General features: G+C 38.9%; 7 protein-coding genes, 1 long non-coding RNA gene, 1 other non-coding gene and 1 pseudogene across 17 annotated transcripts; 6 read left to right on the top strand and 4 right to left on the bottom strand.

Annotated features, from left to right (window-relative positions):
- Positions 1-10669: 10669 nt before the first annotated feature.
- Positions 10670-61361, bottom strand: DTX3L (deltex E3 ubiquitin ligase 3L). 3 transcript variants are annotated; one of them, XM_020912763.2, is made up of 7 exons: positions 61257-61361; positions 59763-59792; positions 50234-50413; positions 18138-18343; positions 14328-15863; positions 13688-13905; positions 10670-12826 (listed from the first exon to the last, which is right to left on the bottom strand). In XM_020912763.2, the coding sequence occupies exons 4-7, from the start codon at positions 18234-18236 to the stop codon at positions 12757-12759; spliced, it is 1923 nt and encodes a 640-aa protein (XP_020768422.2). In that variant the 5' UTR covers positions 18237-18343; positions 50234-50413; positions 59763-59792; positions 61257-61361; the 3' UTR covers positions 10670-12756. The 3 variants fall into 3 exon arrangements, with proteins under 3 accessions (XP_020768422.2, XP_020768420.2, XP_070322162.1); XM_020912761.2 differs by lacking the exons at positions 50234-50413; positions 59763-59792; positions 61257-61361 and adding an exon at positions 19351-19595; XM_070466061.1 differs by lacking the exons at positions 50234-50413; positions 59763-59792; positions 61257-61361 and adding an exon at positions 19351-19440 and having other exon boundaries at positions 18138-19033.
- On the top strand, positions 19639-53431 carry PARP9 (poly(ADP-ribose) polymerase family member 9). Of its 4 annotated transcripts, none has more exons than XM_020912758.2 (11): positions 19639-19728; positions 24814-24895; positions 25849-25882; positions 27971-28815; positions 31262-31489; positions 32761-32976; positions 36441-36504; positions 44761-45126; positions 48486-48622; positions 49497-49671; positions 52614-53431. In XM_020912758.2, the coding sequence occupies exons 2-11, from the start codon at positions 24881-24883 to the stop codon at positions 52982-52984; spliced, it is 2451 nt and encodes an 816-aa protein (XP_020768417.2). In that variant the 5' UTR covers positions 19639-19728; positions 24814-24880; the 3' UTR covers positions 52985-53431. The 4 variants fall into 4 exon arrangements, with proteins under 4 accessions (XP_020768417.2, XP_020768415.2, XP_020768419.2 ...); XM_020912756.2 differs by having other exon boundaries at positions 25849-25990; XM_070466060.1 differs by lacking the exon at positions 19639-19728 and adding an exon at positions 21371-22007 and having other exon boundaries at positions 25849-25990.
- A 168-nt stretch (positions 61362-61529) lies between the features above and the next one.
- On the top strand, positions 61530-132344 carry KPNA1 (karyopherin subunit alpha 1). The gene is given in 15 exon segments (XM_020912770.2): positions 61530-61614; positions 89448-89581; positions 94454-94561; positions 99603-99702; positions 101676-101770; positions 109830-109961; positions 110941-111029; positions 111374-111473; positions 112020-112183; positions 113638-113659; positions 113661-113717; positions 118975-119100; positions 120562-120689; positions 125654-125832; positions 127230-132344. Coding segments are annotated over 14 exon segments (1617 nt in total). The 5' UTR covers positions 61530-61614; positions 89448-89452; the 3' UTR covers positions 127418-132344.
- On the bottom strand, positions 74176-83604 carry LOC139034717 (uncharacterized). Its single transcript, XR_011487217.1, has 3 exons — positions 83361-83604; positions 78728-79392; positions 74176-75602 (listed from the first exon to the last, which is right to left on the bottom strand). It is a non-coding gene; the product is annotated as an uncharacterized lncRNA (long non-coding RNA).
- Positions 95144-95249, top strand: LOC139034894 (U6 spliceosomal RNA). Its single transcript, XR_011487472.1, has one exon. It is a non-coding gene; the product is annotated as a U6 spliceosomal RNA (small nuclear RNA).
- Positions 132345-136813: 4469 nt separating the features above from the next.
- WDR5B (WD repeat domain 5B) lies at positions 136814-142528 on the top strand. Its single transcript, XM_070466062.1, has 2 exons — positions 136814-139937; positions 142443-142528. Exon 1 carries the CDS (start codon positions 138901-138903, stop codon positions 139891-139893), a length of 993 nt encoding a protein of 330 aa, XP_070322163.1. The 5' UTR covers positions 136814-138900; the 3' UTR covers positions 139894-139937; positions 142443-142528.
- Positions 142529-142846: 318 nt separating this feature from the next.
- FAM162A (family with sequence similarity 162 member A) lies at positions 142847-183351 on the bottom strand. The gene is made up of 5 exons (XM_070466063.1): positions 183153-183351; positions 160953-161075; positions 158507-158615; positions 145553-145661; positions 142847-143075 (listed from the first exon to the last, which is right to left on the bottom strand). Exons 1-5 carry the CDS (start codon positions 183184-183186, stop codon positions 142983-142985), a joined length of 468 nt encoding a protein of 155 aa, XP_070322164.1. The 5' UTR covers positions 183187-183351; the 3' UTR covers positions 142847-142982.
- MIX23 (mitochondrial matrix import factor 23) lies at positions 172862-221690 on the top strand. 4 transcript variants are annotated; one of them, XM_020908129.2, is made up of 5 exons: positions 172862-173019; positions 196645-196770; positions 199555-199701; positions 203987-204046; positions 221387-221690. In XM_020908129.2, exons 1-5 carry the CDS (start codon positions 172921-172923, stop codon positions 221417-221419), a joined length of 465 nt encoding a protein of 154 aa, XP_020763788.1. In that variant the 5' UTR covers positions 172862-172920; the 3' UTR covers positions 221420-221690. The 4 variants fall into 4 exon arrangements, with proteins under 4 accessions (XP_020763788.1, XP_020763789.1, XP_020763787.1 ...); XM_020908130.2 differs by lacking the exon at positions 221387-221690 and adding an exon at positions 207168-207400 and having other exon boundaries at positions 172863-173019; XM_020908128.2 differs by lacking the exon at positions 221387-221690 and adding an exon at positions 207095-207400 and having other exon boundaries at positions 172863-173019.
- Positions 185636-186917, top strand: LOC110146978 (PEST proteolytic signal-containing nuclear protein pseudogene; annotated as a pseudogene).
- CSTA (cystatin A) lies at positions 219671-230181 on the bottom strand. Its single transcript, XM_020908133.2, has 3 exons — positions 230043-230181; positions 221297-221398; positions 219671-219920 (listed from the first exon to the last, which is right to left on the bottom strand). Exons 1-3 carry the CDS (start codon positions 230106-230108, stop codon positions 219792-219794), a joined length of 297 nt encoding a protein of 98 aa, XP_020763792.1. The 5' UTR covers positions 230109-230181; the 3' UTR covers positions 219671-219791.
- Positions 230182-234939: the final 4758 nt, after the last annotated feature.

Genomic DNA, 234939 nt, shown 5'->3' with positions numbered 1-234939 from the left:
ATCCTTTTCCTTACACCATCTTTTTACAAAAAGTAAAATCAGAGTGAAACTGAAACTGTAGTAGAAGTTGTGGCAAGCCATTTCTGGATTTTTTTTTCAAGAATTGTTTTAATTATTAGCAGTGTATTTTGTCACACACGGTCTGCTCAGTGTTCCTTCTGTATCGTCACTGGAAAGAATCTATCAGAGGGATCAGGATGTCAGGTGTTAAAAGCCAAAGAGAAAAATAATTCTAAGAGTAACAACTTGCAAGCATCATTGGCCCCTGAAGTACTTTGTCTTTTCTCCTCAGTTGTTTAGACTACTTCCGCTGGTTGAACCCACACCCTCCCCCCTCCAGCAGTGTGCTTACTCTCTCTCAATTCTTTGTCTCCATGGGGTGTTTGCTTCCTGAAACTCACTTCCTTCCAAGAAAGCAAGCATCCTGTCAGGGCCTGGGCGAGAGCAGACTCCAGCGGAGATGTGGCCACGTTTACATGGCTGTTCTTTGTTTCTCTTGCCAACTGAGAGTCACACATGATCTTAATAGAACAACCCATATCTGCATTTTGGGCTGAACTTCCCTTTCTCCACTTCATCTAAGTTTCCACTTTCAACTTCTCTACAAACTTCTATAACCTAACATCAGCCTCCTTTCAAGTTCTCTACCAGCCAGCAACAGTTCCCCACCTGCCCTGCCACCCATTTCTCCCACTGAAGTATACACTGGGAAATGGGTGGCGTTCCCATCTGTCCTGAATCAATGAGTTGTGAGCACCTCATATCCAACTCTTTGCCTCATTTTGCTCCCGAAACTGCTTCCATAAAAAGGATGTGACCTGAGAAGTGAGGTAAGCTACCCTGCCTTTTACCTCTTCAAGTTCAGTCCTCAAGAGAGTCACCTGATGGACACACACCAGGTGGTAGACTTACTCCCTGTTCTCTGGTCCCTTGTAGAAGTTTCATCTTCAAACTTACACAGGGGATGTCTCCAATGCCCCCACTCTCTCAGTATAGTAATTCCTAATGTATATTTTCCCCAAATAAAAGTCATTTAAGGAGATCAAGGGCTTCCCTGTGGCTCAGCTGGTAAAGAATCTTCCTGCAATATGGGAGACCTGGTTTCGATTCCTGGGTTGGGAAGATACCCTGGAGAAGGAAAAGGCTACCCACTCCAGTATTCTGGAGAATTGGACTGTATAGTCCATGGGGTCTCGAAGAGTCAGACACAGCCGAATGACTTTCACTTGACTTGAATGTCCAGACCAGTGAAGCTAAGCTATGCATGCCAGATTGGTGAGGGATACACTGAGGATATACTTAAGTTTAGTCGCTCAGTCATGTTCAACTCTTTGTGACCCCATGGACTGCAGCACGCCAGGCTTACCTGGCCATCACCAACTCCCAGAGCCTACTCAAACTCATGTCCATTGAGTCAGTGATACCATCCAACCATCTCATCCTCTGTCATCCCCTTTTTCTCCTACCTTCAGTCTTGCCCAGGATTAGAGTCTTTTTCCGGTGAGTGAGTTCTTCGCATCAGGTGGCCAAATTATTGGAGCTTCAGCTTCAGCATCAGTCCTTCCAATGAATATTCAGGACTGATTTCCTTTAGGATGGACTGGTTGGATCTCTTTGCAGTCCAAGGGACTCTCAAGAGTTTTCTCCAACACCACAGTTCTAACTTATGTGGTTCAAATAGCAAAGTGTGGTAGTGAGGGTGTGGGGAAATGGGATCTCTCATGTGGTAGGTGATATGTTAATTTCCCCTTGTAATTTTGCCATCTTTCCTTTATCTTCTTTTGCTTTTGCTTAATTTAAGGGTATATCATCAGTTCAAGACTTTTATATCATCCAAGTAAAGTGTTTCTTTTGGTCATTAATGTATGCTATACTTTCTCCTTTATTAATTCTCATTGCCTTGAAGTCCATTTTGTCTTATACTATAACCACTTTCGGAGAAGGCAATGGCACCCCACTCCAGTACTCTTGCCTGGAAAATCCCATGGATGGAGGAGCCTGGTAGGCTGCAGTTCATGGGGTCGCTATGAGTCGGATATGACTGAGTAACATCACTTTTCACTTTTCACTTTCACACATTGGAGAGGGAAATGGCAACCCACTCCAGTGTTTTTGCCTTGAGAATCCCAGGGACGGGGGAGCCTGGTGGGCTGCCGCCTATGGGGTCGCATAGGGTCGGACACAACTGAAGTGACTTAGCAGCAGCATAACCACTTTAATTTAGTTAGTCCTTGCTAAGTGTTACAGACATTTTGAGTAGGTTGGCAGCTTTCTCAGAGGCAGTCTCCCCTTCCTTGTTAGGAGCAAAGTGCTTAGGTAAAGCAAATGCCCTTTCAGACACACATTTGACTCGTGGTTGGGCTACGTCAACTTTACTCATCTTACTCTCTTCTCATAGAATTGGTTTAGGGATGACCATTTTATTCATTCTAGGCAAAGAGATAGAAAGGGAATTCTGCTTTTAGAAAATACTTTTTTTCCCCCTCCTTATATAGAGACACAATGGGAAATCCCTTTTCCCTCCTTTTTTGGGATGTAATCGGATGGAATGGGACTTCCCTAGTGGCTCAGATGGTAAAGCGTCTGCCAACAATGCAGGAGACCCAGGTTTGATCCCTGGGTCGGGAAGATCCCCTGGAGAAGGAAATAGCAACCCACTCCAGTACTCTTGCCTGGAAAATTCCATGGACAAAGGAGTCTGGTAGGCTGTCCTACCATGGTAGGCAGTCCATGGGGTTGCAAAGAGTCGGACACAACTGAGCAATTTCACTAACTCACTCACTCAGTCAGATGGGATATGTTGATGGGAGATACTGCAGCCATTTAACCATGAAGGCCAACACCTCAGAAATACTGAGAATGGCAAATTGGAGAGAAAGAGGCTGGATCCTTGATGGCGTAACTGAGGTACAGAATCAGCCCTAGAACTACCTACCTCCAGATTTCTTACTGAGTCAGTAAATGTCCTTGTTGTTAAAACTTCTTTTAGTTTTATATTCAGTTGTCTACAACTGAAAACATCACCCAGTCTTGGCAGAGGCGGTTCTCTGCAGGCTCAAATGAACTTCCAGTGAAGGATGCAGCTGCGACCTGTCAGCAGCAGATGTTTCTAGCAACTGAGAGAAAGGTTAGTTATTCCTAAAATGGTGTCTGGATAGACACCCTTGTATCCTCTTCAAGATCCTGATAGTTAGGGCAATATGATAATTGAGGCCTGGGTCAGACAGGTTTGGGTTAAAGACTTATTCTGTATTTTACCAGCTATGTGACCTTGGACAAATTAATAAAAATCTACAAATCTTGGTTTTCTCATCTTTAAAAAATAAATTTAATAGTACTTGCCAGTAAAATTTATTTTCAGGGTTATATAAGATAAAAAGATAAATATATAACCAGTATCACATACTGTTTGACTTTATATGCTTCAATTATGCTGTTATATAGTAAAAAAGAAAGGCCTATTAATTTATTGATATTTTCAAAGATCTGGCTTGCAGATTTATTGATTTTTTTTCCTTCTACTCTTTCTATATTTTTGATTGCATTGCTTTCTTCTTTTATCTCTATTATTGTCTTTCTTTGGTTTGTTTTAGGTTAATCTGGCTCTTTTTCTAGTTTCTTAAGACAGAAATTTATACCATTGACTTGAGACCCTTCTTTTTTTTATTATAAGCATTAATGTTATGATGTTATAATTTCCCCACTAAGCACTGCTTGAGCTGCATCCCATCCTTTGTTTGATGGGGGAGGTAGGGAGAGGGTGATGAGAGGTGAGTTGAAGGCTTCCTTCTGGGGCTCCCTAGAAAATACACTGGCAGGTCCAGTGTGTACCGTGGCGGTCCAGTGGTTGACACTTGGTACTTTCACCACTGGACCTGGGGTCGATCCATGGTCAGGGAACTAAGATCCGACAAGCCACAAAGTGTGGCCAAAAAAAAAAAAAAGAAGAAGAAGAAAGAGAAAGAGAAAAAGAAGAAAATGAACTGGAAATAATCGTTACCAGCTCTTGCTCCAAGGTTGTATCAGTTATATGGAAATGGCTAATAGTGGATTTTAGCCCTTTAAAGTCTATCCTTTGTCTTCTTTATAAACCACAAAGTTTTCATTCACTTAACTTTATGAGTAAATATGGCTACTTCTGGCTTTAAATAAGGAAAGCATGTAATTGAGAACTGCAATTTACAGGTGTAGACCATCAGACAGAAGTAAGCGTTAGTAGTGCCAGTCATGTCTGACTCTTTGTGACCCCATGGACTATAGCCTGCCAGGCTCCTCTGTCCATGGAATTCACCAGACAAGAATACTGGACTGGGTTGCCATTTCCTTCCCTGGTGGCTTGGTAAAGAATCTGCCTGCAATGCAGAAGACTGGGGTTCCTCTGGCGAAGGGAATGGCAACCCACTCCAGTATTCTTGTCTGGAGAATTCCATGGACAGAGGATCCTGACCAGTCCATGGGGTCGCAAAGAGTCAGACAAAACTGAGTGACTAACACACACACACACATACATGATTGGGTATGACATTTTGAAGCATCTTTTCATTCCAGTGAATGAAGGCAGATCAGCAATTGTGAACAAGAGCCATCTGCTCAATCCATTGTCTTTCTTAGTCTAACTAGAGAGCCTTCTGAAGAAATCAGCAGTGTCCTTCCTCCTTCCAGTATCAAATTCAAGGTATTTGGATATTACATTATCATTGGTCTGAAAGTACAGTTTTGTGAGTTAGTCAACATACAAGAAGGTGTGTATGTTAAAAGCCTTACATTCTAGAAGTCTTTGTTCCGTGGAAGAGGTTTGGTAAATTTTTTGTTTCTGTCAGTCAGTTATACACCTGAATTAAAATAAATAAAAAATCTCTATCTTCCATATTCATCTTCCCCAATTGACATAACCAGGGAAATCAAGGCACGAATGTAAATAAATTTCAATCTGTGTTACTCTCTTGAGGATTACCTGGTGATCCAGAGGTTAGGACTCAGCACTTTTACTTCTGAGTGCCCAGGTTCAATCCCTGATCAGGGGACTAAGATCCCACAAGCTGTGCAGTGTGACTAAAAAATTATTCTATTTTTATATTCAGCAATGAACCTAACTTTTAAAAATTCTTGGCACAGTGAGTGCTGAGTACGTTATTCTATTTATCTTTTGCTGTTTGATAACCCTCCCCAAAATATAGTGATATAAAACAATGACAATCATGTGTTACTATCATCTCTCAAGATTCTGGTCTCAGGTAGACAGTCTTCATCAAGGTCTCTCATATGATTGTGGTCAGACTGTCGGTGAGGCTGGAGTCATCTCAAAGGCTGTTTTATTCACACAGTTCTGGTGCCTAGGCTGGGACAACTGAAAAAACAGGCTTCTCTGGCATCACCATGAACATGTGGTCTCATTACGTGGTCTCTCCAGCCTGGCAGCTTCAGGATCACTGGGCTTCTAATGTGGCAGTTTAGCTCCTAAGGCATGTAGAGAAGGACAAGGAGGGAAAGAGAAAGAGAGAAGAGAGAGACCAATGTTGTACCATGTTTTATGACTTAGCCCTCAAGTTATGCAGTGTCTCCTTTCCAGCATTCTATTCATTAGAAGTGAGTCAAAGCGAGTCTCTAAAGCCATCTCACATTCAGGAAAAGGAGAAATAGACCCGACTCCCTCATAGGAGGAGTATTTATAAGAACTTGCCAACATATTTGAAAGCCACTGAATACACCAAACCTTCTTTTGAGCTGAAAAGCAATTGAGCTTCCTTTGTTTCTTTCTTAGCTGGTGTTGTATCCTGCCCAAGAGATCCTGTTTCCATGCATATTCCAGAAAACGTACAAGGAAAATGACAAGAATCATTTATTTGGGCTCCCAGGTGGCTCACTGGTAAAGAATCTCTCTGCCAATGAAGGAGATGTGGGTTCAAGACTTGAGTGGATAAGATCCCCTGGAGGAGGAGATGGCAACCCACCCCAGTATCCAATACAGAGGAGCCTGGCAGGTTACAGTCCATAGGCTCACCAAGAGTTGGACATGATTGAAGTTACTTAACACACAGCACATACATAATTAGGTATTATTCCTTTAATGTCACATGATTTAACCAAATGTCTCCTATTTCCTGCACCATATTTATATCTTCAGTTTATCACTAGAGTATACATATTATTTTGATATACCACAAATAGTTTCTATATTTCAGCACTGTTGGGATCTTAGCTTCTTTTGGTATTTTAATATCATAAAACAAACATTGTATATGTCTACTTTTGTTTTTTTATTAAACATTATTTCCTCAGGATAAATTCCATTACTTAATGGGATGGGGGGCTGGAACATATTTATGATTCTTTCAATAAAGTGCCATTTTACCCTTCAGAAAGACTGGCTTCCTTTATATTGCTGTCATTAATGCATGATATCTGCTTTCCTCAAGGCTTGCAGGCTTTGAGTTTTATCACTTTTCAGAAGTTTTTCTTGTTCTATTTTTAGGTACAAAATGAAACTTCACAGTAGGTGCATTTTACAGCTATTTTACCAACAAAGTTGGCTGCATAGTTTTAAAATCATGATTTAAGATCATGTTTCTTCTTGTATGATTGAATTTTAATCATTTGTTGGATGGGCAGTTAGTATTTTTGCCCATCTATTTGTGCTCTTTATACTTTTCAGTTATTGAACTTTTATGTGCAAATATTTTCTCCATTTCTCTGGATTTTTAAGATCTTAGCTTTATTGATGTTCATTCCATCAAAGCTATAACTATCTGAGTAATGAACCTGTCCATCTTTTTTTCATTTCTATTCCATCAAAAGTCAAAAAATGATTTCCCCTAGTGCTCGTCTGTTCACATTCATGAGAGTGCATTTGTTTTGGCTTTTAAGTATTTAACTTTCATTCTACCTGGAATTTTTTGGAGAGTATTGGGGAAAGTGTGAGTCATTTTAATATTCTCATTATTGATATTCTCTTATACCAAGAGTGTCAAATTGGTTGCTGATAGATTTCAATGTCTGCTAGGACAAATTCTTCTCATAAGTCCCTTTGAATCTAGAATACTCCTTGGTATTCTTTCCCATTTATATTTCAACATAAAACCAAAATTACATTAATTCTATGAAGCATTTTGTTTCTAATCAGTGGCTGGTCACCCGAATCCAATGTCCTATGCTGAGTTGAGACTGCGTTATGCTCTGGTATGGTTCAGTCTACCTCAGTTTTGCTCTTGTCTTTTCAGGATTTTCAGCAGAAATCTCCCTGGTGAGTCCAAAATTCTAATCCTTGTCTCACAAGATTTTGGAAGGCTCTGTCCTGCTTCAGAGGCTTTCTGCTTCTGTTTTTAGAACTCTTGACTCATGCATCCCCAGAATTTAACAGATGCCCTAAAGGAACCTCCCAGATCTCCCATAGCTCTGCTGGTCTGTTTCATAGCAGTGGTCTTCCCTGGATGTGAGACATGGAATTATCAGCCTCGGGCCCATGCCCAGAATCAGCAACTAACACCTGGGTGAAGTGGCTGCAACACTCAGCCCTCCCTCTTCAAAATTCTCCCTTTCTGGAGTCTCAGCCTCTCCAGTTCTTCTTGACTTAGCAGCTCTCTTTTACCTTAAAATAAACGATTTCTCTATTGTGTTTCAATTTTCTGTTTGCTTTAGGTATGAGCGCTGGCTGTCACTGGCTAATTCATCTCACTTGAAAAAAAGTTCATTTCCCCTTAAACGTTTTGTTTTTTCTTATATTTTATTTATTTATTTTTGGCTGTGCCATGCAGCACGGGGGGTCTGTTACTCAATCAAACCCAAATTGACTACCCAATCAAATTTGCCTTGAAAACACAGATTCTTAACCACTGGATTGCCAGGGAAGTCCCCCTTCTTCTTATATTTTAAAACAAACAAACAAATTTAAATTGAGATATAATTGACCAACAACATCATGTAAGTTTAAGGTGTACAATGTTAAATTTGCTTGTCTTGATACATTTATATACCATGTATTTATATTGTATACATACACACACACAGATATATGCCTATTATGTACATTTGTATATATACTGTAGGAGCTTTGGACTTCCCTGGTGGCTCAGATGGTAAAGAATCTACCTGCAATGCAGGAGACCTGAGTTTGATCCTGAGGTCAGGGAGATCCTCTGGAGAAGGGAATGGCAGCCCACTCCAGTATTCTTGCCTGGAGAATCCTATGGACCGAGGAGCTATGGGGTCACAAAGAGTCGGACATGACTGAGCGACTAAACATACAAGTACGCACAGGAGCTTTAGCTAACACCTTTAAAATTTACTTATTTGACATACTTCTATTAGGGGAGGAAAAATCTCTTCCTCTACCCATCTGAGGTTCTCTGCCTAGAGCCCTGTAAATAGGACTGATGAACTACAGATTAACAAGAGAAAAGCAAACAGAAGTTTACTAACATGTGCATCACACACGTAACACATGGGAGTACCTAGAGATGAGAATTTCAAAGATTTGGTTAGAACTTGAGCTTATACAGCATCTTAGCAGAGGAACAATAAATTTTTAGAGGAGTGGTAAGGAGTGATAAGTCAAAGGAAAAGGACATTGAGTCCGTGGGAAGGCAAATGCATGGGGAAACTAGTGGTAGACAAAGACCAGTTAGTAGAATTTGTTGTGCGGACTTTTCCAGTGCTATCTCTAGGCTGCTATGGGTCTAAAGTTGTTTCCAGTGATTAAGCTTTGTTCTTCCTGGTAGACAGAGGAGAGATACCGTTTTAAATTTATGTCCTGAAAACCATGCTTCTCCTGAGCAAGTCTCAGTGTTATCTGAGGGGTTGTATTCTGGCCTATATTCCACGGTTTGGCTCAAATAAAACTCTTTTCTATTCCTATTATAGATTGTTTATTGATTACTTTGTGGATAGAGGTATGCATCAGATTCTTATGTGTATCCCTTGAGGAGGAACCAGGACCCTGACCGTCACTGCACAACTGTTTCTTGACCTCTTTTCCTTTGTTTCTGCATTCTCTCACTCTAATTAGCAACTGTTTGAACCTTCCCTTAGGAACACAGGGAAGATCTGGGAGGCTGAAATGTTGTCCCTACAAACAAGAAATAGGGGACATGGGAAGGCTTTTGTACCCAAGAGGACCCTACGGTGTTCTGCTCAGTTTTGTGGTCCACCTAGAGAGGGCATGGAAGTTCCATGACCTTTCCCCCTATGCATCTCTTCCATCACCCACACAATGGACATAAGTTTGAACAAACTCTAGGAGATGGTGAAGGACAGAGGACCCTGGAGGGCTGCAGTCCTTGGGGTCGCAAAGAATTGGACATGACTGAGCAACTGAACAACAAAATTTCTTCCATCTGGCTGTTTCTGAGTTATATCATTTTATAGTAGATGGTAATCTAGTGAGTAACCTGGATTCCTGACTTCAGTGAGCTGCTCTAGCAAATTAATTGAGCCTAAGGAGGGGGTTGTGGGAACCTCTGATTTTGTAGCCATTTAGTCAGAAGCACAGGAACAATCTAGACTTGTAATTGGCACCTGAAATGGAGGACAGTCTTGGGAGACTGAGTCCTTACCTGTGGAATCTGATGCTATCTCCAGATGGATAGTGTCAGATTTGTGTTGAATTGAAGGACACTCAGCTGGTGTTGGATTGCTTAGGGGAAAATCCCACATACTGAAATAGGGTGCAGAAACTATCTTTAGGGAAACATCAAATATCTCAATATTATTCATAATTCTTTTTTTTTAATTTGGAGACAAAGGTGACCTGATTTGTCAATGCCTAGTGAGCCATCTCAGAGAAGGCAATGGCACCCCACTCCAGTACTCTTGCCTGGAAAATCCCATGGAGGGAGGAGCCTGGTAGGCTGCAGTCCATGGGGTCGCTAAGAGTCAGACACGACTGAGTAACTTCACTTTCACTTTTCATTTTCATGCACTGGAGAAGAAATGGCAACCCACTCCAGTGTTCTTGCCTGGAGAATCCCAGGGACGGGGCAGCCTGATGGGCTTCCGTCTATGGGGTCACGCAGAGTCAGACACAACTGAAGCGACTTAGCAGCAGCAGCAGCAGCAGTGAGCCATCTGGGTAATCCAGTTCTAATGCTGGAAAGGTGAAACAAAAACTTTTGGAGCAAGGAGGGACAAGTGTACTCTAATAGGTTACTATGTATGCTTTCTTAGGAGAGAAGACGTGAAACCTGCAGCCTACTTTTACTTTTGTAGTAATCTATGTGTTAAGGAGGAAAAATAATAAGAAATGTGATTTTTACAGCTGAACATGGCAGCAGTGAAGTCAGTAGTAGTTAAGTCTGTCGTGATACTATGTAGCAACAGCTACACACAAAACTGGGCTTCCCAGGTGGCTCAGTGGGTAAAGAAACTGCCTACAGTGCAGGAGACACAGGAGATAGGGGCTCAATTCCTGGGTCCCCGTGAAGATCCCCTGGCGGAAGCCATGGCAACCCACTCCAGTATTGCCTGGAGAATCCCATGGACAGAGGAGCCAGGCAGGCTACAATCCACAGGTCACAAAGAGTTGAACGTGACTGAAGCGACTGAGCACACATACATAAAACCAAGCAAAGACATCTGCCCAAGCGGTACGCTGCACACTGCATGTATTTCAGGAAACACCCAAAATCTCAACCTTAGGAAAAAGAAAAAGGAAATGGAAAAGAATACAGACAATATGTTCCTAAAATGGAAATAACTTTATTTATAGCAGATATTGATAATAATACCTTCCACAGAGCAAAAGCAGTAATCCAAAGGCTCGACAACCACTCACACTATGAAACTTGCACACACGTTGCAATCAAGGATCCAGACCTTAGCAGGAACCAAACTCATCTTTTTTGAAGCTAAAATATCCATAGACACAAAGCAACTAATTATAACTCTAAGATTTTAATGAATCACCAAAAACTAAATGTCTAATCTGATTTGAAAAAAATATATGTATCATTTACCTTAAATTTCCTCAACTCTCTGAACAAAGAAAAAAATTCTGGGGTTTTAAATTTTTCAAATAGGACTTTCTCAGAGGAAATCTACTCTGAGTACTGTGCAGGAATCTGTTTCTGAGAGAAGCTCAGAATAATGGGAACTCCTCAGCCTGCTCCATGGAGGAGAAGACCCCTGTAGGAGACAGTACAACTCTGGGACAAAAGCCTTGGAGTCACCCTAAGTCCTTCAAACTCCAGCACCAATACTTATTATGGGACCTTTGTCAAGGTACTTACCCTCTCTGCGCATCAGCTTTCTCAGTTATAAGATGGGGATACTAATAGTATCAATCGCTCAGATACAAAGCTCTTATAAAGGGGACAAAATAAATACACAATATCAACTATTACTGTCTGACAAAAAAATTTGTATGCATGTATTTTTAAGAAAACAGCATCTCATTCATCATTTATGGAAAAAGACTGGAACATGGATAACGACATAGTTTGCTATTAAAACTTTCTCGTGAGTTGGAAAACCACTTAGAAGTAAATTTTGACATATTGACATTCCTTACAGTAGGCACAACTCGAGTCTTTTCTCTGTGCAGTCATTATAAGGAAGAAATAATTTAAGGGAGAAAGCGTGACATGGTGGGACTTAGCAAAAGGAAGGAGAAGGTGCTGTGGGGGCTACAGTTACTAGAAAGTGATAGACTACGGACATTTTTGTGATTTATCTATTTAAAACTCGAAGTGGGGTATGCATAAAAGTACAATAATATCCAGAGAGAAAAAATGTTCAGAGATGTGTAGCATTACTATGGCAGGGAAAGTGCACACAATTCGGCAGATTAGAAGGATCAGCAGGGAGCAAGGACAAAGTTTGGCCAGTCAGAGTTCAGAGGCCATGAGTTCTGGAGTAACAAACTCATTTTCCGCAATAAATGGTGAAGACTCCAGAAATGGCTTCCAAAGCCAATGGCTTCCAAGAGCTCTGCCAAAGATTTAGGGAATATATATTTCTCTGCTGGGTTATTAGCAACTTGAGTCAGGCAGCAAAAATTTATTAAGCATCAACTATACACCAGGTTCAGTGTCCCAAACCCTGGTGTCTCAGAGAGTAAATCTGTCTGCAGTGCATGAGATCCAGGCTTGATCCCTGGGTCAGGAAGATCCCTTGGAGAAGGAAATGGCAACCCACTCCAGTATTCTTGCCTGGAAAATCCCATGACAGAGGAGCCTGGTGGGCTATAGTCCATGGGGTTGCAAAGAGGTGGACATGACTGAGCAACTTAAAGAGAGAGATTTCATTTATTACCAAAGGTTGCTCAATTTCTGTCCTTGCCACCTTTCTGGCCATGGGATAGGGAAAGGAATGTGGTTCCTAATTTTTCACAACCAAAGCCTTCCTCCCCTCCCCTGCCTCCATTCAGATTAGGATTTTACTTTTAGGATAGAGTTTAAAGGGCAAACAAACCAAACTAAAGGACTAACGCAGAGAGAGCAATAAAAGGAGGATCAATTGGCACTGAGTACTTCAACTGAACAACACAGAAGGTGATTTCAAATTCACAGCACTCCACCCCTGTAACCCCAACAATGATGACATGCGAATGAGGTGCAATACCTCTGCAGCGAAATTACAAAGATCTCTGGGGCTTTTTTTGTCCATAAAATATAACACTCCAGAAATGAAAACCTTGCATATACTTCTTGAGATGAAAAAAATTTTAAGGTGTTTTTACACAAGGATTTAGATTAGAATTTACTCTACTTCTTCAACTGCGCCTTTTGGAAGCTTGGCTCGAGACATCCTTTTAATACAGTCTTTTTACTCAATTCCTTTATCTTTAAGCTCTTGTTTGACACGTTTCAGATAGTTAGGATCAGGGTAACCATACCTGCAGAAGAAAAGATGCCCTTAGCTTCACCACAGATGTTTTTTAAAAAATTTGTACAGTAGGTCCTTGGCATTAACATTCAGAATTGCAGATATTTACAAACCATCCTGAAGGCTGATGACGGACAATCAATTCTAAGTGTGCTGAGGTGAATCATTTAGCTGGTGAATAGGTCTAGCTATCTGCCCAGGATCTGCCTTCTAACAAGACTTCAATTTCAGCTCATGGTTAAGCAATGATTCTCATAAAGTTATAATATACTGTATTTCTATGGAGGGTAATCATTTTGCTATAGGAAGATTTTCAAATTTGGGAAATTAAGTCTTAGGATATATTCCCTTTTGAATACTAAGGGTCTGAGGTATTCTATCTGAATTTCATAAAGAGCAATTGGATCGCCCATGATACAACTTCCATCACCATTAACTAAGACTTTTCTAGAGTTCTACTAGTCAAGTGAATTTAGGATCTTTACTGGACTTATGGGAGAGGAGGGTAGAAGAAAGGGTGATCTTAAAAGAAGGCAAAGTGACATTCCTAGGATCTACCCTTTAAATAGATGTGAAGGGTATTAAAATTATACCAAATTAAATCACCTTAGATACCATTTATCTTGCATTCTGAAGATCCACTGCCCTTTGATGCAAAATTTATGAACTGCATGATACTTTGTGGTTGGAAGGCAGAAGGTCATGGGAACCAGTCTGTCTTTGAGATTATCATCCCTGATTAGCATCTGTTCAAATACTGCATCCAGTCTCATTGATATAAACTGTCTCCTTACAGTCACATCTTCAAATTGCCATGTTTTATGATCTCTAAATTCTATTTAGCAGCCATTCTGTTTCAAAAGGTTCTCACCTTTGTGGTCCCCCAGTGCAGGACGTTTTGTGGTGGATATCATTCCATGTAACGACATCTGGGATTCCTAATGTTCGAGACTCCCCTACTGTGAAAATCAGTTTTTGGTCAAAGGCCCTACGAAGCAGATCCAAAACCTCGTTTCCTTCCCTGTTATCAGGCAAGTATGCAGTTCGCTGTATTCCAGAAAATCTCTTCCCTGGGTTTGGGTGCTCTTTCTGTATGAAGGCAAGAAAATGTCACATGAAAACATCCGTGTCTAAATTTTACTACATGTGTAGATATGTTCATATGCAGATAGAGCAAACAAAAAACAAAAGCACTGAAGATCTGCTCATACTCCCCAAATAATTCATATTTCTTCTCTTTCCCCAAATTCATGCTGGGAATACAATCTTCTTTCCAGTGCACAATCACCACCCACCCCTTCTCTGCCTTAATAGACAAGATATCTGTTATAAGTAAACAAAGTACTTTTTACTACTTACAAAGTGAACTTTATAAGCATTTAAAATCCTTTCATATGACCATGTAGATAACTATCTGGGAAATCTACTGCCAATTGGTAATAGAACAGTCCTTGTTGCTCTGATAATCTCAGTTTACTGAAAAGAAATACATGGAACTCAGAAACACTTACTGTTTGTATGCCTCCTTCAATAGTATAAGTAATCATAATGGTGTCACAGGATTCATAACCTGGAAGTGAGTTTCTTAGAACCTCGGTGCTCATTCTTCCATCTGGCTGATTCCCTTTCTGGACACCATAGGAAGTCTGGCACACAGGACAGACTGGCTTATATGAGAAGGCTTCTCTGATACAATGGCTGCAGAATTCATGCTTGCACTCTGAGAGCACTTGTTTGTTACTAATGGTGTTCAAACAGATGGCACATGTGTCCTGTTCCTCATTCACTTCTGACACCTCAGAACTGGCGGGGTGCTGCAATGTTGGTGAAGCTGTTTTTGAATTATGACTATCAGTATCCATGAGTGTTTTATTCCATTTCTCTGTAGCTGATGGAGACACCCCCCATCTGTTTAAGAGATACTGTTTTGCCTTTGTAAGATGATTCGGCAACCCAATCAAAGTCATTGACTCTCGATTTAGCACAAAGTGTATATCTGGATGCCTTTTTCTAAAATCATCAGAAAACTTTGTCCCATGTAAGTGTTTTCTCTCCTTGCCCAAAAGTTTCAGTGAAAGAACTTCTCTCATAATCTGACAAGAGACATGTTGATAGGTGTCGATGAAACTTGAATAAGCATGCATGGATAGATCTAATTCCTTGGTTTTGGGTTCAAATCGAATGCAGGTTTTCTGATTTATCCCCAAAATGTTACTTTGAGTGTCATACTTTTTTTCTATCTTTGATATCTCCTGGGATAATTCTGCTTCTAAAAGCTTATAGTGAGCGGTATCAACCTCAATTCCCTTCATCATATCCTTAGGAGTCAATATTTTCACAGGTGGCTTGACAAGACTTTTAAAGTTTTTTGAGGCAAGAAAATGTTTGGCAGCTGAAATGTCATCTGAGGTCCCAAGGAGAGTTAATTCTCCTCCTTTCTCCTTTATGAGGAGCTTTGCAAACTGGTGATTTAACACCTCTTTGATTTTGGTTGCCTGCTTACTGTCTGCTAGCACAACACGTTCCTGCGTCAGAGTCTCTACACGCTTCTGAAATTCTTCGACAAAATCCTTGCGAGCTGCTTCGAGGTTACCTGATTGACTGGAGGTGAAGTCTAAATAGACCATATTCGGAGAACTCGTCTGACTTTTTATTTTTGTACCAAATCTTTTCTCTATGGAGGCTATTTTATCAGGGCAGGAGTGTGTGAAGTATTCAAAGAAAGCCAAGGGAACTTCAAAACGGCTGCCTTTTTCTTCTGACCTGCTTTCTGGTTCGAAGGGAGAAACACAGCTGTTCCTGTCCTGCTGACTGAGTGGCTCCCTCTCTGATGTCAAAGGGGAAGATTCATGTTTCTGCTCCCTTTCCAGGAGCTGGTCACTTAAGAACCCATGTATTTTTTCAATATCTTTGAAGTTACCACAGACTTTCTCAGTTCCATCATGGCCCTTCACTAGTTTGACATTGGGGTAGAGAACAGCGATGCGGTCCCTTTGCTCTTTAGAGAACAGTTGGCAGTTCAGTTCCGCCGTGACAGTAAGAAAGATCTGAAATTTTAAAAGGGAACAAATAAAATATATTAAACATCCAGGTCTATGTTCTCCTCTCAGGAGAATGTCTAGAGATGAGAGACATAACCATGACAACTTCTTTCAATTCCTTTCTGCAGAGCAGGCAATGTACTGCAGCCCAGAGGCACCCCTGCCCTGATAAAATAGCCAGTCCTGTTTGCACACTGGAATCGCCCAGGGAGAAAAAAAAGCTGAGGCCCAGGCCCATCTTCAGAGATTGTGATGTAAATGTAGCATCTGGGCATTAACATTTTTAAAAATTCCAAGGACAAAATGTCTGGATTCTAGAGCTGCCACTGTTGGTTTGACCTTGGTGAGTCAGGTGGAGGCTAGGCATTTCATTTTCTGGGTAAATTGCTATGCTTCTGACTAAAGGGTGTGAGTCTGGGAGGGGGCCATACATGTGAGGATGAAGTTTTTTCCTATTATTGTTTTTTCTCTCCTATGCTCCTTCTTTAAAAAAAAAAAAACTAACCCCCTAACTGCGTGTAATGTTGCTAGTCCCTCTAAACCATGGCCTTTAGAAACTCAAATATGAGAGAAACCCCAGATTAGGCAAAAAAAAAAAAAAAAAAAAAGGACAGTGGCAAATTGAACATAATATAAAAGCAAGATTTCTAATGTTTTGTTCTCCCTCAAAGTCTTCGCATAAGCTGTTCCCTCTGCATGTAACACTTTTCCTCTAGATCTTCCTTCAAAATGTTTCCTGAATCCAGCTACTTCTCACACCTCCATCAGGACCACCCAGAGTCCAAGCCAATGTCTTCTGGCACCTGGCTCACTGCAGCCCCTCCTAATTGGACTCTGACCTTCCACCTCTGCATTTTCCTAGATTCAGTCCTCCACACTGCAGCCAGAGGGATCCTTTAGAAATGTCAATCAGCTCACTCTACCCCCCTGCTCAAAACTGCCTAAGGATTCTCCTGATATCTAACTTGAAATCCTCAGTCCTGACCTTCACCCCGCAGAGACCAGACTTCTGCTGCCTCTTTCAAGGCCCTCTCTCACCCTCTTGCCCTCTGCCCTCTAGCCACACCCGTCTCCCTCCTTGAAGCTTCTGGGCTCGGGAGGTGTGTCTGGGTATGTTGGGAGTGGGGGTGGCTGTGTCAGCTTTACACCTGTTATTTTCCCTCTGCCTAGAATCTTTTTCCCCTAGAAATTCACTTAGCTAGCTCCCTTACTTTATTCGTGTGTCTACTCAGAAGTCACCTCATTTGAGAGGTTTTTTTCCCGATATCCTATTTAAAATAGTAGTCCTTTACTATCATTTATCCTGCTTTACGGGCTTCCCTGGAGGCTCAGTGGTAAAGAATCCGCCTGCCAATGCAGGAGATGCAGGTTCAATCCCTGGGTCGGGAAGATCCCCTGGAGGAGGGCATGGCAACCCACTCCAGTATTCTTGCTGGGAAAATCCCATGGACAGAGGAGCCTGGCAGGGTACAGTCCATGGGGTTGCAAAGAGTCGAACATGACTGAATGACTAAACAACAACAAATTCTGCTTACTGGCAGATATTTTATTCCCTATCTATATGATTACTATTATTGTCTGGTTCCCTAGAATGTAAGGTCCCTGAGGGCAGGGTCTGCTTGTTCCTGGCTGTACCTTGGGCTCCTGTGATAGTGCCTGGCACATAGCAGGCAGTTGACTCTGATTTGTCAAATGTCTCCGCATGGTTGGTCCCTTCTCATCATTCAATTCTCAAGCCAAATGTCATCTCCTCAGTGGCTTCTGGCCAGAAATAACACAAACTCCTTCTCTTTCCTTGCCCCAGCCCTGTCACTCTCTAAGGCAAAACCCCATTATATTTTCTTCTTAGCACATATCACTCTCTGAAATGACTTTAGTTATTTTGCTTACTTGCTTATTGTCTATGTACTTCTCCATCCCCAGCAGGGACCTGTCTGTTGTGTTCACCTCTGTGTACCTCTGAGCTTCCCTGGTGGCTCAGATGGTACAGAATCTATCTGCAGTGTAGGACACCTGGGTTCGATCCCTGGGTTGGGAAGATCCCCTGGAGGAGGGCATGGCCAGCCACTCCAGTATTCTTGCCTGGAGAATCCCCACAGACAGAGGAGCCTGGCAGACTACAATCCATAGGGTCACAAACAGTAGGGTACCACTGAGTCACTAAGCCCAGCTGTCTCCGAGTGTCTACAACAGTGCCAGGCCCATAATAAACCATCAGCAAATGGTCCTTGGACTGGAGAGGAAGTTTCAGGAACATACATAGCTCCCTTCAATACCCACCTTCTGGAGACAGGAATCTGCAGCATTATGAATGTCCTTTACATTTGGAGGCTTCTCACCGTGCCTTGCCCCTTTTTGTGACTGTGTTGAAGAAGACATCTTGGTCTTCTTCTCTTTTGCATTTTCATTGGGTTCCAGGAAAATAGTCACAGGTTGGTTGTCAACCACAATTTGGTGCTTTCCTTTTTTCAAGACTCCATCCTTACCTTCAGTGGAGACATTAAATATACACATACACATAGAAATGAGAGCAATTTCAAATAACCCTCTTACTCATGTGTCTGTACCTTGCCCCGGCACCCTCACAGTAAGGGCTCTTGCCTGCATCCTGGAATGGTGGGTTAACCAGAGGGTGAGGGACCTACTCAAAACTCTAAAAAAAAGAAAGTCACTCAGTCGTGTCCAACTCTTTGCCATCTCATGGATCACACAGTTCATGGAATTCTCTAAGCCAGAATACTGGAGTGGGTAGCCTTTCCCTTCTCCAGGGGATCTTCCTGACCCAGGAGTCAAACAGGGGTCTCCTGCATTGCAGGCGGATTCTTTACCAGCTGAGTCACCAGAGAAGTCCCAAAACGCTACAGAAGGCAGCTTAAGTTCTACCGTAGAAAGGAAAGCTTAATGATAATGGAGTATCATCCACTCGTGAAAAGTCACGTTCCTGAAACTGTCACCAGCTTCCCATTTCAGTGTCATGGAATAATGTTCATCATAAATCAAGTGAGAAGAGCAGGAATTAAAGAGTAGATTCCGGTTTGTAACTACATATATGTTTGCTGACACTCAGAGGAAAAGGCCAGGAGGAAATACACCAAAATATTCGCATTGTTTTTCTCTGGGTGTTTTCTTCTTTATTCTTTTCTCCCCTTTCCTTAGTATCTATAACTCTTGCAGTTCTAAAAAACAAATCAATGGAATGATGATGAAAAACGTCAAAGTGAAATACCCAAGTGACAGGGGTGTCTGGGGACGGCATGGGTGCTCTGTCACCACGCACCAAGGGGGCTCTGATGAGTATCAGCCAGGTCAGAGACTGGGCACTGCGTTGGGGTTGCGTCTGTCAGCAGGAGCCCCCACTTCCTGGCTTCCACCGGACGGTACCAGACTTTTTCCCACCGTCTCTCCTGGATAAGCTTGAACTGGGTCTGCATGGAACGCCCGGGGGGCCCCTCCAGGGACGGCGACTGCCCCCCAGCCCCGACCCTCAGCTCACCCGCCCTTTGCAGGAACTGCACCCGGAAGGTGTTCGAGTTGGGGTCGCTGCGGTCCAGGGCTCGGACGGTGCACTCCCCGCCGCCCGATTCCCGGCTCTGGAAGTACTTTTCTAGCTTCCATTGGAGGCGGGTGCCGGGATGGGACACCCGCACGAGCAGCGGGGACGGCGGGCAGAGGCTAGAAGCCATGGCTGTCCGCTCAGGGATGGCGCCGCGAGTTGCGACGACGCAGCTGGGCCGGGCCAGGGCAGGGGTGCCTCCGCCCCGCCGCCCTGGGGCGCAAAGTTTCAGTTTCTCTTTCCCGGAGATCCTTCTCGGTTCCTGGCAGAGCCGCACCCCCTCCTCTCTTCGCCGCTCTCCTGGCCGCGGACTGCCAGGTGAGTAGGTCCCATTCTCTGTTCCCGGGGCGGTGGGCGCAGAGACTTCCCGGGGTCCTCTCCTGCGGGCTCGCTCCGGGGGCGGGGAGAGGCGCGCGAGGGATGGGCGCCCAGTGCTGGGCTTCCCCTGGGGAGGGTGGAGACGGGGCAGATGCTCAAGTCAGAGAAAGTTTCTCCTGAGTTTATGATTCCTTTTAACTCTTACTGTTACTGTTATTTGCAGGGAAGATGTAATTCACATTCTAAGTTCAGGTTAAACTTACCTACATTCCTAAAAATTTGAATTTGTTCACCTGAATTATGAACACCTGTTCACCTCTCTGTCACTCGGTGCTTTAGACTGGCTCTTCTGGCTTTCCCGCCCTCCTTTCTCCATTTAGCCAACAGTGCTGAACTTCATGGGGGCTTCCCTGGTGGCTCAGGGTTAAAGAATCCGCCTGCCAATTCAGGAGACCCAGTGACAGGGGTTCCATCCCTGAGTGGGGAAGATCCCCTGGAGTAGCAAATGGCAACCCACTCCAGTATTCTTGCCTGGAAAATTCCATGAACAGAGGATCCTGGCGGGCTACAGTCCATGGGGTTGACTGAGAAGGTATGCACTGAACTGCACGCTGCCCTGTGTACTGTGGTACACAGGTGAGTGCCGAGGTGCCAGACCTCACCTGCTGCTAACTGGAGTCAGACTTGTGACTCAAGAAGCAAAATCTCTCGAAGCCCTCAAGAGGAAGTTTGAAGTAAAGCAGACCCTTAAAAGAGAAGCAGAGGGAGGGATGGGGCTGGTCAAAGGCACAGGGACCACTGTATGTGAAGCACAGAGGTAGCACAGAGGCTTTGGAGAGGATGCGATGGATAATGGAGATGACAGAGGAAGGGTCCAGTGGAATATAATGTGTCTAATAGAAATATTGGGCTTCCCTGGTGGCTCAGATGGTAAAGAATCCACCTGCAATGCGGGAGACCTGAGTTCGATCCCTGGATTGGGAAGATCCCCTGGAAATGGGGGGAAATGGCTACCCACTCAGTACTCCAGTATTCTTTCCTGAAGAGCTCCAAGGACAGAGGAGCAAATATAATGTGAGCTACATATTAATTTAAAAATTTTCAGTAGCTAGAATTTTTAAAGTACCCACAGGTGACAATAATTTTATGTTCTTTTGCTCCCTGTATCCTAAATTAACCACTTCATCATGTAATCAATGTTAAAAACTTATTAATGAGATATTTTACACTCTTTTTTGTCATCGTTAGTCATTGCAATCTAGAGTTAGCTCACATTTATATCATCTTTTAGTTGTGTTAAGCCACGTTGCCACATTTCAAGTGCTCCAAGAGCTGCATGTGACTAATGGCCCACACTGGACTGCACAGTTCTAGACGTCGAAAAGTCTTGAAGATTGATAGGGAGATATGGAAGATAGATAAGTAGGGCAAACAGGAGAGTGATATGTCAGATGTGCATTTTAGAAAGGTGGTGTTGGCAATGATGTTGAGGACACATTTCCATGCAAGGGTGAATGGAGGTGGAGAGGCCAGAGATAAAGTTTTTGCACATGTCTGGTAAGACTAGAAATAGGTGTCTTTATACAGAGCAATTTGGCTGTACTATCAGAATTATGACTGTATATTCAATCTTATTTTGCAGGTCTACTTCTAGGAATTTGTCCTGTTGATTGATTAGCACCTGCGTGAAGTGACCTATGTACTAAGTTGTTCTTTATAGCTTTTTTATAATAGCAAAAGATTAGGAACCCCTTACGTGTTCTTAAGGGCTTCCCTGGTGGTTCAGATGGTAAAGAATCTGCCTGCAATGTGGGAGACCTGGGTTCGATGCCTGGGTTGGGATGATCCCCTGGAGGAGGGCATGGCAACCCACTCCAGTATTCTTGCCTGGAGAATCCCCATGGACAGAAGAGCCTGGTAGGCTACAGTTCATGAGGTCGAAAAGAATTGGACACTACTGAGTGACTAAGCACAGCACACAGCGAGTGTCCATAAAAGGGGTTACTAGTAGTTGAATAGCTTACAATGCATCTATATGATGGAATATAGGCTAACATGGAAAGATCTCTAGGATACCTTAAATGGAAAAGGCAAGAGGCAGAACAGGGCATATTAGATGCTACCATTTGAGGATGGGTCCAGGCTCTGAGGAGCACTCTGACCAAAGCTGGTGTCCCAGAGCTTCTTCCCCAAGAGGGCAAAGGCCCAGAAGTGAAGGAGAGTTTGGAGAGCATCAACTCATGCCATTTCACATCACTGAAGTTCTGTGGGAGCGTTAGGTATGTAAAGGGGAGGCTGGGAAACTGAAATTTCAAAGAGACCCTTGGATGCCAGGCTGAAGAGCTTGAGCTTTACCATAGGCAATGGAGTTTGTTGAACATTTTGAGCAGAGAGTGCTTCTCAATAAATGTCTACTTCATGAGAGTTAAAAAAAAAAAAGCTACCTTTTGTATAAAAATGCCCCTGGAAGGATATTGGTGAAGCTAATAGCATTGATTGCCTCTGGGAAGGGAATTTAGTGAGGGGAGTAGGAGGCAGCCTTTTATACGTTCTATATTTGAACCAGTAAATGTACCTGGTAACTATTCAAACAATAAAGCATAAAATTAAGTACATTTAAATCTTTAAAGAGAATGTATTGCCATAGCTCAGTCAAGAAGCCCTGAAAGCCGTGAAGTGAAGTGGTATCTGTGGGCAAGGAGGGTAGGACCATATCTGAAAGTGATTTAGGTGGACAGGACCCTGTGATGAACTGAATATGAAACAGAAGAGAAGATTCTAGATTTCTGACTTGAGTAGATAAATGGTGTATTGTTTACCAAGCTGTGGAACCCAGGAGATAAAGCATGGATTTTGGAGGGATTGGGTGAGGGTAGGTATTAATGCGGGGAGTGGAGATGAGATTATGGATCCAGATTTTCAGAGGCTATGTTTGAGGGAACTATGGGACGTTCAGGTAGACTTGAAAAATTAGTCTTAGGAGAGCCATAGCCTAGAATTACAGGTATGGGAGTCATATTTGCAGCTGGTGAGTTGAAGTCATGAGAGTAGATGAGATCACATTTGGAGAGTATATAGAAAGAGTTGAGACATGCCTCTCATAAAGTCCTGGGGCAGCTGATGAAGGTTGAATCCAGTGGAAAGGTCTGTAAAGGCAAAGTGAGAGGTAACAAGAACCAAGGGAAGATGGCATTGGAGCAGAGGATCAGGAATCAGATCATGAAATGAATGAAACTAGAGAGAAGGGCCAAATAACGATTAGAACAGAAGAGAGTCCAGTAGGGTTAGCCACCTGGAAGACACTGAGGAGCAATTTCAGAGAACTGGGGTTCGGGAGCCAGACTGCTGTGGGCTGAGCAGGCAGATGGACAGAGTCAACTCCTTCAGCCGCCCATGAAGAGAAAGGAACATAGTAGGACCAGCGATGAAAAGTTGGGAAGGCTTTTGTCGCTGTTGTTGTTGTTAAAATAGAAGAGATTGAGTGTTTTGGGCCATATGCTCCTTTCCTTGTTTCTAATTACTTTGGGGTTAAAAGAGTGCCGCCCCCTACTGACCAGTCTGTCCCAATGCCTTTAAAACTCCCTGGTGGCTCAGTGGTAAAGAACCCGCCTGCAACGCAGAGGACGTGGATTCCATCTCTGGGTCAGGAAGATTCCCTGGAGAAGGAAATGGCACCTCACTCCAGTATTCTTGTCTGGGCAATCCCATGGATAGAGGAACCTAGCGGTCTACAGTCCATGGGGTCTCTGAGTCGGACGTGACTGACGACTAAACACAGCACAGCGCATCGAAAGCAAAGAACCCCTGGCAGCCCACAGCCGAAGCCGGCTGAGTTTTCCTTCTTTTGTGAAAACAGCAGTGCCCTCTGGAGGCAAAAATGTGTCTTCTCCTTGCATTTTAGAATTGTACTTGGACTTGCTTTTCCTGACATTTAATAATAATCGTGCTCTGATATTGTAGATAGCTGTTCAAAATTTTCCTTTTGCAAAAGCATTAGAAATGATTTCAGAGGCCCTCAGGCAACTGTGTGGCAACAGGTGTGAGCATCTGTGTCTTCAAGGATTTTTATTCTTATTCTCCATAGTCTTTAATTCTTTTGTTAGAAAAATCATTAAAATGTGTTTTTCCAGGGTTTCTGATTTTTATCCACATAATCCCCTTTATAATTAGATCAGGGATATTTATTACAAATTCAGTAATGTACATCCCCACAGGCACAAGTACAGTTTCCTCTTTCTTCAGACACTGTCCAGGGGTCTTCACTCATTCATAGGCTTGTTTTCTTTTTTCTTTCTTTTTTTTTTTTCTTTTTTCTTTTTCTTTTGACTTTCCCGTGTCTTATTAACAATCTTTTAGGGTTTAAATTTTTTATTTTGCTGTTGTCTTTTTTCCTGAATGCAACAAATTGTGCAAATTGCAATGTATTGTCCTTAAGTCATTTTTTAATTAATTAATTTTAACTGAAGGATAATTACTTTACAATATTGTGGTGGTTTTTGCCATACATCGACATGAGTCAGCCATGGGTGCACATGTGTCCCTCCATCCTGGACCCCCCATCCCACTTCCCTCCCCACCCCATCCCCCTGGGTTGTCCTAGAGCATGGGCTTTGAGTGCCCTGCTTCATGCCTTGAACCTGCACTGGTCATTGTTTTACATATGGTAATGTACATGTTTCAATGGTGTTCTCTCAAATCATCCCACTCTCGCATAGGCTTGTTTTTCCTCATTACTCTCTAAATTCTGTGCTCACATGTCATCATCCTCCTCTTCTAAAAATGTAAACGCCTGCTTCATCCTTCAAGACCTGGCCTTAGCCTCACCTTCCCCATACAGATTTCCCTGCTGTAGCCCATACAGCTCTTTGCCTTCTTTGAACTGCCATTATGGTTTCAATTGGAAGCTCTCAGTAAAAGATAAAAGGTAAACAGTAACAACAGAAGCAAAAACAGTGTTTGCACCTTCACCAATGGAATGAAAAATAACTCAAGATCAGAAATCATCTTTAGTCTTCCTGTTGTGTACCCTCACCAAATTCCCTAAGATACTCATCAGTGCTTATGCATCCTTCTATTCATTCCTAGAAGGGGACTGCCATATTTGGGAAACGCAAAACAGAGCAAACATTGAAAGACCTCAGAGACCTGAAAGATGGACTTTTCCAAGGTAAAAAGCATAAATGTAGAAGTAATAAACTTTGATCAGCACATGAATAGTTCTTCCTATGATAGCAAAAATAGTGGGATTTTCAGTTTATACCTGGCATTCTTGTTTGGTTTTAATATCCCAGTAAAAGTTTTCTCCTTGCCTCATGTGAGAAATGCGGAATCAAGAATGTGCTAATATAATCAACAGAGTCAACATGAGGATGGGTGATTTTTTTCAGAATGTTGCCTCAGTATCATTTTTATTTTCTCTGCTCAGCAATTCTACTTTTGTAACATGAGGAGTGGAGAAGGAAATGGAAGCCCACTCCAGTACTCTTGCCTGGAGAATCCCAGGGACAGAGGAGCCTGGTGGGCTGTCGTCTATGGGGTCGCACAGAGTCAGACATGACTGAAGCGACTTAGCAGCAGCAGCATGAGGGAAGGAGGTGGAGGGAGGAGAAATAAAAGTAAGGGACTAGGAAAAAGGCACCTCATTGGTTTATCCTGAAAATTCCACATTCAGGCTCATGTTATTACATAAGCCATTGAAAGTGGGTCCTTTCAGGTTGATGGGAAGGTGAAGCTGATGAGGCTTTTGTCCCCATGTCTTCTGTTCTGTCTAGAGGAACCCCACAAGCCTTTGGAGATTGGAGTCCTCTCTGAGAGTTTGGGGTCTTTTTGGTCTGTGACCTTTGAGCCTTTTCAGGTGGTAATTGCCAACCCTTCATCTCATCCAGAATTAAAAGTACATTGGCCTCTAGGGAAGAGGGGTAGAGTCAGTGTTGACTGGAACACTTAGTATTTCAAGTATTCCAGGCAGATTGATCAAACAAATGTGTTCCCCTTCCCCCCTCCAACCCAGTGCTCTTAGGAAGGTTTCTGTTGCTTTGTGTTTATGAAACTGTATTTGTCATCAGTAATCTGTAAATTATTCCGTCTCGATGTTTTTGAAACCACTCTCGCTTTTCACAGGGTGTTGGAGCAGCAGCTGACAGTGAGAAATCAGGTAGGATTACCTCACTGTCACTCTTGCCTCAGAAAATCTTTGCTCAGATCTTTCCTCAGTGGAGAAAGGGGAATACAGAAGGAGACTATCTTCCCCACCAGTGCTCAGGTGCGTGACGGCAGGACCTTGTGGGGACCCAGCACATGCCTCAGAGAGGAACTGCTTTGAAGGTGGTGTGGACCCAGCAGATGCCTGTCTCTAGGGCTCCCGTTGATCCTGTCCTTTGCCCACAAGATGGGAGTCTCTTCTGACCACAGCCCTAGAACTAAAACTGGCATGAGAGGTGACCCACTGATTGTCTTCTTGCTCAGCAAGGCTTTTAAGATCCTGTCCTTTGCCCACAAGATGGGAGTCTCTTCTGACCACAGCCCTAAAACTAAAACTGGCATGAGAGGTGACCCACTGATTGTCACTTGCTCAGCAAGTGTAACCTGCCTCATCCTCAACGGTGACCCCCTTGAGATTTTCAACCACAGCACAAGCCTATAGGCTCTGACTACTCAAGTGCTGCTGCTTTGGGGTAATTGAGGCCATTAGAGGTCTTTCTAGGTGGGTCAGATTAGAAATGGGAGTTGAAGTAAAAACTAATCAATTACTGTTGTTCAGTTGCTAAATTGTATCTGACTCTTTGGGACCTCATGGACTATAGTAAACTAGGCTCCTCTGTATTCCACTATCTCCCGGAGTTTCCTCGAATTCATGCCCATTGTATGGGTATGCTATCTAACCATCTCATCCTATGCTGCCCCCTTCCCCTTTTGCCTTCAATCTTTCCCAGTCAGTGAAATTACTACATTGTATCTATTTTAGGACACAGATTTTTTTCAGGTCTCTGAAATAAGGCTGCTCCCTATCCACTGATAGGTTTAGTTGGCATCGTTTTTCCTTTCTTGGTGGCATATAATAATGCTTTAGACCCCATGAACTACAGTGTCACAGGTCAGGTTCTCCAGGAAGCAGAAAATGAGATGGAGTTAGGAATGCTGAAGGCTTATTGTGAAAGGAAAAGAGAAGAAACTGGATTGGGCAGGTGGAGCCATCAGACTGTAATGATAATCTGGCAAAGCTCTGCCAGCCTAAGATTGCTCTTGGGCGAAGTTGGACATCAGTGGCCTTGTCCAGCTATTGATGGAGCCACCCTGAGAATAATGTGACCTGGGCTGGAAAGCTGAGGGGCTAACACCTGGAGGCTGTTGGCTAATCATACTCCCCGCGTCACTGAAGGAGGTTATGAGCAGCTAGCACATCATCTTGCAGCCACCTGCAGAAAATACTTTTTAGCCAATCAGTTTTAATTCCACCAAAATCATACTACACAACTAAAATATGATGAAGAATTATTTACCATCCTATTGTCAGTGCTTCTCCCATCTCCTGGACCATGCCCCCAGGAGCATCCTCAACCAATGACTGATAGAAACAGGGTAACTATTCCAGCTCCTTCACCCCTCTGGTGATACAATTCTAAGACACATGGTCTACACTGCCCCTCTGTGGAGTTCAGCTTCATTTTCTTTGTAACATCCCCTTTATTCATTTCTTTCCTTTCCCTGTCTCACTTTCCCACTTGATTCTCCCCATCCCATGCCTCTGGTGTTTTCTGGGATAACCTCCCAAATAAACTTATACTCAGCCCCTACCTCAAAATCAGCTTCTAGGAGAACCCAAGCCAAGATGTTGACAAAGGCAAACAAGTTATAAATAAAGCCTCCACATATTTTTGATTCATAATTAAGTCTAAAACTTGAGCCTTAAGCATGGGTCTTTCCAAACTCACTATTTTTATGTAGGTTTTTAAAATCTATGAACCTTGATAAGCAGTTTCATACCACCATCATTACATCATAGTGGCTACTACTTATTGGGTATTTACTGTATGGCAGGCACACAACTAAGCATTTTATGGTGATACCATGGAAAACTCTTGGATATCCTTGGTCTAAGGAATAAGGGAGAAGCAGGAAGAGGCCTCAAAGTTCATCTCTCTTTTTGCATAGAGGAAGCTCAGTCTCCTGGTGTGAAGTAGGATTATATCCTTTACAAAGGACCCCTTGCTCATTTATTTTTTTATCTTCTCTCCATTTCCAGAGATTGATACTCTCAGAGGAAACTACAGTCAGCAAATTTCTATTAGTCATGACAACTTCAAAATTTTAAAAAATAATGAGAGTCTGCTGTGTGAAGTCCTCCAGAATAAATTTGGCTGTAACTTTACCCTGGTGTCTCCGGCCCGGGAAGGTAACAATGAGTCTCTACGAGTCTTCAGAAAAATGCTGACTCCCAGGGTAGAGTTATCTGTCTGGAAGGACGACCTCACCAGACATGCTGTTGATGCTGTGGTGAATGCAGCCAATGAAGAACTCCTGCATGGAGGGGGCCTGGCCCAGGCCCTTGTGAAAGCTGGCGGCTTTGAAATCCAAGAGGAGAGCAGATCATTGGTTTCCAAATACGGCAGAATTCCAACTGGTGAGATAGTTACCACAGGAGCAGGGAAGCTTCCCTGCCGATACATTATCCATGCTGTTGGACCTCGGTGGGCATTGATGGATAGCCAGGAATGTATTGATAAACTGCAAAGAGCCATTATGAATATTTTGCATTTTGTCAACAGTAAAAATTCTATGAACATTGAGACAGTAGCAATTCCAGCCCTGAGCTCTGGGATTTTCCAGTTCCCTCTGGATCTGTGTACAGAGATCATTGTGCAAACTATCAAGTTTTATTTCCAAAGTGTGCCAATAATCAGTAATTTGAAAGAAATTCATCTGGTAAGCAATGAGGACCCTACTGTTGCTGCCTTTAAACTTGCTTCAGAAATCATCCTAGGAAGGAATGAGCTGGAAGTAAGTCAAGGAGCCACCCAGCCTTTCAATACTATGGTTGTGAATAACATGACTCTTCAGATTGTCCAAGGCCTCATTGAAAGGCAGGAGGTAAGTCTTTGTTTTATTCTCTTTCACTGCCAAAGGGGATCCCTGAACTGTGTATTACCTAGCAAGTATGTTTTCAGCATATACTATTTCAAACATGGTTTAGAAAGTATCTTATTTAGTTTAAGAGTATGGATTTCAGAGCCAGACCATCTGGATTTCAATATTAGCTTTGCCATTTACTAACTGGATGACCTGAATTGAGTTACTTTACCTTTTGGTCCTCAGTTTCTTCATCTGTAAAATTAGGATAATAATAGCACTTATATCTCAGAGTTGGAATCAGAACACATAAACTGCTTAGAATAGAACTTGGCATGTGATAAGTACTTATAATTATTACCATTATTCTCAAGCACAGTGAGAAAATAGAACAATCTTTGATTCTAAAGAGGTAAAAATCTACTATATTCTTTTCATATAGAAATATTCTCTAGTTGAAAAGTCTCGCTGGGGAGACAAACCATCTGAATATTTCTAAAGCAACCTATCAGTAATAATAAAAAGTCTCAATTCAAAGCGAATTCATAATATTTCAGAGCATGTATATTTTGTCACAGGACTGGAGTGTAGTATATCAAGAAGGATTATTTCAGAAGATATGAGTTTGAATTTGATCTCAAGTTATGATGGTTATGAATTGGCAGAAGAGGCCTGGGTGGTTAGAATGACTTAGCAGAGAGATACAGAGAAATTGACAGATCAAAAGTGATAGGCTGGACTAGTCAGGAGTACTAGGTGGAGCTGTAAATTGTATGTGAGTCTATGGCTCTGTGCCAGCAGCTGTGGAGGATATAAATTGTAACTTAGCATTTAGCTGGGAACAGTAGGGCACAAAGGTGAGGGCATTGACAGGCAGGGGAGAGAGTCAAGGTAACAGTGAGCCAGGTATTTCTGGATTAGTGCAGCTTCTCTACCAGGCAGAGAGCACCTTGACGGTGGGGACTGTCACTTGTTCATCTCTGTAACCCTGGAGCTGGTCTCTGGGCATCCATGTTGGTGTTCAACAAGTTACTGACAAATAAGTGAAAGGAGGCAGCAGAGAGCGGGGGCTGCAACAGAGGAAGAGAATATAAGGCTATATTCTCTATTTCCCCCATGGATCCGTGGCTCTCCTGTGGCCAGAGTCAAACAGAATTAATCACAAGTGAAAAAATTCCATTTTTTGCTTACGACAATTGGAAAGAAGACTGAGGGGACCCCATGAGATGAAATATTTATTTGATAAATCATTAATATGCCAATTTAAAAGTGGAAACATCCTGGTTGAATAGCTTATTCCCTTAACTAAAATTTTATTATATAATTATTACCAACATTAAGAATTTAAAAATCTGTAAAGGGTGCTAGTGCCTCCAACTTGCAAATTCTGATTGCACTTTCAAAGTGACACATTCATTAATAACCACAAGTAACATAAGTTACCCCCAAAAGGAGCCAAAGCCATCAAGATGAATTAGGGGGCTCTGGGGATCCTCACCAAGAGGGAGACCTACTTCCCACTGTAGACTTTTTCATCTCATTTGTGTTTTTCTTTAACCATGTGCTACTTACCTTGAAAAGCATGAACTATAGGGGGTAAAAGTTTCCTTATAAATTTTATTTCCACTCTGTGTAAGACAACATGAACATTCACATAGAAACAGTGAAAAATGAAGACAGTGGATTATAGAATGAAACCACTTATTGATAAAGCTTAAAATAAATCATACAGAAAGTTCTGAATCTGGGAATATTGGGAGTATAAGCCAGCAAGGGGCTGACAGATGTTTGCAATAAAAATTGTATCATCTGCATGTTTAACATAATTTCTGATTAGCACGAACAGACTTACAGTAATCAAGTGATCACTCTTTGGAAATTTTATATCTGTTATTGATAGTTTTGTGGATTTAGGATCTTCAAAAGTATTTTTCAAAGCTCTTCAGGAAAATAAATATTTAAATTAGTCATCTCAAAGCCGGTGCACTGGGACAACCCAGAGGGATGAAATGGGGAGGGAAGTGGGAGAGGGTTTGGGATGGGGGACACATGTACACCTGTGGCTGATTCATGTCTATATATGGCAAAAACCACCACAATATTGTAAAATAATTAGGCTCCAATGAAAATAAATCAATACATTTATAAAAAAAGAATCTGTCTGCAATACAGGAGACCTGAGTTCGATCCCTGGGTTGGGAAGATCTCCTGGAGATGGGAATGGCTACCCACTCCAGTATTCTTGCCTGGAGAATTCCATGGACAGAAGAGCCTGAGGGCTACAGTCCACGCGGTCACAGAGTTGGACATGACTGAAATGACTGAGCATATAAATAAATACATACGTGTATATGTAACTGGCACATAGAAGCTGGCATATAATAAACCTTAAGAAATTGTAAAAAAAAGAAAAGAAAAGAAAAAGTAATTTAACACTGAACCCTGTTCATTTTTTTTCCCTTTTCAGACAGATGTAATTGTTAATTCTGTGTACTCCTGTAATAGTCTTAGTGCTGGGGCTGTGTCAAAATCAATTCTAAAAGCAGCCGGAGATGAAATAGAGCAGGAATTATACCAAAATATAACTAAGACACCACTAGATTCCCCGTTGGTACTGGTCACAAGAGGATTTAAATTGTCTTGCAAATACATATACCATGTGTCATGGACTTCAAGATATTCTGAACAAAAACTGGTAAGGTCAAAATAAATTTATCTTTCTGTGTCTCCAAAGTCTATATAATAGTCTGTTGAATTTCTATTATGTCATGACATTCATGATATGTTATTGTCAAGTGGAATATTCCCCATTCTCTACTACTCCTGTGAATACCTGAAATATTAAACAGATGTTGTGGTCACAAATTATCTTAAGAAGTTTAATTTAAATTATCGCTTAGTCCATGTCTGAATTTTAAGCGGGCATACCACAGATGGACATAGAAACATCAGGACTCCCTATCTGCACACTTGTTCACCTCCGCACCCAGTGGCGCTACAGGCCTCTTCTTACATAGGGGCCAGGGATTCAGCCTCTCCATATCTCCTGCCATCTGTTAAATCCCAGGAGGACCTGGGATCTCCCTTCTAGTATCATTCCAGTCACATCTGTTACCTGTGAGGTCTTCCCTGTGGTGAAGCACCTGTGGTAAAGCTTAGCTTTCTGGCTGACTCTACAACTGAGCGGTGTAAATTATATACATTAAGGACTAGGGGGAACCCACTGAAATGTAGAGAGAGGGAAACTTAATCCCCTTTTCTGTCTTTGTCCGTATTTATTTTATCACCATTTCTGATCTTCTCTTGTCTAGAGAGCCCTCAAATCCCAGATTGGTCCTCTAGTCACTCTCTGCTTTTTCCAGTCCCTCAGTTTTCCAAGGTCCTTGCACATTAGTATAATCTTCTTACATTAGTATAACTAACATATTAGTATATTAGTATAATGTAAGAAGGTTATCCAGTAACCTTCCTACTATAGTGTTGTTTGAATGTTGAAATATTGATGGAAGTTTAAATCTGCCAAAAATAAATTACATGACAGATCTTAATGACTTTAAATAAATGTTGACCACTTACTTTAACCTCTCCCTCCTTTATTAAAGCTCTTTATGTTGATCCAGAAGTGGCAGGTAAGTGGGGATAAATTGAAGATTGGCTCTCTAATCCGGGGAGAAGGCTGCATAAATTGAGGGTAATCCCAGTGCCCAAATGTCTTGAATGGCACAAAATGTACCAGTCAGTCACTTCAGTTTCTCAACCCTTTCATTTCTCATCATCTAACCTTATAGCTGTAATGGGTCCCCTGTGGAGTGGTACCTTTCCTGTTCTCTGAGGAGGCGTGGGCATGGCCTGAGGAATACTGGAGGTTGGCATTGTAAAATATGGGCAGGATTAAGGGGTAAGTGGGTACGTGAAGTCTTATTTTTGACTCAAAAGACTAATCTTAAATTTGTGGTTTTCCTATAGACATTGAAAGCTGCGATGAAGAAATGCTTGGAAAAATGCCTTGAACTAAATATAACTTCCATTTCCTTTCCTGCCTTTGGGACTGGAATCATTGGAATGAAGAAGAGTGAAACAGCAGAGATTATGTTTAATGAAGTTTTAATATTTGCCAGACAAAATTTGCAACAATTAGCTGTAAAGTTTGTGATTCTCCCTGAAGAATTGGAGACATATAGGGTAAGTTAATGTTTTAGAAATGTCCTGCAGTTCGTTCACATTCATTTACTCAACAACATCTATTTAATATCTCCAAAGTAAGATACAGGGTTTGTTAAGTGCTGTGGAGCATGATGATGGTCTAACTTGGTGAGATGTAATTTTTATAAATCATTCACCTCTGACCTAGTAAGGAATGTCATTGTAGAAGCCATGTCTACCCCACTACCTAGCTTTTCTCTTGTCTTTTGTTGGCATTTATTCATCCCTCTGCTCCTTAAAGGTATGCAACCTCCTAGTTTTGTGGGGTCCTTTGGTCCTCCCCTTCTCTTTCCCACCTTCCAGCCTGTTCTCCATGTGGGTAGTTGCCATTTTCTCTCTCTCTACAAGAAAACAAGCTTAGACTTGTTCTAACTCGCACTTCCCTGAAAGAAGTGTAAATGTTCTTATTCCTCCTGCTGCCTTGCTAGACAGGGGGAGGACTGTAGTGTTTGCTGATTTCCATTGCTGTCCTCAAGCTATCTATGTTACATCACTGGAGGAGGAATTGGAAAGAGACAGTCACTGTGGAGTCTCATGAGCCAATGTAAGCCAGCTCCATACACCACTGTCTCATCCACAGCTGACATGCAAAATTGGTGAATTACCCAGTGATGCAGCTTATCTTCTTGACAAAATTAAACATCGTGTCATTCAAATGAAGTTCACCAATTCCACCTGCCACCCACTGCAGAAGACTATTACTAGGCCCAGATAGGTGCTCAGAATACATCCCTGGGCTGTCCATAAAGCACCATATCCCTATAAAAGGAATTAGCCACAAGTAGAAAAGAAAGTGGGGCTTCCCTCGTAGCTCAGTCAGTAAAGAATCCTCCTGCAATGCAGGAGACCTGGGTTTGATTCCTGGATTGGGAAGATTCCCTGAAGAAGGAAATGGCAACCCACTTCAGTATTCTTGCCTGGAAAATCCCATGGGATTCTGGCAGAGGAGCCTGGCAGGCTACAGTCCATGGGGTTGCAAGAGTCGGACACGACTTAACAACTAAATCACCACCAGAAAAGAAAGTGCTCATTCTCGTCAACATACAAGCAAAAATGTAAATTACAGTTCAACAATACAGAAAAGATCAACCATAGTCTGAGAGCTCCCCTGGAGGATAATAACAAAAGTAGTTGCCATGAGTTGCATCAGCCAGGTACTGTGCCAAGAAGAAGCTAGCCATTATTGTCATCTCCATCTTGCAAGTGGGACCAGAGATTAATATGTATATAACTAGTCCAGTGGCTGAGCCAAGAGTCCAACCTCTATCTGTTGGTCTGACCCTAAAGTCTGTGTTCTGAAACACTAAACAAAAATATAGGGAAGAAAATATCTTGAAAGATGATACAGCTTTCAGTATTGTGACTCAAAGGAGATTATCTTAAAAGGTAATTTATATCGTACCCTGAACAGTGACCATTCCTTCAGGCTTTTTGTTCAGTGTTAACACTACATTTTAGGGCTTCCCTAGTGGCTCACATGGTAAAGAATCTGCCTGCAATGCAGGAGACTCCTGTTCAATCCCTGGGTTGGGAAGATCACCTGGAGAAGGGAATGGCAACCACTCTAGTATTCTTGCCTGGGAAATCCCATGGACAGAGGAGCCTGGTGGGCTATATAGTCTGTGGGGTCGCAAAGAGTTGGACACGATTGAGTGACTACATTATATCCATGTGGAAGTATGACATGTGCATACACATATGTATACTCCTCTAGTCTTTTGCTAAGCACATCTTTTCCTCCTAAATAAGTCTTTCAACAAGGAGTTTATGTTCAGAAAGAACAGAGGGTAGTTTGCACACTTCTTCACGGGGGGCATTACTTTGGCAAGGTCCCTACAATCCAGAGAATGGATTTGTCAGACATCTAGAGTTGACCTGACTCAGGAAGACCAGCGTATACTGAACTTACATTAAAGTGATACTTATATTCACATACTAATGAATTTCCAATTCATGAATAATAATGAGCAAATAACTCCCCAGCTGACCTATATACTGTGTTCATTAGTATTTCATGATGATAAGGCTCCTGGGTGGTGCTGAGTATCTACAAAAGGCAATGGATAGTCATTCATTTGGTTATTTAACAAATATGTGTTGCATATCTACCTTGTGCCAGATATTACGTCTCAGAATAAGAAACTCCTTACTAGGAACACTCCTCACATTCTTCACATGAGTTGTTGGTCTTTTGTGGACAGAACTGGGAGAACTGCCAAGTTCTTGCCATTTGGATCTGCATTTCCAAACTGCTTGTTATCCACACCTTCTAAATTCTTGGTCCTGATTAAGTTACAGTTTTCTTTCATTTTCAATTCAAAAGGCTTGCCTCATTGGTTTCTAACCCAGGAATGCATACTGACTTTAAGTGAGTTTGGAAAACAGCTGATTTTTATCCATTTTGTGTTTGACAGATATTATTAGTCCATTTATCAGCAGATAATATTATCTTGTTTATTTTGGAGGGCAGGGAAGCTCCTCCCTGTTATGACCACTCCAGGTACTAAATAAATATGAGGGCTTTTTTGCTCTGGAAATAGCAATTGCAAATATAATTTTTGAAGAAAAACTGCTACAGGTTAAGAAACTTCATTATTAAAGTTCAGATGAAATGAAGATTCTAGACTTTACCTCATTATCTACCATCTTTTTCAATGAAGAATTACTGCCAATTGCATCAACTTTAAACAAAGAAGACCCTGTGCATGGTGGTTCCAAACCCTAGGAGAGATGAGTTTTTTCAAATGGGTACTATGACAAAGGATCTTCATGGCAATATACATAAATGTCTATGTGCATACTGTCATATAATAATAATTAAAACAATAGCTAACATATTGAATATTTATAATATTTTCAATATTTATTGAATATTTACAATTCAACATATTGAGTATTTACAATAACCTGGGTACAATTTTAAGCACTTTACAAGAATTGATCATTCAGTCTACAGGGTGGTGTGCATATAAGTTTTATAAATGAGTTTGTTTTATTGATTACAAGAACATCTGCCACTATTTGTCTTCTTCAGTGATATAGCCACACCTTTAGTTCAATGCCCAATATATAATTGTGATTGTCGTGTTGAGTGTGTGTGCTCAGTCATGTCTGACTCTGCAACCCCATGGTAGCAAGGCATTAATATTTGTGAATGATTATATTTAGATTTGGGATGTACATTCTTTTTTATGCCAGATTTTAAGAGTTTTTCCTTTCCATTTTTCCTATACTTGTTTTCCCTCTATGTTCTAATAGATTGTAGCGCTGCATTGGCTGTTCCCAAGGACTTTCTGAAAGGTCACTTTAGATTTGTGACAGTGGAAATAGGGGATAACAGAGTGGGTGAGGCCAGGCATGGTGAATGCAAGTAAAGAGGGGGGTTTTGATGACAGTAGCTAAAGCCCCATTTAGGACTCTCCGCTCTGTTTTGCTTCTTGCAGGCTTTCAGCGCTGAAATGGAAAAGAATAAGTTCAAGCTGCAGGGTCCCAACAATTACCCTGGTGGTAAGTAAGAAACTCATGGGTCTAGAAATATAGTCTCCCACCATAGGCTCATTCTATTCTTGGTCATCTGAACTAATGGAGGGGAGAAGATGAATACATAAGCTACCTATGTTTCATTGCGCTCCTGCCTGGATACCTGTGTGCTCTATACCTGGCCATGATTCTATTTTTGCTCATCCTAGTTTCATGATATGAACAGAGAGAGGCTAAGTTACAGTCACAGTAGGTAATCCACAGTGTGGGTAGTTCATTCACAAAAAGCTGGGCTATATTTTTTTCATGAGCTTACTAAACCAGTTAGTCTTTCTGTTTTGAATGGAGTGATGTCTAAATGGGGTTACTCATTAGTAATCATAGAAAATAACATCTCAGTAATACCAGATAATAATAAGTAGATTAACCCAATGCTAGTCACCATGACTAATCAGTGGGATCATGATGGAAACTTTAAAAAACAAATAAAAATATGTATGGCCCAACTCTACAGATTCTAATTCAGCAACTCGGGGTCTGGGCCAAGCATGTATATTTTTCAATGCTTCCTGGTCAGTTTGGCTGCTGAACCAGATTTGGGAATCACTGGATTAAACCAGTGCTGGTTGTTGTTGGGGAAGAATTAACTTTGTCTTATAACTTCATTCCTTTGGAGGAGTTTGAGTAGACTGAGATGGAATTGTGTCATGACAATTTAGATATGTAGTTCTGAAATAGTCTTTTTTTTAAAAGTAGATTTATTTACATATATATATACATATATGTATATATATATATACACACTTTTTTTTTTTTTTTTTTTGGTTGTGCTGGGCAACATGTGGGATCTTATTTCCCTGACCAGGGATCAAACCTATACCCCCCTGCAGTGGAAGCACAGAGTCTTCATAACTGGACTGCCAGGGAAGTCTCCTGAAATAAACTTGTAATCCACAACATTCTATAGATGTTAAGAACCCCAGACATTCAACCAGCAATAGAAACATTTAGGACATTTTCCATTTGGATCAAGACAATTTGCTTATCCCTTTAATATAGGAGTTAACTTATGGATGTTCAGTGTCCAGTAGTGTTGGAAATGAAGAAAAGGGAACTTTAAGAGCTCTGGCCTGTGACTGCACCTCTTATGAGCCCATTTATCTATCTGTATAATGATGAAAATGACAGTGTGGTGAGGATAACTGGAGATTATATATGTAAAAATGTTCTATAAATTATGCAGCATTAAACAAAGGTCAGGGGATAAATAATGAATGAGAGAATGGACAAACTCCTCAGGTGACCTAGAAGAGGGAGGGATGCCCTGTAGCTGGAAGGGTGCAAGAATGAATTCATGGACAAGACAGTTCTAAGTTGCTCTTTGAAGATAGCAAAATTTTTCTTTTTTCTTACAGAATCTTTTTTATTGTTATTATACTTTATTTTATTGGAGGATAATTGCTTTACAGTGTTGTGGTGGTTTCTGCTATATGTCAATGTGAATCAGTCATAATTATATATATATAATTATGTTGCATATATATATATATGTTGCATTCCCACCAACAGTGTAAGAGGGTTCCCTTTTCTCCATACCCTCGCCAGCATTTATTGCTTGTAGACTTTTGGATAGCAGCCATTCTGACTGGCATGTAATGGTACCTCATTGTGGTTTTGATTTGCATTTCTCTGATAATGAGTGATGTTGAGCATCTTTTCATGTGTTTGTTAGCCATCTGTATGTCTTCTTTGGAGAAATGTCTGTTTAGTTCTTTGGCCCATTTTTTGATTGGGTCATTTATTTTTCTGGAATTGAGCTGCAGGAGTTGCTTGTATATTTTTGAGATTAATCCTTTGTCTAAAAAAGTATGTCATCAGTTTCAGAATCTCTTGTCATTTCTTACAGTTGTATAAAACTTTGGCTTTTATTGTTACCAGAGGTAGGCCATTCTCCCTCTTCTACTTCTAGGTATGTTCTGGTACTTTTTCATAGCTCCTGATACCACCCAGTTACTATATGAGCAGAAGAGATGCTAATGACCACTAATGAGATCCTGAGATCACTCACTGGGAAGCAAGATTTTGAGCACTGTAGTCAGGTTGCCCACATCTACAAGCTTCCTGGACACCACTTAGTCCTATAACTATGGGCATGTTACTTAATAATATTTCTGAATCAATTTCCTCATTTGTAATATGGAAACTACTAATAGTACCTACCCATCTTATAGGACTGTGAGAATTGAAAACAGAATACGTATAAAGTACTTAGAATAATGCCTGGAAATAGTAAGTATTCAACTTACTTTTTCCCCCTCAAAATATGTTTCCAAGATTCATCCAGGTAGCTAAAAACTCCTTTTCATTGCTAAAATATTCCATTGTTGAAGGACATCTGGGTAGTTTCTAGTTTTTGTGAACTCCTCGTGTACATCTTCTGATAAACAAGTGCAAAAGTTTCTTTAAATAACATAATTATAGGAGTGGTTGTCCCAGTTTTACATCTGTCATGAATATATAGGAATTCCAGTTGCTCTATGTGTTCTTCCAAACTCTTGATATTGTCAGACATAGAATTTTTGTCTATCTGGTTATTTTTCATTTCCCTTATTATCAAAGAAGATGGGCATATTTTCACACATATATGGGCCATTTATATTTCCTTTTCTATGAAATCTTTTGCCAAACTGGCTACTGGTTTGCTTGTTTTTCTTAATAATTTGAGGGAATTCTTCATATATTCTAGATATTGCCTCATCTAGCAATTCCCTCTTAGCTAGTACATTGGCCTCCTCCTTTGGATTCAGAGTCACTCTAATCTATCAGAGATTCTTCTTTGTATAAATCTTTTCTCTTTGTGGAGGCAGATTGTGGAGAGAGGTACAGTGGGTGTGTCGGAAACAAGTTCCATTTCCTTTTCTGCTGCAATATATACTGTGTTCAGTAGCAGTAGCTATAAAGTTCCAAATGCTGGTGATGGAGTTGCAAAATGTCCTGTCATAAAATGATAAGATCTAAAATCTCAGGTTATGAAATTAGGGGTATTTCTTTCTTTCATTATACTCTGATAATTTCCAATTTTTCAATAGTAAACATGTATATTTTTATAATCAGAAATACATGTCATTTTTTTTCTTTTTTAAAATTTTTTTTCATTTATTTTTATTAGTTGGACGCTAATTACTTTACATCATTGCAGTGGTTTTTGTCATACATTGAAATGAATTAGCCATGGATTTACATGTATTCCCCATCCCGGTCCCCCCTCCCACCTCCCTCTCCACCCAATCCCTCTGGGTCTTCCCAGTGCACCAGGCCCGAGCACTTGTCTCATGCACCCAACCTGGACTGGTGATCTGTTTCACCCTAGATAATATACATGTTTCAATGCTGTTCTCTTGAAACATCCCACCCTCGCCTTCTCCCGGAGTCCACAAGTCTGTTCTATACATCTGAGTCTCTTTTTCTGTTTTGCATATAGGGTTATCGTTACCATCTTTCTAAATTTCATATATATGTGTTAGTATACTGTAATGGTCTTTATCTTTCTGGCTTACTTCACTCTGTATAATGGGCTCCAGTTTCATCCATCTCATTAGAACTGATTCAAATGAATTCTTTTTAATGGCTGAGTAATATTCCATGGTGTATATGTACCACAGCTTCCTCATCCATTCATCTGCTGATGGGCATCTAGGTTGCTTCCATGTCCTGGCTATTATAAACAGTGCTGCGATGAACATTGGGGTGCACGTGTCTCTTTCGGATCTGGTTTCCTTGGTGTGTATGCCCAGAAGTGGGATTGCTGGGTCATATGGCAGTTCTATTTCCAGCTTTTTAAGAAATCTCCACACTGTTTTCCATAGTGGCTGTACTAATTTGCATTCCCACCAACAGTGTAAGAGGGTTCCCTTTTCTCCACACCCTCTCCAGCATTTATTGCTTGTAGACTTTTGGATAGCAGCCATCCTGACTGGCGTATAATGGTACCTCATTGTGGTTTTGATTTGCATTTCTCTGATAATGAGTGATGTTGAGCATCTTTTCATGTGTTTGTTAGCCATCTGTATGTCTTCCTTGGAGAAATGTCTGTTGAGTTCTTTGGCCCATTTTTTGATTGGGTCATTTATTTTTCTGGACTTGAGCTGGAGGAGTTGCTTGTATATTTTTGAGATTAATCCTTTGTCTGTTGCTTCATTTGCTATTATTTTCTCCCAATCTGAGGGCTGTCTTTTCACCTTGCTTATAGTTTCCTTTGTTGTGCAAAAGCTTTTAAGTTCCATTAGGTCCCATTTGTTTATTTTTGCTTTTATTTCTAAAATTCTGGGATGTGGGTCATAGAGGATCCTGCTGTGATTTATGTCGGAGAGTGTTTTGCCTATGTTCTCCTCTAGGAGTTTTATAGTTTCTGCTCTTACATTTAGATCTTTAATCCATTTTGAGTTTGTTTTTGTGTATGGTGTTAGAAAGTGTTCTAGTTTCATTCTTTTACAGGTGGTTGACCAGTTTTCCCAGCACCACTTGTTAAAGAGGTTGTCTTTTTTCCATTGTATATCCTTGCCTTCTTTGTCAAAGATAAGGTGACCATAGGTTCGTGGATTTATCTCTGGGCTTTCTATTCTGTTCCATTGATCTATATTTCTGTCTTTGTGCCAGTACCATACTGTCTTGATGACTGTGGCTTTGTAGTATAGTCTGAAGCCAGGCAGGTTGATTCCTCCAGTTCCATTCTTCTTTCTCAGGATTACTTTGGCTATTCGAGGTTTTTTGTATTTCCATACAAATTGTGAAATTATTTCTTCTAGTTCTGTGAAAAATACCATTGGTAGTTTGATAGGGATTGCATTGAATCTATAGATTGCTTTGGGTAGTATAGCCATTTTGACAATATTGATTCTTCCAATCCATGAACACGGTATATTTCTCCATCTGTTTGTGTCCTCTTTGATTTCTTTCATCAGTGTTTTATAGTTTTCTATGTATAGGTCTTTTGTTTCTTTAGGTAGATATACTCCTAAGTATTTTATTCTTTTTGTTGCAGTGGTGAATGGTATTGTTTCCTTAATTTCTCTTTCTGTTTTCTCATTGTTAGTGTATAGGAATGCAAGAGATTTCTGTGTGTTAATTTTATATCCTGCAACTTTACTGTATTCATTGATTAGCTCTAGTAATTTTCTGGTAGAGTCTTTAGTGTTTTCTATGTAGAGGATCATGTCATCTGCAAACAGAGAGAGTTTCACTTCTTCTTTTCCTATCTGGATTCCTTTTACTTCTTTTTCTGCTCTGATTGCTGTGGCTAAAACTTCCAAAACTATGTTGAATAGTAGTGGTGAGAGTGGGCACCCTTGTCTTGTTCCTGATTTCAGGGGAAATGCTTTCAATTTTTCACCATTGAGAGTGATGCTTGCTGTGGGTTTGTCATATATAGCTTTTATTATGTTGAGGTATGTTCCTTCTATTCCTGCTTTCTGGAGAGTTTTAATCATAAATGGATGTTGAATTTTGTCAAAGGCTTTTTCTGCATCTATTGAGATAATCATATGGTTTTTATCTTTCAATTTGTTAATGTGGTGTATCACATTGATTGATTTGTGGATATTAAAGAATCCTTGCATTCCTGGGATAAAGCCCACTTGGTCATGATGTATGATTTTTTTAATATGTTGTTGGATTCTGTTTGCTAGAATTTTGTTAAGGATTTTTGCATCTATGTTCATCAGTGATATTGGCCTGTAGTTTTCTTTTTTTGTGGCATCTTTGTCTGGTTTTGGAATTAGGGTGATGGTGGCCTCATAGAATGAGTTTGGAAGTTTACCTTCTTCTGCAATTTTCTGGAAGAGTTTGAGTAAGATAGGTGTTAGCTCTTCTCTAAATTTTTGGTAGAATTCAGCTGTGAAGCCATCTGGTCCTGGGCTTTTGTTTGCTGGAAGATTTCTGATTACAGTTTCGATTTCCTTGCTTGTGATGGTTTTGTTAAGATCTTCTATTTCTTCCTGGTTCAGTTTTGGAAAGTTATACTTCTCTAAGAACTTGTCCATTTCTTCCAAGTTGTCCATTTTATTGGCATAGAGCTGCTGGTAGTAGTCTCTTACGATCCTTTGTATTTCAGTGTTGTCTGTTGTGATCTCTCCATTTTCACTTCTAATTTTGTTAATTTGGTTCTTCTCCCTTTGTTTCTTAATGAGTCTTGCTAATGGTTTGTCAGTTTTGTTTATTTTTTCAAAAAACCAGCTTTTAGATTTGTTAATTTTTGCTATGATCTCTTTAGTTTCTTTTGCATTTATTTCTGCCCTAATTTTTAAGATTTCTTTCCTTCTACTAACCCTGAGGTTCTTCATTTCTTCCTCCTCTAGTTGCTTTAGGTGTAGAGTTAGGTTATTTATTTGACTTTTTTCTTGTTTCTTGAGGTAGGCCTGTAATGCTATGAATCTTCACCTTAGCACTGCTTTTACAGTGTCCCATAGGTTTTGGGTTGTTGTGTTTTCATTTTCATTCATTTCTATGCATATTTTGATTTCTTTTTTGATTTCTTCTATGATTTGTTGGTTATTCAGAAGCGTGTTGTTTAGCCTCCATATGTTTGAATTTTTAATAATTTTTTTCCTGTAATTGAGATCTAATCTTACTGCACTGTGGTCAGAAAAGATGACTGGAATGATTTCAATCTTTTTGAATTTACCAAGACTAGATTTATGGCCCAGGATGTGATCTATTCTGGAGAAGGTTCCGTGTGCACTTGAGAAAAAGGTGAAGTTGATTGTTTTGGGGTGAAACGTCCTATAGATGTCAATGAGGTCTAGCTGGTCCATTGTGTCCGTTAAAGTTTGTGTTTCCTTGTTCATTTTCTGTTTAGTTGATCTATCCATAGTTGTGAGTGGGGTATTAAAGTCTCCTACTATTATTGTGTTACTATCAATTTCCTCTTTCATACTCGTTAGCGTTTGCCTTACATATTGCGGTGCTCCTATGTTGGGTGCATATATATTTATAATTGTTATATCTTCTTCTTGGATTGATCCTTTGATCATTATGTAGTGTCCATCTTTGTCTCTTTTCACAGCCTTTATTTGAAAGTCTATTTTATCTGATATGAGTATTGCGACTCCTGCTTTCTTTTGGTCTCCGTTTGCGTGGAATATTTTTTTCCAGCCCTTCACTTTTAGTCTGTATGTGTCCCTTGCTTTGAGGTGGGTCTCTTGTAGACAGCATATATAGAGGTCTTGCTTTTATATCCATTCAGCCAGCCTTTGTCTTTTGGTTGGGGCATCCAACCCATTTACATTTAAGGTAATTATTGATAGGTATGGTCCCGTTGCCATTTATTTTGTTGTTTGGGGTTCATGTTTATACCACCTTTCTGTGTTTCCTGTCTAGAGAAGATCCTTTAGTATTTGTTGAAGAGCTGGTTTGGTGGTGCTGAATTCTCTCAGCTTTTGCTTGTCTGTAAAGCTTTTGAGTTCTCCTTCATATCTGAATGAGATCCTTGCTGGGTAGAGTAATCTAGGTTGTAGGTTATTCTCTTTCATTACTTTAAGTATGTCCTGCCATTCCCTTCTGGCCTGAAGGGTTTCTATTGATAGATCAGCTGTTATCCTTATGGGAATCCCTTTGTGTGTTATTTGTTGTTTCTCCCTTGCTGCTTTTAATATTTGTTCTTTGTGTTTGATCTTTGTTAATTTGATTAATATGTGTCTTGGGGTGTTTCGCCTTGGGTTTATCCTGTTTGGGACTCTCTGGGTTTCTTGGACTTGGGTGGCTATTTCCTTCCCGATTTTAGGGAAGTTTTCAGCTATTATCTCCTCAAGTATCTTCTCATGGCCTTTCTTTTTGTCTTCTTCTTCTGGGACTCCTATGATTCGAATGTTGGGGTGTTTCACATTGTCCAAGAGGTCCCTGATACATGTCATTTTTTAAAAAACAATTTTCATTCTAAGTTCTATGGTGTTCAGAGATGTCTGATTTTAGACCTGGTGGTAATAAGAGTTTATGGAAAATCCTATCCAGTAAGAAGTAATTAATTGTTGGTTAACATCCAGGATGAGATTACAAGATGAACTCATCTGTAAATTGACCAATGCAACACAGCAGGGGCAAGACATGATAAACTCTGTGTTCCCAAGGAGACTATAAACTATGCTTTTAGATTTTCTTTGTACCCAACACAGCTCTCAGAGATAGGTACTTAATTGAAGCTGCTACTGCTAAGGATGCTTGGGGCAAACACTGGCTATGGTGGTTTAAAACCCACCTGCCTTCTGCGGTTTCTTATGATAGTGTTTTCAGTCCCCCAGGAGACCAGAGAGAAGAAAGAAAACAGATTTCCTGTCATCAGTTTGATGGGATCCTACTGGGAAAAGATAGATGAGGCCCAAGCATGGATCCAGAGGATACTGAGCCCCAAGGACTGCCACATCATTGAGGACAAGCACATCCTCTACCTCGGAAAAAAGGAACACGATAATTTGTTTCAGCTTCAGGAAACCTTATACATCTCTATCTTAGAGATTGTCAGCCTGGGAAAGGCACATTTAGAGATTAGAGGAGCTCAGGCTGACCTCATTGAGGCAGTTATGAAAATTGAACAGATGCTATGTGAAGCTCAAGAGAAAATGGCAAGAACAAAGGAGCGAGTCCTTTGGAGCTTGTCAGGTGAGTAACTTTCTATTAGATTAGAAAAATCAGCTCTTCAAGCTTTTGAGTGTGAGCATTCATATGTGTAAGTGGGTGACAGAAAGAATGGAAGAGTAGAGAGAGCAAACTATGCTGGGTCTGTGTTGGGCCATAAACTTTTATAACCATTTTTTGACTCTACCAGCAAGGTTAATTATTAGTAAATGAAAACACACACACACACACACACACACACATACACAATTGGATTTACTGATGATGACATGGATTGCTTAAGAGGCAACTACATGCAAAGCCCAGGGTATCCCAAGCCCAGGCTCTAGGAAAAAAAGTACATCCCTAATTCTGCAGATGGAACATTCAGATACAAACACATTCCACTTATTTAATTCATTTCTTTGAGTTTTATTGGAGTTATTTATTGCTGGCAGAGTTAAGAGCCCTAAAATTACTTACTTTGTGCCTTCTCACCAGAGTAAATTGTTCATTGGTACTGTGAGATCCAGTCAAGCATCACTCATTCAATGGGGCAAAATCCATCAGGATAACTGTGAGAATTTGGGTCTCGAGAGATCCTTTAACTTAGTCCTAGAGCTCACTAGGAAATTATACCATTAAAAATACTGCCTTGGGAGACTGAGGCTAATTTTTTCATTTATTTGACTAATGTAAGCAGGTTAGTTATGAAACAGGAAGGTGAAAGTGCTATGGAAACTAGGTGAGGCTCCTAACCCATACTTGGGACGTAAGGGGTAAACTTCTCAGGGGAGGTGTTGCAAATGGAGAAGTGAAGACTAGGTAGGAGTTAGTAAACAAAGAAAGAACTTTCAAGAAATCAGACCATCGCTAGGCCTAGGTTATGCAAGACTTTATAAATCACATGAAAATATTCAAAGTTTTTTATTGAAACACATGGAGAACCTTAAATGATTTTAAGCAAAGACAAGGTCAAACTTGTATTTTAGAAAGATCTTTGGTTGTAATGTGGAGAATGAATTTAGTACAAAAATTCAGATGTGTAATTTCAAAGAATACCTTATTTTCACCATGTGTTTGTAAAAACAGTTCAGGCAGATATAGTCGAAGTGAGTGGGAGTTCACAATAAATGTTGAATCCATATTCCACAGAAAACCCAGTGTCGAAAAACATGGACAAAAGTAATATTCAAGAATGAGACCCAATATTATGATTTCTACTGAGCTTTTGAAATGTAGTGAATGTGGGTCTTTAAACTGACATTGATACTTCTTAAGAGAACAAGATTGAAAATAATACTGATCTCCTATAAAGCTTGTGACATTAACTTCATTCATAAAGTCGGCCTACTTTCCCAGCTACTGGCAATTGAGTCATGTAAGTCCCCTGCTGTGCTGCAAGGTGGCATTTTTTGGTAGTTGGTGACTAAGCATATTATTCCACAGCAGTGTTTCAGAGGTTCATAAGCCCTCAGCCCCTTCTAATCAGGTTAAGATCTTCATTAATAAAATGGACAATTTTGAAATGAGTTCTTACTACAGGGAACATCAGCTATCCACATGAACAGTATGTTTTAAATAATAGAAGTTAGGCATCTCCTCTTTTATGGTGCTCTTTTAATCTTTCCTGGTGAGTGTTCCTGATAGCAGGAGTTTGTGGATCTTTGAGTTTCCAGTGCCCAGCCCAGTGCCTGGCATGTAATAGGAACTCAGTAAATGTTTGTTGAACTTTGAGATGGTTAGATGGCATCACTGATTCAATGAACATGAGTTTGGGCAAACTCGGGGAGATAGTGAAGAACTGGGAAGCCTGGTGTGCTGCAGTCCATGGGGTGGCAGAGAGTCGGACACTAATTAGTGGCTAAACAACAGCAACAATATTGTACTTTATAAATGTGAATCATTACTCTCCAGATTTTTTTTTGTCATTTGCCAGTCAGTTTATTTCATTTTGGAAGTTACCTCAATTTTTAAATAATTTTGTTAATACATAATTATATACCATGAAGTTCATTCATTCAAAGTATACAATTCAATGGATTTTAGTATATATACAGAGTTGTACAATGAGTGCTATGATCTAATTTTTTTCATTTTTCATTGAAGAATAATTGCTTTACAGTGTTGTATTGGTTTCTGCTGTACAACTCTCCACATTTAACTTACAGACTCTTTCTTTGAAATGTCCTGGCATGGGAGTTCTCTGCTATGGAGTTATGTCCCTCCTGCTTTCTTGCTTTCCAGAGTTACAACTTGGCCCTCTCCATGAGTTTCTCTGAATTTATCACCTGTTTTTTGTGGTTAAATTGAGCCTACTCAATTACATAATGTGCTGGGGATTAGGTCATTTTAGTATATTCAGTCTTAAGTCAAACAGAAAGTAAACTGAATGAAAAGAAGCCTTTTGGCAGGTTTTCATTTGTTCACCCATGTATAGATATTTAGTCCAATAAGGAGCTCCTTTGGGAGATAAAAGGTTGTCCCTTAAATGTAAAATTGGAATGAAGGAAAGAAATTAAGGAAGGAAAGAAGGAAGAAAAAGAGGGAAAAGGAAGGAAGGTAGGAAAGACATTACACCATAAACTCAATCTCCAAATTTTGTTCTCCTTGGCTGGGTGGCATATGAATAACATGAACTAAATATTCTGCCTTGCCCCTTACAGAAAGCACTGGGGAAAGCCAGGTTTATAACCTTAGATCTGTACTTACTAGCTTTGTGTTATTGAGCAAGTCACTTAACTAATCTGAGTTTCTATTTTCCTGTTTGTAAAACTGTGTTAATTATTTCAGTGGTGGTGTTGTAATACTCAAATGAAGTAGAGATATGAAACTGTTTTGAAAACTTTGAAGTGTTACATAAATGTCTTATTGTTTTCCATCACTCCTTAATATTTTCTTATGTTTGTCTCTTTTTGTTGATTGGCCTCCTGGCAAGAAATACAAACATTTCCTATTAGCAAAACAACTATACATTATCATTACAGCATTGATAGGGAAAATATATATTAATGCTCTTTTTTCTCTTATCCCCTCAACTTCATAATCTAAATCAATCTGAGGAAAAATTTATTACCCACCCCCCGTTTTATCCTATGATTTCTCATGGGATTATAGCTGTCATTGCATGCCATAAACACATGAGGCATACAAATTAAACTGCTAATCTTCTCCTCCAAATTTTTATAATTTATTTCATTTAATTTCTGCTTATTTATTTATTTGACTGGGCTGTGCCGCTTTTGGGATCTTAGTTTCTCAACCAAAAATTGAACCCAGGCCCTGGCAGTGGATACACCGAGTCCTAACCACTGAACCACCAGGAAATTCCCTCATTTAATCTCTTTACAAACTTTTTCCTCTCATAGATCACTGAGACAAAGTTTTATGTTACTTATTTTTAGGGCAGCACACTGATCAGCAACCAGAGAACCAGAATCAAATGAAGGAAAATACATTTCTGAAATGGCTAACACTTTCAGCTCCAGAAATTCAGGATCAAAAAAAACAGTTTGAAGACTGTGGTTTGCGAGTTATAAAGGTATACTTAATTAAGGGGAGAATTTGACTCATCTTGCTATCATTTGGTTCCACAGCCAGAAGAAAAACGTACCCACTGATGACTAAGCTAGTTGCTCATTGTTCTGCAATCCTAGGAGTTCGTCTGAAAGGAGGGCAGGGATGGGTAGGGATGAGGGGTATTGTTGGAATCAAGTGGTAGAAGTAATGTTAGGATGTATAGAAGCATAGGTCAAGACTCAGAGAAAAGCTATCTGCCTATCTTGAAACAAAATGTTTTATTACATAAAATATATATGTGTATATATATCACATAAAATATATATGATAAAAGTAGCATTTATCACACTGTATTGTAATTGTTTACCTATTTTTATCTCTCACTAAACTATAAGCGGCTCAGAGGTTAAAGCGTCTGCCTGCAATGCGGGAGACCCGGGTTTGATACCTGGGTCGGGAAGATCCCCTGGAGAAGTAAATGGCAACCCACTCCAGTATTCTTGCCTGGAGAATCTCTTGAACGGAGGAGCCCGGTGGGCTATAGTCCATGGGGTCACAAAGAGTCAGACCTGACTGAGCGACTTCACTTTCAAAACTATAAGCTTTAGGAGAGCAAAGACTGTGTCTGCACTTGTCTATTTCATTACTAGTTCCTGGCACATAGCAATGGCTCAGTTAATTTTTATTAAAGAAGGGACAGGGAATTTTGAAGAGATAAAAGTCAAAATAGGAGAAAGTTGGAGTCAGCAGAGACTCTTCTGCAACTTTATATGAAAAGCAAATCACATGCAAAGTAATAAACACATAAGTGCTTTTCTTTTTGAATTAGAGTATCAGGCAATTTAAGTAGCATTTCTCCAGCATCTTTTTCAGTTTTTCATTTCCTTGGGCTGTAGGTAGAGAAGATAGACAATGTGCTTCTCATGGCTGCCTTCCAAGAAAGGAAGAAAATGATGGAAGGGAGAACCCCTGGAAAACCTGTGAGCTACAGGTTGTTTCAGCAAGTCCCACATCAGTTCTGCAAAATGGTATGCAGAGTTGGCTTTCACCAAGTGTACTCCGTGCCCTGCGGTAGGTGTCAGCCCCTCATAGTTGGGTTACTGTATGTGGGAGTTGGCGAGCAGACATCATCAGGTGACTCACCACTAATAGCATTTGTTCCTTCAGTGAGGATGTCATCTACACCTGGGATTTAGTGGTAAAGTCATTTGGAAAGGGTAATATTTAAAATTTATCTTTTATTTATTTTGTGGCTGGTGGGTTTTATTTTGATGAAAGTGTTTGCAGTAAGAACTACAGTTCAAAAGAAAAAAAAGAACTACAGTTCACTGTTCTTCCCCATTCTGTGTTTGTGGCCTCTACAGAGAGTACCCTGGAGATTTTTTCTTATCTTGACAAAAAATTATTATTAACACTACCAAGCCATCTTCCACCTTAATTAAAAGAGCATTTTCCTGAATTTAATAAAGTTGGTCTTTTCTCTTCCATCCTTTTCATTTCCTGTAGCTGCTAGCAAATGAATTAGGCATCATCTGGCAGGTGAAATGAATATTTTAAGTTCCTTCTCAGTTATGGGAGTTCTATGTATAGTAGCTTCTATGTCTCAGTTATAAAAAAATATTGCATATTTTACCTCTGTATTTTCCACTTTAAATCTCTCCAGATGAAGGTAAGAAGTTTTTGTAGCCATCACAGAGGATACCTGGCAATGCAGCTTGATTTTGCCTGGTCCATTAAAGATGTAGCTCTTGATCTTTACCTTCCAAATATGTAGCATGATCCTTGTTGTAGAGCCTACTCCAAGTCGTGATTTCTGGAAAGCAAAGAAAGGGTCTGGGAATCATCTTCTCTGCCCCAGAGAAAACATAAGCAATACCATAAGCAATAAGGGTAAAAATTGAATATGAACAATTTTTCATCTGGAAATACAAACTGATAAATGAATCCTCACCAAGAAGTTTTTGAGTATAACCAGGAAAGTGATAATCAGAATGATCCTTTCATTGGCAAATTCTTAAAAATTCACAACTCCCATTTGCTTCTAAACCCATTGTAACTGGCTCTTCTGCACTCCACCACTACCCCTTCTATTTTAATTTAAACTATTCTAAAAACATCAAGATCCTCCTATTTTTCAAATCCAGCAAGTGCCTTCTTTTCAGTTCTGTGACAGGTACTGCTAATTGCCTACCCAATATCTGTATATATTTCTTCTCCAAACAGCTAAGACACACACCATTTTCCCAAGGAAGACAGTCCTAGACACTCATCTTGTCTCATCATCAGTCTCAAGTTCAGGCAATCTTCTCTTAAAGCTTAGAGGCAAAGCAATCGTCCTAATACACTCATTGTATAATGATGTGAGAGCGAGCAGGAAAATTGCAATAAAAACTCCGCATTTCGAAAGGGGAGAAGGAAAACACACAAGTCACTGGTCTGTACCACTAACCACATGCTGCTGAACTGGAATAGTAAGAACTCTATTCGGGGAGTGAAGTAAGACCCTTGTTTGCACTCTGGGGAAATCTTCATTTTGTATTGCTGCCTTTGGTCAGTTCTAGGTGCACTGCTCACCAGGGGTCCATGGCTTGCCCCAGGGGTCTAGAATGCTCCCAGGCTTCTGATAGCCGGACTTGTAGGGGTTTTTTTTCAGCCATACAGCTCCTTTAAAAACTAAGCAGCATGAGGCCTGTTTGTTTCTGGCCAAGTTTGTGTCTTTTTAATCCAGCCAAAGATCCTGTCTCCATCTAGTCTTTAAGCTTCAAGATTCCAGTCTTTTACCTACTGGCCTCTGTGCTCTGTTCGTCTCCCCAGCCTTTAGCGTAACAGCCACTACTTTGAGGCAAATCAGACGGTAGATTCAGTGGGGAGATACTACTCATAATGTGACTTGTGCCAATGTGTCTGGTGAGAATGCTTAACTGCAGGTGCCTGAAAGAAGTGTCCTCTGCTAGATAAACCCTTGTTGTTGTTCAGTCATTCAGTCATGTCCGACTTTGCAACCCCATGGACTGCAGCATGCCAGGCTTCCCTGTCCTCCACTATCTCCAGGGTTTGCTCAAACTCATGTCCACTGAGTCAGTGATGCTATCTAACCATCTCATCCTCTGCTGCCCCTTTCTCCTTTTGCCTTCAATCTTTCCCAGCATCAGAGTCTTTTCCAATGAGTTGGCTCTTCGTACCCGATAGCTAAAGTATTGGAGCTTCAGCTGCAGCACCAGTTCATTCAGTAACTGCCTCAGGGCTTGGTCTGAAGTCAAGCTGTGGGGTTGGGATGTGATGGGGTCAGACTTTGACTGTGCCTGAGGCCCAGTAAACCTGACACCTTTTCTTTCTCTAATATTCACCCATCATCTCTAACCGACAAGGCAGGGTTTTAGGCCCTGGCATCATACCCAAGCTCTAGGACACTTCCTCATACGCAGTAAAGTGACTTCAAGCTGCAGATCTAGAGACTTTTCTGTTCCTCACTATGGGTGTGTTTCAAGGGCCAGAAGTAATAGGGCAGGTGAACGATTACATGGCATGATTTCAGGGATACCAGGAAAACTGCCCTGGGTCTTTGTTGCTGCACAGGCTTTTCTCTAGTTGTAGCGAGCAGGGGCTACTCTCTAGTTGCAGTGTGCAGGCTTCTCATCGCGGTGGCTATCTTAGGAGCATGGGCTCTAGGGCGTGTGGGCTTCAGTATTTGCAGCTCCCAGCTCCAGAGCATAGGCTCAATAGTTGTGACACACAGGCTTAGTTGCTCTGTGGCATGTAGGGATCTTCCCTGATCAGGGATCAAACCCATGTCTCCTGCATTGGCAGGAGGATTCTTTACCACTGAGCCAGCGGGGAAGCCCTATTAGTGATAATTTGTCACCGCTGAACAACTTTGGGTGTCTTCGCTTCAGACACAGGGACTTGAGATCAGGAACTGGTATTTGGAGGACTAGCAAGTGAATACATATTAGTACCCAAATAGGCAATACAGTTTGTCAGATCATAATAATCTTTATTTTTTCTCTTATCAGACCAAAAATATGGAGCTGGAATATACTTCACCAAGAACCTCAAAAACATAGCACATAGGATCAAGAAAACATCTGCCACAGATAAGCTAATCTGTGTGTTTGAAGCTGAAGTACTCACAGGCTCCTTCTGCCAGGGTAATCAGTTAAATATTGTTCCCCCACCATTGCATCCTGGAGCCATAGATAGCCATGACAGTGTGGTTGACAATGTTTCCAGCCCTGAAACCTTTGTCATTTTTAGTAACACACAGGCTGTGCCCCAGTATTTGTGGACTTGCATCCAGGATCATGTACAGGGTTACTCAGGACAAATGATGCACTCTCCACAGCAGTCTTACAGGATATTCTCAAGTGGCAGCTCTGTTGATTAACCTCTACATTATTTGAACAACAAAAATGACCTTGCTTTGGAGGAACTAATCAAATAATAACCATCGGTGACTCAAAGAATGGTTTGAATATGTCAAATAGGTTGTCTTTATGGACTGTCTTTATGTAGCTGAAGGATCAGCTACAAACCAGCATCTTAGTGCCTTCATCTTTGTCTCTGTCTCTTGCGGTTGGGGTGGATAGATACCAACTAAAACACTTTCAGGACTATGCCCTCTCCTTCAAGTTGTCTTTTCATCTTCTTTACCGTAGGTAACAGCAAATATGCTTTATATGTAGTGAAGACATTTTCCAGTATATAATCCAAATCCTTTTATTTTGTAAAATGATAATAGTGTAACATATTAAGACAGCAAGATGATTTCAGATTTTCCAGAAAGTCTTACAAAGTGCTTTGGATATAAAAATAAACACCTTTGTCAAAGTAACTGGCTCTGAAAATTATGTGTAAAATGAAATTATTTGGAGTGGAAGGATACCAGAAGGCTGATATTCTACTGATCCCCTTTTTGGATTGAGCTTTTTCAACCAATGCCACTCAAGCACCATGAGGCAAAATTAATTCATCCAATATATCTTGGTCACTAATGTGTTTATGTCACTTTCTGGGTGCTGGGAATATGATGCTGGACAAGACAAATGTCTTCCTAAAGCCTCCAACCTAAATAATCAGAAAGGCAGCTATGGACAGCTTAACAAGTGTGACTTGGTATAACAAAGAGGAATTACAAATTCTTTGGAAAAATTTGAGGAGAGGGATACATGAATCTGGGGTTGGGAGGAAGTCCTTCTAAAAGAAAATGAAACTCAAGTTGAGACCTGAAGAATTTTTAAGTTAGGTAAATTAAGGATAGAGCACACTGGGAGCAGAGTTGCAAGAGTATCTTGTGCAGAGTTCTTAAAAAGCCTGAATCTACTGACTGCGCTCATACTTGACTTCAGATTTCTGCCATGTAGTAGCCAGCTAATCTCAGCAGGTGTCTCTTTCCTATTCTGAGATCAATATTTCTCTACACTTCCAGACTTTCCTGACCCTCCTATCCTCAACCTCTTATCTAGAATACTTCTTCTTCCTCATCTTACTTTAACCAGCATTCTTCATCTTGAAAGAAGCATATTTATCTTCTCGTATGGTACTGCCCTTGAATTTGGGGCAAGAGGCATCCCACCATGGACTTCCAGTTTGAGAGGATTTCACTCTGACCTCCATCTGGCCATGTCTATCTCCACAAGGTGAGGAATGCATGGGGTCAAGCGAATGTGTCCATTTGGGACCCGCACACCTCACTTCTAAGCCACCTACTAGGTACCTGGAAATTCTAATTTCCTGGCTAAATAGTTCCAAGTCTTTCTAGGGCCTGATTGGGCCTCTTCCTCAGGTGGTTCCTTCCAAGGGTGGACTGTTCCACAGCCTACATCAAGAATGGTCATGGGGTGACTGTTTTCAGGAATGGAGCTTGGACATGAGGGCTGATGTGTTCACAGGTCTGTGCATGAGGCTGTGATACAAAGCCAAGGGTGAGAGGACTGATCTGAAATATCTAGCTTATGTTTAACAGAGATTTCAAAACATGATGGAGGACAGGCAGTGTTCACAAGGATAAGAAAAAAAACACACACAAATTCATACCAAGAAACATTGAAACTGTAGGCCACCAAAGAGGTGAACTTAAAAGCAGGCAGAGAGAACAGTCATTCAAGTCACCTACAAAGGAATGACAATTAGACTGACAACATATTTCTTGTTGTAGGCAGTATAATGTCCTCCCTCTGCCCTTGCAAACATGTCCATACCTTAACCTTCTGAATCTGTGAATATATTACCTTACATGGCAAAAGTCATTTTGCAGATGTGATTAAAGTTACCCTTCAGATGGGAAGAGTTACCAGGATTATCCAGGTGGGCCTAGTCTAATCACCTAAGGGATGGCAGCATGAGAAGAGTTTGATGCCCTGTGCTTGTTCTGAGATGTAGGGGACTATATGCAAGGACCAGTGAGAAGCTTCTAGGGGCTAAGGGTGGCCTTTAACTGACAACCAGCAAGGAAACTGAGATCTTAATCCTTTAACTGCATGGAACTGAATTCTGCCAATACCTGGAGTGAACGAGGAAATGGACTCAAAAGCTTCCAGAAAGGAGTGAAGCCTGCTAACACTTTGATTTTAGCCCAGTGAGTCCTACACATGACTTCTGACCTATAGAACTATGAAGCAGTATAGTTGTGCTCTTTTAAGTCCCTAAAGTTGTGCTAATTTGTTATGGCAGTAATAGAAAACTAATCCTGAAGCCTGAAGGCATTAGTGTAATATTTTCAAAGGGCTGAGAAAAATGAACTGTTAACCTAGAACTCCATAATTAGCCAAACTTTTATTTTGCCTTAATTTTTGAATAAAGACACTCTCAGACCATCAAGAATGGAATTTACCAACAGTAGATAAACTTTCATTAAGGAAGTTAATATTTAAAGGATATGATTCAGGGAGGAGGTGGAAAACACAAAAATCTAGGCTGCAAGAAGGCAGGATAAACAAAAAATGATAAGTATGTAAATGGTAAATAATCATTGTATATAAACAATTAATAACTTGGAGATTAAATAAGACTGAAATAAAACACTGAGAAAAAAGAACCATGTAAAAAAGTAAAATGGTGGAGTAATGAATACAGTTAAGTAGTTAAAAGGGATTTAAAGTCCTTGTGTTGTTCAAGAGATTAGTATTATTAAGTTTATTATGTAGATTAAAATTTAAGGGCAGCCACTGAAGGAAGTAATGTACCTAACTTCTAAATAGTAGACAAAAAAGAAAAAGTAGTTAAAAAATCCAAAAAAAGGCAAATTGGAGAAGAGGCAAAAAAGAATCAGAGTTAGTTTAACCATGATACCAAAAGATAGACAACAGTACAAGATAGGAAAAGTACAGATACTCACTTACATAAATAGATTCACAAATTCTAATAAAAATATTAATAAATGTAATTCAGTTCTGTATAAATAAATTATGGTTGAGTTGGGTTTATTTCAGAAATGCAAATACAGATTAACTTTAGAATATCTATTGATGTAACTCACTATATAACTATATTAAAGGTTATGTTCATTTCAATATGTAGAGAGAAATCATCTGATAAAGAATTTATAAAAGGATATCTACCAAAGACCTAGAGCAAGCGTCATATTTCATGGTAAAACATTAGAGTGATTCCCTACAAAATCAGGATGAGACAATGCTGCTTCCTATCACCATTTATCTTTAGCAGTGTATTAGAGCTCCTGTCAAGCACAGTAGAGAACAAACCAAAAGACTAAAATTGGAGAAACAAAAGTGTCATTAAATCACTGGAAATATGATTGTCTATAGAAAGTCCAAGAAAATCTGGAGACAAATTACTAGAATTAATAAAAGCATCCTGCAAAATTCTAAATAGGAATTTATGTAATCAATTTCATTTCTATGCATGAGAAACAGTAAATGTAACCAATTTTAACCAATATTATAGCAACAGAAAAAATAATACAACTAGAATTAAATTTACAAAAGATATATAAACATTTCACGAAAAAATGACAAAAAATCATTGAAAGGAATCAAAGATGACCTAAATAATGGAGAGATACTATATCTCATTAAGAGGAAGCCTCAATGTAATAGAGATGTCTATACTCCAAAAATTTAATCTCATCAATTCAATATAATTTCAATCAAAATCTTAAGAGGTTTTCTTCATAGGAGCTGATGGAGTAATTATAAAACATATTAAACAAAAAGGTACAAGAAGATCCAAGACAATTTTAATGAAGAAAAACAAAGTGGAGGTGACTTGACCTGTAATGTACTATGACTTATCATATTACTACAGTAATTAAGATGTGTTATTGGTGTAGGGATAGACAAAGAGACCAACTGGACAGAATAGAAAGCTCCAAAACAGACCTGTGCCAATATGGAACCTTGAGAATATGTGTGTTTTGAATACATGTATCAAATGTATATGTATTGACTACCCCCCAAATATGTAAATTTATATGATAAGGAGAGAATTAGAGTGAAACAAATTAACATGCCGGTTCTCCAAAACTGTCTAATAATCCTTGAAGAGGCCCAGAGGAGTCTAGAAAAGGATGAACCAACTGAACCTGGATTATTCAATATTATATGCATGTTGTGACAAAATTTCAAAAAATAAAAAACCAATTTGTTGGAAATAAGACTGTTTCAGACTTAAAAGAAAAAAAAGGTCCTTAGGAAAAAGCAGGGCTTCCAGGTAGCTCAGTGGTAAAGAATCCGCCTACCAATGCAGAAGACACTGATTCAATCCCTGATTTGGGAAGATCCCACGTGCTGTGCAGCAACTGAGCCCATGTGCCATAACTACTGAGCCTGTGCTCTAGAGCCCATGTGAGGGCAACTCCTCAAGCTCCTGTGTCACAGAGCCCGTACTCTGCAACAAGAGAAGCCACCGCAGTGAGAAGCCCGCGCACTACAACTAGAGAGTAGCCTGTGCCCTGCCACAAGTGGAGAAAATCCTGAAGACCTAGCTCAGCCAAAAATAAATATTTTTTAAAAAAGAAAACATAACCAAATTAAACAGAATTTTCTGAATTTCTTCACTAAAACTGTAAATTCATTTGGAATCTAACTTCAACTTCACAAGTTCAAATTACTTCTGTGGTTTAAAACCATTTTCCCTGGGGAAGAGAGATCTAACTTTTGATGACATACATGTGCTTCAGAGTGTTTTACAAACAATGGCCTTTTTAGATATGGAGACGGTTAATTTACATGTATGGATGTGAGAGTTGGACCATAAAGAAAGCTGAGCACCAAAGAATTGATGCTTTTGAACTGTGGTGTGTTGAAGAAGACTCTTGAGAGTCCCTTGGACTGCAAGGAGATCCAGCCAGTCCATACCAAAGGAAGTCAGTCCTGAATATTCCTTGGAACGACTGATGCTGAAGCTGAAACGCCAGTACTTTGTCCACCTGATGCGAAGAACCAACTCATTGGAAAAGACCCTGATGCTGGGAAAGATTGAAGGAAGGAGGAGAAGGGGATGACACAGGATGAGATGGTTAGATGGCATCACTGACTCGATGGACATGAGTTTGAGTAAGCTCCGGGAGTTGGTGATGAGCAGGGAAGCCTGGTGTGCTGCAGTCCATGGGGTCACAGAGTTGGGCACGGCTGAGCAACTGAACTGAACTGAATTTACAGATGCAAAGGACTTGACTGACAAACAGTTGATTTACCAAGAAAGTCTGCAGATACAAAAATCGGTGGTCATTTGGGAGAATTGGAAACAAATTCCTACAATTTTAAAAACCTGCTGCGCTAATAATTAAAATCCTAACTCTTCTTTGCTCAAACACACATTTGTACCAACAATAGCAAGAATTAGTACTATGCAGGCAGAGGAACAGAGCTGCAAGTCAAAAGTAATTTTGTATTTGGCTATATTCAGTTTTACCATTATGTAAAAGAATACATATCTTAAATTTTTGGGCAGTTCAGAGAAATACTGATGAAAAAGGAAACAAGAAAGAATAAAAATATCCCATTTTATCATGGGACAGAAACATATCATTGTTTTTTTAATGAGATAGAATATCTTTTTAAATAGTTCTATTGTATTTATATTCTCCTTTACAAAATTCCTTCATTTATGTATCTTAAGAATATATTATAATATAGCTTACAAAAGTTGAATATGCAAGAGTTTCTAAAAAAAGTTAAAATAAGTTGCCAAACCAGACGGAAACAAAAATATTGTTATGAAAAGTTGTATTTTTTTCCACAAATTATTTTCTTAATTAGTCATGTTCAGAAAAGAGAATTTTACTCCACACTGCTTGTGGAGTAGAAGTAGGCATAACCACTTGTGAAGTAATCTGACAATATCTAGTATATTAGTTTTCCATTGCTGTGGAACAATTACCAGAAACCCAGTGTCTTAAAACACATTTATTATCTAACAGTTTCTGTGAGCTAGGGTTATAGGCACAGTTGAACTGGTTCCTCTATTCAAGGTCTCACAAAGTTGCAATCAAGGTGTTAGGTTGTCTTCTCCTCTGGAGGCTTGATTGGGAAAGACTCCACTTCTAAGCTCTCTCAGATTATTGGCAGAATTCATTTCCTTGTGGTTGTAGGGTTGAGGCTTCTGACTGGTTGCACCCAGGTTCTAGAAACCATCTACACTTCCCTGCCACCAGGCCCTCTTCACAGGCAGTTTTCAACATGAAAGCTTGCTTCTTCAAAGGCCAGCAGCAGTGTGTCTAACTCTAGTCAGCTAAGATAGAGACATATAATGAAATGTAATCATTTTTACCATATTCTACTGGCCAGAAGTAAGTCATAGGTCCTGCCCACACTCAAAGGGCAGGGCAAAAACAAAGGGCAAAGACCATGGGGGCCATCTTAGAATTCTGCCTAGCACATCTAGTAAGATGCAGTGTCGTAGGATCTAGCAGTTTCCCTGTACCCACGAAGATCCATATAAGACCATTCATAACAGCATTGTTTGTAATAGCAAAACCATTGTTCTATAATGTAAACTTTAAAAATTTTTAAATGCAAAAAGATTTAGTCAGAGAGACGTTAGCTAACAAAACACTATGTATGGTACAATAACATTTTTGTAAAAGTAGCATATTTATAGGAATTCTGCTTCAGCAATGGACTACTATTGTCTTGAACAAGTCTTCCCACCACTGATTACAGCTGGGCAAAATATAATAAACATTAAGGCACTGAGGAGCTTACCACAGCAGTGAGAACTTGTGGGTCCAAGATCTGGAAGAAAGGAAAGGGAACCCATCAGAAGTGAGCATGATGTTTTCTATTATCTTTCCACCTGAAGTTATTGCTAATGCTGAAAGCGGTGGCTGAAAAACCATGTAGAGTTTTTGGCTGTCTCATGGGATTGAAGAGTCTGAATCAAAAGGAAGAGTGAAGTGAAAGTCACGTTTGATTCTTTGTGACTCTGCAATTCTCCAGGCCAGAATACTGGAGTGGGTAGACTTTCTGTTCTCCAGGGGATCTTCCCAACCCAGGGATTGAACTCAAGCCTCCCACATTGCAGGCTGATTCTTTACCAGCTGAGCCACCGGGGAAGCCCAAGAATACTGGAGTGGGTAGCCTATCCCTTCTCCAGCAGATCTTCCTGACCCAGGAATCAAACAGGGGTCTCCTGAATTGCAGGATTCTTTACCAACTGAGCTACCAGGGAAGCCCCAAAAAGGCAGAGATGCCCTAGTAAATACTCCAGACTTTTGGTCAGGACCCTCATGGTATACTCTAACTAGGAGAAAGGGTGAAAAGAAACTGGAAAGAAACTAGTTTTCACAGACCCTAAAGTCCAGCTCTGAATAATATTAATATTAGCTCCTCATTGGAATAAAGTGATATGTCCTCAGCTCAGCTGTGGTGAGGCATTTGTTATTTTTAGTGGCTAAGTCGAGTCTGACTCTTTTGCAACCCCGTGGCCAAGTCTCTCCCTTAGAACACACTCCCTTTCACCAGGGCCGTTGATCGAACTCAACACATCCTAGAAAACACACCTTTAGTGGGAAATACTGATGTGGCAGAAAGACATTCAGGACAAATGAACGCTGCATAGTTTGGTCCTCTCTCCTGCTCTAATGTTACAGTTACCCCATATCTTTCACCCTGCTTCTCCGTGTGTGTTTTAGGTTGATTTGATAAACCATGTTATATGTGAGACTTTATATTCTGTGACCTCTGCTTGGCAGCCTTCAGTCTTTCTCTAGAAGCCACTGGTCAAAAAGAATCCCCCAAAGAGAATTCTGTTAAATTTAACAGTAACAATTATTTGCCCCAAATTTTCGTTGGAGAGCATTTGTTAAGGGTAAAGCCAGCATTCATGTTTCATTTAATTCCTTAATGAATTCTGATACTGCTCAGTGCATTACCAGGCAAAGCGGACGGGAGAGAACCAAAAAGGATATACCCAGAAGTTTTCTCAAACGTGCTGCATGTGAGTGCCTTAGCCATGAGGCGCTGACTTATAACTCTTGTCAAAATCCCTCAGCCTTCATTCATTCCATTATTTATTCAATAAACGTGTTCTAGGTAACAAACGTGTCAGTGGCTAGATATAGACAGAGGTGAGCGAAGATCGACCCGCCGCCCGGGAAAAGCTTCGAAGACAAGACATAACTTTGCAATTCAACTTAAGAACCACCGTTTCATTGTCACTCCAGCATGACTCTCCAACCCTTGTCATTAACTGCCAACCTTCTCAATCGGACCTTCTCCCGGACTCCGGACTCTCCACTGGTTCCCCGCTAACCGCCAGAGCTTCCAAAGACAGTTGAAAGACTACATCTCCCGGCAGCCTCTGCAGCAGGGCTGTGGAGAAGCACGCGCAGGCGCGCGGCCCGGCCCCCGCGCGCAGGCGCACTGCGAACGCCGGCTGAGCTGGGTCTCGCTGTGCTGGGTGCGCGGCGGCGGAGGCGACGAGCGAGGCCTGGTGAGCACCGCGAAGGGGCGAGCCGACTCTTTCGAGGTTGTGTGCAGAAGACGCACGGCAAGCGAGCGAGCGAGGCAGAGGCTCACCCCAGAAGTGGCACCGGGATCGGTTGCCTTGAACCTGGTGAGTGCGGGGCTGTGGCGGCCCCCGACCCCTCCCCCTCCCGCCGGCTGATCCGGCAGTCCTCGGCGGGACCCGGGAGAGGCCCCGCGGCGAGGGCGGGCCGCCGAGTGTGCTCGAGCTCGGGTTCCTGGGCCTGGACACTCGCGGCGCGTCCGTGCGTCACGGGCCCGGTTGTCCTAACGGCCGCGCGGCGGGCGGAGGGGACGGTGGGGGTGGGGAGCGCTGGTGTGTTCGCCATCGGGAACGCCGGTGGAGGCGAGGCGAGGCGAGGCGAGGCGGGGCGGGGCGGGGCGGGGCGGGGTGGCGCGGCAGCCGGGCTGTAAGCGGCGCCGGGGACTGCGGGGCGCAGAGGCTGCGGGGCGGCGAGGAGGCAGCGCGGAGCCAGCGCCGCGCGCCGCCCCCACGCAGGCTGGCGGGGGGCGGGGGTGGGCTGCGCAGAGTGTGCCGTGACTGAGGAAGGTGAGAATAGGGGATTGGGGGTGTGTGTAAAAACCCTAACTGAGACAGTAGGGAACGGTCTGGTCTCGGAAATACACAAGTTTCAGCCAGAGCCGGAGGTTTGGGGGACCGGGGTGGGGGGGGGGGGCGGCGGGCGAGTGGAGACGGCCGACTGCAGTTTACAGATGTCATAACAACATGGGCCTGAAGCGGCTGACAAGGGTGTGGTAATTATAGGAATGACAGAACTTAGTCTGCACACAGCGTGTGTCAGTGGTGATGCGAGGGAAGCTCAAAATGGGAGGAGAGAACTGAAGGATGACTGGAGTCCGGGAAGCCGTCATGAAGGAATGTTTTCGGTTTGAATGGGAGTATTTAATATTCCGCTTTTAAGCAAACGATGTCAAGATAATTCATTTTTAAGGTTTAAATTCTGAATAAACAGTTTGGAAGTAATTTTTTCTAAGCATATTATTAAATAACATTTCTAACTTTTTCACTCCTCTTTTCCTTTAATAAACACTTCCTTAAAAACCTGTTTCTTAGTAGTAGATGAGTAAGTGATTTTCCCCCTTCGTGTTACTTCAAGGCTTATTAGTGACGTTTTTTCCTTTACTTGTTCTTGAGTTTGTAATATTTTGAAAGTAATTCACAAACTATTCCCCTTCCATTTTAAAGATTGAAGAGATGAAATTTCAACTTCAAAGGAAAGGAAGGATGAACTCTGTTGCACTTTTACTGAAATAATTTATTCTTTGATGGCACTATTGTGTTTAACACCGGATTTTTAGTTGGAGAACTTGAGAGAAGTTAAAGGGGTAACGTTTAATGGGCCTTTTTCCAGATACTGTGCTAAATAAATGCTTTTTGTAGAGTAAAAGGTTTAATGCTTACAGTAACTCTGAAGTGTGTTATTTTTTTTTTTTCCTTTTCTGCAGATTAAAGCTTTGAGGGTTAGAGAAGTTAAGTAACTTACCTAGGTGTTCCAGCTCTTGTTAGAACCAGAATCACTGCCATTTTAGGAATTATTTCTCCTCTCCTTTCATACTTCTTGGTTGTGTTTTCTTTTTTTGGCCCATTCATTTTTGGCCCATTCACATGCTCAGAGACTGAGGATGTGGACGTGATCAAGACACTGTTCCTGTCCTCATGGAATTTATAGTGTTGCAGAGAAGACTAACAAATAATGACTATAAATATTGACTGCATAACATTTTATCTGTCATTATAATTGAGCGGGAGCTGTACTGAAAAGCAAAGGAAGTTCAAATGGAACCAAGCAACGTAAGCCTTGAGTGTTTACAGTCTGGTAGAGAAGCAAAACATGCATTTATAAAATCCTAGACTAAGCTAAATGATAGAACTTAACACTTCACCTGAAGTTAGTGTACTTGCATTATGGTACTTTAGATCCTTATAGAAATTCTGTCACAGAACTGAGTTAAAATTTTGTACTTTGACTTTTATCTAGGATTGGAACATGAGAAAAGGAAGATGAAAAAACTCTTCCTTGCTATCAAAGACACTGTTTATAGTTTATTTACTGATCCTTATAAAGTATAAACCTTAAAGACAAGTTCTTTTAAGCCCTCAGTGACAGGCCTTTCTGTTATCTTTCTTTGCTTTAAAAAAAAAATTTAAACAAATGACTGCTTTTATTAGATCATTTCTATTTGTAAGCCATCCTGTTTCTCTTTATGCTTTGGCTATCAGGAGGCTCAGAGCTGTGTTCACCTTTGGTAGTTTTCATAATTTTCCTTAGCCTTGACTGTGTTATAAACTATACCAGATTGTCTGGAATTGCTGCTCTGAGTTGTTTCCTGGACTACTTGTTCTCTGTTGCTCTCAATTTTATTTTTACCTTTTCTCTCTCATTTGAGAGTAGGGTTTATATATTTTATCTACAGTATGTTAGCATAGTGTTTGTTGAATTAATGATAAAGTCTTGATAATTTATGAATTTGTTTTTAAGTCTGTCAGATTGTTTATAGAAGTATGTATGCTCTGTATAAAATCAGTTAAGACTTTTGGCCATGCAAGTAAAGGTGACTGGCATAATGATAAAGATAATTCCCTGTTACTCTCTTTAAGGTTTCTGTATTTTGCAGGGTATTCTGAATTTAGACATAATAATGGAAGAAAACATTGAAAATGGTAAACAATTCAATTAGCTGATTGGGGCTGTTTTCACTCTATTCTTGCTGCAGTAAGTAGGAGGTGGCCCCAAGCCAGCTGGGAGCCAGATAGGACCATCATTAGAAAATTTTTAAGTCTTTGCAGTGACAGAGCAGGGATGAAGACTGATGGAACATACAGTTTTTGTTTGTTTGTTTTTGAAGTTGATAATGCTCCTACACAACAGACCTTAGTGATAAAATAGTTCTGATCTAGTGTATTAGACTAATTGGAACGGTGTTTGAAAGCAGGCAATAATCCAAAATGTGGATAATGAGGATAATCTCCTTCACATAGCAAGAATAATGCTGCACTTCATATACAAAGATAAGTCTGCTTACTCATCATGATTGATTTTTCAGTGTGAGAAGGGATATGTGCTGAGTTGTCCATGAGTCTTTGTATTGTGTGACCAGCAAGGGAGCTTGGGGTCAAAATGGGGGTTTTTAGCTAGGGAGCAGAAAGACAAGCAAAAGTTGCTCTAACATCTGTTGATGGGTCACCTACATCAGGTGTTTTCACCTAATTATCCTTGCAGAACCACATTGAGAAGGTGGTTACATGTATAGGATGGTTAAGTAACTTGTCCTACTTCACAGAGTTAAGTGGTGGAGCTGGGATTCAATCTCAGGGCTATTTGTACTATGTTCTCATCATCATTAAAGCTTGATTTTGTTTTGGTTTGTGGTTCAGTCTTCTCCTCAAATTAGATATAGTTTGTTTAACACCAAGAAATAATATTGTGGAGATCTACTGTACTAAAAGCTGAAAGGCTATTGCTTTACTAGCAATAAAAAATACAATTTTTGAATTAGGATAGTATCTGTAAAACAACTGTTCCCTGTCCCAGTCTTTTCACTTTAGAGGCTACTTATTTATTTCTTTTAGCTGTTTACTCTTTCATACTTATAAATAACTTGCTTCTATTGCTGTTTCTTGATACAGCAGTTTTAGGCATTATCTATTGACTTTCAACATTTACACATATTCTTTAAATATATTTATTTAGATGTTTATTAAGTCAGCATTCAGTTACAACTATGTAAATAATTATAGCAGACTCTGCAGTATATTATGATACCATTTCTTCTCTTAACCAATTTTTGTTTTTCCAGTAGTAATATCTAGTTTCCCTTTTCCATTTGAGGCAGCTGTCCTAGAACCTTCTACCCTTTTAAAGCAATTTGTATGTACTGATTACTTTCTAGGCTTACTGCACAGCCGTCACTCTGAAACTTCTCTTTATGTCACCTTAAAATTTTCTGTGCCCTTCTCTGATATTGGATCTCCAGTTTTCCATGTTTTTTTTTTTTTTTTCACCTCCAGAGAAAGGGTACCTGGGAAGCAAAAACTTTATGGTTTTCAGATCTTTCATGGCTGAAAAAAAGTATTTTACCTATACATGTCATCGATCATTTGAGTATAAAAATCTAGGCTTAAAAAGTTTGGAAGTCATAGTTCCATTATTTTCTGCATTCTAATGTTGCCATTGAAATCCATAGCCATTCTTATTCTTCATTTATTATGTGATCTTCCCTGCCTTTTTCCCAATTTCCAGAAGCTTTTAGAGTTTCATTCTAAACCCCTGAAATTCCATAGTGTGTCTAGATGTGGGGTTTTTTTGTTTTTTTTTTTTTTTCTTTCCCTTTTTAAGGGCACTCTGGGTCCTTACAAGCTGGGGATATGTGTCCTTTAGTTTTGGGAAATTTTTTATTAGGGCTTTAGGTAAAAAGAGTTATGCTTAACTATGTTTCCCATTTTTGGACACTATCATCAGACTATACAAGGTCCTTTAAATTTTTCTCTTTGATTTCTGAGCCCTGCTTGCATTACCTTTTCTGGTAGGTACCTACTGCATTATGGCTGATACATTCCTTGATTATATATGAATCATGAAATATGTAGTGTGTTGTGTGTATGTATATTTAGTTATTGTATTGTGTTATAGACCTTGTGTGACTTTTTACTGTTTTTACTCAACATTGTTTTGGAGACCTTTCTGTTTTGTGTGTACGTATAATTGTGTATAATGTAGAATTTCATAATACGCACATACCACATTTTAACTACTCATTCCCTAGTCACTAACACCCGAGTTGCCTTTCTGGCATCACTTGTACACTGTGGTAAATATACTCTTCCTTGTACATCTTTATGGACCAGTGTGAGAAGTTCTCTGGGATATATGCCCAGGACTGGGATTCTTGGGTTATAGAATAGAAGGCCTAGCTTATGTGCCTTCTAGCAGTGAGGAGGGTTCTTGTTTGCCCATATCTTTGCCAGTATTTGGTTTTATCCAACTTCTTTATTTTTGCAAGTCAGGTTTAAAATGATGTCTTTTTGTTTTAGTTTACATTCTCTGATAATTAATGAATTTGAGCATCTCGTATCCATTCAGGTTTTCCCTTTTGTTGATTTGTCTGTTTTGTCCTTTGTCTATCTTTCTTTTGGGTTTTCTTTCTTTCTTTTTTTTTTTTTGGCTGCACACTTCTATGCAGCTTGCAGAATCTTAGTTCCTCAAACAAGGATTAAACCCAGGCCAGGGCAGGGAAAGCCTAGAATCCTAACCATTAAGCCACCAGGGAGCTCCCCTTCCTGTCTTTCTTTTTGGTTTGCAGGAGTTCCTTGTGGAGATTTATTGGTTATAGGATTGAAAAATACCTTCTCTTGGCCTGTCATCTTTCTGTTGGTTTTGTCCATAGTATCTTTTATTGAATGAATTTTCTAAATTTGATGCATTGTTTCTTTGATAATCTCTTGCTTATTTGATTTTTTGTCTCTCGGAATTTATTTTAATTGGGTATTAGAATTTTTTGGTCATTTAAAAAATTTTTTTCCTTCCTATTTTCCATCACTTAGTCTTTTTGTTCTGTTTCTTGAGATTTTTTTTTAAATGTTATCTTCCAACCCTTCTGTTGAATTTTAAATTCCTGTTCATATTTAATTTCTTAGAGCTCATTGTTATGATATCGTTCTATTTTTTGATAGACACTATGAGGCTTTCCAGATGGCAGAGTGATAAAGAATTCACCTGCCAGTGCAGGAGATACAGGTTCAGTCCCTGGGTCGGGAAGATCCCCTGGATTAGGAAATGGCATCCTACTCCAGTATTCATGCCTGGAAAATTTCATGGACACAGGTGTCTGACTAGCTGCAGTCCATGGGGTCGCAAAGAGTTGAACACGAGTAGTGACTGAGCACAGCACCTCACTCTACCTTTAGTAATGCCTGGGGGTGGGGAGTGGTGCCCTCCTGTCTCTGAAACCTCCTGCTGTGGGCTGTATGAATCAGCTTCTTACAGGTGCTTCAGTTCAGTTCAGTAGCTCAGTCATGTCCAACCCTTTGTGACCCCATGGACTGCAGCACACCAGGCTTCCCTGTCCATCACCCAACTCCCAGAGCTTGCTCAAACTCATCCATCAAGTCGGTGATGCCATCCAGCCATCTCATCCTCTGTTGTCCCCTTCTCCTCTTGCCTTCAGTCTTGCCCAGCGTCAGGGTCTTTTCCAGTGAGTGAGTTTTTTGCCTCAGGTGGCCAAAGTTAATGGAGCTTTAGCATCAGTCTTTCCAATGAATAATCAGAACTGATTTCCTTTAGGATTGACTGGTTTGATCTCCTTGCAGTGCAAGGAACTCTCGAGTCTTCTCCAATACCACAGTTCAAAAGCATCAATCCTTCCATGTTCAGCTTTCTTTATGGTCCAACTCTCACATCCATACATTACTACTGGAAAAACCATAGCTTTGACTAGACAGACCTTTGTTGGCAAAGTAATGTCTCTGCTTTTTAATACGCTGTCTAGGTTGGTCATAGCTCTTCTTCCAAGGAGCAAGCGTCTTTTAGTTTCATGGCTGCAGTCACCATCTGCAGTGATTTTGGAGTCCAAGAAAATCTGTCACTGTTTCCATTGTTTCCCCATCTATTTGCCATGAAGTGATGCGACTGGATGCCATGATCTTAGTTTTTTGAATGTTGAGTTTTAAGCCAGCTTTTTCACTCTCTTTCACCTTCATCAAGAGGCTCTTTAGTTTCTCTTTGCTTTCTGCTATTAGGGTGATGTCATCTTCTTATCTGAGGTTATTGGTACTTCTCCCAGCAGTCTTTGATTCCAGCTTTTGCTTCATCCAGCATGGCATTTCGCATGGTATACTCTGCATTTAAGTTAAATAAGCAGGATGACAATATACAGGCTTGACATACTCCTTTCCCAATCTGGAACCAGTCCATTGTTCCATGTCTGATTCTAACTGTTGCTTCTTGACCTGCATACAGATTTCTCAGGCAGCAGGTAAGGTGGTCTGGTATTCCCATATCTAAGAATTTTCCACAGCTTGTTGTGATCCACACAGTCAAAGGCTTTGGCGTAGTCAGTAAAGCAGAAGTAGATGTTTTTCTGGAACTCTCTTGTTTCTTCTATGATCCAGTGGACATTGGCAATTTGATCTCTGGTTCCACTGCCTTTTCTGAATCCACCTTGAACATCTGGAAGTTCTTGGTTCATGTGCTTTTGAAGCCTATTTTGAACTGCAAAAGATCAGTTTTTATCCCAAAGAAAGGCAGTGCCAAAGAACATTCAAACTACTGCACAGTTGCACTTATTTCACACCCTAGCAAAGTAATACAGGTGCTTAGGCTTCAGAATTCTCCACTCCACTAGTAAAATACCATTCAATCATCTGTTTTAAGGCTTCTAAAAAGTTTTTGGCATCTCATCTGTGACCTTTGATGCTCTTTTTTTGTGTTCTATCTTTGTAGTTCATCCTTTTTTTTCAAAAAAGTTATAATTTTGGTATGGATTAATCTACCAAATCCATCATTTTATTTCTTAAACTCTTTATCTCTGGTCTGTTCATTCTCTCCATGGTATTTGAGTATTGTATAATCAGTACTTTAGTGTTGAATAACATTAAGTTTTGAGCATTAAGATGTTAATATGTTTTGGGAGGAAAGCACATACATCCTAAAGTGCTAAATCTTAATTTAAATTTATGAGAACCCTTTTAAATGTATACGTAATAGATCTATTAAATTCAGCAATGAATATGAATTGGATAAACACAAGTTTGCCCCCATGCCCCCCACCCACCCCGCGCTCCCATGAAGGAGTCCTTTATGCCTTTTTGGGGGAAAGATTTCTGTTAAAAAAAATCCAACTTATAAGAGGGGAGGCAGTTTTCACTGTTCATAAAGACCTGAAGTCTTCAATCAGAGGGCTTCCCTGGTGTCTCAGATGCTAAAGAATTTGATGAAATAACAACATGTTGAGTTGATAAAATTCTAGCCAAAAGTAAAGAAATTTAATAGTTAGGCCAAGAAGCCTCATTGTAGTAAATTATATGTTTCCACCTTTACTTTTTGAAAGTTTTTCTTATTGTGCAATTAGTATATTGCCTACTGTAGAAAATTTGGAAGATAAAGAATATTAATTTTCATTTAAGATTATTATGTTATGAAATATTTTTAAAAATACAGAGAATGGTATAGATGGGGATTTGTTCCCACCACCCAGATTTTTCATGTGTTAATGTTCTGTTTTTCTTATTTCCCAATATATTATGATTATGTCTCATAGCCAAGCCCTCAATTTGGAATTTTTAGGTTTACAGTTTTTCAAGTATCATTCATTCTGCTGTCATCATTCTTATATATTATATTGATTTTATTTCCTTTGGGTACATTCCAAAAGTGGAATTATTGAATCTTGGGGTGTCAATTCCCAAAATCTTTGGTAAATATTTTCCTTTAAATGTTTGGATATTGAGAATGTCTTTGTGGAGCCTTGCACAATGGGAACCCATAAATACTGAAAGGTGAGGTTTGTATTCAAGGTTATAGTAAATGTCTTTAGAAAGGTTATAGTAAATGTCTCAGTTAAAGAAGGTCTGAAGCTGAGACATGAAAGAAAGGATGGATTTCTATTAGATTAATAGAGTTGAAGCTGTAAGATGTAATCAAAGATGAGCACCTAAGAATCGTATTTGTTGTGTTGACTTCTCCCAGAAGAGGCTTATTGCAGGGTTTTTCAAAATTTGACCCCCACTGAATATAAGAATGTTGTCACTAAAATAAGATGCTCTAATGATTTTGCAGGGAAGACATGGGTAGGATATTTTAAATTTCATTTTTCTTTCCTAATTTTTAATAAAATATTTTTAAGGGACCTGTTACTACTTGACTCTAGAAGTGAAAATCACTCAGTTGTGTCCGACTCTTTGTGACTCCATGGACTGTATACTCCATGAAATTCTCCAGGCCAGAATACTGGAGTGGGTAGCCTTTCCCTTCTTCAAGGGGTCTTCCCAACCCAGGGATTGGACCCAGGTCTCCAGCATTGCAGGCAGGTTCTTTACCAGCTGAGCCACAAGGGAAACCCACTTGAGCAGAGGCTGAATGACAACAAATGAATAATAAATATTTACAAATGGGAGAGCATATACTCTGGAATGCAAATTCACACCTCTCCATTTTCTAATGAAAAAATATATTCAAAAAGTATTCACCAATGAACTGAAAATTTTTTATACTTAAAATTCATTTATGGTTAAATTTGTTAAGTCTGTAACTTGCTTATTTTGTAGTCATACTTTCTTATAGTTTTGGTTTTTTAATATTAAGTACATGTCATGTTTTCTTATAAAATTATGCTTTATTTATACAATGGAATTAAATATACTAACATTTTTTAGTGTTGCACAAAGAATATTGTGAATGTTAAATGTTTACAGTGGTTAGCATGTGTTTGGGATTTATTGACTGCTTGGATTGACTCAGCATACTGAATATAGTGTATACCAATATAATAAAAATGTATCTACACTCAGTGTGTTTTGGGTATAGATTGGTGATGAAGAGTGGAAAAAGTATTGAATGAATCAAGGCCAAAGGAACTTGTAGGACAAAGAAGTTAAGATTTGATCTAAGAAGTGCTAAAAACTCATTCTAGGTCCTTAGACATTAAAGTTACGCAGTGACAAAGTGTTAAGATTAAACTGAGAGCTGTATGAAGGATGAATTAAAAAGCAAAGAGTCTGAGGTTAAGGAAGGGTGGTTTAGAGCTGTTGCAGTTATCTAGCTGTAAAGAATAGCAACTGAACAACTATAAAGTTATTTAGCTGTATGATACGCACCTAGATCAGACTGGTGGCAGAATAGATAGGAATAGATAAAATCAAACACTTTTGGATGGAATAATAGGCAAAATTTAATTATATTAACTAAATAGACATGAAGGGGAAATTGGGAGATTTCATTTTGGAAGAGTACATTTCTATTTTACCACCAGTTTTGTATCTTGTTTTTAACTTTATTGCTTTTGGGGCTTTATTTTCTTAGAAAACAAGGAAAATTGGGCATAATGGCTTTAATTTTAAAGGCTTCTGGTTCCTGAGACAGTGCAAAGTTATTGACAATAACTTAAATTTTTAAATTAATCACTTAGGTGATAATATCCTAAAGATGTTTGCTTAGTATAAAGATAATTTTCTCATTCTTTTACATGTTCATTTTATTATAAATCGCTATAGATTTTCATTTCTTTGTTATCTGAGCTCTCTTCAATCCAGCTGCAACCTACATTTCAGTTGTATTTTGCGTTGAAATGAAAAGAGTGTTGGTTGCTAAGTTGTGTCTGACTCTTTGAGACCCCATGGACTGTAGCCCGCCAGGTTCCTCTGTCCATGGGATTTTCCAAGCAGGAATACTGGAGTGGGTTGCCATTCCCTTCTCCAGTGGATCTTCCTGACCCAGGGATTGAACCCTGATCTCCTACATTGCAGGCAAATTCTTTACCCCCTGAGCCACAAGGGAGACAAAATTACTTTGCATTCAGTTCAGTTCAGTTCATTTCAGTTCAGTAGCTCAGTCGTGTCCGACTCTTTGTGACCCCATGAATCTCAGCATGCCAGGCCTCCCTGTCCATCACCAATTCCCAGAGCTTACTCAAACTCATGTCCATCAAGTCAGTGATGCCATCCAGCCATCTCATCCTCTGTCGTACCTTCTCCTCCTGCCCGCAATCGCTCCCAGCATCAGGGTCTTTTCAAATGAGTCAGCTCTTCACATCAGGTGGCCAAAGTATTGGAATTTCATCTTCAACATCAGTCCTTCCAATGAACACCCAGGACTGATCTCCTTTAGGATGGACTGGTTGGATCTCCTTGCAGCCCAAGGGACTCTCAAGAGTCTTCTCCAACACCACAGTTCAAAAGCATCAATTTTTCGGCTCTCAGCTTTCTTCACAGTCCAACTCTCACATCCATACATGTCCACTGGAATAACCATAGCCTTGACTAGACAGGCCTTTGTTTGCAAAGTAATGTCTCTGCTTTTTAACATGCTATCTAGGTTGCTCATAACTTTCCTTCCAAGTAGTAAGTGTCTTTTAATTTCATGGCTGCAATCACCATCTGTGGTGATTTTGGAGCCCCCAAAAATAAAGTCTGACACTGTCTCCACTGTTTCCCCATCTATTTCCCATGAAGTGATGGGATGGCATGATCTTAGTTTTCTGAATGTTGAGCTTTAAGCCAACTTTTTCACTTTTCTTTTTCACTTTCATCAAGAGGCTTTTTAGTTCCTCTTCACTTTCTGCCATAAGGGTGGTGTCATCTGCATCTCTGAGGTTATTGATAGTTCTCCTGGCAATCTTGATTCCAGCTTGTGCTTCTTCCAGCCCAGCCTTTCTCATGAGGTACTCTACATATAAGTTAAATAAGCAGGGTGACAATATTTTGCATTAGTTTCCAGTAAAACTTTTGCTGCCACTAACGTGATTTTCAGTTGCATGCAGATGCATATCAGAATACACTTGGTAATTTTTGAAAGAAAAAACCCAGCACTAGAGACCTGGTATGTGTCAGAGCTATTACTTCAAATATTTGAAAGGACAGTTGTGTCTGTTTTTAAAAAAACCTCCCACGCAGCAGATACAGTCTCCTCATTACCTTGCTCAGAGAGAACTCTGTCTCATTTATTTCATTTGTGAAGAAATCCTTGATTTTTAAAAAAATGTTGATTATTAGAGCAATTTTAGGTTCCCAACAGAATTGAATGAAAACTACTGAGTTCCCATCTACTGCCTACCCCATATACACACAGTGTCCCTCACCACTTACATTTTCACCAGAATGGTACATTTGTTATAATCCAGTGAACATTGATGCATCATTATCACCCAAAGCCAGTAGGCTACCTTTAGGTTCATTTTTGGAGTTGTACACTCTGTGGGTTTTAACAAATGTAAAATGACATATATCAGCTGTTATAGTATCCAACAGAATAGATTCACTGCCTCCAAAATCCTCTTGCACTCTGCTCTTCATCCCTTAAACCTGGCAACCGCTGATCTTTTAATTCTCCATAGTTTTGCCTCTTCCAGAATGTCATAAAACTGGAATCATGTGGTGAATACAATATCCACCCAAAGAGGGAGAAGGGTATTTTATTAAATAGTCAATCTCATGTATGGATACTGATTTAAACATTTTTAAGAAAACTAATAATTATAAAGAACAACACACAGTGACCAAATGTGTTTATTCCAAGAGTCAAAAATCATTGTTAAGAAATGTATTAATATCTCACCATATTTAATGTGTCAGAGGAGATAAACAATGACCATTTTAATAACTGCCTAAAAGACATTTGATCTTATTCAACACACATTCAGGTTTTTAACTTTTAGTGAAATAGATATGGATGGGTGGTACTTACATGTGATTTTTTTTTAACTATCTCTACTGTGACACAACTGGAGCTGTCATAAATTGCTGATAGAGATGCATGATATTATAGCCACTGTAGAAAGCAGTGTGACAGTTTCTTGTCAAGTTAAACATATACTTACCATGGTGGTGGTTTAGTCGCTAAGTCGTGTCTGGCTATTGGAACCCCATGGACTGTAGCCTGCCAGGCTCCTGTCCATGGGATTTTCCAGGCAAGAATGCTGGAGTGGGTTGCCATTTCCTTCTCCAGTGGATCTGTATTACCCAGCAGTCTCACTCTTAGGTTTTTACCAAGTATGATGAAAATAATTTATCTAAACAAAACCCATATATGAATGTTTATAATAGTTTATTCATCGTCATCTCAGACTGCAATCTAGATGTCTGTCACTGGTGAATAGATAAGCAAATTGCAGAATACAATGGAATATAATTCAGCAGTAAAATGAATCAGTTACTAATAGACACAACAATATGAAGGCAGCTCAGATTAGTTAATACTGAGTGAATGAGGCCACATGCAAAATGCTACATATTGTATGACTCCATTTATTTGACATTCTGAAAAATGAAAATTATAGGGACAGTTTGCCTGGGATTGGGGCAAGTGGATTTATTACTAAGGGACCTGACTGAAGTTTTTGTAGGTGCGAGAAATGTTCTTCATCTTCATAGACATGATGTTTACTTAAATGGCAAGTGTTACTGTATGTAAATTTTGTTGGTGTTGTTTAGCCACTCAGTTGTGGCTGACTCTATGACTCCATGGACTGCAGCATGCCAGGCTTCCCTGTCCTTCACTGTCTCCAGGAGTTTGCTCAAACTCAGCATCTGTTGAGACTCAAGAGTCTTCTCCACTACCACAATTTGAAAACATCATTTCTTCTATGCTCAGCCTTTACAGTCCAACTCTCATATCCATACATGACTACTGGAAAAACCATAGCTTTGACTATATGGACCTTTGTGGGCAAAGTAATGTCTCTGCTTTTTAATATGCTGTCCAGGTTTGTCATAGCTTTCCTTCCAAGGAGCAAGCTTGTTTTAATTTCATGGCTGCAGTCACCATTTGCAGTTATTTTGGAGCCCAAGAAAATAAAAGTTTTTCACTGTTTCCATTGTTTTCCCTATCTACATGCCATGAAGTGAGGGGACCCGATGCCATGATCTTAGTTTTTTGAATGTTGAGTTTTAAGCCCGCTTTTTCACTCTCCTCTTTCACCTTCATCAAGAGGCTCTTTAGTCTTCTTCGCTTTCTGCCATGAGGTAGTATCATCTGCATATCAGGAGAAGGCAATGGCAACCCACTCCAGTACTCTTGCCTGGAATACCCCATGGACAGAGGAGCCTGGTAGGCTGCAGTCCATGGGGTCGCTAGGAGTCGGACACGACTGAGCGACTTCACTTTTACTTTTCACTTTCATGCATTGGAGAAGGAAATGGCAACCCACTCCAGTATTCTTGCCTGGAGAATCCCTGGGACGGGGGAGCCTGGTGGACTGCCGTCTATGGGGTCACACAGAGTCGGACACAACTGAAGTGACTTAGCAGCAGCATCTGCATATCTGAGGTTATTGATGTTGCTCCCGGCAGTCTTGATTTCAGCTTGTTTCATCCAGCCCAGCATTTTGCTTGATGTACCCTGCATATAACTTAAATAAATAAAAAATACAGCCTTGATGCACTCCTTTTCATGTCCTATTCAAACTGTTGCTTCTTAACCTGAATACAGGTTTCTCAGGAGGCAGGTAAGGTGGTCTGGTATTCCCATCTCTTTAAGAATTTTCCACAGTTTGTATGTAAATTATACCCCAATAAACATAAGCTTTAAAAAAAAAACCAGTGTCAAGAATGTCAGCTGAAAGTATCAGAAACAGAATTCAGTAGCTGATTTAATTCAGTGGCTGGCTTTAAAAAATTAACATATAGTAATGAGTAATTTTCCTATAAACAAACAATGACCAGTTAGAATATAATGGAAGGAAACATTACATTTATTGTTGTAACAAAAGGGATAAGTAGAAATACATAATTTCTGACCAAAGAGATATAGTATTGTAAATATGTTCCTTAATCTATGAATTGAATGCTGTCTGAATATCACAAGATTTTTTTCCTCCTCTTAAGACAGAGAAGATTATCTGAACCAAAGGTTCTCAATATTGTGGTCTCAAATTTACACATACCGTGGATCCTGAAAAGCTTTTATATTATTGTGTATCTGTTAATATTTATTGTTTTAGAAATAAAAATTACATGAGGTACCATTACACGCCAGTCAGGATGGCTGCTATCCAAAAGTCTACAAGCAATAAATGCTGGAGAGGGTGTGGAGAAAAGGGAACCCTCTTACACTGTTGGTGGGAATGCAAATTAGTACAGCCACTATGGAAAACAGTGTGGAGATTCCTTAAAAAGCTGGAAATAGATCTGCCATATGACCCAGCAATACCACTTCTAGGCATACACACTGAGGAAACCAGATCCGAAAGAGACACGTGCACCCCAATGTTCATCGCAGCACTGTTTATAATAGCCAGGACATGGAAGCAACCTAGATGCCCATCAGCAGACGAATGGATGAGGAAGCTGTGGTACATATACACCATGGAATATTACTCAGCCATTAAAAAGAATTCATTTGAATCAGTTCTAATGAGATGGATGAAACTGGAGCCCATTATACAGAGCGAAGTAAGCCAGAAAGATAAAGACCATTACAGTATACTAACACATATATATGGAATTTAGAAAGATGGTAACGATAACCTTATATGCAAAAAAAGAAAAAGAGACTCAGATGTATAGAACAGACTTGTGGACTCTGTGGGAGAAGGCGAGGGCGAGATGTTTCAAGAGAACAGCAGCGAAACATGTATATCTAGGGTGAAACAGATCACCAGCCCAGGTTGGATGCATGAGACAAGTGCTCAGGCCTGGTGCACTGGGAAGACCCAGAGGGATGGGGTGGAGAGGGAGGTGGGAGGGGGGACCGGGATGGGGAATACATGTAAATCCATGGCTAATTCATTTCAATGTATGACAAAAACCACTGCAATGTTGTGGAGTGGTTAGCCTCCAACTAATGGAAATAAATGGGAAAAAAAAAAAATAAAGTGAACAATAATGAATATACACCATATCCAAAAAAAAAAAAAAAGAAATAAAAGTTACATTTTAAAACATAAGCATATACAGCAAACATTCCATTAGGCACCAGACTGATGATGCCATCTTACACCATACCTCTGGAAAACTTGCGAGTGAAAGTGAAAAAAGCGTACAACTGAGCATATTATGGAAATAGTGTTCGTGAAAAACTTTTTTTTTTCACATATTATACTGTTAGATATGGAAAATTTTGAATCAGCCTTGGGTTAATGATGATGGTGGGGAACTGTTGCACTCACTCACTGGTACATTGGTGCAGTATTTTAGAGGAAACTTTGACAGTATTAAAATTTTAAATGAACATATTTTTGACCTTGAGATTCATTGTTTTTATTTCATTTATGGATATAATTGCAAAATAAGTACAAATACTTGAGAGAATATTGGTTACAGCATTGTTTGTAATAGAAAATTGAAGTGAAGTGAAAGTTGCTCACAGTTGTGTCCTACTTTTTGCACCCCTATGGACTATACAGTCTGGAATTCTCCAGGCCAGAATACTGGAGTGGGTAGCTGTTCCCTTCTCCAGGGAATCTTCCCAATCTGGGATTGAACCCAGGTCTCTCCCACATTGCAGGCGGATTCTTGACCAGCTGAGCCACAAGGGAAGCCCAAGAATACTGGAGTGGGTAGCCTATCCCTTCATCAGCTGATCTTCCTGACCCAGAAATCTAACCAGAGTCTCCTGCATTGCAGGTGGATTCTTTACCAACTGAGCTACCAGGGAAGCCCCAAAAGAAAGTTGAAGTCAAGCTTAATTGTCAGTGATGTGTCTGGTCTAGTTATTATGCTATAAAAATTACTATGTTGTTAAAAATGATAAAGCTCTCTAGGTGTTGGTTTGGAAAGTTGAAAGTTGGAGCAGAGTGCAAAACTGCATATAGAATTGCTCTGTCAGTATACAGTAATAACTGAAAGGATATGTATGTGTTTGTATAACCAATTCTTGAAAAGATATATGGAAAACTTGATAGTGGCTACCTTTAGAAACAGTGAGGGAGGTACACTTTCATTTTTCTTTTTATACCCTCCCATAGTGTTTGGATTTCTTTCTTTTTTTTTTTAATGCTTTGAAATTCAAAGACACGGGTGCACTATATGAATGGTAGAAATTATTAGAATGTTGGAGTCATTTGTGAGTTCTTGGATACCAAAATTTAACCAAAGAAGTAATAAAAAACCAAGAGGCCTTTGCATTTCTTATGTGTACTTACTTCTTTTAAAGAACAGTTGCTCAAACCAAACATGACTTACTACTGTTCTCATCAGTTGTTCTTTCTAAGGTCTGTGCCTTTATTTTGTACTCTCTTCTGTTTCGTGGACCTTTCTCTTTTAGCCCCTGTAGTCCTGTCTATGCCTCACAACCTTCCTGAAACACCATCTTTTCTATGAAGCCACCCCTGATCAGTTTAGTCAGATGAGATCTTTTTTTGAAACTTTAGAGCTATTTATAGCCATTTTTTCATTACACAAATATCAGGTGTGATCTATATATGGGCCGGACAGTGGAAGTATGCTTTCATACGTTACTTCTCTTCTCCTTATAAAGTATTGTCTCCATAGTGCTAATCAGGAAACCAAGATTCACAGAATTTTAGTATCTTACCTACATCTTGGTGCTTAGAAGTAAATTTGAAAATAGGGCTTCAGTGCCAGACCTCTTCTCTGGACTTTCTTCTTATGACACTTTAATAAAAAGCAGGTGAATAATTTAAGTTTTGTGTGACCATTTCTTTCCTCTTTAGCGTTTTTTCTAGTTTAAAATTTTTTGAAATAATTTAAAAAATAAAATTTTTTTTAAATAATTTAAATCTTACAGATGAAATGTACAAAGCCCACCTGTTTACCTTTCATCCACCTTCCCCAGTTGTTCAGTGTACCTTCTGCTCCATTTATGTTATTGTTTATTGTCTCTCTGTGTGTGTATGCTGTATTCCCAACTTTGCCTTTCCTTAATTGCTTGCCCGTCCAGCTCCATGTTGAATCTAAGCTTCTAGTTATTTAAATCTAATTGATTTTGGTTGTAAACTTTATCTGGGTCTTGCCCTGTTTCTGTACTACTGTATCTTTAACCTGAAACTTATGATTCGTTAATTTGGATATCATTGCAGCACTGTTGATATTATGCTGTCCTGTGATAGTTCAGAACCAAAATGCTACTTACCTTAGAATCCAACTGTTCTCTATGTCCTTTCTCAGTGCCATTAATTATGATTCCTTCAGAATTATTTGCAAATTCTCATCTTCTTTGCACCAGTCTTTCAGTCCAATCTGACAAAACACCAGTGGATATATGTGTTAGTATGCTTGGGCTGCCATAAAAAAGTACCACAGATTGGGTGATTTAAACAACAGAAATTCATTTTCTCACAGTCCTGGAGGCTACACGTCTAAGATCAAGGTTCCAACAGGGTTGGCTTTTGGTAAGGCCTCTCTTCCTGACTTGCAGATGGTCACCTTCTGTCTGTTCTCACATAACTTCTTGTCAGCACAGGGCAGTGGTTGTAGGTAGAGGTCTCTGGTGTCTCTTGCTCTGGTAAGAACACCCACCTTATTGGATTAAGGCCCCATCCTTATGACCTTGCTTGCTTGCTTCCTTGCTAAGTCACTTCAGTCGTGTCCGACCCTGTGCGACCCCATAGACGGCAGCCCACCAGGCTCCCCCATCCCTGGGATTCTCAAGGCAAGAACACTGGAGTGGGTTGCCATTTCCTTCTCCAATGTGTGAAAGTGAAAAGTGAAAGTGAAGTCACTCAGTTGTGTCTGACTTGTAGCGACCCGATGGACTGCAGCCTACCAGTCTCCTCCGTCCATGGGTTTTTCCAGGCAAGAGTACTGGAGTGGGGTGCCATTGCCTTCTCTGCCTTATGACCTTATTTGACCTTAATTATCTGTGAGCCTCCTGAATCCTTCCCTATAAAGGATGAGAATAATAATTTTTGCCCTGTAGGTATTTTTGTTTTTAAAGAGATTCAAGTTAAATAGGTGATGTGACATAGCACGCTATCAATCAGTGATTTTCAAATCAGGCTTGCATCAAAATCATCCTAAAAATAACTTTCTTTGACTTTTAAGTCTGATAGCATAAGAGCTCTGCAGACCTGCTCACTAATACAACAGAGGAAAACTATTAAAAAGCAACTTCTTAGAGATTTGGAAATAGTTCTAGGGCATACAGTAAATGCGGTACTTCTGCCAGAAGGAATGTTTTCTTCCTAGGAGAAGCAGGACACCAGGATTCTCATCCTATCCCCAGATGCCTGCTGTTGAGGCTAAGTTCTGGGCAAATGTGTTGCAGAAGTAGGGGGCTACCTTCTGTCCAGCCCCCACTTGTGGAATAAAGGGTTACCTTGGTAACAGAGCTGATAGGGAATAGAACACCTTTTCCCTAGGTTGTAAGGTGGTAGCTCTGTGTCAGGAGAGATGATCTCCATTTGCTGCCTGTCTCCCACCGAATACTCAGTTACTAAATGGGTGTCACTCTGAAAAATGTGCTGTTGTCCACACCCTCATCTTGAGAGTCTCGATTCAGAGATTTTGCTTGGGGGTAGGTTGGAGGAGAAGGGGACTACAGAGGATGAGATAGTTGAATGGCATCACCAACTTAATGGACGTGAGTTTGAGTAAACTCCGGGAGTTGGTGATGGACAGGGAGACCTGGTGTGCTGCAGTCCATGGGGTTGCAAAGAGTCGGATATGACTGAGCGACTGAACTGAACTGAACTGAGAGGAGAGAAGCAGGTCATAAAACATAGCTCCTAATCTCTGCCTCAAGGAACCGACTTCATTTGCAGTAGAGTTGGAGAGGTTCAAACCTCAGAGTACTTTGACAAACAGTGGAATTTGTGAAAACTGCCTCCCAAAGGCAGTTGGGAGGTTTGTAGATTCAAGAAAATACAAACTAAACTGCAGGCCATTGAGTTTGCCAGCAAGAACTGGGATAAGAGACAGCTGGAAGGAGCCTTTCTGGGGACAGTGAATGTCAAACACTGACTTGAAACTACTCCTTCAAAGGAGCCTGAATCTGATTGGATTCCTCTGTAGCACAATTTGTACCTGAAGCTGTTGTTTAAAACAGTAGAGTGATCAGCTGGCAATTCAGTTCAGTTGCTCAGTCGTGTCTGACTCTTTGCAACCCCATGAACTGCAGCACGCCAGGCCTCCCTGTCCATCACCAACTCCCAGAGTCCACCCAAACCCATGTCCATTGAGTCAGTGATGCCATCCAACCATTTTATCCTCTGTCATCCCCTTCTCTTCCTGCCCTCAATCTTTCCTAGCATCAGGGTCTTTTCAAATGAGTCAGCTCTTTGTGTCAGGTGGCCAAAGTATTGGAGTTTCAGCTTCAACATCAGTCCTTCCAGTAAACACTCAGGACTGATCTCAGCTGGCAGTTAATGGAGGTTAGAGTCCTGACAATTACTGTTAGATCACAATGACTTTGGTCTAGGCTATTTCCCCGCTGAGGATCAACATCAGAGGCTTAACACTCCAAGTGTCTGGGTGTGTGTGGTGGGAAAGTGGACTTCTTTAAAATAAAACAGCAAATTACTAAACAAGTAAGCAAATAAAAATACAAAACCTCATAGATGGAGGAGTGTACACAGAGTTGCCACATAGTATTTTATAAGATGGTTGTGTGTGTGTTAGTTGCTTAGTCATGTCCGACTCTTTGCAGTCCCATAGACCGCAGCCGACCAGGCCCCTCCATCCATGGGATTCTCCAGGCAAGAACACTGGAGTGGGTTGCCATTTCCTTCTCCAAAAGAAACTATAGAAAGAAAGAAAGTGAACCAATAAAAAGGTAAAATACGTGCAAACAAAAACAAAACCCAGGAAAATATGACTGATACACTGGGAAGAGCAGACAATAGAAACTGCCTGTGAGCAAAGATGTTGGATTTAATAGGAATAGATTTTGAAGTAATCGTTATAAATATATTCAAAGAATCAAAGGAAACCTTCATCAAAGAAGTCAAATATGATGACAACCCATGTCAAGTAAGATACTAGCAATCAAGGGACAGAAATTCTGAAGAAGAACCAAGTGGAAATTCTGGAGTTGAAAAGTACTATGACTAATGAAAAATTAGGGGGCTCAATAGTAAGATTTGAACTGGTGGAAAGGAAGAATTTGTGAACTGGGAATAGATGTATAGAAATCCAAGGAAAGGAGAGGAAAAAAATGGGTAAAATTGAAGAGCCTCAGAGGAATATAGGGCATCATTAACTGCACCACAGTATATATAAAGAGAGTACCAGAAGAAAAGGGGAGAAAAAAAAGTGGAAAAGTATTCATGGAGATAATGGTTGAAAATATCTCAAATTTATGAAAAAGAGTGACCTACATATACATCCAAAGAGCCCAAGGAACTTCAAGTAGGATCAACATAAGAAAATCTTCAAATGGACCTGTCAGTGTGACTGTTGAAAATAAGAAAAGGAGAGGAAAACAGCCAATTATTTACTTAGAAGAACCCTGATTAAAAAAAAAAAAAAGCTGACTTCTCATCAGAAACAAAGTCCAGAAGTTGGTAGAGTAATATATTCCATGTACTCAGAGACAAATACTATTAACCCCAATTTTTTTTATACCCAGCAAAGCTGTCTTTTAAAAATGAATGTATGATACTTACCAGACACACCTTCTGAGAGACTTTACTACTAACACACTTGCCTTTCAAGATGGCTATGGGATGTTCTTTAGGCTGAAAGCAAGTGATTGTAGGTGGTAATTTCAGTCTGCATGAACACAAGAGCACCAGTAAAGGTAATTATGTAATTTTGAAAGTGTAAAAGCACATCTTTCCTGCCTTTTTCCTAAAACTGATTTAAAAAGCAGGTGTGTAAAATAATGTGTGTTCAGTAAATCCCCTACATACAAATGAGTTCTGTTTTGAGAGCACATTCATAAGTCCAATTTGTTCATAAGTCCAACAAAGTTAGTCTAGGTACCCAATTAACACAACCATCTTTATATCAACAGTACTATACTGTAATAAGTTTATAATACTTTTCATAAACATAATACATGAAAAACAAAAAATGAACATTTTTAATCTTCAGTCCAGTACCTTGAAAAGTTCAATAGTAAAGTACAACAGCTGGCATACAGGGGCTGGCAGTGAGGGAACAGGCAAGAAGAGTTGCTGACTAGAGTAAGGAGAGGAGGTGGGAGATGGTAGAGCTGAAGGATCGTCAGCAGTAGGAGACGGAAGGCATGCTGCAATTTTACTCACACCTGACATTGATGGCATAGGTTCTGGTTCCTTGCTGGGTTCAGTTCAATCTACCTTCTTAAAAAAATGATCCAGTCATGTCTGGGTAGTAGCTCTGTTCTTGTCATAGGTGACACGGTATCACTGGATTGCTTTCTGAACAGCTGCTGCAACCTTCATGTACCGTTCTACATTCAGGTCCTTGCCTCAAAAACTTAACAGTGCTTTCTCCAATAAAGAAAATGCCCTTGCAGTATTCTGCATTGTGAATCTCTTCCGTTCTTAAGTTACTTCCTCTTCTCACTCTGCTCTCTCAGTTATTTTCACTTTTGTTTCTATCATTATTGCTTGGCACTTAGTATCTTAGCAGTACCAGCTTGTGCCACTGCTGCTTTTGCATTTGCTTCTGGACATTCTGGACTTGAAATAAAGGTACTAAGAAGAATGAGTGCCAAAGAATTGATGTTTTTGAATTGTGGTTCTAGAGAAGACTCTTGAGAATCTCTTGGACAACAGGGAGAGCAGACTAGTAAATCCTTAAGGAAATCAGCCCTTAATGTTCATTGGAAAGACTGACGCTGAAGCTGTAGTACTTTGGCCCCCTGATGCAAAGAGCCAGCTCTTTGGAAGATAGAATCTTGAGTCGGCCCCCTTAGACCACTTGGCCATCCTGACATGACACTGAGCCAGCTCTTTGTTAAAGACCCTGATGCTGGGAAAGATTGAGGGCAGGAGGAGAAGGGGATGACAGAGGACAAGATGTTTGGATGGCATCACTGATTCATTGGATGTGAGTTTGAGCAATTCCAGGAAGAAGTGAAGGAAGAGGAAGCTTGGCATGCTGCAGTTCATGAGGTTGCATAGAGTCGGAGATGACTTAGCGACTGAACAACAGTAACATACTGTACAGTACAGTGAAGTACATACACAAAAGCACAACCACTTAAAATGGATGCATGCATGTGACAATGCATACCAGAACGTGAACTAACTTACATGATGGGACATGTGAATACATGTTCACAGCTTGAAACTTCATGTGTGGGGCCTTACTCTAATGTATTCTTGGGCCTGTAGAAATGTAATATATTTGAAATGTATCTGCTAATAGCAGCTCAGAGTAGGTGAGTGGGAACAAAACTATGTTAAGCTAAGGAAATAACATAGATGTTATTTATTTTATGTTGTTTATAACATAAAGTAATAATAACTGTTGTTGGGTTTGTAATATTATATAACAACAGTATGATAAAATGGGAAAAGGGATAGAATTATATAACATAATGTTTCTATATCTCCTTGGAATTAAGGGAGTGTTAAGTCTGAAGCTGATTCTGAGAAGTGAAAGTGTATGGAAAGCCCTTGAGCAACTACTAGGGGGGAAAAACAAAAAAAGTACAGTGAAAAATCACTATAGAAATTTTTAAGTGTTTCATTAAAAATTACTTATTACAAAAGAAAGCAGTGATAGAGTAATAAAGGAACAAAAGACATGAGACAAAATAAGAAATGAAAAAGCAGTCACCACTCCAACTGTATTGGTAATAAGACTAAATATGAATTGATTAAACAGTCTAATTAGAAATGCAGAAATTCAGACTGGATCCAACTATATACTCTCTATAAGAGACATATGTTATTTACCTTATTTTATTTTTTGGCTGCATCGTGGCACATGGGATCTTAGTTCCCTGGCTGGAGATTGGACCCATGCTCCCTACAATGGAAGTATGGAGTCCTAACCACTGAACTGCTAGGGAAATCCCTGAGACATATTTTAAGTTTAAACATACAGATACAACAAAGGTATAAGTATGGAAAAAGATGAATAACTAGCAACTAGGAAGAAGCTGGAGTGGCTATACTAATAACAGAATAGATTTTAAAACAATGTTACTAGAGAAGAGAGAGACACTTTATGGTGATAAAAAGGTCAATTCATTAGATAGGTCAAAGTTATTATATGTACCTAATAATAGCATCAAAATGAAAGAAGCAAAAACTGACAGAAAAGAAAAGGAAATAGTTCAACAATAATGGTTGGGAGACTTCAATTACTGTAATTTCAATGATGGACCACTTAGCATAAGGTCAGAAAAGAAACAACACTATATATGGACATGAGAGGGGTGGAGAGGGTGAGATGTATGGAAAAAGTAACATGGAGACTTGCATTACCATATGTACAATAGAAAGTCAACGGAAGTTTGCTGTATGGCTCAGGAAACTCTCAAATAAGAACTCTGAATCAACCTAAAAGGGTGGGACGGGGAGAAAGATGGGAGGGCGGTTCCAAAGGGAGGGGATATATGTACACCTGTGGCTGATTCTGAAGAGGCAATGGCAGCCCACTTCGGTTCTCTTGCCTGGAGAATCCCAGTGACGGCGAAGCCTGGTGGGCTGCCGTCTGTGGGGTCGCACAGAGTTGGACACGACTGACGCGACTTAGCAGCAGCAGCAGCATGGCTGATTCATGTTGAAGTTTGACAGAAAACAACAAAATTCTGTAAAGCAATTATCCTTCAATAAAAAAATAAAAAAGGAAACAACACTATAACCATCTAGACCCAGCAGATATGTATAGAACACATCACCACCTAGCAACAGCAGAACATATATATTCTTCTTGAGTGCGTGTGGGACATATTTTAGGACACACCACGTGCTATGCCAAAAGACAAACCTAACACATTTAAGAGGATTGAAATAGTACAAAGGATGTTCTCTGACTGCTGTGAAAAGAAATTAGAAATGAAAGCAGAAAGGAATTTGGGGAACTTACAAATATGTGGAAGTTAAGGAACGTACTCCTAAATAGTCAGTGGGTCAGAGAAGAAATGGAAATCAGGAAATACTTTTAAGATAAATGAAAGTGAAGTTAGCACCTAAGAAAACTTAGGGGATACAACTAAAGCAGTGCTTAGAGGGAAATTTCTAGCAATAAATGCCTAAATTAAGAAAGAGGAACAATCTCAAATCAATAACCTAACCTTCTTTAGTAAATCACTGGAAAAAGAAGAGCAAAATAAAAGGATGGAAGTAGTAAAAATAAGGTAAAAATTAATGAACTAGAAAATAGAAAAACAGAGAAAATTAAGGAGACCAAAAACTGGTTCTTTGAGAGAACCAACAAAATTGAGAAACCTTTGCTAGGTTGAGAAAGAAAACTCAAGTTACTAGAGTCAAAGATGAAAGAAGGAACATAACTAAAAATAAGAGGATGATGATGGAATTTTATGAACAGCTGTGTACCAGTGTTACATGGATTCGTGCATGCTTGGTGTCTTACTCTTTGCAACCCCGTGGACTGTACCCCATCAGGCTCCTGTGTCCATGGACTTTTCCAGCAAGAATACTGGAGTGGGTTGCCATTTCCTACTCCAGTAAGTTTCATAGGTTAGGTAAAATGGACACGCAGCTTAAATAAAATGGGCACATTTTTAAAACTGACTTAAACAGATAATCTGAGTAGACCTGCAACAAGTGAAGAGATTGGATTAATCATAAAACCTCCTGCAAAGAAAAGCCCTATCCTGCTGAATTCTACCAAACGTTTAAAGAATTGACTAATTCTTCACCAACTCTTGCAAAAAACTGAAAGGAGGAATACTTCCCAACATATTTTATAAAGCTAATATTACCCTGATGCTGAGGACATCATAAGGGGAGTACAGACCAATATCTCTTATGAATATGAACACACAATTCTCAATAAAATACTAGCAAACTAAAGTCAGCAACACATAAAGAGATTTATACAGCATGACCAAGTGGCATTTATCCCAGAAATGCAAGGTTCACAAACCAATTATGTAATAATGTAGCAGTAAATAAAAAACAAAAGTTACCGTCTTTGCAATAGATAGAAAAACTTTTTTGACAAAATTCTAATACCCTTTACTGATCAAAAGAAAAAGCATGAGAATATGTATTAAGAAAGAACTTCCTCCACATGATAAAAAGAACATCTGTGAAAATTTGGAAGGTGACATCACACTTGGTGTTGAAATACTGGATACATTCCCGTAAGATTGGAGATGTAAGACAAGATTGTCAACTCTCCACTTCTATATGAAATTGTATTGGAAGTTCTGATCTTGGCAGTTATGCAAGAAGAAGAAAAGGAATGAAAGTAGCGAAACTATCTCTGGCAGATGACATGGTCTCGTATGCAAAAAATCCTAAAGAATCCACTAATAAAATACTCACATTAACAAGTTCAGTTCTGCAAGGTTGTGGAATACAAAAGTCAACATATAAAAATTGATTGTATTTATATAGATTTGTTATGAATAATTCAAAGGTAAGTTAAGAAAATAATTCCATCTACAATAGCATAAAAATACTTGGTGAATTTAACAAATGTGATATACTCTGAAAACTACAAGACTTTGTTGAAAGACATTAAATATCTAAGTAAAAAAAAAATTGTCTTCATGGGTTGGAAGATTAACATTAAGGTGGCAGTACTGTCCAGATTGATTTACAGATTCCATGCAGTTCGTATTGGAATGCCACCTGACTTCTTGTAGAACTTGACAGACTGATTCTAAAAGTCACATGGAATTCTAATAGTCACATGGAATAATACACTCACAGTGTATCCATCCAGGTGAGTGAAAATAGTCTTTAAAAAAAAAAGTGAATAAAAGACGATTCATACTTCATGATGTTAAGACTTTAAAAAAAATTAGTAAGCAAGGCTTTGTGGAATTGGCACAAGGATACATATACAGATCAAGGGAATAGAATTGAAAGGTGAGAAATAAAACTTATCTGTAATTGACTGATTTTCAACAAGAGCATCAAGACTATACAAAAGAGAAAGAATGGTTTTTCCTTTTTCAGTAGTGCTGGAACAATTGGTAGCCATGTGCAAAATAATGTAGTTGGATCCTTAAACGTCAAACCATACTTAACTCAAAATGGATGATAAACCTAAATATGAGAGATAAGACTCTAAAACTCTTAGAATGAAACTGAGGGTTAAGAATTGCTGAGTATGGCACTAAGAACATTAAAAACTTTTGTGCTTCAAAGTATAACATTGGACCTTCCCTGGTGGTCCAGTGGTTAAGAATCCACCTTCCATTGCAGGAGACACAGATTCAGTCCCTTATCAGGGAACTGAGGTATCCCACATGCTGCAGGGCAACTAAGTCTGTGCCACCAATAGAGAGAAGCCTGTGTGCTGCAACTAAGACCTGATGCGGCTAAAAATAAAATTTAAAAAATTACAAAATATGCTATCAACAAAATGAAAATTTGACAACCTATAAAATGGAAGAAGATATTAACAAGTCATATATCTGACAGGGACTTCTATGTAGAATAAAGAATTCTTACAGCTCAGTGGTAAAAATGACAACCCAATTTAAAAATGGGCAAAGAATCTGAATAGAAATTTTTATGGAGGATGTATAATTGGCAAACAAATAGGTTTAAAGACATCTATCCCACTAGAATGGCTAGAATCAAAAAGGTTGTGCTTCTTTGCTATACACCTGAAACTAACAAAGTATTGTAAATCAGCTATCTTTCAGTTTAAAAAAAAGCTGTGATAGCAGGTGTTGGTGAGGATGTGGAGAAACTGGCAACCCTTGTACACTGCTTTTGTAAATGTAAAATGGTGCAGCCACTTTGGAAAAATAGTTTGGTACTTCTTGAAATGACAACAGATCTGCATAAAAACTTGTCCATAAGTGTTTATGGAAACACTTTTCAGAGTAGCCAAAAAATGGAAAGAACCCGGATGTCCATCATTTGATGAGTGGATAAATATAATGGAGTGTATCTATACAATGGGGTATTATTCAGTCAAAAAGGAATAAAGTACTAATATATGCTGCAACTTGGATGAGCTTTGAAAATACTATGCTAAGTGGAAGAAACCAGGCACAGAAGATCACACGTATTCAATTCATATGAAATATCCAGAAGCAATAGCTTTTTGAGGTGGTGAAAATGTTTAAAAATTGACCGTGGTGTTGATTGTATATAATTGTGAATATGCTAAAAGACACTGAATTGTACAAAAATGTGAACTATTAAAGTAGCAGAGCTCTCCTAGTAAGCTGAGCTCCTCTGTTTCCTCTCTTATTTTTGTAGAAATCATGACTACTCCAGGAAAAGAGAACTTTCGCCTGAAAAGTTACAAAAATAAGTCCCTGAATCCTGATGAGATGCGCAGGAGGAGGGAGGAAGAAGGACTACAGTTACGTAAACAGAAAAGAGAAGAGCAGGTAAATCCTTTACCCATACTAATTTTTCTTAAAGAACTTAATGTTCTATTTCAATCCTGACTTCACCTTCCTGTATCTTACTTTTAATAATGTTTAATATATAGATACATATGTCCCCTTCCCAACTATAAAGTCAGCTTATTTTAGGGGTATGGGAGTGGAGGTGATGTAAAGTAGAATATAAGAATGAGGTTCTCATGTTCCCAATTGCTGTTTAATTACTATTTAATATTTTGGCCTGTTTGTTTTATTTTTCTAAAGTTACAGCTTCTTTTAAGATTCTTTGTGTGGAGGAAAAAAAAAGATTGTGTGTGTATTAATGAATTCTCAAGTGACCAATTTGAGAATTGGTCCCTTGCTTTTCCTTCTAAAGTTTAATTTGAAAATTTATCAACATGTATAGAAATAAAGAATAGATAATGAATCTCATAAACCCATCCTTTGGGTTCATTGCTTGTCAACAGTTTGCTGTACTTGTTTTGTATCTGTCTTTGTATCTTTATATTTCTTTATTACCTAGTATTTTAAACAAAATTTCAAGAAGTAAGTCTTTTTACCCCTAAATTCTGTATCATTCATAATGACACTTAGGACAAGAATTTTGATCATTTTTAACCTTAGAGCATCTACAGGAGAATCTGACACTCACTGTCATTTTACCTTTCTCTAAAAATCCTTAGGACAAATGGTCCATCACGTTTGGCCAGGAAATTTAAAGGTAGAGGACTTAGGTCTTTTTTTTTTTTTTTTTTTGCTAAGACTTCAGTTTGGAAGGACCATTTGACCCCCACACTATAAAAAGCTCCATATAAGGTAGGTGAATGAGTCGGTACCCTTTGTACCTGGGAAATAGGTAATCTGTTATAAATATTTTAGTTACAGTGAGTTATTCAACACACACTATTCTTTTGCATAACACTGCACTAGAATATCCAATTATTTGAAGTCCAAGTATAGCAAATTAAGTTTTTAACAGTCCGCTTTACCATCTTGTGAAAGCAACCACTTATTCATAAAAGGATGAGTTTCTTTTGGTTTCTTGTTGCATCTTTATTCGTCTCTGTGTCTTATTTGAAGTGGAACCTTTTCTTTGGATGAGCTATTATTTAGCTTCTATTATGGGGGTAAATTGCAGAAATTACAACAGCACTGTTACATATTTATATTCACATGTAAATATGAATTACATGTATGTATGCATACAAGAACAAGTATAGATCTGAATATAACCAGTAGACTATGCGTTATATTTAGCATAAAGCCATTTGAAGATGATGTAATGGCAGTCTGCCAATAACAGTATTTATTTTATACTGTTTTCTTCTTGGTGATAGGAACTTCATGTTATTAGACTTCATTGTAAAATTTATATAAACAAAATAAGTTTTTCATATTCAATTGCCTGAAGGTAGGTGCTCTGTCAGTGGCAAGTATGGTCCCATTTACCTGACTAAAAACCTTTGTAGTTGATGTTCTGTCATCTTCATTGTATGACATCTGGAACTGTAATAGGGCCTTAATAGGTTTCTATGATAGGGTTCTGGAATATTATTCTATTTAAAATTTTAATTTTGTTGTTTCATATGTGCCATCTTATGTAGGGAGAACTGGTAAAGCAAATTAGGCGGCTTCTTATCACAGCAGTACTTGTTTTCATGCCTAATTTGTAAAATAGTAAACATCATTAAAAAACAGATTCATTTAAGTTCTGTTTCTCTTTCCACAGTTGCTCAGTCATCTATCGGGAAAAGTCACAGGCTTCGGCCAGCTGTGCAGTTAGATTTGAGGGTAGTACAGGAATTGATGCTGCCAAGTATACAGAAGATAACAGCAGAGCTGTTAGAGCTTTCCTTTAGGAGACTAGTACTTAGTATCTGTTATTTAGGCAGCTCTATATAAATGACCTTTGTTTATTTGATGCCAGTAGAACAAAATTTTAAATTTATTATTTGATGTCATTCTGATTGAGCCAGTTTTATATTTTTTATGTATAAAAAGATGAAATTTACAGTTACTATTAAAATATTTTGAAATAAGCAGAATCTTGCTAACTCACTCTGAGTAGGTAACATAATGCTGCCAAAAAGTTTGTTAAAGCTATAATGATAAAGAATGAAGGTTTGCTTGATGTTTCTAGTTACAAGAAATATCTTGTGAAGCAAGCAAGTTGATAAAACTTGTAGACAGCCGACTTTTCCCATTGAATAACTTGTTGACAATTTCAGGCAACTGCAGTCTGTATTTGGTATATAAATGATGATTGTTTTGGTAGTTTCTGTCTTCTTTAAAACTTATTTTAAAGTTTTAAAATAGCTTTGGATAGACTTTGAAGGCATTGTGTGGAGTGAGATAAGCCAGAGAAAGACATGTACTTATATGTGGAATCTAAAAACAAAAACCCTGAACTCCTAGAAAAAGAGTTCAGACTTGTAGGTACCAGATGTGGATGATTAGGGCAGGGAGAATTGGAGGAAGGTGGTCCAAAGGCACAGACTTCCAGGTACAAGATACATAAATGCTAGGGATACAGTGTACCTCATGACCATAGCTAACACTGTTATATGATATATATAGGAAGGATAGATAATTTTTTTTTCCATCTGTGAGTCTGTTTTCCTTTGATATTTTTTTTTTATGTTTTAGATTCTGGATATAAATGATAACATTTATATCTGTTGTCTTTCTTTCTGACTTATTTCACTAAGCATAATCCTCTCTAGGTTCATCTACTTTGTTGGAAATAGCAAAATTTCATTCTTTTTTCATTTTTTGAGGAACTTCTGTAGTGGCTATACCAGAATCTCTTTTGATAACTTTAAATGGGTTTGATCCATACTCAGCGGCTTCCATTGTTTCCAGCAGCAAGTCTTCTGTTGGTCTTACCTTTGTTTCCCTGCATGTAAAATGTCTTTTTACCTTTGGCTGCTTTGGTTTTTTTTTTTTTATTCCTGAATGTAAACAGTTTGATACAATGTCCTATCATGTTTTCTTCATATTTCTTCCTGGAGTTCTTAGAGATTTTGGATTTGTGGGTTTGTATTTTTCACAGATTTGGAAAAGTTTTGGCCACTGATTTTCCAAATTTATTTCCCTACCCCCACCTTGAGGCTCCAGTTACATGTACAGTAAGTACTTGATGTCACACAGCTTACTTATATTTTGTACATATTTTCTCAGCCTTTTTTTCCATCTCTTTTATTTTGTGATGTCCTTAGATTCCCTAATCTTTTCTTCTACAATATCTGCTCTTAATCACATCCAACATACTTTTCATAAAGTTACATTTTTTATATCTAGGTGTTTGATTTCCTTTTTTTTAAATGTATTTCTAAAAAATCTCTCATCGTGTTTATACTTTTTTGTATTTTTGAACACATGGAATATATTTATAACTATTTTAATTCCTTGTCCAGTTCTGTCATCTTTTTCATTTCTAGGTAATCTTGATTGATGATCGTCTTTTCTTTTCCTCATAGGTAGTCTTTTACTTCTTGTGTGTACTTGTAGTTATTGATTGAATACAGAGCATTGTAATTTTTACCTCCTGTTGTTGGAGTTTTTGTATTCTTTTAATATGTCTAATTCTTTGAATTTGTCATTGCATGTAGCTAAGTTACTTGAAGCCAGTTTGCATGTATAATCTGGGACTAAGTTACCTTACTGCTGAGTCAGTACCCTTCTGGGTATTCTACTCAGTGCCCCATATATTAGGTCTTCCCAACCCAAGGATGGAACTTAGATCTCCAGCATTGCAAGTGAGCCACCAGGGAACCCTACACTTTTCTATTCCAGCCAGCTGAAACATGAATGATTTCTTAACCTGTGTGACCTATAAAATTGTTCTGCATGCTCCTTGAAGGCAATTTCTTTTCTAGCTTTTGACTATTTCCTCGCACCACCTGTGCTTGTCAGTACAAAGCTAATTAAGGGGAACCTTCTGCAGGTTTTAGAGTTCTTTCTTTTTGGTGATTTCTTGTCTTCAATACCCTGCCTTTAGATTCTAGGTGTCTTGGCCTCCTTGGTTCTGAATGGTGTCTCCTCAATTGAGGGGGCTGCTTGACCCTGTTAGGTTCACTCTACCTGTGCTGCATCCTAGAAACTCCATCCAGGCAATCTGAGGCAATAGGACTAATCTTGTTTCTCTTCTTCTGAAGGATCACTGCCTCTGTTGCCTGTAATCTGGTGTCTGATAACTATTATTTTAGGGATTTTGTCTGCTTTTTTTAATCATATAGGGTGAGAGGATAAGTTATTACTCTACCATGGCTTGATGAATAAGTGTACTTCCTGGTATAATGGAAGGCACTGTAGTGGGTTTCCTTTAATCACAACTATTCTCCCTTTGCCTCCACAAATTAATAAATGCTTTAAAAGTAGTGTTCAAGCAGTCGTCATTTGTCATCATTGGTTGCTGGACAGATAGGGAAGGTTAGGAAACCTTTATCCACCATCCATTAGGGTTAGGAGGGAGGTATTAAGTTGTCCTAGCATTTTTATCCTATTTTTCCTAATGTATTGGTAAGTCTGTCCTATCAGCTACTTCAAGAGTGAAATGACCAAGCATGCCCTGCTTCTTTTTCAACTTTACTTTTTTTTTAATGTGTCATGTAGTGTCAGGCCTCTATTGCTAAATTTTACCTCATCAAGTGTTGGTGGTAATATTTTGTAGTAGTTAATTGCATTAGATTATAAGACGAGAATTCTGAAATAGTTCCTCATCAGAAAGGTTGAAGGAGGCACAAATGTTAGAATTTTAAAAATGATTTTCAGAAAGCGCCATCTTTATTGCGTTTTAAAAGTGGGGTGCCTAGTGTTTGAATGTTGAACTACCTTGTGTTAGAATTAGTTTAGTAACAGTCTTTTATTTTTCAGTTATTCAAGAGAAGAAATGTTGCTACAGCAGAAGAAGAAACAGAAGAAGAAGTTATGTCAGATGGAGGCTTCCATGAGGCTCAGATTAATAACATGGAGATGGCACCAGTAAGTAGGATAATGAAATAAATGCTTTTTACTTTTTTCTGATGAAGATATGAGGTTTAGATCTTTTTTGGAGTTTAAAAAAAAAAAGGTAGGGGAGTTCCCTGGTGGCCTAGTGATTAGGATTCTGGGCTTTCATGACTGTGGCCTATATTCAATCCATGGTTGAGAAACTGAGATTCTGAAAGCCATGAGGTGGTGGCCTAGTGATTAGGATTCTGGGCTTTCATGACTGTGGCCTATATTCAATCCATCGTTGGGAAACTGAGATCCTGAAAGCCATGAGGTGGAGCCAAGAAAAGAATTAAAAAAATAGGTTAGATGGCTACAGAAAGTACTTGGTGTTTCATTTTTAAAAGAAAACTATCTGTAAACTCAAGGTTCAGTAAATGTTTATTATATTTTGAACAGCATGCAGTTTAACAGAATTAACTAAATTATGAAGATTAAGTCAGCTGTTGAAACTTTAAAAGATAGTTATAAAATTATTCCTTAAAAGTTGATAACAAGGGCTTTGCTGTTCACCTGAAACTGTCACAATATTGTTATAATCAGCCATACCCCAGTACAAAATAAAAAGTTAAAGTTCTCGTTTCCGCAGCACATATACTAAATTGAAATGATAAAGAGAAGATTAGCTTGGCCCCTGTGCAAGGATGACATGCAGATTTAGGAAGCATTCTTGAATTTTTGCATTTGAATCAGTTCTAATGAGGTGGATGAAACTGGAACCTGTTATACAGAGCGAAGTTAAGTCAGAAAGAAAAGCACCAATACAGTATAATAATGCACACATACGGAATTTAGAAAAATGGTAACAATGACCCTGTATGCGAGACAGCAAGACTCAACAGATGTAAAGAACAGACTTTTGGACTCTGTGGGAGAAGGTGAGGGTGGGATGATTTGAGCAAATAGCATTGAAACATGTGTATTGTCATATGTGAATAGATTGCCAGTCCAGGTTCGATGCATGAGACAGGGTACTGGTACACTGGGATGACCCTGAGGGAGGTGGGAGGGGGGTTCAGGATGGGGAACACGTGTACACCCATGGTTGATTCATGTGAGTGTATGGCAGAAACTCCCACAATATTGTAAAGTAATTAGCCTCCAATTTAAATAAATAAATTTTAAAAAGTTAAAGAAAAAAAAAAGTTGATAACAAGGCATGTTTTAAAGGAATTCCCAATTTGTTACTCATTCCAATTACAAAATTGGACATATTCATATGTTTTAAAACATTGGTTCTACATCACAGCTATTGAAATTTTCTGTTATAACCCATTTTGTAACTTTCTTGAGGGTTACATAAACAGATAAAAATTATGCTTTATTTATATGGATATAACACTTGTCTAGGTTTTCAGTTTATTTTAATCAATTGTATATAATGTTTTAAAAAATCATATATATACATGATTTTCAAAAAAAGAAAAATTTTTCTCTTCTACCTTATTCACCCAATTTCTATCCCCACTGGCAGCCACTGTTACTAAATTCTTAACTCCTTTTGAGAAAAATCCCCCTCTTTTTGACAAATAATAGTGTATTATGCACAGTATTTTACAGATTTTTTTTCTCTTTCAATTTTTTTGGACCAACTTTCTTTTGGGATTAGAGCAGTTTAAATTGCTTTGAAATCTATGTAGACGTGTTGCCAACACTATTATTTTGTGGTGAATTCTTAACAGACTCTTCAGGAAGTTGAGCTGTCTTTTTTTTTTTTCCAAGTAGATGTTAAATGATCATGATGTATTTTGTGAACTGTATTAGGGTTCTACAGAGTTAATGGAAAAAATTTTGGGGTTGGGAGAGAGGAAGAGAGAGATTGGTTGATCCATTGATATTTGATTTTTCAGTAATTGGCTCATCCAATTGTTGGAGCTGATAAGTCTGAAATTTGTAGGGTAAGCCACTAGGCTGGAAATTTAGGTAAAAGTTTGAAACTGATTTCCTTCTTTTAAGAAATCTTTGCCCTTCAACTGATTGCATAAAGCCCACACACATTTTGGAGGATAATGTGTATTGATTAAAATGTTATTCACATCTAAAAAATAACCTTCACAGCAACATTTAGACTGTTGTTTGTCCAAACAGCTGGGTACCACAACCTAACCAAGTTGACACATAAAATTGACTATCCCAACCTACTCCTTGTCATTGTGGCATTCATATGCAACTCTTTAAACTGAGTCTCAGATAAAGACAATGACAAGATCATACATCCTCATAACATGATACAAGCTATCCTTCATGCAGCTGAAGATCTACTAACCTTTTCCTCAGAAGGGGAAAAGTCCTTGAGTGATGTTATTTCCCTCTTTGATATCCTTTAACTTGCTATGATGTAAAGTTAACGGTATTTAAATACTGTAAATGTAAAGTCAATATATCTTACATGATAAAGGGATGAGAGAGGGAAGAAAGCAAAGATATTTGTGAAAGCATATTCTTAACAGGATCATATAGGTACTTTTGTTTATTCAGGAATCAGACTTACAAGTTTCAAAGTAGTTACTTTCCTGACTCTTAAGAGCAGAATGCTTCATTCTCCCATGGGTTATTCAGAATGTTATTATTCAGTCACCCAATTGTGTCTGACTCTGTGACCCCATGGACTGCAGCACGCCAGGTCTCCCTGTCCCTTATCCTCTCCTGGAGTTTGCCTGAGTTCATGTTCATTGCATCAGTGATGCTGACCAGCCATCTCATCCTCTGACGCTCTCTTCTCCTTCGGCCCTCAATCTTTCACAGCATCAGGGACTTTTCCAATTAGTCGTCTGTTCGCATCAGATGACCAAAATACTGGAGCTTCAGATTTACCATCAGTCCTTCCAGTGAATATTCAGGATTGATCTCCCTTAAGATCGACTGGTTTGATCTCCCTGCTGTCCAAGGGACTTTAAGGAGTCTTCTGCAGCACCACAGTTTGAGGGCATTGATTCTTTGGCATTCTGTCTTCTTTATGGTCTAGCTCTCACAGTTGTGTGTGACCACTGGGAAGACCATAGCCTTGACTATATGGACCTTTGTCAGCAGAGCAATGTCTCTGCTTTTCAACCCACTGACTAGGCTTGTCATCACTTTCCTGCCAAGAAGTAATCATTTTCTGATATGGCTGCAGTCACCATCTACAGTGATTTTGGAGCCTAAGAAGAGGAAATCAGTCACTATTTCCACCTTTTCCCCTTCTATTTGCCATGTAGTAATGGGCCAGATGCCATGATATTAGTTTTTTTAATATTTGGTCTTAAGCCGGCTCTTTCACTCTCGTCCTTCACCCTCGACAATAGGCTCTTTAGTTCCTCTTCACTTTCTGCCATTAGTGTGGTGTCATTTCATATCTGAGGTTGTCGATGTTTCTCCCACCCATCTTGATTCCAGCTTGTAACTCATCCAGCCTGGCATTTCTCATGAGCATATAGGTTAAATAAATAGGGTGACAGCAGACAGTCCTATTGTACTCCTTTCTCAATCTTGAATCAGTCAGTTTTTCCATATAGGGTTCTAACTATTGCTTCTTGACCCGCATACAGGTTTTTTAGGAGACAGGTAAAATGGTCTGGTATTCCCATCTCTCTTAAGACCTTTTCACAGTTTGTCATGATCTACATAGTCCAAGGCTTTAGCATAGTCGAGGAAACATATAGATGTTTTTCTGAAATTCCCTTGCTTTCTCTATAATCCAGCAAATGTTGGCAATTTGATCTCTAGTTCCTCTTCCTTTTCTGAACCCAGCTTGGACATCTGAAAGTTCTTGGTTTGCACAGTGCTGATGCCTAGCATGTAAGATTTTAAGCCTGACCTTATTGGCATGGGAGATGAATGCAGTGGTTAGCACTCATCTGATTGTTAGCACATTCTTTGGTACTACCCTTCTTGGGAACTGGAATGAGGATTGACCTTTTCCAGTCCTGTGGCTGCGAAGCTGGGTGTTCCAGATTTGCTGACATAATGAATGCAAAACCTTGATGCCATCATCCTTTAGGGATTTGAATAATTCTGCTGGAATTTCATTGCATCCCACTAACTTTATTAACAGCAGTGCTTCTTAAGGCCCACTTGACTTTGCACTTCAGAATATCTGGCTCTGGGTGACTAACCACACCACTGTAGTAATCTGATTCATTAAAATCTTTTTTATACAGTTCTTCCGTTTATTCTTTCCATCTCTTCTTGATCTCTTCAACATCTATTAGGTCTCTACTATTTTTACCCTTTATTCTTAAGTGTTAGATATTGCTTACCAGCCATCTAGCATTTATAACTTAGTGCAGTTTTCTTCAGGATTTATTACCTTTCATGAAATAATAAGAACTTTATTTCATTGTGACAAGTGATCCTGAAAAGTATAATGCTGGGGATGGGTTTTGGGAAAGCACTAATAAAGCAAGAGAGACTAGCGGGAAATCGAAAGGTTTTTATAAAGCAAGAAAATAGAAACTTTAAGAGTCAGCTGTTGAATTTGGTAGTGGCTAGAATCTGTGATTTATACAAGACTACTCTGTATTCATTCAGTAAATATTTGTTGCGCATCCACAGTATGCCAGCCATCAGAGATAGTGGTAAGATAGGGTGTTTGGCTTTCATGAAGCTTATAGAATACTGGGGGGACCTAAGCATTTAACAGGTAACTAAGAAGAATGATAGTTGAAAGGGCTGGGCATAGGATTGAAGTAGAATGATATGGTAGAGATAGAGTAGCTGCTTTAGATTTGGAGGTCAGGAAAAGCCTTGTTTTAGAACTTAACATTTAATCTGAATGCAAGGAACAGCCAGCCATGTGATGAGCAGGAGAGGAAGAATAATAAATGCCTTATCTTAGTGTTTACTATTAAGGTTACTCTCTCTACAGTTGTGAGTTTTTTAATAATAGACAAAGATTTTTGGTTTCATCGCATTATTAATCATCTCACGCATTTATACATGCAAAGATTATACTACCTTTGTGTAACTCACTAAGTTGGCCACAATTTATCTTTGTTTTCCTTTGCGTTTAAGTTAAAATTTTATTATATTTGCTTTCTGTTTGTGATTTCAGGGTGGTGTTATTACTTCTGACATGATTGAAATGATATTTTCCAATAGCCCAGAGCAACAGCTTTCAGCAACACAGAAGTTCAGAAAACTGCTTTCAAAAGGTGAGTTCTGAATATGTTAAGTATTTTTCATTTATGTACAAAATATTACTTTGCCATAATCTATTTTTCTCATGTAGATAGGCCTGATTTGGAACATGTCTATCAACAGAATAAAAGGATGCTTACAGATATATGTATATTATGAGCCATGGCTAGTTTTTTAATTTCTTCTTTTATTTGAGTGATCTTACCAGTACCAGAAGATGGCATTATTTTCATATCTGAGGTATTTTATAAAAGATCTTAAAAGTGATAAGAGTAGCAACATTTCATGTTAATTTAAAATGAGAAACTCCACTCTTTTTTAAGAAAAACTTAAAGTCACTTGGAAGAGTAGTGATTGTTGATTTTAATGTTAGCAATTTATTGCTGATTTAAGTATGGATTTATTAGTGGACAGGATAACTGCTTTTTTTTTTTTTTTTAAATTAGAGTAGGATGAGATAGGATACTTCTTGTCTTCTGGGCACGTAAGAACTCTGGAAATCTTAAGCCGTATGGAAATATTGATAGTAAATACTTAAAATAATTGGCCTTCCTCCCCGTCCCCCAATAGTAGGTTATGGTTATTTGGAATCATTAGTGATAAATTAATATATCTCTTGAGGATAACTAGAATTAAAATGTACCACCATAGCAAAAGATAATTGTCTTGTGCACAGCAGCCTGTTAAAAATACCTCCCTCTCCCTGCCCCCTTCAAAAAATGTCTTAACTCTTTTTAGCATTCTGAGATGGTTTTCTCAGACAGTGTGGTTTTCTAAGGCGTGTGGTTTTCTAAGGCCTTTCACCACTGTACTACTTCACTGCCTGTATTCTGGTTTTCCAGCCATTCTTAAAATGTGATAATTAGAATATGATACTTACTACATTCTTATTACTCTAAAGTGTGGTGGGAAATTGTCTTCTTTGTCTTGAAACTATATATTACAATAATGTACTTCAGGCTAGCATCATTTATTTTGGTGGCCATGGCATAGTAATGTTTCTTTGCTTTTTCAACAGTCTATACTCCCTAATACTTTCCTTTAGGGACTGTTTTTAGGTTTTGTCTGTGTAGCCATGTGAATTTTTAAAATTTCTTTAAAAGCTGAATGTTGCTTTATCCCTGTTGTTTTATTGCCAGCTTGGCTTACTGTTCTTTCTATATGTCCTTTCTGTAATCTAACATATTAATGACTTCATTTTTATTGTAATCATCAAATTTATTTGTTGTGTTTATATGAATGGTTGATAAAAATGTTGAACCAGGCAGAGAATATGTCATTAGAGCTTGCTCTAAATTAACATTGAACCATTAGTCATCTCTTTGCAGTGAGTCTGTTGACTTTGCTAAGAGTCCCTAGTAGTACTGTCATCCAGCTGCCATTTTTCTTGCAGAGCTGCATGAATGTCATCAAAAACTTCGTCAGATCTCTTGCTGAAATTACAATGCTGATTGTTTAGGACATTTCTTACCTATTTACCCAACATATTTCTGTTGACTGACTTTGTTTATAAGATACTCTATTGTCATAAATGAAAATCAGATGAATCTGGCAAGTCATTCTTATTTTTGTTGGCCCCTACTTATCACTACAGCTGTAAAATTAGATCCTGTAAGCACAGAATCTCCTAATCCAGTTTCTTAAGACAATTTTTGTTTAAAAAAAAAAGACTTAACAGTGTTTGTCTTTTGATGTTTTTCCCCTACTTTCTAAGTTTTCTAAAATAACAGAGGCAGTGATTTTTAATTTTTAGAAATTCTGCCCATCATTTCATGTTAAGGCTTCCCTTATTTTGAAATCTTTTAAGTTACCCTAGTTTCAAAGTGACAGAACTCAATTTTACATTTTTTTTTTCTTTTTTAGATTTCCAACATGAAAGAGATGCTAAAATTGAGGGAGGGATATTATGAAGTAAGTTTGAGCTTTATAAAGTCCTTGACTTGAAATCAAAGGATTGTTTTTCTTCTTTTATTTTATGGGGAGACAGAACCTAATCCTCCTATTGATGAAGTCATCAGCACACCAGGAGTAGTGGCCAGGTTTGTGGAGTTCCTCAAACGAAAAGAGAATTGTACACTGCAGGTGCGGACCATTTTCATTTCTTGCCTCATATTTTAATTTCCATTGCAAACTTATATTTTGTATACAGATTTGTTACTTATTTTAATCTAGTTGAAGGATTAATTTTTTGATAGTGATGTTCTAGATAACCCATTGCAAGCTGCTTTCATATCTTTGTAAACATCCAGGTCCTTGGTTTTACTGTTTAAAATTCTTGTCATTTTTACTCATGTAAAGATTATATTTTATGATGACTATGGATCATACTTAGCTGGTAGGGAATTGTTTGCAGTAGAGGACGACCCATTAAGGACCTAATGTGGACTCTGTAAAATTTGGTTTTGAAGGATTTTTAGATTATACTTGTTGGCTTTTTCGGGGCTTTGTAACATGGACTAGATCAGAGACTCACTGATTCCCAAACCTGGTTCTAATTAATCCTCTTACCTGTCCATCCCAAAAGAGTTGACAAGGACGTAGCCTTGTTGGGAATCTGTGCTTTCTTCTGTGTTAATTTACTCTGTCAATACTGTTGTATAGGAATTCCAAGAGAAAATTCTACAACTTTGGTGTTAGATAATTTTTAGAGTAAAAGAACCATGAACTGACTCGCATCTTGGGAGTTATCTAGAAATTTAAAAATACTATATTGTTTCTGAATAAAGTCAGCTCTTAAGTAAACTGGTAATTTTTCAGTAGTTAAGACTTCCTTGTAGTAACCAGCTGAATCAATTTCTGTGTTATTCTTTAACAATTTGTGTGATTCCTAAATTCTCACTTGTAGGATCTTTTCTGAGGGGCTCAAGCCTTTTAGAAAGATTCTGCAACTATAAAGATCAGTTAGGTACCATGCAGATTACAAAATGGCTTATTTTTCCAAGTAGATACTTGCTAATAACAAGTTAATCATAAAGATAACTTTCACCCTCTGTGTATTACCTTTGCCTTACTCTAAGGCTACAATAAGGACTGGGGTATTGTTTTTAATAAGTAATAGCTCCTCTCCCCAGGTTCCTTACTGTCCAGAGCACTATTGATAATTCATAAGCTTGATGCTTTGTCTTGATATTTTCTCTCCTTTCTTCCCATCCCATCTTTCTCTTTCTTTTACTCTTTGTTGCGGTGATGAGTTCCTTCCAGAGGAAAAACAAGAAATCCAGAAAAGGTAGAGTACTTCAGTGTCCCATCAGTTTTCTTCTCCAGTTTGACACTTACTAATTCCCAAGTTCATTTGAATTAAGATTCTGTTTTGCTAGCTGCCTTCTGGATTGTAATTCTGGTCCCCATCTGAGGCCAGGATCACCATACACCTGGAAAATAATCAGGTTCACCTAGAGAGCAAAGAAAGAGGACTTTTCTCAGGAAAAAAGGGAAATCCAGACTACCAACACTGCAGAGATTAGAGCCTGAGCCCCTAAGCAACCTGTCAAGAGAACCAGAGGGACCAAATGAAGAGCCTTACTGCAGTTTATCATTTGAAAAGCTTTATAGGAAGAGGGAGGTAGGGAAAATTACCATTTTGTTCATGTGAAAATATGTTTCTGTCCTATTCCTGACAGCAAGAATAATTTGGAGATCCTAAATTTACTCTTGAACTTAGTTTTTAGTAGATGGTTGAAGAGGTCCAGTTCCTTAATGCATTCATTAAAGGCAGATGGTATATTTAGTCCTAAGATGAAATATGTCAGAGAATTGGATCTTTCCCCATTCCTACCCTCTCCAGTCCTCCCTAAAGAGCACAATGTATTCTCTCAGACAATTTCATCTCCTAGCTAACACTTGTAAATTCTACATCATTTTGATTTTGTAATCCTGGAGTTTGTATCTTAACATATCTGAAGACAAAAGCCTTCAGAAATCTCTAAATTTGCTTGTATCAAAATTATCAGAGTCTTCCCTTGTACAGACTGTTAATTAAGCTGAAAGATGAAGAAATGATTCCTCTGGAAGTGACCACCTCATGATTTTCACCTTAGCAATCCAAAGACTGAGAGAGAAAACAAAACTGTCATCATCCTCGGATTTTCTTCTGTGTACATTTAACATAGTATTCTTTCTCCAGTGTGACTAATGGGTAATCTTGACTACCCCAAAAGCAGGAGGAAATAACTATATTCCAAGAGGCTTCGTGGTCAAATAATTAGGTATACTCTGGGAGGTTTGGAGGGTACTCCTTCCTCTGTCTCCTTGGAGAGCACTAGGATGTGAGTTGTCACTGATACTCCTACCTGCATATTAGAAATTTGAATAGTGTGTCTTTTGGAATGAGATGTTTACCATTTCTCTTCCAGAAAGAGAGTAATATTATATAGTCATGATAACTTAACTCACTAATAAATCCTTGGACAAATGTAATCCCTTCATATACAAAGAACTGTGAATCCTAGTGCAGGGTCTCTTCACTGTCTTTCTGGCTTTCCTCATCCCAAACCAATGGGGTGTTGCAAACCAAGGTGATAAAAATGCCTGCTTTTGGCAGTGCTACCTAGATACTCACTTGCCCTCAAATGAGATGATCATGAATGGAATCTAGGACTTTGGAAGCAGACTACGCCATTTAACTAACAGCGTTCTCAAGCTTGGTAACATGTAGGCCTCAGAATACTTGAGCCCTTGACATGAGATTGGTCTGCCTCATGGTGTATTCCCTGGACCCACTTTGTTTGCATTTTTGAGTCCAGGTCCAAAATTTTTGTAATGTCCTTTGCAGTGCTGAGATGTATTCCCAAACCTTCTTATATAGAAGCTTACAAAAAAAGCTAGAATATAAGTAAATTGCCTCCTAGTTCCAGTCATTAAATAGATATTCCTCTTAAAGTTGTAAATTTGAGTTAAATTTGTTTAGTTTTCCCATTTCTACCTTTCTTGTTGACACTAAAAGCTTAATGTGATAAACTGCAGTAAGCCTTCATCCTCCTATGTTTTTCCCATCTTCATTGAGCCCTCTACCTATCTTGAAAGGTTGCTCAGATGACTCAGGCACTGTTCTCTCCAGAGTTTGATATCTGGGTTTATTTTTCTGATGTGAGCCTCTCTTTTCACTTGCTCTCCAGGTGAGCCTGGCATTTGCTAGGAACCAGAGTGGAACCGGCAAAGTGGCCAGCAACAGAGTCCTGATCCAAATGGAGAAAGGGAACCAGGCGTACTTCAACCTGGAGTGGGAAACTTGATAGGAGGTCAGAAGTACTTCAGTTTTGGATTCTCATTTTCCTTATTTAAGGAACTGGGCACCGAAAGGTAGAGATTGAGAAGGGAAAGAGAGAACATACCAAATCTTTAGTGTGCCCTTCAGATTTCAGTTGTAGGCTTATTTAGAAATTTCTGGACAGTGAAAAATAAGTGAAATTACAATTTGTAAGCAGTCACAGCTGCATGACAGGTTGTTTCCTCACATGATGCCATTCTTAGAACACTAAGAATATAGTAGTTTAGAACAACAAAGAGGAGTAAAGATTATAGTTATTTTGGGTATTACTTCTGATGGTACCATTTCTTGAATTTTTTTCATTTCATCATGTTGCTGAGTTTTTTTGAGTTGCATGGTTACTTACTTAGATTACCTTTTCTGGCCATTTCTATATAACTTTATGCAGTTGTTTTTGGAATCAACTCTCGTGTTAGAATCTAGTCTGGGACCTGAGGCTGAAACATTCACCCCACTCAAAAAATAATGACTGTAATACCCAGTGAAAGAGAAACATAGTTCAAAGTTCACCCAGTTTTTAAAAAACATACTTACATACTAAATACATGTAAACACAAGAAGAAAGTTGGTTCTTATAACACTTTAATAGGAGTTTAACTCATGGGGAATTCTCAGCCTGTCCCTTCCTTTCTCTCTCTCTCTGTTTCTGTCTCTCACATACATACGTAGATGTCACACATATACACATTGGTATAGAAAATTACACAAGCAGAGCTTGATAAGTTTTTACAAGATAAACAGCACAGTAAATCTTCTCCGTGTGTGTGTTTATTTTAATGCCTCATTAATTCATGAATATGATTTGGTTTTCAGTGGCTCTCTGGTTATGGTTATTCATCTCCTTCTATTCATTACCATCTTGTTATGGTTATTCATAACTTGTTATGGTTATTCGTAACTTATTCATTACCATCCAGTAATGGTAAAATTACTTTCTGATTTCCATTCTCACTAGGAGAGTCTTTGACTCTTCTTTGGATTCAATTTATAATCGTTATGTACTTCTTAGTAATAAACATAACTCTGGTACGTTCTTTTGTTGAAAAGTCCTAATTTCCAGTTTCCTTCCATTCATGTTCTGGCTGTTATTTACTTTTTCTCCATTTTACCAGTCGTTATCACTCTATTTTGTTTTGCTTCTCCATTTTATTCACTTCAATGGCATCTAGAATTCTTTCTCTGGGAGACCTTTGGTGCTAAACCTCATCAAACAGCAGTTTGAATTCTGGGAGCAATCAGTATTCTAATTTCTTCTCATTGATAACTCTGTGTGTGTGTTGTGTTCAGTCGCTTCAGTCATGTCTTGACTCTCTGTGACCCTATGGACTGTAGCCTGCCAGGCTCCTTTGTCCATGGAATTTCCCAGCAAGAATATTGGAGTGGGTTGCCATGCCCTCCTTCAGGGGATTTTCTCAAGCCAGGGATTGAACCCTCATCTCCTGCATTGCAGGCAGATTCTTTACCACTGAGCCACCAGGGAAGCCTTTATAATTCTTTAATATATTGTTTATCTACTCAGGTTGTTGTTACCATTTCTTTTGCATCAAAATCTCACTGCAAACCTTTTCTCTCTTTGATATAGATTGCTGTCTATGCTGACTTTACTCATTTTTTACAGGTTGCTTTTCCACCAAATTTTCGTATTTTTGACTTGTTCTCAGATGCTGATGACTCTTTGTTGAACTTGGAGCCTTCCTTCTTGTAGGAGAGTTTGCTTTTGTACTCACTTCAAATGTTTCTCTTAAACTAGTTAATTTTCCTAGTAAGCAAAAGAAACTACTTTGTCAGTGAACTGTGTTCCTTTTAGCTTTTCCTAAATAATCTGGCATGTCATTAATCGAAATTGCTTGCCCTGGATACTAAAACTACAAGCCATTGAAAGGCTCTTGTCATTATTACAGGTGTGTTTCAGAGAGGAAGCTGATTTGGTTCATAAGCCTACTAGATCAGGAGACTATAATCTGTTTTAATAGTTTTGACTTACATTACCCAAAGCATTAGTGATCATTGGATATTTTGCTGATAGTTTCCTCATTCATAAACTAGAAAAGCTAGGCGTCTCTGTCTGGGTGGTTGTAAGGAACACCTAAGAGTATGTGACTAATGCTTTTAAAATATAAAGGCCTGTATAAATGTCAAGTTTCAATTCAGACAGATTGAAAAGGGCTTGAACATTGGTTTGGGTAGTAATTTAATTATAGAGGTGATTTAAGATGAGGTTATTTTGTTATATTCAGTGTTTAAAAGTCTTCTGAACTTATCAGTTCAGTTCAGTCGCTCAGTCATGTCCGACTCTTTGTGACCCATGAACTGCAGCATGCCAGGCCTCCCTGTCCATCACCAACTCCTGGAGTCCACCCAAACCCATGTCTGTTGTGTTGGTGATGCCATCCTATCATCTCATCCTCTGTCGTCCCCTTCTTCTCCTGCCCTCAGTCTTTCCCAGCATCAGGGTCTTTTCAAATGAGTCAGCTCTTCGCATCAGTTGGCTGAAGTATTGGAGTTTCAGCTTCAACATCAGTCCTTCCAATGAACACCCAGGACTGATCTCCTTTAGGATGGACTGGTTGGATCTCCTTGCAGTCCAAGGGGCTCTCAAGAGTCTTCTCCAACACCACAGCTCAAAAGCATCAATTCTTCGGAACTCGGCTTTCTTTACAGTCCAACTCTCACATCCATACATGACTACTGGAAAAACCATAGTCGTTGATTAGATGGATCTTTGTTGACAAAGTAATGTCTCTGCTTTTTAACATGCTGTCTAGATTGGTCATAACTTTCCTTCCAAGGAGTAAGTGTCTTTTAATTTTCATGACTGCAGTCACCATCTGCAGTGATTTTGGAGCCCCAAAAAATAAAGTCAACCATTTGTTTCCCCATCTGTTTGCCATGAAGTGATGGGACCAGATGCCATGGTCTTAGTTTTCTGAATGTTGAGCTTTAAGCCAACTTTTTCACTCTCCTCTTTCACTTTCATCAAGAGGCTCTTTTGTTCTTCACTTTCTGCCATAAGGGTGGTGTCATCTGCAATGAGGTTATTGATATTTTTCCTGGCAATCTTGATTCCAGCTTGTGCTTCTTCCAGCCCAGCGTTTCTCATGATGTACTCTGCATATAAGTTGAATAAGCAGGGTGACAATATACAGCCTTCACGTACTCCTTTTCCTCTTTGGAACCAGTCTGTTGTTCCATGTCCAGTTCTAACTGTTGCTTCCTGACCTGCATACAGGTTTCTCAAGAGGCAGGTCAGGTGGTCTGGTATGTCTGTCTCTTTCAGAATTTTCCACAGTTTGTTGTGATCCACACAGTCTTTGGATCCACAAAGGCTTTGGCAAAGTCAGTGAAGCAGAAATAGATGTTTTTCTGGAACTCTCTTGCTTTTTCGATGATCCAGCAGATGTTGGCAATTTGATCTCTTGTTCCTCTGCCTTTTCTAAAACCAGCTTGAACATCACGGATCACGTATTGCTGAAGCCTGGCTTAGAGAATTTTGAGCATTACTTTACTAGCATGTGAGATTATAGTAAAGAGTTATCATGCAAAAAAAAAAATCCCTTTAACTGTGGTGCTCCTAGTCTGGCCTCCCTGCTGCTGTAATATCAGTGTCGTAACTGTCTATCAGACCACTTTATTTCACTTCTGTATTTCACACTTACAGGTTTCTTTGAATATCCCCTTCTTTAAGTGTCGTCTTCTATGAATTTACTGTCATTCATTCATGTATCTTTGGACTGTGCTAAGCAGATTGCTTTTCCATTTCTTTCATTTCCCCATACCCCAAGTGATTGATTTATTTTTCTATACGACAGCTACCTTTCAGTAGACCCAAAAGCTTAAGAATCACAGCTCCATTATTTTGATGATTTTTTTATTGAGATTCTCATTCAAGTGGCATGTCTCTGAATTTTTTTGCCCCCACATATATGCTTCATTAAAGAATATTAAATAGGAGACAGAACAGGAGAAGGAAATAAAGCCAAAGTTTAATTAAGAACTCTAAATAGGAGTTCATTCTTGGATTTCATTTTATTGGGCTAAAGAGTCAAGGTACCATAGAGATGTGTACAATTAATAATGTGCTGTATTTTTTGTTGGCCATAATTTCCTTCATACCTTCTGTTTACCAGTTTATTAACCTTTAGGAATGCTCTTTTTAAAAAAGTCACACCTCTGTGCCTTGGTTTGAAGGCTGCTCATTTATTGGAATATAGAGCTGCCATTTCTGTTAGTTGTATGCCTATTAACTCCTTTTGGTCTCCTTAATCATTTAAATTGTCTTCTGCCTTTTTCACTCTGCCTATATTTTATACCTTTTACACTAATATTCTTTCCCCATTTCACTTTTCCCATTTTATAGAAACTATTCAATTTTGTTTTTTATTAGATAATAAACATGGTTTAAGGCCAAAAGGTACATAAAGGTTTTACTCTAAAAAGTGTTTATCCTTCTTGTATTTGTTTCCCATTCACCCATACCTCTCCATGTAAGTAGCAAGTATTTACAGTTTATTGTGATTCCTTCAAGAGACATCTTGTACAATAAGTAAATTAATGCATATGTTCTTTCTTAACCCTTTTGAAAAATACAGTACGGTACCAAACACTCCCTCATTGTTCTTATGGTCTCATGTCAGCTCTACCTTGATCTGAAATTTTAGACACCTGATCAATATTCCTGATGAAGGTTATTTCTTTGGGAAGTCTTCTATTAAATTAGTATAGTATTTACCTGATAGAGTATGTTCAAATAATGATCTCAGATTCTTTCTTCATGCATAGAAGACAGGTTTTTTTTTTTTTTTAAAGAAAACCTTGTTGTAAGTAAACAACCTATTAAATTCTACTAAGATAATGAAATTATTTTTATCTTTATAGTTTGAATCAGCTTGGGTACTGACAAATATTGCTTCAGGAAATTCTCTTCAGACCCGGATTGTGATTCAGGCAGGAGCTGTGCCTATCTTCATAGAATTGCTCAGCTCAGAGTTTGAAGATGTCCAGGAACAGGTAAAAGATGAAAGCAGGTTAAAGAATACAGTTTTTCCCTGAGTCTTATATTTAAGAGTCTTAGTTTTACTACTTGGATATGACAGTTCATGGTTCTCACATGGAGTGTTCCAGAAATCTAAACTTAACCTAAATAGGAAGTTTCATAGTGAATATAGGCAGAATTTCTCCTAGAAACATAAAACTGTTTTTCCCTCCAGCCCTGAAGTTCCTCAAGTCTTACACATGCCCATTGTAGACATGTGAGCAGTTTGTTTTTGGTGATGCTCTGGTGTTGATTGAAGTAGCAAGTCTGTGTCACTTTTGTGCAGAAAATCACTTAGAGAAAATGCGTTTTTAATTATCACAAACTTTGTCAAACTCATAAATACAAATTAAATGAGTACAATTTTATTCTACAACTTTATTAAGGTATAATAAATGTACAGTAAACTGCATATGGTTAAAGTGTATAATTTGTAAGTTCTAACATGTGTGTACCCATGAAAGATTAGTCGATTGCTATTATATCCACCTCCCAAAATTGAGTCAAGTTTTCTGCATTTTTATTGCTCTTAATTTCTTGGCTCACTGTTTTCTTTTGTAAGCAAGCTTAAAATACATTTTAAATAAGCTGAGTAAACCATTTGGATCTCTGCTATGTTCCAAGGGCTGCATGGAATGTTACTTAAGGATAGGACCCCCTAAGGTAAAGAATATATATAAGAACTGGTACCTCTTTTTAATGACTTCACTACCATGAGTATATTTGCATGTATATTTTTAATATTACTGATCTTCTATCAGTCCCATAACAGTTTCATTTGACTCCCTGATGAGTGAGCTTAGTAGTGTTAATAGTTAATGTCCATGTACAATATGTTGATTAGCTACTGTATTATTTTGTAAAGAGTTTTTATAGTATGTTGGCATCTTTTTTGAAAGAAATATGAGAACATTAGACTCTGCAGCCTGTCATTAATGAATGATTTTTTCACAGGCAGTCTGGGCTCTTGGCAACATTGCTGGAGATAGTACCATGTGCAGGGACTATGTCTTAGACTGCAATATTCTTCCCCCTCTTCTGCAGTAAGTTTCTTTATTTTTTGTGAGTATTGAAAATATGGGAAGTTCCTCAGAAATGAGTGCATCTTTGGAAATCATTTTGGATTTCCTAGTGTTGCTTTTCATTATAAATATTTTCTTACTAACTTGTTCAGCTCATTTCTTTGGGCACTCTCTTATTCAGGTGTGTAAAGAGGAGTGCCAAAAATCTGAACTCTTTGTATTAGAATTAAACTTTATTGTTCTGGAGAAGAGCTATTTGAAGACATCTGTCTATCAATAGCATTAAGTGGTTAAGTATTTATCATATGCTATCAGAGAATTGATGCCCATTATATCATTTACCAGTTGCATCACTATGCTTATAGGTTATTTTCAAAGCAGAACCGCCTGACTATGACCCGGAATGCAGTATGGGCTTTGTCTAATCTCTGTAGAGGGAAAAGTCCACCTCCAGAATTTGCAAAGGTAAGGATTATGTGGGAACTTGGCAGAAAAAGTACAGTTAAAAGAGTGTAGCAACTAGTGTTAATGTGAATAGAAAGAGAATGATTTTTTATAAACTAAAATGTTAGAATTTTGTTTCTAGAAAACTAGGTCTTTATTTTTGTTTGAATTTGGAATAAGTCTCACTGCCTGTAGAAAGCTCTGAACTAACCTTAAAATGTGGCATTTTTTGTTCATAACAAAGTATCTAAAATGTAGAATTTCCTAGCTTTAGCACTTGGGAAAATTGCTTTATCTGTGATTCACAGAGAGTGTTTTGACAAGGAATCCCACCCTGAAAATTGGTATATATTAAACTTCGCTCTTTGAAATGTTTTCCTTGGGCTCTGAGTATTGTCAAAGTAAACTGCAAGGTGGAAATGTCATTTGGCCACTTATTACTCCATCTCTAGAAGTATTAATCACCCCAGAAGTCACCAGGTGTGTGCCTGGTTGCTTTCTGGATCCCCACTCCTCACTTGCTTTTATTTTATTGAATTTCATAATCATGTCACCTTTCCTTTACAGGTTTCCCCTTGTCTGAATGTGCTTTCCTGGTTGCTGTTTGTCAGTGACACTGATGTACTGGCTGATGCCTGCTGGGCCCTCTCATATCTGTCAGATGGACCCAATGATAAAATTCAAGCAGTCATTGATGCAGGAGTATGTAGGAGACTTGTGGAGCTGTTGATGTAAGATATCTTTAAGAAAGTGTGTGTGTTCTTTTGTCTATCATACTAGTTTTCTAGTTGCTGATACTCAAATATTAATGTATTATACTGATTCATTGTGCTTTGGGCTACTGTCCTTTGTTACTTTTTATATTCACATTAAATCTGTTTGTTTTTTTGTTTTGAGGGTTATAAAGAGTCTCTTATGCTTCCTCTGTGAGCAGCCCTTCAGCAAAAACATTTGGAAAACTCTGATCTATTTAGTTCTAGCTCATACTTAATATTCTGAGACAAACCACTGGATAGCAAACTTATCTTTTGTCTCATGTAGTCTAGGCTCAGTTAGTCTAAGCTCTTTAAAGCTCATAGACTGGTGTCAGACTTTGAATTTCATTTGCTATATATCTTTGGATCCCTTTCATTTATGAAGTGGAAGATTTACTGATGGCATAACTAATTAGAGACTGTATTAATCAAATTTTTAGAAAATACTATTGAAGAAAAAAATTAGGGTGATAACGTAATGGGGAAATAGTGTAATTACAAGCCATGTGAAATTTATTGGAGTAAGTATAAAGTAGATGGAAGGAAACATTGTTCCAAAGATGACACATGGAATGGGTTAGATAATATAATATATAGAATATAAAACTCTGTGATGATAGCTGGCCATAGACTGGGTACAGATCAGTAGCATAATGCTTTTGTGAATGAAAAGCAATGTGATGCTGGAGGAGCCAGAAGTACAGCATTCAGAATCTCGGAAGTAGTCTTTTGTACTCTTTAATGACTTTTACTATATATTTTAACATTTCTTTTTGGTCATCAGATCTTAAATGTGAAGAAACTGGCATAGTTTTGAGAAGAGTGATCAATCTCATTAAATGGGAGAGAAAATAAGATATTTAAGGAAAGTTAAAGGATATTAACTTATTTAGCATGAACTCAAAACTTAATATCTGTCTTCAGATATGTAGAAGATTTTAGAGGGGGTTTTCAGACCACTAAGTTAGCTGAAGTTTAGTAGAAGGAGTTTAGTATTTGAAGTATGGAGCCTGACTCATTTTCAAGGTAGTTCAGCTGTTGACATGTTTTTATTTCTGTGAAAATGAAATGATTTGTAAAACTTTAAAAGTGCTATGTAAATATTACTGTTGCTCTCTATTATCTCAGCAACCATGGAAACCAAGTAAAGAGTAAATGAAACCTGTTTTAAAGAATGAGAGGAAAAACTTGGACTCTAGGTGATGAAATACTTGGGAAAGGTTTTTAGAACAGATTTGTAGCTTTTATCCAAAAATATTAAATGGAAAAACAGTCCTTCTTGGGTACACCAAAAACATTTCCTCATCCTGGTAGGGTTCCTTGTACCTTTCTGGTCCAAGATACTATCACATATCTTTTGGGTTTTGGCTCTAAGGAGAGGAAATTACAGATGTTACTGTTGGATATAATACATCTTTTTATGGTTGCAGGCATAATGATTATAAAGTGGTTTACTCCTGCTTTGCGGGCTGTTGGAAACATTGTCACAGGAGATGATATTCAGACACAGGTATGAATAAATGGTAACTTTTTTTTCTTCCAAAATAGCACATTGACACCCCCACCCCCTCACCACCAGTATGTTTCCATTATAGTATTTAACTCCATATTATTGGGGAGAATTGATACATTGTTTCATTGATGTTTGTTAAATGTTAGCTTTGGTAGCTACTTTCAATACCTTCACTCTCTGTATCTCTGTCTTGATCTACTGCTTGGGTTCCTGAGGAGCCTGGTGGGTTCCTTGGGATCACAGAGAATCTGATACAACTGAGCTGCTGGACACACACAAACACACTCACACTACTGCAACTTATCCTTTTGGTTAGATTTATTTCTCACTACTTCTACTTGAAGGGATTCCTGTGAGCATCAGAAGTTTCCAGTAGCATCCTTTCTGTCAGCTTCATGTCATCTTCCCTGGTAGCTTCCTCCATTTTGTAAATGGCAAGTTTCCTGAGTGAGGAGGATCTTCACTCCTAGTTCTTAATGTTATCCTCTATTCCATTAAACTTTTATATCAAGATACATCACTCACGGTGGATTCTTCTAGCTGTTTTTATTCTTGATCCCTCAGATGCCTTGGCATCATCTTTAAAATTATCTTCCTAGGCTTCTGTGTTGTTGAAGTATTTTGGGTCTCCTGCCTCACTGACCATTTATTTTTCTTTAGCAAGCTCCTTTACCTGTTCATTTCTCTCTATGGGATTATCCTCTGTAGGGGATTAGGTTTCAGCTTTAGCTCTTTCTTAACCAGCTCTGACTTTCAGCAAGACATTTAGTGTCTTCATTTTTCTTTTCTCTAAAATTAACGAAACTTTGTTCTCAGATGTCTTCCAGCTCTTAATGTTTACTTTAAAATTATTCTGTCCACAGAGAAACTGTTGTTTTTCCTGGTATATCTGGCCCTTTGCTTATTTACGTTCCTGTCTTGGTGAATGACCCCAGCGGTTGCCCAAGCCAAAAAACTGGACGTTAGTTTGATTACTACCTTTCTTCTATCTTTCTTATCAGTCACTAATGATGGTCATCTCTGCTTATTCCTTGCAGTGCTTAGTTCACACATTTTGTACTGTACTGTTCCCATGTTACCAGAAGGATGCTTGTTACGTGCAAATTTGATCATGTCATTCTCTTAAAATGTTTTTATAGCCCCCGATTGTTGTTGGATAGTGTTCTAAGATCCTTTAAAGTCTGGCACCTGTATAATGAAATGCTGTGCAACAGAATGAAGAACCTGTTAAGCATGTTTTAATATACGGAATGTTTTTCAGGTTCTGTTGTTTAAAAAGGAAAACAAGGCACAGATTATTGTGTAGCATACATTACTATTTGTGTAAGAGTGGTGGAGAGGAGAGGAGAAAGAAACAATATGTGTGTGTTTGTAATTGCATAAAATTTCTGAGGAAGCACACACATGAAGTTAATAACGTTGGTTGTCTCTGGGTAACTGGGGTATAGGAATGGAAAGGAAGCTTAAAACTTATATAGTCCTTTTTATTTTCTGAATCTTAAAACCGTATCGGTGTATTTGCTATTGAAAAAAAGTTTGTCTACCCCTTCCCATGCCATGCTCTGTGCTTTTGCCTTGTTTATTCCTATGTAATAGCTGTGATATACCCAAGTTCTGAGATTTTACACAGAGCTTGCTTCCCTCAGCATGGAATATATGTCTCCATCCCCCATCTCTGCTCTGACCAGTCCCTCCCACAAACTCATACTCTGCCACTAATGTCTTGTCATTTTTCAAGTCTTGCTATTGATTTTCTCTGAGAAGCTAACTCTTAAATTAGGTGCTCCCTCCTTTGTTTCATCCATCATAGCACTTCCCATTGTATGATAGCTATCTGCTAGATTGTAAGCTTATAGAGGTGAAACTGTGTCAATCTTGTCCACTTTTGTGCTTTTATAATTGTCCCAGGCACAATGTATAGAGACTCAGAAAATACTTACCTAATAAATGAAGTTCTGAATCTATATATAGTTCTGATCTCTCTCAAGTTCCAATAACATGTCTCTAGTACCTGTCTCACTTTATCTTCTCCCCCACGAAGTGAGTTCCAAGTTTTGATTTTTCCCCACTTCAATTAATGGTACGATTTATTAACCCACTCTTGAAACTTGGCAGTCATGTTTGGTATCTCTATCTCTCATACTTTTTTTTGATAGCAAGTCAGCAGGTCTTACGGATTCTTAGCGTTTTTATTGAATTTTGGCTGTGCTGGACGTTGTTGCTTTGTGTGGTCTTTCCCTAGTTGCAGCACACAGGGGCTGTTCTTCATTGTGGTGTGAGGGCTTCTCATTGCAGTGGTTTCTCTTTTGTGGAGCACGGGCTCTAGGTGTTCAGGATTCAGTAGTTGTGACATACAGGCTCAGTAGCTTGCGGCTCACGGGCCCTAGAACATGCAGGCTTAAGTGGTTGCAGCATGCAGACCCTAGAGCCTGGGCTCAGTAGTTGTGCACAGCCTTTGTGGCATATGGAATCTTCCCAACCAGGAATCAAACTCATATCCCCTGCATTATTGCCAGGCGGAATCTTACCCACTGCGCCACCAGGCAAGTCCCTTTATTGTTTCTAGGTCCACACCTGATTACCTTAGTTCGGGCTCTGTTTTCTCACGTACAGTGGTTGTTGCTGTACCTACCTTATTTATCCTCCTGCTCTCCCAGGCATTTACCCCTCTCGGTGTATTCTTCCTATTAACTGCTTAATCTTCTCTAAAATAACTGTTCACATTATTTTCCTTCTAGAAACATTGAGCTTTAGTGCCTATGGGATAAAGAACCTTGAAAGACTTAGGAATTTGTACTGCAGTATTTTAGTTTCATTCTTCTTTCTAGCCTCCTGATAATTTTGGGGGTGCAGAACCTTTCCTTAATAGTTTCACTGATGTTTTCTTAATTCAGTACTTTGTGATAGCTTATCAGCATTTTTTATTTTCTAATCTTTCCATATGCTTTGTCCTCCCTCTTCTTTGCTTATAAAATCCTATCTGAGTTTCAGAGTGTTTCCTCCCACCCTGTCCCATGAAGTCTTTTTTTTTTTTCTTATTACTCTTTCTCAAGTAATTCTTTAACTTCTGACATGCTTATTTTCCACACCACATCTTCAGCATTTAACAAATTGCTTTGTGACTTTTTTATACTGTTACTTGGAATGACTGTACTTGTTAAACTACAAGTTTTGTTACTTTCTGAATTAATAGGCAAAATTGGCTTCATTTTAATTTTCATTTCTTTGTGAGGTAATTTGCTATTAAAATTGTAGTTTCTCTTATCAGTTTACATACTAAAGACAGCAACCTTTTCTGTTGCAAATGCTTTTACACATTGCTGTGCATTTTAATTTTCATGAATTTCTTGACATACAAAAATTTCTATTTGGTAAAATTTTAATTTTTCCCCAATAATTTCTTCTGCTGTTTTTAATGCTTGGAAAGTCCTTCACTGTCCTCCAAACCAGCTGTTAACTGGTTAATTTATATTAATATTTTCTTCTGCTTTATGGTTTCTTTTTTATATTTACTGTTTAAATAGATTGCAAATTTATTTTAGTAACTGTTTGGGGTTAAGAATTGATTTAAAATTTTTTTTCAACTAGTTACCCCTTATTCTAGTTGTCCTTGTTGTTCAGTCTGTCACTTAAGTCCTGTCCAACTCTTTGCAACCCCATGAATTGCAGCACACCAGGCTTTCTGTGCTTTACTATCTCCCTGAGTTTGCTCAAACTCATGTCTATTGAGTCAGTATTGCCATCCAACCATCTCATCCTCTTTTACCCTCTTCTCCTCTTGCCCTCAATCTTTCCTAGCATCAGAGTCTTTTCCAGTGAGTCAGCTCTTGGCATCACGTGACCAAAGTATTGGAGCTTCACCTTCAGCATCAGACTTTCCAGTGAATATTCAGGATTGATTTCCTTTAGGATTGACTGGTTTGATCTTTTTGCAGTCCAAGGGACTCTCAGGTCTTCTCCAGCACCACAGTTTCAAAGTGTCAGTTCTTTGGCGCTTAGCCTTCTTTATGGTCCAACTCTCACATTCCTTCATAACTACTGGAAAAACTATGGTTTTGACTATCTGGACCTTTGTCAGCAAAGTGATATCTCTGGTTTTAAATATGTTGTCTAGGTTTGTCATAGCTCTTCTTCCAAGGAGTAAGTGTCTTTTAATTTTTTGGCTGCAGTCACCATCCACATTGATTTTGGAACCCAAGAAAATGAAATCTGACAGTTTCCACATTATCCCCATCTATTTACCATGAAGTAATAGGACCAGATGCATAATCTTAGTTTTTTTAATGTTGAGTTTGAAACCTGTTTTTTCACTCTTCTCTTTGATCTTTATCAAGAGGTTCTTTAGTTCTTCACTAGAACCATCTATTAAATAAGACTACCAGTCAGTTAATCCTTTCTTGAAGAAAAAAGTATATATACTTAATTCTTTATAAATACTTGCATTTGTTTCTAGACTAGATATGCTATTCTCTTCTTTAGAGGCTTCCCATGTGGCTCAACTGGTAAAGAATCTACCTACAGTGTGGGAAATGTGGGTTCAATCTCTGGGTTGGGAAGATCCCCTGGAGAAGGGAAAGGCTACCTACCTACTTCAGTATTCTATCCTAGAGAATTCCATGCAGTGTATAGTCCAAGGCGTCGCAAAGAGTTGGACAGGGCTGAGTGACTTTCACTTTTCTCTTCTTTAATGATTGATTCTTGAGCCTGTCATATATTATTTTAACTTTATAACTTTATGATTTTAGTTTCTAGTAGAGTAGATTTTCTTGTTCACTTACATTTTTCTTACTTTCTTCAGCTTTGTAAGCTGTTTGATAGCTGGGGGCATGTATTTTCAATGCTTGTATCCTGTAAAGCACCTGGTATTCTTAACTAAGTATATATTGATTTGTTGACTACCAGGTAGAGAGTCATCAGAAGACTTAAAAATCTGAGACAACTTAACTAATTTCTGGCCACTTACTGGAAAGATATTTTAATATGCTACAGGCATAGTAAAGTGAATAAGGCACATTGTGCTATATATTATGTTTAGCAGTTGTGAGTATATATAATGAAATTGCTTTGATAATCTTAGAAATGAATTCTTTTTAGCAGTGAATACTTTTTCACATGTGTAAAATTAAGTCTAAAATTTCAAGGAGAGATTTTTTTTTTTTTTTGCCTGTATTTTCCTAAAATAAAGTGTGTGAGTTAGAGATTTACTTCTGTTTGGATCAATACAGTAAGTAACCTTTTCAAACTTTTCCTTTAGGTAATTTTGAATTGCTCAGCTCTGCAGAGTTTGTTGCATTTGCTGAGTAGCCCAAAGGAGTCTATCAAAAAGGAGGCGTGTTGGACAATATCTAATATCACAGCTGGAAATAGGGCACAGATCCAGGTAATCTCATACCACCCATCTTTATTCTATATGTTTATTATTTAAGGGTTTTTTCAGTCAGCATTTAAAGTGTGTGTGTGTGTGTGTGTGTACTTTTTTTTTCTTTCCATTATTGCCTTGGAGACCACTGATTTCCAATGCCGTCTTATTTAGTCTGCTACTTACTTTTTTTATTGCATTATAGAGGTTAAGTCTTTTTAGACATTATATTTATTTTTTAATAGATTCGTGTTAGATTGCTTCAGTTTTTCACGAATCTTTGGGGACCTAGTTTTCTATAAATGGTTATCTGCCCTTGATTTTTGTTCTTGTTTTAGTGGGAGAGTGACCCAACTGAGAGACCAAGTAGTGGGCCAGATGTTTCAGGATAGACCATGAGATAGGCTGAAAAAACAAAGTAGAACAGATATACTATAGACTTTGAGCTGAGTAGAATTGTAGAGGTCATCTAATCCAACATTCTTTAAAGATGAAACTGAGGCTCAGAGAAATAAAATGATTTGCTCACAGATACCTTCAGTAAATGACAGAACCAAGATAAAGCATCTTTCCACGAAACTTTACTGATTTCCTTCAGTGGTATAATAGAGTTCTTGACCAGGAAAACATTGTTAGTCACCCCCCAGAAGGCTGTCAGGGACTGGGATTTATAGCTATGGCAATTTATAGCATGTTTTCAGCTGTAGTTTATTGTCTGCTACCATCAGTTGTGTAGTTTTTTGATACAGGAAATGATAACCCATTTTAGGTTCTTGAACTGAGGAGAAACATGAAAGCAATTTGAGGAAGACTGCTTTAGTATATGAGAGGGACTGAATAAAAGTACTCAAAGTACTGAATAAAAGTCTACTAAAGGCTATTCTGGTAATCTGGGTGGGAGGTTGTGGCTTGGAGTGAAATAGTGGCAGTGCTAAAGGAAAAGATGGACTTAGGATGTTCTGAATTGAGAATGTAAGGGAGACTTGGTGACTGATTGAATTTAGAATGAATAAATACAAAACAGCCTTTGTGAACTAGAGAGGTTTGAAAAAAGACCTGATAGAGCAGATGATATGTTTAAGGTGGATAGCAGATGTAAACTAAGCTCTCAGCCACCTTGGACTGGAATTCCAGTGAGAAATGGGGACTGGAGCTGTAGAACACACATGTGAGAGTGGATGCTATGAAAGAAAGGAGAATGGCTGAGGAACAGAGAATTGAACCTTTAAAATTTGTTACTGTGAATGGAATAAGAGAGAACAATAAAAGAACCCATGTAGAATAGAAAACTAGGCGATTACAAGGCCACAAACTCTAGGAACGATCTTAGTGTTACTAAGTGTAGCCAAAAAGTTTGGGATAATGAGGAGTTAACTCCTGGTGGATCTTTAACAGGGGAAGTTAGTAAAGCTAGCTGAAAAGTTATAAGTAGCATCATGAACATTTTTACAACTCCTGTAATTTTGTTTTCTTTAATTTCAGACTGTGATAGATGCCAACATTTTCCCAGCCCTTATTAGTATATTACAAACTGCTGAGTTTCGGACAAGGAAAGAAGCTGCTTGGGCCATCACAAATGCAACTTCTGGAGGATCAGCTGAACAGATCAAGTAAGTACTAGCCAAGTAGTGCCTTGTAAAGAAAATCATTCTGTCTCCCAGTTAAGAATGCTCAACTCTGGCCTCTTGAAAGATTGTTATTATTTTCATAATTAGACTCGCATATATTTGATTTCTTAGTATTTTGCCCATTCTTTATCACTAAAGATAATTCTGGGACATGAGAAGAAAGGCATAGTTGAGGTTTGAGGCCATTGAAATACTTAATGGGGTGACTTGAGCCTCCTCTGAAAGCTGTCTGATCAAAAACATTGTGGGTAGTCCAGTAGGTTACTTGTAGAATTCTTAAGAGTCTAACTTTAATAGCTAACTTGCTATTTCTTGTTTAGATGTCTTAATAATAGAAATGCACAGCCTTGAAAGAGAAGTATGAAAGTACCAAATTCAGTAGAGGCAAGTCTCCTAAAGTACTATTATTTAGTAAAGGGAGAGATTTGTATTAGATTGAGACTTAAATGGCTCCTAGAGCAGCAATTTACAACCTTAATGGCTAGAGAATGCATAAATATGGATAGGGATCAATTCCTCAAAAGAATATCATATAATCAAAGCTTGATTATGGATATATCCTGCCTTAACGTACTTTGGGGAATTCAAATGAGAAGATGGTCACCAATGAGTGTCACCATTCACCTTTTCTACATATGTAACATGGGGGAAACACAGATACTTCTGATATTGTTTCCTTGTGGATTAAATGTAGGTGCTCAGCCAATGCTGACTTTTAGTGCTGTGTTTGGAATTTCAACATGAGAAGGTAAAGTAGTCCTAAGATTTCAGAAATTGATCAATTACAGAAAATCAGAGGTATATACCTGAAATAATACAATTTAAATAGATTAACACATGCAGTAGCTATTTCAGTAGAGTTCATCATGGATAGGTTAGTCAAGGAGGACTTCAGGTGGTCTTCAGAACGTATTTATATGAGATTGAGTTTTTTAATCTTCAAAATTCTGGTTTGGAGTACTATGATTTTTAAATATGTCACCACCAGATGGCAGTAATATGAAGTAATATAGGAGTTATTAGAACAGTTGATGGGGCTTCCCAGGTGGCTCTCGTGATAAAGAACCTGGCTGCCAGTGCAGGAGATGTAAGAGACGCGGGTTCAACGCTGGGTTGGGAAGATCCCCTGAAGGAGGGCCTGGCAACCCACTCCAGTGTTCTTGCTTGGAGAATCCCATGGACAGAGGAGCCTGGTAGGCTACAGTCATGAGGTTGCACAGAGTTGTTAAGAAGCAACTTAACACGCATGCACACAGAACAGTTGATAGTCAAGTTTTATGTTCAGATTCAGATTTGTAATTATTGTCACTATATTTTATATCAGTATGTTTTCTTAATTGACATAATGAAACTGTACATGTGTATATTTTAAAGACATTTAAAAAATACTATGGTATCCATCAGGAACTATTCAGGGTGTTTTGCTCTGTTAGAAATGGAATGGCTCCTATCCCTTTTTAAAGTTCAGCATAGCTATTTGTAATAATGAAGTTAATTATCAATCTCCTAGCCATTTTTTCTTAATTAAAGAGTTATATCGAAAGAGTATTATGAAAATATTACAGTCTAAATTATAGAAAATAAAATAACTTTATTACTGATAAAAGACATCTATGTGGCTTTTGCTTATTCTTGTTGAGAAGACAAGATTTAGATGCAAGAACCAGTTACGAATAACTTGGGAAGTACTCAGAATTTTAGGTTAACTATAATCAAATGCTAATACATACTACAGTTCTTAAAACTGAAGTATAAATAATGTTGCCTGGAATTAAAGTTTCATAAAAGAGATGAAACTTGCCATTTGAGTAGAGATTTGGCAGTTTTAGAGGAGAGAATATCATGAAGAAATGTGCACAGTAGATGTTATTGGAAAAGGCAAATCAATCTCAAGACTTCACTGCTTCCACTGCAGGGCATATAGGTTTGATCCCTAGTGGAAACTAAAGATCCCACATGCTGTGTGAGTAAAATATATATGTAATAGCTGTAGCAGTGAGGTACGGGTCTAAATATTGGAAAGAGATCTATAGGATTTGGTAACAGATTGAAAAGGAAAGGAAAGAGCTAAAGACTAAAGGAAAAAGTGACGCTGTTGATAAAAATTAGGACACAGAAGAAGCAAAATCCTGTCTTAAGAGAGATGGTTTTTTTTTTTCCATTTATTTTTATTAGTTGGAGGCTAATTACTTTACAACATTGCAGTGGTTTTTGTCATACATTGAAATGAATTAGCCATGGATTTACATGTATTCCCCATCCCGGTCCCCCCTCCCACCTCCCTCTCCACCCCATCCCTCTGGGTCTTCCCAGTGCACCAGGCCCGAGCACTTGTCTCATGCAGAGAGATGGTTTAAGACACGGTGAGTTTGTTGCTCATCAGAAATTTTCTTAATGAAAGCCTTTCCTGACACAAAGCCACGTAGCATCAGTGATTGCTTTATCACTGATTGCTTTATCCAAGTGTTTGAAATACACCATTCATTGGAGCCAGTTCCAGACTTGAACCATGCTTTTCTCAAAGTGGTATGATTTTCCATCTCCTACCAGCCCAGCTCCCCTGGTCCTCTGTTTTGATGAAGGTTACTTTGTTTGGAGAAACTTGTGTCAATAGTGAAACACCACTATGGTAGTCTTTAAGTCTCCAAAGATGAATGATTGCAGCAGAAAATAGCACCTTAAATTCCTCTGATCTTATAAGGAGGTATAATTTAAATGGCTAGAATTTGGAACCCAGAGCTCATTTAATGAACTGTGCCGGAATACAAGAAATACTAATACCATGTTTGTGCAGATAAAATCTACTCACATCTTCAAAACTCTGAATTTACTTATTAGCACATTTTTTGGTAGTTTTAAAAATAGTTTTAGTCAATATTTATTCATTTAATTATATACAAGTTCTAGAAGCTTCTTACAATTTAAAATTTGTTTTTAATCCTGAATCAAGTTTTCAGTACACTGGTTTTCATAATAAAAGATTTTACAACCAAACAGTATTACAAAAGTAATGAGGTTTTAAAAGAAAATATAAGGATTAGAGGTCACTGAACCAAGATTTCTAGTGGGGAGAGGAGATCACATCAGACATAGACCAGGATCAAGCTTGAGGACAATTTGGAGATTCTGAACAAGTCTCTGAAATATCCAATTGATGTTGCCTGTATAGGCCAGTGGAGTTTTAAGTGCAGACATGTAAGCATCTGTTTAATTAACTACTTTTAAAATTTTGGTGGCTTTTAATGACAGACTTAATGTGGTTGCCAGATTTCTCTACTTGAGGAAACTGAGACACAGATCAGATAACTTGTCCAAAGTCATCCTGCTTATATGTAGCACAGTGGGATATAATAGTGGTTATCTCTGGATACTTTTTATTTTTCTTTATGTTTTTCTATGATTTTCAAATTTGCAGCAACTAATATAATCTAAGGAGGCTTTTTTTTTTTAAGAGAAACTGAGAATTATATAGATATGTTGAAGGAATGGTTAACAGGTTTTAGTGACTAAAAACTGTGCTGTAAAGGAAGGGGAAATGGTCAGAAATGGCCTTAGGCCTATGTAGTCTGTATTTGAGTGACCTAGCCTGTCGAAGGACATATCATCTAAATTATCAGTAAATATTTAAATAAAATTATGCACGATACTGTTAAATTCATTCCATAGTAAATAATAAAGCTAAATATGATATAAAACTTTAAAAAATTAAGGCTTTTAAAAGAAGAGAAAAATTGAGATGATAATAAAAGTTCCTGTAGTCTTTGTAAATTTCTTCTAGTAGAATCTTACTTTAGTATGGTTACATTTGTTACAGTAGAACCAGTACTGATACATTATTAGCTTAAATTCATATTCTATATTGAGGATTATTATTTGTGTTGTATAGTTACAGATTTTGATGAATGTTTCCACCATTGTTGTATCATTCACTGCTCTAAAATTCCCCTCTTCTTCACCTGTTCATCACTACACCCTTACCCCCCTCTCTCAAATCCCTGGCAACCACTATTCTTTTCTGTTGCCTTTATAAAAGTTTTATACTTTTCAGAATGTTATGTATTTAGAATCATACAGTATGGAGTCTTTCCAGACTAGTTTCTTTCATTTAGCAATATGCATTTAAGGTCCCTTCACATCTTTTCATAGCTTGATAGCTCATTTTATTTTTATCACTGAATCCCTGGTGGCTCAGTGGTAAAGAATCCACCTGCCAATGTAGGAGACATGGGTTTGATCCCTAGGTGGGAAAGATCCCCTGGAGAAGGAAATGGCAACCAACTCCAGTATTCTTGCCTGGGAAATCCCATGGCCAGAGGAGCCTGGTGGGCTATAGTCCTTGGAGTTGCAAAAGAGTTGGACACAACTTTGTGATTTTAAAAGAACAGTATTCCATTGTCTGGATACACTATAGTTTATTCATTCACCTGAGTTACGAATAAAACTCCTATAGATATACTTGTACAGGTTTTTGTGTGGACATAAATTTTCATCGCAATTGGGTAAATGTCTGGGGAGTGTGATTGCTGGGTCATATGAAAAGCTTTCTTAAAGAAAAAAAAAACTGCCAAGGTGTTTTTCACTGTGGTTATCTTATTTTCTGTTCCTACCAGCAAAAAATGAGATGTCGTCTCAAGCAAAATAAAAAGGATGTTGTTTCTGCACATCCTTGTCAGCATGCGGTGTTGTCAGTGTTTTGGATTTTATCCATTTTAACAGGTGTGGGGTCATTGGTTTTGATTTGCAGCCTCCCAGTGACACATGCTGGGTGTCTTTTTGTGTTTATTTGCTATCAGTGTCTCTTGGGCTTTTTTGGACAAGGTGTAGGTTGTATGGTTGAATGAGTGCCTACTTTTATTTCTTCAATGAATTTGAGGATTTCCCTTCCACCAATTTCACTGAAGTTTTATGAAATTAAAAGCTTTGTGTGAATTGTTCTATCAATTTAGGTACCTCGTAGAACTGGGCTGTATCAAGCCACTCTGTGATCTCCTCACAGTCATGGACTCTAAGATTGTACAGGTTGCCCTAAATGGCTTGGAAAATATCCTGAGGCTTGGAGAACAAGAAGCCAAAAGGAACGGCAGTGGCATTAATCCTTACTGTGCTTTGATTGAAGAAGCTTATGGTAAGCGAGATTAATAGATGTCCTGAAATTATTTTTTTCTTTTTTCTCCGTGCTTTTTGCCTGTTCACACCTGTCATTAGCAAACTCATACAAAAAATTTCTCCTATAAATATTTGGGATGCAGGATTGGAAAACAGATGCATTGTAGATGTGAAGAGAAGCAAATATCCTAAGTTTAGACCTTTTTACATTGGACTGTTAGGATCTTTTATTCCCTGATGCTGCCCACCATTATGATACTTCTGTATTCTTACTAGTACATCTGAACCTCAAGAGCACCCGTATCTACTATAGACAACATCCCATTCCACTCCTTTAGAGTTCTGATTTTGCATTGCATTTCCCAGTTCCTGTGCTCCTAACTGTAAAGATTTCTAGAGTTTCATTAGAAACAGTAGAGTCACTATCTGCCTTTTGGTTTCCTCATTCTTCCAATCTCAGTTCTAACTGTACTTTTAATCATTGGTTTACCATTGTACTTTATAACTTTTATGTTCCCTCAGTGATTTTCATGTATAGCCACTATTGAAAGCCACTACTCTAAGGTCTGTTTATTCCTAAGATTGGAATTAGGGTTCATAGGGCACAGTCATCTTCAGATTTATCAGATAATGCAGAATTGTTTTCCAAAATGACTTTTAACAGTTTACCACTTTTTAAAAGGCTTGATTATAAAAACTATATTCTCGCTTAGTGTAAGAAATTTTGAAATGTATAAAAAGACAAATGTTCCTTTACCTAGATATTTTGCTATAGAAGATAAATCTTGTTAATTTTTGGATGTGTGTGTATATATATGTGGTTTTTAATATGTATATGTACTTTTTTTTTTTTCCTGAGCACTGCTAACATTTATTTCCAGTATTGCTGTAGCCATTGGATTGCTTATAAGCTGTAGGTAAAAGAAAGCCTAGCTCAGATGTATTAAACTTAGTAAAGGGAGTATGTGTTGGCTAGTTTTTCTGGTTGGACTTCTTCCTTAAAGCAGTATAAATTGATTCTGGCTGGTTGATTTATTTATGTTACACCTTTGTTGAAATAATATTGGTTAGCTCAGAGCCTGGGTAGATAGAACTAGAGCTAAGAGTAAACTTAGACCACAGACACAGTCCAATAGGAAAACTTCTGCTACTGGCCTTAGGCATAGGATGATGTGACTGTTACAGAAATTGCTGCTTCTGGGAACTCGCTGTTGCTTGTACACATGTTTAAGATGTCAGTTTGCAATACTTCTATTCAGTTGTAACTGGAGGAATATTTTCTGTGTTGTTGCAAAATGCTTATGAGAAGTAAGTAAAGAATCTTCCTTTACATCAGAAAAACAAACATGGCAAAATACAGTTCTATTAAAATTTCTAACAGGTGTATAACAGATTTTTAAAAATTCTTCATTTTAGGCCTGGATAAAATTGAATTCTTACAGAGTCATGAAAACCAAGAGATCTACCAGAAGGCCTTTGATCTTATTGAGCATTACTTTGGGACCGAGGATGAGGACAGCAGCATCGCACCCCAGGTTGACCTCAGCCAGCAGCAGTACATCTTCCAGCAGTGTGAGGCACCTATGGAAGGTTTCCAGCTTTGAAGCAATCTCTGCTTTCATGTCCCTGTGTCAGACCAGGCTACCCAGTCAAGTCCTCTTGTGGAGCCCACAGTCCTCATGGAGCTAACTTCTCAAATGTTTTCCATAATACTGTTTGCGCTCATTTGCTTGCCTTGCGCACCTGCTCTCTTACACACATCTGGAAAACCTTTGGCTCTCTGTGGTGGAATACCCTTCTAATAAAAGGGTAATAACCAGAACGGCCCACTCTGTTATGGAAAACCCTAGGCTTTCGAGATCCGCACTTACATATTATAGAGTCATGGGAATATACACATGTTAACGTGGCTCCCTTTTTTTTTGTGGGGGAAAAAGAGGACTCCTCATTCCCTTTAATGTGGGAAAAAATACTGACATTAAAAGATGAGACTAAATCTTTACTTTGAATTTCACACAACTACTTGCAACAAGGGAGATGTTTAGACCTGTTGTGTACTTCAGAGTACTTTTCATGAGTTCTTCCACAGTGAACCCTTGGATTAACTGGTGGCTTTTTCTAGCCAAATTTGCATTAATCCTTACTGAGATTGGATGGTTTTCTTTCCTCTATTGACGCTATTCTCCACAGATAGTAAACCATCCGCTCCCTCACCTTCAGCCTTCAGTGAATGTGCTTCTAGTTGTCAGGAATGCTGAAGAATTAACACTTTGACTCTTAAATGTGATAACTGGTTTGAAGATTCCCTTAGAGCAGAAAGGAGAGGGGCACATATTAATTTGTATGGCTATTGCTTCTCTTTGGTCTTAACGTGTCTTAGGATTTGGAAGTGATACAGTTCTAATACTGGTATGAAGATTTAGAATCCTTAGTGATCAAAACTGTATCCTGTAATTCAATAAAAAAGTTAAAAACAGAAAAGAAAAAAAAAAAAACCTCTGATTTTCCCAAACTTAACCAATGTGACTAGGGCTGTTTCTGCATTAAATGTTTCAGGCTTTGTGGTCCTGATCAAGGTCCTCATTAAATTGGAGTTCACCTTAGGTGCTGTTCCCTTCTGTGACTGGCAAATAATATATGCTTCTAAAGGTTACTTAGGGATTATTTTTTTTCCTTAGTTAGCTGCAGCTGGATTCTAGTGTATTCATGCTGCGCATAAGTAGCATCCTTATTTTCAGTGACCATCTTCTGGACAGACCTGTTTAACCCAAATAAGGGCAGTGATCTTTTTCTTATAACCTCATTGTTCCCTAATCATTTCATCTCCTAATAGTACTGCCCAGTCAAGTCCCTTCCATAAAATAGAAAGTTTCTACCTTCTGGCTCATTTAATGACTACAACCTCTACCTACAAATGGCGCTTCCAGTACTGTCTTCAGTGATCCACATTTGTGCTCGGACTGGAATGAGAAAAATAAGCTTAATTGCCAAGAGAACTGCAACTGAGTTCAATACGATTTCTTGGTGCTAGTTGGCCATCTTGACTCAATGTTGGGACACATTATCAGAGAAGATTTTTTGTTGATGTGCTGTTCAAAATGAATTCTGAAGGAAAAGTTGCTCACTTCTTTTTCAGAGAATATCCTTTTAAACCTCTTTAATCTTGTCCTCTTCTAGAATTCATTATAACCCCAAAGTGTAACTATTTGAAAGTTCCCCTGAAAAGCTGTTATATCTCTGGTAAATCCTGCTGAACATTAGGGATATTCAGAGCTTTCATACCTCATCATGTTGTTTAAACCGCCAACTGATGTGATCTGATTTAAACTTTAATAAGAAATCCACTTCATTCAAAATAGAAAGATACAAAGACAAAGAGCATTTATCAGCCAAGTGTGTGACGCATTCTTCGCATCTAGTCTGTAGTTGTGTCTGTGCTCTGGAATGGATACCGTCTGCTGATGTCTGTTATTGATGGAGCAACCACTGCAAAACTAGTCAACTCTGTCTTTAACTGTTACTTTTTCTAGTGCTGCTTTGTGCTGAAAGAACATTTTAGTTTACTGCACTTGACCTGTAAAAGACTTCGATTCTTTGTAATTTTAGGGACAAATTAGGTGGTTAATTTAAAGAAAAACTTTCAATGTTGCCTTTACATCATATTAAAATATAACTTCTTTCAGAAGGGTATAAAGCACCGAGTCATAGTAAAACTCTTGTTTTTAGCTTTGACATTTTTTGTGGCTGAGTTTTTTTAAATTGTAAATTACTGATAACATCATTTCTCTAGGATGTTTTAAATCATGTCCCTTCTATTGGATAATTTTAAAAATTTCAGCTTGTTTTGATAAATCAATTTGAATGGGAAAAATACAAAACGAAGTTTCCCCAAATTAGCAAGCAAAGCATACACTGGGAATTTTTGTTAGCAATTGCAGGTGTCTCAATGAATGAAGTAAAACAAAATCTATTTAACTAATGTGGTCTATTGTCTGTCTTAAACAAGAGGAATTAATCTTGCTCCTGTCCTAGAATTTCATGAGCCATGGGATAGCTAATTTTTTCTTGCAGTAAGTTTTTTAAATATAAAAGTTGGAATTGATTAAAAGTTAAATCCCATCATAACGGTTGGAACTGATAAAGCAGCCTTTTTAGTAACAGAAGGACATTTTAGAAGATAGCTGTTATAAGTCCTATTTTTAGTTCTCTACCTGGCGGATTGTGTTAATTTACTTTCACTGAGATGTTATTCATTACAAAAGCATGCTAATTTCAACACAGGAGAAAACTTCTGCAGTTTTATATACTGCTCTGGGGGAAAGTGGCTTGATTTTCCTTTCTCCTTTTTTATTTCCTCCTCTAAACTTTCAGTGTATTCTTTGAAATAAGAACTTCAGTTGGGGGGTGCGGGGAAGCATTGATAACATTTGGGATGTAAAGACACTTTGTATCTGAAGGATCAGCAGGTAGATATGTGTTAGACTGAAAGACACCTAGAAAGGTAAAGATGATAGGTATGAAGAATGTGAGATTTAGGAGACACAGTTCTCCATGGAACACTTTATGTTGTCACTAAGTAATTAGAACCCTTTTACACTTTGTCAACTGTACTGTTTTTGAAAATTCTGTTGCCCTAGGATTGTACCTTCCGTCTGCCAGATAAAGCTGAATGGACTCTGGGTTGTTTTTCACCATTATTGTCACAGATATAAACTTTCGACAGTTACCCCATAATAAATCTGAATTATCCCAGATTGTTGCTGACTTTGCATAAGAAAAAATATGTTGTATATTTTATTAAGCAGACTTTGTCAGCTGTCTGTTGTACATGGCCACCCATGGGCAACTAAGAATTTACTTCTCCAGTGATAAATAAATATTTCAGTTATTTAACCCCCCCCCCCCCCGCCAATTTGAGGTTGCATTATGAAAGTTTTCCTCAGCTTAAAGAATTTTTCATTTTGTGAACATTTTAATATCAAGAGGCAAGTCATTATAGCTGTTTAAGGGCTTGGGACTTTCTGCATATATTGGAAACTGTGATGTCTAAGGATGATTTTCAGTAAAGAGGGGATCCACTTTTAGGAAGAGGTATTATTTGCTTTTCATGTTTACTATGTTCTACCTCCTACATTCCAAAATTTGCTCAGACAGGTGTACCTATTGTGGAAGTCTCATCTGAGTTTTTTGCCATCTGAAGCTGTTAGCTTCTGTTAAAACCATTTTTTTCTTCTGTTATGAGGTAAGCAGAGTAAATATATATATCTACCCAGTTGAGAAATACTTGTGGCTACCTTTTTCTGTCATCAGAAGTTAAAGTTTTATGTGTGTGTGTGTGTGTGTGTGTGTGTGTGTGTGTGTGTGTGTATTTTTAAAGTAATTGAAGACCAGATGTGGCACTACTAGTCCAGTAAGTCTGTTCTAATTTGGATAATATTCTGTAATGTGCTTTATTGTCAGGAAAAGGTAGTAACAGTGGGTACCAGAGCATCATAAAGAAGGTGTGATAAAACAAATACCACTATATGCTGATTTTTAAAAAATCAGATTGCTACCGGACATAAAATTCATCTGGAAGTTTGGAGTAAGGAGAAAGGATTAAGGGTAGATGAAGTTCCATTCTGTTTTCAGCTAGGAGTAGACAAAGAAATCCTAGTCTGTTTTCTTACAGGTCAGATAAAGGGAACTAGTCTTTATTTGAACCACTATTGTCTTACAGGTGCCTGGTTAAGGACTTGCACTTTTTCTCATTTAATCCTTTTAACTGCCTCTTTGAGGTGGATAATTTGTCATTATGGTGACAAAATCAAGACTTATGAGAATTTACTTTGCCTCGAGGTCACAATCCTTAGTCACTGCCAAAGGTGGGGGAAAGCCCTGCAGTTTGTTTCTTGAAGAAAGCAGCAGTCACAAGTGTTCTGTGCTAAGAATTCCCAGAACAGGACACGGCAGCCACAGCTGGGCCAAGTTACTTGTTTTGTTGGACCATTCTTATTCTTATCAGCACCTTGAAATGACTAAATCAAGTATGAACTGCTTTTAGGCTACACAATCCGGAATGTAGAGACTCAATCCAAACATCTCTCCTCTTCGGTGGTGCTAAAATTCTCTCTGACTTGACAAGTTAAAAATAACATGATTCATTGAGTTTAGTAGCATGATGGCTAAACTGAGAAACATGTTTCCAGTCAACAAATTTAAATGTAGAAAGTACTGACACAGAGGGAAAAGGCTTTGGAATGAAGAATGTTGCCATAGAAAGCAGTGCCATCCATGGATGTGAATTTAACACAGCTGACTTCCTAAAGGATTATCAACCCAAGGAGTGTCCAAAGTTTAAAAAATGACCTTTTAATGTATGTTATGTTCTGCTTACCTCGTCATTTTGACCACTCTATGTCCTTTTTCAAAGTGTTTTTACACTTTGATTTGGAATGGTTCTAATGATTCTTTGTACTTGAATGTGGTTGGTCAGGCCATGGATGAGTGCCTTGCACACAGTAGACATTCAATAAATGTTAAATGACTGAAGGAATGTGCATCTATGTGATATTAGTAAAGGGTACTGGGCTTCCCTGATAGCTCAGTTGGTAAAGAATCTGCCAGCAATGCAGGAGACCCTGGTTTGATCCCTGGGTTGGGAAGATCTGCTGGAGAAGGGATAGGCTACCCACTCCAGTATTCTTGGGCTTCCCTTGTGGCTCAGCTGGTAAAAAAATCTGCCGGCAATGTGGGAGACCTGGGTTTGATCCCTGGGTTGGGAAAACCCCCTGGAGAAGGGAAAGGCTACCCACTACAGTATTCTGGCATGGAGAGTTCCATGGACTGTATAGTCCATGGGGTCGCAAGGAGTCAGACAAGACTGAGTGACTTCCACTTTGTTACAAAAGAAAGCTCAAAGGAATTCCTTTATGCTGCTGTTTGAAACCAGGATGAACAACTCTTTTTTTTTTTTTTCCATTTATTTTTATTAGTTGGAGGCTAATTACTTTACATCATTACAGTAGTGTTTGTCATACATTGAAATGAATTAGCCATGGATTTACATGTATTCCCCATCCCAGTCCCCCCTCCCAACTCCCTCTCCACCCGATCCCTCTGGGTCTTCCCAGTGCACCAAGCCCGAGCACTTGTCTCATGTACCCAACCTGGGCTGGTGATCTGTTTCACCCTAGATAATATACATGTTTAGGATGAACAACTCTTAAAGCTAGTGTCTCAGCATGTGTTTTATATGTAGTTCCTTTTCTGGAGGCATAATTTGACCTTAAGTTTACAAAACCAAACTGCCCTAACACAAGTTTTGTTACATAAAGAAAAAAACCCAAAGCTTGAAAATGCCTTCTCAGAAAGTTAATGGGTATATTTTAAAGGGTAACTAATATTACCAACCCCATGTTTATATATACACCAGAAATAGCTCATCAATCTCTTTTGGCATACTCTTAAGAAGAAAAAAATTTTTGGCCGATTATATCCAACGAATGTGGAAGCTCGTGCTTGCCTTAGACTACTAAATTTTTCATCTTTACACACTGCTTATATTGCTGCATGAGAATATTTTCTTTATGCATTCTTCCAATTTAAGTGGCCAATCAGTAGAAACAGAAAGATGTATTTATTCACTGTGATTGCTTCTCTACCATTTTTTGAGAGGTTTCACTGACCAGGTATTTTCTGAAAACAAAACAGTCTTAAAACAGTCTTAGTTCCTGCAGACTACATGATCATCCAGTTGGGTTTACAAATTTATTAAAGCTTGCTTAGATGACTTGCCCCATTTCATTCGCCATTTTGGAAAAAAGTATTCTAATTTTAAAATCAGTATGTGTTCATTTCTGTGATTTTGAATCATTTTCCAAAGAATAAAATTACTCTCTAAATTCCTTTATCTATACCCACTTAACTTGAGGCCAAAGGAGCCCAGAGGGTGTCAGTATGGATCACTGCCTTATTTAACACACTTGGGCCCAGCATTATTTATGGGTAAATAGAAACCCAGAAGGCCACAATAATGGAGAGGGATCTAGACAGGTTGGAGTGCAAATTAGCATACAGAGTGTAGAATCTTTCACGATTAACTTTTGATGAGAGCCCTCTTGGGAAGTCCACTGAATGTTCTGGTTTGCTGACGGCAGTCCTAGTTTTTAAATCAACACCTGTTAATTATTTTAGTGCCCTCTTTCACTTTAAAAAAGTTTAGATAAGTTATATGGCCATCCCATATTTAGCCCCTCACTCCAGTACTCTTGCCTGGAAAATCCCATGGACGGAGGAGCCTGGTGGGCTACAGTCCATGGGGTCTCAAAGAGTTGGACATGACTGAGAGACTTCACTTTCACGCATTGGAGAAGGAAATGGCATCCCACTCCAGTGTTCTTGCCTGGAGAATCCCAGGGGCGGCGGAGCCTGGTGGGCTGCCGTCTATGGGGTCGCACAGAGTCGGACATGACTGAAGTGACTTAGCAGCAGCAGCAGCATGTTTAGCCCAAAGAGATTTTCATATATTTAAATTGTTGGTGGTCTTAAGCAACTGGGGATGTTCAGAGTTCAATTATGCTTGAGTTTTGAGGTCTGGATTTGGCAATTAGACTTACTATGAAGGAAGTCAGTTAAGTCGTTCTGTAGTATAGAAATCACCCCCAGGCCATGTTAAGGTTTAGCACATATACCTATCCTCCCAATTTTTTTTAATATAAAAAAAATGACCCATTTGTGGCAGTATTTCTTTGTGTCTGTCTTTTTAATTTAAAAAAGTTCTACAATGTTGTTCTGGGTTTTGCCGTACAACATTGTTTACAATAGGCAGGGCATGGCAACCTAGTTGTCCATCAACTGACAAATGGATAATGAAGATGTGGTAAATATATACAATGGAATATTACTCAGTCATTAAAAAAGAACAGATGTAGGTCAGTTCTAGTGAGGGGGATGAACCCAGAACCTACTATACATACTGAAGTAAGTCAAAAAGAGAAAAACAAATACTGTATATTAACGAATGTATGTGGCAATATTTCTACTTAGACTAGCTCCAACTTTACTGGATGGCAAGAAGCATAAACCTTTCAACCACAGATGAGACTGAGTTCTAAAACTTTTACAGGAAATTTAAAGAAACTTTAATGGGAGAGAAACTTACAAAATCACTTTTATCTGGTGAAGACTAAACATAGCAAAAAGAGAAATTAAAAACAGGACCGAGTAAAGAACATTTCTTGTGTGTTAGTCGCTCAGTCATGTCTGACTCTGTGACCCTAATATGGACTGTAGCCCACCAGGCTACTCTGTTCATGGGATTCTCCAGGCAAGACACAAGTGGGTAGCCATTCCCTTCTCCAGGGGTATCTTCCCAACCCAGGGATCGTACCTGAGTCTCCTGCATTGCAGGCTGATTTTTTGCTGTCTGAGCTGCCAGGGAAGAACTTTGCTTGAAGAGTCCCAAATACAAATCTCCAGTTGTGGTTTCAGTCATTTTGGATTCACTTATATTAGTATTCCCTGTTCCTACACATATTAGTATTCCCTGTTCCTACACATATTAGTATTCCCTGTTCCTACACATATTAGTATTCCCTGTTCCTACACACTCCACAGTTGCTGATGCTCCCCTCTTCCCAAGGAAGTAAACTATTATACTCTTTGTTCTAATTTATAATGAGTACAATATCAGGACTATATGTGAGTGTTAGAACATGACTAATGAATAAAGATTTAACTAGTTATATTCATAGCTTTTTCTTTACATGAGTTCTGGATACTATTCATACAACATTCCAGATAGTGAAAAATGAATAATGGAAATTTCTCCACTGAAATTTTAAGAAAATCTGATGAAAAATTATTTCTGGATATTCCTGTCAACACATTCCTAATTGTGTGCCCCCTTATACCTCATGCTTGTGACATTTCTAGTGGGCTAAATATACTCCAGTACCAACACCCATCCTAGCTCTCATACTATGTGTTCACCTTGTTTAATTACTTAATGGACATGAATCTGAGCAAATTCCAGGAGATGGTGAAGGAGAGGGAAGCCTGGCATGCTGCAGTCCACAGAGTTGCAAAGACTCAGACATGACTTAGCAACTAAACAACAATTTCCTTTCTTTACTCTGTGTTGGAAAAATACAGATTTACTTATATTCTTTGAAGCAAAGCCTATGCTTTATTCTGTGAAGTGCTTTTAAATTTTTTAATGAATTTAGTGTTTCTAAGCTTCCCAGTAAAAATCACACTAACCCTATCAAATAGGAGGAAAGAAGAGGCAGGAGGTGTTTAATCAGTTTAAAATAATGTATAAAAACGGATGCTCCAAACCATTTTAAAGATGCTTTTCCCATTCTCAGCACCTCATTGTTTATACCATTAATTTGCACTAGCTAAGACAACAACTGTCTAAATTCCAAACTAGAGTAGTAGGGTGTTTAAGTAATGAGGTTTTTACTAGTTTATTGTAGGTGTAGTTATGCTGTTGTGCCTTATAAAAACAAGACTTTCAATTATCCCCAATAAGTATAGATAGGGGACGCTTTTGTTTCCAAATGTTTTAATTCCTGACTGACAGAAAACATCATGAGACATATTTGCCTCTTGACTTCAACCGGCTAGCAGGAAAACCTTTCAAACAGAACACAAACAGCCTCTCTTGGGCACTCTATTGAACAATTAGGATCGGCCCTCCCTTTGTGGGTTACACAGCCTCAGATTCAACCAACCACAGATGAAAAATCTTCCCCCCTAATATCCATAAAGTTTCAAAACACAAAACTTGCTTCATCTTGGCAGCTGTTTACATAGTATTTATATTGTATTAAGTATTGTAAGTAATACAGAGATTACTTACAGGGAAGGATATAAGTAGGTTATATAAAAACATCACACCATTTTATAGGAAAGATAAGCATCCACTGGATTTTGCTGTGATGTGTGGGGGGAGGGGAGGGGGGGCCCTTGAACCAATTAACCTGCAGATACCAAGGGATAGTTAAAAAGGACTGGAGAAACTAGTCAGGCTTTCATTTTGGGTAAACCTATTCTTGACTAAAGATTAATTTACACCTGGAAAGCGCTTCCCTGGTGGCTCAATGGTAAAGAATCCGCCTGCCAATGCAGGACACTGGTTTGATCCGATCCCACTATTCTTGCCTAGAAAATCCCATGGACAGAAGAGACTGAGGGCTAGTTTACTGGGTCGCAAGAGTCAGACACGACTTAGCGACTAAACAACATCTGAAAAGCACGTACCCTTCACATATTTCACAGCCACTAATCAGTTCTTAAAACTAGGGAGGGCTGGCTAAAGCCTAATTACGAGTAACACTACTATTTTTTTTCGGACTTCCCTGGTGGCTCAGATAGTAAAGCGTCTGCCCACAATGAGGGAGACCTGGGTTCAATCCCTGGTTCGGGAAAATCCTATGGAGAAGGAAATGGCAATCCACTCCAGTATTCTTGCCTGGAAAATCCCAAGGATGGAGGAGCCTGGCAGGCTACAGTCCACGGGGTCGCAGAGTCGGACAGGACCGAGCGACTTCACTTTCACTTTACACATTTTTTACCCTATTCCACCTTTTCTGTTCCAAGCACCTAGCAGATCTGAACTTTCCTTGTCTTTGGAAATTTAAACCATAAGGAAGGGCTAAAACGTTTGCTCATTTCCCCCGGCACTACCATGTTAGGCTACCTAGGCGCTGGCCTTGTGGTGTTGGGAGAAGACTCTTGAGAGTCCCTTGGACTGCAAGGAGATCCAACCAGTCTAAAGATCAGTCCTGGGTGTTCATTGGAAGAGCTGAAGCTGAAACTCCAATACTTTGGCCACCTCATGCGGAGTTGACTCATTGGAAAAAGACCCTGATGCTGGGAGGGGTTGAGGGCAGGAGAAGGGGAAGACAGAGGATGAGATGTCTGGATGGTATCACCGACTCGACTGAGTAAACTCCGGGAGTTGGTGATGGACAGGGAGGCCTGGCATGCTGCGATTCATGGGGTCGCAAAGAGTCGGACACGAATGAGCCACTGAACTGAAGTGAAAACATCCCGAAACACTTACGGGACACACTTAAATCTGGGCATAAACTTGGCTAGGTTTCCCTCGCCTACTTGCAGGCCTTCGAACCCGCCACCAGGCTCTACATAACAGCTGGAGAGGAGAACGAAAGCCACCTGTGCAGCAGGAGCTCATACGGAGTCACCAGCGCTGAGTGGGCCCAGGAAGGCTAAGAAACGCGCAGTGCGAACGGCTTACATCCAAATCCATGCCTGCAGGCATCTCAAAATTCAGTTCTTCCTCGTCACGCGGTTTCCAAAAAAGTGATGAATGGTCTCTGAAATACAGCTTCCCACACTATCCAGCGAGGTCTGGAAGAAGCCCTTCCTGCAGAGGCCGGAAGGAAACCCCAGCGTCTGCTTTTGCGCAAGCGTAAACCGACTTCTCCCACAAGCCTCCTCGGCTCGGAAGCGGTGGGAGGGGCATCCTCTGCGCATGCGCCCGGCTCCGGGCTGTCATGCGCACGCGTCATTCCTTACGCAGCTGTTTGGAGCGTCGGCGGCAGGTGTGGGCGTTAAGAAATCGTGTGTATGCAGGTTTTTGCTTAGCTTCTGAAATCTTGTTTAAAGCGGCAACTATTCATGCTCAAAGTACAGTGTCTAAAGTCAGGCAGCTTGGGGTACTCAGATATTTCAGAGCTGGGGGAGAAGCAGTGAAAAATATTTTCTGTAGATTTCCCCCCCGCCTCCCCCCCCCGCCACCGCTTGCAGCTTTGAAGCGCGTTATGTAGTCACAAAACACCCAGCATTAATACCTTACTTGCCGACAGCGCACGGAACTGTTTTAATAGTATATCTAAAGTATTTGTTTACAGAAGAAGCAGCGAGGAAAAAGTGAAGTGGTCCAAGCTGTGCTGCTGAACCAGCGGATATCGTTGTTTAAAAACGATCCAGAGATTAGTCACTAAAAGACCTTTTTTTTTTTGTTTTTGAGTCAGATGTTTTTTATCTTCATTTTGCTGTATACAAAGCCAAAATACGGACTGCTTGGTTCAAGACCGGACATCTAGCCAACCTACCGACTTCGAGTTTCAGAGTCATGACTACACAACAGTCAGGAAATACGAAAGCAGAGCCGGCTCTCCCTTCATCTGCCAATCAGAGCGAGCCAGTGTCTGAAAAACCAAACTACGCTCTGAAATTCACTCTGGAGGGACACACGGAAGCAGTATCGTCAGTTAAGTTTAGTCCTAATGGAGAATGGCTAGCAAGTTCTTCTGCTGATAAAGTAATTATAATTTGGGGAGCCTATGATGGAAAATATGAGAAAACACTTAAAGGACACAATCTTGAAATATCAGATGTTGCCTGGTCATCAGATTCCAGTCGTCTTGTTTCTGCCTCAGATGATAAAACTCTAAAAATTTGGGATGTGAGATCTGGAAAATGTTTGAAAACACTTAAGGGGCACAGTAATTACGTTTTTTGCTGTAATTTCAATCCACCGTCCAACCTCATCATTTCAGGATCTTTTGATGAAAGCGTGAAAATATGGGAGGTGAGAACAGGCAAGTGCCTTAAGACTTTGTCAGCTCATTCTGACCCAGTTTCTGCTGTTCATTTTAATTGTAGTGGGTCCTTGATAGTATCAGGTAGCTATGATGGTGTCTGTCGAATCTGGGATGCTGCATCAGGTCAGTGTTTAAAAGCACTTGTTGATGATGATAACCCTCCTGTCTCTTTTGTAAAATTTTCTCCAAATGGTAAATACATTCTCATTGCAACTTTGGACAATACTCTTAAACTATGGGATTACAGCAGAGGCAGATGCCTGAAGACATATACTGGTCACAAGAATGAGAAATACTGTGTATTTGCCAGTTTTTCAGTTACTGGTGGAAAATGGATTGTCTCTGGTTCAGAGGATAACCTGGTATACATTTGGAACCTTCAAACTAAGGAGATTGTACAGAAATTACAAGGTCATACAGATGTGGTAATCTCAGCAGACTGTCATCCTACAGAAAACATCATTGCTTCAGCAGCATTAGGAAATGACAAAACAGTTAAATTGTGGACGAGTACTTACTAAACCCTTTAGAAATCAAGTGGTAGAGTCAAACTGGCCAAAAAGAGGTATTTTATTTTATTTTTATTTTTTTTAAAAAAGGTATTTTAAAAGATGGTGTTCTCTCAATTTTGGCATGTATTTTGGTTTTGTATTTTTTTTTAACATTGTCTTGCATTATAACAATTTGAGACCTGTAGCCTCCGTTTACAAAGTTAAGACAGTTGGAAATGCAAGTTTAGATTCCAGGGTTTCTGACTGTAATTTGATGTCTGTGATGAACCTCTTGTGTCTGTCCTTGAACAGATTCTCATTTTATTCCTTTCAATGACTATTCTAGAGGATCATTGTATTTGATAAAATTTAGAAGTAAAGCTCACAAAACAGGATGACTGATTAAATGAGGGGAGCAAGGGAGTTTGGAATAACTCCAAGGTATTTGGTTTGGGAGATCAGAAGAGAATAAGCCTGGGATGGTGGTGGACTGGAGATTTGTCAGATGCTACTCCCACAGTTTAAGTGACAGCCTACGTGATGGGATTTGAAATGGTCTGTGGAATCAAGTTTGTAATTTGGGAAAAACAAGTAATGGTTGTGTTCTGAGTCTTTTTACCAGGATAAAAAATAAAAATAAACCAAAGCAAAATTAATAAAGGCATTTTACTGTGAGAGGCATTTACCTCTAACTACCATGTCAGACTGCCCTCTCCTGATTCTCAGGGCAAGCTCAATGTCTGAGTAGTAAAGCCTCTTGCTTATTACGTCTGAACTACCCACTTCTGCCCATGCTGCGAACTCAGTTCAGAAATCACCACCTTGTGAAACTATCACTGCCTGCCTGTGCTGTAATGGTTTCACAGGCCATGTGTCCAGTAAATTATGAGCTCTGTAGACTCTATGTTTTATTCATCTTTGTATTCTCAGTTTTTATATATAAAAGGGCCTCAAGTAATCTTCGATTAATGACAATGAATTACACCACCATCACAACCTTCACTTGTTGCCTGATTTCAATAAATTTTGGAGTTAATCCCCCATACTATTATTTTTGTTAAAACCTAAAAGTACCTAGCCATAGCCTCACATTAACTCATTCAAACAGGGTTTATAGGAAATATAAACTGGAAAACATTTTCTGCCCCCTTTACCTGTAGAGACATTGATAAACATGAAAAAATAATTCAGAAATTAAGCAAAAATAGTACTGACAATCACTTAATTGAAAATGGGTACTATAGAATACAAAAGAAGACAGTTTTTCCCTTGTTGCTTATAATAGTGCTCATGAAATCTGATTTGCTTGAGAAGTTGTAAGCAATATAAGATACTAGAATTACTAGTAGGGTGTGTGACAGCTCAGAAGTTAATATGTGAGGCTATTGGGAGAAGTGGGATTAGATGGGGGAAGGTCTTAAATTCTGGTCATAAAATTTATATTCAACTCCAAAAGAGGCAGTCATTATTATAAGTTACTAAATAGGATAGCTGACACAAAATGATGATATAAATTCTTGCTGCATGGTAGGATTTTTGAGCTTTGACTTAAACATTTTACAACAATAAATCTTCAAGAACACAACACTTAAAAAATTAGATTTACCCATATTTAAAAGCTACATTTAGATAATATGCAAGTATTCCAAATTTTTAATCAAGGAAGACTAATCTGCTAAAATGTATATAAAGTAATGCTTTTTGATGATAAATTTGCAAGTGATAAAAATCACAGAGCTTGGTATCTAAAAGCTAAGGTCAAAGTACCCTATACAGACAGATATAGTTATCAGATAGATTATGAAGCTGTAGAGTAGTACATTAGATTTTACTGAGTATTTTATTAAACTAAGTTCCCAAACAGCTGCATATATTATTTAATCTGATATAACCCTCTGAATGTTTATAAGGACTTGCCATCCCTTAAAACTGATGAAGCATATGAGAATAAATGAAACACTTAAATAGAAACCAGCATCCATACCTAAATATGAGACAACTTGGCATCCCCGTCAAACTCAACAAGATATATGTGAGGTACAGATGCTTATTTTTCAACACTAATAAAATGTATTTGATAGCTTTTCATAATGGAGAAATTCAGTGTAAAAGCAGAAGGAAAGGACCAGTTAGGAATTCTAAGCCACAGAGCAGAAGAGGCATCTGTGCTGGTCTCAACTACCTTTATGGTGTTGGGATTTCAAAATCCTCAGAAACTTGTGGCCAGAACGCCATCATCACCTTGCCAGGACTTTTTCAAAGACTGCTCTCCTAAAAGCTTCTGTTTACCAGCATACCTGACAAAGGCAGAGTGTGGTCTGGTTGCTTCCCAGAGCTCTTGAGAAGCACCAGGGCATTCAGGAAGATTAGCTCTTCGACGTGCACCCGGGCAGTGTACTCAGCTGTCCCTCCTTACCTCTCCAGAAATGAGGACACACAAGCCATTTGGCTTCTGAGGAGATGTCACTTTGGTAATGGGAATTAAAGTAGGATATGGGACCTGGCTATAAAGAAGAGTTAATAATAAAGTTCAAATAAGTCATCTCATTTTTCATTCTTTCATTTTCTTGAAAAAACAGGCTTCATTTAACCTAGATCAAACTGTGGTGTTGGAGAAGACTCTTGAGAATCCCTTGGACTGCAAGGAGATCCAACCAATCCATCCTAAAGGAAATCAGTCCTGGGTGTTCACTGGAAGGACTGATGTTGAAGGTGAAACTCCAGTGTTTTGGCCACCTGATGTGAAGAGCTGACTCATTTGAAAAGACCCTGATGTTGGGAAAGATTGAAGGCAGGAGGAGAAGGGGACAACAGGGAATGAGATGGTTAGATGGCATTTCCGACTCAATGGACATGAGTTTGGGCAAACTCCAGGAGTTGGTGATGGACAGGGAGGCCTGGCGTGCTGTGGTTCATGGGGTTGCAAAGAGTCGGACACGACTGAGCAACTGAACTGAACTGAAAGTTGTAAAATACAGACAAGTGATTTCTTTAAGAAAATTTATTTGTGGCTCTAGAGTGGAAATAGGGAAGCTCATATACCACATTCTTTTTAGTAAGGCCTATTGCTGCAGCATTATTTCTAGATCTTCAAAATCCAACCAACACCAATATATCTGCTACTCTGTTTTGGCCTTCACAGCAGCCTCTTCTCTCAGACGAGCTTTCTTTTCTAGGTTCAGGCTTGTTAAAGTCTCATTTCTTCTGGCAGCCTAAAGTGAAACGAATGTGAACAAGTGATTATTTATGCCGGGTTGTGGAGGATGTCATTAACTGACGTGGCAAGTACAGGCATGGTGGAATGGTTTGCTGTTTTCACCAGGTACAGCAGCCCTCTCCATGTGTCTTCTGCCTCCTCTAATGCTCCTAGTATGGCAGTCTATCCATTCAAGCACAAGAGAAATGCCACACCTCTGCCTTCTCTTCCTTTCTGTTTAAATCTTCTAGCCTCTCTTCTCCCTTATAATATATTCCCTTGTCTTTCTCTTTTCCTCTCTTTAGTATTAAATACCTTTTAGTTTCCATTTCTACCCCCGTTTTCCTCCTCTCACTTTTCTTTGTTGCTACCATTTCTCCATCCCCAATTCATTTATATACTTTCACACCCTTCTAGTTCCTTATTCCTCTTTTACCAAAAACATTCAGCTTTGGGGATCCCATATTTGACTATCACCAAGTAGTACCCTTGATGACTCCCAGCAGTGTCCACCTTGCCACTTCATCCTCTGAGTGAAAAGCAGAGGAGGAGATGCAACCATCCTCTTCCCTTACTTCCCTCCCTCTGACTTGTTATATCTCTGTGAAGCTTAAATAAACAGTCCAGTTTCAAATTTTGATACCAAATGAGTGAAACCAGCACCCTAGACAGGGGTGTTTTTCTTCAGCATTAAGTATGGAGGGGGCGGAGAAGCAGAAGGTTAGATGATGAAGAGACAAAACACAATGGCTAATTCCTCTCTTCTAAACCACAGTAAGTTCAGAAGTTAGTCATTCCGGTAGCTTTTACCAACTTTTCAGAAATGGACAATTCCATAAAAGAAAAATAATATTTATGGTATAGGACAGGAGAGGAGCTCTTTATACAGTGCATACCCTTTCATGAGGCTGGGGGGATCCCAGGGAGTGATCTGTTTGTGGAGTATTTAAACTCAGCTAGCATCATCAAGTAGACAAAAGCAATGCAGATTTCTCAGAATTCTTAGAACCCCTATATCCTATTTTATATGCTCTGTAGGTTCAATCTGAGAGCTAAGCATGAAAAGTCAAAGAGGGAGACAGGAAAAATACTGAAGTAGGGTAGGAACACAGTTGTCAAGAGAACTTCACCCAGGCCTCCACACTTGCCCTTCATGCTGTCATAACATCAGCCTAAATGGTTGGTATTTTCTATTCCAAGACTCTAAAGAGAGTCAGAAGTTCACTTTTACTCTGGACTCACTGCACATAAGTCAGTTATCACTGGGTTTGCAGAAGAACGCTTTAAATTCTTGACAATAGATATAAGACATTTCTTTCCATGTGGGAGCTGTGATATATAGAATTAAACATGGGATTTAAATAATGGCTTGGCCAGTACTGCTGCATAGAAAAATATCTGTATTTTAATCACAAAATAGTAATTGGAAAACTTGACTCTACATTTTTGTCTTGTCACTTACTAGTTATGTGACACTGGGAAAAGTAAATAAGTTTTGGTTCTTCTTTTACAAAACATGGATAAGAGAACTGACCTCTTAGGTTCTCAGAATTATTGTGACTAAGTAAGTTGAACAACGTGCTATGCTGTGCTAAGTTGCTTCAGCTGTGTTGGACTCTGCAACGCTATGGACTATATATCTGCCAGGCTCCTCTGTCCATGGGATTCTCCAGGCAAGAATACTGGAGCAGGTTGCCATTTCCAACTCCAGGGGATCGTCCCAACCCAGGGATCGAACCTGGGTCTCCTTCATTGGCAGGTGGATTCTTAACCACTAAGCCCAAGTTTAACAATACCTGTTATAAAATGAGCACTCAGTAAGTGGGAGTACTTTTCCTGTCACCTCAATTAGGTCTAGATACAAACTGTGGCTCTGCTGTTAGGGAGATGTGTGTGAACTTGGGTAAGTTACTAAGCTTTCTAAGCTATGTTTCCTCATTTATAAATGAGGTCCTAGTATCTACCTTGCAGTGTTATTGTAAGATTTAACTGAGATAAACAGCAAGGTACCTGGAAGACAGTAAGATAGTTATTAATGCCTGTGTGAACCTGAATGCTTGTGTACTGCTTAGGAGCTTAGACAGATGGCCAAGTAGAGAACAGTGATAAGAACACTCACCAAGACTAAGGCAGAGTGAGGATCAATAAGTCCATGTACTGTGAGTGCTTTACAGACATACAAGGAGATATCCGTATATATGCCAGTGTCGTACATCTTGTTTCACATTCCTTATGACACCTGTGACATCTAAAAACTTTTTTTACTTAACCAAAACTATTTAGTTTTTCAGCATGCCAAAGTTAGGATTTGCTATTTATCTCCAGGCATGATAATCTCAGGTTTGGTTCTACCATATTTTATTTCGTTTCTTATCATTTCTTGTATAGGAAGTGACTTCCTCATCACAGAGAATAAATACAAGAATTAACCCCTGATTTCCTCTAGGTCTTTTGTGCAAAATATATAAAGATAGAGGGGAAGTCCACTCTTACCTTCTTGCCCTCAATAACCATCAATATGCATCCTGCCACTGTCAAGGCAATCATTACATAGCTGATCTTCACCCGGACCTTGTTCTTTGCAGCATCAAGCATCTCAAACCTAGCAATACAATGAGATCATGAGAGAAAGTTAAAATTTATGAGTTGCTAGAGGATATAAATCTCTGTGTCCCACAAATCAGGAGTGGAGTGGTGCCCATAAATATAAAAAAGGGAGGTGAGACCCAAAGATCTCGTAGGACTTTTGGGAGGATGGAGCATTTTCACAATTCACTTTATATTTTTATATAAATCACGGTAAAGGGGTGGAGATGAAGATAGTGGGACTGAGGACTTCCAGCTACACACTATGCCAATGATGGGGAAGAATTTAGAGGATCAATTTAACCAAAAGTATGTGAAGATCTTCACACTTCAATAAACCTTTCTTGGACATCAGGAACCAGCTGTACTAGCTTCGGCATTGCAGCTAAATATCAGTTGGATCCTACTGCTTCAATTTCTGCAAAAGTCAACAACTATAGTTTAACTGGAATAGGCTACACTCAGACTCAGGCCTGGTATGAAGCCTCCATTGTCTGCTCTGGTAGATGGGAAGAGTATAATGCTGGAGGTCACAAACTTGGGCTTGCTCTGGAGCTGGAGGATGAAAGAAACCTCCAGGAATGGGTGTCAAAAGATCTGACTTTAATCTATTTGCAGTGTGACCAACAGCAGCCCCATATACCCAAGGTGATCAAAACAAAGGATGATCTAAATAAGAGCTGTATTTTAAATATTTAGATAGTTACTTATTAGTTGGTTTCTAGTTGAAAGGGTTATCTATCTAGTTACCAGTGCTGCAGTTGTGCAGTCACCTATATACTGCTATGCTATGCTAAGTCTCTTCAGTCATGCCCAACTCTTTGTGACCCTATGGACTACAGCCTGCCAGGCTCCTCTATCCGTGGGATTCTCCAGGCAAGAATATGGAGTAGGTTGCATGCCCTCCTTCAAAGGATACTTCCAATTCAGGGATCAAACCCATGTCTCTTGCATCTCCTGAATTGGCATGCGGATTCTTTACCACGAGCACCACCTGGGAAGCTTATACATTACTTAAATGTATTTAACTGTTAAAGGTGCTATCTGCCAACAATAAAACACTTATGAAAACAAACAAAAACAAACAAACCAAAAACCAAGAAAAATCTCAAATAGCCTAACCAACCACCTAAAAGAACTAGAAAAAGAAGAACAAACAAAACCATAGCAGAAGAAAATAAAGATCAGCAAGGGAATAAAATAGAGTTTAAGAAAAAAACATTGAAAAAGATCATTAAAACCAAAAACTCATTTTTTGAAAGGATAAACAAAATAAAAAAACTTCTGGCTAGGCTAAACAAGAGAAAGGGTCCAAATAAGCAAAATAAGAAATAAAAGGATAAATAATAACCAATGCCACAGAAATGCAAAAAAAAAAAAAAAAAAAACCCCACAAAACATTAAGAGTATACTTTGAACAATTATATGCCAACAAACTGGACAACCTACAACATACCGCCCCGAAATGAATCAAGCAAAAATAACTAACTAATCTGAACAGACTGATCACTGGAATTGAAATAGATTATGTAGTAATAATAATAATAAAAAAAAACCTCTCTGCAAACAAAAGTCCAGGACCAGATGGCTTCACTGGAGAATTCTACCAAACACAGAACTTACGATGATCTCTCTCAAAGTCCTCCAAAACATTAAAGAGGGGGGAACACTCCCAAAGTCATTCCATGAAGCCACCATCACCCTCATACCAAAATCATACAAAGACACTACAAAAAGAAAACTACAGGCCAATATCTTTGATAATGATAGGTGTAAAAATACTCAACAAAATATTAGGAAACTGAATCCAACAACACATAAAAAGGATCATACACCATAATCAAGTTGGATTCATCCAGGGTTGCAAGAATGGTTCAACATATGCAAATCAATCAATGTGATACACCACATTAACAAAGACAAAAACCATGTGATCATTTCACCAGATATAGAAAAAGCATTTGATAAAACTCAGCATTCATGCTAAAAACTCTCACCAAAGTAGGTACAGAGGAAATTTTTAAAAATAATAAAAATGCTTAATAAAAGCATTTATGACAAACCCATAGTCAACCAAATACTCAACAGTGAACAGCTAAAAGCCTTCCCACTAAATTCTAGAACAAGTCAAGGACATTTGACTCACCACTTCTTTTTTTTTTTTTACCTTTTTTTTTTCCCCCTGAATTATTTTTATTAGTTGGAGGCTACTTACTTTACAATACTGTAGTGGTTTTTGCCTTACATTGACATGAATCAGCCATGGATTTACATGTGTTCCCCATCCTGAACCCCCCTCCCACCTCCCTCCCCATCCCATCCCTCTGGGTCATCCCAGTGCACCAGCCCCGAGCACTTGTCTCATGCATCCAACCTGGACTGGCGATCTGTTTCACACTTGATAATATACATGTTTCAATGCTGTTCTCTCAGATCATCCCACCCTCGCCTTCTCCCATAGAGTCCAAAAGTCTGTTCTATACATCTGAGTCTCTTTTTCTGTCTTGCGTATAGGGTTATCGTTACCATCTTTCTAAATTCCATATATATGCGTTAGTATACTGTATTGGTGTTTTTCTTTCTGGCTTACTTCACTCTGTATAATGGGCTCCAGTTTCATCCACCTCATTAGAACTGATTCAAATAAATTCTTTTTAATGGCTGAGTAATATTCCATTGTGTATATGTACCACAGCTTTCTTATCCATTCGTCTGCTGATGGGCATCTAGGTTGCTTCCATGTCCTGGCTATTATAAACAGTGCTGCGATGAACATTGGGGTACATGTGTCTCTTTCAGATCTGGTTTCCTCAGTGTGTATGCCCAGGAGTGGGATTACTGGGTCATATGGCAGTTCTATTTCCAGTTTTTTAAGGAATCTCCACACTGTTCTCCATAGTGGCTGTACTAGTTTGCATTCTCACCAACAGTGTAAGAGGGTTCCCTTTTCTCCACACCCTCTCCAGCATTTATTGCTTGTAGACTTTTGGATAGCAGCCATTCTGACTGGCGTGTAAGGTACCTCACTGTTTTGATTTGCATTTCTCTGATAATGAGTGATGTTGAGCATCTTTTCATGTGTTTGTTAGCCATCTGTATGTCTTCTTTGGAGAAATGTCTGTTTAGTTCTTTGGCCCATTTTTTGATTGGGTTGTTTATTTTTCTGGAATTGTGACTCACCACTTCTATTCATCATAGTGCAGTCTTGGATTGGAAGAATTAACACTGTTAAAATGGTCATACTACCCAAAGCAGTCTACAGATTTAATGTGATTCCTATCAAACTATGCATGATATTTTTCACAGAACTAGAACAAATAATCCTAAAATTTATATAGAGCCACAAAAGACCCAGAATTGCCAAAGCAATCCTGAAGACAAAGAACAAAGCTAGGAGCATAACACACCCAGACTTCAGACAATACTATGCTACAGTAATCAAAACAGCATGGTATTGGCACAAAAACAGACATGCAAATCCATGGAACAGAACATAGAAACCCACACACCTATAATCAATTAATCTTGGACAAAAGAGGCAAGAATATACAATGGAGGAAAGAAGTCTATAAGTGGTTTGGGAAAGCTGGACAGCTTTATGTACATCAATGAGGTCAAAACACGCCCTCACACCATACACAAAAATAAACTCAAAATGGCTTAAGGACCTAAATGATACCATAAAACCCCTAGAAGAGAACACAGGCAAAACAGTCTTTGACATAAATCTTACCAATATCTTCTGAGGTCAATCTCCCAAGGCAAAAGAAAGAAAAGCAAAAATAAATTGGACTGAATTAAATTTACAAGCTTTTGCACAGTAAAGGAAACCATACCCAAAATGAAAAAAAATAACAAAACAACCTTACAGAACGGGAGAAAATATTCACAACTGATGTGATCAACAAAGGCTTAATTTCCCAAATATACAAACAGCACATACAGCTCAATATCTAACAAACCACCCAATCAAATATGGGCAGAAGACTTAAGTAGACACTTCTAAAAAGAAACCATCAGGCACATAAAAAAACACCAAGAATCATCAAGAAAACCACAATGAGGTATCACTTCAAGCCTGTCAGCATGGCTGACATCAAAAAGACCACAAGTAACAAATGTTGGTAAGGATGCAGAGAAAAAGGAAGCCCTCATGCACTGTTGGTGGGAAGGAAAATTGATACAGCCACTATGGAGAACAGCACAGAGGGTCCTTTAAAAACCAAAATTAAAGGTACTATATGATCTGGCAATCTCACTCCTAAGCATATATCCAGAAAAGACAAAAGGTCTAAAAGATACATGCACCCCAATGTACACAGTAGCATTATTTACGATAGCCAAGACACAGATGACACAGTTACACACACACATATATACATACATGTGCACACATAAAATGGAATACTACACAGCTGAAAAAGATAATGAAAATTGCCATTTGGAGCAACATGGATGGACCTAGAGATTATCATACTAAGTGAAGTCAGACAGAGGAAGACACGTGTCATATGATATCACTTAGATGTGGAATATAAAATATGAAATGAACTTATTTACAAAACAGAAATAAATTCACAGACATAGGAAATAACCTTATGGTTACCAAAGAGAATGGAGGGGGAGGGATAAATTCAGTTTGGAATTAACAGATACACACATATATAATTAGATAAACTAGAATCTACTATGTAGCACAGGGAACTATATTCAATCTCTTCTAATATAATAGAAAAGAATCTGAAAAAGTATGTATTATGTATAACTGAATCACTATGCTGTAACCTAAACCACCACACTGTAAATTAACCATACCTGAACTTTATGCCAGCAAATATGGAAAACTCAGCAGTGGCCACAGGATTGGAAAGAGTCAGTTTTCATCCCAATCCCAAAGGAAGGCAATGCCAAAGAATGCTCAAACTACTGCACAATTGCACTCATCTCACATGCTAGTAAAGTAATGCTTAAAATTCTCCAAGCCAGGCTTCAGCAATACATGAACCGTGAACTTCCAGATGTTCAAGCTGGTTTTAGAAAAGGCAGAGGAACCAGAGATCAAATGCCAACACCTGCTGGATCATCGAAAAAGCAAGAGAGTTCCAGAAAAACATCTATTTCTGCTTTATTGACTATGCCAAAGCCTTTAACTGTGTGGATCACAATAAACTGTGGAAAATTCTGAAAGAGATGGGCATACCAGACCACCTGACCTGCCTCTTGAGAAACCTGTATGCAGGTCAGGAAGCAACAGTTAGAACTGGACATGGAACAACAGACTGGTTCCAAAGAGGAAAAGGAGTACGTCAAGACTGTATATTGTCACCCTGCTTATTTAACTTATATGCAGAGTACATCATGAGAAACGCTGGGCTGAAGGAAGCACAAGCTGGAATCAAGATTGCCGGGAGAAATATCAATAACCTCAGATATGCAGATAACATCACCTGTATGGCAGAAAGTGAAGAACAAAAGAGCCTCTTGATGAAAGTGAAAGAGGAGAGTGAAAAAGTTGGCTTAAAGCTCAACATTCAGAAAACTAAGACCATGGCATCTGGTCCCATCACTTCATGGCAGATAGATGGGGAAACAGTGGAAACAGTGGCTGACTTTATTTTTTTGGGCTCCAAAATCACTGCAGATGGTGACTGCAGTCATGAAATTAAAAGATGCTTACTCCTTGGAAGGAAAGTTATGACCAACCTAGACAGCATATTAAAAAAGCAGACCATTACTTTGCCAACAAAGGTCCGTCTGGTCCAGGCTATGGTTTTTCCAGTGGTCACATATGGAGTGAGACTTGGACTATAAAGAAAGCTGAGCGCCGAAGAATTTATGCTTTTGAGCTGTGGTGTTGGAGAAGACTCTTAAGAGTCCCTTGGACTGCAAGGAGATCAAACCAGTCCATCCTAAAGGAAATCAGTCCTGGGTGTTCATTAGAAGGACTGATGCTGAAGCTGAAGTTCCAATACTTTGGCCACCTGATGCAAACAGCTGACTCTTTTGAAAAGACCCTGATGCTGGGAAAGATTGAGGGCGGGAGGAGAAGGGGACAACAGCGGATGAGATGGTTGGATGGCATCTTGATGGACAAGATGGGTTTGTGTGGACCCCGGGAGTTGGTGATGGACAGGGAGGCCTGGCGTGCTGTGGTTCATGGGGTTGCAAAGAGTTGGACACAACTGAGCGACTGAACTGAACTTTAAAAAAAAAAAAACACAGTAAGACTGCACAAATTTAAAGTAGGAATTTTTTTTTTTTAAAGTATGAAGATGAAAAATGGAGCCTGGAAAGGCAAAATAAAGAAAAAAAGCCAAAAAAGAGCAAGACATGTTAATCTACACTTGCTATGGTGGGCCCAGTTTTGGCTCTGTAGTTTCACTTTAGCAGCTAGTGCTAAAATGTATCAGTATCTATTTCTCCCTGAGGTTCTTAAGAAGATAGTATATGATACAATGACATTCTCAATAACATCCTGACAATGTGCTGTGCTTCGTCACTCAGTCATGTCCGACTCTGAGACCCCATGGACTGTAGCCCACCAGGCTCCTCTGTCCATGGGGATTCTCCAGGCAAGAATCCCCATGAAGTGGGTTGCCATGCCCTCCTCCAGAGGCTCTTCCCAACCCAGGGATCGAACCCAGGTCTCCTGCATTGCAGGTGGATTTTTTTTTTTTACCATCTGAACCACACTGCAATGAGCTTCATAAGGTTCAACACAAAGCACAATTCAGAAAGAAAACAAACATGGGAGAGTTAAACAATGTGCTCTTTATACCCAACTTTTGCTCTCTGCCTTGAACCAGGAGTAGATTTCAGGATATCTGGTACAGCAGACAGATCCTTTAGGCAATGCTCCTTTAACATTTACACATTTATCTTTAATGTTTTGGTAAAACTGAGTGACAATGAACTTGTGGTTGTGCTCTTTGTCAAGTGCCTCCTATAACTGGTCTGCTGAATACAGACCTATGTACCTTGATAGAAAGTTCTGGGTTGGGTCACCATTCTTATGTGAAAGCTAAAAGGCCTAACAGGGAAGAGTCTAAACAGAAGGCTGCTTCATCTTGGTGATTCTACAGGTAGGCAATGGGTCCCAGTTCTACTACCTGAGTGTTTGGTAAGCATCAGGGCAGGGTATGTGGAGTCCTAATGAGCTCACGATAGAGAACTGGCGTACTCAGTAGTATGTAGAAAGTGATTATATCTAGATGAATGAATTTGAGTGCTAACTTTTTTTCCCTCCTTACATTACTTTTGAAACTGCGGGGAGGAAAATACTTTAAAAATGCATGGAAGGAGGCACAGGGTTCAGGCTGTTGCAGATGGTAGGAGAAGAACCATGAAAGCATATATACACTGATGTAAGAGCTTGGATCCAGTGAGGGAGCAATGTGGATGGAGTCCTCTAGGCACTGAAGCTGGGCCTGCAGGGTGGGAGGAACCAGGAACAACTGCTAAGAGGATTTGCTCCTAAGAGCATCTGAGATCCCACGAACCACAACGACCCATGTTGACAAATGTTTTATGTGAACTGGTATTCCAACTGAAGTGCTGTAATCCTCAGGAAAAGTGATGTATTTTCCATTTGAGGGAACATAAAAAGTAAAATGCATTTAAATAAGGCCACAAGGTTGCCCTCCATTCTACAGGGAGCAATAAGCACGGGTATGTTAAGCAGTGCCTGTTCAGAACTACGGGCACAAGCATAAACGGCGGCTCAGGCCCAGAGAAGAGGCTACTAGGGTGACTCGTGAGATTGTGCTTTGGGCTCGATGGTGTCTTGGGACCACCTGCAAGTCAGACTATGGCAGGTTTTCCTTAGTAAAGTGCATAAAGCACCTATTAGGGCCATGAGTACATACCAGCCTGATTTCTGTTGGGATATTCATGAAGAAATTATAGTACAGGTAAGAATTTGAGGTCATATTTATTTCCAGCATGCTCTTCCAGAAGAATACAACTGTCACTTGAGCTAAGAAGGACCAAGGCTCTCCTGCTGAAATAATTCTAGTGAATATAATGTGTTATTTAATTTGACAAGCAGAAAGAAGGGGCTCTGTTATTAAAGTTGTTGTAAACAGAAAGCAAAACCTACTTATCTTCCTACAAAAAGATACCCTGAATGAACCCAGAACTTCTTCAATCATGACTTGATTTAGAAGCCAGAAGGCTCCAGAACAATTCCTTACTAGAAGAGAATGAATGTCCATGAGCTTTGTCCCAAGCCCCTGTCTCTGAAGAGGATGATGTCCCACAGGTAGACTGCATCTATTTCTTAGAATCTCTTTTTGGCCAAGATGCAAACCATAAGGCAGGAGCAGTGGTTCTCAACTTGGAATGATTCCTATGTCTTAACTGAGCTCTGGGGCTCCTGGGTCATGCAGCCTGATTTCAGGAATCAGCTCTGCCTACCAGCAGTCTGGTACTAACCCCAGGATCTGCTTCACCTGCCGCTAGGTGGGCAACAGGCTCAGATTCATCAGGACCCTGTCTCTGGCCACCAGTGTGCCAGCACTAGTGCCAGGGCTCCCCAGGGATCTGCAATCACATACATAAAAATACAGTTAGCAACTCAGATAAAAAGAGGCAGCAGAGGAATATGTTCTAGAAGAAGGAACAGATAAAAACCTAGAAGATGAACTAAGTAAACTGATAGCCTACCTACATGAGAAAGACCTCAGAGTAATGATCATAAAGATGATCAAAGAACTTGGAAGAAGAATGGGTACACAGCACGAGGAGTTAGAAGTTTTTAAATGAGAAAACACAAAGAATAACCAGATGTGAAAAATACAGTAACTGAAATGAGAACTACAGTAGAAGGAATCAACAGTAGACTAAATGATACAGAAAAATAGATCACTGAGCTGGAAGACAGAATAGTGAAAACCACTGTCACTGAGCAGAAAAAAATGAAAAGAAATAAGGACAGTTTAAGAGACCTCTGGGACAACATCAAGCCCACTAATATTCACATTATAGGGGTCCCAGAAGGAGAAGAGTGAGAAAGTGCTTCAAAATAATTGAAGAGATAATAGCTGAAAACTTTCCTAACCTGAGAAATGAAAGTCATCCAAGTCTAGGAAGCACAGAATCTCATACAGGGTTAACCCAAAGAGGAACACACCAAGAATACTGTAATCAAAAATAAAATGACAAAAATTAAAGAGAGAATACTAAGAGCAGCAAGAGAAAAGTAACAAATTACATAGAATGACATTCCCACAAGGCTATCAGCTGAATTTCCAGTAGACTCTGCAGGTCAGATGGAAGTGACATGATATATTTAAAGGAATGAAAGAGAAAAACCTACAACCAGGAATAGTCTACCCAGCAAGGTTCTTATTCAGATTTGATGAAGAAATAAAAAACTTTACAGACAAGCAAAATCTAAGAGAATTCAGCACCATCAAAGCAGCCTTAACAATAAATGTTAAACGAACTTCTCTAGGCAAAAAAGAAAAGGCCACAATTACAAAAAAGAAAATTATGGAATGAAAGAGCTCACTGGCAAAGGTAAAGTAAAGTTAGGAAATCATTCACATACAAAGTTAGTAAAGGTAGGAAATCATCCATACAAAAAGATAGTAGGGAGATTAAGAGAGACAAGTAGTTACGATCATCTGTATCTACAGTAAGCAGTGAAGGGATACACAAAACAATCAGATATAAAACATGGGCTTCCCAGGTGGCACAATGTAAAGAACCCACCTGCTAATGCAGGAAATGCAAGAGACATGGGTTCGATTCCTGGGTCAGAAAGATCTCCTGGAGAGGGAAATAGCAACCCAAAAATCCAGTATTCTTGCCTGGAGAATTCCAAGGACAGAGAAGCCTGTTGGGTTACAGTCCATGAGGTTTAAAAGAGTCAGACATGACTGAGCTACTAAGCATGCACACATACACACACATGATATAAAAAACAGTAGTCATCAGGAGAGGAATGTGCAAACTCAGGTGTTTTTCTTAAATGCATTTGAAACTAAGAGATGAGCTCCTTAAAACAATCATGTATATACACAGACTGCTATATAAAAACCTCATGGTAACTGCAAACCAAAACTCTATAATAAATATACACACAACAAAGAAAAAGGAATACAAACATACACTAAAGATAGTCATATCAGAAGAGAATAGAACAAAAGAAAGAAAAAAAGCTACAAAACAAATCCATACTACACATAAAAAACAAACAACAAAGACCTATTGTAGAGCATAGGGAACTATATTCAATACCTTGTAATAACTTATAATGGAAAAGAATAGATGTATATATATATATATATATATATAACTGAATAACTCTGCTGTACACGTGAAACACTGTAAGTCAAATATATGTAAATAAAAAATCCAAAATAATTAACAAAAAGGCAGTGAGGATATACATATACATGATTACCTTAAATGTAAATGAACTCAATGCTCCAACCAAAAAATACAGACTGAATGGAAGAAAAACAAGACCATATATATGCTGCCTACAAGAGACTCATTTCAGATCTAGAGACACATACAGACTGAAAGTGAGAGGATGAAAAAAGGTATTTCATACATGTGGTAATCAAAAGAAAGCTAAAGTAGCAATATTGATAGCACCAGACAAAATAGACTTTAAAATACTGTTACAAGAGACAAAAAGAGACAGTATAATGATCAAGTGATCAATCCAAGAAAACATAACAATTGTAAATATATCTGCACCCAACATAGGAGCTCCTCAATACGTAAGGTAAAAATTAACTGACATAAAAGGAGAAATTGCAAGTAAGACAATACTAGTATGGAACTTTAATACCCCATTTACATCCAGACATAAAATCAGTAAGGAAACACAGACCTTGATAACACATTAGACTAAATGGACTTACTTGATACATTTAGAGTATTTCATATGAAAGCAGCAGAACATTCTTTTCAAGTGCACATGGAACATTCTCCAGGATAGGTCATATGCTGGGTCACAGAGCCAGTTTCAGTAAATTTAAGAAAACTGAAATCATATCAAGCATCTTTTCCAACCACTATGAGACTAAAAATCAACTATAAGAATAAACTGCAAAAAACACAAACATGCGGAGGCTAAGCAATATGCTACTAAACAACCAATGGATTAGTGAAGAAATCAAACAGAAAATCAAAAAACCTAGGGACAAATGAAAACAAAAACACAACAATCCAAAACCTCTGGGATGCAGCAAAAACAGTTCTAAGAGGGAAGTTTTTAAGCAATATAAGCTTGCCTCAGGAAATAAGAAAATCTCAAATAAAAAAATTAACCTTACACCTAAAGCAACTAGAGAAAGAACAAACAAAACCCAAAGTTAGCAGAAGGAAATTACAAACATCAAAGCAGAAATAAATTAAACAAAGACTAAAAAAAACAACAACAGCAAAGATCAATGAAACTAAAAGCTGGTTTTTTGAAAAGATAAACAAAACTGATAAACCTTTAGCCAGACTCATTAGGGAAAAAAAAAAGTGAGAGGGCCTAAATCAATAAAATCAGAAATGAAAAGGGAGAAGTTACAGCCCACACCATAGAAATACAAAGGATCACAAGAGACTATTATGAAAAACCATATGCAAATAAAATGGGAACCTTGAAGAAATGGACAAATTCTTAGAAAGGTACAATCTCCCAAGAATGAACCAGGAAGAAATAGAAAATATTAACAGACCAATAACTAGTATTGAAATTGAATATTTTAAAAACTCCCAACAAATAAAAGTTTAGAACCAGATAGCTCCATGGGTGAGCTGTAGCAAACATTTAGAGAAGAGTTAACACCTCTCCTGCTGGAACTATTCCAAAAAATTGCAGAGAAAGGGATACTTCCTAACTCATTCTATGGGCTACCATCACCCTGATACCAAAACCAGACAAAGATACCAACAACACCAAAAAAATAACAGACAAGTATCACTGATGAACATAGATGCAAAAATCCTCAACTAAATACTAGAAAACCAAACCTAACAATAACTTAAAAGGCCCATACACCATGATCAAATGGGATTTATCCCAGGGATGCAAGGATTTTTCACCACCCACAAATCAATCAGTATGATACACCACATTAGCGAACTGAAGAACAAAAACCACATGATGATCTAAAACAGATGCAGAAAAAGCTTTTGATAAAATTTAATATTGGTTATGGTAAAAACTCTCCAAAAAGTGGGCACAGAAAGAACATACCTCAAAACAGTAAAGGCCATATATTAAAAAGCCCACAGCTAACATTATACTAAACAGTGAAAAGCTGAAAGCATTCCCTCTAAGATCAGGAAGAAGACAAGAATGCCCACTCTTGCCACTTTTATTCAACACAGTTTTGGAAGTCCTAGCCATGGCAATCAAAGAAGAAAAAGACATAAAAGGAATCCAAATTGGAAAGGAAGAAGAAATTGTTTGCAGATGACATGATAACCATACACAGAAAATCCTAAGGATGCCACCAGAAAAATTACTACAGTTCATCAGTGAACTGGATAAAGCTGTAGGACCAAAATTAACATACAGAAATCTGTTGCATTTCTATATGCTAACAAAAAAAATACAAGAAAGAGAAATTAATTTAGTTACTTTCTATAGCTAGGAGAGAAAAGCAAATCAGCTGACTTCAGAGTAACTGACAGCTCTTCACTAGGCACTACATAAGTGCATTGATAACACACTGATTTTCTAGCACTGTTTTTATTCCAGGTACTTGTCAAAAAGTAAATGTTTAGAAAAGTGGAAACTTTTAAATATGGCTGAAAGGTTTTAAATAGACTCAGAGGAACTGATTTTCCTTTAAAATAGATTGCTGAAAAATAGAAGCTGCTTACAACCCTAACTTCAGCACTCACGAGACAGTCTCTGGAATGTCATCTTCCTTTTTGAAGCGACCTGACCATATTAGAATCTTCTTCTCCCAGTCCGTAGGCTTGTGCAGTGGCACTCTGTGGCTGTAAGTGTCTATGAGAAAAACAAGAGAAGATATTTATATGAGACTCACTCCCAAATTTAGCAACAGAAAAATGCTATTTGTGCTTTTTAGCTATTCACCAAACAGAATCACTGAGAAATCTCAAGTTAATTAGAACTTTATTTGAATGGAATTTCTCAGGTTGCTTATATATTTCTTAAATGAGATTCAAAAATTTTGTAAGGATTGAGGTAAAATAAAAGCGTTATTTTCCAATATAAGCCCAAGCCATTGAAAGCTGAAAGAACACCATGAACAAAGATATAAAGATGAGAAGGATGAATTAAGAAGGGAACTGCACGGGAGCCTGTTTGACTTTGGTAGAATTTTAAGTCTGTGAGGTAAAATCAGATTATACAAGAACCTGAATGGCAGGCTAAGGGTTTTAGACCTGACTCAAGAACTATTGTACTTAGAAAGTTTAATCTGCACAGTGGCTGGAAAGAGAAAGGATAGGACAGAGTGGACAAGACCAAATAGGAGATTATAATACAAGCTATTACAATACAAGGGTGAGTTGTTATAGTCTCAGTTAGAGTTGTAACAGTGGGAAGAGAAACAAAAAGTCAATCTGAAAGAATTTGGAGATTGATTAAGATAAAGATGGATTCATGAAGAACCTCAAACTTGGATGATTAAAACAAAAGCAGTATTGTTAACCAAAATAAGGTGACTGAAAACAACCAGTCAGGAGAGGGAAAAGTACTAATGTCATTTTAGATCTTCTGGGTCAAATTTACGCCATCTGAGTAAGTTTCCTTAATGAGTTTGGAGTGGAGATAACCACTGGTGCAAAGAAAGAGCCAGTGAGGATAACAGACGCAGAAGAGCAGGGGCTGAGTGTTGGTGCACGACCCAGAAAGGACAAAGAGGCAGCAGAGGAAAATGGAGCAGCCCAAACACGCAGAACCACAGACTATAAAAGAGTCTTTCAAAGGAAGGGGAAGTCACTGAAGATGAGAAGCAGAAAAAGGGGATCACAGAATGTCAGAGTTACAAAGGACCTTGGAGATAATCTCATCTAACTTTCAGGTACTGCTGACATCTCTCTTGCAGACAGACCATCTCCTTGACTACGTCACCTTTGTTTATGCTGCACCTTTCACTTAATCAGAAGCCAACAGCAAGAGGAACAGAAAAGTCACCAGGGAAAAAAAATCCTTAAAGAACCAAAGGCAAGAAAAGACATTCAGAAGTACAGAAATAGTACCGCTGTAATCTTTTAGCACTTGGTACTTTCTCTATAGTTTATTTTTACTTTATGTACTACATACTCATTAAAGACAATTCAGAAAGTACAGACGTGAAAAAAGAAAAAGAGAAAAACCACGCTTAATTCTCCTCTCATAGTATGAGCACTATGTTTATTTTGGTATGTTTCCTAAATCTTATCACCATACATAGGCACATATATGTAATTTCTGTATGTACCATTTTTGGGCTTACACACAATGTAAATTTTTGTATCCTGCCTTGTTCATTAACATTATAACAAAAACTTTCCATGCCAGTATGTTGTAATTATAAGCACCATTTCCAACAGTTGCACAACTCATCAAGTAGATCTAATCTATAACCATTCCCAGATTATTTAACATTTAGACTAATTTCTCATTTTCCTTTATATGTGTATAAAAATATATATAGATATATATACATATATATAAATAAATGGGAACAGCTTTACATTCAAAGCTTTTTCCACATAAAGGGATTATTCCTTAGGATAGATCCCCAGAAGTGAAATACCAGGTCAAGGGGTATAAATACTTTTAACCTTTTAATAAATATTCTTTGACAACAGTTATTTTCCACCCACCAGTACCTATCTGGCCCTAGTGTAGGGCCCAGAAGAAGCAATTCCCATGAAGAAGCAATGAGCAAGTAGTTCCTGGGGCCATACAGTTTAAATATTGTGCTCCTTCTTTCCACAGTGCTGACAGTGACAGAACGTGGAGTTAGGGATAGGACTAAACATGGCTGAAGTTAATGTACAAGCCAGTGCGTAGCCCTAAGTATATTGTACCCAAATCTCATTTTTTGATCTGGTTCATCTTTGAGGCTGACCAATATTTACTTTGGTACATCTATCATCTACAGAAAGCTCTAGTCAAATCCTTGAGGTAAGAGATGAAAAATGACAAATGGGAAAAATGAAGAAATCACTGCCATATGTAAGCACAATTAATATAAGTACAACTTGGGAGGCCTGAACTACATGATAAGGAGCCCTGTGACCACCTCTCTTTTAGGTTCTTTTGATTCCAGGTTGTTCTAATCTTTGAGAGCTGCCTAGTCCATAACTGGAAAGACAAATAAAAACTTACGGGTTGGAGGCTTTGGACTTTCCTGGGGTTTGCTGCAAAATCCATTTGTTCTCTTCAAATCAGAGTTTCTGGTAAGCCTTAAAGATGAGAAAGCATCTCTTTCACATGACCTAAGACATCTTCCTAGTAAAGAGAAAAAAAAGTTTCAGATAAAGGAAATCTGATATCTTACAATGAAAAATGCCTGCAAAATACATATTTCATCCATAAAAATTAACTCACTTAAAAAATGAATATCCTACTCTATGTAAGATACATGTACTATATTTAAAGTGTTTAGTGCTATCTTAAAATATGCATGTTTTGCTGACTAGGAAATTAGGAATTTACAATATGTTTTATTGGCTTTAAGTTTTATAAAAGTATAAAACTTCTCACGTGTCTTATAACAGTAATGATTCTGCTATGAATCATTAGTGTTAGTATAACCCTCAGTGTTAGCAGGAACATTTTTAACCAATAATTAATCAGAATTCAAAGCAGAGACAGCCAGAAACAGTTCTGATGAGGATAAAAGGGGATAATTCTGAGTATGGGGGTGGGGAGTCATACAAGAGACTAGGGCTGATCCTCAGTCAAAGGATCATCACAAAAGAGCCCTAGGGCCCTAGGATGTGGAAGAAAGGGAGCACTACAGAAGAATGAAACAGAAAAGAAAGCTGGAAAGGCAGCAGTAATAAATCTGATCAAGATCCTGACGCTCCATGATGCTCTGCGTAACAAAGAAAGGGATACCCAAGATTTGGCTTTAATGTGACAAGAATGAGCCCTCACAGCTTTGTGCTTAAAACTTCACAGAATTCAAGCAGTTTTAAAAAGCTATTTGTTAGTGGATAAACAGTCTATACCTTTGAAGTTCCAGATACCTAACAGAGAGTCATTGTAGCTTCAGAGTTTGAAGCAGTAAGGGGAGAAAGAGAGGGAAGAGCAGTAAAATGTGTTTACAGCACAGGACCTCCCAAAGTTGGTAAGAACCATAATTACCTTGCTTTTTCTTTCTCCTGTTTAAGAAAATCTTTAAACATAGCAATCTTAAAGAAAAATCATTGTGGACTTCTCATGGGCACACGTTTATATTTGTGTAAAGATTTTTAAAAGAAAACTTTTATTGATACATAATTTCACATTAAAAATTCATCCTTTTAAATGTGTAAAACAAAGAATCACCTTCTGCTTCAATGTTCTGCTTGACAGGAATTAATGGGGGGGGGGGGCAAAAGATGGAGGAGGGAGTTAGCTTTGCTGTCCACTAATAACTGGACACAGACTTCCTTAAATGCCTTTCACCAATAAGTTTGCCAGCTTTTGCTGAAGGGCTCTGTGTGCATTTGGGGGGCATGCTCTGGGAGTGCGTACAGAAGAAGCTGTTTGCATTGTATTACCTCTGAGTAAAGTTTTAAAGAAAAAAAAAAGGCAAGCCCGCTAAGTGAGGGTTTCCATGGAGCAGACAGACCGACCAAATAGTAACAGTCCTCTGGCCTTAGGGGCTTGTGGAGCTCCAAATCCATTCGGCCTTTTTCAGTGTCTGCTATATTTTTCAGAGCTACATGATTTCAAGGTATTAGTTACAAAGTATTACTGTGAAGCCCAGAGGAGACAGGAATCAATTAACATTCCATGAGCCTTGCTGTTCTTACCATGACTAAGTCATTTTCTTGGACAAACACTACACAGATTGTCACAAGCCTCTGGTTATTACCTAGAGTTCTGAAAAGGTTGACTCTTAAGACTATGGTCATATTTTCATTGCTTTTATATAAGGGTGAATTTTCAGAGGTCCTATTTTCAGAGTGAATTGTCAGATTCACTAACATACCTTAAGCTGGACCCTCTATTTGTATCAAGATTTGTGGTTGCCTGCAGTCTGATTTCTTTCACAAGAGGGCTCATTTATTTCAGTTTTCTAGGCAGTAGTCCCAGAAGGCTTTGCCTGGGTCTGAGTGACCACACTACCAGTGCCACCTAGTGACAGCACGTGTACACTGTAAGAAAAGTAGATAAAGTATAATTGATTTTAGTTTTTTTCTGCATTTTAAATGTTGATAATGTAGAATTTACTTCAACAAGGCTGATTTAAAGGTTAAATGGAAAATACACGTGAGAGCATTTGGCAAGATGCTTGAAACATGGCAGGTACTCTAAACATTAAGTTTGTTTCCTTAAACACTAATCAAAACATTTCCAGAGCACTTCAATTTTATCCCTAAGATGGTCAGAATTTCTGACCAAGGTAGTTTTAAATTGTTATCAGGGCACAAATAAATTCCATGAATCTCTTCTAAAGTTCTTCATAGCTTTCAAGATTAAAACAAAAATATTTAATGCTGTGATTCTCAAACTTCAGGATGCATCAGAACCACCCGAATGGCTCAGTAAAATGCCAATCATAGGCACACCTATCTCCAGTTTTAGAAACAGTTTGGGGTTGAATCTGCATTTCTAACAAGCTCTTAGGTGAAGCTTCTACTGCTGCTTTGAAACCACACTTTGAGAACTACTGTTTTTTTTTTTTTTTTTTTTTTTAAGCTATGGCAAAAAACATATAACACAAAATTTACTATTTTAACCACTTTTAAGTGTACAGTGCTATGGCATTAAGTACACTCACATTGTTTTGCCACCATCATCACCATCCGGGGCTTCCCTGCTGGCTCAGTGGTAAAGAATTTGCCCTCCAGTGTAGGAGACAGGGGTTTGATCCCTGGGTCAGGAAGATCCACTGGAGGAGGAAATGGCAACCGACCCCTGTATTGTTGCCTGGGAAATCCCATGGGCAGAAGAGCCTGGCAGGCTGCAGTCCATGGGGTTCACAGAGAATTGGACATGAGTGAGCACGCACACACCACCACCATCCATCTTCAGGACTTTTTCATGTTCCCCAGAGGACCACTAGTTTAATGTGACCTATAAGGTCCCTTCCCACACCATCCTGTCCTATCCCCTTCTGGCAGGTACCGAGACAGAAAGGAACCAAGTTAACTGACAATGAGCTCTACTGTCTAAAGACGAAACAGAAAAAGAACCAATAATTATCTCCTTAGGTATCATCCTTTCCCATCCCTCTTAATTAGAACAGAGTAAGTTTAGAAAAACAGAACAGAGACAGTTTAGAAGAATAAAAGACAAACTGCCGCTTAGCTCTTCAGTTCAGTTCAGTCCAGTCGCTCAGTCGTGTCCAACTCTTTGCAACCCCATGAACCACAGCATGCCAGGTGTCCCTGTCCATCACCAACTCCTGGAGTCCACCCAAACCCATGTCCATCTCATCCTCTGTCATCCCCTTCTCCTCCTGCCCTCAATCTTTCCCAGCATCAGGGTCTTTTCAAAAGAGTCAGGTCTTAGCATCAGGTGGCCAAAGTATTGAAACTTCAGCTTCAGCATCAGTCCTTCCAATGAATATTTAGGACTGATTTCCTTTAGGATGGACTGGTTGGATCTCCTTGCAGTCCAAGGGACTCTCAAGAGTCTTCAGTCCAAAAGCATCAATTCTTCTGCACTCAGCTTTCTTTATAGTCCAACTCTCACATCCATACATGACTACTGGAAAAACGATAGCCTTGACTAGACAGACCTTTGTTGACAAAGTAATGTCTCTGCTTTTTAATATGCTGTCTAGGTTGGTCATAACTTTCCTTCCAAGGAGTAAGCGTCTTTTAATTTCATGGCTGCAATCACCATCTGCAGTGATTTTGGAGCCCCCCAAAACAAAGTCAGTTCAGGTTAAAGCAAAAATGTTACCAAGTACACCTACTTACTGTAAGTCACACAAACACACGTTTGGAGACAGTTATTCATTCAACAAATGTACTAGTCAGGTATTGTTCTAGGTAATATAAAAAACAGATAAAACTTTATGCCAGATGCGCTTATATTCTACTGGAGGAAGGGGGAAAAAAAAAAAATATATATATAGTTAGATAGAAAATGCCAGAGAGAAAAAATAAAGGGGAAACAAAGTGTTTGTGTGCTTAAAATGTGGTGTGTGTGAGATTTTACATAGGGCAGTAAGAGAAGTTCTCTATGAGAATGCCATGAAGGAAGTCAGGGAGCTAGCATGCAGGTAGATACTCCAAACAGAAACAGTAGTAAGTCCAAAGGCCCTAAAGTGGTTCCAAGGACTCAACGAGGCGGCCAGCATGGCCAGAATAGAGGAATAATGAAAAGAGAGCAGGCCTTGGGGTTACAGACACACCTGGGATGGAGGTGAAGAACAGGGACTCATGAGAGGTTTACCTAGGTCAGAAACTATCTCCCAACCTTTTGTTACTACAACTTCACATTGGATGCCAGTAATTTTTCTCTCCCTAAGGTATAAATGGTATTAAAGCATAAATAAACATAATATTATACAACTAGAAACAACAGACTATTGGAAAAAATAATTTTAAAAAAACCCAGCATCACTTAAAAAAATATGTGAAGTCTTGATGTGATTTTGGTACTTATTTTGCAACTACAATAAAATTGAAGCATAAAAGTTTTAGTATAATTATTAAGACTACTTTTCTATCTCAAAGAGATAAGAATTTATTGCCCCAGACATCCAAGCCAAAAATTTTCCATCCTCTGGTGGATCACAATTAAAAACAAACAAAAAACCCAAAAGAAAAACAGTTCCTTAACCCTCTGGCTTCACTAGCAGCCTGTCCCTGGCTGACCAAACTGTGTCCCCAGGGCCTTAGCAGAAAGTGAAGCCTCATTGTGCCTGGAAAGCTCTGACTGGCAAATGGCTTGTTAATCTTAAGAGTAGCTGTCCTTAAGTTTTAGTATGCAACACAATCACCCAGAGGACTTCTAACACATTCTGCCAGACCCCGTTTCCAGAGTTTCTGATTCAGTAAGTGTATGAGGAGTCTGAGAATTTGCATTTCCGACAATTTCCCAGGTGATGCCAATCCTGTTGGTCTGGGGGTCCACAATTTGTAAATCAGTGCATTAGAGTTATTACTGCTCCCTGGAGGCTTTAGTGGGTCAGCCTCAATGAGTCTGATTCAAGTACTGACTTCTGTCCTGTTGTCCTTTCCTTTCATTTCAACCCCATGATGGGCAGTGCAGAGCAGTGGGCATGCTTTTTTCTTCCCCCTCAGAATCATTCAAGACTCTCCTGGAGATAACGGTCAATGATGTTACCTAGAATATGACCAATCTCTGAGAATCAGTGATGATAAATGAAGGTTCAGTGAATGCTGGTGGAGAAAGAGGCTTTTATAAGATTATTTAGTGTTTCTTAACCTGTGTGAGGGCTTCCCTGGTGGCTCAGCTGGTAAAGAATCCGCCTGTAATGCAGGAGACCTGGGCTTGATCCCTGGGTTGGGAAGATCCCCTGGAGAAGGGAACTGGCTACCCACTCCAGTATTCTGGCCTGGAGAATTCCATGGACAGTATAGTCAGAGTCAGACACAATTGAGCGACTTTCACACACACTAGAACCTGTGTCAAGATCAGCTGCCAGGTCTGTTGCAAGTATGTTGCTAGGTATGAAGTTTGCCAATGATCTGCTTAAAAATAAAATCATGGCATTTTATTGACAAAACCCCTAAAACTGTACATCACAAACAACTTTAATATATGCACATTTAAAAATATCAACCAGGAGACTGGGTGATTCCCAGGATGGAATGCAGACTCTGACAAATGTATCCAATTCTATTAAAAATGCATGACTACAAGTATATACCAGGATTGAACAAGTAAGTAACTAAATGGTAGATAATGACAGCCAGGTTTCTCATTGTCAAAGAAAGAAGTTCCAAAAGCAAGGGTGGAAGGCTAGAAAGAACGTGGTGCTGGATTAGTCAGAGAACTCAGTATGAGTATCCTTAGTACATATATATATGTGTATACATGTATGTGTACATATATATAGATAACAGACATGAGAGAGACAGAGACATAAATATGTGTGTACACATGGCTTAGTACACACATGTATTTCCTAGCTGTGCCCACTAAGGCCTGGAATCAATGACACTTAAGTAGCAATAAGCATACTCACTGACCAAATCTTGGTGTCTAAATACCATTATCCAATAAAAGGAACCCAGGCTCCCTGGAGAAAACTGGCTGATTCTATGTGGGGGTAGAGAAAATACAAGATGAGTCTGGAATATCCTGGAATGCCAGAAAGTAGCGTTCAAAAATCAATACAATGGGGGCCTGTAAAGGGACATGGAAGTTGATCTGATAAAGCCTAAACTGGAATAATTTGAACAACAAAGTAAATAACACAGTAATGGATTATAGCAAGGTAAAAAATATATGAGTCCATCCATTAAAGAATGTGTCCAATAATAAACTATGTGCATATTAATAAATCACACTGTCTAGTACGATGTGATGAGAAGGGCACTTTACCTCTGCGCTATTTATTCTTTCCCAAAACCCATAATCTTAGTCTTATCATGAGAAACCATCAAGCAAAACCAAACTGAGAGATATCTCACAAAATATCTGACAAGTGTTCCTCAAAACTGGCAAGACCATGAAAATCAAAGAATGTGGAAATCATCACAGATCAGAAACCATAACAGACCATATCTATGGAGATATGATAGCTAAACTCAACATGGTATACTGGATTGGATCCTGGAATAGAAAATGGACATCAGCAGAATAACTAGTGAGAAGCAAAGGAAGCCTCTCCTTCAGTGGATAGCAAAGCACCAATGTTAATTTCTTAGTAATGACAAATGTATTGTGGGTTATGTAAAATGATAAAATTAGAGGTAATTGGGTAAGCAGTACACAGAATTCTGTACTATCTTTGTGACTTTTCTGTAAATAAAATTATTTTAAATAAAAATGCTATTAAACATGGGCTTAATTATATCTTATTGTTTTTACTTTATACAAACTATGAACAAATGTATATTTACTTAATATTAAGTATTTTAAAAATTAGAGAAGATTTGATGCAATCTCTATAAAAATGTCAGTCTCACTCATTTGAACTCCAGTATGCTTTTGGAATAGGACAGAAAAGGAAAGAAATGGAGTATAATAGGAAATGTGCCCAATTCAGGGTAGACCAAAGACGCGCAGGTGAAGGTCATCTGCCTAGGGTACCTTGGTGAAACTGAGATGAGAAAATGACACATGATGATATATATCTTGTCATACTCTGCTATTTTCAAATGTTGTTGCCATCTCCTGTGATCTTGTTACAAGTGCAGACTTTCAGCTCCACCACAGACCTACAGAATTTGAATCTGTATTTTTAATGAGGTATCCAAGTCATTCACACGAACGTTTTATTTCAAGAAGCAAATAGCCACATTCATTCAATATTTTGACACGTACATATTTTGTGCTGGACACATGGAAACCAATACCACATACTCTAAAGTCTGTAATAGTGCTATTCAGCCTCAGCTGGGAGCTTCTTGGAAATACTTCTCAGACACCAACCCAAAATTAGAATCTCCTGGGGTGATGACTAGAAAAATGTTTTCACAAGCCCTTCAAGTGATGTTTACGCACACTAAAATTTGAGAAAGATGGATTTCAAACTCTGTATACTGGAATCAACACAGAAAAACAAACAAAAAAAACCAACCAACAGGGCCATCCCGGATCAATTAAATCCCAATTTCTGTGAACAGGACTCTGGTATTAGTATTCTTTTTTTTTTTTTCCATTTATTTTTATTAGTTGGAGGCTAATTACATCATTGCAGTAGTTTTTGTCATACATTTTAATGAATTAGCCATGGATTTACATGTATTCCCCATCCCGGTCCCCCCTCCCACCTCCCTCTCCACCCAATCCCTCTGGGTCTTCCCAGTGCACCAGGCCCGAGCACTTGTCTCATGCACCCAACCTGGACTGGTGATCTGTTTCACCCTAGATAATATACATGTTTCAATGCTGTTCTCTTGAAACATCCCACCCTCGCCTTCTCCCAGAGTCCACAAGTCTGTTCTATACATCTGAGTCTCTTTTCCTGTTTTGCATATAGGGTTATAGTTACCATCTTTCTAAAGTCCATATATATGTGTTAGTATACTGTAATGGTCTTTATCTTTCTGGCTTACTTCGCTCTGTATAATGGGCTCCAGTTTTATCCATCTCATTAAATAAATTACCCAATCAAAAAATGGGCCAAAGAACTCAACAGACATTTCTCCAAGGAAGACATACAGATGGCTAACAAACACATGAAAAGATGCTCAACATCACTCATTATCAGAGAAATGCAAATCAAAACCACAACGAGGTACCATTATACGCCAGTCAGGATGGCTGCTATCCAAAAGTCTACAAGCAATAAATGCTGGAGAGGGTGTGGAGAAAAGGGAACCCTCTTACACTGTTGGTGGGAATGCAAATTAGTACAGCCACTACGGAAAACAGTGTGGAGATTTCTTAAAAAGCTGGAAATAGAACTGCCATATGACCCAGCAATCCCACTTCTGGGCATACACACCAAGGAAACCAGATCTGAAAGAGACACGTGCACCCCAATGTTCATCACAGCACTGTTTATAATAGCCAGGACATGGAAGCAACCCAGATGCCCATCAGCAGACGAATGGATGAGGAAGCTGTGGTACATATACACCATGGAATATTACTCAGCCATTAAAAAGAATTCATTTGAATCAGTTCTAATGAGATGGTATTAGTATTCTTTAGAAAGATTTTCTAAGTGATTCTAATGCACTGCCATGTTTAAGAACTGCTCTTCAGCACAACTAGCTGGAGTCCCTTTTGAACAAAGGCTACAAGAATGAGCAAGGTACACCTGCAGAGTTAAACACATATGTCTCTAGCTGTGTTCAAAATCCCTCTTTTCAACGATACAAAGCCACTCTCAGTAACATGGAGCAAACTCGGGATTATTATACTAAGTGAATAAGACAGAGAAAGACAATCATATGACATCACTTCTATGTGGAATCTTAAAAACAATACAAATGAATATATTTACAAAACAGAAACAGACTCACAGACATAGAAAACAAACTTTCAGTTACCAAAGGGGAAAGGGTGGAGGAGGGATAAATTAGGAGTTTGGGATTAACAGATACACACTATTACAAACAAAATAGATAAAAAGCAAGGAACTTCTGTACAGCACAGGGAACTATATTTGATATCTTGGCCTTACAAATAGCGGAGAAATGAAGAGAAGTGAAAAGCAAAGGAGAAAAGGAAAGATATTCAAATTTTAATGCAGAGTTCCAAAGAATAGCCAGGAGAGATAAGAAAGCCTTCCTCAGTGATCAATGCAAAGAAACAGAGGAAAACAACAGAATGGGAAAGACTAGAGATCTCTTCAAGAAAATTAGAGATACCAAGGTAACATTTCACGCAAAGATGGGTTCAATAAAGGACAGAAATGGTATGGACCTAACAGAAGCAGAAGATATTAAGAAAAGGTGGCAAGAATACACAGAAGAACTATACAAAAAAGATCTTCACGACCCAGATAATCACAATGGTGTGATCACTCACCTAGAGACAGACATCCTGGAATGTGAAGTCAAGTGGGCCTTAGAAAGCATTACTACGAACAAAGCTAGTGGATGTGATGGAATTCCAGTTGAGCTATTTCAAATCCTGAAAGATGATGCTGTCAAAGTGCTGCATTCAATATGCCAGCAAATTTGGAAAACTCAGCAGTGGGCACAGGACTGGAAAAAGTCAGTTTTCATTCCAATCCCTAAGAAAGGCAATCCCAAAGAATGCTCAAACTACTGCACAATTGCACTCATCTCACACGCTAGTAACGTAATGCTCAAAATTCTCTGAGTCAAGCTTTAGCAATACGTGAACCGTGAACTTCCAGATGTTCAAGCTGGTTTTAGAAAAGGCAGAGGAACCAGGATCAAATTGCCAATATCTGCTGGATCATCAAAAAAGCAAGAGAGTTCCAGAAAAACATCTATTTCTGCTTTATTGACTACACCAAAGCCTTTAACTGTGTGGATCACAATAAACTGTGGAAAATTCTGAAAGAGATGGGCATACCAGACCACCTGACCTGCCTCTTGAGAAAGCTGTATGCAGGTCAGGAAGCAACAGTTAGAACTGGACATGGAACAACAGACTGGTTCCAAATAGGAAAAGGAGTACGTCAAGGCTGTATATTGTCAACCTGCTTATTTAACTTATATGCAGAGTACATCATGAGAAACACTGGGCTGGAAGAAGCACAAGCTGGAATCAAGACTGCCGGGAGAAATATCAATAACCTCAGATATGCAGATGACACCACCCTTATGGCAGAAAGTGAAGAGGAACTAAAAAGCCTCTTGATGAAAGTGAAAGAGGAGAGTGAAAAAGTTGGCTTAAAGCTCAACATTCAGAAAACTAAGATCATGGCATCTGGTCCCATCACCTCATGGGAAATAGATGGGGAGACAGTGGAAACAGTGTCAGACTTTATTTTTTTGGGCTCCAAAATCACTGCAGATGGTGACTGCAGCCATGAAGTTAAAAAGACGCTTACTCCTTGGAAGCAAAGTTGTGACCAACCTAGACAGAATATTAAAAAGCAGAGACATTACTTTGCCAACAAAGGTCCTTCTGGTCAAGGCTATGGTTTTTCCAGTGGTCATGTATGGATGTGAGAGTTGGACTGTGAAGAAAGCTGAGTGCCGAAAAATTGATGCTTTTGAACTGTGGTGTTGGAGAAGACTCTTGAGAGTCCCTTGGACTGCAAGGAGATCCAACCAGTCCATCCTGAAGGAAATCAGTCCTGGATGTTCACTGGAAGGACTGATGCTGAAGCTGAAACTCCAGTACTTTGGCCACCTCATGCGAAGAGTTGACTCATTGGAAAAGACCCTGATGCTGGGAGGGATTGGGGGCAGGAGGAGAAGGGGACAACAGAGGATGAGATGGTTGGATGGCATCACCGACTCGATGGGCATGAGTTTGAGTAAACTCCGGGAGTTGGTGATGGACAGGAAGGCCTGGCGTGCTGCGATTCATGGGATCGCAAAGAGTCGGACATGACTGAGCGACTGAACTGAACTGAATAACCTATAAAAGAAAAGAATATGAAAAATAACATATATACATATATATATGTACAACTGAATCACTTTGCTGTATGTTTGAAACTAACACATGGTAAATCAACCATATATAAAAAGAAATAATAAAAAAAGGCTCATAAAATGGACGAGTTACTAAAATTTCATTGTGGAAATCAAAAACATTCTCATTCTCAAATTATTTACAAGGAAACAATGTTCCTTTTTCGTGTCCCATGGAAAGATTTATTTTATCTAGATACTTAGCCGGTTCTCATGCTAGCCCACAAATGCCTATTTAATCCTTCCTGAACTGAAATAGGATACTGCTTGTCCTGAAATGTTTGCTGTGATAGGAAATGGCAAGTCTGAGGAAGGAACTCTGAAAGTTTGTTTTGTGAATCAGAGTCAATTTTAAGTCTCAAGTGGAAAAAACTAAATGTATGTTTATCCTGAGGATGGCACAGTTCCTACATGTAAACTATCTTGTCAATACATTTTATATTATGATAAAGTCATATGTCAAATGTTTGTAGCTGCTCAGTAGACCTACTATAAAGAAGAATAAGGTAGTGTAATTATATCACACAGAGAAACTGGAACTCTTATTCCCACCCTGAGCTCATTTAGAATAGAGAACCACTGATTTGGTTTTTACATTGGAAGCAAAGCTAGGCTGCCCTAAAAGCTGAGCACAACAAAACAAATGAAAAAGACTGAAACATCAACATGCTCTGAGCTTTTTCAGAGATGAGACCTTAACAACTTGGTATCTCATGGCTGCAACTATTCTGACAAATGATGGATTTCTTCTGGCTTCAAACACTGATTTGCCCTATTCTTGTATGTGACATAGAATTTTGGATCTGGCTGCCAGGCAACCAGTGCTCACAAGCCTTACTGCTGACATGCTGATGTTCTAGTGCTGAGAACTTAAGTGATGATACTGGCATAATGCACTCTGGTTCAGCACTTTGTGCTTATCCATGCTCCTCCACAGTGACAGTCCTTTTGTCTGCCAAACCCCAAAAAGATTTTGGGGAACAGGAAAAGCAGTTTTGAGTAGGAAACGAAAACTAACCATGGTGAGTCTGGCAGATAAATCTGAGTGCAGAATGCAGGACTGGCTAGGAGTATGGGAGAAGCAGGATAAAGGGAGCAGAAGTGGGTAGACATAAATGTGGAAACCTCTTAAGTGGTGTCACAAGTTCAAGTGGGTTTGTAAAGGAAAGAGGATACTTACAGGTATCAATGGAAAGAAACTAACAGATGTGAAAATACTAGTAAGGAAAAAATGAGCAAGACACAATGGCATCATAAGTTTTGTGGGCTGGCTAGAACTGTAATTACCATTTGAAATGTTACTTTTATGGAAAAAAATATTAAAGTTCAAAAAACAGATTTATAAATAAACCTTTGGAACCTGGCCAGTTTTTAAGCTGAGGTGGCGGGAGGGGTTGGGGGGGGGTGGGCCGTGACTCTATGGAAAAAAAGTATCCATGTATCTGGTGGGTGGCCAAATATCAGTGATAAGGGGCTACTCCTTGGTAATCATTTATCCTCCCATCAACATCCCAGCCCACTCCCAGCAGTGGCTATTTGAAATTCTCTCTACCTCAGCTGTCGACCTAAATAGGTTTTGTGACAGAACAGATTCCCTACCTCTGCACCTGTGTTTCATCCATCCACACAATTCTTCCTTCATTCTGAACTGTTCCATCTGTGATCATTCTTGCTGAGAGATGCTGTACCAAAATTCTCATAACCTCTAGATCTTTCTTTTCCACTGCCTTTTTCTTGCCAAACACTGTCTCCCCACTCTTAAACAAACCAAAAAAAAATCGTCATATTATAAAAGTAACGCTTGCTCATAACAGAAAATTTGGGAAACTAAAAATACACATGAAGAAAAACAAAAGCAGCCATAATCACACCACCTGGGGATAACAACTTGGTGTATTTTTTCCCAGATGTCTTCCTATACTTATACATAACATACACATTTCCCATTTCCAGATAATTCCATATCTTGCTTATGTCACACTTAACCAAGACATTAATTAAAAAATACTTCTGATACTGCATAACATCCAATGGATATAAACTGAATTCAATCATTCTCTATAGCTGGATTTATTTCCCATTTTTCACTATTACAAATATTCCAATGAATTCAGTTCAGTTCAGTCGCTCAGTCGTATCCGACTCTTTGCGACCCCGTGAACCGCAGCACGCTAGGCCTCCCTGTCCATCACCAACTCCCGGAGTCTACCCAAACTCATGTTCATTGAGTCAGTGATGCCATCCAGCCATCTCATCCTCTGTCGTCCCCTTCTCCTCCTGCCTTCAATCTTTCCCAACATCAGGGTCTTTTCCAATGAGTCAGCTCTTCACACTGGGTGGCCAAAACATTGGAGTTTCAGCTTCAACATCAGTTTCAGCTTCAACATCAGTCCTTCCAATGAACAGCCAGAACTCATTTCCTTTAGGATGGACTAGATAGATCTCCTTGCAGTCCAAGGGACTCTCAAGAGTCTTCTCCAACACCAAAGTTCAAAAGCATCAATAGTTTTCTACAGAATCTTTAATGGTATTTCTGGTTATTTTCTTATATAGAATCCTGGTGGTGGAGGACTAAACGATACAATGGTTAAAGGACATGAACGCTTTTAAGATTCTTTTTTATTTTTTTTCCATTTATTTTTATTAGTTGGAGGCTAATTACTTTACATCATTACAGTAGTTTTTGTCATACATTGAAATGAATTAGCCATGGATTTACATGTATTCCCCATCCCGGTCCCCCCTCCCACCTCCCTCTCCACCCGATCCCTCTGGGTCTTCCCAGTGCACCAGGCCCGAGCACTTGTCTCATGCACCCAACCTGGGCTGGTGATCTGTTTCACCCTAAATAATATACATGTTTCAATGCTGTTCTCTTGAAACATCCCACCCTCGCCTCCTCCCAGAGTCCACAAGTCTGTTCTATACATCTGAGTCTCTTTTTCTGTTTTGCATATAGGGTTATCGTTACCATCTTTCTAAATTCCATATATATGTGTTAGTATACTGTAATGGTCTTTATCTTTCTGGCTTACTTCACTCTGTATAATGGGCTCCAGTTTCATCCATCTCATTAGAACTGATTCAAATGAATTCTTTTTAATGGCTGAGTAATATTCCATGGTGTATATGTACCACAGCTTCCTCATCCATTCGTCTGCTGATGGGCATCTGGGTTGCTTCCATGTCCTGGCTATTATAAACAGTGCTGCGATGAACATTGGGGTGCACGTGGCTCTTTCAGATCTGGTTTCCTTGGTGTGTATGCCCAGAAGTGGGATTGCTGGGTCATATGGCAGTTCTATTTCCAGCTTTTTAAGAAATCTCCACACTGTTTTCCATAGTGGCTGTACTAATTTGCATTCCCACCAACAGTGTAAGAGGGTTCCCTTTTCTCCACACCCTCTCCAGCATTTATTGCTTGTAGACTTTTGGATAGTAGCCATCCTGACTGGCGTATAATGGTACCTCATTGTGGTTTTGATTTGCATTTCTCTGATAATGAGTGATGTTGAGCATCTTTTCATGTGTTTGTTAGCCATCTGTATGTCTTCCTTGGAGAAATGTCTGTTGAGTTCTTTGGCCCATTTTTTGATTCTTTTTTTTAATATTTTAATTTTATTGGAGTATACTTGATTTACAATGTTGTGTTAGTTCCACTGTACAGCAAAGTGATTCAGTTATACATATGTGTGTGTGTGTGTGTGTATTTCTTTTAGACCCTTTTCTCATATAGGTTATCACAGAATACTGGGTAGAGTTCCCTGTACTATACAGTAGGTCCTTGTTGGTTATCTATCTTAAATACAGTAGGGTGCGTGTGCTCATTCCAAAACTCCTGATTTATCCCTCCCTCCAACATTTCCCTTCGATAACCCTAAGTGTGTTGTTGATATCTATAAGTCTGCTTCTGTTTTGGAAATAACATTTGTACTTTTTTAAAAAATTAGATTCCACATGAGTGATATCATATTTGTCTTTCTCTGACTTACTTCACCTAGTATGATAATCTCTAGGTCCACCCTCAAGATTCTTAATATATGTTTAACAAACTGCTTTCCAGAAAGGCTGAATCAATTTACACATCTACTGGTAGCTGACGAGAATTCCTGACACATTATACTACAGTGGCACTGAGGGTCCACTATCTTGAACAAAACATTCACTTGTTTTCAACAGCTCCTATAAATAAAATACCATCTCCTTCCTTTCATAGTTCAAGTGACTGAATAAGTGGCATGTATTTATTACCCTGACCCCATCACCACACGTTAACTACAATGTTCCTTCCCCCACTCATTTACTAAAGTTGCTGTAGATTAGTGATCTTTTTCTAGTCATATGAATAGGTCTTTTGGAATCTTATCACTAGCTTATTAGACTCTCCTCTTCCCAGCTTTGATCTCATCCTTCTACAAGGACTCAGTCCTCCTGTTCATTACACTGCCATGTTTTCCCCCTTTATCTCTGATCTCTGTGAACTACTTTCTTTAATATCCTCTGCCACTTCCTATTGTTTACACTATGTCAGGCCTCCAAGGTTCAGTCTTTGCCTCTATTTCGCTCTACTTATGGAGGGCTCCTCTATTCTGTTTTAATAATCAGCTCAAAACTGATGGCTCTCATATATTTCTCTAACTCTACTCTTCCTTTGTCTTCAGGTCTTTAATTGAGAGGTTCCATCCTCACCTATAACTCAATGCCATCTCCTACTCAATAGTGCACCATCCTCTCTGCCAAACTCCCAAATTTCCCAAATGCCAAATTCCTTCCCAACTCTCTTATTTCTGACAATGGGGCAATATTCCTTCAGTCCTCCACACTCAAAAACTTTAGTCTCTATGTCCTTTCTTACATTACTCTACGTCTCAAAGTCATACAAATAGTTTCTTCAAAACACTTCCTAGATAAATTCCTTTTTTATCATTTCCATCATTACTCCACCCACGGATTACAGTAATATTTTCACAGGTAGCAGCTACCATGTTAATTTTCCAAAAATGTTTTTTAATGACTTTTGCTTGAAGGTTTCTTTTTTGTCCAAAATCATCTGGTTAAAATCCTCAGAGACCATACTTTATCTTCTATTACCTCCTGCAATCCAAGATAATCCTTTCTCCCTACTGCCCTTTCTCCTCCAACACCCTTTCTGTACTCATTACTGCCCCCACCTTTGTTCATGTCACTCTCCCATCCCTTTTGTTTCAATGAAGCCTTCAGTAGATAACCCTAACCTACACTACTTTTCCTTTCTCTGAATGCTCGGGAGGGGGCTGGTGGGGAAAAGCCCCGATTTGTAGCTTTTGCCAAAAACCCTCACCATGGCAGATGTCTAGGTACCAAAGTAACAAGACTAACTGTGAAACTAGAAAGAGATATGTGTAAAGCCAAAAGGAACCCGTTTCAGGACACCAGAGCAGCATTTAAAATCTGTTCTGCAATCTAGCACTTAATATCTACTATCTCGTATAAGCTCTCCAGGTATATTATATACATCTGTTTATTGCAATAAACTCTAGAAGAGTATGCAATAAGCCCTAGAAGAATGGCAGTCCACTCATTCTAGAGCTTTCTTAATGAATAGGGCACACAGTGTTTGCTTGATAAAAACCTGTTGGCAAGGCCTGGAGGAAGTGATAAGCAAAGTCAAAGACTAGAGGCATGAAATGGTAAAAATGGGCATGTACTCATTTAGGGCTGATTAGCAAGAACAAACAAAAAGTACAATGAAGGAGCAGAATGTACAGTAAGTCCCCAACATAGGAATCTTCAAGCTGTGAACTTTCCAAGATGCAAACCTGGCCCTGTATGCCAGCTGTTGTACTGTACCACTGTACTTTTCAAGTACTTTAATACTACTATAGTATTAAAGATGTTTTCTGTGTTTATTTTTTATATGTTATTTGCATGAAAAGTATTACAAACCTATTGCAATAGTATTATATAGCTAATTGTGTTAGATGGGTACCTAGGCTAGCTTTGTTAGGCTTACGGGTAAACTGGACTTGGGACGGAATTCATTATATGCAGAGGACTTACTGTAGTAGAAATAAAATCAGAATAGGAGCTGGGAGATATTCCCAGCTTTGTACTTGTGGGACCCTTACCAAGTCAATTTTCTTTTTGGGCCTCATTGGTAAAATTAGGGTACATGACTTCTAAGTTATTTCTTGATTCTAATGCTTTGGCATGAGTTAAACTGACAAGGAGGCTGTCCATAGCCCACTTCATTGGCATAATAATAAAAATAAATTCATTTTAAAATCTCCTATTAAGTCAAAGGAGTTTAGGGCAGCAAATACTTTTTGAAGGTGTGAATAAACATTCTTAAAAGACCATTTCATTCCTTTGGGCTAATAATTATTATATAGAAAGTAATAGTTATTATAAAAAACAATTATCTTTAAAAAATAATACAATATTAAAAAAATTATTCCAAAAAATATCTATTGCCTATCTACTATGAGATGGACACTGGTAAGTGCTGAAGTTAGAGTAAAAACAGACCCACTTTACCCTCATGGTACCCACAATAGCATGGGTCACTAGCCACCTATTTACAAATCATCATAAAAATGCTTTTTACCTTAGCACAGATTGCTCTGTGTAATGTAATGGATGCCAGTGATTATACAGTGGAAGCGGCAAACAGATTCAAGGGATTAGCTCTGATAAGACAGAGTGCCTAAAGAACCACGGATAAAGTTCACAACATTGTACAGGAGGCAGTGACCAAAATTACCCCCTAGAAAAAGAAATACAACAAGGCAAAATGGTTGTCTGAGGAGGCCTTACAAATAGCTGAGAAAAGAAGAGAAGCAAAAGGCAAAGGAGAAAAAGAAAGACATACCTATCTGAACACAGAGTTCTGAAGAATAGCAAGGAGACATAAGAGAGCCTTAGGTGAACAATGCAAAGAAATAGAGGAAAACAACAGAACAGGAAAGACTAAAGATTTCTTTAAGAAAATCAGAGATACTAAGGGAACATTTCATGCAAAGATGGGCACAATAAAGGACAGAAACGGTATGGCCCTAACAGAAGCAGACGATATTAAGAACAGGTGGCAAGAATACACAGAACTGTACAAGAAAGGTCTTAATGACCTGGATAATCACGCTGGTGTGATCAATCACCTAGATCCAGACATCCTGGAATGTGAAGTCAAGTGGACCTTAGGCAGCATCACTATGAACAAAGCCAGTGGAGGTGATGGAATTCCAGCTTTCAGGATTTTTCATTTCAGGATATTTCAAATCCTAAAAGATGATTCTGTGAAACTGCTACACTCAATATGCCAGCAAATTTGGAAAACTCAGCAGTGGCCACAGGACTGGAAAAGGTCAGTTTTCATTCCAGTCCCAAAGAAGGGCAATGCCAAAGAATGTTCAAACTACAGCACAACTGCACTCAGATCATGTGCTAGCAAGATCATGCTCAAATTCCTTCAAGCTAGACTCCAACAGTATGTCAGCCAAGAACTTCCAGATGTAAAGTGGGATTTAGAAAAGGCAGAGGAATCAGAGATCAAATTGCCAACATCCACTGAATCATAGAAAAAGCAAGGGAATTCCAGAAAATATATACTTCTGCTTCACTGACTACAATAAAATCTTTGACTGTGTGGATCACAACAAACTGGAAAATTCTTAAAAAGATGGGAATATTAGACCACCTCACCTGCCTCCTGAGAAGTCTGTATGCAGGTCAAGAAGCAACAGCACTGGACATGCAACAATGGACTGGTTCCAAATTGGGAAAGAAGTACATCAAGGCTGATATTGTCACCCTGCTTATTTAATTTATATGTAGAGTACATCATGTAAAATCCCAGACTGGATGAAGCTCAAGCTGGAGTCAAGACTGCTGAAAGAAATATCAATAGCCTCAGATATGCAGATGACACCACCCTAATGGCAGAAAGCAAAGAGGACCTCAAGAGTTTCTTGAGGGTGAAAGAGGAGAGTGAAAAGGCTGGCTTAAAACTCAACATTCAAAAAACTAAGTAAGTTCATGGAATTCAGTCCCATCACTTTATAGCAAATAGTTAGGTAAAAAATGGAAACAGTGACGGACTTAATTTTCTTGGGTTCCAAAATCACTGGGGACATGACTGCAGCCATGAAATTAAAAGATGCTTGCTCCTTGGAAGAGAAGCTAGACAGCATATTAAAAAGCAGAGACATCACTTTGCTAACAAAGGTCCCTATAGTCAAAGCTATGGTTTTTCCAGCAGTCATGTACAGATGTGAGTGCTGGACCATGAAGAAGGCTGAGTGCCAAAGAAACAATGCTTTCGAACTATGGTGCTGGAGAGACTCTTGAGAGTCCCTTGGACTGCAAGGGGATCAAACCAGTCAACCCTAAAGGAAATCAACCCTCAATATTCACTGAAAGCACTGATGCTAAAGCTGAAGCTCCAATACTTTGGCCATCTGATGCGAAGAGCCAACTCATTGGAAAAGACCTTGCTACAGGGAAAGACTGAAAGCTGGAGAAGGGGGAGACAGAGGAAGAGATGGTTGGATGGCATCATCAACTCAATGGACATGAATCTGGGCAAACTCCAGGAGATAGTGAAAGACAGGAAGCTTGGTGTATTGTAGTCGATGGGGTCACAAAGAGTCGGATACAACTGAGTGACTGAACAACAACAAATGGATGCCAGCTACACCCTCTCTTCCCCAGACAGGCATGCTGCTGCGGCTGCTGCTAAGTCACTTCAGTCATGTCCGACTCTGTGCAACCCCATAGACGGCAGCCCACCAGGTTCCTCCATCCCTGGGATTCTCTAGGCAAGAACACTGGAGTGGGTTGCCATTTCCTTCTCCAATGCATGAAAGTGAAAAGTGAAAGTGAAGTCGCTCAGTCAAGTCCCGACTCTTTGCGACTCCATGGACTGCAGCTCACCAGGCTCCTCCATCCATGGGATTTTCCAGGCAAGAGTACTGGAGTGGGCTGCCATTGCCTTCTCCCCAGACAGGCATACAACCATAAAAATTTGAACATAATTTCTGAGTTTCATAGGTTCTCTTATCTGCGAAAAGGTCCAAGAACCAAAAGTTAACAACACTGACCTATTTCTACAGCTACATAGACAAAACAATAAACAAATTCAAGATCATAAAAGTCTATATTCTTTTTGCTTGTTAAGGAAGTATAGATTCCCAACAGAAATGATTAGAAATAAAGGTCCATCATTTAAAGGATTAAGCTCTGTCTTTTTGAAATTTCATTCACCTAAAGTATCTCCTTCCAAACAATATTCTGGATAAGTGAGGTCTGCCTACCATTCCTTTAGTAAGGCTGCCAGTTAAATCACTCTTCTTACTTGAAAACTATTTGCATATGAATGACTGCTTCAGTTTCACAAGTAAACCTGCATTTCATGACTCATCCATTTCACACCAAATAGACCCTGTTAGCCATGACAAATACATGTACATACATATATCTGAACAAGCAGCTCGAACAAAGCAAAGTGTACAAGTTCCAGAATTTGAGGGCACTGACTCATCTCCTGACTCTTAACATTTTACAGCGAAGCGAACTGGGACAAGTCATCTAACCCTCGGAACTTTGTTTATTCATTTGTAAAATAGAGAGGGGATGATAAGAGTTACCTAAGAGTGCTACTATGAATAATCAATCACATAAAACAATGCAGGTGAAAGTATTTAGATATAAAATGGGCAAAAGTGAGTGAAAGAGCAGATTGCTTGGAGTTGCTCACAAAATATCAGACATTCAGAGATCCTCTGGAAAGAGTTGCTCATATAACATCCTTAGAGGATCTATCCTCTAGAGTAAACCTCTAGAGTAAAACAAATTGTCCTTAAATTGCTCAAGGAATTTTGTTTTGACTGAGTGCTCAACAGTAAAGTTCTTAAAAGTCTGCAAAAGGTTTTGGAATCCTTATAGTGCATAAATGTATTAATATTCTCAAGGCAAGAACATGAACTAATTAAAAAATTCAGTGTTGGTTCCATAGTCAAAGTCCCTTTTACAAGACATTTTCTAGAGAGCAGAGATTCTTTCACTTACCTTACTAAAAAGGATAACTGGATGTATACAAAAGATTTTAAGCAAATTAGTTCATCAAAACTGAACAAATCAATGAAATCAATCTTCTTTGGTGGAAAGGGTATTTATTTTAAAGGAAATAAATAATATTCAGTCTGAAACGAGTTTTCCAGCCTATTCTCCACTGAAATGCACAATAAGCCATGCAAAGGATAACTTTTTCTATGTTATTTCATTTACATTTACAATGTTCATTTACATTATCCTAATCACTAAGTTTAAGGCGATTCTCATTTAAAATGTGAATTAAACAACTTTTTGGTACTAAGGAATCAATCATTACACGTTATTAAAGTTCATGAACAAGACCTAAAGAGTGATTTGCGCTGGTGCTAGAAAACAGCCAAAAGGCAAATACTCTTGATTTCTAAGCCCCTAGTAAGCAAAGGCTCTGTTGGTTCCCAAGAAGGCTAAGTAAGTTCTGACTCCCCAAAAGTCATTACACAAATGTCTACAACGGAAACAAAACGAATGTCCTGCGTTTACGTAACACTTTCAATCTAAGAAATTCAAAGCACTTGATTGTAGAATTATTTAAAAGAAATGTATCCTCTCCCACTTTAGGAAACCAAATACTACTATTCTGAGAGACCTTAAATCTGTTGCCAAATCAGATACCAAATGGGTAGGAAACTCCAGACTAGAAATTTTCTCTGAGGGATAAACTCTAGAGACGGTTGGGGGTGGGAGTGAGGAGGACACTAAGACTCATGGAAAGCTGAATCAATCAGGCAGTGGAGTTCGAGGAATGGCAGGTGCATTAACAACTGACTCAGGGCCTGGGGGGTCGCGAAACTGATCGTAACAAGGGTCCATTAAGTTGGAGGCAGCTGGGTGGATGCAGAGCCTGGTGCGAGGGTCACTCCTGTCTAGTCCGCATGTCTGCTTACCAGCTGCGCGCTCAGCCCCTGCTCTCTCCCACTATTACTACCCTGTAATCAGGATCCCGAACTACCTGAGGGGAATGCGTAACAGAACAGAGCAACTACCAGGCCTAACGGGGCTGCAGGTTTCCTTCACCCAAAGCAGCCAAGTTGGCTTCCCGCCCACCCTCAGAGCCGCCGCTTCTCACCAGCCACCAGGCGCAGGCCGCGGAGGCTCCCCATGGCCGCCTACTCCGCCGACCAGCACAGTGCCCCAAAGCCAGCGGTGGCGCGGGCGAGCTCAATGTCACCCAGCGCCGGGAAAGTGAGGACGAGAGCACCGGTGGTGGGCGGGGCTTGTGGAAAGTGAGGGCAGAGCCGGAGCGCCGAGCGTGGCAGGGTGGCGGGCGGGGCGTGAGTGACGTAAGAGTGATGGCCGGCCCCCCTGTGGGCGGGGCCTGCGCGACGCGCGGAACGTGCGGGTCGTGCGTAGCGCTCAGACCGTGCGGGTAGCGGCCTCGCCCCGCCCCACACGGGCCAGCGTGTTGGCGGAGGCATTAAGAATGCTCTTTTGGAGTCTTGGTTTCTAGTGCCATTGCAAAGCATTCTCTGCACCAAAGAAAGTACCCGTTTAAAATAGAAAAAAGTAAATGCTTATTGTAGGACTTCTGTGAACTGTAGACCCCGAAGTCACACTGCCTAGATAAACCAGTATTTCAGTACAGTTTTTTCAGTGAATATGTACATGCCTTTCTCAAAACTACATAGCTGGGTTCTTAGTGACCAGTGGCCTTGGTCTCTTGTTGGCTTTGGGAGTATCAGGCCACCTGAGAAATTCACATGAAAGTGAAAGTTGCACAGCCGTGTCCGACTCTGTGATCCCATGGACGGTAGCCCGCCAGCCTCCTCTGCCCTTGGAATTCTCCAGCGAAGAGTACTGGAGTGGTTTCCCATTTCCTTCTCCATTTTCTTCTTCACATACGTGTTTCCTATTTTGTTTTCTATTTGCCTATTTTTATAAAACAACATTTTACTATTTCCACACCTGAACACCTTATTCACCTCTTACCCCATACTGCCAGAAGTGTCTTTTTTGACATTTCTTGCTGGACTCAAATTCTTAAAGAACAAAATCCCCTCTGCTTTAGGGACGAGATAGGAGAGTTAAGAAAAATCTTACTTCTACGTAAGAGTTCTTCCTCGAATCATCTGATCGGTGGGGCCATTAAACTGTCGCCCTTTTTGTAAGAAAATGGGATTGGAGCAAAACGATCCCTTCAAGTTCTGACATTTTTTTATCTATGCGCTGGGGCCAGTTCCAGGAGGACAGGTTAAACGCGTAAGAGTGAAAAGAAGGATAGCAGCGTTACGGGTTTCAGGGTGGATGAGCATAAGCGGAAAAGACAAACCTTGAACTCAGCTTTCTTGCTGAGATTTCCCCCTCAATATTATTTGTTAGGCGGCGCCGCGGACACCTTTGCTCCGCGGTGATTGGCTCGGGGCGGGGACCTCGTGTTTGTCCAATATGGCGGCGCCCAGTGGCGGTGTGAACTGTGAGGAGTTCGCCGAGTTCCAGGTGATGGGGTTTTCCTCACGTGGCAGGCGTATCCCTCCTTTTGTCCCCGGACCCTGTTCCCTGCTCTGGCCTGGGAGGGATATGCGGACTAGTTGTGGCTGAAGCGAGCAGTTCAAGACTCCTTTTTCGAGCCATTGGAGGTCATGGGGGCGCGAGGTTGGCCTTAGGGAAAGAAGCTGCTGCGTTAGGGTCATGGTTGTCCCTGCCCCTCCCAGTCCTTGAGTAACTGCACCCAGAAACTCGCGTGGTTCTGCGGTGGCAAAGCCGAGCTCGGCCGGGTGGGTAGGGACTGTAACAACCTTCTAGCCATTCTTTGAACTCAGTTCTTAGCGTCTGTCATTCCCCTCCTACTTTAAGCTGAGCATTTGCAAGAAAGAAAAAAGTGAAGGAGAGCTTGTTTACTTGATAAAACAAAAAAACTTGTTTTACTATTTTGATGGGGTAGAACTTTTGGTGTCTTGGAGGGGCAATTAATTCTAGTACCTGCAATGGTGCTCTGCCTTACTAACCATTAGAGAAAATACATTTAAGAAAAAGGTTGTATCTTTTATATATTAAAACACCAGAGGTCCGGGCTAATTATTAACACACGAATTAAAGAACAAGGGGTCTAGATTTTTGACCAAGTTGCTATGAAAGTTCTATACTGTAGTCATAAATCTGCTGCTGTCTTGATAAACAGTTGAATTTAAGTCATGAAAAGGGTATTTTAAACTTGAGATATTGAAAAATCTGTTTATGTATCATTGACCTCTGTAGTAAGCTTTGTTCTTGGAGCCGTTTTTAGGGAGTGATGTTCTTGAAGGTACTCTCAACAGATTGAATTATTTGACAAACATCATTTGACCAAAGAAGTTTGTGTGGGGTCTTTCCACCATTGTATACATCCTTTTCACCATTTAAGCTGCACAGATTAGATCAGCACAACAGCAACAGACTTCAAATGTGATCAGAGTGCCCCAGAGATACAAATATTTGTAAAAATCTTAAATAAGATAGAAAAAAGACTTGGATTCTAACATATATGAAATGTTTAAGATTAACTGGCACATTTGTGGCCTTGGTCTTATCATATTAGTCCTGTGATCTAACTTAATAAGCTCAAATAATTGAGCAATGCTAGCCTTCAAGTTTGTGAGAAAGAGCCCTGGTTAGGGAATTAAATGTTTCAGGTTCTAGTGCTACTTCTGCAATTAACAGCTTTGGGACCTTCAGCAAATTGCTTAACTCCTTCCATAATTAACTTTTGAATCTGTAAAATAAGATAATGTTAAATAACATTTAAAACTGCTTTCACCTCTGTGTTTATTTGAATCTCTAAAACCAAATTTCTGAGGATTTCTTTGAGCTGTTGAAACATCCAACAGTGCTTGAAGAACACTTTTGATTTTCCTTTGGGCAGTCAGATAAGATGTGGGGCAGAAGCTTAACTGTCTTGGAGAACCATTTTATTCACAGAGATGATATAAATAATGTAATTAAATGAATCTCATTAATGAAACCTGGAGAAGTTTTTAGATTGTTTTTCTATCACTTTTTCAAATGTGTGATTTATAATGGAGAATTTGTTGTTCAGTTGCTAAGTCGTATCCAACTCTTTGCAAATAATGGAGAATACCCTTGGTTAAAAGTCAGAAGATCCGGTTTTCCAGATCTGGTCTTGGCATATCATTTTACCTCATAGTGGATGAATATAAGAACATTTGGGGGAAGGCGGGAGAGGAGAAGCCTGAGAAGCCGCAGCGAGCTGGAGCCGCCGGAGGACCTGAAGAAGAAGCAGAAAAACCTGTGAAAACTAAGACTGTTTCTTCCAGTAATGGAGGGGAAAATTCCAGTCACAGCGCTGAGAAGTGATCAGGTGAAGATGAAACTGCAGACCTCCCAACAAAGCCTACAAAGATCTCCAAGTTTGGATTTGCCATAGGTAGTCAGACGACAAAGAAAGCCTCAGCTATATCCATCAAACTTGGCTCAAGTAAGCCTAAAGAACCGGTTCCAACTCTTGCTCCAAAAACCCTTTCAGTAGCAGCAGCTTTTAATGAAGATGAAGATAGTGAACCCGAGGAAATGCCTCCAGAAGCAAAGATGAGGATGAAGAATATTGGAAGGGATACACCAACATCAGCAGGACCAAATTCCTTCAATAAAGGAAAGCGTGGGTTTTCTGATAACCAGAAGCTATGGGAGCGAAATATAAAATCTCATCTTGGAAATGTCCATGACCAAGACAATTAAATGATGTATTTTGAAATTGGGGTGTGGGGTGGATGTAAAGTTAAAAGGAACAGTTTCCTTTTTTAAGGAATGGTATAAGACTATCTTTGGAGCCACCTTTTTTTTCTTTTTCTTTTTTTAAATATTGAGTGGTACACTAATAAATGAGAATTTGAAATTAGAAGTAATTTATGTTTTATATACAGATTTTTAGACATTTACTGATTTTGTAGTTTCATGTGATTAATTTCCAAAGGTTACAGATACTAAAAAAATCAGAAATGGTAACTTTCTAAGAATTGCATATTTTTTTAGACACAACTATTAGCACATTAGGAGGGAAGCAAAAAGTTGTCTATTTAAACTGTAGGCCGTTACTCTCTAACTTAACTCCCTTATTAACCTAAACTTGTCTGGCTCCCAGGAACAGCCTTATAGAGAAGGGAGTATTGTATTGGGAGGAAAATGTTACTGGACCATTGACTGAGAAAGTAAATTAGATAAAATACAGCTTTTTTTCTTCCCTAATGGGCATTTGTTTAGTTTCAAATCATCATTAACTAGTTATTGCATTGCTATCAGTGGATACAGATGCTTAGCTCTTTAGAAAGAACATTTTAAAATTTTACATAAACTGTTGAGTATTTAAAATAGCCCACTTCACTTTAAAGGGTTTTGTCTACCTTCATTAGTCTTCAAAGAACAACCATTTGCTACCAAAGTAAATCAGTATTTTTGAATGTGCTTCTCTTGATTTTTGTTATTAGCTAGTTCCTGTAAGCATTTCCACCAGATCTTGAGGCAAATCATAAGGAAGCTGTTTCTTTTAAAATAACAAACCACCACTAAAAATTTAAATGTACATAATAGTTAAATGTTTGGCTGTTCTTATTTTTTAAAGAGTATAAACACCAAAAAAAGGAGGGGGGGGGAGCAACAATGTATGAAGATGGAAGATAAAAAAGATGCACTTTCTGTAACTTTATCAAAGCATTTATGTTACTAACTTGTGAAATCCAATTTGATTTGAACTTATTAACAGGAATTCTTATTTAGCACAAAAATATGGTTTACTTTAACTGTATACTTGCTAACCAGTGGCCTCTCAAAAGCACATTTTAGATACTGAAAATGAAAGAAAATGCATCTTTAAACATATTTTATGGAATCTTCACCCACATATACTTTGTTAATCTATGTGTTGTAGGATTGTGTTTATTTTGTATTTTTGTATTGTATATGAATTCTTTTTTAATGTGACAGTTAAACACATCTTTTAAAGCATAGACACACATAGAAGAAACATACAGTATAATGATTTTCCTTGAAAACTACAATGTTAGATTTTGGAGGCAGCTTCAGACTGATTGGTGGTAACTACTTGCTCTGAGCTCTTTTAATAAGTAATAACTCCAGAGAAGCAGCCTGTATATATTCCTAATACTTTGTTCACTTGCATTTGAGTTTAGAAGCCCCAAGTAAAACAATGGAAATGTATATAGAACTATTAGTTCTTACTTACATGATTTAATTATATCAAGATACATGAATTTAACTTGCTTAAATGTAGGCAAACTTTCCATTTTTGTTCATTTTGATGTTTATGTTGAAATAACACCCCTCTCCTACATTTCATTTTCTTGACTCAAATATCAACCTACGGTCAAGATGGGAGAGAGAAACAACTAAGATGAATGTCTTTACTAAAATACCAATAAATTTGTCAAACTCTAAAAAAAAAAGAACATTTGCCGCTATTGCTTCAGAGGCACAGAGATGTAAAAAATATATATTTTAAAATGTAAAAGTTTAGTATAACATTTATTTATTTTTTTTCCATTTATTTTTATTAGTTGGAGGCTAATTACTTTACATCATTACAGTAGTTTTTGTTATACATTGAAATGAATTAGCCATGGATTTACATGTATTCCCCATCCTGATCCCCCCTCCCACCTCCCTCTCTACCCGCTCCCTCTGGGTCTTCCCAGTGCACCAGGCCCGAGCACTTGTCTCATACATCCAACCCGGGCTGGTGATCTGTTTCACCCTATGGTATAACATTTAGGTTTTAATGGATTTTATAAAGTTGTAAACTGATAACTGGCACACTCACAAATTATGAATCAAAGTTTATATTTTAAGAACTATGAAACCATTACACTGTGTATGTAAATACCTTATATATGAAAAGCCCTGCACTGAATACTGTGGAAGAGAAACAGAAAGTCATGTATTTTTATTATGAAGATTTAGGTACTTTTTTCTCCCAGAATTTTGTTATGAAGATGTTTAAACACTGTAGAAAAATGGAAAGACTTTTACAATGAATACTCATGTACCCAGTATCTGGATTCTACAGTGATTCACTGTATCTACTAAATCACGTATCCATCCCTCTATCTATCTATCAATCCACATTTTTAATTTTTTTTTAATGTATTTCAAAGTAAGTTGCTAGTTCATGACTATCCTCATTTGACCTATTTGTGGTCACAAAGGGAGAGAGGTCTCTGGTGTCTTTTCTTTTACAGTGACATCAGTTCTATGGGATTAGTGTCCCATGCTTTATGACCTCATTTAACTTTTTATTGCTTCCCTAAAGGCCCTGTTTCCATACAGCCAGATTGGGTTTTAGGGCTTCAACATATGAAATTGGGGGCAAGTGGTGGTGGGGAGGGCATAGTTCAATCCATAACAGATATCTGCTAGGTACCAGGCAATTGGAGAAATTGAGTGAGTAAAATATAAAACGAGCTCAAGTCAGGGTATAAAACATGCAGAGGATATTTAGAATATGAGGACAGTGTTATAACAGTTCAGAGAGAACTAAGTCAAAGAGATGTTAATTGAGCTGGGTCTTTGGTGAACAGAACAAGAGTAATTATCAGTAGAAGAAACAGTATATAGGCAGAAAGTTTTATGTGTTGCGGGGGAAATAGTAAATTGCTGGCATTCTGAATTTGCACAGGGGCACATTTGGATTACACAAAAGATTGGAACCAGGTTATGAAAGGCCTTGAATGTCATTTGTGAGGTTCGGGAGTCAATGAGTAGAGTGGGGGAGTTGATCAAAGAGATGCTTTCGGAAGATTCATTACTTCTGCCACAGTCTTTGTGCCCTGTCATTTTTGCAGTTAGCTTTGCTGTAGTTCTCCTTATCTTCAGTCATTCTTTTCTCTACTTAATTTCTCCTCTTCAACCTAATCTCCATAAGGCTATGGCTTCATACTGTTATTAATATCTTCTAAATTTTAGAATCTGAACCATGCATCTAACTTCAGAATTGTATGACTAGATGTAAAGTACTTAACATAGCATGGTGGTTGGTGGTGGTTTAGTCACTAAGTTGTGTCCGACTCTTGCGACCCTGTGGACTGGAGCCCACCAGGCTCCTCTGCCCGTGGGATTCTCCAGGCAAGGATACTGGAGTGAGTTGCCATTCTCTTCTCCAGGGGATCTTCCTGACCCAGGAAATGAACCCGGGTCTCCTGCTTTGCAGGCAGATTCTTTACCAACTGAGCTATTCTTTAAAATCCAATCCCAAAGCAATTCTGCTTAGTTAAATCTCTTACCGCTGCCCTTATTCGTACATATTCTCTCTCCCCAACCCCTGCCACTTCCAATATACATTTGAACTTTGCTGTCTAGCCATATAGGCCTGCTTTTCCCTGACCACATGATGTTTTGTCATTTCTGTGCTTTTTTTTCCCACTTGACACCCTGAAATACCTTCTTCCTGACCCTATCTGAGACCCAGTGCATGTATTACCTGAGCAAAATCAACTGAGCATTCCTAGGATATGTAAGTTTTCATATTTTTGATAGGAATATTAACTTACAAGATTAATTTTGAGTTGTTTGGTAATTAAATATAGACTGAATAGGCTATTTTCTAGTATCCATGATGGTTTCTTTTGCAACATGCCTAGCTGCTCTCTGGTCCCGTGCCTTGGAGTGCAGAGGACTGCAGACAGTTCTGGCAGTTGCAGGCAAGTCTGTATTTCTGGCTTGCGGGAAGCATACTGTGAACATTGTTGTAAAGATGGAGTTTGAGGAACCACATCTTCTAAAAAGAGCCCCCTGTGAATGGGATCTACTTCTGCGTACCTTCAGGCAAAGCGAGGAGAAGAAAGGTTAAATTTCAGATCATTCTGTGGAGCACATTTTAATTTTACTGTCATGTAATAGACCTTTTACCTCTCCCTATATACTTTGAAAGCTTCCTAAAATAATAAAAGGGATTACCTAAGAATTAACCTTAGGAATAGAGTGTCATATAATTGTAATTGTAGGGACTACAGGAAGTTTTCTCTACCCCTCCCTGCTGCTAGATATGCTAGTCCTTTGGTACTGAAATTGCCTTCCAAGAGGGTGAAATGAATGAAAGATAATGCATGAAATACAATTCCAAGATAAGTGCCAGAATAATTTTAAACATTGAGTCTAAAACTAGAGTTCATGGTATATCAATTTCTTGTTTTGAGGAAGGTGAAAGGATAAGCTAGAGATACTACAAAGTTTGAAGAGATACCTTTTGCTGTGCTTTGACACTTAGAAGCTGATTTAGGGTTTCAGCTCCTATACAGAGAGAGCCACTGAACTGTGTATATTTCTGTATTATCTCTGTGGACTTGTGTTGCAGTTCATTGTATGATGTCTGCTCAAGGGTGTCTTCTTTATATTTTCATGGTGAATTTGTGAGAAAGAAGGTACATTGTTGGAGCTAGTGTCAGGGAGGCAGTCAGTAATTCATTTTGAATGATATACATGGTTTAATGGCAGGATTTATGTGCCTGCATTAACCTTCATCTGCTCTCAGCCTGTGAGGTCTGCTCAAGCTTTTCTGTAGACCTTGGAGCTGCCTGAAGAGCCCTGGCACTTTTTGTAATAAAGAAATTTGTGCCTAGTGAGGTAGTTTATAGTTCTTTTCCTTTTCTTTTTGCAATTTTGAAACTCCTTCCTAAGTCTTACTCCCTTTCCCCTCCTTGAACTTTTCTAGTATCTTTTTTCCTAAATTAAAAATAGCTTACAATTCTCAGCAGTTCCTGAACAAGTACAGTATCAGTTTAGAGACTGTCAGTATATCATCTTGAATTCAGTTCTGTCCAGTAGAATTTTCTGTGATGGTGGAAATTTGTCCTGTACAATATGGTTGCTGCTCCTGCTGCTTAGTTGCTTCAGTTGTGTCCAACTCTGTATGACCCCATAGATGGCAGCCCACCAAGCTCCCCCATCCCTGGAATTCTCCAGGCAAGAATACTGGAGTGGATTGCCATTTCCTTTTCCAATGCATGAAAGTGAAAAGTGAAAGTGAAGTCGTTCATTCGTGACTCTTCGTGACCCTATGGACCACAGCCTACCAGGCTCCTCCGTCCATGGGATTTTCCAGGCAAGAGTACTGGAGTGGGGTGCCATTGCCTTCTCTGTACAATATGGTAGCTACTAGCAATATGTGGCTCTTGAGCACTTCTTGAAATGTAGCTCATGCAACTAAAAAACTAAATTTTAAATTTAATTTTAACTAAAATAACCTCATATGGCTAGTGTCTACCATATTAAAAGCCAAGCACTCGATCCTATATTGATGATTCTTTAGCACACACAGAGAGGACTGATATATTTGAAAATTCACATTTTAGGTTCCATTTGTAATACTTAAATTGTTTGATTCATTACCTAGTTAATGCTGATAAATTCACATTGTTATAAGGAACTTAATAGTATATCCAGGTTGTTTTATCAGAGGGAAAGCTGGCTGTATTGCTAATGATTGTACTCAAACCTGAAGTTCAAAGTAAATCATAATTCTGGGAAATGTGAAGATATATAATCTTTCACCTGCATTGCTATACCAATCTCCTAACTAACCTCTATGTATCTACTCTTGTTCCTGTCTAATCCATTTTCCACAGTTAATACTTTAACCGAAGTAGTCATTTCAGAATACAAATCCTATCATATAACTCCACTGTATTTAAACACTTCATTGGTTCTCTTTGCTCTCAGGAAAAAGGCTAACATCCAAAAGGTGACCTATAATGGTGGACCTCATTTTACATCATACTTTGTCTTACCCTCTATACTTAAGCCGTGTTAACTGTTGAGTCCATTAATAACACACTATTTAAATGACTCCTGTAAAGATGACCCATAATTTCCATCATGTTAAATCTTAGAAGTTAATTTCTGCCCACATCTTTATTTACTTCTAGTAACATTCAACAGGCTTCCCTGGTGGCTTAGATGGTAAAGAACCCACCTGTGGTGCAGGAAACCCAGGTTCCATCCTTGGGTCTGGAAGAGCCCTCGGAGAAGGGAATGGCTACCGAAGCCCAGTATTCTTGCCTGGAGAATCCTGTGAACAAAGGAGCCTGGTGGACTACAGTCCATGGGGTTGCAAAGAGTCGGACACAACTAAGTGACTAACATTCAACACAGTTGACTGTTCCTGCCTTGAAACTTCTCTTCTGAGTTCTGTGACATCACAGTCTTTTTCCTGTAGTTTTATTTTTTAAAATTTTATTTCTTTATTATTTTGTTGGTTGGGCTGGGTCTTCGTTGCTGCACATGAGCTTTCTGCAGTTGTGCCAAGTGGGGGCTACTCTCTAGTTACAATGCATGGGCTTCTCCTTGCCGTAACTTCTCTTGTTGCAGAGCGCAGGCTCTAGGTGTGAGGGCTTCAGTAGTTGCAGCACGCAGGCTCAGTAGTTGTGGCTGGCAGGCTCCAGAGCGCAGGCGCAGTAGTTGGTGCAGGATCTTAGTTTGTTCTGTGGGATCTTCCCAGACCAGGGATCGAATCCCTGTCTCCTGCCTTGGCAGGCAGGTTCCTATCTACTGTACCACCAGGGAAGTCCTCTTCTGTAGTTTTAGATGCTGGAGTTCCTTCTTGATTGTTAACCCCGTTTATTACCTATAGTCTCCCTCAGTGATCTCTTCCTGTTTCATGGCGTTAAAGAAGTTAATTTGGAGAATTCCCTGGCTGTCCAGAGTTTAGGACTCCAGGCTCTCACTGCTGAGGGCCCAGGTTCACCAACCTCTTAATCAAACTGTCTTTATCTCTTGCCTGGACCACCATAGTAGTCTGCTCAGTGTTGCCATTCTCAACTTAGCAGCTGAAGTTGTGTTTTGGAATACTGTTACATCCCTGTTTCCTTTAGAACAGAATCCTTAATTGTTTCTGTGGTCTCTCTTGTCCTTCATTTTCTCATCAACTCTGCTCTCACCTAATACCACTTTTTCACTTACTCGCTCCCAGACCACTTGCCTCCTTTTTGTTCTTCAAACATCCCCAAGTTTGTTCTTGCCTCTTAATTTTTGCCTTGTTCCCCAAAATGTCCTTTTAGTTGGCTTATTTGTGTCATTCAGATCTCAGTTCAAATGGTATATCCTAGAGAGATCTGTCTTGATCTCCCTGTATAATGTATTAGCCCCTCAACCCCACTGTTCATCTCATTACTACAGTTTTCTTTTTGCAGTACTTTTCTGTGCTGAAAGTGTCTTGTTTGTTGGGATACTCGTTTATTGTCTGTCTCCCCCATGAGAATTTTGCTCCATAAGAGCAAGGACCTCTTCTGTTTTACTCATCATTGTAGCCATAGTGTTTAGAATGGTGTTTAACATGTACTGCTGCTGCTGCTAGACATTAGTAAATATTTTTTGAAGGAAGAGTGAGTTAATGAACGAACTCTGTGCTCTCTCTCTCTAATTGCTTCGTATGTTTGAAGAAGAAAGATTGCTGAGGACTCTGATCCAAGGAAAGCTTTATCTGGAAGGTATAAACTTTGGTTTCAGGATCAGTTTGATTTAGACAGGAGGAAAGAAGAGAGTTTAAAGGTTTTTTTGTTTTAATAGGCAAGTTGTGGGAGGTAAAGTTTGCCAGGAAGGTTCCTGTCTACTACTTAACTAGTTTTTGCCTCTCTAAATAGTGCTGCCACTGTTTGTTTGGAATTTGCCACTTACTGACATTATATATCCTCTGCTGTGTATAAGACATTACTTAATGTGATGCTTGCTTAGTTAGTATGTTGAGATTATCCCCTAAGAATTCCAGATTACAGAGAATCTTGATACCGTTGACCAAAATAGAAGGATACAAGAAGAGGTGATAAGATAGTGAAGTTAGTTTTAGACCTGACATTTGCCTGTTTTTATTAGTCTAAATTATGAGTCTTCTACAAGCTGTTTTACTTCAAAATTGGATTCTGGAAAAGGATATTAAACTACTAATTAAAGAATAATAGGCTGGTCAAATAAGTTGTGATACCCCCACTGAATGGAATATTTATGTGTGTATTAAACATGTCTTCAAGGTCGCAAGGGCAAATGCTCATGGTATAATTTCATAAAGTAGAACTTTTAAATGTTATATAGTGCCACATTTTTATAAAAATATTTGCAGATATGTATAGAAAAAACTAAATAATGGTTAACAATGGATAATTCTATTTTCTTTAAATTTTTTTATAATTTTCTAAAATTATGTAATTAATTCTTTAGTCATAATAAGAGCTTATTTTAACAAATGGATGATACAGCAAAGGGAATATAGCCAATATTTTATAACTTTAAATTTAATAAAATTATAAAAATACTGAATCAATACATTATATTTTTGAAATTAGTATAATATTGTTAAATCAACTATAATAAAAAATAAGTTGTCACAATTGTATGGTTAAATAATGTATAAAATTTATACTCATGCCAATTTTCAGATGAAAAGCTGTCATTTTTATTATGCCCAATAAATAAATAAATGGATGGAAGAAATGAAGTTGATTTTAATCCTGGATTTAAGTTTGGCAAAGAAGTAGGTTCATATATTGAAGGAGGTAGAGAATCAAGCAAAAATGGTTTAATACACATTAATATTAAATGTTAACTTGTTAGATGTTTTCAGTAAATAGGAGTCCTAGTATTATACACTTCTGTTTTCTTGATGATTTTCAGTGATTGTTTTGTGTGGCTGGGGTGAGGTGGGAGTGGATTAAAAGGGAAAGAAAAGGGTATATACTAGAAACTTTCTAAAACTTATATTATCTGGAGTCAGGAGGTAGCTGATGCTCAGCCTTCTCTAGTGACAAGTGAGAAGAAGTACCCTAATCAGAATGTGGGGAGAAGGGACTATACAGGGTTGGAGTACTCATTAGAGTCTTTCTTAGTCCCCTGCCCTTTTGATATTTTTATTTTGAGGAGAGTTGGAGCCTCTTTTAGAGGGGAGAGATCCTTGGGAAATGTGAACCTGGGTAACTGAGAAAAGGTAAAGCTAATTTCTTGTTCTATGAACAAAAAAACCACAAAGACTTTTCTAGCAGTGTACTTTTTTTTGTTATACGTACTCATAGTAAAAAACTAAAAAACAAAAAGCCTTAAAGGCAGGGGAATGCCTAAGAGTATAGATTAATTTCTGCATGTTAATCACTGCTGATGGTTTCTTATATATCTTTCTAGAAGTTTTCTATCTAGTACCACATTTTAGAGAGATAGACAGAATAATAGAGCAAGCAGTTATGTTGGATTGTTTTGGACAAGTTGAAGTAATCAAGTTCAGTAGAATCCCTTTTGGCTGTATGCTAGAAATAGAAAGAACACACAGTTGTGTTATGCACCATGTGCCAGCAAATGGGGTTTACAAATGAATAAAAAAATCTTTACACTTAAGACAGTCACATTTGGGCCAAGGAAACAGAGTTGTGCCAAGTGTTAGAATTACTATTACATAACCTACCTATCAGTCTTTATTAATAAATATTTTTCTATGGTTATACTGTATATAGCATGGTTTCCCCACTCCTAATATACAGTGTTGTAACATATCCAAGAGCTTTAATTATTTATTTTTGCTTACCTGGTCTTATCACTTAACTTTCCATTCAAATTATTATTCTTTTATTTTAAATATTATATAGGAATTACTCAAGGTGATGAGGACGATTGATGACAGAATAGTACATGAATTAAACACTACGGTTCCAACAGCTTCCTTTGCAGGGAAAATTGATGCCAGCCAAACCTGTAAACAACTTTATGAGTCAGTAAGTGTATCTTTTGAGTCTTTTGTGCTTCCTTTATGTCTTTCTTTGCAGGCAAAATAAGAAATCAATTGACATATAATTAAACTATGGAAAAAGAATGGAATCTTCACGTTTTCTTGCCCACACCTGAAGGTGTGTAAAAGTTTTGATCCAGTTTCTACAGACTAAAGAAAATGTGTGACCTTAAGCAATAGTCTGGGAAGATATGGTTCTAAGAAATGGGGAGATATGGTTCTAAGAAATGAAAACAGTCTCCCCTTGTGGGCAGACTCTAACTTAAGGAAACCTTATACATCAAAGAAAACAGGAGAGAATGAAACAGTCAAGTAAAACAGTGAGGTAAAAGTGGGGTCTTTGAATGAATCAGTGTTGGAAAAGCTAGACAGCTGAAATAAGGAAGAATTAAAACCCTTCGCACTTTCTGTATCCTCTTTCTTCCCTTACTCATCAGGAAGGGGAAAAGAAACATTTGGCAGGAGAGAAGGAAAAGCCACAGATAAATTGCCCTACCAAGGGTACACATTCAATCCCTGGTCAGGGAACAAAGATCTGGCAAGCTGTGCAGCCTAAAAAAAAAAAAGATGGAAATTTTAGACCGAAAGAGTTCTCAAAGCTGTGGTAAAATAAAATAAAACTGGGAAGTTCTAGGTATACCCACTTTAGACTCGTTTTGAATCATTCTCCTGCCCTACCCCAAATGTCTTCATTTCAAAATTGCTTTCCCCAAATCAAAGGAAGTATGGTTATTATATGGTTATCCTTCAGGATTTTTCTCCTCTAACCACAGTTTTACCATACTGAGTTTCTTAATAAATATCTCAGTTCCTTTGATAAACACTTTATGTATCAGAAATAATTCTCATGTGACCAAATCCTCAAGCATCTGATACTGATGAGCCAATAAACCTGGTTTTGTGTTATTTTTTCCTCTGGTAGGCTTATGTCACACCAACTATTACTCTTATCAGGTGTCCTCATTTCTTCAACTTACATGTATAGAAGTCCATGCATGTTCCTCTTGCATATGCTCTTAGGTTTGAATCTTATTGAAGGATGATCTTGAAAATATAATTGAATATACTGAGTAAAAGATGATATACCCAGTCATTCCTGTTTACATGGTTGTGGGTTCACAAGAGGGTCTAATATGAAGGATAAGTAAGCAGGTGAGGGTAGGAGCATAGTCAGCATCCAGAAATGTATCCACAGGGAAGGTGCCAAGTTAAGGAGGGGAACAGTGGAGGAAAGCCCAACTGAGGAAGGAGACTGGTGAGAGACCAAAAGAGAATTATTGAATATTTAACAAAATGTATACAACTTGCATTTGATTTTAAGATGTAGACAGAAAAATGAGAATATTGTGTTAGAGTTCTAGTTGATGCTAATGCTGTTTGATCAGTTGCTGGCGGAGTTAGACAAACTATCAAAATAATTAAATAGCATTTAGCATCTGAGCAATATATTGAGTCATGCTGCCTCTAAATTTTAGAGGTGGAAAGGGGTATTAGCAATTATTTACTCATAATTCATAATTTTACAAAAGAGGGAACTGAAGCCTGGGAATGCTCATTATTTAGCCAGTCTCACACAACCTCAGGGAGTTTCTTAACTCTGACAGTATTCTGTCTGGGGGAGAATAGTTCTGTACCCTCAATGCCTCTTTTAATTTTCTGTAATTATACCTGAAGGAGTTAATAAGTAACAGATGTAGCATACCAGCTAGTAAATATGGGCCTTGAGGCTGTCCTTGCAAATCCTAAATGTTATAATGAAAAGAATTAGCATATTAAGAGAAATTTACTAAAGTTGGGATTAATGTCTATTAGGCAATTCCTTTTACATGAGTACAACTTATAAGTAATGTACTTTTAGTATTACTGTCTAGAAATATAAAGATTTATTCTTTCCTGATATCTATTAGACCAGTAGTTCTTAATCACAGGGTTCCAATATAATCATTTAAGAGATCTATTTCAAATAACTTATGAAGACTGCTTATAGAATAGTTGTCAGTCCTATATTTTATGTATTTAAGATGTATATAATGGTTAGGTTATTTCTATTACAACTGTCACTAGCATAGCATTAAGGTATTCTCCCTTTGGACTGAAAAAGGAATGATATAACGTGATTACATGGAGCAAGCCAGCATTTAAATTTTAGTTGGAGGTGAACCACTGTTAGCACAATTGATGGAATCAATAATCTCTACTTCATTTACAGTTTTTCCTGGTTGATACTTTAAAAATCCTGAAAAGAGTTCTGTCTGACATAGGTAAATGTAGCATTCTTTTGTTTTTCTTTATTGTAACTAAAGACTTTTCTACATCACTTACTTCATAACTTTTTGCACTTGTTGACAACATGAGGCTGGGGGAAAAAATGAAAGGACAAAAAGAAAGAGCAGCAGTAAGTGGCTCAGAAAGTGTGTGAGAGTCGGTATAGGGTAGGTGAGCACACAGATGCAGTAATGGGAGAGGAAGGGGTTCGGAGAGGAGGAGACTGATGAGAAGCCCAGCAGGAGGAGCGTGGGGAGAGAGGCAAGGAGGCCTGGGAGCACAGTGAGGAAGAGGACAGCCCAGCCTCTCACTTCCACCCTCACAGCTCCCACCTTTGATCTGGCTCATTCAGCACACACTTCTCTTCCATAGACTCAATTTTTAAAAATTATTTTAGAAAGTCTTACATTTCTGTAGTCTAAAATTAAAAAATACTGAAATGTGACAAATTGGTGTGATTTTATCTTTTTTTTTTTTTTTCCTGTTTCTTTCTTTGTTCTTTTAGTTGATGGAGGCCCATGCCAGTAGGGACAGAGTCATAAAAAACTGTATAGCTCAGACCTCATCAGTAGTAAAACAGCTCCGAGAAGAGAGAGAAAAGAATTTGGATGATTTAACGTTATTAAAGCAACTTAGAAAAGAACAGACAAAGGTAAGTTGAATAAGGTTACATTTCTAAGGCAAGATTTCCAAACTTAGCCTTCAAAATAAAACAGTTTTTAACGTGAAAAATCCAGAGTAAGATATGCTTATTACTTAAAATGACCAGGAGATTAGTACTTCATTCTTAATGGGTTTTATTTTATTGCACTTCAGTGTTAATTGGTTAATTAATGTACATTTCATGATTGTATGTAGTAGCAGCTTAAGCTAAAAAAGCATGTAATCATGTTATTTCCACTCATTTATATATTCTACAGTTAAAGATATAAGGATTAATACAGATCAACACCATGTTAAAATATCTGTAGAAATCACATCTGAGTCCTGAATTGAGAAGAAACATTTTAAAAATATATTTACAGTTTAAAAATATTTACCTCTGGCTTCATCTGTAGAAACCTGCTAAATGTAATATAGATGTTTAACTTCAGGATATTACCCTCTTCAGCCATAAAAATATAGTACAGTACAGCAGGTACCCTAGAGCCTCCTTACGTTTATTTCTTTGCTATGGAAAAAATGGTATGGGTCTTTGACTCTTTTTAGACTCCTTTGTTTCTATTTCATCTCCCATCCCTGCCATTTTCCCTTTTAGGAAAACAACAAACGTCCACTGAGTGATATGTCAGAGGAAGCCTTATTTTCTAAAGTCAGCTATAATGTAGATGAGTGTGGACTTCAGGGTGGAGTTAATGAGGCAGAGCTATTTCTTTATAGCCCTTAAATGTGGCATGTCAAGAAAAAGGTGGAAATGTATACCATGTTTTATTTTCTAGGCTGCATTACTGTCTTTTGGTGAGGGAATAGCTCAAGGGGTCACTTTTTATTCTGATACAATTTCAAACTCTCAGAAAAGCTGCACAAATAGTACAAGGAACTCCCATGTACCCTTTACCTATATTCACCTTTTGTTTACATTTTGCTCCACCTGCTTTACAATTCATTCTCTCCACCCTTCCTACCCTTTCCTCCTTCCCTTCCTTTTCCCCTGTCTTCCTCCCCCTCCCTCCATACACAATTTTTTTCTTACCATTTTGAGAATATACTGGGCACATTATACTCTTTTACCCCTACGTATGTTGGTTATTCCCTGAGAACAGGGGCTTCCTCTTACATGCTCTTGCTGCTGCTTAGTCCTTCAGTCATGTCCCAACTCTGTGACCCCATGGACTGTAGCCTGCCAAGCTCCTCTGTCCATGGAATTCTCCAGGCAAGAGTACTAGAGTGGGTTGCCATGCCCTCCTCCAGGGCGTCTTCCCAATCTATAGATCAAACCTGAGTCTCCTGCATTGCAGGCAGATTCTTTACCACTGAGCCACCAGAGAAGCCCTTCTCTTAACATGACCACTGTATAATTACCAAAATCCTGTCTGCATTTTAAGATGGCATAATAAGTGACTTACTGGTCCTCCTTGCATGTCGGGTAACTGAAAATCCAGTGTGAGATAGAATCATGTTTTCATACTGAACAAGTTGTGAAGTTTGCTCTTTGGTTAGTGGATGTAGCCAAATTTTGCAAAGGGGACCTTGCTGTCTCTCTCAAGTCTTTTTTGCTGCACACAGGTGAGTGTGTGTACTTTCTTAGCCATCCTGCTGATACAGTATGTCTCACTGGATACAGAATTCGTCCACTATCTTTACTGTGCCCTTTGTTCATGATGACTGCTTCAGCCCTGTGTTTCACACCTGTTCATTCATTTGTCAGCAATGGGTTCTTCAGTGAACTTGGGCTGTAAAGGTCATCTTAGGAGGCGTTTTGGAAACCAGCCAGTGAGTTATGAAAGGTAGTTTTCTAGCCTGTGACATTGCATGGGACTATAGTAGAAGGTAACCGTGGGTTAAGCAAATAAGGAAGCTTGAATTTTTTCTTCAAGTTTGCTATGAAGGTTATGGAATCAGAAAGAGGCAGCTCTTAAAGATGTTCCAGCTCTACCTCATCATATTCTATATGTGGAAATAGACTCAGAGATACTGACCTCCCCAAAGTCACAAACTAGTAAGTAGTGGGACTGGACTTGAATCCATCTCTTCTGACTCTGAATTCAGTCAGTGTTTTTGTTGTGACTAATAGTCAAATAGTTTATTTGCATACAATGCCAATCTGAAAGTTCCCAGTTCTTTACCCTAACCCTTACCTCAAAAAAGCCTTGCTGGAACTATATATCTGCTGTCACCTGTTCATAGCCTTTGAGAGGAATTTTACCTGTGTAAGACACAGAGCCTCAAAAACAACTATCTCAAAGGTAGCATTTTGTTGGTGCCACTGAAATTGTATTAGAAGCTGGCTATAATGTCTGCCATGTTCAAGAATAGAAGAAACATTGATTATAAAGGCAGATAGCTCTGAGGAAATCCATCTACCACTTGGAGGTTTTGTAATCTTGTAAATTAATCTGAAACTTCTGAATTTCAGCTTGTAAAATGGAGTTGATACTTAATATCTTTTATTTTATTTTGGGGGGTAAGGATCAAATTGTATAATATATGTAAGAGGTAGCATATTGACTGATATAAAGTAGCAGATTCTTTCCTCTTTGAATCTCTGGGACTCCATATTCGTTCCATTAATTCTTTCTACAATATCCACCCAACCAGTGGTTTCTACCTTTTGTTTAACCAGTCTTAAGAGAATTGAGGGGATGCATAATCTTATGTGTCAGTGCATTCTCTTTTTGGACAGCTGTAATTGTTTAGATATTTTTTTATTGTGAGAATCTGTCTCCTTGTAACATGTAATTACTGATCTTTAATCATCCCTCTGGATAAGTCTAAACCCATTTCTACAGGACACCCGTTTAAATATTTGAGAGCAGTTATAAACACTGTCTTAGTGGCCTGTTTTAACACTGTTCTTTGAAGTTGTTACTTCTTCGGCAGAAAATCCAGGCTTTGACAGAGGAGTGAAGCTTTACTGAGTTCTGTGTCTATATAGCTGATTAAAATCTGAAACAGGTTCTCGTTTAAGCAGGTGGGCTTCCTCAGGCTTGTCGCTGCTCTGCAGCACAGCAGACACGCTGTCCTTCCTTAGTCGTGGTTTGATTGTGTATTCTGGTGCATACTCCTGACACCAGGTTTTGAGTCTAAGAAGGGAGTTTACAAGGAGTGTTGAATCAGTACACATCCAGTCTTATTAATGTTAGATGCACATTTCTCAAACCTCCTGTCTGAACTGTACTCCTAATTTGTGGTTAGGTGCTTTGGTCTGGGTCCCCACCTCTTTGTTGCCCTAATCTTGTCTAATTCTCCAGCACTTTTTCCCCTAAATCTCCTGGCCTGAGGACATCATCCTGCTGTTATCTACTTGGCTGCCTCAACCTGTAGTTCATACTTTTTTTCTGCTAATTTTCCTGTTTTCTGCTAATTTTCCTGAATACTTCGAGGTTCTCCTCTTGGAACTAGTTAGCTTCCTTCCTGTCAAGTCTCTTTGAGCAGAGGCAACTAGGAGTATGATGGTTCCTGCCATCTGGACCTGGCAGAGGGATTGGCTATTTTTCTGATGGAGTTATTAGGTTGGCAGTTAAAAAGAAAGTTAGAAAGACTTTAGCATTTTAGCCTCAGACCTCTGGCTGTATGGTTAAGGTATGGAAAATTCATCCCTTTCTCAGTTACTTGAGGCTTTTATATACACTTTCTCTGTTTTTCTTCCTATTTCTTTTTTCTTTTATTCAAATCAGGTTGCCACCTCCTTGTCCTTTTTTTGTTTTGTTTCTCTGTGCTATCTTTGCAAATCTATGTTGTAGATCAATAAGTCAAACTGAAATTACTGAGTTAAAGGACATGGGAATTTACATTTTTGCTAAGTCTTACCAAATTGCTCTCTGTAGAAGTTACAATTTGTACTCCTACAAAAAAAATATGTGAGTGTATCTTTCCCCATACCCTCACTAATACTAGATTTTATAGGAATTATCAGATTTCTTCTTAAAAAAATTTTTTTGGTCATGTTATGACTTAATTTGCATTTCTTTTTGCATAAGTAAGATTGTACATTTAAAAATAGGTTTATTGGCCATTTGTTTTTCTTTTGTGAACTACCTGAGCTTTTGAGTTTTTTTTTAAGCTGTCAATAATATGCAGCAATGCTTGAGAACTGTGGCTTTATAAGATTTAACAATTGGTTAAATACAAGAATATCAAGGAAGGTTTTGAAATCTAGCCTAAGTATTGACAAAAAATGCAGGAGCAGCAGCTGGTTTTGTTAGGAAAATATTATAGAGTTTGGTTTTAGTTCTTTAAATTTTCATAACTTCATTTTTGTTTTCCTTTTCTTGCAGTTGAAATGGATGCAGTCAGAACTGAATGTTGAAGAAGTGGTAAATGACAGGAGCTGGAAGGTATAAAATGATGTTGATTCTTGGAGGGAACTAGGAGGGGAAACAGAATTAGCAAAAGGAAACAAACCAAGGGAGGAGGGAGTAAAGAGTGCCTTGGGCACTTAAGAATTAAGGTCCTTCATTTACAAGCAATTGAAGGTTTTAACTTTTTAGAGGGATGGGAGTTGCGGTTAGAATTCAAATAGAGCCATCTTATTTAAAAAAAGTAGCCTTTCAGTCTCATGGTAGAATTGTATGGTTGTCATGGTAACAGAATTGGAGACATTCTGTATGATTCCTACTATTAATTATGGACTATTTGATATTTAGAGTTATTAGTTCTTAACTCAGAGCCTTCAGTCAGGTTATTTAAGTTAGCCTTTCTGTGATTAGTTATTTCCATAAATTTTCATGTCATTAACTACCCTTCACAGTTGCTTGTTTTCTAACATATCTGATCATGAAACCTTTTTTTGTATATAGTTTCACTGGTATCTGGCTTTTTATGGCTCCTAGATTCATTCACATGCTCCTTATTACCACCTGCTGTTGCTGCTTAGTTGCTTCAGTTGTGTCCAGCTCTGTGTGATCCCATGGGCTATAGCCCGCCAGGCTCCTCTGTCCGTGGGATTCTCCAGGCAAGAATACTGAAGTGGGTGCCATGCCCTCCTCCAGGGGATCTTCCCAACCCAGGGATCGAACTTGGGCCACCTGCATTGCAGGCAGATTCTTTACCACTGATCTACCAAGGAAGACCTATTACCGCCTACATGATTCTAATTAGGAATTAGACTGGGGGACCAGGATCCTAGGACTTTAAATGTAGTTAAAAAACACAAAATTCTGACTTTTTAGTTTTCTGGAAAAGTATGTTTACATGTCCTCTCTAAAACTCAAAGATTTCCAAAGGGCAAAATCTATTAAATCTGAAAGAATGAACTGAAAATTGTTTTATCCTTTGAAATTAACTGATGGAATTGGGCTGAATCCAGACGGAGGTCAACAGAACCAAAAACTAGAGTGTACCAACTTGCAGAACCCTGGATAAACTGCAAAATACAAATTGACTTTCTTTGCTTTATCACATTTATTTATCCTATAATTTGCTAAAATTTCATATTTCTGCCCTTTCTACCTATGTGATAAGATGTTTGCTCCTTGAAAGATTTTGGCAAAATTTGTCCATTTCTAGCTCTGGAGAGATAATATTTACTCTTGGGATGGGATGAGGGTGGGTACAATGAAATCTGGTTTGGAAAACCCAGTGTAGGGATTGATGTATGTAAAATGTAGTAGGAAAAGTGAAGCATTTTTGGATTTGGTATTACTTTAAAAGAAAATATGCTCCATCCACTCTACATAAAATGAGGCTATTTGTTTTCAAGGGAAGACATTGTAGCCATGGTGCAATAGGCCAGCAAAAATGGTTAAGTTATTTAGGAAAAGGATTTGGAGAGGCTCAACCAGGTTCTGTACATCATCCCAACCAGTGTGTCAAAACCACTAATCTGAAGCCTCCTCTGGTCCGAGCATTGGGAGCTCCAGGGATATGTCAGACCTAGGAGCGGTAAGACAAAAAGGCCAGAAAGAGTCTATATAATTTCTTCATGTTCTAATTGTGAGATACATATGCCAAAGAGCATGTAACATGTCGAATGTAAAGAATATTAGTAAAATGAACATGTATCTACTGCCCAGTTTAAGAAATTGAATACCAGTAGCCTACGTAGATTTTTCTTTTATTTTTATGCTAGTCCATTTTAGCCAACATGGGTTGGTTTCTTTGGTGGGTTTTTTGGTTTTTTTTTTTACCTAAAAATGGTTTGTTCCTTACATCAGTGAAGTATGAGAGTAAATTCTGAGAAAAAATGTTTTAGATTTTTATAATTTTTTAAATTGGATATAAAATTCTTTAGACACATGATTAATTTTTTAAAAAATATTAAAAGATATACAATAAAAATTATACTCTCATGCCTCTCTAATTTTTACCACCTCCTTTCCCTTTCCTCTGAAAGGATGTATATGCTTTCAGATATTTGTAACTTTAAAATTTTGTTTGTATGTGTACACACATATACATATATTTTCTTATCAGACAAATGGAAGTGTATTTTTCTTAATATATCTTGGAGATCTTTTCAAATTAGGATTTAAAGAGCTTTCTTATTCTTTTTTTATGCTTGTTTTATATTCCATCAAATGGCTGTACCAAAATTTTGATTTAACACAGTCCATATAACAAACGGGACCTTGCTGTGAGTTACTAAGTAAGCTAACTTGTGATGATTTTTGTCCTTGAATAATTTAAATTTTATTAAAATAATGAAAATTATATTATAAATGAATATCAAGGCATTCTGTGCTCTTCAGTTCAGTTCAGTCTCTCAGTCGTATCCAACTCTTTGCAACCCCATGGACTGCAGCACGCCAGGCTTCCCTGTCCATCACCAACTCCCAGAGTTTACTCAAACTCATGTCCATCAAGTCAGTGATGCCATCCAACCATCTCATGCTGTCATTCTCTTCTTCCGCCTTCAATCTTTCCCAGCATCAGGGTCTTTTCTAGACTAGGCACTGTGCTCTTAGTGCCTAGTAAGTCAGTTTGAATTGGTGAGGAAACACCTCTGTTTCCTAAACCTGTTGACTTGGGGCAAAGAAGATTATGAAGTGAAGTGAAAGTCACTCAGTCGTGTCTGACTCTTTGTGACCCCACCAACTATACAGTCCATGGACTTCTCCAGGCCCGAATACTGGAGTGGGTAGCCTTTCTCTTCTTCAGGGGATCTTCCCAACCCAGGGATCGAACCCAGGTCTCCTGCATTACAGGTGGATTCTTTATCAGGTGAGCCACAAGAGAAGCCCAAGAATATTGGAGTGGGTAGCCTATCCCTTCTTCAGTGGATCTTCCCCACCCAGGAATTGAACTGGGGTCTGCTGCATTGCAGGCAGATTCTTTACCATCTGAACTATTAGGGAAACCCCAGAGAAGGTTATATTCAACCGAAATTTCAGGTCTAATTTATACAGGATGACTCAGTGACCTTTGTTTCTGTTCACATGTCTTAGGTGTTTAATGAACGCTGCCGAGTTCACTTCAAGCCTCCAAAGAATGAATAAAAAGATACTTTTTTTTTTTAAGATGGACTGAGTCATCTCATAAAGAGTCAAGCATGACAGACATCAACATGGTGGGCTTCCCAGGAAGATTTCTGAGCCAACAGTCCAAGACCTTTTGTTGATTTCAGCCCCACTTAGCCAAGACCTCACATATAAATAATTCTGATAATTATGGAGAAATCAACTGCTATTTTATACTGATTCTGTAAAAAAAAATGTTTTGTAACTATTAAAATAATTTTCTGACTCAGTGTACATATTTATTTGATTGTTTTCCCAGTTGAGACAGTAAGTTCTTGTAAGAGTATTTGAATACAATTTCAATACGTAATTTGATTTATATTGTACCTTTTTGAATTTTATAAATTTATTGACATCAGTGTAGACCTTTTTGGTCATTGATGGTTTTATCTCTTATTTATCTCTAAGTTTATTGCTCGTAAGTTAAAGGGCAGTAATATGGCCTGGATAGTATCCAAGGAAACTCTCTTAGTACCTTATTTTTATATGCAAAAACTATTGTTGGGTGGAAGTATTTTCCTGGATAATGTTTCTGTGGACAGTGAAAAGGAAAACAAATTCAGAAAATGGAAAAGTAGAAGACGGCTTACATGATGGACTTCTAGTACAGGATGATTGTAAGGCACAGTTCCGGCGAGTCAGAAAAGGAAAGATGACCTCAGCAGAAGTAGGTTACCTTTATTCAGGCAAGGAGGGGCGACAGTTGGCCTAACGACCAGGCTGAGCACCAAAAGGGATCAGGGAGGCTTCATACTTATAGGGAGGTTTGTGGAAGCGATAAGGGAAACGTCAATCAGGTGGGATATTTTGAGTATTCTTTTGTTGAGATGACACTTGTAGTTGGGCAGGGGGTGATAAGCCTTCTGGGCAGGTGTAGGGGGTGGTAGGTTTCCGGACAGGGGGTGATAAGTCCCAGATAGATGCAACTGGCCTGGAGCATCAGGATGGAACTAAAGTTATGCTTTGTTTTCTCCGAAGTTAGATGATTCAGCAAGGGGCCTTTGAGACTGTTGTTCTCTTTTCTAGGCCCAAAAGACTCCTTCAATGATTGTATTCATTTTCTGTTGCTGTTTAACAAATTTAACAGCTTAAAGTCACTTCTGTGTTATCTTATAGTTCTGTAGGTCAGAAGGCTAGGAAAGCTTGACTGAGTTCCCTGCCTGGGGTCTCACAGGCTGCAATCAATTTGTGACTGGGCTCTTCTCTGGAGTCTCCAGGCGAAGAACCTACATCCAGGCTCATTCAGTTGGTAGAATTCAGATCCTTTCAGTTCTAAGACTGAAGTTCCTGATATCTTGCTGGTTCTCATCAGCCACTCTGAGCTTCTAAAAGCCACCCACATTTCTTGAGGAGGCTATGGTCTCCTCCCTTTTCAAGCTAGCAATGGTACATTGAACCCTCATTCTTGGGATCTGACTTCCTTTTCTGCTACAAGCCAAACAAACTGCTTTTAAAGGGTGTGTATTAGTTTTGCCATAATAATTTTCCTTTGTTTTAACTTTAAGTCAACTGATTACAACTTTAATTATATCTGCAAATCCCTTTTTCTGGGTAATGTAACATCACAGATGTAGTGTCTCATATTCACAGTCTGAAGAATTAGAGTGGGGCATCTTGGAGAGCCATTCTAGAAGCCTGCCTACCACAGTTTAAACGCAAGCCTCCTGGCTCTGGCACAGTTAGATCAATGCTCCCAGAAGGGTTGTGGATAGGCTTGTGTGTTCAGTATGTTGACTGTCAGGTTGTGCACTAGAGCATTTTGAGCATTTACCATGGATCAGATACTGTTGTTGTTGAGAATATTGATAAACAAGACCTACTTTTTTTTTTTTAACGAGACCTACTTTTGTGAAGATTATATTATAGTCTTTCAACAAGAAAAAAATTGCCTTGTGCCAGCAATGAAAAAGATTTTCTCTAGGACTTGCCTGTTATTGAATGGTACATGACAGAAAAAGTGAAAAAAGTAAAAGTCACTCAGTTGTGTCTGACTCTTTGCAACCCCATGGACTGGAACCCTCCAGACTCTGTCCCTGGAATTCTCCAGGCAAGACTACTGGAGTGGGTTGCCATTCCCTTCTCCAGGGGATCTTCCTGACCCAGGGATTGAACTTGGATCTCCTGCATAGCAGGCAGATTCTTTACTGTTTGAGCTACTGAAGAACCCACATGACAGCTGATGTTTAATAATTATTAGATGTAAGAGTGAATTAAATGGATTCATGCAAGAATAAAAATAAGACTCAACAAAGTTGTCCAACAGGGAGTTCAGAACCAGAATCATTGGAAAAGATTCATAACAGCCTTTCCAGCATTTCACGTCTGCTCTAAAGTACTGTCTAGCTAATCCAATTTTAGCAGGATGCTTGAATCATTCCAATATTATGAAAATGTAATTATGGTATGGATGACTTTTAGTGTAAATGAATATTAGTGTGTTTAGTTTGTGATGAATGGCATTTAAAGCCTCCAGTTTTTAAGAAACAGGTGGTGCATTGCTTTTGAAAGTTGATTTGTGTGCTCAAACAGTGTCTTGCATGTAATTGCTGCCTTACAACAATGTATTGATTTTGTTGCTTGAAGGATAGGTAAGTATTAGTCACTCAGTTGTGTCTGAGTCTTTGTGATCCCATGGACTTATAGCCCTCCAGGATCCTCTCTGCATGGAATTCTCCAGGCCAAAATACTGGAGTGGGCAGCCATTCCCTTCTCCAGGGGATCTTCCTGACCCAGGGGTTAAACCTGGGTCTCCTGCACTTCAGGCAGATTCTTTACTGTCCGAGCCACCAAGGAAGACCCTGAAGGATAGGTAAGATTTAGCCAGAAAGAGAGAAAAAACAAGGTACAAAAGTTCAGAGAAGAGTTAGGCCCTTTCACTGCAAAATGGAAGATAACCATAAAGGAAATACCATGATAACCCATTTGCAAATTCTTTTAACAAGTATTTGAGTGCCTTCCACATTCAAATTCTAGGCACTATTAGCCAATGCTAATAGTGCTAATCAGTTTCACTACTAATCAGTTTCACTACTAATCAGTGAACAAAACATATTAAAAAAGGGTTTTGCGCTCAAAGAGCTTTCTTTCTCAAAGAACCAGTGACAGACTATTTTCTTGGTCTCCAAAATCACTGCAGATGACTGTAGTCATGAAATTAAAAAGTTCTTTCTCCTTGGAAGAAAAGCTATGGCAAGCCTAGACAGTATATTAAAAAGCAGAGACATTACTTTGCTGACAAAGGTCTGTCTAGTCAAAGCTATGGTTTTTCCAGTAGTCATGCATGGATGTAAGAGTTGGACCATAAAGACAGCTGGGAGCCAAAGAACTGATGTTTTGAACTGTGGTGTTGGAGAAGACTTGAGAGTCCCTTGGACTGCAAGGAGATCAAACCAGTCAATCCTAAAGGAAATCAGTCCTGAATATTCATTGGGAGGACTGATGATGAAACTGAAGCCCCAATACTTTGACTGCCTGATGCGAAGAGCATCAGAAAAGATCCTGATGCTGGGAAATATTGAAGGCAGGAGGAGAAGAGGATGACAGAGGACGAGATGGTTGGATGGCATCTCCAAGACAACGGACATGAGTTTGAGCAAGCTCCAGGAGATCGTGAAGGACAGGGAAGCCTGGTATGCTGCAATTCATGGGGTCACAAAGAGTCAGACATAACTGAGTGACTGAACAGCAACAAAGAGCTTCATGTAGTAAGGGGAGACAAACAATAGAAAACAATTATACAGTGTGCTAAGAGGTGATAAAGTTCCACTCCCTCCCCACCGAAAAGCAAGAAATCAGAAATGGAGATTGCAAATGACTGTTTATCTAAGAGAATATTATAATGCTGTTGATCTTTGAAAAGTGAATTAGAGAATGAAATGTATCAAATACGTATAGTAAAAAGGAAGTTTTCTGGAATTCCTTGGTGTGGTTGAGATTCTGAGCTTCCACCACAGGGGATGTGGTTTCCATCCCTGGTCAGGGAACTACATCCCACATGTGATGGTGCAGCATGGTAAAAAAAAAAAAAAAAGTTTTCTAACAAGTCAGTCTCTTTCAAGCTATGCTCCAAACATACTAGTTTGGGAAACAGAGCGATAATATACCTAGTGCTACTGCAGTGGACTCTGCTTCCATGCCACACTACCTACATAAGACCATCCAGGAATAATTTGTAAACTGGGAGATTAGTCAAAGTTGTGGTCTCATTTCAAATTAAGAAAAATGAACATTCTGCCTAGAGATGGGTGATCTGATCAAATACATTAGAGATCATTTTGGTTACTCATGATTTCTGTGTGCATTTAGCCTTCTAGATAAGCCTTGATTGTTTCTTTTTAAAAAAAAACTTATTTAGTTGAGTATAAACACTGAAGAGCAAAAACCCCAAAAAGGTCTAAAGTGATCTCTCCTAATAGCGACAGCATTTCTAGAAAAAGCCTAGTTTACCCACAGCATTATGTTGGGGAGGAAAATCAAAATGTTAATAAGAGGTTTGACCTCAGCTAGCTCCCAGCTTGTGAGTACAGTGACAAGTTGAGGGCATCCCTGGGTTGAAGTCAGACCTCATTGAAATATTCCGTCATGCAAATACAGTTCTCTCTTTGCTCAGTTGTTCAACCCACATTAAGTTTCTCTCTTTCCCTAATCAATTGTTCTTTACCTTTCTGAGGACAAAATGTTCCTGTCTGCCTGTCCATCCATCCATCTCCTCATCCATATACTTGTCATGTTGATCAGATACCATACCAGAGCCCTTTCTAGGGACAACTCTGGCTCATAGCTCCCACTTAAAGAGCACTCCTTGGTAGCCCACTTTATACCATGGTGATTGGATCAGGGCTGAGTGATTGACCTAAGAACCAACAAACCTTAAGCTAGCCAGTGTCCTGTGACAAGTCCTAGAACAAAGTTGATCAGGACAATCAAATTCTTCAAGGCTCTGAACTGAGAAACACTGAGAGAATGATGTACTTAGCAGTGGGAGGTAACGCTTGAAGGACAGTGGCGATGAGGTGCAGCAGGGGCCAGGAAAGCCCACTGTTCTGAAAAAGCAGGGGCCCCAAGTGGCTCAGTGGTAAAGAACCTGCCTGCCAATGCAGGAGACGCAGGAGACACAGGTTTGATCCCTGGGTCAGGAAGATCCTCTGGAGGAGGAAATGGCAACCCACTCCAGTATTCTTGCCTGGAGATTCCCATGGACAGAGGAGCCTGGTGGGCTACAGTCACAGGGTTGCAAAGAGTCGAACATGACTGAGCATGCACGCCTATGAGGATGCATACCATGAAGCCGAGAAAAATATACAAAATAGAAGAGAGAATGTCAGTTGGAGCTGGCAGAAAGGTGTAAAGAAACAGAGAAGCAGAGAATGTGGGGAATAGCTGAGACCCATGAGTGATCGGCCCCAAGAGTAAAAACCCACCATCACAGCTTCTCAGTTCCTTAGAGCTGCCTTGGGTCCTGGTTCTGGCTGTGAGGTCCCTCTTCTGGTTTAGGTCCCTCTTCTCCATGAGACCTGGTTGATTGGCATTTTCTAGATTTCTCGGCAGATGCATCTTTATGATAAATCCCCACATGATATAAAAAAGTTCTTTTGAACCAAAGGAGTCTATCAAGAACATTTCCAGTCAGTCAGTGGCCAAGCACTACCTTGTTTAAATAGCCCATTGACATTAGGATATTTTTTCTTCATCCAATCAATACTTTCTCATATTGTTGTTGAGAGCACCATGGATGTGCTAGGTAGCCTCTTGGGAGAAACTCCCCATGGTGTCTGAACTTCAGTTCCAGCAAGGAAAGACTCAGATTAGCATCCAGGTTGAGTCTGGGCTTTTAAATGAGAAACATGTCAGAAATCAATCAATTCACTCCCTTAAGAAAGTAAAGCAATCCTGTTTCCCAAGAAAAAACAGGGTAGGCATTGCCTACAACCCTGGGCAGCCTCATGTCCTCTGAATCTTCAGTTGACCCAATACATCACTTATCCATGTCTATGGCAGAGAATTCTGGAAGTGCCTGACAGATAGCTGGGGTTGAGGCCTTCACCTTTGAAGGCAAGTGAGCATTCTCTCAGTCTCTTTCTTTGGGGTTAGGGAAAATAATTCTCACCATAAAGAACAAATTCTTTCACCCAGATTCCACTTCAAATTTGGTGGGGCAAATGTTTCAGAAATGTAATTTTTTTCCTTTGCTTGCCATGGTATTGCTAAGAGAAGACATGTCTTTTGGGGGAAAAACCTGATCCTTTATTTGGATAAGGCCTTTAATTAAACGGCCAACCAACTTTTGAACACCCTTTCCATCAACAGTTTATCCAGTTTTAGATCTATTTTCCTTTTTGTTACTCTGGGAATCCGAACAATTTTGGAGGAATAAATCTACTTGCTCAAGTACCACCTCCTTAACCTTTACATAAGCCACTCCCATTTCACAAAATCATCTATGTTAAAACTGATTTTAAACTATTCCAATTGAATACTTTTAAACCAATTTGCAAATTATTATGATACATTTAAACATGGAGAAATTTATTTTCCTTTCTTTTATATTAATTTTCATTGGAGTTTTACAATGTTGTGTTTCTGCGGTACAGCAAAGTGAATCAGCTATACATATACACATATCCCCTCTTTTTTGGATTTCCTTCCAATTTAGATCACCACAGATCATTGAGTAGAGTTCCCTGTGCTATGTAGTATGTTCTCATTAGTTCTCTATTTTATTTGTTGTTATAAGTTATAACATGTTATAAGTCATGTCCAACTCTTTGTGACCCCATGGACTGCAGCATGCCAGGCTTTCCTGTCCTCACTATCTCCCAGAGTTTGCTCAAACTCATGCCCATTGAGTCGGTGATGCCTTCCAACATCTCATCCTTTGTCGTCCCCTTCTCTTCCTGCCTTCAGTCTTTCCCAGCATCAGGTGCTTTTCTAATGAGTCAGTTCTTCGCATCAGGTAGCCTAAGTATTGGAACTTCAGCTTCAACATCAGTCCTTCCAATGAATATTCAATACTAATTTCTTTAGGATAGACTGGTTTGATCTCCTTGCAGTCCAAGAGACTCTCAAGAGTCTTCTCCAACACCACAGTTCAAAAGCATCAATTCTTCCGGGCTCAGCCTTCTTTATGGTGCAATTCTCACATCTGTACGTGACTACTGGAAAAACCATAGCTTTGACTATACAGACCTTTGTCTGCGAAGTGGTGTCTCTGCTTTTTAATATGCTGTTTAGGTTCATCATAGCTTTTTTCCGAGGAGCAAGCATCTTTCAGTTTCATGGTTGCAGTCACTGTCCACAGTGATTTTGGAGCCCAAGAAGATAAAGTCTGTCATTGTTTCCCCATTTATTTGATATGAAGTGATGTGACTGGATGCCATGATCTTACTTTTTTGAATGTTCAGTGTTAAGTCAGCTTTTTCACTCTCCCCTTTCACCTTCATATAAGAGGCTCTTTATTCCCTCTTCTCTTTCTGCCATAAGGGTGGTGTCATCTGCATATCAGAGGTTGCTGATGTTTCTCCCTGAAATCTAGAAATCTGCTCTCTGGGCTGGCGGCTGCTCTGGCTGCACCTCTCTCTCCCTGGCTTAGGAATGAGCAGCCCGTTGTGACAGTGGTGGGCGCTGGGCCTTGGGCTGCACACAACCGCTCACTGCCTCAGCCCAGCCAGTCCCCACGAGGTGGCTAACGTATGGCTAAGCCCAAGCAGGCTGCCTGAGGGGCTCCTGCTTCTGGACTATCCACCAGTAAAAGGGAATAAACTCTATCTATTTTATATATAGTATCAATAGTGTATACATGTGAATCCCAGTTTCCCAATTCATCCCACCCCTCTTTCCTCAAAATGTATTTTTTAACATTTAGTGAATAAAAAATTATTTTCATACTATTTTTATTTTACCTGGCTTAGACAGATTTGGGTCACACTTTTTCCCCCCCACACTGCAAGACGTGTGGGATCTTAATTCCCCAACCAGGGGTGGAACTTGAGTCTTTGGCAATGAAAGCACAGTGTTAACCACTGGACTGCCATGGAGTTCCCTGGGTCATACTTCCTATTTTCAATTCTATTAAGGCAGGTACTTCAGTTAAACCATTTTCTCTTTTCCTTTATATCATAGACGTATTCAACCCTAGCTAACATTAGAATCACTTCGACTGTTTTCCAGAGATTCTTATGTAATTGGTCTGCAGTGGGACTCCAACCTAGATTTTTTTTTTCATTATAAATTAAGTGGTTCTAATATGTAGGCAAGATTGAGAATCACTGCACGTATTACTTGATCTTCTTTCCTAATTATTCCTATTTATTATGATGTTCTCTTTAACGTAAAGTCTACCTAATCAGCAACATGGTATACTTATCCATTTACTCCAGTTTTTAATTTCTGACAGTGAAGTGCAGTAATTGTCTTTGCATAGATTCTGTCTGTCCTTCATTAGACTAATTCTTATTGTTTAAGATTTTTATTTATTTATTAGCTTAGTTTTATTTTTGGCTGCACTGGGTCTTCATTGCCGTGCAGGCTTTTCTCTACTGGTGGCGAGCAGGGGCTCCTCTCTAGTTGCAGTGCTTGGGCTTCCTGTTGCAATGGCTATCTTGTTGCAGAGCACAGGCTCTAGGCACACAGGCTTCAGTAGTTGTGGCCTGAGGGCCCAGTAGTTGTGGTGCATGGGCCTAATTGTTCCAAGGCATGTGGGATCTTCCTAGAGGAGGGATCGGTCTAGTGTCTCCTGCATTGCAAGGAGGATTCTTAACCTCTGGATCACCAGGGAAGCCCCTAGGCCAATTCTTAAACCGGTGGTATAGGCTTTCTATACCAAGATCAGGATAAAGTAAAAATAAATCTCATCAATCTGATTATGGAGTTTCAAATATCTTTGATCAGCTCTTCTGTGTATATAGCTATAGATATTTGTGTCCTTGTTTTCACTGTTCAGAAAATGATTCTTATTATTAGGCCAGTGGAATCATCTGTGGTAAACCCTGTTACCTAAGAGCCCTATGGCATTAATACTAGCCAGCCGGTGGAGCTCTTTTAGTTCATTTATTGAACTAAATCTCTATGTGCTAAGAGCTGAAGGCAGATGAATAGGACAGTTTCCTTATCAAGAAGCATTTAGAGTTGTCAGTGGTTACCAAAAAAATCGCTGTATTTCAAGTTCTCACGTACCTCCTTCAGGGTCAGCAGAGCTGAGCAAATGAATTCTAAGCCTTTCTTAGTGAAGTGTAGGGATTAAGAGTATTGGTCCTGGAGGCAAACAGCCTGGGATTTTATCCTTACTTTACTAACTAGCCATGAGGCTGTGGGCAAGTAACCTAACCTCTCTGCTCAGTCTCTGTAAAGGGGAGAAAATAATAAGTTACCTTATGAGGTTGTTATAAGAATTAAATGAATTATATGTGGAAAGTCTTTAGACCTCTACCTGGCATATAATAAACACTTAATATATACTATATTATTATTTGGGGGTGGGGGATTAGCAAGTGGCACTAGCTGAATAGTGAGCGGAGTGCAGAACACAGTGGGAGACATTATTCAGGGCATCTTTATAACAAATATCCTCTTCTTTTTCCCCCTCTTCCTTTTTCTCCTTTCTTGCTTCACATCTCTCTCACTTGTCCCCTCTCTTTCTGAAACAATTCAGTCCAAAATCCATTAGATAACACCAAGGAAGGATTACTATGAACAACTGTATGTCAATAAAGTAGAATATATACATGAAATAGAAAAATTTCTAGAAAGACATACTACTAAAACTCAGGAAGAAATAGTCAGTCTAAATAGATCTATAACAAGTAGAGAGATTCTATTAATAATCAAAAACTTACCACAGAGAAAACACCAGGCCTAGACGACTTCACTGCTGAATTCTACCAATCATTTAAAGAAGAATTGATATTAATTTCACACAAATTCTTCCAAAAAATAAGAGAGGAACACTTTCCAACTCATTCTATGAGACCAGTATCATCTAGATACCAAAACCAAAGACATCAGAAGAAAACTACAGACGAGTATCTTTTAAGAATACGGATGCAGAAGTCCTAAACAAAATACTGGCAAACCAAATGTAGCGTGTAAGAAAGAATTGTACGCTAGGACCACATGAAATTCATTTCAGAATGCAAAGTTGACTTAACATTCTTAAATTAATTAATGTAACATACTTTATCAATAGAATAAAAAGACAAAACCACATTGTCATCTCTAGATGCAAGAAAAAAAGCATTTGACAAAATCTGATGTCCTTTCATCATAAAAAACACAACATATTAGAGAATATCCTCAACTTGATAAAGTGTGTCTACAAAAACCCCTTAGATAACATTATACTTAATGGTGATAGACTGGATGTTTTCCCCTAAAGGTCGAATAAGACAGGGATATCCATTCTCACCACTCCTACTCAACTTTGGAGATTCTAACAAGTACAATTAAGTACTTAATTAAAATAAAAGGTATCCAATTTGGAAAGGAAGAAGTAAAACAATCTTTCTTTGCAGATGACGTGATCTTGAAGTATATGAAAATCCTAAGGAATCTACCAACAAACAAGTTCACAAGTTTGAAGAATTCAAGACCAATACATAAAAATCAATTGTATTTTTTATACATGTACAACTAAAAACAAAAATGAAATTAAGAGAACAATTCTATTTACAATAGCATCCATAGAATAAATTTAACAAAAAGAAGTGTAAAACATATACTCTGAAAACTATAAAACATTCTCAAAAGAAGTTAAAGAAGGTGTAAGTAATTGGAGAAGCATCCTTATTTGTGTATTGGTAGGTTTAACATTGTTAAGATTGCACTACTCCCCAAATTGATCTACAGATTCTACACAATTCCTATCAGAATCCTAGCTGACTTTTTTGCAGAAATGTATAAGCTGATTCTAAAATTCATATGGAAGTTCAAAGGATCCAGGAGAACAAAAACATTCTTGAAAAAGTTGGAAAACTCACCACTTGTTGATTTCAAAACTTACTACAAAGCAACAATAATTGAGAAAGTATGGTACTGGCATGAGATATACATGTAAATTAGTGAAACAGAATTAAGGTCCAGAGATGAACTCATGGGACTGTAATCAGCTAGTTTTCAACCAGGACACAAAGACTAATGTGGGAAAGAATAATCTTTTCAACATGTCATGCTGCAAAAATTAGATAACCATATGTAAAAGAATGAAATGGAATCCTTACATCATATTACTAATACTTATAAAATTAACTCAAAAGGATCAAAGACTCAAATTAAAAGCTAAAACAATACAACTTTCAGAGGAAAACAGGAGAAAATCATCATGAACTTGAGTTTGACAAAGGCTCCTTAGATTTGACACCAAATGCAAAAACAATAAAAGAAAAAATGGATAATTTGAATTTCATTAAAATTAAAATCTTTTGTGCTTTAAAGAACACTATCAAGAAACGCAAAGATGGGACTTCCCTGGTGGTCCAGTGGCTAAGACTCCATGGTCCCAAGAAAGGGGCCCAGGTTCGATCTCTGGTCAGGGAACTAAATCCCACATGCATGAGGGTTTGCATGCTGCAACTCAGAGATGGTTACCTCAACTAAGACCCAGTGCAGTCAAATAATAAATAAATAAGAATTTAAAAATATTACTTATAAAAAAAAAGGAGTGCAAAGACAACAAGAAAATTGAGAGAAAATATTTGCAAATTATATATCTGGTAAGGTACCTTATATCCAGAATATGCAAAACTCATAAAACTCAATAATAAAAAGACAAATAGACCAATTTAGAAATAGACAAATGATCTGAATAGACATTTCTCCAAGGAAGATATGCAAATGAATAATAAACTCAAGAAAAGATGCTTGTCATCGTGGAAATGCAAGTAAAAACCATGATAAGAAATCATTTCACAGCCAGTAGGAAGAATAGAATCAAAAAGTCAGCTAAACAAATGTTAATGAGGATGTTGGAAAAGTCCAAACTCTCACACACTGCTTTTGGGAGAGTAAAATAAGGCAGCTGCTTTGGAAAGCAGTTCATAAGTTCTTTGAATGTAACTCTTTGAACACAGAATTGTCTTGAACCAGTAATTTTACTCATAGGTATATACCCAAGAGAAATAAAAACATTTTATATACACTAAAACATGTAGACACATGTTTGTTGCTGTTGTTCAGTCGCTGAGTTGTGTCCAACTTTTAGGTCTGTCATAGCTTTTCTTTAAGGAGCAAGCATCTTTTAATTTCATGACTGTAGTCACCATCTGTAGTGATTTTGGAGGCCAAGAAAAAATAAAATCTGTCACTGTTTCCATCTTTTTCCTCATCCGGAGAAGGGAACGGCAAGCCACTTCAGTATTCTTACCTTGAGAATCCCATGAACAGTTGCATTAGGCCTCAGTAATTTTTCTAAGATTTCCAGTTGATATCAGTTTTTATGGAATTTCTTATATCTCAAGATATAAATTGATTTTGAGAAAGAAACGGTAATTATTATTATATAAAATAGACGAGAACTAGTTGAAGAGATTAATTTATTGGAAAAGGAATGCTTTTTTATTGATAGCTACATTTATTATTAGCAGGAGTCATTAATCAGGTGCCAGAGGAAAGAATCGACCACCTTAGGAACACGCTGCTAAAAGCCAGCCAGTTCATCATCCTTGGTTTTGTCAACTTGGTAGCCAGTAAGTTTCAAAGACTGATTTTGTTGAGGAAGGCTTTTGAATACTTTAATGTGAATATAACGATTATCACCTGTTTGTATCTGGAAGTTGAAAAAGAAAATGGAGATTGATTTATTTGTGTGGATCCGTATCAAATGAAAAATCTACAAACCTATAAAGACGTCGCTGCAATAACCTCTTTTGGAATAGCATTCCTGGACCACCATTTTTAGACCCTTGGTTCCATGGACAGAGGAGCCTGGCATGCTACAGTCCATGGGGTTGCAAATAGTCAGACAAAACTGAGTGACTAACACTTACATAAACCTACCACTTTATTTTTATAAGAGAAAGGACAGGTTAAAGACATGGCAAGAGGCATAGGTCCCGTACACAAATGAAATCCAGAGTTACATTTTATTTTCTAGGATGCACAGATCAAGAAAACAGGTCACAGCCTTTTCTGTGATTCTATTTTCTGACTCCCAAATTGGGATACGTTGTCACATCATTTGAAGAAGAAGAAAATCAGAATTGCCCTAGAAAATTTGGGATGTGTTGTTCCCATATCTATACCAGAACTTGCTTTATAAATGCCCAGAGGTAAAACTGAGCAGGGCCCAGGGATGGAGAATCTAGTTTTTCTTCTAAAATAAAAGGATCTTCCTGGGAAATCATTTGTATGAAGACTGAAATGGTAGTTTGGACATGAATCTGGGACCTAGAAAACTATGATAAGAATTTCCACTTTTGTTTTTGGTTTAGACAATGAAAATTCTAAAATATTTATTTATTTATTTGGCTGCCCTGGGTCTTAGTTGCAGTAGGCAGGATCTTCTATTTTCATTGTGACATGCAGGTTTTTTAGTTGTGGCTCACAAACTGTTAGTTGTGGCAGATGGGATCTAGTTCCCTGACCAGGGCTCGAATCTGCGCCCCCTGCATTGGGAGCATGGAGTCTTAGTCTCTGGACTATTAGGAAGTCCACATGTATTTAAATTACATTAATCAAAATGCTTATTTAAAGGGTGAAAGTGGTTTAAATTATTTTCTCAATTACTGATTCAAATCATTCCTTAGGTTCATTCAATTCAGGCACATAGAATCACAAAGCTTTGAGACAGAAAGAGCTTCAAGATAGCATCTGGTCCAGCCCCACATCCCGAAGATCCCACATGAAGAAGCCATGGTTATGAGCTAAACACACTCTGAATTCCGAATCTTTTTCTTTAGATCTTCTGGAAATTAAGTTAAGAATCAGTAGAAGAAAGCCTTCTAATATCACAAGAAAAAGATGATATAAATATACCATCATGTGCCAAGTTTGAGAGTTAACACTTGGGAAGTATCATGCTAGGTAGGTGTCCTGATTTAGGATGAGGAGAAGGAACAAATGATAAAGTAAGGATGACAGGAACATCACATAAAATGAAAGATACAATATCTTTTAGTGCTGAAGTGAATGTTGAATTCTAACCTTAATGTAGTAATTTATTCCAGCAACCACTTGAGTTTTATATTCTATAGCTGTAAATTCTTCATATGTCTCATTTGTTTTTTCTTCAAGCTGCGGTTTAACCTTAAGAAAAGAAGAGTATGAAATAGAAGTCATGTTTTTACATCAAGACAAGAGAAGTTTAAACAACAAAAAAAAATTCGCTGCCCATTGGCCTCCCCTTTCCTGGCCCACACTGTGCATTGTGTATCCGCAGTATGCATCGACCAAACCACCCCCATTAGCAGGAATACCTGCTCAACCATAAAGAGCAACGTTCTCTTAGCATCAACAAGACAACTCCTTCAAAGATAATATTCCTCCTTGATCTTGTAAGGTGTCACATGACATACCATATTGCTGCTTAGATCTGGATTAAATAAACTGTCAACTAAACATCATTTGATGTACAGCCCTTGGTCTCAAAAACTTATATAACTGTGCCTTGACTTCTAATGGGTGGAACATTAGATGAACTTTCTGAGATGCTCTTCCTGGGTTATAATCCTCAAATTCAGCTCGAATAAAATTTCCATTTCTTTCTTAAATGAGCTGATCAATTTTTTGTCAACAAATGGAAACAAATTACCAAAGCTATATTGAACTCCATGTACGTGATTTACAAATTTGTTAAATATGTGTTTGCAAATAGTTAAATACATCTTTGATTAATAAAAGTGGAAGACCAGTAATTCCTACTTAATTACAAAGTTTTTTTTATTTTGAAATAATTTCAGGGACTTTCCTGGTGGTCCAGTAGTTAAAGACTTTGCCTTCCAGTGAAGGGGACACAGGTTTGATCCTCGGTTGGGGAACTAAGAATCCACATACGTTGTGATCAAAAAACCAAAACGTAAAACAGAAACAATGTTGTTAACAAACTCAATAAATAATGACTTCAACAAAAATTGTCCACATTAAAAAAAGATCTTAAAAAAAAATTTCAGACTCAAATTTGCAAAAATAGTATAGCATATCTCAAGGTCCTTAATTTAATCACATCTGCAAGTCCCTTTGCCATGGAAGGTTTCAGGGACTAGAATGTGGCCATCTTTGAAGGCCATTCTTCTGTCTACCAGAGGGGGATACAAGCTTAGATGCCAGCATTCCTGAACCAAGCATGAAAAGGCAGCTGGAGAATCTCAAATGGAATATGTAAATTTTTACTAAGTCCATCAGTTTTCAGTACGGGGTCTCCCTATACTGAAATCCTGCTCTCAGCTGGGCATGATACACTAGTGCCTGCTATGGTTTCTCTGACTCAGTTTCTGCTAAGAGTAGAGTTCTAATCTTCTGTCTGTGTGGAGGACTGGAAATAGCTTGTCTTTTAGGGTAGAGAATAGTGAGAGGGAAGGACCTAGGCACAGTGTAACTGCTTCTCAATCTTCCATCAGTTCTCCTGGTTTTAGCTGCATGGCTCACTCTTGTCTTCCTAGGTTTCTGATGTTGCCAGTGCTTGAGCCATTTTGGAGTTCTGCACCATGAATCTGCTTGCTTCTGACTCAGACATTCCCCTATGTGGCTTAGGCTCTGTCTAAATGACTCAAATAATTTTACATTGTTTGTGTTTTCCATCTTTCAAAGTTTTGTTGAAAAAAAATCCACAAAATAATGTTGATATCTCTGAGGTGTTTGCCTGTCTCTCATTGTCTTCATATTTGTGGGTGTGACTTTCCCCTCTAACCTTTTCTTATCACTTAGAAGGAAAGGAAACAAGTGTGTGTGTTTGATACACTGTGTTTATTGGGAAGTTGCCTCCCTGCCCATAACTTTTTATGTGCATATATGGCTTTAATCAGGCCTCCAGTGCATCTAGGGCTCTCCCAAGGCCATCTGGTCCTTCTCTTCAGTGGGCAAATGGTTTGAATCCTTTTCTATTGATGCCTCAGTTTGGGTACCACAACCATTTTCAAAGACCTAGACATTTGGGGAGTTCCCTGGCAGTACAGTTGTTAGGACTTGGTGTTCTCATGGCCAGGGCCTTGGTTCAATCCCTGATTGGGCAATGAGAGCCTGCAAGCTGCATGGCACAGCCAAAAAAACACGTAGACATTTGCAAATTCTTTGATCTCTCAGACCATTTTTGAAGGGCAGACACTTCATGGACCACCAGCCATTTCTACTGTATAGATGGGAAATCTCCAGAATAGATGGGAAAAATGTGATTGATTTTTGGGGATGGAAAGTGAGGTTGCAAAGCAGAGAAAGGAAGAAGACAAATAGTGAAGAAAAAAAGAGAAATGGGAAGAGACAGGGCACAAGAAAGAGAAGAGAAAAGTGGCGAAGTGTGCAGAGAGAATGAGCTAGGGAAGAGTTCAGTGTCTTTTTTTTTTTTTTGTCTTTTGGTGTTGTAGTTTATTTATTTTTTTTTCCATTTATTTTTATTAGTTGGAGGCTAATTACTTTACAACATTGCAGTGGTTTTTGTCATACATTGAAATGAATTAGCCATGGATTTACATGTATTCCCCATCCCGGTCCCCCCTCCCACCTCCCTCTCCACCCCATCCCTCTGGGTCTTCCCAGTGCACCAGGCCCAAGCACTTGTCTCATGCATCCAACCTGGGCTGGTGATCTGTTTCACCCTAGATATACAAGTTCAGTGTCTTATTGCTTCCCCCATCCTCACCCTTTGGAGCCAATACTGGGTACCTGTCATGTTAGGAGCTGAGTTGGGAAGGGTTAATCTTGACAATAAACCCTGAATTATCTATTTAAGCTTTACTTTGCAGGTGAGGAACCTGAGGCTGTGAGAGAACATGACAGTTAAAGGATGAAAAATTATTAATTATACTTAAAGCTTTAAATACCTTGAATAGTGAGTATCTGGTTTATCTTTTTTTGAACCCTGTATCAGATATTTTTATTTCTTATTGTCCCAGAAACACATCCAAATCTATAATTTGGGTTTTTCCATAATATCTATGCAGCCCACAAGTCCAGAATTTTCCATTGGAGAGTTGATTTCAAATGTCCTTGTTCATTTTCATAAGTGCATGGACACCTGCCAGACTGTGCACCCTGACTGCAGGTTCACCGTACTTACAGCCTGTAGCCCTGCTCCTTCTTTCCAGCAAAACAGATTTGTATTGCTCTATTGTTGGATGCTATGAACCTGGATGATGAGATTTCAGGTGAGGAGGAGGAAAGGGGAAGAGTAGAAAGGAGTTGATCATGAAACCTTAAGAAGGTAGGTTGGTGGTGAAAGATCCCCCCAGGATGGGTGCTAGGAGGGTGAAGACCAGTGGGGAATGGTGGTCCAGTGTGGTGGTAAATAGACAAACATTAAGCTGTGCATAGTTGCCCCTTACTTTCTTCAATCTGCATGCATGGTGGTGGTTGAGGTGCTGAAGGGAACGGTATAGGTTGGGGTCCAAACCAGGGGAAGGACGCTATCAGGGAGGAGCAGCTGATAAAGTGCAGTCACCCCAGAGCTGTTCAAGCTTTTCTTGTTGCTGCAGAGGATGAATCTTGGTGAGTAGTTAATTCTCTGGGATATGAGGAGTTCAGCCTTGCTGCACCAAAGATACAGGCATTTCTCCTACCTTCCCCAACCTGTAATCATCCTGCAGAAACACACTTGGGCTATGCATAATTTAGGAAAAATGAATAGAAGGATTATGGTGGCAGCATGGATAGGCCATTTTTGCAACGTTTTAGAGAGTAACAAAGAGTTTGTGTAGCAGCATGAAAGTACAGTGGGGTTGGTGAGAGGTGGCTTGTGGACATTTGTCACCTATGTTTTGAGGGCCAGAGAAGTATGGGGCAAGGCAACCAGCATACAAGAAATAATGGCACCTGCCTTAAGAAAGGAGGACAAAGTCCTAGACCAGAGAGAGGCATGCAGTCAGCAAGGAAAAGTAAATCAGAGGGTTTTCACACCAGATGTCTGCAATCTTCTAAGAGAAAGAACTGAAATGCCATCTGGTCAGGCCATGGGGATTGGAAGGACTGAGAACCTGAGGCGAGAGGTCCAGTTCCACCTCTGTAGGGCTTCTAGAAAAGAACCCACAGGATGTGACTGGAAGGCTATCCGGCCACCCCAGGGCCCTGTAGCCATTATTCACTGGTATGAATTCATAGATTTGTAAAGGGTGAGTTTTCTGTGATTCTACATCTTCCTTGAGCAAAGTTCTCTGAAGCTGGAGTAGAATCTGAGGAGGAAGTGGTGGCAGTGGGAGTGACCTCTGATTGAGGACTGGAATGCCAGAGCTCACGGGGTCATGGAAATCAGGGTGGAGGAGCGTAGGAAACCACCCATGATGGGATCCAGCTGGGTGAATGATCGAGTGGGCTGAGGCATGCTCTGATGCAGAAGGGAGGTTAAGTGCCTGAAGGACTCTGGTGTGGCTGAACCGCAGCTTCTCTGTACGTGGGGGCGATGGAAGAGCTGCTTGATGAGAAGGCTGTGGTCAGAGAGGAGAACACACATTTGTGGGTGAGTAAGAGCCACAGCATGCTAAGCTCCCGGGTGTGTCCATAATGGTGTGCAGATGGGGTGTTTGTGTGTTGTTTTTGTTGTAGGTTTTGTGTGGTGTCCTGGCAGACAAAAGTTATGGTCTGTGTGTATGCCAGGAATGGTATTCAGCAGCCAGGTTTGACTTAGAGATGTGTATGCTCATGTGTATGTTTTGTGTGTATGCATCTGTGTGTGTGTAATAATAGCTCTTATTTCTAAAAATAAAAATTATTGCTATAACATTTCTTTTCTGTATATAAACATACTCAGAATTCTCAACCAATGATTTTTCACATATGACATAAGATAATGGATCAGCCAAAATGATCCAGAGGCTCTTGCCAGTGGGCCCTTCATTTGGTCCTTAATTACATATATTAAGTGTTTACATAATAAATAATCACACATATCAATAATTTACATCTTAAATAATTAATTACACATATTAAATACACATATTCAGGGATGGGGCCATGCTTGAGTCTTTGTTTCCTTGTGTGTATCCCTTTTCTTCAACTTATTTTACAAATTTCCCTGAGGGTAGGACCATGTTTATGTCCCTTCTCTTCCTATTGCAATTTACTCAGTACTGTGTACATAATTGATTTTCTCTTTTTTTTTAATTTTAATTTTGGCCACACAATGTGACTTGTGGGATCTTAGTTACCTGACCAGAGATTGAACTCAGGCCCTCAGCAGTGGGAATGCTGAGTCCTAACCACTGGACCACCAGGAAATTCCCAAATCAAAGTTTTCTGAATGAAGAAACCAGGGTTGTTTTCCCTCATAATAGCTTGTTTCCCCAGATAGGAAAGAAGATAGAAGAGAAGTAGAGAGAATATTGAAGGAGGGGCTTTTTCCCTCTGTACTCTGGAGAAGGAAACGGCAACCCACTTCAGTACTCTTGCCTGGAAAATTCCATGGATGGGGGAGCCTGGTAGGCTACAGTCTGTGGGGTCACAAAGAGTCGGACACGACTGAATGACTTCACTTTCTTTCTTTCTATAGTTCCTTTGGAGAAGGAAATGGAAACCCACTCCAGTGTTCTTGCCTGGAGAATCCCATGGACAGAGGAGCCTGGTGGGGCTACAGTCTATGGGATTGCAAAGAGTCAGACACGACTAAGCAACTAACACACTCTGGACCCAAGTACCGTTAACAGCCTTTAATACCTGATACCACCTATTACCATCCAGTCTCTCTTATCTTCAGAATAGAGAAAGTCCTTCCTTCTGCCTTCAAACATGTTCAACACTTCTCCACCCCAAGCCCTTTGTTTGGTTTTCTTCTCTTTCTGATCCAAGCTCTCTCTTTCATTCTGATGTCAAATTCCCTGGACCTGTGGTCATCACTTTTCTCTGATGCTCTCCCCCTTATGTGTGATGACCTCCCCCCTTCTTTTCCTCCCTACCGGGTCCTTCCTTCAGCTCGAATTCCACTGAGAAGCTCTCTGATAAAAACAGGGAAGGCTGATAAACTTCATCTCCTCCAAGTATATCTGCATTTTAATAGGTGAATTTTAAAACTAGAAACACAGTAAAACAGCAAAGGAATAAGACTTCAAGGTAAATGACAGGTAAGTGGAGGTCTTCCCTGGGACCCTATCAAATCACATTAAGAATGTAATTACCTACACATATCCATTTCCCTGGCCCTGCCCAGGAACGTAAATAATTCTATAATTTGGAGAAGGTGTTGGTTAAATTTCCTCACCAAAAAACTGGTTGGAGTAATATCTGCCTCTTGGGGTTTTTTTGTGGGGGAATGAATGATATAATTGAAGTGAAAGTGCTTCCTAAACTCTAAAATGTTTTCTGTGCTGACTATTCCTCAATATTCCAGCCCTTAAACTGGGAATTGTCACCTGAGGCTGTCTCCTGTGACTAAGGGAATACAAGTGATAATTGTGAGATTAGTACTGGAGGAACAGAGCTGCCACACAGGAATTATTCACCTGAAAGTAAGAATGTTTGACCAGTAATCTCTATATTTTTCCTGGTTCCAAACCTATGATTATGAAAAAGCACTTAACTGGAAAATGTTTTATATTATGCTCTAGATATCTTGACTTCCCTAAATGGGTTGTAAACTTCCTGAGGGCAGGGGCTATATCTTATAGTCCTTATGGATCTTCTATAACATTTAACACAATGCTGGACACCTAAGAGGTATTCAAGAAATGATTCATTGATATTCATTTTTCATATTGATTTAAAGGAAGGCTGGCTGCTTGCACAGAGAAGGCAAGTTTGCAACATTGTTTCCTTCCAGTATATTCTCCTCACTCCACAAGCTTCATCATGTTGCTGCCATAAATCTGGAGATAGGCGAACTTCTTGATTAGATGGTTATTAACCTCTTTGAATCTCAGTTTCATCATCTGAAAAACTGATGTGATGTCTTCCCTCTTTCCCCCAGGGATTATAAAATTCAAATGAAAGGCTAAATGAAGGACAAGGCTATCAAAACTGCAAAGCATCTTTCTGGGCTGATGTAGCTACTCAATAATTAACTCTTATTCTACCTCTCTGACAGAGTTGAAGCCCAAGGTGAGCCGGAAGAAACACACTTTCAACTTAATTTATACATTTAAGGTGTGGCTTACTGATAGATATTATTAATAATGCAAGGCCTTCTTATAAGTTGTTACTTAAAAAAATTATACTTGCAAACCAAGATAGGCTTTATAAAAATCATTACAATTTTCTGCACCTTCTATCTTCTATATTTCAAATATCTGTTATTCCCAGCCCCCTTAGAGCTCTGGTCCCTGGAGAGTCTCAGGAATTTTCCCAGGTCAGGAATAATCTCAAGCAAAAATCAAAAGTAAACAATTGTGATGCCTCACTTATGCACGTTCACTTCCAAGTCATTTCTTTTTTTTGGCTGTGCTTCGCAGCATGCAGGATCTTAGTTCTCTGACAAGGGATTGAACCCATGATCCCTGGATTAGAAGCATGGAGTCTTAACCACTGGACCACCAGGGAATTCCCTCCAAGTCTTTTTTATGCATGTGCTCTTAGTCCTTACAGCTTGGAGTGGCAAGGCAAGAGGTGTTATTTTCACTTCACAGATGAAATTGAGTCTTTTGCTGCCCTCTGATTTTAGAAAGCCTATCTCCTGTCAACTTCTCAGAATACCCTGTATCTCTAGTCCTGCAGGCAAGTGAGGTCATGGACCACAGTCTGGGCATCACCAGAGCTGATTAGAAATGCAGAACCCCAGGCCTATCCTAGACCTACTGAGTCAGAATCTGATCTTTTAACAAGACTTCCAGGTGATCCGTGTGCCCATTCAAGTTTAAGAACACTGACAATATAGGGATTCCAGTGAAGGCATTAGTGACTTAATATTGTCTTCTTCAAGAAAGGACAAGTGAGAAGGTATTTACTGTTTTAAAAGAACACTTGAAAGGAAAATACTTATCCCCGCAGAATGAGTGATAGAATTCCAGGCAAAAGAGACCTTCTCTGTGCTCTAACATAGAGAATCCTGTCTCTTCCACTTACACGTGAAGCTAGTCTTTGCCAGTGTCATAGAATGAAAGGGCAGGAAGGAATGACGGAAGGAAATAGGGCAACAATTTATAAATCTAAAATAGTAATTTATATATTTTTTATTTTCATAAAAATGTAATACAATCAATTTTTATTTGATAGGTGATAACAAATCAGACAACACTTAGAAAAATGTTAACCTGCTAAACACATTGAGTTCTATTTTCACCATAATCAATTTTGAAATCACCATAGACTATGTCACTTCTCTATTAGTTATTAGTGTAATCTCCCAAATACGAAAACATTGTCCATTGAGACAAGTTTGTAGGAAGTTTGTAAGTGGATCATTTTTATGATTTATTCTACATTTAACTCATTAAAAGTGCATTTAAAGTCTAGTTCATCAATAGTTAACAGCCTAGACTTTAATTACATGTTGGCTACACTCAGTGAGAAAAGACAAATTTCATCAGAAGCTGAATTAGTAATCTTAGAATCATACATTGTAAGAGCTTTAGAGATGATCCCATAAAAATTCTTCTTTTAAAATGGGAAACCTGAGGCTCAGAGAAGGGATGTGACTTGCTCAAGACCACTCTCAGGATTATCAGAGATTTTATCTGAAAAAATTTTCAGTTGGAAGGAAGTCCAAACAAAACCACTCATTTCCCCACGTTCCGGTTTTCCTGTTCACCAACATATTTAACCCAGGGCCAACCTAGGAACCAAGATTTAGGATCAAACCTTTCCTTGGGCTGCGTTCACTCACCGTGTTAGCAATCTCCTGGATTTCTGGAGTGGCAGGTTTGGCTTCAGTTAAACCTCCAGGGATCATTTTGGCTAATTGTGTCTTTTCTGGGCAGGATGCTGGCGCTGAAGTTGTCAGGTAAGGGTGGAGGCTCTGGTATTTAAAGAGGCTGTTGTTCACAAGCTCCGCCTATAGAATGTTTTGTTTTCCTCAGAGAGAAAAAAGTACAGGGAAAATGAGTATGCCTTGAAGTAAGATATCTTGCTTCCTCCATGGAAAACACTAACAGGACTTGCAAAGAATGAGGGGCCAGGGAGGAATGAATGGGTGTGTACAAGGTGTTGTGTTGGAACAAGAGTCAAACTTTGTGTTCTCTTTGACAATGGTTTCATCCTGTTGCATCTGAAGTATGAAATCTGAAACCACAACCAGAGTTTCCCAATGTTTAAAACCTCTAACAAAACTTTATTTTTTCAAGGAATACCTTTTAATAATGTCAAGGCTGATTGTTTAAAATGGACTTAACTTTATAAAAAGAAACTAAAAGATCTATCTTGAGAACCTTGGCTGGATATTTGTATTTTACTTTTATTTACATTCTAGAACTGCTTAAAATACAGAAAAACTTAAAGGATAAAACAACAAACACCTTTTATTCCTATCATCCAGAATTAAAACTTTTAACATTCGGTCATATTGCTTCCCATCTGTTTTTTTTAGGTAGCCGTTTTCAAGAAATAAACGATCACAGTTTGCTACTCCCTCATCCCCAGTCTTGCCCTCCACACAGGTAAACTACATTGTGAGTTATGTATCCTTCTAGCCCATTTGTAAAATACTTTTATTTAGTGTGTTTTTAAAAATCTGCTTAAATTTTATACTGAACAAATACTCTGTATCATCCCTTTTTTCTATTCAATATGTTCTTTTAGTCATTCCATGTTGATACAGGTGATTCTCACCTGATCTCCGCAGTAGTCAGCCATGGGCAAAGCAGCATTTCCTCTGTTCTCTTTCTAGAGCTTATGCTCTGTTCCTCTCAGATTCTCTCTTTATTCTCAATAATTGCTTTTAGAAGCAAAAGCTTCCTCAAAGCACAGGTTGCTCTTGTCCTACTATGCATCCTCATTGTTTTTAAGGTAAAAAGAATGCTTCTTATTGACAGGGGAAGAGTCACATAAGGAAGTGCAGAAAAATACAACAATTAATATCTCTGTTAACTATTTAATTAAACACAGTTAATTAAATACATATTTATTTATTTAAGTTTTATTTACCTTGGTTAATAGGCAGTGATGATCTCAAAAATCTTTCTCTTCATCAGATGCTTGATCCCCTTATAAATATTTGGGTTTTTGAGCTTGAACATGAGCTTTACTCCATCAGTAGCATGATTTTCCTGTAGTAGTATATTGTGAAGCTCTTCTTCTGAAGAAAATTGAATCCAATCCATACTTCTGTGAAAGCCAATCTCTTTGTCAAAAGGTACAGTGCACTTTCCCACATGGCCAAATTGTACAGTGTCCTCTCAGCTCACTCAAGTGGTCTAGGGAATTTTTCTGACAAATGCAATAGACCAGCTGATGTTCAATGTTTGTTAGCAGCTCCATAGCTCCTCTCACTGCCCAGGACACCATCTTCAGGTTAATATACATTTATTTTCAAGTACCTTTAAGATAGTATTATTGGATTGGGGGGGTATCAATTATTCAGGCTATTTTTACAAAACTTGACATTCTCATAAGTTTCGTATTTCTTGTCTTCCATAGGAATTATCTTTTATGGGAGATTTCCCTTGGTGGGGGCTAGGTTTTGGGTGGTTGCCTCTACTAGGCCACATGGGGTGTATAGTCCCCAGACAAGGTCTTATTTTACTCTAGGCTTAGGACTCTTAATTCATGAAGATATTGAGAATTTGGGTTTATCTCTGGCTTTTGGTTCAGGCCTGGGACTCTGGACTTCCTCAGCTAACTCTGCTTCCACCCACGGTGGGGGTGAATACATCACTCACTATACATCCCATCATGTCCACTCCTAGGTGTTGACCTAAAAGGGGTGAAAACATACGTCCACACAAGACTTGTGTACAAATGTTCACAGCTACATTATTCATAATAGTTCAAAACTGAAATGACTCAAATGTTCCTCAACTGGTGAATCGATTTAAGAAATTGTAGAGATTATCCAGCCTCACGGTTGCATGAGACACTCGCTTTGTCTCCCTGCTTCAATTTCCAACCAGTAAAACATCTGTAACTGAACAAGGCTTCTTTATTCCAGCACAACAGGATGCCGAAGAGCACCATACATCGGTACATCTAAAAGTGGGTGGACTGAATACATAGAGGAGGTAGAGCTGAGGCAACAGTGGAATCTGTGTCTGCCGTCCTGGACTCCTGGCTGCAAATGGCTGGGCCCATTGCCCCAGAAAAGCCAGTAGGAACAGGGGAGGCGGCACACAGGTCTGTGGCCTCCCGGCTCCAGCAGTGCTCACAGCCATGGGGAGCTGGGCAGCACCAGCAGTGGGGCCTCTAATCCTGTTCCTCCAGCCGTGGAGGTGCCTGCAAGTCCAGATCCCTGCCTGCAGCTGCGGCACCCCTGAACTTCAACCCCCAGAGTGCCTGTGACCCTGGCTCCCCCCACCTCCTGTCCCCTTGCAGTGGTGAAGCCTACAACCCAGGAAACCCCAGACAAGGTTGAGGCACCAGCCATCCTGGAGCCCCAAGTGGCTTCCCTTGTTGCAGAGCACAGGCTCTAGGGGGCTCGAGGCTTCAGTAGTTGCAGCTCACAGGCTTTAGAGCACAGTCTCAGTATTTGTGCACATGGGCTTATGCATCCCCGTGGCATATATGATCTTTCTGGACCAGGGATTGAACTCATGTCCCCTGCATTGGCAGGCAGGTCCTTAACCACTGGACCACCAGGGAAGTCCTTAACATTTTCTCTTAAGAAAGAATCTGCAAACATGAGAAGCCACTTCAATGAGAAGCCTGTGCACTGCAACTAGAAAGTAGTCTCCACTCACCACAACTAGAGAAAGCCTTTGTACAGCAATGAAGACCCAGCAAAGCCAGAAAATAAATAATTAATTAAAATATATTTTTCAACTCCTTCTTAAGGTATAACCAGCAAATAAAATTATAAGATATTTAAAGAATACATTGTGATGATTTTGTATATGTGTACCTTGTGTAAGGATTGCAGCATGGAGTTAATTAACACATTCATCAACTCAAATATTTACCTTTTTTGGATGAGGGTAGTGAAAAACTCCAATCTACTTAAAAAATTTCAATTATACAGTACAGAATTCTCAACAATAGTCACAATATTTCTCATGGATCCTCATATCTAGTCATCTCATAACTGACAGTCTATACCCTTTCACCAGCCTGTCCTTGTTTGCCACATTCCCAGCTTCTGGCAACTACATTCCATTCTCTGTTTATATGAGTTCAATCTTTTCCCCTTAGATTCCACATATAAGTGATATCATGTGGTATTTGTCTTTCTCTGTTTGACTTTATTTCACATAGTAAAATGGTTTTTACATTCATCCATGTTATCACAGATGGCAGAATTTCCTTCTTTTTAAAGGTTGAATAATGTTCCACTATCTATGTCTATATCTACATCATCTATCTATATTATATCTCATATAGATATACATATCTATAATATATTATAGATAATACATTATCTATTATCTTTATTCATCTGTTGATGAACACTTAGATGTGACAATACCATGGTTGCTGTGAATAAAGCTGCAATAAATATGGGAGTATGGATGTCTCGTCGAGACAGTGATTTCATTTCCTTTGACTTATACCCTAAAGTGGACTTATATATGTATACATAATACTGTAATAAACATGGGGATGTAGGTATCTTTTCAACAGAGTGATTTTGTTTTCTTCAGAAAAGCCCAGAAGTGGAATTGCTGGATCATATGAATTGGAATTCAAGAATAAATCTTTTAGCAACCTGCAGCTTTTCTCACTTCAAAAGGGATTGCAGCATCTGTCATCTTCTCCTCCTTCTCTGCAGGACAAAGGAACTGATCTCACCAACCACAAAGGCTTTTCGGGGCTCTAAGAACAATGTGGAAAAGCTTGTCTGATCCTTGCTCAAGCAGCCTGATTTCTGAGTTGCACTGTGTTATTGCCTTTTGAGGGGAAAGGGAAGGGAACTTTAGGGGTTTACACACCCTGGATATTCATCAATTGACCTGGCAGCATTGGAGTCGGTTTAGTCAATTGTTATGACTAATGATAAAAGCCAGGGTGGGGTAATATTATGCAATCAGTGTTATTGCACCTCTCCCTAGGGAGGAAATTCTGTCCTGCCTGACACATTTGGATCATAGGCATATTCCAGCATGGCTTCCCATCAGTTTACACTTTGGAAAAAATGGGCACATACATAAACTTAAGGCTGTGTTCTCAAAGGTTTCTTAATAAATGTTAATTTGTGAGTTTGACTCTGCATGGGTTACTTGTGTTGCGGATTCAGCTTAGTGGTGACCCTAACATGTAATCTGGGGACCCCTACACCAGAATCCCCTGGGATTCTTGTTCAATGCAGATTCTGAGCCCCTTCCCACATTTATTAAATTACACTCTCTAGAGTGAGCTTTAGAATCTGCATTTTAAGAAAGCTCCCCAGACTAGTCTTGTGAGCATTAAATTTAGAGACCTAGCAAATAACAGTGTTGGTATGCTAGGTTTACAGGTGTGGTGGGGACGGTGAAAAGGAGGAAATCTGGATGGCCAGTCCATTGCTACATGGAAACGACGTAGCAATGATAAAACAAATGAAAACAGCCCAAGGCAAGAACTAAGGCAGATGTTGTTAACATGTGTTGTTCATATTGAGTTAGTTGCAAGTTGATTCCGGGTTTCATGTAGTAGCACAT

This window comes from Odocoileus virginianus, chromosome 4, assembly GCF_023699985.2.
Source record: "Odocoileus virginianus isolate 20LAN1187 ecotype Illinois chromosome 4, Ovbor_1.2, whole genome shotgun sequence".
NCBI lineage: Eukaryota > Metazoa > Chordata > Mammalia > Artiodactyla > Cervidae > Odocoileus > Odocoileus virginianus.
This window is presented reverse-complemented; position numbering and strand designations above follow the sequence as displayed.

Coding starts and splice junctions, on each gene's coding strand:
- MIX23 (XM_020908128.2), top strand. CDS start 172,921: ATGCTCCTCCACAGTGACAGTCCTTTTGTCTGCCAAACCCCAAAAAGA. Junction 196,771..199,554: donor GTAAACAACTTTATGAGTCA/GTAAGTGTATCT, acceptor TTGTTCTTTTAG/TTGATGGAGGCCCATGCCAG. Junction 204,047..207,094: donor TAAATGACAGGAGCTGGAAG/GTATAAAATGAT, acceptor CACATGTCTTAG/GTGTTTAATGAACGCTGCCG.
- CSTA (XM_020908133.2), bottom strand. CDS start 230,108: ATGATCCCTGGAGGTTTAACTGAAGCCAAACCTGCCACTCCAGAAATC. Junction 221,399..230,042: donor TCCAGGAGATTGCTAACACG/GTGAGTGAACGC, acceptor TCTTTTCTTAAG/GTTAAACCGCAGCTTGAAGA. Junction 219,921..221,296: donor GAATAAATTACTACATTAAG/GTTAGAATTCAA, acceptor TTCAACTTCCAG/ATACAAACAGGTGATAATCG.
- FAM162A (XM_070466063.1), bottom strand. CDS start 183,186: ATGGGGAGCCTCCGCGGCCTGCGCCTGGTGGCTG. Junction 161,076..183,152: donor CGGCCTGCGCCTGGTGGCTG/GTGAGAAGCGGC, acceptor TCTCTTTACTAG/GAAGATGTCTTAGGTCATGT. Junction 145,662..158,506: donor GACATTCCAGAGACTGTCTC/GTGAGTGCTGAA, acceptor TTGTATTGCTAG/GTTTGAGATGCTTGATGCTG.
- PARP9 (XM_020912756.2), top strand. Junction 25,991..27,970: donor TCTTCCCCACCAGTGCTCAG/GTGCGTGACGGC, acceptor CTCCATTTCCAG/AGATTGATACTCTCAGAGGA. Junction 31,490..32,760: donor GATATTCTGAACAAAAACTG/GTAAGGTCAAAA, acceptor GTTTTCCTATAG/ACATTGAAAGCTGCGATGAA.
- WDR5B (XM_070466062.1), top strand. CDS start 138,901: ATGACTACACAACAGTCAGGAAATACGAAAGCAGAGCCGGCTCTCCCT.
- DTX3L (XM_020912761.2), bottom strand. CDS start 19,540: ATGGCTTCTAGCCTCTGCCCGCCGTCCCCGCTGCTCGTGCGGGTGTCC. Junction 18,344..19,350: donor GCAGTTCCTGCAAAGGGCGG/GTGAGCTGAGGG, acceptor TCTCCACTGAAG/GTAAGGATGGAGTCTTGAAA. Junction 12,827..13,687: donor TGCACTGGGGGACCACAAAG/GTGAGAACCTTT, acceptor TTTCTTCTGCAG/GTATGGTTACCCTGATCCTA.